The sequence below is a fragment of the Pan troglodytes genome, chromosome 6 (genome assembly GCF_028858775.2).
Source record: "Pan troglodytes isolate AG18354 chromosome 6, NHGRI_mPanTro3-v2.0_pri, whole genome shotgun sequence".
Classification (NCBI taxonomy): domain Eukaryota; kingdom Metazoa; phylum Chordata; class Mammalia; order Primates; family Hominidae; genus Pan; species Pan troglodytes.
In genome coordinates, this window is record NC_072404.2 from 109,998,468 (window position 1) to 110,263,653 (window position 265,186).

General features: G+C 53.3%; 15 protein-coding genes and 2 long non-coding RNA genes across 49 annotated transcripts; 9 read left to right on the forward strand and 8 right to left on the reverse strand.

Moving 5' to 3' along the window:
* The first annotated feature begins 3,174 nt into the window (after positions 1-3,174).
* Positions 3,175-29,938, forward strand: AGFG2 (ArfGAP with FG repeats 2). Of its 4 annotated transcripts, none has more exons than XM_016946167.4 (13): positions 3,175-3,567; positions 12,787-12,880; positions 14,352-14,467; positions 17,277-17,430; positions 18,023-18,188; positions 19,539-19,664; positions 20,520-20,552; positions 26,194-26,314; positions 26,529-26,614; positions 26,795-26,878; positions 27,766-27,894; positions 28,150-28,235; positions 28,873-29,938. In XM_016946167.4, exons 1-13 carry the CDS (start codon positions 3,347-3,349, stop codon positions 28,930-28,932), a joined length of 1,476 nt encoding a protein of 491 aa, XP_016801656.1. In that variant the 5' UTR covers positions 3,175-3,346; the 3' UTR covers positions 28,933-29,938. The 4 variants fall into 4 exon arrangements, with proteins under 4 accessions (XP_016801656.1, XP_016801657.1, XP_063670953.1 ...); XM_016946169.3 differs by lacking the exon at positions 3,175-3,567 and adding an exon at positions 8,096-8,207; XM_016946168.4 differs by lacking the exon at positions 20,520-20,552.
* Positions 29,939-31,481: 1,543 nt separating this feature from the next.
* On the forward strand, positions 31,482-34,763 carry IRS3 (insulin receptor substrate 3). The gene has a single exon (XM_009453798.4). It carries the CDS (start codon positions 33,183-33,185, stop codon positions 34,326-34,328), a length of 1,146 nt encoding a protein of 381 aa, XP_009452073.1. The 5' UTR covers positions 31,482-33,182; the 3' UTR covers positions 34,329-34,763.
* Positions 34,764-36,135: 1,372 nt separating this feature from the next.
* Positions 36,136-37,808, reverse strand: SAP25 (Sin3A associated protein 25). Of its 2 annotated transcripts, none has more exons than XM_003318654.5 (6): positions 37,505-37,808; positions 37,205-37,287; positions 37,014-37,120; positions 36,768-36,921; positions 36,562-36,659; positions 36,136-36,479 (listed from the first exon to the last, which is right to left on the reverse strand). In XM_003318654.5, exons 1-6 carry the CDS (start codon positions 37,648-37,650, stop codon positions 36,195-36,197), a joined length of 873 nt encoding a protein of 290 aa, XP_003318702.2. In that variant the 5' UTR covers positions 37,651-37,808; the 3' UTR covers positions 36,136-36,194. The 2 variants fall into 2 exon arrangements, with proteins under 2 accessions (XP_003318702.2, XP_009452077.1); XM_009453802.2 differs by having other exon boundaries at positions 37,205-37,308.
* A 110-nt stretch (positions 37,809-37,918) lies between these two features.
* LOC104007342 (collagen alpha-1(I) chain) lies at positions 37,919-38,539 on the reverse strand. Its single transcript, XM_009453801.3, has one exon. The coding sequence runs from the start codon at positions 38,537-38,539 to the stop codon at positions 37,958-37,960; it is 582 nt and encodes a 193-aa protein (XP_009452076.1). The 3' UTR covers positions 37,919-37,957.
* On the reverse strand, positions 37,919-49,975 carry LRCH4 (leucine rich repeats and calponin homology domain containing 4). Of its 4 annotated transcripts, XM_016946170.3 has the most exons (18): positions 49,756-49,975; positions 46,188-46,332; positions 45,914-46,040; positions 45,650-45,755; positions 42,540-42,676; positions 42,289-42,401; positions 42,049-42,148; positions 41,712-41,802; positions 41,554-41,630; positions 41,387-41,448; positions 41,163-41,279; positions 40,976-41,044; positions 40,794-40,897; positions 40,586-40,669; positions 40,139-40,224; positions 39,772-39,909; positions 39,606-39,683; positions 37,919-39,205 (listed from the first exon to the last, which is right to left on the reverse strand). In XM_016946170.3, the coding sequence occupies exons 1-18, from the start codon at positions 49,973-49,975 to the stop codon at positions 39,008-39,010; spliced, it is 2,052 nt and encodes a 683-aa protein (XP_016801659.1). In that variant the 3' UTR covers positions 37,919-39,007. The 4 variants fall into 4 exon arrangements, with proteins under 4 accessions (XP_016801659.1, XP_016801661.1, XP_016801660.1 ...); XM_016946172.3 differs by lacking the exon at positions 41,163-41,279; XM_016946171.3 differs by lacking the exon at positions 40,976-41,044.
* A 180-nt stretch (positions 49,976-50,155) lies between these two features.
* On the forward strand, positions 50,156-65,058 carry FBXO24 (F-box protein 24). 5 transcript variants are annotated; one of them, XM_009453261.5, is made up of 10 exons: positions 50,178-50,538; positions 53,889-53,987; positions 54,086-54,399; positions 55,579-55,814; positions 56,696-56,930; positions 58,295-58,453; positions 59,014-59,135; positions 59,487-59,618; positions 63,957-64,127; positions 64,460-65,058. In XM_009453261.5, exons 3-10 carry the CDS (start codon positions 54,345-54,347, stop codon positions 64,823-64,825), a joined length of 1,476 nt encoding a protein of 491 aa, XP_009451536.4. In that variant the 5' UTR covers positions 50,178-50,538; positions 53,889-53,987; positions 54,086-54,344; the 3' UTR covers positions 64,826-65,058.
* Positions 53,311-56,829, reverse strand: LOC107971957 (uncharacterized). The gene is made up of 3 exons (XR_010158635.1): positions 56,738-56,829; positions 54,142-54,243; positions 53,311-53,994 (listed from the first exon to the last, which is right to left on the reverse strand). It is a non-coding gene; the product is annotated as an uncharacterized LOC107971957 (long non-coding RNA).
* Positions 59,062-60,391, reverse strand: LOC134810472 (uncharacterized). Its single transcript, XR_010158636.1, has 3 exons — positions 60,306-60,391; positions 59,780-59,819; positions 59,062-59,143 (listed from the first exon to the last, which is right to left on the reverse strand). It is a non-coding gene; the product is annotated as an uncharacterized LOC134810472 (long non-coding RNA).
* Positions 65,059-65,691: 633 nt separating the features above from the next.
* Positions 65,692-72,129, forward strand: PCOLCE (procollagen C-endopeptidase enhancer). The gene is made up of 9 exons (XM_016946178.4): positions 65,692-66,493; positions 67,373-67,481; positions 67,902-68,160; positions 69,034-69,158; positions 69,619-69,755; positions 70,359-70,573; positions 71,406-71,477; positions 71,591-71,761; positions 71,891-72,129. The coding sequence occupies exons 1-9, from the start codon at positions 66,399-66,401 to the stop codon at positions 72,055-72,057; spliced, it is 1,350 nt and encodes a 449-aa protein (XP_016801667.1). The 5' UTR covers positions 65,692-66,398; the 3' UTR covers positions 72,058-72,129.
* A 3,826-nt stretch (positions 72,130-75,955) lies between these two features.
* MOSPD3 (motile sperm domain containing 3) lies at positions 75,956-79,199 on the forward strand. 5 transcript variants are annotated; one of them, XM_016946179.4, is made up of 6 exons: positions 75,956-76,061; positions 76,550-76,816; positions 77,014-77,089; positions 77,297-77,526; positions 78,689-78,853; positions 78,974-79,199. In XM_016946179.4, exons 2-6 carry the CDS (start codon positions 76,612-76,614, stop codon positions 79,003-79,005), a joined length of 708 nt encoding a protein of 235 aa, XP_016801668.1. In that variant the 5' UTR covers positions 75,956-76,061; positions 76,550-76,611; the 3' UTR covers positions 79,006-79,199. The 5 variants fall into 5 exon arrangements, with proteins under 5 accessions (XP_016801668.1, XP_063670955.1, XP_016801672.1 ...); XM_063814885.1 differs by lacking the exon at positions 75,956-76,061 and adding an exon at positions 76,184-76,294; XM_016946183.3 differs by lacking the exon at positions 75,956-76,061 and adding an exon at positions 76,191-76,294 and having other exon boundaries at positions 77,327-77,526.
* Positions 79,200-84,229: 5,030 nt separating this feature from the next.
* TFR2 (transferrin receptor 2) lies at positions 84,230-105,572 on the reverse strand. Of its 3 annotated transcripts, none has more exons than XM_009453805.5 (19): positions 105,283-105,572; positions 104,782-105,034; positions 104,492-104,678; positions 97,193-97,333; positions 97,006-97,117; positions 96,778-96,900; positions 96,557-96,613; positions 95,861-95,977; positions 95,585-95,724; positions 94,680-94,843; positions 93,048-93,167; positions 92,019-92,101; positions 91,868-91,931; positions 91,702-91,769; positions 91,539-91,615; positions 91,372-91,456; positions 91,059-91,286; positions 90,555-90,695; positions 84,230-84,937 (listed from the first exon to the last, which is right to left on the reverse strand). In XM_009453805.5, exons 1-19 carry the CDS (start codon positions 105,313-105,315, stop codon positions 84,668-84,670), a joined length of 2,463 nt encoding a protein of 820 aa, XP_009452080.1. In that variant the 5' UTR covers positions 105,316-105,572; the 3' UTR covers positions 84,230-84,667. The 3 variants fall into 3 exon arrangements, with proteins under 3 accessions (XP_009452080.1, XP_016813394.1, XP_054512099.1); XM_054656124.2 differs by lacking the exon at positions 84,230-84,937 and adding an exon at positions 88,358-88,666; XM_016957905.4 differs by lacking the exon at positions 96,557-96,613.
* A 1,353-nt stretch (positions 105,573-106,925) lies between these two features.
* ACTL6B (actin like 6B) lies at positions 106,926-120,385 on the reverse strand. Of its 2 annotated transcripts, none has more exons than XR_681545.3 (14): positions 120,178-120,385; positions 119,651-119,727; positions 119,269-119,434; positions 118,867-118,967; positions 113,877-113,974; positions 112,566-112,660; positions 112,393-112,499; positions 111,282-111,371; positions 111,061-111,122; positions 110,809-110,923; positions 110,589-110,669; positions 110,389-110,484; positions 110,086-110,189; positions 106,926-107,154 (listed from the first exon to the last, which is right to left on the reverse strand). XR_681545.3 is itself a non-coding variant. In XM_001140943.5 (14 exons), the coding sequence occupies exons 1-14, from the start codon at positions 120,200-120,202 to the stop codon at positions 107,074-107,076; spliced, it is 1,281 nt and encodes a 426-aa protein (XP_001140943.2). In that variant the 5' UTR covers positions 120,203-120,385; the 3' UTR covers positions 106,926-107,073. The 2 variants fall into 2 exon arrangements, 1 of the variants encoding a protein (XP_001140943.2); XM_001140943.5 differs by having other exon boundaries at positions 110,086-110,172.
* Positions 120,386-137,883: 17,498 nt separating this feature from the next.
* GNB2 (G protein subunit beta 2) lies at positions 137,884-143,520 on the forward strand. The gene is made up of 10 exons (XM_016946195.4): positions 137,884-138,286; positions 140,539-140,681; positions 140,894-140,932; positions 141,052-141,158; positions 141,709-141,772; positions 141,855-142,017; positions 142,109-142,175; positions 142,455-142,656; positions 142,749-142,965; positions 143,046-143,520. The coding sequence occupies exons 2-10, from the start codon at positions 140,625-140,627 to the stop codon at positions 143,150-143,152; spliced, it is 1,023 nt and encodes a 340-aa protein (XP_016801684.1). The 5' UTR covers positions 137,884-138,286; positions 140,539-140,624; the 3' UTR covers positions 143,153-143,520.
* A 348-nt stretch (positions 143,521-143,868) lies between these two features.
* On the reverse strand, positions 143,869-158,842 carry GIGYF1 (GRB10 interacting GYF protein 1). 14 transcript variants are annotated; one of them, XM_054656136.2, is made up of 28 exons: positions 158,548-158,681; positions 153,686-153,939; positions 152,972-153,098; positions 152,831-152,895; positions 152,582-152,687; positions 152,359-152,488; positions 152,166-152,261; positions 151,883-151,994; positions 151,676-151,784; positions 151,384-151,424; positions 151,028-151,198; positions 150,559-150,812; positions 150,353-150,458; positions 149,723-149,860; positions 149,428-149,525; positions 149,102-149,273; positions 148,829-148,995; positions 148,616-148,716; positions 148,402-148,536; positions 148,199-148,299; positions 147,930-148,012; positions 147,678-147,818; positions 147,386-147,604; positions 146,963-147,150; positions 146,694-146,854; positions 146,444-146,607; positions 146,236-146,365; positions 143,869-146,143 (listed from the first exon to the last, which is right to left on the reverse strand). In XM_054656136.2, exons 5-28 carry the CDS (start codon positions 152,614-152,616, stop codon positions 146,091-146,093), a joined length of 3,105 nt encoding a protein of 1,034 aa, XP_054512111.1. In that variant the 5' UTR covers positions 152,617-152,687; positions 152,831-152,895; positions 152,972-153,098; positions 153,686-153,939; positions 158,548-158,681; the 3' UTR covers positions 143,869-146,090. The 14 variants fall into 14 exon arrangements, with proteins under 14 accessions (XP_054512111.1, XP_063671544.1, XP_063671546.1 ...); XM_063815474.1 differs by lacking the exon at positions 153,686-153,939 and having other exon boundaries at positions 143,869-146,160; positions 146,963-147,147; positions 158,548-158,711; XM_063815476.1 differs by lacking the exon at positions 153,686-153,939.
* A 1,466-nt stretch (positions 158,843-160,308) lies between these two features.
* POP7 (POP7 homolog, ribonuclease P/MRP subunit) lies at positions 160,309-171,918 on the forward strand. 2 transcript variants are annotated; one of them, XM_016946197.4, is made up of 2 exons: positions 160,309-160,462; positions 171,244-171,918. In XM_016946197.4, exon 2 carries the CDS (start codon positions 171,254-171,256, stop codon positions 171,674-171,676), a length of 423 nt encoding a protein of 140 aa, XP_016801686.1. In that variant the 5' UTR covers positions 160,309-160,462; positions 171,244-171,253; the 3' UTR covers positions 171,677-171,918. The 2 variants fall into 2 exon arrangements, with proteins under 2 accessions (XP_016801686.1, XP_016801685.1); XM_016946196.3 differs by lacking the exon at positions 160,309-160,462 and adding an exon at positions 170,477-170,727.
* Positions 171,919-184,903: 12,985 nt separating this feature from the next.
* EPO (erythropoietin) lies at positions 184,904-188,122 on the forward strand. Its single transcript, XM_519268.6, has 5 exons — positions 184,904-185,429; positions 185,994-186,139; positions 186,398-186,484; positions 187,086-187,265; positions 187,400-188,122. The coding sequence occupies exons 1-5, from the start codon at positions 185,417-185,419 to the stop codon at positions 187,553-187,555; spliced, it is 582 nt and encodes a 193-aa protein (XP_519268.2). The 5' UTR covers positions 184,904-185,416; the 3' UTR covers positions 187,556-188,122.
* A 12,822-nt stretch (positions 188,123-200,944) lies between these two features.
* ZAN (zonadhesin) lies at positions 200,945-260,808 on the forward strand. Its single transcript, XM_054656139.2, is given in 46 exon segments — positions 200,945-201,086; positions 201,266-201,537; positions 201,720-201,807; positions 202,915-203,067; positions 208,270-208,434; positions 209,281-209,372; positions 209,861-209,939; positions 210,047-210,193; positions 212,343-212,614; positions 212,900-212,984; positions 213,430-215,010; positions 217,009-217,193; positions 220,824-220,965; positions 221,153-221,272; positions 222,349-222,473; positions 223,019-223,164; positions 224,842-224,985; positions 226,442-226,552; positions 226,663-226,832; positions 228,002-228,204; positions 229,170-229,311; positions 229,655-229,902; positions 230,479-230,659; positions 231,258-231,369; positions 232,534-232,628; positions 234,657-234,833; positions 236,062-236,270; positions 236,498-236,642; positions 238,102-238,349; positions 238,443-238,607; positions 239,208-239,332; positions 241,885-242,189; positions 247,629-247,840; positions 249,000-249,144; positions 250,887-251,134; positions 252,216-252,345; positions 253,927-254,098; positions 255,004-255,186; positions 255,443-255,517; positions 256,859-257,012; positions 257,014-257,058; positions 257,160-257,298; positions 258,236-258,376; positions 260,412-260,514; positions 260,625-260,671; positions 260,755-260,808. Coding segments are annotated over 45 exon segments (8,235 nt in total). The 5' UTR covers positions 200,945-201,086; positions 201,266-201,282; the 3' UTR covers positions 260,781-260,808.
* Positions 260,809-265,186: the final 4,378 nt, after the last annotated feature.

A 265,186-nucleotide genomic window follows, 5' to 3' on the forward strand; every position in this document is an offset into this window, starting at 1 on the left:
CTAACAGGCCACAGACAGATACTGGTCCATGGCCCAGTAGGTTAGGCCCTGCCCTAACCTACTCCTCCTTTAGTCTCCCCTTTTCCTTTCCTTTTCTTTTTCTTTCCTTCTTTCTTTCTTTCTTTTTTTTTTTTTTTTGAGACAGTCTCGCTCTGTCACCCAGGCTGGAGTGCAATGGCGCGATCTCAGCTCACTGCAACCTCCACCTCCCACGTTCAAGCAATTCTCCTGACTCAGCCTTCCAAGTAGCTGGGATTACAGGTGCCTGCCACCATGCCTGGCTAATTTTTGTATTTTTAGTAGATAAAGGGTTTCACTATGTTGGCCAGGCTTTTCTCGAACTCCTGACCTCGTGATCCGCCTGCCTCGGCCTCCCAAAATGCTGGGATTACAGGCATAAGCCACCACGCCCAGCCCATTTTAATTTAATTTAAACTTAAATAGCCACATATGATTAGTGGCTGCCGTACTGAAGAGAGTAGCTCTAGATTTTTGCTTTGGGCAACTAGGTGGCTCATGGTGCCATTAATTGAAAAATGGGGCCGGGTGCGGTGGCTCACACCTATAATCCCAGCACTTTGAGAGGCCAAAGCGGGCAGATCACCTGAACTCAGGTGTTCGAGACCAGCCTGGCCAACATGCTAAAAATACAAAAAATTAGCTGGGCATGGTGGCATGCACCTGTAGTCCCAGCTACTCGGGAGGCTGAGGTGGGAGGAGCACTCAAGCCCCAGGAAGTGGAGGTTGCAGTGAGCCAAGATTGTGCCACTGCACTCCAGCCTGGGTGACAGAGTAAGACCCTGTCTCAAAAAGAAAAAAACAAGAGAGAGAGAGAGAAAGCAGGCTGCCAGCCACCAGCCTGGACAACATAGTGAGACCCCTTCTCTACAAAAAAATCAAAAATTAGCCAGGCATGGTGGTGTGCCCCTGTAGTCTCAGCTACCCTGGAGACTGAGGTGGGAGGATCACTTGAACTGGGGAGGTTGAGGCTGCAGTGAGCTATGATTGTGCCACTGCCCTCCAACCTGGGCAGCAGAGCAAGACCTTGTCTCAAAAAAAAAAAAAAAAACCAAAAAACAAAACAAAACAAAACAAAAAGAGGCCGGGTGCGGTGACTCATGTCTGTAATCCTAGCACTTTGGGAGGCCAAGGTGGGTGGATCATTTGAAGTCAGGACTTCAAGACCAGCCTGGCCAATATGGTGAAACCCCATCTCTACTAAAAATACAAAAATTAGCTGGACATGGTGGCACGCACCTGTAATCCCAACTACTTGGGAGGCTGAGGCAGGAGAATCGCTTGAACCTGGGAGATGAAGGCTGAGGTGGGCGGATCACTTGAGCCCAGGAGGTCCAGACCAGCCTGGGCAATATAGTGAGACCCAATCTCTACAAAAAATTTTTAAAAATTCGCCAGGCATGGTGGCGCACAGCTGTACTCCCAGCTACTTGGAAGGCTGAGGTGGAAGGATCACTTGAGTTCAGAAGGTTGAGGCTGCAGTGAGCCATGATTGTGTCACTGCACTCCAGCCTGGGTGATAAAGCAAGACCCTGTCTCAAAAAAAAAGTAATTGTTTTAAAAATGGTGACCAACCCAATCTGAAGTACCCAACAGGTGGCCAGGCATTGTGGCTCACGCTTGTAATCCCAGCACTTTGGGAGGCCAAGGCGGGAGGCTCACTTGAGGCCAGGAGTTTGAGACCAGCCTGGCCAACATGGTGAAATCCTGTCTCTACTAAAAATACAAAAATTGGCCGGGCGCGGTGGCTCACGCCTGTAATCCCAGCACTTTGGGAGGCCAAGACCGGCGGATCACGAGGTCAGAAGATCGAGACCATCCTTGCTAACACGTTGAAACCCTGACTCCACTAAAAATACAAAAAAATTAGCCAGGCGTGGTGGCGGGTGCCTGTAGTCCCAGCTACTCGGGAGGCTGAGGCAGGAGAATGGCGTGAACCCAGAAGGCGAAGCTTGCAGTGAGCCGAGATCGTGCCACTGCACTCCAGCCTGGGCGACAGAGCGAGACTCCATCTCAAATAATAATAATAATAATAAAAATACAAAAATTATCTGGGGGGGGGGTGGTGGCCGCCTGTAATCCCAGCTACTCAGGAGACTGAGGCATGAGAATTGCTTAAACCCAGGAGGCAGAGGTTGCAGTGAGCTGACATCGTGCCACTGCACTCCAGCCTGGGCAACAGAGTGAGACTCCATCTCAAAAAATTAAAATTAAATTAAAAAATTTAAAAAGTACCCAAAAAGTCTTTTCCAAGATGTGATTTTAATTCTCTGCGTAGGATTTATTACTAACTGGTGATTCTTTAATTTGTGTATTGTTTGCTTCCCCCTACTAGAAACTAAGCTCTATAAGAATATTTTGTTTGATTGCTTCGCTGCTGTATTCTATTCCCAGTGTCTAGAACGTGCCTGAAACCTAGCAGACACTCAGTGTTTGTTAAATGAATAATCGAATAATAGTCCACCTACTAGGAGGGTTAAAGGCAGGGTTTCTAAAGTTGGAAGACCCAGAGTGGAATCCTGGGCCACGCACTCGTGTGATCTGCCGCAAGTTGTTGAACCTAAGGGTGTAAAATGGGGATTCCACCTCTGGGATAGGCGGAGCGAATGAAATGACATTTATAAAGCACTCCCTTCGCTCTGTGGCTCAGGAATTAGAGCACTGGTCTAGTAAAGCACTCTTGCTCCCTCTCCCTCTCTCCCTTAAGCGCTCTCTTCTTTCCCCCTCCTGCTCAGCCCCTCACATGGCCACTTCTCTTCGGCTTTGCATGACACTCTACACAGTCTAGAATAAGCCTTTGAAATTTGCCGGGAATTAACGTCATCAGTCGGGAGGACGACAGCTACGCACGCGCGGGGCACCTCCTCTGTCTCGCGCGCTAACTTTGCAGCCCCGCCAGCCAATCAAAATTAGCGTCGGAGCCCGAGTGCCGAGGACTCACCAATCGGAACTAGGAGACGGGCCACGGTGGAGGCAGCCGCGAGAGGGGGCGGGGACAAGGAGAGGGCACGCACGGTTCTCGCTGCTGGGGTCTCTGCCGGCCAATAGGAGAGGCCTGAGGCCTGAAGGCGGTGGGGCGTGGCATTGGCGGCTCCAGCAACCGGAGGCCGTCCCAGGGAGGGCCAATCGGAGTAAGGAGGTGGGAGAAACCTAGCCAATCAGTGTGCAGGACGGGCAAGGAGGGTGGTGGACGGCGAAGTCTCCTGCGGATGCCGCCCGCTCCCGAGCTTCTGTCAGGGGAGCGGGCGTGCGGGGGCGGCTGAGGAGGCGGGAAGGCGGCAGTGGTTGAAGGGGTGATTGCTGACTAGCGGGGAGGGAGTGGGCAGCGATGGTGATGGCGGCGAAGAAGGGCCCGGGCCCGGGCGGCGGGGTCAGCGGGGGCAAGGCGGAGGCGGAGGCGGCCTCGGAGGTGTGGTGCCGTCGGGTGCGGGAGCTGGGTGGCTGCAGCCAGGCCGGGAACCGCCACTGCTTCGAGTGCGCCCAGCGCGGGGTCACCTACGTGGATATCACCGTGGGCAGCTTCGTGTGCACCACCTGCTCCGGCCTCCTGTGAGTGACCGGGAGGGAGTGGCCGAGGTCGGCGTGGGGGGACCCGGGGGCGGGGTGGGGAGGCCGGGGCTCCGGGGCGCGAGGGAAGGGGGCCGAGGTGAGGGGCGGAGGGGAGGTCAGGGAACGCGCCGGCTGTGGGGACGGGGTCGTCTGCTGCAGCGGTGTGGTGGGGAGGGGAAAGGGCAGGGGAGAGGAAGCAAGGCCGGAGTCGCTCTGCGGAGAGAAGGGTACGGGTGCAGAAGGACGCCCGGAGAGGGACCGAGAAACTCCCTGAGGGGGTCGAGGCAAACTGCAAGTGGGGAGGGAGAAAGTGCGGAGGATGGAAGGGAACTCGGAGTGGGATGGGGTGTCGGGACTTAAAGGGCCAGAGAATGACATGCACCTTTAGAGGGAACTTCATGCAGGTGGAAAGCAAAAAGGAAAAAGGTGGGGAAAGCCGGCCTGGAGATGGACGGGCACCTTTTTTCCTTCGGGCTTGTGTCCCTGCTGGAGTGTGAGATGCAGAAGCCAGCTGAAACTTGGTTGAAATTCCTATGATTAGAGTACAGGATTTAAAAAAAAAAAAAAAAGCGAATTAACCCCGATTGACAGCCTAGAGATAGTGGCTGGAAGGGAGCCATGGTCCAGAGTTCAGGTGTAGATACTAATCTTAGCAGGGCTTTGAAATGTTACCCAGAGGGTAAAACTCTTACGAAATCTAAGAGATGAGAGCCAATGGGTTACCCTGGTAGAGAGCTTAGCTTTTTCAAACGTTTGCACGTCTAGGTGAGCCATCCTGAAGGTTAATCATTTACACCTTTAAGATCCCTGTTGCCATGACTGGATCCTGGTGGTAGCATCCAGGAAACTCTAGATTTTGGGGGGGGCTTTGGTGCATCATCTGAGTGCTACTCTTGGCATTGGTACTGTTCGGTCATGCCAGAGTGAATTTACAGCCACAATTCTAGCCTAGATTTCTGGTTATATAGTAAAGCCCCCTCCACTCCCCTCTGCACTCCTCCTACTCCCAAATTAAGATATTATTTGGTTAGATGCATGATTAACATCTGATATCAGGCCTGGATCTCTGTTTTTTAATAAGTTTGTCAAGGGATTTATTTTGACAATTTTTTAGTCTTATTTTAAGACACTGTTGTTTTTGTTTTTTTTTTTTTTTAAAAATGCTTTCCAGCCAGGCGCTGTGGCTCACGCCTGGTGAAACCCCATCTCTACTAAAAATACAAAAATTACCTGGGTGTGGTGGCGCGTACCTGTACTCCCAGCTACTTGGGAGGCTGAGGCAGGAGAATCACTTGAACCCGGGAGGTGGAGGTTGCAGTGAGCCAAGATTATGCCACTGCACTTCAGCCTGGCGACAGAGCAAGACACTGTCTCAAAAAAAAAAAAAAAAAAAAGCTTTCCCTGTCTTGATACCTTTAGGAGCCAGGGAGCGAGCACTATTGTTCTTGCAAGACAGATGGGAGAACAGAAGCAAAGAGAGGTTTCGTAACTTATCCAGTGCCATATGGGCATTGCAGTTTCCAACATTTGTTGTTTGATATTAGTGATGATCATGCCAGACCAGCAATGAGGATTTAGTTTTCTCAAGATACCGTTTGGAATTATTTACTTCGTTTTAACCTCCTTTGCTAAACTTCTCTCTGGGTTCTGATCAACCTCACTTGTGGGTTGTAAGGATGAACTTGACTTTGGTCTAAGTAAAAGTCATCGTGGCTCTTGGGATAATGATTGAGAACCCAAACAGTAATGTGTCATAAACTGAGATGGACTGAAATGAAGCAAGAGGATAGAGACTCGAGAGTGGGTGAAGAACTCTGGGGAGAGATTGAGCAACATTTAGGAGTATGTATAGGGGTCGGGCTCGGTGGCTCAGTATGTATAGGAGGCCAAGGTGAGCAGATCACTTGAGGTCAGGAGTTTCGAGACCAGCCTGGCCAACATGGCTAAATCTCATCTCTTACTAAAAATACAAAAATTAGCCAGGCATGGTGGCAGGTGCCTGTAATCCCAGCTACTTAGGAGGCTGAGGCAAGAGAATTGCTTGAACCCAAGAGGTGGAGGTTGCAATGAGCCGAGATCGCACCACTGCACTCTCCAGTCTGGGTGACAGAGCGAGACTCTGTCTCACAAAAAAAAAAAAAAAAAAAAAAAAAAAGGAGTATGTATAGGGTAAAGTAGAAAGAGAAAGAGCTGATTCCTGAAGATCCTGCTATGAGAAGCAGAAGGATGAAACTGATGGATAAAATTGAGTAACTGGGAAGTGCTGACATTGTTATCATTATTTTGTAGATCTTTGTTAAAGTGTCCCACAGATAACATTTCCCTTATAATACCCCTCAATCAGGACACAAAGAAAGCTAAGGTATCTGGGACATGTTAAAAACCTGGTTTCTTTTTTCTTTTCTTTTTTTTTTTTTTTGAGATGGAGTCTCACTCTGTTGCTTAGGCTGGAGTGCAATGGCGCGATCTCGGCTCATTGCAACCCCTGCCTCCTGGGTTTAAGCAATTCTCTTGCCTCAGCCTCCTGAGTAGCTGAGACTACAGGTACGCGCCACCACATCTGGCTAATGTTTGTATTTTTAGTAGAGACGGGGTTTCGCCATGTTGGTCAGGCTGGTCTCGAACTCCTGATCTCAAGTGATCCGCCCGCCTCAGCCTCCCAAAGTGCTGGGATTACAGGCGTGAGCCACGACACCCAGCCTGCTTAGCTTTTTGGTAAAGCATTATGAGACTAAACCAGGGAGTGATTCTCACAGCGGAGGATTTAGAGAGCATATTTTGGTGTTTGGGAAATGAGAAGCTAGACCAACCCTTTGTTAGTAGGAAATGAGAGTGAAATGAAAGATCAAGAGGTTAGGCCAGTAAATGAAGCTGAATTGAAGGTATGTTGAGAGTGAGAAATTTCAGGAGAAACTCTGCAAGAAAGCTGGAGTTTCCCTATAATTAGCATGACAAGGGCAAGGCATATAATCCTTGTAAAGGGGTCTTAACACAGTATTACCTGTGTCCCTTTGATGTGCTGTGGGAAGGAGTGGGAGCTGGCAGGTGGGCTGTAAGGCAGAATGTGAGGCAGGGGATGCTTATTTCTGGAGGCATGGCTCCATGGTGGCACGGAGACCAATTAGCATCTTAAATCCCCATGATTGATTACCTGTAGATTAGGGTTTGGTGTTGGTGGGAAGTGAAAATTGTGGTCAGCTGACAGCCTGCATGTTTATTCATTCGGTCAGTCAACACGAACTTATTCAGTGCCTATCAAGCGCCAGACACTGTTTTAGGTACTGGAGATACAGTAGTGATAAGTTCCCATTTTCACGGAGCTGACATCCTAGTGGAAGCCATGGACTATAAAGAAATCGTTCTGTATTGCTAAAAGCTATGAAGTAAAATGAAGCTCTGTGGGTTAGAGTGATACCAAACTGAGGTATGATGCAAAGAGAAGAAATATTATTATTAATTTTTTTTTTTTGAGATGGAGTCTCGCTCTGTCGCCCAGGCTGGAGTGCAGTGGTCCGATCTTGGCTCACTGCAACCTCCACCTCCTGGTTTCAAGCGATTCTCCTGCCTCAGCCTCCCCAGGTAGCTGGGATTACAGGTGCACACCACCATGCCCAGCTAATTTTTGTATTTTTAGTAGAGACGGGGTTTCACCATGTTGGCCAGGCTGGTCTCAAACTCCTGACCTCAGGTGATCCACCTGCCTTGGCCTCCCAAAGTGCTGGGATTACAGGCGTGAGCCACTGTGCCTGGCCTCGAGAAGAAATATTCTTTGTTAAAATGAAGAGGATATTGAGGGAAGAAATTGAAATACCACATTAGCACCGTAGCCACAGAAAGGAGACAGCAGGATGACATTATTTTAAAGGCCAGTTTTCTGTTCAGTGGGTTACAAATATGTCTCCTTCATGAGGGGATAGAGTCGTCTGGGGGCAGTGAGCAAAATTACTAGAATTCCCAGCTGGTTGGATTGGCCGATGTAGCAAAGTTGATGGTTCCAGCCAAAGTTGAATTTCCTAAGATCTGAAGAAAAACACACATTTTAATATTGGTGGGTGGGTATGACTCTGCCTGTATCCCTGCATGTATGAACTCATTCTTGTTCTCTCTTTTTTAATGAGAAATATTTTCTCAGCTGTAGCAAAAACCTACAGCGTTGGTGTGAGGGCTTGAGAGAAAACCTGCTAGTTTCTGCTGTTCCTAAATTTACATACATACTGCCACAATTGTAGGTCCCACACCTGACCTAGTTTTATTCATTTGGTTTTCTTCCAGTACCTAATTTCCTTAACCTAGATGTGGATCTGTTTAATTTCCCCAACATACACATATGCTTGTTTGTTTAGTTACATTTCTAATTCTTGGAGGATGAATCTGTCATTTGAATCTTAAGACGTGGTAAAAATTGCTGCTAAAAAGCATCTATTTGCAAAGCAGTGCTTTAAATGTTCTTTCTTGTTCTGGTTTGCCTGAATGCGTCTGTGAATGAACCACTGTTCCTCAGAAAGAAAATGGATGTTGAGGCCTGAGATCTCATTGACATAAGGATGGACGCTAACTTTGACACCCAATTTCTTCAGCAAAGTATGACATGTTTCCTTGATGTGGCTGTTTGGGTCCATCTTCAATCCATCGTTCTTCAGGTGTTTGTAATAGACACTTATCTCTTCTATTTCTGCCCAACTTTACTGTGATCACAGGAGTCAGAATTAAGGTGGGCAGAGCTCTGGGCTGGGTGTCAAGAATGCACTTGACAGCTCTTTATTTGTGACAAGTTCCTGCCCTCCTTGTGCCTTACTTTCCCTGTCGGGCTTGCTGGTGGTTCTTAGTTGAAGCATTTTAATCTCCATGGGAGGAAAGGTACAGTATGTTCTTCAATAATTCAGTACTTTTCCATCTGTCTGGGTTGGAGAGGTACACATGTACCTTGCCCCTGTTTTAGTCCCATCCCTCCATCCCCTCCTCTGTCACCTTTCATGTTGACCTCTGCTGGGCAGAGGTGGACAGAGTCTCTCACTAAATTACAGATGTAGGTGCTGTTTCATAAGGGGTGCATGAACCACTTGAAAAGCCCCGAAGGAAGTAATAAATTACTAAAGGGATGAGAAAAAGCTCGACGTGGGGTGGTGGGTGGGGGGGTGGGGATGAGAGAGGTGAGGGCAGAGGGAGACATGTAAAAAAGATTGAGGTTGAGCCTAAAGGGAAGGGTGGCTGGATGCTATCAGGAGTCTACCTGGCTCTAATCAACAGGACAGCGGTTTATCATTGCTGCTGAGGAGGAACAAAGGAAATGGGTTGAAGCAGAATTTAGATCAGGAAGAGGGTTCCTAAAATTAGTGAAATTGACCCTGGAGCAGGGTAATAGGAGAGCCTTCCTCTTAGGGACTATTAAAAGTTCCTAACAGGGACTCTTCATGGTGATGTTTGCATCCAAGATAAGAGCTAAACTGGTTTAGTTGTACCCTGTTCAGAAGCAGAGGAGTGAAATCCCAGAGCAAAGAAACACGATCTGGGGTCTATGAATCTGAACACAATTGTTCAAAGGCAAGGATTTCCCAAGTCCAAATTTGGCACAAATGAAAAAGAACTTGGGTGCTGGGTGGAACTGGTTTTTTTCCATTGTTGACCTGGCAGAACTTTCTTATCTGAGCAGCTGAGCAGGTTTGATGCTTTTATGAAGCAAGATAGAAGCAAAAATATGGGCCAGCATGAGGGTGATGATCACAGAAAAACAAAAGGTGTGGTATTTGTGGAAATAGTACTATGCCTAATGGAATCAGAGAGGAGACGGGAGGGAGGGAAAGAGAGAGGACTGGGCAGATGTTAGCAGCTACACATACAAGTGGCTTCAGCTGCCAAATAATTCAGAATACTTCATATGCCCTTTAGGTGCCCTGTGAAAAAGAAACTGAAGTGGATAAAGACAACCTGACTGGCTGGAGGCTTGAGTCCTAGTAATAATGTACTTTCCATTGGAAAAACTTACTCTATTCTGAGAAAATAAATTGATCTCTGTTCCTCCCCAGCACTTCCTGGTTAGAAATACCAGAATGAATTTGCTGTGATTACCTCTTTTGGGAGGAACCTGAGAGTTATGTTGGGGAGCTGGGTGCAAGTGGGAGAGCTGGGCCTGTTTAATTCCAGGCCAGTGACTCACATCTGGTCCGCTGCATGACCCTGGTGTGTACCCAGTGAAATGCAGCACACCTAGGCCACACGGTTTTAGCTTCCAGGAGGAAGGGGGCTCTCGTTTCTAAATTGCTTCTTTTGGCCAGCAGTGGCCTCTCTGTGATTCAGAAAGAAAAACTCTGACTCATAGGCCATGTAACTAGGCCCCCTTCCTAGGCTGCAGTGTTGCCTTGTAGAGAATTCTCCCTGCCCCCAGACTGTGGCTCTGGTTGTACAAAATCCAGTCTACAGACATCAAGGTCAGAGCAATGCTTTTTGTACTGTGCTATGGAAACATCCTGTTCCATCAGATTCATTTGGCCCAAAGCACCTAAATCATTTCTTATTTTCTCTGCCTTCCCATCATCCTATCACGTCTGCCGCCCCCCCCCACCCGCCACCCCCACCAAAAATAAACTCTTTTAGTCCAGGCTCAACCATAAGTTCTGTTCTAAGCATCCCATTTTGATTGATGCCTGGGTTGAGTCCTGCCTCCTCCCCCTAACAAGGAAGCACACCTCCCTGTTTACAGTTCGCTAACAGTTCCTGGTTATCCATTCAGGAAATGTCAATGACCTTTTTGTGATAGGCTTAGAATCTGTTTTTCTAGTGTAAACATAATACATTTTACCTTCCCCATGACTGTTTCTCTTCCTTCCGCAACTGCTGCATCCTGGAGTCATGTTCTCCCTGATCCATCAGTGCCTGACTGAATAGCACCCTACTGCAGTAAGAAGTACCTTTGTCCAGGCTTCCTAGGCTCTTCTTGTGAGCTCCTGGTGATAAGATAACTCTGTCCTATAATTTTTGTGTCCCCCACAGTGCCTCCCATAATGCCTTGTGTTTTGGCAAAGTGAATATTGTTTGTAGGAGGTGAGGGAGAAGACCTTTGAGATCACAGGGACAGTGAGGTCTGGCTAGACTTCAGAAAGCCCTGACATTCTGAAGGGGAAGGGCCTAGTGGTTAAGGTGAGAAAGTCTAAAAGCAGGCTGGCTAGAATTAAAAGCAAAACCAAACCAAGCCATTAGCAAGAGAGGCCTTAGGAGAGAGAACGGACTGTCTCTGAAATGTGATCGGAAGACAGTCTTCGGGGCAGGCCAAGCTTAAGAGCTATTGTTTGATATGTAGTAACAAAGCCTTGCTTTCGTTTTTCCCTGAGCTTATCTTTCCTTGGGGGCATCAGTCCTCTTTGATATTGCTTGTCTTTTATAAGAGCATTTTTGAGACCCTTTATACCTAAAGGTCTAGCAGCAGAATTGCTGCAAACAGCGTCAACTGGAGCCTCCAGTGTCCTGTCCTTTGTTAAAATCCCATAATGAGTAATTTATCATCCGCAGGGTGGCCGCCCTTACTGTTCACTCTGTACTGATTCCGCCCACTCCCTGCCCCCCACCCCCACCCCCACCACCGCTGCTTTTGCTTACACCTCGCTGCTGTTCTCCCAGACTTGGCAGGAGCACTTGGATTCTGTGTGTGCACCTGTTAGTGTGAATGTATGTTTTCCCCACCTTCTTTGTGAATTTTCAGGATTTTCATCTGTTAAATATTTTTGTCTCTTTTTCCCCCTTTGCGCTTCCTGAGGTTGTCAGCCAGGACCCTATTCTGGATTTTTATTTGAGCAACTCGATTTGGCCATTTTTTTTTTTCCATGAGAGTAAAAGTCTGAAGAGGCCTCATCTGCTGAGACTGCTTCCCTCCTGTCCCAGGATCTAGCTTGTTTTGGTTTGGGCAGTTTTGTTTAATCCAGTGAGGGTAGTAGACCTAGACCAGAATAATACTTAAGGTGCAAGGACAGGGGAACCTATGAAGCCCTGCCTGGCTTAGCCCCAAGTTTCCTGTATTAGAACACTCCTGAGACCAGTTGAGTGGGGACAAGGAAGCCTTCTCTTCTCTTATAATCTCCACAGGGTTCCTGGAGGCAGAACTGGATTCCCAGGGAGTTAACAGAACATACAGAGGAGGCACAAAAGCATTGCCACAGGTTACATATTCCTCGCCCATGCCAGCCTTATAGCTCATGGTTGAACTTGACTTCTTCCTGCTTTATTGAGAGATACAGAAATAAGAAAATCAAATATTTCTTTTCCTAGAGATGGCTTCCTGAAAGAGAGGGACCCTCTCCATCCCACCACCACTCCACCCTTCTTTGTAGACACAAGGAGGGCCAGCTGGGCTAGAGACTGTTTTTTGTCACCATATCCTGTTTTTGTTAGTGTTATCAAGAATAGTACTGGGCCTTCATTTTTGCCTTCCCTCATGCTTGAAGGATTTGTGTTTTTGTGGGCCCTGGGACCTTGGGGATGGGCTGTAGGTCTAAAACAATGATAAAGTAGGAAGTGGGAAGTGGTCACGCGTCTGAGTTCCCAGAAGTACCTCCTCGGCCTACAGGCTGAACACTGAAACTACTAGGATCTGAGCAAGGCTAGAGGAGGCTTCTGGATGGGCAGGCTCTACCTTTCCTCTCCAGAACTACTGGGATCACAGGATGTTCCTGACTCTCTCTTCCCTGTCTCTTTGGAGACTTCTTTTTTTTGGGGGTTGGAGGGGGGTGGTGGGAGTGGGGACAGAGTCTTGCTGTTGCCCAGGATGGAGTGCAGTGGGGTGATTTTGGCTCACTGTAGCCTCTGCCTCCCAGGTTCAAGCGATTCTTGTGCCTTAGCCTCCTGAGTAGCTGGGATTACAGGCGTGCACTACCATGCCCGGCTAATTTTTGTATTTTTAGTAGAGACAGGTTTTCACCATATTGGCCAGGCTGGTCTTGAACTCCTGGACTCAAGTGAGCTGCCTGCCTCGGCCTTCTAAAGTGCTGGGATTACAGGTGTGAGTCACTGTGCCTGGCCTCTCTTTGGAGACTTCTAATGTCTCCAAAATATTCCAAATATTTCCCTTCTTTCCTGGAATTAGGAAGTAGCTTCAGATGGGGGGGGTTCTATCTGAGCTTAGTTTATATGCTATTCTTTCACCCTTTCTCCCTCCTCCTCCTCCTCCTCCCATGAACAGCCTGCCGTGCTAACTGCATTATACTTCTCTTTCTTCCTGTTTCTCTCCCGTAGGAGAGGGCTGAACCCCCCTCATCGTGTCAAGTCAATCTCCATGACAACTTTCACTGAGCCTGAAGTAGTATTCCTGCAATCCCGTGGAAATGAGGTGAGCTGCCACCGATGGAGTGGTGAGAAGGACACCCTATCTGCAGGTGGGGCTTTGCCTCAAGATTGTAGGGAAACCTTACAGTTTTATTTTTGGTTGAGTTTCTCTTAATTTTTTCATATGTATGATTTCTTTCCTTAGGTATATTTACAGAATCTTTATTCTGTTATACAAATCATGGTTTGTCTAGGCCTCCTTTTCAGGAGTCAGGGGAAGTAGCAATATCGTTGTAGGATGTGGCACCTGAGCAATGGAGGGGTAGAATGACCAGAGCTCCAGAGCGTGAGCATTCAGAGTTGACTGGGCCAGCCCCTCTGAGGAAGCTTTCCTGGAGCCAGCTCTGCTGCCTTCAGCCTCGACAACCTGGATTTAAGTGCATATCTTGTACTGGAAAGTGACTTAAACCCCTTCCCTAGCTAAATCTGCCAATCAGAAGTTGCTATCCTTGGTGTTAGCAGTACGCCAGCTTATGGGTGATTGGTTTACTTAGAGGGTATCCTCAAGGGCCTCTGGAGGTGTCCTGGAAGCCAGAGCTCTGAAAATTGTCCTGGACCCTACCCTTAGCGAAATTTAATTCTCCATAATTCTCATGGCCCTCTATTTTCCTTTTTCAATACATGTCACAAAATGTGATTATAACTTTAGTTTTATTTATCTAAGATATGACTGCCCCATTGGATTATAAACTCTGCGAGGACAGGAATCATATCTGGTTTGTAGGTAGACCCAGATCCTAGCACTGTGTCCATGCTCAATATTTATTTATTTATTTATTTATTTATTTATTTATCAGAGACAAGCTCTTGCTTGCTCTGTCACCCAGGCTGGAGCATAATGGCGCAATCTTGGCTCACTGCAACCTCAACCTCCTGGGCTCAAACGATCCTCCCACCTCAGCCTCCCAAGTAGCTCGAACTATAGGCACGTGCCACCATGCTCCACTAATTTTTGTATTTTTTTAGAGAGTGGGTTTTGCTGTGTTGCCCAGACTGCTCTTGAACTCCCGTACTCAAGTGATCCACCCACCTCGGCCTTTCAAAGTGCTGAGATTACAGGTGTGAGCCACCACATCCAGCCAATATGTATTTACTGATGAATAAATAGGAAGTGGTGGCTGGACGCGGTGGCTCATGCCTGTAATCCCAGCAGTTTGGGTAGCTGAGGTGGGCAGATAACGAGGTCAAGAAATCGAGACCATCCTGGCCAACATGGTGAAACCTCATCTCTATTAAAAGTACAAAAATTAGCTGGGCGTGGTGGCGCATGCCTATAGTCTCAGCTACTTGGGAGACTGAGGCAGAAGAATTGCTTGAACCCCGGAGGTGGAGGTTGCAGTGAGCTGAGATCGTGCCACTGCACTCCAGCCCGGCGACAGAGCGAGACTCCGTCTCAAAAAAAAAAAAAAAGGAAGTGGTATTTTTTGTATTTCCTGCTTTCTGCTCCCACTCCTCTGACACCTTCATTCTTTTAGGTTTGCCGGAAGATTTGGTTGGGTCTATTTGATGCTCGGACATCTTTAGTACCAGATTCCAGGGATCCTCAGAAAGTGAAGGAGTTTCTCCAGGAAAAATATGAGAAGAAGAGATGGTAAGGAGTAGGAAAGAGATTGCTATGGAAACGTGTTCAAGACATTCTTCATCTGACAGTCCAGTTTCTAGAGTTGAATTTGGCCTTCTCACAAAAGACTAGACTTGGGTCGATTCTGTTCCACTCACATTCAGTTACGGCTAAAATAAATCTACATGAAAGGACAACTTGTTCTCAGTCACTAACCCTGCAGATTTTATGTCCTCTCTTTTGGAGAGATAGTAGACTGATTGGAGTCGGGAGGTAGGCCTGTGGGTGTTCATTTTTATAGCTCAGCTGATCTTATGTATGGGGAGAGATGGCTGGAAGCACACATCCTATAGTTTTATTCCTTTAACCCATCATTTTATGATTTTTTTTTTTTTTTGAGACAAGGTCTCACTCTGTTGCCCCGGCTAGAGTGCAGTGCCACAGTCACAGCTTACTGCAGTCTCAGCTTCTTGGAGCTCAGGTGATCCTCCTACCTCATCCTCCCCAGTAACTGGGACTACAGGTGTGTGCCACCATGCCTGGCTAATTTATATATATATATATATATATATATTTTTTTTTTTTTTGAGACAGAGTCTCGCTCTGTCGCCCAGGCTGGAGTGCAGTGGCGTGATCTCGGCTCACTCCAAGTTCCACCTCCCAGGTTCACGCCATTCTCCTGTCTCAGCCTCCCGAGTAGGTGGGACTACAGGCGCCCGCCACCACACCTGGCTAATTTTTTGTATTTTTAGTAGAGACGGAGTTTCACCGTGTTAGCCAGGATGGTCTTGATCTCCTGACCTCGTGATCCACCCACCTTGGCTCCCAAAGTGCTGGGATTACAGGCATGAGCCACTGCGCCCGGCCTTAATTTTTATATTTTTTGTAGAAATGGGGTTTCACCACGTCGCCCAGGCTGGTCTGAAACTCCTGGGCTCAAATGATCTGCCTGCCTTGGCCTCGCAAAGTGCTGGGATTACAGGCGTGAGCCACCGTGCCCGGCCTTGTTTCATGATTTATATGTACAGTCAGCCCTCTGTATCTGTAGATTCTGCAACCATGGATCCAATCAACCTCACATCAAAAATATTTGGGAAAATAGGCCAGGCAAGGTGGCTCACGCCTATAATCCCAGCACTTTGGGAGGCTGAGGTGGGCAGACCACTTGAGGTCAGGAGTTCGAGACTAGCCTGGCCAACATGGTGAAACCCCATCCCTACTAAAAATACAAAAAAAATTAGCTGGGTGTGGGGGTGGACACTTGTAATCCCAGCTACTCTGGAGGCTGAGGCAGGAAAATTGCTTGAACCCAGGAGGCGGAGGTTGCAGTGGGCTGAGATCATGCCACTGTACTCCAGCCTGGGCAAAGAGAGAGAGACTGTCTCAAAAAAAAAAAAAAAAAAAAGTAGGGAACACAAAAAATAACAATACAACAATAAAAAATAATACAAATAAGGCCAGGCGTGGTGGCTCATGCCTGTAATCCCAGCACTTTGGGAGACCAAGGTGGGTGGATCACAGGGTCAGGACTAGTTCAAGACTAGCCTGGCCAACATGGTGAAACCCCGTCTCTACTAAAAATACAAAAAATTAGCCAGGCATGGTCATGGGCACCTGTAATCCCAGCTACTCAGGAGGCTGAGGCAGAGAACTGCTTGAACCCGGGAGGCAGTGGTTGCAGTCAGCCGAGATCGTGCCACTGTACTCTAGCCTGGGTGACAGAGTGAAACTCCGTCTCAAAAAATAATAATAATACAAATAAAAAGCAATACAATATAGCAACTATTGCATGGCATTTACATTGTATTAGGTATTATAAGTAACCTAGAGATGATTTAAAGTATATTAGAGGATATACATATTTGATGCAAATACTTCACCATATTATATAAGAGACTTGAGTGTCCCGTCCTCTGATTATGGAATTGTCAGGGGGATCCTGGAACCAGTTCCCTGAGGATACCATGGGACAACTATATTTTGTCTTCCTGATGAAGGAAACAGCATCTCCATTCTCCCTTACCTTTCCTCTCCCCTGGTATCACTTCTTGTGGGATCTCTGGGGTGTGTACATGTTGGGAGGTAACTGTGAGGTAGAGAAGAGAATGCAGAGAACAAAGAGATTGATGTGGATAAGACCACACTGTGGAGTCCCTCCTAGGGATGTCCTCAGGATTAAGCTGACACTTACAGAGTAGGGGCCACATACACTGTAGTGGAAGGGAATTGTCCCGGCAGGAGCTGGCAGGATGGAAGTGTGGATTGTGAGCACCTAGAGGATGAGGCGGCAGGCAGCTTTTCTATGGAGCTGAGAAGAAGGAGTCTGAAGAAACACCCAGGAAATAAAAGAGGGGGACCTTTGCCAGGTGTGGTGGCTCATGCCTGTAATCCCAGAACTTTGGAGGCTAAGGCAGGAGGATCACCTGAGGCCAACAGGTTGAGACCAGCCTGGGCAACATAGCGAGACCTCTTCTCTACAAATAATTAAAAAATTAGCCAGGCATGGTAGCATGTACTTGTTTGTGGTCCCAGCTACTTGGGAGGCTGAGGCAGGAGAATCACTTGAGCCTAGGTGGTTAAGGCTGTGTTGAGCCAACATTGCCCCACTGCACTCCAGCCTGGGCAACAGCGAGACCCTGTCTCAAAAAAACCAAAAGGTGTTCAAGGGGATGCTCAAGATAGGCAGAACTTTGCTAAGTTGCTCGGTTCCCTTCAAAAAAGGGAATCAGTAGAGAAAAATGAGCATAGATTTTGACTCCTGTGTCTTCCCAAACACCTCAGCTGAGCGTGGTCCAAAGTTTTATCCCTCTCTTTACAGCCTAACTATTCTTTCTCAAAGGTATGTCCCCCCAGACCAAGTCAAGGGGCCCACTTATACCAAAGGCAGTGCCTCCACCCCTGTGCAGGGCTCCATCCCAGAAGGGAAGCCCCTTCGGACACTTCTGGGTGATCCTGCACCGTCTCTCTCAGTTGCTGCCTCCACCTCAAGCCAGGTAACTCTCAGATCTGCTCATCATGTTTCTGTTGAGATTTGGGAGACAGGAGTGTCAGTTTCCTGAATCAGATTCCCCGGACTTAGCAGACAACAGTGCAGGAGCTGTGAGTTGGGTCTCGGCTCTGCTGTTAACCTGTATCTTGTATTTGTCACTTCTGGACCTCATATCTTTTGGAAGTCAGAACCTAACAGGAAGTGGTATTTAGGAAAGTCAGAATATCAGCTCCAAACCTGAGCATTCCATCAAAGAAACACAGAAGGGGCTGGAATATGGTGTCCAATACCTGGGAAGGTTGAGGAGTAACAGCCCTGGGGGCAGTGTTGGGCAATATTCCTGTATATCTCAGGGTTACCTTGGCTCATGTGCTGTAAAATGTGTGGTTCTTGGAGCAGGTGTACTGAGAAGATGAGGATGATATGAGCTGTGAGAGGGGCTAAGGCAGCTCCTGCCCAGGAATCTTCTAGGTTGAGGGCAGTTACTCACTGTCTTCTCTCTCTACCTGCCTATCTGAGGGCAACCTGGGGAGCCAGAGGAGGGCCTGGGGCATGTCTGGGATTCTAAGGGCTGTATGCATTCCTTCTCCTCCAAGCCCGTCAGTCAGTCTCACGCTCGGACATCCCAGGCCCGGAGCACTCAGCCACCTCCCCATTCCTCTGTCAAAAAAGCCAGTACTGACCTGCTGGCTGACATCGGTGGAGACCCCTTTGCTGCACCCCAGATGGCACCAGCTTTTGCTGCATTCCCTGCCTTTGGGGGTAAGTGGGTTTTGGGATGGGACCCTCCCTACAGCGTATATGCTTACAACATGAGAGATCCAGTCCCTGGAGGTAACCGTGGCTCTAGATCTTCTCATGCAAACAAATGTGAGGGTCACTCTGAAGCAGTGAGGCTGGGAGGACTGGGGTCAAATAAGTACAGCCAGGATTATGTTTGGGGGTTTGATCCTAAAACATTATAGTTGAGGGCTCCTAGCACTTCCTTTTAGAACACTGGAAATAGCCTTTTTTTATTATTTTCTGTCTCTGTTAAAATGGGAGGAGGGGGATTATCATGTGTTCCATTTCACCAAAGATTATTCTTCCCCCAAATCAGCAATAGCCAGTAGAGGGTTCAGCAGCATAGAACCTGTTTTCCCTTTTTAAAAATTTTCAAGCCAGACACAGTGGCTCACACCTGTAATCCTAGCATTTGAGAGGCTGAGGTGGGCAGATCACCTGAGGTCAGGAGTTCAAGACCAGTCTGGCCAACATGGTGAAACCTCATCTCTACTAAAAAGAAAAAAAAAATTAGCCAAGTGTGGTGGCACGTGCCTGTAGTCCCAGCTACTTGGGAGGCTAAGGCAGGAGAATTGCTTGAACCTAGGAGGTGGAGGTTGCAGTGAATCACAATTGCATCACTGGACTCCAGCCTAGGTGACAGAGTGAGACTCCGTCTCAAAAAAAAAAAAAAAAAAAAAAAAATTCAAGCTCCTTCCTCCATGAAAAAAAAATTTTCATGCTCCAAACTAGGCCCTGACAAAAATGTTAATGCCTCACGGAGTAAGGACAGAAGAGGGCAGGGAGTGAACCTGGAGGCCCTGGGTGCCCCTGTTCCCCTGTGTGGGTCTGGCTCTTGGCCCCAGGCCCCACCCATTTCCCTCTGAAGAGAACCCTGTGGAAAGGCAGATGTCCCATAAGAGTGGCCTTTGGCCTTTAGAATTAGTAGCTATATTACATGGATAGGCATATACATTTTCTTTTCTTTTTCTGTTGTGTGTGTGTGTGTGTTTTTTTTTTTTTTTTTTTTTTGAGTCAGAGTCTCATTCTGTCACCCAGGCTAGCGTAGAGTGGCACAATCTCGGCTCACTGCTAGCTCCACCTCCCAGGTTTAAGCAATTCTCATGCCTCAGCCTCCAAGGTAGCTGGGATTACAGGCATGTACCACCACGTCCAGCTAATTTTTATATTTTTAGTAGAGACAGATTTCACCATGTTGACCAGGCTGGTCTTGAACTTCTGACCTCAAGTGATCTGCCCACCTCGGCCTCCCAAAGTGCTGGAATTACAGGCGTGAGCTACCACACCCGACAATTTTCTATATAACCTTTATGTTTCTTCCACCTACAGGCCAGACACCTTCCCAAGGAGGCTTTGCCAACTTTGATGCCTTTAGCAGTGGCCCCAGCTCTTCTGTGTTTGGAAGCCTCCCTCCAGCTGGTCAAGCCTCGTTCCAGGCCCAGCCAACTCCTGCAGGTAAACTGTGCCCCACTGGCTTCCTTTCTCTTCCAACCGTGTCCATTTGTTCATGTCCATAAATCACCATTCATATCCTCACTATCCTAAAGAACTGCTCAAAGCAGCAAAGCACAAAGAGAAGCAGCTCCAGGAGAGGATGAGCGTGTCTGACACATTCTTGTCAGGGAGAAGGGGCTCTACTGTTCTGCTTTTTCATGAAAGGAAAATGACTAAGATTGCAGCAGGAGCTGTGTGGGTTATACACTAGGAAACTTTTCACTAGGAAGTATGGAAGACCTGAGTCCTAGAAAAATTGAAAATGGACGTGACTTTTTCTCTTAAGGTGCTCTTGTCTGCATAGTACGCTGTCCCAAAGGGTCAAGGGTCAAGGTAGTCTCCAGAAGTCCTCATCCATCCCTCTAAGACCAAAGGCCTGTAAACTCTGTGTTGCTGCCAGCCACAATGGCTCACGCCTGCAATCCTAACACTTTGGGAGGCCGAGGTGGGAGGATTGCTTGAGCCCAGGAGTTTGAGGCTGTAGTGAGTGATTATTGTCCCATTGCACTCCAGTCTGGGTGACAGAGTGAGACCCCGTCTCAAAACAAACGAACGAACAAACAAAACCAAATAAACTATGTTATTTAGCCATTGCAAGAGACTCTTCAGGCCTTCTTAAAGCATTCTGCTCCTTCCTAAGCTCTACACGTTGAGTCTTCATAGCCTTTGGGTGCCTTCTGCCTTTGGACACCCTGGACACATGGGAGGGCAGCTGCAGTGCTCGCTGTCAGGCTCAGATGTCTGGGGAAAAGCCAGTGACGTACACTCTTTCTCCCTTCCTCTACCCACCCTTCTCTTCTCCACCCTCACTGCCAGCCAGTCGGATGCTAACTGAAAGTTACAGCTTTGGTAAGTTATTATCCCCACCCCAGAGCCTACCCAAGTGCCTCTGATTATAGAGTTTTGAGGGCTGGAAGGAACCCTTAAAATTTGGCCATTTGACAGATAAGGCAGTTAAGCAATTTCCCTAGTCATGCAGGCCACAGAGTGACCAAGCTGAGACCAGAGCCCAGACTTCTTGACTCATGCTCTGCCCACAGCCTTCTCACTGTGCCACTGTGAGCTGATTAGCTGCTTTTGTTTTTATTTTATCGTTTTGGAGGGCTATAAGAAGAAACATTTCATATTGATAAAAGTTGGCTGGGCGTGGTGGCTCACACCTGTGATGCCAGCACTTTGGGAGGCCCAGGTGGGCAGATCACCTGAGGTCAGGAGTTTGACATAAGCCTGGCCAACATGGTGAAACACCGTCTCTACTCAAAATACAAAAATTAGCTGGGCATGGTGGCAGGCGCCTGTAATCCCAGCTACTCGGGGGACTGAGGCAGGAGAATCACTTGAACCTGGGAGACAGAGGCTGCAGCGAGCCGACATCCTGCCACTGCACTCCAGCCTGAGTGACAGAGTAAGACTCTTGTCTCAAAAAAAAAAAAAAAAGTTAAAATTCACAAAGAGGTTCTCAAAATTATGTACTTAAAATAATTGACTGCATACCCATGAGATTCACGAAGCAAAAACTATTAGACACAATCAGAATTTAATAAGCCAAAGGACTAGGAGACTATAATATGCTTTCCCACATGACTAACAGACAAGTAAGAAATAAACTATAGGAAACAAAATCTCCATAAATTCTAACAAAGACAAATCACATAGGTCACATTTTGGTTTTTGTTGTTGTTTTGTTGTTTGTGTGTTTTTTGAGATAGAGTCTTACTCTGCTGCCCAGGCTGGAGTGCAATGGGGTGATCTCATTCAAGCGATTCTCCTGCTTCAGCCTCCTGAGTAGCAGGATTACAGGCGCATGCCACCATGCCCGGCTAATTTTTGTATTTTTAGTAGAGATGGGGTTTCACCATGTTGGCTAGGCCGGTCTCAATCTCCTGACCTCAAGTGATCCGCCTGCCTTGGCCTCCCAAAGTTCTGGGATTATAGGCATGGGCCACTATGCCTGGCCATAGGTCACATTCTGTATGATAAAAGATGACACAAACAAAGCTTAAAGGTATGAAACAGATGGAGAGAAGATACAACATGGAAAACAGATGGAAATTAGTATCCATAAAGTATTTTTAAAATTCCTGTGAATATGAAAATATAATAATGGACAAGACATATAAGCAGGTAACACCCAGAAAAAAAAATATGAAAATAGGCCAGGCGCGGTGGCTCATGCCTATAATCCCAGCAGTTTGGGAAGCTGAGGCAGGTGGATCTCCTGAGGTCAGGAGTTCAAGACCAGCCTTGCCAATATGGTGAAACCCTGTCTCTGCTAAAAATACAAATATTAGCCGGGCGTGGTGGCAGGCGCCTGTAATAGCAGCTACTTGGGAGGCTGAGGCAGGAGAATCACTTGAACCCGGGAGGCGGAGGTTGCAGTGAGCAGAGATCGTGCTGTTGCGCTCCAGCCTGGGCGACAAGAGCGAGACTTTGTCTCGAAAAAGAAAAAAACAAAAGAAAATATCCTCAACCTAATTAATCGGAGAAATGCAAACTAGGATAAGATAGTTTTGCACATCATGTTGGCAAAATTTTTAGATTGATAATGGCCAGTATTATGTGGGGGAAAAGGACCTTCTTGTGCGCTGTTGGCAGGAATTGTACATTGGTGCAGGAATATTCGATTTAGTAAGAAAGGTATGCTCCTAGGAATGGGAGCACTCGAGGAAACAGCCTATATAAAGTTGTTATAGATGCGTCCCTTCTGAAATGCCTTCCCAGTACAATTGATTGCTCTAAAGACAGAGTTTTTTTTGTTTTTGTTTTTGTTTGTTTTTTTTAGACGGAGTCTCACTCTGTCACCCAGGCTGGGGTGTAGTGGCACAATCTCGGCTCACTGCAAACTCCACCTCCCGGGTTCACGCCATTCTCCTGCCTCAGCCTCCTGAGTAGCTGGGGCCACAGGCACCCGCCACCACACCTGGCTAATTTTTTGTGTTTTTAGTAGAGACAGGGTTTCACCGTAAAGACAGTTTTTGGGGCAGACTCAGAGAGAAGGAAGGGCTCAGCTCCACGGATGTCCCAAGCATTAAACCTTTTGTCCACTATCTGGCTGTCTCAAAAAGCAGTCAGTCACTGGGCGCAGTGGCTCATACCTGTAATCCCGGCACTTTGGGAGGCTGAGTGGGGTGCATCATTTGAGGTCAGAAGTTTGAAACCAGCCTGGCCTACATGGTGAAACCCCTCTCTACCAAAATACAAAAATTAGCCAGGCATGGTGGTACGTGACTGTAGTCCCAGCTACTGGGGAGGCTGAGGCAGGAAGATTGCTTGAACCCGGGAGGCTGAGGTAGCAGTGAGCTGAGATTGCGCCACTGCACTCTGGGTGACAGAGCAAGACTCTGTCTCAAACAAAACAAAAACAGTCAATCTACAGCCAAACCCAGAGCCAAGGAACATTTCCGAGGATCCTGCCATTGTTGGGTGCCTTCATGCATTATGTCCATGAGGAAGGAAAGAGCTTCCCTTTGCAGGAAACTGGCTCAACTTGGCCCAGATCTAATGCTGATAATTGGCAGAACCACTTCCCACTACACCATGATCATGCAGGTGTTCCCGTGAGTGTGACTTAGCTGTTGGGTGTGAACTGAGAGAGGAGATTTTGAGAGGTGGGTGTCTCTTCTGACAAACCTGCTTTTATTTTTATATTTCTGAGGGGGAGTATGGAGAGAGGGGTTTACAAAACTGCTTCTCTCCCTCAAACTGTGATAAGGCAGGGTAGAAATCTAGCTGCGTGGTATAAGAAGCGCATGAAGGCCCGGTGTGGTGGCTCATGCCTGTAATCCCATCACTTGGGGAGGCTGAGGTGGGCAGATCACCTGAGCTCAGGAGTTTGAGACCAGCCTGGGCAACATGGCAAAACTTCATTTCTACCAAAAATACAAATAATTAGCTGGCCATGGTGGTGCGTGCCTGTAGTCCCAGCTACTCAGGAGGCTAAGGTGGGAGAATCAGCTGAGCCCTGAAGGTCGAGGCTGCAGTGAGCTGAGATCATGCCACTGCACTCCAGCCTGGGCAATTGGAATGAGACCCTGTCTCAAAAAAAAAAAAAAAAGTGCATGAAATGAAAAGCAAACAGGAGTGCAGGTGTTTCTTGGGCCACCGCCTCCTTTGTGAGAATGCACCCTCTGTGCAAAGGGCCAACCCCGCCTGGGCTAGGGATGGTTCTGCCCCCTAGTGTCCACAGGGAGGCACAGCATGGCCTGCAGCCTCTCTCCCAGCCTGGTCCTCACTGGGTAAAGCTCCTGGAACATGCAGGACCACAGCAGCACAGAGTCAGCCATCCGAGGAGAGGGAGCCGTGCTTGCGTGGAAATTCCACATACTGTACTTGGAGGCAGGCAGGGAAAGGCCTCGGCTGGGAGAGTCAGTAGAGGATCCAACACCATGCTGCTGGCTTTTTTTTTTTTTTTTTGGAAACAGTCTTGCCCTGTCGCCCAGGCTGGAGTGCAGTGGCTCAATCTTGGCTCACTGCAGTCTTCCTCTTCCAGGTTCAAGTGATTCTGGTGCCTCAGCCTCCCATGTAGTTGGGATTACAGGTATGCACCACCACGCCCAGCTTATTTTTGTGCTTTTAGTAGAGACAGGGTTTTGTCATGTTGGCCAGGCTTGTCTTAAACTCCTGACCTCAAGCGATCTGCTTGCCTCAGCCTCCCAAAGTGCTGGGATTATAGGTGTGAGCCACTGGGCCTGGCCCCACCCAGGTGGCTTTCTAGCCTGTCTTGCATCCTGTGGATTAGAAAGGATTGATGACCAAGTAAGCACAGTGGCATTGTAGCCTTGCCCAGGAGGAAGCTGGCAGCCAGCACTCATTCATCTAGAAAGCCCAGGCATTTAGGAAGGAGGTGGCAAAGGAGAGCACTGTCTTACAAGTGCTGACACTCAGTGAGAGGGAGCGGGGCTTCAGGACCTGGCAGCAGGTAGGCACTGGGCACTTCGTCTTCCCTGCTAGATTCTCAGCTTCACCCATTTAGGGCCCGGGTCGCTGTTATTTATGCATAGTGCCTGGCATGTGGAAGATCTCCCTTTTTTTTTTTTTTTTTTTTGAGACGGAGTCTCACTCTGTCACCCAGGCTGGAGTGCAGTGATGCGATCTCGGCTCACTGCAAACTCCACCTCCCGGGTTCACGCCATTCTCCTGCCTCAGCCTCCTGAGTAGTTGGAACTACAGGCACCCGCCACCAAGCCTGGCTAATTTTTTTTTTTTTTTTTTGTATTTTTAGTAGAGACGGGGTTTCACCGTGTCAGCCAGGATGGTCTTGATCTCCTGACCTCATGATCCGCCCTCCTCGGCCTCCCAAAGTGCTAGGATTACAGGCATGAGCCACCACACCTGGCCAGATCTCCCTTTTTTTTTTTTTTTTTTTTTTTGAGACGGAGTTTCGCTCTTATTGCCCAGGCTGGAGTGCAATGGTGTGATCCTAGCTCACTGCAACCTCCACTTCCCGGGTTCAAGTGATTCTCCTGCTTCAGCCTCCGAAGTAGCTGGGATTACAAGTGCCTGCCACCATGCCTGGCTAATTTTTGTATTTTTAGTAGAGACAGGGTTTCGCCATGTTGGCAAGGGTGGTCTCGAACTCCTGACCTCAAGTAATCTGCTCGCCTCGGCCTCTGAAAGTATTGGGATTACAGGCATGAACTGCCGCGTCCTGTCAATAAAGCCTCTTTCCATCTGGACCCTCCTTTTACATTCACAGCAGCCCAGTGTGGTCGATAGGGTCCCAAGATAGAGACGAGACTTTGATGTGCAGACAGGAGGCTTTCTTAAAATGACAGGGACTCAGCCTCTTCCCCTGAGACAAGATTGCTTGGAATTTCCAGGACTCTTGGCCCTCAGCTGTTTTGTAAGATTTCCATGTGGGCCTTGCCCTCTGTGCTTTTTCTTTTTGGCTCTGAAGAAGAGGCAGGGCAGGAGAACCCGGCAGCGGGGCTGGCCCCATGAACAGTGCGTCCAGGCTCAGGGCACTGGGGTGGCCTCCCGAGAAGCAGCGGCTAAATGGGGAAGGGACAGTGCTGACAGCTGGAGGCTGCACAGGCCAGGAGCCTCCTGAGTGTGATGGGACTTGCTGTCCTCCATGGTGCCTCTGCCTGCCCCTCCCTGCCATGTTCTGATAAATGGAAATGCGGGCTTGAGGAAAAGACAGGCTTTTCCATCTCTTGAGGGAAAAGTGGGACATGAAAGCCAAACTGGAGCAGGAGGAGGACAGCCTGACCTGGGGACGAGCTGCTTTCCTCTCCGCAGCGCAGCTTTGAGCACAGGGGACACGGAGAACGGCTGGGCTGTCACCTTGCCCAGAACTCTTGGTGGGAGATAAGACCTCCTGAACTGGGTGGTCCCTGAGAAAATGGGCTGCCTCAGAGAACCCAGCAGGCACCTGTCATGCCATGACTCCAATCCATCACCACCACCACCACCACCTCCATCTGCTCTCCTGCCCCTCCCGCCCTGTCTTACCTCAGCTCTCCCTGTTGTATTTTCAACAACTGCCCAGGGAGCAGCCAGGGGACTCCATTTGGTGCCGCTCCCCTGGCACCCACCAGTCAGCCAAACAGCCTCGCAGACGTGGGCAGCTTCCTGGGACCCGGGGTGCCCGCTGCAGGTGTTCCTAGCAGGTAGGTACAGACAGTGGGCAGTCTGCTGTAGGGCAGGAGAGCCGCCCGAAGCCTGGCCATGCTCCTCCCAGCCCCATCGGCATCTCCTGGCGGTTCTCCCCTCCCCTCCTCTCCCTCACTCACCCTGGAGAGCAGGGTTGGCATCTCCTGGCCCCTTGCTCAGGTTTGATTGGCCCTGGCAGCTGTGTATGACTTCTCTTTCCCCGTGTTGTAGCCTCTTCGGGATGGCTGGCCAGGTCCCCCCGCTCCAGTCTGTCACGACAGGCGGCGGCGGCAGCAGCACAGGGCTGGCCTTTGGAGGTAAGTCCTGCCTGTGGAGACCCAGGGGAGCGGACCTGAGGCCAGGAGGAGTCTAAGGACTCTGGACAGGGTGGGAAGGGGAGAGATTGAGAGGAATGCTCAGGCATCACAGGATGAAGCACATGAGAAAAAAAGTAACCATCTCTCTCTTTCCTGCTGCTCCCCATTCCACCTGGGCAGCCTTCACTAACCCTTTCACAGCTCCCGCCGCCCAGTCCCCGCTGCCTTCCACCAACCCGTTCCAGCCCAATGGCTTGGCGCCAGGTAAGCCTCCAGCATGGTCCCTTGTCCTGACCATCTGAGACTTCCAAGGCACACATTACCCTGCAGCCTCTCCCTTAACCCTTTGTCTCACGCTGTCGGGAGAAGCAGACAGCCTGGTTCTTCCCCTGCCCACACGGTGCCAGGCCACCTAGCACCCAGGTCACAGAGCCAGATTTTAGAATTAGAAGCACACAGGCGGCTACTTACCGGAGACCGCACTGAAGACTGTTTTAGAGTTGACTGACAGTGGCAGCGATTCTCCTGTCTCCAGCCCTCAGCAGTGTCCCTTTGGGCACCCAGCCCCAGTCCCTTCTGTGTCCCGAAGCTTAAGCCACCTGAAACACTCACGCTGTTCCCTGCTTCCATCAACTCCAGGCCTGTTGTCTCCTCTCACCCTGGCCCTCCCCAGCCTCTGCTGCTCTCCCCTCAGACTCATGCTGGCTGAAGCCTTGAGGCTGGGGAGAGAGGAATAAGAGCAAACACAGAAGAGCTGTGTGGTGGGCCCAGTGCTGAGGGCTTTGTGGCCCTGATTTGATCTTCACAGTAGCCCTATGAGACGGACTGTCCCCATTTTAGAGATGAGAACTGAAGCACAGACAGCGTTAGAAGTTTGTGCCGTTTTTGCAGTTTAGTGGGAGGCTAGCCCAGTCCTGCACCGCGCCCGTGCCTGGAACTACCATGCCCTCCCTGCCACGTACCCCCGGGCAGGGAGAGGGCAGGGTTGTTTGGTGGTGTGAGAAGCAGAAGAGTTCCATGGCTGGGTCCCTCGTTCCTCATGTCAGGAAAAAACTATATCCCATTTTCCCATCTTGGAGGGACTTAGGAAAAACAGTTCTCCAGCCCACCTTCCAGAAGTTCACCTGAGCCTCCCGTCTTTCACTCCATAGGGCCCGGCTTTGGGATGAGCAGTGCTGGGCCTGGCTTCCCCCAGGCAGTGCCACCCACCGGAGCCTTTGCCAGCTCCTTCCCAGCACCGCTGTTCCCCCCGCAGACCCCGCTGGTTCAGCAGCAGAATGGTAAGAGCTGTAGATGGACAACCCCTTTCACCCCATCCCATCTCTGCATAGAGATCAGTTAGTTGTTCCTCCGACCTCATCAGAGCCCATGCAGTGCCCTTTCTGACCAGCAGGGGGGACCAGGGAAGCACCAGACCCGCCCGGGTACTTCCACTGCTCTGTTCCCTTACTCCCCCGGTTTAGGAGGGCCCCCCTTGCTGTCCGCCTGCAGGAAGGCAGGCTGGTGTCAGCTGAGTGACTGCTCTCGCCCCCTAGGCTCTTCCTTCGGGGACTTAGGATCAGCCAAGTTGGGGCAGAGGCCACTGAGCCAGCCAGCTGGGATCTCCACCAACCCCTTCATGGTGAGTGTCCCAGCAGGGGTGCTGTGGTAGGGCTCGTGGGCTTTCCCTCTGGGACAATCCTTCCAGAAGAGGCTGATGTGAGGTGGCCCCTGTGCCCCTTCCTCGTGAAGGTCTGCATTGTCCAAGCCAGGGCTGAGCTTGGGCCTCAGCTCTTCTGGGCACTGGCATCTCCCATGCTGTTCCAGCCCTGCCCTTGGCTCCCTTCTCCCTCACTTTCCTTTTTTTTTTTTTTTTTTTTTTTTTGAGACAGCCTCACTCTGTCTCCCAGGCCCAATCTCAGCTCACCGCAACCTCTACCTCCTGAGTTCAAGCAATTCTCCTGCCTCAGCCTCCCAAGCAGCAGGGACTACAGGTGTGCACCACCGCACATGGCTAATTTTTGTATTTTTAGTAGAGATAGGGTTTTCCCGTGTTGGCCAGGCTGGTCTTGAACTCCTGACCTCAGGTGATCAGCCCACCTTGGCCTGCCAAAGGGCTGGGATTACAGGCATGAGCTACCGTGCCTGGCCTTTTCTCCCTCACTTTCCCACTGCCCTCAGCATAGCGATTTTTCAGGAGAAAGGACTCCTGGCTGCCTTTCTTCTAAGCTTCCAGTTCCTCTCCCCTAACTGGAAAATGTATTGTTCTTTCTTTCCAGACTGGACCCTCATCAAGCCCATTCGCCTCCAAGCCTCCACCCACCAACCCCTTCTTGTAGCACTGTGTTTTTGGGGGGCCTCTTCCCTGCCTTCTGGGGCCCCTCTGCTCCCTAGAGCTCTGGTGACCACTTGCCTGTGGGCATTTCTATGGGCCTTGGGGATGGTGGAGGTGCTAATGCTTTGCTTGGGGCCTACAGGTGAAAGGTGGCTGCCCTCAGATTCCACAAAGCCTCTGCTCCCCTCCCTCGTCCCACCCTCACCCAGGCAGGAAGCCCAGGAGGAGTGCGGGCAGGTCCTGACCTGGAGGAGTGATGGTTGAGGGGGAGGGATTTTTTTCAAATGATCAGTCCCCTGTGGAACAGCTCTTCCCTGGGCCTAGCTCGCCAGCGCTGTGCTCCTCATGGACGGGAGCGCAGTGGGGAAGGTAGGGGAAAGATGAGGCACAGTGTTGATGGGGCAGTGACCAGACAGTCCTGAGACCCAGAAGGCCCAGGTGGCCCAAGTGCTCTTGGTGGCCCAGCTTGGCCAGCACACGCTTTCCTCCTGCAGCACCCCCTGCTGAAGGGGTCCCCCATTGTTTTGCTTCCCCAGCGCCCAGGATGAGCGGTTTACCATCGAGCTCACCCGGGCCCGGCTCCTGTCAAGCACTTTAGTTAGCTGTTGGTGTCATGTTTGGATACCAGTGTTTTATATTTATACATAGAGAGGATTTTCTAATATAGCCTATTATATATAAATAGATCTATCTATATGCACATACATACATATATACACACACCCAGCCGATCTCCCGCTCCCAGACTGCTCTCGTATGTGGGGAATGGGATGAATCCCCATCTGTGCCTCGACCATCAAAGCCGGAGCTCCAGGGCTGGAGGGGGGCAGCCATGTGTCCTGACCCCCACCATCCCCAGAGCCTGGGTTTTCCAGGGAAAGGCTTTGTGCAATTGCCTGGTCTTTTTTTTTTTTTTTTTTTCTCCATGTGCCTCCCTGTCCCCAAATCTCTGCACCAAAGCTCATTGCAGGCAATGTTGGAAAAGAACTGCATTTGAACGAAAGAGAAAATGGCGCCTGTGGTTTTGCTTCAGGCCACTTTGAGGGGTTGCAGGTCAGTCAACATGACTGATCCTTGACCTTGCTCTGCTGGGCTGGACTGCCTGGGCCAGTGATAATGCTGCCATTGGCCAGAGACAGGGCAGAGCCCATCCCTGTCTGAACAAGAGTCCCGCATTAGCAATGAGAAGAAGCGTGGCGGGAGAGGAGCCACCACTGCCGGGGACTGGAGTTTGTTGGATGTGAGGGGAATGCCCACTGGGGCCAGGGTGGGCAAAGGAGGTTGGTGCCAATGTGGTGCTGGAAGTAGACCCCTCCTGGGTCTGGAACATTCTCTGCCCCAGGCTCTTTCCACCTGGGGATGTTGTGGCAACATCCAGCCGTGGTGTCTGGGCTATTTGTGTGGTGACAAGACAGACCTGGTCAGGGGGCGGGTGGCAAACACCTCACCTGGCTGGGCAGAGGCCACCTTGCTGTTTGGCCCAAGGCCAGGTGAGGCCCCTCCCTTTCCACCATTGCCCTGGCCCCGTGGCCATTCATTCTTGGGGTGTGTCTGGGTCTTCCACAGAGAGCAGCAAAGAGATATGGGAGTTGGGTGATCAGTGTATTTACTTTGCAGATTTTTCTGGAAATAACCTCTAGCTGCTGCTATTTGCAAGGCTGGGATTGGCCTCCCTGTCTTTTCCAACAATCAGGACCCATCCTGTCTGTTCCTGTTCTTCTCCCAGCCTCTGCCCTCCTTCTGTCTCCTGGGTGGTCTCCCGCTTCGCTCCTGGCCTTTGCATGTTCCATCTCTTCTCTTTCTCCCCTCTTCGCCACCCTAGATTATCTCTGTGTCCCTCTACCTAATTCTCTTACCAGTTCTTTCCTTTCCGCTTAGAGCCGGAGGGAGGGAAGCTGGAATCTGTTATGGTGTATTAGGGGGAGGAGCCTTTCTGTTATTTCCCCCCAGCTTCCATCACCCTTCCCTTAATGCCAGGAGCGCCGAGGTTTGGAACTGAGGCTAAACCGAAGGGCTTTCCCCTGCTTCTGTCACCCTGTGCTGTCTCCTGGCATCTCCTCACTATCTGGGTCCAGGCCCGGGTCCTCCCTGCAGACTCCCTCCCCTCCAGCCCACAAGGACTCCAGCCTGCTGGCTGGTGATAGCTGGATGAGCAGTAAGAAGTTAACGCCAGGTCAGCCTCGGGCCCCAGGGTTCCCTGGGCACAGGCTGACACTAGGAGCTGCTCTCCTTGGCCGGGGACAGCTCCAGCAGCTCAGGCTCCAGCCCTCCAATGAGCCGCCTCTCCTGGAGAGTAGCAAAGAATGGAGAAAGGCCTGCTTGAGAGGAAATGGAGAAAACATTGCCTGGTAGCTGCAGATTCAAACCCACCACACACACCACGGGGCTAGAGTGACTCACCTGGGCTCACACCAACTTCTGGCCAATGCGGGGACCATGCTCTGCAGACAGCAGTCCTCTAGCATGGCCCCAGCATTCAGCCGGTCGGTCACCTGTGGGCCATCCCCATGTGTGAGGAAGCAGGAGTCAGCCACCAAGTGTCTCCACATCGGAGCTTGCGGGTCAGACCTGTGGGCCAGGGGATGGGAGCAGGGCTGAGGGTAGGGGCTGAATGTGTGGCTCTGTCCCTGTGTTGCCTTCCACAGAGGAGCAAGGCCTCAGGCTGAGGAAGGAGGGGCACGCTGGAACAGCCTAGTCTCCTCCCCGTGGATTCCCCCAAACCCATAACATTCTTCCATAGGGGCTGAGAACGCAGTGCCCCGTCCCTGACAGGGATGAAAAGTGAACCCCTCAGGTCAGGAGAGGCAGAGTTGAGGTTCTGCCACTTCCTGTCCCTGGGGAGCCACTCAAGTTACCAGGGCTACCGGCTGAAATAAATCTTTTCCGGGTAGGGCCAAGGGCAGTGTGTTGCCAAGGCAACTGATGTAGGCCAGTTGTGTGACTCCAGGCTTGTCCTGGTACTCAGTGGGTCCAATCACCTGGCATTGATCACCTGGCATTGATCAGCACCCACCCCACCCCTGAGGCTTGCCCAGGCCCTCAGATCCCTGCTCGTCCTGCCTTTCCTGCCCATGTGTCACCCAGCACCCAAGGTTCAGTGACACAGGGTGGTTTGGAGCTGGTCACTGTCATAGCAGCTGTGATTTCACAAGGAAGGGTGCTGCAGGGGGACCTGGTTGATGGGGAGTGGGAAGGGGAAGGTATAAAGAGATCTTCCTCAGGTATCTTCAAGCCTCAGGGAGTAAAAAAGACTCCTGGGCCCGGAGTGCAGCAGGGACAGGGGCCCTTTGGTGGCCTCTTTGAGGCAGCAGCAGGACTGGGAGGGGGAGGGGTGTGCACATGTCCTTTGTGTCCCTGCCCCTTTGCACATGGTGCCTGTATCAAGGCCCTTGGCCACGTGGGGCTATGGCCTTGAACACAGTCCGGTTTTGTTGGCCACTTACGGAGCCATTGCCTCTGTGGCCAACACCCAACACTGGGCAGTTGCCGAGCCCCGCCCCACAGCCCCCCTGCCCCACACCACCTGTGCTTCGAGCCTCTCCTGCACCCCAGTGGGGCTTTGGCTTACCAGAGGTCACCTGGAGCAGGCCCTGGGTCCCACCTGCCTGCTGGCTGGGTGCTGGTTGGTTCCCTGCATCTCCCTCTCAATGTGACCTTGAAATAGGTGTGTGAGGACCCCAGCTCCATGCACACAGCACTTGCCTCCCATATTCCCACTCACGTGGGGCCCCTTCCCCAGGAAGCAGGAAGTGTGGCGGGAAGCCCTGCCCACCCTGCTCAGGCTGCCCTGGCCCTTGGGCTAGGTTTGGGTCCTTGCATCTGTTCTCTTGTTCTGTCTTTGTCATATCTTGTTCCTTCCCTGAGGGAGCTCCTCCCTGAATGCCATCTTTATGGGGGCTGCATGTTGGCCTCTCCTCCCTGACCCTCGGCTTTCCCCTTTAGGCACCTTACTTGCCTTGGGTGATATCTCAGGGTCCTCTAAGGTCCCACCGGGTGTCACCTGCTGGTTTGTCTGGTGCACCTTCACCCCCATCCCCTTGGAGGGGGTCAGTGGTCCTTGGATCAGAACTGAGTGCAAAAATGTCCAATTCCCAGCCCAATCGCAATTTTTTCAAGAAGCAAAGGGTACCTCCACCAGGAAGTCCACACGTCCATGGTCAGAGCCTTCAGGTGGTCCCGGGGTAGTATTTTTGGGCAGTGGTGGCAAGGAGGGGCCCAGAGCAATGGGGCAGCTCGAGGGGGTCTTCCTGAGAGATGGCCTCTTCCTCCGAGGTCTCCTTCAGTGGCCACTTGACTGGGTTCCAGCGGGTATGGTCTGTGCACAGGGACTACCCCCTGAGCTTACTTAGCCCAAGTCACCTCCTATCACCCCAAACTCTCAAGAAAATCTCCAGCTCAGAAATAATCCAGAGCAGTGCTCAGTGGCAGTGGCTCCTTTGGTTACTTGGAAGGGCACAAAACCACTCCTGGATGGGAAGGGGGTACACACAGGAAGGACACCTACAGGCCGAGCGGGGCGTGGCAGGAGCCAGCAGGGTGCATGGAGGCCCCGTTCCAAAGCCCTCTAATCGCCAGCGCCACCACCGCTGCCACAAGACCGATCACTGGCCTCACACCGAGGCTTTCTCGGTTGCCCCGACGACGTGTCCGGACCGCAGTCAGCTGATCGGTAGAGACGCCCCCACGCTCTCTGCCCCTATAAAGGCTCAGTCTTGGGGTCGAGGCCGCCTCTCTTGGACTTCCCTACTCAAACTCCAGTTGTTCCCGGGCGACGTGAGGATTAGTCTCGTGGGGTGGGGGTTCCTGAGCGGTCGGCGGAGGGAGGGAGGTAGTGGGGAGCCCAGGCCAGGGGCAACAGTCACCGGGACACTCGCTGTGCGCAGAGTCCTTGCCCCAAACTTCCAGTCAGGAGCCCGGGAGAGACGCTGGGCATCAAGACGGGTGGCAGCCTGCCCGGCCGCTGCTCCCGGCCCGCCGAGTTCGCCACCTCACCCCCACCCCTGCTGGCCTCTCCCCGTGCTCAAGACACGAGACCCAGCCGTCTCTGCCTCTTCTGCAGCCACTTTATTGCCTTCGCCCCTGAATGAAGCCCGCAGGCGGCGGCCCCGGGGAGAGCCGGGAATGGCCGCCGTGCCCCTCAGCCAGCCGCTGCCCTGGGCCTGCCCTGCCGACGTGCGGCTCTGCGGCCACCTGCGCGCAGACCCGCCGCGTCCCGAGTGTTCCGAGAGCGAGCAGAAGTTTCGCGCGTGCCGAGCCCGGCCCCAGAGCAGCCTGAGCCTGGCGGGTGCGTGCACCACCAGCAAGTGCGCAGACGCGCGCCAGCACCACCTGATCGTCCTCTACACCCGCGACAGCAGCCTGCGCGTGGCGGCGGCAGGCGAGGCGGAGCAGCAGGCGTGATACAACACCCTGCTCGAGGAGCGCGGTGATGCCGGTGAGGCCCGAGCCCCGGGCTTCCGGGGGCCTCGGGGGCTTCTGGCTGTGGTTTCTCCGTGGCTCGCCCCTCCCCCAGGTCGCCGAAAGTTCAAACATTAAAGGGGCAGGTTTAGAGTTCTCCGGGCACAGGCCCGGCGCGGTGGCTCACGCCTATAATCCCATTAGTTTGGGAGGCCAACGCGGGCGTATCACCTGAGGTCAGGAGTTCGAGACCAGCCTGGCCAACATGGTGAAACCCCATCTCTACTAAAAATACAAAAATTAGCCGGGCGTGGTGGCACATGCCTGTAATCCCAGCTACTCAGGAGACTGAGGCAGGAGAATCGCTTGAACCGGGGAAGCGGAGGTTGCAGTGAGCCAAGATCAACCACTGCACTCCTAGGTAACAGAGCTAGACTCTGTCTCAAAAAAAAAAAAAAAAAAAAAAGAGTTCTCCAGGCACAATGACGAGGCCCAGGTGCTCAGGGACCCTCCTATGAGCACCTTCAGACTCCCTGTCCCCCATCCCTGAGACCCCAGCTTCTGCGGACCAGTCAAGTGGCCTGAGCCGTCCGGGGTGTCTGGGAGAGGGGATCGAGCAAGCAGCCCTTAAGACCTTGGCGAGGCTGGGGACAGCAGCCTTCTACCCTAAGGGGCGGGGTGGGGGCTACATAACCAAGGGAGCAGGCAGTGACTACGAGCCCATTCCTACAAGTCTGGGTTCAGGAGCCTGGACACAGGCCCAGGAGTGCCCATCGCGATGTGGGGGCTGGCTGGGGATGGGTAGGGACTCAGCGCTGCTCCTGCCCCCCTCAGAGCTGGCTAGGGAGTGAAGTGTGCACCAAGTTATCCGCCCCAGAGAGCCTCGGAACAGGCACCGCCAGGCCAGAGCCCCTGACGAGCTGCCTCAGCTACGTCGATCTGGACCTGGTCCTTTCTCTGGGGGCATTTGGTGACGTCCCCAGGGCCCGCACGCTCCGCCCGCATAGCTATGCAGTGAGGAGACCTGAGACCCAGGCAGCTCTCTCCTGCTGACTGATGGGGGGGTGGTTGAGGGAGGGACTGGAGGGAATGGCATTGTAACGCCCCCGCCCTGCCTCCTAACTCCCCACCGTGTGAGGGGCTTTAAGGCCCAGATGCCACCTCGGACAAGTGACCTGCAGGGCAACAAGCTGGGGTCCTGCCCCTGTGTCCCTTCCAGCTGTGGCACCTAAGTCTTGAGTAGAAGGTTCTCCAAGAAGTTGGGCTATTTTATGGGAGAAAATTCTAGAACCTATCCCCGCCCAAACCACCGAGACTACACACTTCTGGGCTTTCTCAGCTGAAACCCTGATCCTGTTTCTCTACAGAGTTCGTGCAAGAATCTCTAGAGTCTCAGGTAGGCTGTGGCAGGGCCACCTTTCTGCCAGTGGTGACATTTACATGGACCGGCACCCTCCCCCACACACCTGCAGTGCATTCTTTGTGTCTCCTCTGAGCCAGACAACTACCCCACCCAGCCCAGAACTGAACTCCTGGAGCCCCAGCACAAGAGGTGTGGGGCTAGTGTCCCCTAAAAGTGAGGTGTCCCTACTTACTCCCCCGCCTGCTTCCTATACATTCAGCCCTGCACTGCCATGCAGACCACCCACCCACTCATTAAAGGGGCTCTGCCCAGTCAGCCCAGAAATGCCTTAGGTCATGGATACCCTCGCCCTCCGCCTAACACAGCAGGGGGTGATCTGCAGTGAGACAGAAAGAGACCCCATTCCTGCCTCTATGACTTACTCTGCTCCCAGCCACACGGAGCCTGTTTTGCAAACCAACACTGTTTTATTGTCAACACAACCAGCCCACTCTGCCCTGAGAAGGCTATGGACAATGGGTGTCTGGGGTCTGTGGGAGAGAGAGGTCAGCACCCTGAGAACTGCTGGGGCTACCACAGGGGCTGGGTGGGTCAGAGGTATGGTCTGGGGGGCCAACCGCGGAGGAGCTGGGCCTAGGCTCCCCCTGGCTCATCTGCAGCAGGCCAGTGAGAGCGATCAGCTCCGGCCCGCTGAGCCAGGCAGTGGAGGGGCCCCGGGAGGGTGATGGGCGGGGGAGCACCCTGGCAGACATGATGGGGGGTGGCGGCAGCAGTTTCAGGGAGCCCATCATCTGAGAAGAGAGAATGGAATGTGTTTCCCGCCAGGCAAGCCTGGAGGCTGGGGTAAGGACAGGGAGGGGAAAGAGCTCTCACCTGCTGGGGGGCCTTGGACAGGTACAGGGGAACACGCTGCCCCCGGGGCAGCAGAGGGTCCGAGAGGAAGACATCTTCACAGCACACCACCGGGAACCCTAGGAGGAAACACCACTAGGGTGGCGGGCTGCGGGCTCCCACCCCTGGGCACTGGTTCCCAGAGGAGTTGGGGCAGCCTTGCGCCCCCGGGGGACCAAGGGAGGTACCTGCATCTGGGGGCGCCTGCTGTCCATTCCAGTGCCCTGTGGCAGGGGCCACGGGCCTGAGACCCCTGCCCGAAGCTGCTTCATACAGCGGCCAGAACGAGGGGTGACACAGCGTCCGGCCTGAGAACGAGGCTCCTGAGCTACAGTTGGCCCCCTAGGATGAGGAGGACAGAGCACTGGAGCCTCAGGCCACCGCACAGCTCCCTGAGCACCCCAGCCAGTCCCACAGGTTTGCCCCCAACTCACCCACACCGGCCGAGGTCCTGCTTTGGCTTCATACTTGGGGTCCCAGGGCGCTAGTGGAGTCATCCTCGAGGGGGCCACCTCCCAGGCCACCTGGAGGGAACGGGGATCTGGGGGGACGCTTGGGGATTATAACAGGCTCACAGTCAGTGAGAGGCTGTTAGGGGTAGTAGAGGCAGCAGGGCCCGTCCTACCTGGGGCTCCGGGGGGCTGCTCAGTGGCCGGGCCTGGCAGGTGGTGGGGCAGCAGCAGCTGCTCTCTCCAGATCCAGGAAGGGCTACGGGATGGGGGCTGTGGGCTGGAGGGGCAGGGACTGAGGCTGCAGCCACACCGCCCCCACGCACCCTCCCCTGGAGCCCAAGGGTGCCTGGTGCAAGGGAGACCGAGGGACCCAATCTCCAGCAGGGACAATGGAGAAGCCTCCGTAGAGCGCGTGGTGAAGGCATGGAGGCCCCCAGTCGCTGTCCCCCCACGGCTCCGTCCGAGCCCCTCACCTGTCCCATGGGGGTGTCCCCAGCTCCCTGGGGGCGTCTGCTCCGGCGCTCCAGGGCTCGCCCTGGTCCTTGCCCGCCGGAAGGCCTGGTCCCTCGGGCGCCTCCTCCGGGCCCGCGCCCCACCGCGGCGGCGACCAGGGCAACATTCCGCGTTCCCGAGCGCAGGACGGTACCGCCGTGTCCCCGCCGCCCGGCCCGGCCCTTTCAGCCTCCCTCCGCGGCGCGGCGCGAACGTGCCCTCCTGGCGAACCCACCACAGAGGCCTCGCGGCGACGCCGGCGCCCTGTGCGTCTCCCGGCCACGTGGCGCGTGCCCCCGCCGGGCTCGCGCGGGCGCCCCCTGGCGACTGGGCGGTGAATTCCGGAAACAGAGGCCCCCCCAACAACCCCGCGACGCACGTGCTCTCAGACACAGTTACACCTGAGGGCCACCCAGAGGGCTTCTGGCTTCTGTTTATTGCGGCTGACACGACACCTGCGACACCCGCGGTCCTTCCACCCAGACCCTCGACCCCAGAGGCAGCCAGGCCCGCAGGCCAAGGGTGCCCAGGCCCAGGCCACCCTCACCAAGTGCTTGTCTGAGAGCGCGGAGCCCAGGCGCGTCTTCTGCTCCCGGGGTCCCGGGCGGGGTGGGCCCTGTGCCCCCACCTTCACCCCTAAGGCCGGTCCAGCAGGGCGTGGACGACAGCAGCGATGTAGGGGAGGCCCCTTCCCGGGGCCCCCTCCTCTTCCAGGATGTGGTGGGGCTGGCACAGTGACTCCTGGGGGAAGGGGCCGGGTTAGCTTCCCCACGGTGCCCCCCGCGGCTTCCGGCCTGTGGCAGGGGGTCGGGGGCAGACCCGAGCATCACCCTGCGCTCGGGGCTCGGCGACAAATGAGACGCAAGAAAGCTGTCAGCGATAACAGAAGGGAGATGACACGGGGGGTTGGCGGAGGCTCCGGGAGCATGAGAGGCCGGCATCTCAGGAGGGAGATGCTGGTGGGCACAGAGCCATGGCCACAGCCACCAACACGCGGAGCAGACGCGCGCGCACATACACACACATAGGCAGGGCGGCCACGGTCTGTACAGTTTATACACAGAGATAGGGACCCGGCCTGGGCCCCGAACCCCTACAAATATAGATCCTCTCTACAAAATAGAGATAATTTAGCCCCCCCATAGCAGCTGTTGGGGGGGAAGGGGAGGGCACAGGAGGAAGGGGGAGACTCCAGCTCCTGCCACCCCTCACGGGGTACAGAGGGCAGGGGCAGGGCCGGCGGGGACATGAAGGCACCGTCAGCACTGAGAGGTGGGGACTCGTGGGGCTACTGGAGGGAGGCCAGAGGCTGGGGGCCCAGGGTCTGGGGGCACCAGAGTGGGGCCTCTGAGGTCAGTGTCTGTGAAGGGGGTGCACTAGTGTCTTTGGTTGGGGCTGAAGGCACCGCAGGTGGGGTCGGGTGGAGCAGGGACCTTATAAATAGAGAGGAAGGGAAAGGGGTGAGGGAGGGCCGATTTTGGGGCCTAGGAACCCAGGAGCCGAGTGTAGGTGACATAGAGCAGCAGCATGAGGACCACGTAGAAGACGACGAAGCCGCCCAGACCAGAGGGGGGCCAGAGGGGCGGTAAGGCCTTGCCCCCCACCCGCTTCACGGCCTCCAGCGCGGTCCGCAGCCCCCGGGCAGTGCCCTGGAGGAGATCCGAGGGCGAGCACAGGTCAGCCTGGGGGAGAGGAGAGCAGGTGGACAAGGACAAGGGACAGACGTCAGCAGCAGCAGCAGGACAGTCCCTCCCACCCCTGCCCTCACGTGCTGGGGCCAGAACCACGCCCACATGCCGACGTGCTGGGCAGGGGGAGCGCAGTGCAGGAGGAGTGCAGGGCAGGGCATGTGCAGGACAGGTGACATGCAGGACAAGATGGGGCCTGCAGGGCAGGGGATGTGTAGGACAGGTGACATGCAGGGCAGGGGGCATGCAGGGCAGGGGGCATGCTGGGCAGGGCAGGGGCAGCCTGTGCCTTCATCTGAGAGCAGACACCTGCTGCAAATGGAAGCCCACCATCCATGCCACATGCTCGGCTGAGCCCGGCATGCCACCACTCTTTAGAAAGCAGCCCCCATACCTCAGGCACCCCCATTTTTCGACAGGCTTCTAGAAAACTCTCCACATTCTTCCGAGCCTTGAGGGCACTGAGTTTTGGCTGGGGTGGGTGAAAGAAGAAAATGTGGTAAGGGAGAGGCCACAGGCGCCCCGGCCCATCCCCCACCTCTTCCCCGGCCCCAACTGACCACAGCAGGGGAGGGCACATGGATGAAGGGCACGGAGCGCGGCCGTAGCTGGTTGGCCAGCTGGCACAGGATGACCCCACTGGCCAGAGCCTCGGCCAGGTCCTCAGGCAGGGGCCGCTGCAGCCGGGACTCAAGGACCTGGCAGTGTAGACCACATAGAGCAGGGGTCAGGGAAGGAGAGGCATCTGGGAGGCAGGGAGAGTGGGGGGCTCAGGGCTAGCAGGGAACTTGTGCCTGTCCCTTCCTGTCCTCAGGGGAGGTGCCAGAGTGGGCACAGAGGATGTGGAGGGAGGCTGGTTCCAAGGACAGCAACGCAAGGAGGTGCCCGGCCCAGGCCCCTGCCCACGCAGCTCCCGCCTCTGCTCACCTGGCGCAGCTGAGTCATTAAGTCCTTCTCATCTGGAACCTGGGGGTACCGCCGAGGTCTCAGGACAGAGTCTGGTGAGGAAGGGCCTAGGAGAAAAAGGGGGGCATGGGGCTGCCTCCACTGCTCACCACTGACTCTGTAGCTGGGTCCCAGTGGCCTGGCACCTACACCTCCTGCCTCTCTGCTTGTGGGATTTTTTTTTATTTCATGGAGATGGGGTCTCGCTATGTTGCCCAGGCTGGTCTTGAATTCCTGGGCTCAAGCGATCCTCCCACCTGGGCCTCCTAAAGTGCTGCGATTACAGGTGTGAGCCACCACACCCGGCTTGCTTGTGGGATTTTCAACGCAAAGGTACAACAGACCCAGAGGGCTCCCAGGGCAGAAGGGTGATGTAGCAGTTGGTGCTGGCAAGCACTGGGTCAGCACTGGGGAGGGCAGGACACCCACCTGAGCCACTCTGAGAGGAGGAACGGAAGAGGAAGCTGTTTGGTCTCTGAATGGAGCCAAGTGGCCGTGGAGCAGGTGCTGTCGCTGGGGCCGGAACCAGGGACACAGCGACAGGGGCAGGTGAGACAGGCATCCCCTCTGTGTCCCTCTCTCCCAACCAGCCCTCACCAACACAGGCCCCATCCTCCTCCCAAAATCCCTGTCCCACCTGGTCCAGCTATGGGAAGGGGCTCTTGGGAGGCGGGGGCAGGGGCGGGGGCTCCCTGCCCCGCTGCAGCCCCTGCTTGGGAGGCACTGGACTTAGGCGGGCCGCTGAGGAGAGACAGAAGGGAATTAAGAGGGATGGTCATAGGAAGAGAAGTGGGGAGGGGATGCTGGCAGGAAACCTACTTGTGCATGGCTTGAGTGGACACGGCGGCGGCCCCTCCCACAACAGCCCTGAGCCCTGGCTTCAAGAGGCTGGAACAAGGAGAGGTGGGGTCAGCTAGCCCCAAGGCAGAATGGCTCAGCGGGGCTCGGTGGCCCCATTTCCAGGGCTCAGTGTCCAGCAACAGCCCCGGGCGGCCCTGGGTCCCACCTATCCTTCCTCGGGGCCCCCCACGCCCCGCTCTGCTGCTGCTGCCGCCGTTCCCGCTCCTGCCACAGCTGCAAGGTGTCCGGGCGCCGCCGCTCCTCCCCTGCCGGCTCCTCCCGCCTGAGGGACCAAGACAGGGCAAGAGGGGCAGACCCCGGGGTCAGGGAAGGAGGCGGCTGGGGGGTGGGAGGATCGGGCAGTGGCGTCAGTTTGGGGGCTTGGGGTACCTGCTGCTTGGTGCCCTCTCCCTGTCCCCTGCCCCAGGGCTTAATTCAGGTGGTCGCTGCTCCTAAGGAGAGAACAGCAGAGCAGCTGAGGGCAGGCCTGTGCCCACGCCTGCCCTGTCCCCTCCTCCAGCTCCCCTCCCTTGGGAGAGGCATAGCTGGGCTCTCACCTCCACAGTGCCTCGCTCTTCATCCTCCCCGGGGACGTGGCTGTCGATGAAGTCAATCTGCACAGGGTCTCCGTCCGCTGGGGAGGCCAGCATGTCAGCAAGTGAGCGGGGACCCAGGCCCTGGTCCAGCCCAGCTCCCGGCCAGCCCTGCTACTCACCTGAGCCATCCTCCTTGCGTTCTCTGGGCCCCCGGGGCTCCCGGGCCAGCTCTGAGATCCGGAATGACAGCTCTGAAAATTCATCTGTTGACTATAAAGGCAGAGGCAGAGATGGGAGATGGCCTCTCTGTACATGGGGGCTCAGGACCTGGGGGGTCCTGTGTGGGACTAAGCTCAGGGTCTCTGCTGAGCCAGCCCTTCCCTGGGATGCTGGGCAGAGGGAAGGAAGAGGACAGCTCCAGCCTCTGCCTGGCACCCTGCAATTTGGAGGTCCCCAGTTCAGAGGTGCTCTCCCAGGGCTGACACCCTCAATCTCCCATGGACAGGATGCCCTTACCTCATTTCCAGACCACCTCTTGCTGCCACTATCAACGCTGTGGAAGCCTGAGTCCAGCCCACCATCGTACCGATGTCCCGGAAATAGATCCTCTGCAGGGCTGGGGCCAGCCAGGCGGATCTGGTCAGCCTGATGCTGGACAACAGCCCCCCATCCTCCTGCCAGAAAGCAGGGGGTGCCTGGGGCCGGGAAGGGGCATTCAGTATCCCAGGGCTTCCTTCCTCCCCACCTAGGACTTACCAGGGACTGAAACTCGGGGGCCGAGAAGGGGCCAGGTCCCCCAGGGCCGACCCACGCTGCCCGGCCTCTGTGGACAAGTACTTGAAGATGTGAAGTTTCCCCTTCAGGCAGACCTGTGTGCGGGGCAGCACACGCCAGGGAGTTGGCAGGGAGGGCAGCTCCCCGGATCCTGCTCAGCTATCCAAGGGGACCAACCCCACTCCTGCCTAGCCACACCCCTGTCCTCGTGGCCCCCCAGGCACCTGCCTCACCTGGGCAGGTGGACTCTGCAGAGGGTTGCTGTCCAGCAGAATGACCTGCAGGTGCCTCAGGCGGCAGAAGGAGACTGGGATTCGGGAGACGCGGTTACAGGAGAAATCCAGGCGGACCAGAGGGAGGTCCCCCAGCTCTGGAACAGGTGGGCAAGGGAAAAGTCAGGAACATGCTCAGGGCTGTGGCCTCGCGCTCACTCCCTCACCCTTGGCTCCAGCTGGCCAGTCACCCTGGGCCCAGCACAGCCTCTCCCCTGGGTGGCTCAAGTCATTCCCCGGGAGAAACCTCCCTGCTCCTCTCTCCACATGATTCTGGTCCACGGTCTAAGCGAGCCTCCCTGAGAGGGCCCATCTGGACATCAGCTCAGCTTCCCCGGGAAGGCCCATCCGGACGTCAGGTCCCGCCCAGCCCTGTCTGTCCTCCTCATCTCCTCGCCTGCCCACTCCACACTTGAACCCACCCTCCATTTTCAAATGATCAGCACAAGGCACAAACCCTGTTCAAACACCTCCTGTGACATGCAACCAGGGCTGCCGATGTTGAGCGGATTGTGGCCGCCCGGGAGTCCCCTTTCCCCAGCACGGGCCCAGCACTGCACCCTGCATGAAATGCTGCCTGCCCACAGGGAAAGGTGCCTTTTGCTCATCTTAAAAAGGCACAGTCTGGCACCGGCGCGGTGGCTCACGCCTGTAATCCCAGCAATTTGGGAGGCCGAGGCGGGTGGATCACAAGGTCAAGAGATTGAGACCACCCTGGCTAACATGGTGAAACCCTGTCTTTACTAAAAATACAAAAAATTAGCCGGGTGTGGTGGCGGACGCCTGTGGTCCCAGCTACTTGGGAGGCTGAGGCAGGAGAATGGCGTGAACCTGGGAGGCGGAGCTTGCAGTGAGCCGAGATCGCGCCACTGCACTCCAGCCTGGGTGACAGAGCGAGACTCCGTCTCAAAAAAAAAAAAAAGGCACAGTCTGGATTCATGGCGGCCCTAAGCACAGAATAAAACCCACAGCTCCCTAACCCAGCATGAGGAAGGCTTCCACAACCTGGCTCCACCCGCGTTTCCCACCTCACTGCCCACCCCTCCGGGCCCTCAGCTTCTGAGCCTTCCCAGGTGCTGTTTGCTCAGCTGGGAGAACTCCATTTTCCCCATCCATGCATCTTTCAAGGTTCAGCTCAAGCATTACCACCTCCTCGGTGGATCGTTCCAGACATCCCAGATTGGATGGAACTCATTGCTCTTGCCTCTGTCCCCAGGACATCTTGCTTGGATTTCTTTTTATGGCCCAGAGAGAGCCCTTCCTACCCCTTTTGACTGGGAAGGAAGAGGGCAGGTGCAGAAAGGGTCAGGGAGTAGGGAGACAGGGAATGTAGATGACCACTTCACTCCCTCCTTGTTCTTCAAAACCAAGTTCACACTTGAGCATGGCACAGGCCTTCCTGCCATGCCTGGTTCACCTTCCTAACCCCATGCTTTGCACATGCTGGGTCCTCTGCCTGGATGCAGAAGGGTGGGGAATTCTCCTTCAATGTTCGGCTCCCACTGCGCCTGCGCCTCTGGTGAAGTCTTCCCCAGGCCCCCCACGCAGAGTCCAGTGCCACCTCCCTCTAGCCCCCGTCTGGGGAACCCCCTGTCAGAACTTCCCTATGACTGTCTCTCCTCAAGAAGCCATTAAATCCCTAAGAGATGGCCCCAGATCTTAGTCACATCACCCGCATCTACCTGATCCCAACACAGGAATCATACACACATCACACACACACACACACACACGCGCGCGAAAACCACACACACGCAAACAACACACATACACACAGACACAAACAACATGCACAACACACACATAAACATACACAACACATACACACAACCCACACAACACACACCTAAACACACACAACACATACAACACACACAACACAGACCTAAACACACACAACACATACAACAGACATACACACAACACACACACAAAGACACACACAGACACAAACACAGACACATGCACACACAGACACACACACGACAACACAGACATAAACAACACACACACAAACACAGACACACAAACACACATACACATGCACACACAAACATAAATAACACAGACATAAACACAACAGACACAGACACACATACACATGCACATAGACACACACATGCACATAGACACACAGACACATGCACAGACACAACACACACACACAAACACACACACACAGACACACACATGCACGCAGACACAAGACATAACACACACAGACACACACACATGCTGCTGCCTGCTGAACAAAAGGCATGCCTGCTTTGGGGCAGAGGCTATCAGTGCATCACAACAAGCACATTAAATGGGCCACCTGGGCTCTGGCACTGGCCCTGGCATCTCCGGGAGGAGTGGCGGAGCATCCCGACTCAGGTGTTTGAGAGCCCCTGCTGGGGTGAGCAGGGCTGCTGGGTGACCTTGAAGGCCCCTTCTGACCTTGCTAGTCTACCTGGAGCTCATGCACCCACCAGCTCCCCTTCTGTGCCTGTGTCCACGTTTCTAACAGAGCTGCTCATCTGCGCCCTGCCAGCATCAGAGGGTTGCTAGGTCAAGATCAAATCAGATCGTTTACAGTTTGTTTTATATACTGCAAAAGCCTGGGCAATGAAGGTGTAATTCTCCTCTGAAGATTCCTGGCCTGTAACTTCTTCAAAGCACATACACTGTTATGGACTGAAATGTGTCACCCAAAAAGTCCTCTGCTGAAATCCTAACCCCCAAAGTGATGGGATTAGGAAGCAAGGCCTTAGGGAAGGAATTGAGATCATGAGGGTGGAGCCCTCATCAGTGAGATTTGTGCTCCTTTATCAAAGAGGCCCCAGAGGGCTGTCTCTGCTCTCCGCCATCGGAGAGTACCACGAGGAGCCGGCAGTCTGCAGCCAGGAAAAGCACCCTGCCAGAAGCTGACCATGGAAGCACCCAGATCCTGAACTTCAGCTTCCAGAACTGTGAAAAATGAATGCCTGCCATGTATAAGCTACCCGGTCTGCAGTGTTTTCGTTACCGCAGCCTGAGCCAACTGGGACGCACATACAAACACCTCCTCTCCAGTTCTTCATTCTTCTCACCTTCGGGCAGCGTACTGAGCTGGTTCCTCCGGACATTGAGGTCCCGCAGGGAAGAGAGGCCACACAGTTCCGAGGGCAGGGATTGGAGCTCGTTGCTGCTCACGTCCTGGTATCAGGAAGGCAGTGGGAAGGGGCCATGAGACCAGGCCCAGCAGAACGCACCCTCCCATCTCTGTCTTTGCTCCAGGCCCTCCCCAACCTCCCCCTAGAAGGTCCCGCTGCCTGGCTCAGGGGTCCCTTTCCTGGTCCCGTCCCCATCCTCACAAGCTGTCGCAGGCTTCCCAGGGTGCCGATGTCAGGGGGCAGGGCTCCCAGCTTGTTGTTGCTGACGATGAGGACCCTCAGGGGCAGCTGGCAGATGTAGGGTGGCAGCAGCGACAGCTGGTTTCGGCTGTGGAAGGGAGAAAGGCAGCGGACTGGCTCCCCAGGCATGGCATCCCAGCACTGCCATCCTCTCGGGGTCACTGGGTGGGTCACTCAGTAGTACTTGAGACTGAGAAGCACACGCTCCCACGTGGCCCTGGCTCGGCCTCCCTACCTGAGGTTGAGGTAGGTGAGGGCTGTGAGATTCCCCAAGGCTGGGTTCAGGCATCTCAGGCAATTGTGGTAGAGGCTCAGGCCCTCCAGGGACACCAGCTGGCACGCCGCCTCGGGCACCTCGGGAAACCGGTTCCGGGACAGGTCTGGGGAAAAGGAGGTGTCGGGGAGAGTTGCGGAAAGGCCCAGCCCGGACAGGACCTTCAGTCCCCCCCGAGCCGGCTGCCCACTCCCTCACCTCCACACCTAAAGATTCAAGGCCATCAATGTGGCCTCCCAGGAGAGATAACAAAGCCTTCTGCCAACGGGAGCACATTCCAGGCGTGACCAGAATGGCACAGGGAAGGCAAAGGCCTTAGCGTCACTGGGCTAGAGAAGCCTCAGACTTGGGGGTTGGGGAATGTCAATGGAGGGCTATCCTGGAGAGCAGCTGGAATCTCTAACTCCTGTGGTTCCTGTTCAGAGATGCCAGGTGAGGCGGAGGACAGAAGGTGAGAGGAGGGGTCAGTGCTCATGGGAAAACAGTAAGGCGAGGGGCTGGGGGGCTCCCGGAGGGAAGATGGGAAACCCTTGGGGCAAACCACAGGGAGTGCCCATCCCTCCTCGGGGCCCTTCTTCCCTACTCCAGTGTGTTTTCAACATGGGAAAAACCACAGGTCACTCTATCTTGGTTCTAGAGATAAAGTCCCCAACACCGGACGAGTTTTTCGCCAGCCCCAAGGACCAGCAAGCCAGGTCCAAAGAACCATAAAGTTACCGATTCCCAAGGGCTGGGAGGGAAGGTCAAGAAGACCTGGTTGGAGATGGGAGCTGGAGTTCCCAGGTCCCTCCCATCTGGGCTTCTCTGGCCCAGGGCAGGCATCCTTCCTACCCTCTGCTAGCCCTAGCAGCCCGGCTCTGCTTCCTCTCTTACTGACACAGACTTCAAGAGATCAGCAACTGTGTGAGCATCTCAGGCATCGCGAGGGTGGAAAGTGTGGGAGGGGGCTGGGGTCTACAATCGCCCTCTTATCTGGAGCACTGCCTTGCTATGCGGAGGCTGGCAGCCTCGGGATTCCCTGTAGCATGGAGCCACTAACGGCTTAGACCTGGAGAAGCCTGCCTTTCTGTTTCCTCAGCCCAGCCTGTCCTGGGAGGGGCCCAGGGCCCTCGAGGGGGAGTCCCAGGCCACAGACCTGGTGAGCTTCTCCAAGGGCCCTTCTCAGGGAAGGGCAGGCCAGCAAAAGCAAGCAGAGGAGAGAAGCCGGGTATATCCCCCAAGGAAATGAGTCTTGTGACAGGAAATGAAGTAGAAACAATCTGTCAGGTTCTGGCTCTGGTAGGCCCCGTGTTTACCAGGGTGGATGACAGCCTGATGCCCCGGGACCCCTTTCTCTTCCTCTCTGCCCAGCCCTGGTGCACAGACAGAAGCCCTGGCCTTGGAGATGACCGTTCTGGAGAGGGTGGGGGGATGGCATCTGCCCCTCCCAGCCTCGCCTCCACCTGCCCGCTTTCTCTGCAAATGTGTTTGTGTGTGTGCATGTGGACGAAGGGGGTGGAGACCGAGTTCTCAGAGTTCTGATGGGGTAGGCGGTGGCGGGGACAAAAGCTAGGAGCGGAAGGGAGCTCAGGCAGGAGGCAGGGCACTGGGGGCACAGGATGTGGTCTGGGAGAGAATGAGCTGCACTTCTCCTTTGCAAGATGGCCCCTCCCCGCCACCTCAGGATTCTTCCTACTATCACCCCAGGGAGCCTAGTCCAAGGGAGATCAGGGACCCAAGACATAGGCGACACGCAGCGAAGACACTCAGAAAGAGATGGGAGACGGGAGGGGAAGGCTCAAGGCAGTCCGGGCAGCAAGGCACTGATGCTTTTCGTCTGCTTGGAGGGCGAGGAGAGATGGAGGGCAGGGTATGGGCAACTGTATGTTTTTGTCACTTCCCCTTTCTGTCCCTGCTTGGGGAGAGGGGACAGAGGAGAGAATTCTGGACAAGAGGGACCCCACTTGGCCTAGAACCTGGGCCCTGTGTAGAGAGTGGGGCAGAGGAGGGTTCTTGGGAAGCTGGGATTTCCGCCCCCCCCGCAAGCTCACAGGAGCAAGGCTGCACCCTGAGCCGGAATGCTGGGGGAGGAGGGTGCAGGGGGCGGGAGCTGGGAGGGGCCGGGGAGCTCCGGGTAGTTTTCCCCAAGAGTCCACACAGGGAGAGACAGCCTAAGGAAGTAAAGAATAACATTTGGTCTTTGTCAAAAAACAACCAAGGGGGAGGGGAAGGGAACAGACAGTGAGTGTCACACAGCTGCTGAGGTCAATCTGGAGTGTGGGGTTAGGTGGGGGTGGGAGGGAACAGGGCTGTAAGGGGCAGGAATGGCTCCTGGAGCTCACTCATTCCCCATCTCAAGTGTTGCAGAGCAGGCGAGATCAGTGGGGAGGTTTCGACTGGTTCTCCCCAGAAGAGGGAAGAGGGTGTGTGCCAGTGCCGGCCTGAGTGTTCCCAGGTGAGCAGGCACCTGCTTAGGGAGAAGTAAGCACTATCCTCCAGCTCTGGTCCCCCACCGTGCAGATGAGAGGAGGAAGAGGCCTAGGCTGGGGTGAGGCTTCGGGAATGCAGTCCTCCTCCCTGATCCTGATCCCCACCCCCAGCTGCCGGCCCAAGGTCATAGGCTGCCTCCTGAGTAGCTGAGGCTTGACTCACCTGTCACAGTTAAGTCCCCCACCCCCTACCATCCACAGACACCAGGGTGGAGGGTGCATGGTTGGACAGATCCTGCGGGTGGAGGCGTGGAAGGACAGTCTCTAGCTGGCCAGCACTCCCAGCTAGGAGATAAGATTTCCTTCCCTCCAGCAACGGTCTCAAGTCCCTCCCCCGGGGGAAAGCAGAAACTGAAATGGGAATTCTAAGATCCCTATGAGGTCACAGGCTCCACAGTGACCTCACAGGCTTAGGAAGGAGGAGGAGGAATCTCAGATAAGCGGGTTGGGGATAATAGGCGGAAGAGCTCAGGGAGAAAAGAGTGAGGGGAGGTAGAGATTTGCTTCTTTCCCATAGGCCGGAGAGCTGCGTGGACAGTGGAGAGGGCCAGGACCTTAGGGGGCGGGGTTGCGGCACAGAAAGCAGAAACCTCGGGCTTAGGGGCCAGTCACTGGGAAAGGGGTGCCCGGGGCTGCTCGGATCTCGGTGGGACGGGGGTTAAGAGGTGTAGATGAAGAGGGAGAGAAAGCAGTTATTAGAGGAGCTCGTGGGGACTGCTTCATAGACCGATTGGAGCTGAGGTTAAGAGATCATGTAAATAAGCCAACCAGGTGAGGGGCGGGACCATCCTACAGGTGCGCAGATATGCAAATAAAGAGAAAGGAGGAATCTCTCCCAACGCTCGGAGGCGCAGGGCGTTCTGTGCAAACGAGAAGCACGTTCGTTGTCTAGGGGGTTCTCAAAGATGGGAGAGGGTGGCTGCACGTTTAGGGCAATCAGGAGGGGCAGCAACCCTGGCCGCCAGGTGAAGGGGCGGGCCCGACTCCCGGGCCGGGCGGGGCCCCGGGTGGGGCTATGCAAATGAGGGACCCGGTTGGGCCCGGGGCCCGGCTGCACTCACCAGCCTGGGTGATGTCTGACAGGTCGTAGCTACGGGCCGCGCCCCGGGGGAAGTGCTTCAAGCGCCGGTTAGACAGGTTCAGGGTCCCGGTGGCCACGGCCTCCTCTAGGGCCCGCTCTGCACTGCGTCTCCCCGGCAGACCTGGAGACCCGGGCACGGAGGTCGTGGCTGCCGCCTCCTCACCCCCAGCGGCAAGTGGAGTCGCTACGGCCGCCGCCATCCGCTCCCGGCGGCTCCCGCTGCCTGACTGACGGGACCGGCCGTCCCTCCTTCCCCCACCCCCTCCTTGGAGCCGCCGTAGTTGCCTCAAGGGGGAGGGAGCGGTGTCCGGGACCGGACGGACCAATCGTGGCCCCGAGACGCGTCAGAAGCGGCCAATCAGAACCCGTCAGTGGGGTGGAGCTCCGGCGCCGGAGTCTGACGAGAGAAGGGAGGGGAACAAGGATAGAGCGCTCGCCAACGGCCGACGCTCCAGGCCGTCCCGCCCAGCGCAGCCTCACCCAATCACAATGCTCAGATCGGGAGGTGGAGCCAATCAGGTCCAACCAAGAGGAGGGGACACCGGCACTCCACTAGCAGGAAAACGGGCAGAGGGACCGCAAGCAGGGGGTGCCTAGTCCTCGTCCCCCAAAGACCAATCGTAAGCCAGATACAGGCGAGTGACTGTCAAGAAGGCCAATTAGAGCCTCCGAAGGGAATCTGGACCTGCCTCTTCTCTGAGGGACGGCTCTACCTACCAATAGCATGGGCGAGAAGGCGGTCCCTTTGCTAAGGAGGAGGCGGGTGAGCTAGAACTTTAAGACTGAGGTTAAGAATGAACGCGGAGCCCCTGGCCTGCCGGGAACGCAGTTCGCCGCTGCAGTGGCGAGTGCGAGCTGGACGTGTTAGGGGGCTAGCCGGCGTCCAGGGCTTGAGGGGATTCGGGCGACTGCTTGAGGCCAGTGCACTGGCGGTTGTCGCAGCTGAAGGGGCAGCGGGGGGACCCTCCGACTGTGAAGCCTCTGGCAGGGGTCTCGGGACCCCCGGGCTGGGGGCGGGCGGGGGGCTTCCCAGAGCCTGGAGATGCCCAGCTCGAGGAGGGAGGGTGTAGGTGCAGCGTTGCACGGTCTGCCGTCTCACCCGAGGAGCTCCCCTGGACAGGAATGGAGAGGGGGACCAGACCAGGGGGTTTTAGAGGCTTAGAAAGGATCTCACCGCCTAGAACACGCCCTTGGTGCTACGAATGCAGAAACTGAGGCAGAGGGAAGTTGATGCGTTAGCAAGAGCGAACAGCAAGTTCCTGACAGCTGGCTTGCTCTAGAAACCAGGTCTCTGGATCCTCCACGCACAGCCCTTTCCCGCTCCCTCAGTTTTCACAATGGATGTTTTCACTCCCTTCCTCTCTTCCTCCCTCCCTCCCTCTCTTCCTCCCTCCCTCCCTCTCCCTTCCGTTCCCTTCCTCTTTATTTTTTTATTTTTTTATTTTTTGAGATGGAGTCTCGCTCAGTCGCCCAGGCTGGAGTGCAGTGGCGCGATCTCGGCTCACAGCAACCTCCACTGTCTGGGTTCAAGCAATTCTCCTGCCTCAGCCTCCCGAGTAGCTGGGACTACAGGCGCCCGCCACCACACCCGGCTAATTTTTTGTATTTTAGTAGAGACGGGGTTTCACCGTGTTGCCCAGGCTGGTCGCAAACTCAGGAGCTCAGGCAATATGCCCTCCTCGGCCTCCCAAAGTGCTGGCATTACAGGCGTGAGCCACCGCGCCCGGCCTTTTTTTTTTTTTTTTTTTTTTAAGAAGGTCTGATTCTGTCGCCCAGGCTGGAGTGCAGTGGTGCAGTCATGGCTCACTGCAGCCTTGAATGCCTGGGCTCAAGTGATCCTCCTGCCTCAGCCTCCCAAGTAGCTGGGACCACGGGCGGCACCACTGCACCTGGCTAATTTATTTTCAATTTTTGTAGAGATGGGGTTTTGCTATGTTGCCCAGGCTGGTCTCAAACTTTTGACCTCAAGGGATCCTGCCTCTGCCTCCCAAAGTACTGAGATCACAGGCGTGAGCCACCACACCCGGCCCACAGTGGACTTTTTCTTTCTTTTGAGACAGAGTCGCTCTGTTGCCCAGGCTGGAGTGCAGTGGCTTGATCGCAGCTCACTGCAGCCTCAACCTCCCACCTCAGCCTCCCGAGTAACTGGGACTACAAGCACGCACCACCATGCCAGCTAATTGTATTTTTTGTAGAGACAGCGTCCTACTATGTTGCCCAGGCTGATCTCAAACTCCTGGGCTCAAGCAATGCTCCCACCTCGGCCTCCCGAAGTGCTGGGATTATAAGCGTGAGCCACCAAGCCTGGCCCACAGTGGACTTTTTCTATTCACAACCTCTCGTTTGCCTCCTGGGGTGAAATGGAGTGGATAAAGGGGACCCAAATGCAAGAGGAATGGAAAATACCTTTCTGTCTACTTGGAGATCTTCCTTTCTAAGTGGCATGAGTCCCTAATGCAGTCCCCTCCCTATGTGGTAGGTTGCCCAGAAATAAGTCACTGAAGTTGCTTTCTCCTTAGTTCACATCTCAGAGGTTGATATTCCTGAGTAGTTGCTGAAGAATTAAAATTCCATCTCAGGCATCCCAGCCTAGCCATGGCTAGGCACCATACATAAGGGAATTTGGGTGGTCAGTCTGGTGCAGTCAATGAACGGATCTGTGACACTGTGTGGTGAGGGCTGGTGGTCTGGCAGGATGGGACTCCTTTGAGCCCCTGCAAGAGCCAGCCACTCCTTGGATTTATTGGTGTAGATCTGGCCTGATCGGGACAGACACAACCCTGAACCCTGCTGTTTCTCCTGATAAATGTCACCCCACATAAGACAAAGCTAATATCAGAGACCCTGGGAGAAATCCTAAGCTTTCAGAGGAAATCCATCCCTTTCTCCCACCTTAATAGGTTGTCCTTTATACATGCAATGATGTTACTGTCCCTCAGGAAAGCAAAAGCAGTCTTCTTTTTTGTTTGTTTTTTTTGAAACTGGGTATCATTCTCGCCCGGGCTGGAGTGCAGTGGCACGATCATAGCTCACTGCTGCCTCAAACTGGGCTCAAGCAATCCTCCTGCCTCAGCCTCCTGTGTAGCTGGGACTACAGGGGTGCATCACCATGCCTGGGTAATTTTTAAGTTTTGGTTTTTTTTTAATAGACGCAGGGTCTATGTTGACCAGGCTGGTCTTGAACCCATGGCCTCAAGCCATCCTTGCACCATGGCCACCCACAAGTGCTGGGATTTCGGGCGTTAGCCACCGGCACCAGGCTGCAGTCTCCTTTTGGATGTGTTTTTTCACAAGTCTGAAGAGTTTGCTGAATCATTTGTGAGCTAAACGATTATTAGCACAGTCACCTCTCCATCTCACCTGTCAAACTGAGTTTATAGTTTTTTGAGTCTATACTCTTGAGCTACCAATCCCTAGAGGCCTTGGCCTGCTGAAATGTGAGGAATTCACTAGTGTTTCTCTACAGAGTTAGTGCTAAAAGGGCCTCAAATAGGAAAACCTCCTCCTGCTCCCTGAAATAAAGATGTCACCTACCAGTAATTCACACTTTATTTCTCCAGTAAAATGCATATCCCTTGAGCCATGTGATGGCTAGAACTGAGCTAGAACCCAGGAGCTGTCTAAGAGATGGGTCCTGGGCAAGATTAAAGGGAACAGGTCACAGTGGCCAAACAGTGAGGTCACAGAGAGGTTTGTTAGCCCCAGACTCCATGGGGGAGGGGCCTAGGAGGCAGAGGGGCCTCAGAGGTCCCCCAAGCCTAGGCTGGGGACATAGTGTGGGAAAGCCAGCAGGAACTGGGGGGGGGGGGCCAAGGGCCTAGGAGACAGGAGGGCAGGAGCAGGGAGGGGGCAATCAGGATGGTCAGGGGAAGCCAGAGACGGAAGCTGCAAAAATTCACCAGGCTGTGTGGACGGGAGGAGGGGCTCCGGGTGAGGGGGATTGGCCGCAGGAGATCGGGAGGAGTTATTTGGAGAAGTTAGGGATGGGTCTGGAGAGAGAGGGGAGGACATAACTGCGCCCAGCTAGAGTCAGATGAGCCCCAAGGTAGGCGGAGAGAAGGGAAAAAAGGATGTGGGACCCTCATGGGACCCTATGCACCCCTTCTTGGGTAGGTGAAGAGAAGCTGCCCTTCTTGTGGCTCGGAGCTTGGGGTTGAAGAGAAGAGGGGGAAAGGAAATCCGATTTCCATCCAGTTGTTCCCCCCAGAGCTGGTGAGTCCTTGGGGAGGGGGATTGAGAATAATAGGATTGGGGGCCAGATCACCGAGGGGCCACCAAAGACTCCCCGCTTCTTCCCTCCTCCCTCCCAGGTGGAGCATATCATCTCATTCCTCCCAGTCAGAGACCTTGTTGCCCTCGGCCAGACCTGCCGCTACTTCCACGAAGTGTGCGATGGGGAAGGCGTGTGGAGACGCATCTGTCGCAGACTCAGTCCGCGCCTCCAAGATCAGGGTTCTGGAGTCCGGCCCTGGAAGAGAGCTGCCATTCTGAACTGTACACCTTCCCCAGAACCTCCCGTTCTCCTTGCCTCTGTCCCGCCTTAGCCTTCCTGCTCTCTAAAGTCCCCTGATGACCCCCACACTCCCAACAGTGCTTCCAGGGCCCCTTTCTCCGGAAGAAACAGGTCCAGTTCAAACATTCTCCCTTGAGTACTTCCTCCAAGTCTTCGGAATCCACCCACAGCCCCCGTTAGCGGCCTCCCTGCCAAGTCTCCCTCTGTACACAGACACTTCCCGCTTTTTCCCTAGAGGCATCCCTCACTCCCCAAACCTGGAGTTTTCCCTCCCCTAACCCAAGGCTTCTGAACTCACTGTTGACATTTTGGGCAAAATAATTCCTTGATGTGGGGAGCTGTCCTCTGCATGGTGGGATGTTTAAGCAGCAACCCTGGCCTCCACCCACCAGATGGCCAGCAGCATCCCCCTTAATTGTGACAACCAATGTCCTTGAAGGACAAAATCACCCCTAGCCTGAGAACCATGCCATAAACCCTCTTCCCCTCCAGGGATCCCCCAGAGTGTACTTCTTACACTCATTGGGAGATTAAAAGAGAAGGGGAACCCAGAAAACAGATCCAAAGCTAGGGGTGAGGGAGGATGACCGGCCTTCATCGATCATTCCTTTTCACTCCTGTTTCTGTCTCTTCTCTGTTCTTTCTTTTTTTTTGATTTTTTTTTCTTTTTTTTTTTTTTGAGACAGGGTCTTGCTCTGTCACCCAGGCTGGAGCACAGTGGTGCAATCTTGGCTCAATGCAACCTCCACCTCCCGGGTTCAAGTATTCTCGTGCCTCAGCCTCCTGAGTAGCTGGGATTACAGGCTCCCGCCACCACACCCGGATAATTTTTGTATTTTTAGTAGAGACGGGGTTTTGCCACGTTGCCCAGGCTGGTCTCAAACTCCTGGGCTCCCAAAGCGCTGGGATTACAGGCGTGCAAAAATTCACTGAGCTGTGAGGATGGGAGGAGGGGCTCAGGGTGAGGGGGGTGGATGCCGCACGCAGCCTCTGTGTCTTTATTTTTAGAGTTTTCCTCAACATCACTGATGCAAGGTTGCACCAAAGAACTGCTCACTAAGAAGCAAATGTTTGACCCTGGGCTGAGGTGGGGTGGAGACTAAAGTTCACATGTCGAGTATAATCTAAACTTATTTTCCACATCTCCTTCATAAGGGGTCTGTTTGTTCCCCTGTCCTGGGGATGGGGAGGAACTACAAACCAGCGTGTCTGAGAAATCTACCCAAGCTCCAACTCATCTCCCTCGTGTCATCTCATCCCTTGAACCTTCCATCTCCTTCCTTCCTCCAGACACGAAGTGCCTGTATTTCCAGGCATTTGGAGGCCGCCGCCGATGTCTCAGCAAGAGCGTGGCCCCCTTGCTAGCCCACGGCTACCGCCGCTTCTTGCCCACCAAGGATCACGTCTTCATTCTTGACTACGTGGGGACCCTCTTCTTCCTCAAAAATGCCCTGGTCTCCACCCTCGGCCAGATGCAGTGGAAGCGGGCCTGTCGCTATGTTGTGTTGTGTCGTGGAGCCAAGGATGTGAGTAGCAGAACCCTGGCAGCTGAGAGCCCACCTGTATTAGTCCATTTTCACACTGCTATAAAGACGTACCAGAGGCCGGGTGCAGTGGCTTACACCTGTAATCCTAGCACTTTGGGAGGCTGAGGCAGGCGGATCAGCTGAGACCAGGAGTTCGAGACCAGCCTGGCCAACATGGCGAAACCCGTCTCTACTAAAAATACAAAAATTAGCTGGGTGTGGTGGTGGGTGCCTATAATTCCAGTTACTTGGGAGGCTGAGGCAGGAGAATCGCTTGAACTTGGGAGGCAGAGGCTGCAGTGAGCTGAGATCGCACCCTTGCACTCCAGCCTGGGCAACAAGAGCGAGACTCCGTCTCGAAAAAAAAAGACATACCTGAGACCGGGTAATTTATAAGGCAAAGAGGTTTAATTGACTCATAGTTCCACATGACTGGGGAGGCCTCAGGAAACTTACAATCATGGCAGAAGGGAAAGAGGCACGTCTTACATGGCAGCAGGTGAGAGCACACAAGCAAGAGCAGGGAAAACTGCCTTATAAATCCATCAGACCTCATGAGAACCCACTATCACGAAAACAACATGGGGGAAACTGCCCCCGTGAGCCAATCACCTCCCACTGGGTATTACAATTCGAGATGAGATTTGGGTGGGGGCACAGAGCCTAACCATATCGCCACCTCTCTTTTGAGGACCCAGGCCCCCATCAGTCTTGAGGTGTCTTTCCTATGACTTCTGCCCTCCCACATAGGAACTTGAAATCAAGGGCTCATTTCGCAACTCTGGACCCAAGCATTTCACTTCCCACCCCGGGATCCAGCTGCCCCAGCCCCATCCCATTTTGAAACTCTAGATCCCAGACGCCCTCATCTTTTCCCCCAGTTTGCCTCGGACCCAAGGTGTGACACAGTTTACCGTAAATACCTCTATGTCTTGGCCACTCGGGAGCAGCAGGAAGTGGTGGGTACCACCAGCAGCCGGGCCTGTGACTGTGTTGAGGTCTATCTGCAGTCTAGTGGGCAGCGGGTCTTCAAGATGACATTCCACCACTCAATGACCTTCAAGCAGATCGTGCTGGTTGGTCAGGAGACCCAGCGGGCTCTACTGCTCCTCACAGGTGTGGCCCAAAGCAATGGCTTTTGCAAACTGTTTCCTGCAGATTCCTCAGACCCTGCTGCAGAGGAGGGGGAGGGAGGCCCCTCAGACTGGGTTCCATATGCCACCTTATCCTAGTCTCCATCTAAACAGCTCTGCCCTTCTCTGTCTCCTAGTCTAGGATTCTGCTTAATATTTTATATGAATAAAAGGCCCTGTCCGGGTGTGGTGGCTCACACCTGTAACCCCAGCACTTTGGGAGGCCGAGGTGAGCAGATCACCTGAGATCTGGAGTTTGAGACCAGCCTGGCCAACATGGCGAAACCCCATCTCTACTAAAAAATACAAAAATTAGGTCGGGTGCAGCGGCTCACACCTGTAATCCCAGTTTTTGGGAGGCCAAGGCGGGTGGATCACGAGGTCGAGAGATCGAGACCAACATGGTGAAACCCTGCCTGACTCTACTAAAAAAAATACAAAAATTAGCCAAGCGTGGTGGCGCGTGCCTGTAGTCTAAGCTACTTGGGAGGCTGAGGCAGGAGAATCCCTTGAACCCAGGAGGCAGAGGTTGCAGTGAGCCAAGATCACGCCACTGCACTCCAGCCTGGTGACAGAGCGAGACTCCGTCTCAAAAAAAAAAAAAAAAAATTAGCCGGACGTGGTGGCATGGACCTGTAGTCCCAGCTACTTGGGAGTCTGAGGCAGGAGAATCGCTTGAACCCAGGAGGTGGAGGTTTCAGTGAGCCGAGATTATGCCACTGCACTCCAGCCTGGGTGACAGAGTGAGACTCCATCTCCAAAAAAAAAAAAAAAAAAAAAAAAAATCAGATGTCCCCAGCTTCCATGCCAACCACCTCACTATACTCCAAACTGCTACCTACTTTCCCAATGTCCTTTATACTCAACCACATCCCCAGGCCTGAGACCCTTTAGGCTTTTTCTTAAAATATTTTTTTCTTTTTTGGAGCAAGGTAGAGATGGGGTCTTGCTATGTTGCCCAGGCTGGTCTCGAACTCCCTGCCTCAAGTGATCCTCCTGCCTTGGCCTCCCAAAGTGCTGGGATTACAGGTGTGAGCCACCACACTTGACCACCTCTAAACTTCTGAATGCCAGGCAGGGCCCTCAATCCCCAGACCTCTCACTCAAATCGGATTCTAACAAATCTGCTAGATTTTTCTCTCTGCTCATCTCTCATGCTGAAGTACTTCCCTGATTTATGGTGGGAACTGGAGTCTGGGGGACTTGGGGTCACTCTTCCCTTATTTCTTTCTCAGCCCCACTCTAGGGCAGTAAATGTGTCACCCATATGGCCTAGGGAGTCTCTTGGGATGTTTATGTGGATATTGGAGAATCCCCTCCCCAACTAATTGCTTCCCCTACCCCCAGAGGAAGGAAAGATCTACTCTTTGGTAGTGAATGAGACCCAGCTTGACCAGCCACGCTCCTACACGGTTCAGCTGGCCCTGAGGAAGGTGTCCCACTACCTGCCTCACCTGCGCGTGGCCTGCATGACTTCCAACCAGAGCAGCACCCTCTACGTCACAGGTATGGACCACCTCCCCCCGGCTCAAGCCCGCAGCCTTGGTTAGACCCTCTAAACATCGACACCCTTCACCCTTACTCCAGCTGCATGGTGAACCCCTGAGGGCATCCTAGTGAAAAGATGTGTTTAGGGCCGGCATGGTGACTCATGCCTGTAATCCCATCACTTTCGGAAACCGAGGCAGGTGAATCACCTGAGGTCAGGAGTTCAAGACCAGCCTGGCCAACATGGCGAAACCCCATCTCTACTAAAATACAAAAATTAGCTGGGTGTGATGGCAGGCGCCTGTAATCCCAGCTACACCAGAGGCCGAGACAGGAGAATCACTTGAACCAGGAGGTAGAGGTTGTAGTGAACTGAGATCGTGCCACTTCGCTCCAGCCTGGGTGACCGAGGGAGACTCGGTCTCAAAAGATGTGTTTTCAGTTCCCAGGCATCATAGTTGATGCATTCCTAGTGGGTATGAGACTCCTTGGATCTTGTAGCTTTCATCCCAGGTGGGGCCTTATCCCTAGGAAATGGGTGCCCAAAGCTGCTAAGCTGAGGGCTCCTGACCCCCCAGACCAGGGGGGAGTGTATTTTGAGGTGCATACCCCAGGGGTGTATCACGATCTCTTTGGGACCCTTCAAGCCTTTGACCCCCTGGACCAGCAGATGCCGCTTGCTCTCTCACTGCCTGCCAAGGTAGGCTCCTGGAGGGACGGGGCAAACCAGAGGGGTGGGGCTGTAAGGATTGGAAGGTCTGAAGTATTATAGGAATCAGATTATTGATCCAGAGGGGCAGGGGATCCCCAGGGAGAGGTATGCCAAAAGAGATCAGCTGGGGGCTCGGTGCGGAGGGAGGCTGAGGAGGGAGTATCGCTTGAGCCCAGGAGCTCTAGACCAGCCTTGGCAACATAGTGAGATCTCATCTCTAAAATATATATATAGAAAGAGATCAGCTGGGGATGGCAGGTTAGTGGCTGGGAGACTCTGGAACTCGGAGTTCCTCTGGAGGGAATGGAATCCCTATCCCCTTTCTATCTTGCACGCTAGATCCTATTCTGTGCTCTTGGCTACAACCACCTTGGCCTGGTGGATGAATTTGGCCGAATCTTCATGCAAGGAAATAACAGATACGGGCAGCTAGGAACAGGGGACAAAATGGACCGAGGGGAACCCACACAGGTGAGACTATTTCCCAGCAACTCTCATCCCAACCCCTTTCCTCCAATTCCCTAACCCCCAGATCTGTCCACTTCTCCAGATTCCACAGAATCCAGTTTCTGTTCCTTTGGGAAGTTAAGCCACTCAGTATGTAATGCCAGTGGTACTACCCCATGTCTTACCCAGGGTTGTCACTACGAGGTCCATTCTGTGCAGTGCACACTGTAAATGCAATAGGAATTTAGTGAAGGGGTAGGGTGGGTGACCTGGGCAGGCTAGAGACTTCTAGAAGAGGTAAGATGTGAGCAGGGGCCAGGTGCAGAGCCTCACGCCTGTAATCCCGACACTTTGGGAGGCCGAGGTGGACAGATCACTTGAGGTCAGGAGTTCTAGACCAGCCTGGGCAACATGGTGAAACCCCGTCTCTACCAAAAATATAAAAAATTAGCTGGCTGTGGTGGCACATGCCTGCAATCCCAGCTACTCAGGAGGTTGAGGCAGGAGATTCTCTTGAACCTGGGAGGCTGAGGTTGCAGTGAGCTGAGATCGTGCCACCCTACTCCAGCCTGGGCAACAGAGCGAGACTCCGTCTCAAAGAAAAAGAAAAAAGATGTGAGCAGGGCATCGTGGGTTACATAAGACTTAGGTAGGGATAGAGAAGGCATTCTGTGTGATGAGGAGGGGGATAGGCACGAAACTTGCACATACCTGGGACAGTGACAAGACGGGTCTCACTAAAGCACAGAAGGCATCTTGGGAATCACTGAGGTATGAGGTGGTACAGGTGGGCACAAGCTTAGAGAGGTGTAGATTTGGGGAAGAGTCACTGCAGGTTCTGGAATAGGAGAAGGCAACCTCCAAGAGGTGACTGAGAATGTGTCAGGAGCCTTGTGCAGAGGAGGCCAAGGAGGGGAGCCCGCCAGGAGGCTGTTGAGTGATGACAGCACTTGAGACAAGCGCCTGGTGCTGCAGCGAGAATGGGAAGGAATGGATACAGGAGCTATTTGGGAAGAAAATGAATAGGGCCTCAAAACTGATTAGATGTAGAAGAGAGGGGTATAAGACAGAGGTGGCTCTGGAACAAAGATATCTCACACCTGTAATCCCAGCACTTTGGGAGACCAAGGTGGGTGGATCACGTGAGCCCAGGAGCATGAGATCAGCCTGGACAACATGGTGAAACCCTGTCTCTAGAAAAAATAAAAAATTAGCCAGGTGTGGTGGTGGGTGCTTTTAGTCCCAGCTACTCGGGAGTCTGAGGCACGAGAATTGCTTGAGCCTGGGAGGCAGAGGTTGCAGTGAGCTGAGATCGTGCCACAACATTCCAGCCTGGGCAACGGAGAGAGACTCTGTCTCAAAACAAAACAAAACAAAAACCACACTCAATTGGAAACGTCTAGCTGGCAATTAGATTCTACCTGGGAACATGGTTGAACAAACAGAAGTAGAGACTGAAAAGCAACTCTGAGAAGTAGGCCCCGTGGTAGACAGGGGATGAAGAAGAGGTGCCTCTAAGACAGGTCGTGCACCCCTCTAACACTGTCCCAGAAGCCACATGAGAAGGAAGTTCCAAATGGGGTGGGTGGCAGGGTTAATTGATGGTGTGACAATGTAAGATACATTTACTACTGACATGGAAAAGATAGTCATGCCATATTTTTAGGTGAAAAAGACTTTTATGAAATGGTTTACATAGTACCATTTATTTTTATTTTTATTTTTATTTTATTTTCAAGATAGAGTCTTGCTCTGTCTCCCAGGCTGGAGTGCAATGGCGCGATCTCGGCTCACTGCAACCTCTGCCTCTCAGGTTCAAGTGATTCTCCTGCCTCAGCCTGCCAAGATGGGATTACAGCGCCCACCACCATGCCCGGCTAATTTTTGTATTTTTAGTAGAGACGGAGTTTTACCATGTTGGCCAGGCTGGTCTCAAACTCCTGACCTCAGGTGATCTGCACACCTTGGCCTCCCAAAGTGCTGGGATTACAGGTGTGAGCCACCGCACCCAGCCTCTTTTTATTTTTATTATTACTTTTTTGAGACATGGTCTCCACTGCTTCCCAAGCTGGAGTGCAGTGACACAATCGTAGCTTGCTGCAGCTTTCAACTCCAGGGCTCAAGAGATCCTCCCGCCTCAACCTCCCAAGCAGCTAGGACTACAGGAATGCGCCACTACACCCAGATAAGTTTTTTTTGTTTTTTTTTTTGTTTTGTTTTGTTTTTAGAGACAGGGTCTTGCTATGTTGCCCAAGCTTATATTGAACTCATGGCTTTAAGCAATCCTCCCACCTCAGACTCCTAAAGTGCTGGGATTACAGGTGTGAGCCACCACACCTGGCCCCATCCCATTTTTTGTTTAAAAATACACAACTTGCCCATCATGGTGGCTGACATCTGTAATCCCAACTACTCAGGAGGCTGAGACAGGAGGATTGCTTGAGGCCAGGAGTTGAAGGCTGCAGTGAGCTGTGATCACCACTGCACTCCAGCCTGGGTGACACTGAGACCCTATCTCTAAAAAATAAAAAATATACAATTTATGTGTATTTGTTTGTTTAGCCAACAGTGAAGAATATCTAGCAAGATGTTAATAGTAGATGGTGGGATTTCCAATGATTTTAAAATTAATTTTTTGCTTGCCAATGTTTCATAATTTTTCTAGAATGACCATAAATTACTTATCAGTGTCTTCAGAATTAAAGCGCTAACAGGCTCAGGAGAATGAGGGGGCAGAAGACGCCCTGGGATTTAGCCACTGAGAGGCCAAGTGCCTCTAGAGAGAGCATGTCAGTAATGTAATAGAGAGAAAAGCGAGATCCCAGGGAGGTGCTGGAAAGACTGGCTGTGGGAAGGAACAGTAATGTGGTCAGCCTCAGATTGGTCATGTAACCAACTCTGCTGCTTAAGAGAGAGAGGCAGGAAGCGGCAGGAAGCAAGTAGAAGCTTTTTTTTCAAAAACAGGGTGGCCATTTTGGAAAAGAATTATGTGATAAGTTGAAAATGCTAGGCTAAGCATTTCAACTAGCTCACACCTGTAATCCTAGCACTTTGGGAGGCCAAGGCAGGTGGATTGCCTGAGCCCAGGAGTTCGGGACCAGCCTGGGCAACATGGTGAAACCCCGTCTCTACTAAAATACAAAAGAAATTAGCCAGGTGTGGCGGTGTGCACCCATAGTCCCAGCTACTCGGGAGGCTGAGGAAGGAGAATTGCTTGAACTGGAGAGGCGGAGGTTGCAGTGAACTGAAATCGTGCCACTGCACTTCAGCTTGGGCAACAGAGCGAGACTCCATCTCTACAAAAAAAAAAAAAAATGCTAGAGGCTGAGGTGGGAGGCCCGGAGTTCGAGATCACCATGAGCAACATAGTGAGACACTATCTCTATAGAAAATTTAAAAATTTAAAATTTAAAAATTATAGGCACATGCCGGGTGTGGTGGCACACGCCTGTAGTCCCAACTACTCAGGAGGCTGAGGCAGAAGAATGGCTTGAGCCCAGGAGGTCAAGGCTGCAGTGAGCTATGATTGCGCCACTGCATTTCAGCCTGGGCAACAGAATGAGACCCCATCTCTAAAAAAAGAAAAGAGAAAATAAAAATGCTAGAGTGGAGGCTGGGCTCAGTGGTTCATGCCTGTAATCCCAGCACTTTGGGAGGCCGAGGCAGGCAGATCACCTGAGGTCAGGAGTTCGAGACCAGCCTGGTCAATATGGCAAAACCCCTTCTCTACTAAAAATACAAAAATTAGATGGGTGTGGTGGCAAGGACCTGTAGTCCTAGCTACTTGGGAGGCTGAGGTGGGAGAATCACTTGAACCCGGGAAGGCAGAGGTTGCAATGAGCCGAGATTGCACTGCTGCACTCCAGCCTTCCGACTCTGTCTCAAACAAACAAAAAAAAAAAAAAAAAGAAAGAAAGAAAGAAAGAAAAGATAATACTAGAGCAGGAAGGGAGGGATAGTGGAAGGAAAGTCCTTCCTCAGGGTGGTGTTGGGGTCTAACCTGGAATTGCACAAGAAGCAAGTCTCCCCGAGGCTGGCAGGCAGGATGAGAGGCTGGACTGGCATAGACAGATGTGCTGAGAATGAGGGGTACACCACAGCAGGCCCTGGGCTCAGGCAAGGAGCTGATTTTCTGGGGGCATAGATGGGGTACCAACAGAAGTGCAAGACCGTATGTGACCAGTTAGAGTATGAGGGCTGCAGGGGTCAGCAGGGCAGACCTGGGGCGTGGGACAGTGCTGGCTCCCATTTCCTCCTCCCCAGTTCACATTCTGCCCCGAGCCTTCCAGTCAACCTTTTCCCACCCCAGCCCCCCAGTCCCTTGGTGCTCCCTGCTCAGGGACCCTGGCCGTGTGTCCCCAGGTTCGTTACCTGCAGCGGCCCGTCACCCTGTGGTGCGGCCTCAACCACTCCCTGGTGCTGAGCCAGAGCTCAGAGTTCAGCAAGGAGCTGCTGGGCTGCGGCTGTGGGGCTGGGGGCCGCCTCCCAGGCTGGCCCAAGGGGAGTGCCTCCTTCGTCAAGCTCCAAGTCAAGGTCAGAGTGGGGTCAGGAGAGTGGGCACCCAGGGAGGATGAGAGCCATGAACCAGGAAGCCCACAGGCTGTAGCTGGGGCTCCTGCAGGGACCCAGGGGGTCCCATTTCCCTAGCACCACCCCACCTCCCTCCTCTGCCGCACACCACGCTCTCTGCTTTCTCCCTTAGCAGACTGTGCTGGCCTTGCCCAATGTCACACACCCCTGGGACTTAGCCGGCTCAGGGCTGGTGTGAGAGGGAAGAATGCAATAGGCAGATTAGCCCGGGCACCCTGGGAAACCCTGCAAGGAAAGCACCACTCAGCCATGCCCCCTTTCTCTCCTCCTCCAAGGTCCCTCTGTGTGCCTGTGCCCTCTGTGCCACCAGGGAGTGCCTATACATCCTGTCCAGCCACGACATTGAGCAGCACGCCCCCTATCGCGACCTGCCAGCCAGCAGGGTGGTGGGGACTCCCGAGCCCAGCCTGGGGGCCAGAGCACCCCAGGACCCCGGGGGGATGGCCCAGGCCTGCGAGGAGTACCTCAGCCAGATCCACAGTTGCCAAACGTTGCAGGACCGCATGGAGAAGATGAAGGAGATCGTAGGGTGGATGCCCCTGATGGCCGCACAGAAGGACTTCTTCTGGGAGGCCCTGGACATGCTGCAGAGGGCTGAAGGAGGCGGGGGTGGTGTAGGGCCCCCAGCCCCTGAGACCTAATCCCCCTCATGCTAGCCTAGTCCCTGGAGGGAGTCCGGCCCCAGGCCAGGGACTAAGGAGCAATGACCATTGTGCGCATGCGTGTGGGAAGGGGTTGCTAGGGGGTGGGGACGGCTAACCAGGGTAAGACAGGGAATTGTTTTGTAAAATGTTCAGGGGGCTGCCCAGGAGGGGCCCCCAACCTGACTATCATGGACAAGAGATTTGATGGATAGAATAAAAGGCTGCAGCGAGGCCTGGTGTGGAAGCCTTGGGGGCTGGGAGGGACAGGGGCAGGGATGGGGTGGGTGGGTGCCCGGCTTGGTGGGTGCAGGAGGGCAGGAGCCCAGGCAGGGGCAGGCAGCACAAGCAGCTCCAGGTCTCAGGTGCAGCAGAGCTGATGCTGCCTGAACCCTTCACATTGTTGTCCACTCCCTGCTCCCAAGAGCACACCTGGTCGTTTGGACTGGGAAGTTCTGGCCCTACCTTCTGGAACAACTCTATGCACAGATGCTCTTGGCTACCCCACTGGGATCCCCTGCCCACTAGACTTGTCCCCATCCTGAGGCAGCCTGTTCCTCCTGACCCCCGAAAGCTTACCACCCATCTCCCTTCGGCCTGAAGCCAGCCCCCCTCCTCTCTCCCTTCTGTTTACCTCCCAGGTTTGGGCTCTATTTTCTACTCCTTCCACCTCTTCCTGAGTAACAAGGACACTCCCTTCATCCACGCCCCATGCCTCCTGCCTTGCTTCCTGTACCTTCAAGTAGTTGGAAGAGGTCATGGGTGAGAATTCCTTCTCCTTGGCCTAGTCTGGCCCAGGTCTGGAGAGAAGGCAATGGAGATGTGAAGTGGAGGCCAGGTGTGGTGGCTACGCCTATAATCCCAGCACTTTGGGAGTCCGAGGCGGGCGGATCACCTGAGGCTAGGAATTTGAGACCAGCCTGGACAGCATGCTGAAACCCTGCCTCTACTAAAAATACAAAAATTAGCCAGGTGTGGAGGCATGCACCTGCAGTCCCAGCTACTCGGGAGGCTAAGGCACAAGAATTGTTTGAACCCGGGAGGCGGAGGTTGCAGTGAGCAGAGATCGCGCCACTGCACTCCAGCCTGGGTCACAGAATGAGACTCTGTCTCAAAAAAAAAAAAAAAAAAAAAAAGAAATTGAAGTGGAAAATGAGCTGGCAGGGGTGGTCAGGCAGGGGGTGAGCAATGAGGGCTCCTGAGCTGAGGAAGCAGGGGCGGGGGGAGGATGGGGGCTAGGGAGTCCTCAGAAGTTCCCGGAGATACTCCCTCACTGGACAGAGTGGGGTTCCCGATGACGTTACTTGAGGCCTGGGAGACGGCCTCTGCCCCTCACTGCTCCTCCCCCTCCTAAGGTCAACATTTATGTGTCCTAGACCTAGAGAGGTCCCAGGACACGCCACTGTCCCGCCTTCCCCACTGCCCGCCCCACTGGCCAGTCCCCACGCCCACACACCCAAGGCTGCCCCATCTGGCGCTGATTATCCTGCTGCTGCCGCCACCGCTGCTGCTGCTCTGCAAAATTCAGCTGCTGCCTCTGTCTTGAGGACCCCAGCGCCTTTCCCCCGGGGCCATGCTGCCTGCAGCCACAGCCTCCCTCCTGGGGCCCCTCCTCACTGCCTGCGCCCTGCTGCCTTTTGCCCAGGGCCAGACCCCCAACTACACCAGGTAGGTCTCTTGGCATCTTCCAGACAGCTCCAGTGAACTTCAGACCCCCGATTCCTTGGGGGTTATGCCTGGAGATATTTTGGGTTCCCTTGCTGACACACCACTCCCCAGATTCCCCACCGCCTCACCCTTCTCTGGCCCCCAAATCCTCCCCATCTGCTGCAAGACCTTGGTCTCCTGCAGGCCACCACTGCTCCCATTCCCCCACCTTCGTCCTCTGGTCTCTTAAGTCTCCCCACCCACCCAGATCCTTGGCCCCCCATAGAACCCAAGAGAGAGCCAAGCTCCTGAACTTGCCTGGTAGCTGGATTCCAGGAAGGAATTCGAGAGGGATTGTAGGGGGAGGAGGGGGCAGTTGAGTGGAGACTTGGGAGTCAGAATCTGAAGTAGTTTGGAACAGGGGCAGGGCTAAGGTGTGGAGCTCGCGGAGCCTGGCCTCCAGGTTCAATCAGAGGGCCATCGCCACTGCAGCTCCCTCCATCTCTCCACCCCCTCCCCCCCACCGCCTCGTGGCTGTGTCCACATCTGGAAGTAGTTAGGCGGCTCCTGTCCCTGGACTGCCAGGCAGAGTGAGGCGGGAGTCTGGAAGGGGGGCCGAGGAGGATTCCGGGAATTCCTGTTGGGGTGGGGGTGGGGACTCTTGGGGTTGGAGGGATGGTCGAGTTGCCAGGCCCACTTTTCCCTTATCTTTGTGGGAGTCTGGGACACCCCAGCCCTGTCCTGGCTGGTGGAAGCTGCCCCAGGTCTCTCAAGGCCTTTCCATTTCATCCCCCAGCTTCCCTCCTTGGAGTTTCATCCTCATCACCTCATCCCCATCTTGCCAGTGCTCCCGCGTCCCACCCGTCCCTGCTCTTTCCTGACCCCTTTTCTGTTCTCCAGACCCGTGTTCCTGTGCGGAGGGGATGTGAAGGGGGAATCAGGTTACGTGGCAAGTGAGGGGTTCCCCAACCTCTACCCCCCTAATAAGGAGTGCATCTGGACCATAACGGTGAGAAACCCCTCTGGGCACTACCCCTTGTTAAAGTCTCAGAGGCAAAAGGGCCTGACTGCGAAGGGACCCCCCCCCCGTCCCCCCCGCACCACCTTCTCAACCTGGGGCAGCTCCAAGTGTCTTCCCTCTGTCACTGAAGGCATCATTCCCACCGTAACACGCATCCTCTTAACCCTTCCCTCAAATCTTCATTCTCCAGTCCCCGGCCCTCCCTCCTCTTCCAAAGCCTCAGCTCTTGTCCCCTGCACAGCCTACCAGCAGAGCTGCAGAGACCAGGCCCTCTGCTCTGCACTCACGTGGAGGCCCCTTCCCATTCGGTCCGTTTCTGCAAGAAACGCTTGGGGCAGGGGAGCTGCCCTCTGGCTGGGTTGTGTGGGGCCTGACTCTGTGGGTCCCCGCCTCTGTCCCCGCTATCAGGTCCCCGAGGGCCAGACTGTGTCCCTCTCATTCCGAGTCTTCGACCTGGAGCTGCACCCCGCCTGCCGCTACGATGCTCTGGAGGTCTTCGCTGGGTCTGGGACTTCCGGCCAGCGGCTCGGACGCTTTTGTGGGACCTTCCGGCCTGCGCCCCTAGTCGCCCCCGGCAACCAGGTGGCCCTGAGGATGACGACGGATGAGGGCACAGGAGGACGAGGCTTCCTGCTCTGGTACAGCGGGCGGGCCACCTCGGGCACTGGTGAGAACTCCCTCACCTCCGCCTTCCCCCCCTCCAGGCCCCGCCCCGGGCGCAGCCCCGCCCCCAGCCCTAACCTCCGCCCCGCCCACCCCGCGCCCCAGTGCCTAGGGTCCCCTACCTCCCTGACCCATTTTCCTCACTAACCGCCCCTTCAGTCCCTCCTCCCCGTCTTCTCTCCCCTCCTCCCGCACCCACCCATCCCTCTTCCAGGGCCCCCCCCAGGCGCGAGGCGGAAATGGGTCACCGACCCGCGGGTGGAATGGGCGGCCTGGGGTTACTGGGACGGTGAGTAACTGCCCGCCCCCGTCCGCAATCGGGCTCCCTCCGTCGGGCGCGAGGGGGCACCCCAGGGCTGGGGGGACTAGGTTCCTCCAACCCGGGGGGCCCCCTACACCCAGCCCTGGGCTCCCGATTGCGGTCCCATCACCCCCTCCTGGCGGCAGAAGTCTCCCTTGCAATGTTTCAGGCGGGGACCTCCCTAAAGGGGGCCTCGGGGGCTGTGCCCCAAGTCGAGGACACCCTCTCCAGCCTGAAAGGGGACTCTGCTGCAGGGCCGGGGAGATGGGATCTCCTAGGGGAAGAGGCGCGGTGCGGCCGCGGGTCGGGGAGGGGCCAGAAGGGGGCGTCCAGCCAGTTCCTCCTCCCGCTTCCACCGCCCGCCAGTGCGCCCTGCGGCCCCAGACTTCCCCGAGCCGCGCTCCTCCCGGCCGCTCTCTGTTAACCTGCCCCCATCTTACCTCCCCTTCTTCTCGTCCCCTCATCCTGAGCCCCAGACATCCGAGCTGCCTGCCGGGGCTCCCAGCCTAGAGTTCTCCTGAAGCTGACCGAGGGTCTCCACCGCCCCCCACCCCCGCTCCTCTCTCCCTTCCCCAGAGCACCAATTTTGCGGGGGGCGGCTGGAGAAGGCCCAGGGAACCCTGACCACGCCCAACTGGCCCGAGTCCGATTACCCCCCGGGCATCAGCTGTTCCTGGCACATCATCGCGCCCCCGGACCAGGTACCGACCCTCCTCCCCGGGCTGCCCTAGGGGACCCAGGCGGCGCCCTCCAGCTTACAGCCAGCAGAGATTTATTGAAGATCTGCTGTGTCCCGAGCACTGCGCTTGCGCTGGTGGGCACCCAAAACAGCCCCAACCCCTGCATGCACGCAAACAAAATTGTAAAAATTACAACTGAGACAAGTCTCAGGAGAGCGAGGTACAGGGTCCTGGTATAACACGCGGGCCTGTCACTTGTGAGTGCGCCAGGACTTGACCTTGCCAACCACGACGACCGACGCCCCTGCAGGGTCCCATGGGTGTGTGTGGTCCTCCGTGCTGTGTTGTGAACGCCTTCAGGAGGGGGGCCCAGAGGACGCGGGAGGTGGGAGTGGGAGCTGCTGCAGGCACCCAGTAGGAGATGAGGTGCAGGCGCGCAGGGGTGTCCCGCCGCGCAGCCCCCGCCTCCGCCCGCCGCCAGGTCATCGCGCTGACCTTCGAGAAGTTTGACCTGGAGCCGGACACCTACTGCCGCTATGACTCGGTCAGCGTGTTCAACGGAGCCGTGAGCGACGACTCCCGGAGGCTGGGGAAGTTCTGCGGCGACGCAGTCCCGGGGTGAGGGGCGGGACCTGGGCGAGTCCGGGAGAGAGTCGGCGGACCGCACGCACGCGGCTGTTTGGAGGGGCGGGGTTCAGCTAAAAGGACGGGATCTGAACCCCAGGGCTCCAAACCGGCGAGGGGAGCAGGTTCGAGGCCAGGCAAAGAGGAGATTTGGCCCCGGGTCTGGGGTCCACGGATAGAGAGGCGACTGGGGCTCTGCGAAGTTGGGACGAAGTTAAAAGGCCACCTGGCCAGGGGTAGTGGCTCATGCCTGTAATCATAGCACTTTGGGAGGCTGAAGCGGGAGGATCACCTGAGCTTAGGAATTCGAGACCAGCCTGGGCAACATGGCGCAACCTTGTCTGTACCAAAAATACAAAATAATTAGCTGGGCATGGTGGCGTGCCTGTAGTCCCAGCAACTTGCGGGGCTGAGGCAGGAGGATTACTTGAACCCAGAAGGTCAAGGCTGCAGTAAGCCTAGATGGAGCCACTGCACTCAAGCCTGGGAGACAAAGTGAGACCCTGTCTCAAACAAACAAAAAAGGTCATGGGGCTGAGAAGAGTGTGGTGCACGCCCGCCCTGACACTTCCCCCAATGCTCGGTGGCCACCTGCAGCTCCATCTCCTCCGAAGGGAATGAACTCCTCGTCCAGTTCGTCTCAGATCTCAGTGTCACCGCTGATGGCTTCTCAGCCTCCTACAAGACCCTGCCGCGGGGCACTGCCAAAGAAGGGCAAGGGCCTGGCCCCAAACCGGGAACTGAGCCCAAAGTCAAGCTGCCCCCCAAGTCCCAACCTCCGGAGAAAACAGAGGAATCTCCTTCAGCCCCTGGTGAGTCTGGGATAGGGGAGGAAGGGGAAACAGACTGAAGGGAGCCATTTCAAAAAGTTCTGACCTGGGCTGTGGCTCACACCTGTAATCCCAGCATTTTGGGAGGTCCAGACAGCAGGATCGCTTAAGCCTAGGAGTTTACCATAGCAAGACCCTGTCTTTTCAAAAATAAAAAATTAGGCTGGGCTGGTGGCTCACGCCTGTAATCCCAGCACTTTGGGAGGCCAAGGCAGGCAGATCACCTGAGGTCAGGAGTTCAAGACCACCCCGGCTAACATGGCAACACCACATCTCTACTAAAAATACAAAAATTAGCCAGGTGTGGTGGTACACACCTGTAATCCCAGCTACTCGGGAGGCTGAGGCAGGAGAGTCGCTTGAACCTGGGAGGTGGAGATTGTAGTGAGCCGAGATTGTGCCACTGTACTCCAACTTGGGTTACAGAGTGAGATTCTGTCTCAAAAAAAAAAAAAAAAAAAAAAAAAACCTTAGCCAGGCGTGTGGTCATAGCTACTCCGGAGGCTGAGGTGGGAGGATTGCTTGAGCTGGGAAGGTCGAGGCTTCAGTGAGCCATGACTGTGCCGCTACACTCCAGCCTGGGCAACAGAGCAAAACTCCATCTTAAACAAACAAAAAAGTTCTTCCTTGGCTACATTCACTCATTGATTCATCTGGTACTCACTGGTGCCTCCTTCCTGCCGATGACCCCTACTGGGTGCTAGGACCGGAAGCCTGACAGAGCTCTGAACAGTTCAAGTCAATGAAGCTGTTATGGGGACAGTGCTCCCTCCTACCTGCTGAGCAGGTCACCCTCCACCCTCCTCCCTCCTAGATGCACCCACCTGCCCAAAGCAGTGCCGCCGGACAGGCACCTTGCAGAGCAACTTCTGTGCCAGCAGCCTTGGTAAGAATACCCCCAACCCCATTCCAACTCCTCGAACCACCTCCTGCTTCTGTTTCCAGTCCTGCCATCTGGAACCTCCCATCTCCTCATCTCTCACTCCCATTCTCCCACAGTGGTGACTGCGACAGTGAAGTCCATGGTTCGGGAGCCAGGGGAGGGCCTTGCCGTGACTGTCAGTCTTATTGGTGCTTATAAAACTGGAGGACTGGACCTGCCTTCTCCACCCACTGGTGCCTCCCTGAAGTTTTATGTGCCTTGCAAGCAGTGCCCCCCCATGAAGAAAGGTAACAGAGATGTGGGGAATTGGGGATGGGGCGAGCTAAGCCACACAGAAATGATCAAGGTGTGGAATCTTGAGACCTGCTGACAGGTCTCAAGAATAAGAGATCTCAACCCCTCCCTCCTTCTTCCAGGAGTCAGTTATCTGCTGATGGGCCAGGTAGAAGAGAACAGAGGCCCCGTCCTTCCTCCAGAGAGCTTTGTGGTTCTCCACCGGCCCAACCAGGACCAGATCCTCACCAACCTAAGCAAGAGGAAGTGCCCCTCTCAACCTGTGCGGGCTGCTGCATCCCAGGACTGAGACGCAGGCCAGCCCTGGCCCCTAGCCCTCAGGCCTTCTTTCTTATCCAAATAAATGTTTCTTAATGAGGAATGGGTCAGATCTCCATGCTTATGGTATTGGGGTCCATCTTGAGGATTTCTTTTCATTAATTAATTAATTCAACACATATTTACTATACAGAATAATCGTTTAAGAATGTGGCCAGGTGTGGCCGCTCACAGCTGTAATCCCAGCACTATGGGAGGCTGAGTCAGGAGGATTGCTGAGGCCAAGAGTTTAAGACCAGCCTGGGCAACATGGCAAAACCCCCTCTCCACACACAAAAAATGCAAAAATTAGCCAGGCTTGGTGGTGCACACCTGTAGTCCCAGCTACTCAGGTTGAGGTGTGAGGATCGCTTGATCCCGGGGAGGTAAGACTGCGGTGAGCTGTGACTATGCCACTGTACTCCACCTGGGGGAACACAGTGAGACCCTGTCTCAAAAAAAAAAAAAGAATGTAAGTCACAGGCCAGGTGCAGTGGCTGATGCCTGTAATCCCAGCACTTTGAGAGGCTGAGGTGGGAGGATCACTTGAGGTCAGAAGTTTGAGATCAGTCTGGGCAACATGGCCAGATTCTGTCTTTACAAAAAATAATTAGCTGGGCATGGTGGTACTCATCTGTGGTCCCAGCTACTCAGGAGGCTGATGTGGGAGGCTTGCTTGAGCCCAGGACTCTGAGGCTGCAGTGAGCTATGATCACACCACTGTACTCCAGCCTGGGCAAAAGAGTAAGACTCTGTCTCTAAAAAAGTAAAAAGAAAAGATGTCACGTCTTGGCGGGGCGCGGTGGCTCATGCCTGTAATCCCAGCACTTTGAGAGGCCAAGGCAGGCAGATTACTTGAGGTCAGGAGTTTGAGACCAGCCTGGCCAACATGGTGAAACCCCGTCTCTACTAAAAATACAAAAAAATTAGCTGGGCGTGGTGGCGGGCACCTGTTACTCAGGAGGCTGAGGCAAAAGAATTGCTTGAACTCAAGAGGTGGAGATTGCAGTGAGCTGAGATCGTGCCACTGCACTCCAGCCTGGGCAACAGAGTGAGACTCCGTCTGAAAAAAATAACATAAAATAAAAAAGAAAAGAAAATATGTCACATCTTTTTTTTTTTTTTTTTTTGAGACGGAGTTTCACTCTTGTTGCCCAGGCTGGAGTGCAATGGCACAATCTCGGCTCACTGCAAACTCCGCCTCCTGGGTTCAAATGATTCTCCTGCCTCAGCCTCCCGATTAGCTGGAATTACAGGCACGCACCACCACACCCAGCTAATTTTGTATTTTTAGTAGAGATGGGGTTTCTCCATGTTGGTCATGCTGCTCTCGAACTCCCAATCTCAGGTGATGCACACCCCTTGGCCTCCCAAAGTGCTGGGATTGCAGGCGTGAGCCACCATGCCCGGCCGATTATGTCACATCTTGTCCCTCCTTTACTCAAAACTTTCCTGTAGTTTCCTAAGTCTTACCAAGGGTTCAAGGCCCTATATCATCTGCATTCTCTCTCCTGCCTCGTAGCTTCATGTCTATTATCTCCTATGTATCATCTGTTCCAGTCACATTGGCAACTTCAGTTTGTTGCCCATTTCTTTTTTTTTTTTTTTTTTTTGAGATGGAGTCTCGCTCTGTCACCCAGGCTGGAGCACAGTGGCATGATCTGGCTGGACTGCAGTGCAGTGGCGCTATCTCAGCTCCCTGCAACCTCTGCCTCCCAGATTCAAGCGATTCTCCTGCCTCAGCCTCCCGAGTAGGTGGGACTACAGGCATGTGCCACCACGCCTGGCTAATTTTGTATTTTTAGTAGAGACGGGGTTTCACCATGTTGGTCAGGCTGGTCTCGAATTCCTGACCTTGTGATCTGCCCGCCTCGGCCTCCCAAAGTGCTGGAATTACAGGGGTGATCCACCGCACCCGGCCTTGTTGCCCATTTCTAGTACACTTCTGTTTTAGGCCTTTGCTATTTCCTCTATCCAGAATTCTCTCCCATAGACATATCTCATGGTTCACTTCCTAAATCCAGTCTTGTGAAAAGGAAAAAACATTCTACTGGAGGAGAGAGAAACAATAAAATAGGAGGTCATGTATCACTATAAGTGCTATTAAAAAAACAAATACAGGGCAGGGAGCAGTGGCTCACGCCTGTAATCCCAGCACTTTGGGAGGCTGAGGCGGGCGGATCACAAGGTCAGGAGATCCAGACCATCCTGGCTAACATGGTGAAACACCATCTCTACTAAAAATACAAAAAATTAGCCGGGTGTGGTGGCGGGCGCCTGTAGTCCCAGCTACTCGGGAGGCTGAGGCAGGAGAATGGTGTGAACCCGGGAGGTGGAGCTTGCAGTGAGCTGAGATCGCGCCACTGCAGTCCGAGATTGCGCCACTGCAGTCCGGCCTGGGTGAAAGAGCGAGACTCCATCTCAAAAAATAAACCAAACCAAACAAAACAAACAAAAAAAATACAATTAGCCGGGTGTGAAGTCGCGCGCCTGTAGTCCCAGCTACTCAGAAGGCTGAGGTGGGAGGATTGGTTGAGCGCAACCAAGCAGGTGGAGACTGCAGTGAGCTATGATTGTACCACTGCCCTCCAGCCTGGGTGACAGCACAAGACTGTCTCAAAAAAAAAAAAAAAAAAAAAAAGAAAATGTAAAAGAGAACACGGGGATTCTACACAAGATGTTCAGAGGAGATTTTCAGATAAGATCAACTTTGTCTTTGCTCCATTGCTAACTGGGTGCCCTCAGAGACCCAGATTCTTCACCTTATCCAGGCTGTAAAAGGAGTTGAAGATTCGATGCAATTAAAGTGGCAGGGTTTAGCAAATCCTTTTTTAAAATATATAATTACTCAAACAACATGGGTTTGAAATCAGCAAATCTTAATTCCCTGTGCAAATGTGAGTGATTTCCCACGTCCCTCACAGGAAGGTGAGAAACAGGAGGCGAGACTTAGTCTGGAGTCCCAGATGGGAGGAACCTCCAATCCATAGAAAACAGACTTTGAGCCTGGGGAAGGGACAGTGGCTCTCATGCACTTTGGGAGGCTTAAGTGGGAGGATCGCTTGGGCCCAGGAGTTCGAGAACAGCCTGCAGAACATAGCAAGATCGTCTCTACAAAAAATTACAAAAAGCCAGGCATGGTGATGCACGCCTGTAATCCCAGCTACTCGGGAGGCTGAGGCAGGAGAATCGCTTGAACCCAGGAGTCGGAGGCTGCAGTGAGCAATGATAGCGCCACTGCACTCCAGCCTGGGCGACAGAGTGAGACTCTGTCTCTAAAAAAGCAAAAAAGAGGGCGGGCACGGTGGCTCACGCCTGTAATTACAGGACTTTGGGAGGCTGAGGCAAGTGGATCGCCTGAGGTCAGGAGTTCGAGACCAGCCTGACCAACATGGTGAAACCCCGTCTCTACTAAAAATACAAAGAATTACCCGGGCGTGATGGCGCACGCCTATAATCCCAGCTACTCGGGAGGCTGAGACAGGAGAATCGCTTGAACCCTGGAGGCGGTGGTTGCAGTGAGCCGAGATCGTGCCATTGCACTCCAGCCTGGGTGACAGAGCGAGACTTCGTCTCAAAAAAAAAAAAAAAAAAAAAGCAAAGAAAACAGGCTTGGTTCCTGCAGAGGCTTCTAGAGCCTGGAATTGAAGAGGAGGAAAAGGGCTTCCCGGTGGGAGATTGACTTGGACCATCTCAAGAATAGGGAGGAAAGAACAAAGCCCAGTTCGAAACCCCGCCCCCGGTTCTCTGAGTTACTTCAGGGCTCGAGTTCGAGCCAGTACAACTGTTACGTCACCGGAATCCAGCCAATCGCAGACGACAGAAGGAGGGCGTTGTTTAGTCTTTCAGCACACCAATCGGCGTATAGTTACGGCAGAAACAAAGACGTCCTAGCCAATGACAGAGGCCGTACGGCGGAAGTATAGAAAAGGACTCTCGGGAACATGGCAACATTAATCTGACCACAAGCTGACTGGCAGGTGCTTTAACCACAAGGTGGGCATCCTAACGCGAGCGACCGTTTTGAGGCAGAAGCCCGACGGGGCCCATGTCCGAGCTTAGGGAGGGGCCGGAGACGCAAACACAGGTCTCCCAGGAAGCAGGCGGCGTCACAGGTCGCTCTGCAGGCGGCCGGTGCAGCGGGCGGAGTCTGGCTGGAGAGAGGAGGCGGGCGTCCGGGAACGCCCGGAAGGGGCGAGGCCAGCGGCGGGGCGGGGCTTATGGAGATCGTGAGCTGGGCCTGAGGAGAAGGCCGGGTTGGGAGCTGCGAGTGGCCGGGTTTAGCGGGGTGGGCGTGGCCGTCGAGGTGGGGCTCGGCGGGTCCGAAGGAACCTGGGGCAGAGCTGGAAGAGGAAAGGTCTTGGGGGCCCTGGGCCTGGGTCTGCGGGAGCCCCATCTAGCGGGGTTCCAAGGCGGCGGCGGCATCAGTCGAGGCCCTGCCCCGGGAGCTCATCTTGTCCCCTTTCGCCCCTCACGCCCCCCAGCTCTGACTCCAGGCCCTGTCCCCTGAGCTCTGCCCTCGGATGTCCGACCGCCCAGAGCCTGCATGCGCCGTGGGGCGCCCCAGGACCAGGAGCTGGTGGGTCCGGGGCCCCCTGGGCGGGGGTCCCGGGGCGCCCCTCCTCCCTTGGGACCCGTTGTCCCGGTCCTGGTCTTTCCCCCGGATCTAGTATTCAGGGCGGACCAGCGGAGCGGACCCCGACAGCTGCTGACCCTCTATAACCCCACAGGAACTGCGCTTCGCTTCCGAGGTAAAGGGATCGGCGCCTCGTGGGGGCTGGTGGCCGGACACTGGGGGGTTGTGTTGGCTGGAGGAGTCAGATGGGTAGGGTTGCACGTCCAGCTTTGGTGGACTGGGAAAGTCATGTCCAGCCTCCGGGGCAGAAGGCAGAGGGGACTTAAATGACCCACATGGCAGGGCTTGTCTGTGTGTGTCTCTATCCCCCAGTCCTGTGCACAGCACCTGCCAAATACACGGTGTTTGACGCAGAGGGATATGTGAAGCCCCAGTCTTGCATTGACATGTGAGTGAGCTGGGAGGGTGGGGAGGCTTGTGGAAGCCAGGGGTCGCTGCCACCTGTTGTCTGAGGTCTGAGACCTTGCTCCCTTTAACCTATTTGCCCTATCCTCTGCCTGTGCCCCTAAGGGAGAGACTTCTGGGGGGAGGCCCAGATTTCCTTGGATTACTGCCACATTCACCCCAATGGGCTTCTCTCCTACCTTGGGACCAGTGTGATTCGCCATGTGGCACCCATTCCCAGCCACTATGATGTCCAGGACCGCTTCCGCATTGAGCTGTCTGAGGAAGGAGCTGAGGGCCGAGTGGTGGGACGCAAGGACATTACCTCCGTTCTGAGAGCCCCAGCGTACCCCCTTGAGCTTCAGGGACAGCCAGATCCAGCGCCTCACCCAGGGCCTCCTGCTGGGACACCACCACCCACGACCAGACACTTCCAGGAGCGTGAGTTGGGAGACTGGGATCTTGAGTTCTGTAGGGAGGGAGGAACTAGCATTTCCCTAGAGATGAGATAAATTGGATTTGAAGAAGTCTCCTGGTTCAGTCTTTTGTCTTTTGGCGGAAACATTCCTCTGAGTTGAGATTTTATATCAGGTGAGGGGGAAAAGACTTGCAGCTTCCCTGGTTTCTGACTTCTACTTAGAGGAAAAAGTTCTTCCTTGACTGTAACCGCAGTACTTCCTATCATGTGGTAGCTCAGTTCAGTTCAATAAGAAACCTGTATTGAGCAATTAACCCTGTACCAAGTTGTGTGCTGGGTATGAGATCAAGAGAGGTCCCTGCCTGTCGGATAGGTCCACAGAAGAGAGAAAATGAATGCTGAGGGACTGGAGGAGAGAGTTCTTGTGGTGGTGGGGACAGAGGCTGTAGGAAGGAGAGGATACTTGCAGTGTACCCCTGGAGGGCAGTAAAAAGTAGATACAGGGTGCGGTGGCTCACGCCTATAATCCCAGTGCTTTGGGAGGCTGAGGTGGGCTGATAACCTGAGGCCAGGAGTTCAAGACCAGCCTGACCAACATGATGGAACCCCATCTCTACTAAAAACACACAAAAATTAGCTGGGAGTTGTGGCTCGCACCTGTAATCCCAGCTAGTCGGGAGGCTAAGGCAGGAGAATCACTTGAACCTAGGAGGCAGAGGCTGCAGTGAGTCAGGATTGTGTGGCTGCACTCCAGCCTGGGTGCAACAGAGCGAGACTCCGTCTCAAAAAAAAAAAAAAAAGTAGATACAGGGTGTGGTGACTCACACCTATAATCCCAGTGCTTTGGGAGGCTGAAGTGGTGGGAGGATTGCAATTGCTTGAGGCCAGGAGTTCAAGATCAGCTTGGACAACATAGCAAGACCCTCTACAAACAACTTAAAAATTAGCCAGGCATGGTAGCATGAACCCATAGTCCCAGCTACTTAGGAGGCTAAGGCAGGAGGATCACCTGAGGCCAAGAGTTCCAGACCAGCCTGGACAACGTAGTGAGACTCCATCTCTACAAAAAATAAAAGATAATTAAAAAAAAAAAAGTAGATACATCTTCCTTGTTCAGGCTTCTCCCTGGAGGACCTGGGCTGGGCAGGAGTGGGGCTGCAGCATCTGATGAGTCTTGTTTCTCAGACCCCCGCCAGCAACTGGCCACCAGCTCCTTCCTCCTCTTCTTGCTGACGGGGATTGTGTCTGTGGCCTTCCTGCTGCTCCCACTCCAGGACGAACTCGGCAGCCAGCTGCCTCAAGTCCTGCACGTCTCCCTGGGACAAAAGTTGGTGGCCGCCTACGTCTTGGGTGAGGACAGTAGTGGCCAGGGACCCAGGCCCCAGGAAAAAGGGAGAAGGGACGGGAGGAGAGCTAACAGAGCCCCAGGGCTGCCCATGCGACCCTGTTCTTTCTTTGTCCCCCCTCCAGGCCTCCTCACCATGGTGTTCCTCCGGACCTGAGCTCCGTGCTCAACCCCCAGCCCACCCCACCCTCCCTGGGCAGGGTCTTGAGGCAGCCACTGTGATGCTCATTCCTTACCTTGCCTCCTACCCTCTTCTCTTTCCTGCCTACTCCCCACTCCTCCCTGACAAAAAACACCCAGGGATTTGTACTCATTTTCCAAGTTGAATAAAATACATTTTTAAAATGATAATCAGAAATGTAGGGTACTTGCCCCTGTCTTCCCACTTCTTTTTTGGTACTCAGACATCCTCTAGTTCTCCCACCCCTGTTCCCAGGGGACCCAGGCACTTGGGGCAGTGATGAGGCCCAGCGAGGATTTAGAAGAGTTAGGTCACTCCTGGTGCTTGCGCTGAAAAACTATGTGACCATGAGCAAATTATTTAATTTCTCTGAGCTGTAGATTCTACCTACAAAATGAGAGCATTGGGCAAGTTGATTCTCAAGATCCCCTTCAGCCCTGGAATAGGATCCTGTCCCTAAGCCAATGTATTTAACCTAAAAAGAAGTGAATGAAAATACCACCTAATCCTGCCTGCGGTGGAACTCCTGTCCCACCATCTGGAGGCAACAAAGCCTTTCACCAGGGTTACCTGGGTATTTACAACCCCTAGAATCCTTTTCTGCCTTTTGGACCCTATATCTGTTTTCCTGGGTCTTTCCTTTAAGACTTCAACTCCCTTGGCTGGGCACAGTGGCTCACGCCTGTAATCCCAGCACTTTGCAGGGCCGAGGCGAGTGGATCACTTGAGGCCAGGAGTTCGAGACCAGCCTGGCCAACATGGTGAACTCTTGTCTCTAAAAATACAAAAAATACACCCAACATGGTGAAATTTTGTCTCTAAAAATACAAAAATTAGCTGGACATGGTGGTAGGTGCCTGTAATCCCAGCTACTCAGGAGGCTGAGGTAAGAGAATCATTTGAACCTGAGAGGTGGAGGCTGCAGTGAGCTAAGATTGTGCCATTGCACTCCAGCCTGGGCAACAGAGCAAGACTCCATCTAAAAAAAAGAAACAAGGCTTCAACTCCCATGGATCAGAAACACCAAAGTCCCTACCAATATGGGGGAAATAGTATTGCTTGACATAACCTCACCTTAACCAGGAAAAAAAAAAAAAAAAAACTAGGGTACAGGAAAAGAATAAGATTTACAAAAGCAAGCTTCCAGCTCACCTGCCCTCCTTCAGGTGCAGGGTGAGGAGGAACAGAGGAAGAGGGAGAATGGCCAGGCTCAGTGGCTCACATCTGTAATCCCAGTGCTTTGAGAGACCAAGGTGGGAGGATTGCCTGAGCCCAGGGGTTCAAGACCAACCTGGACAACATAGCTTAGACCCCATTTCTACAAAAAAAATAAAAAGGAGGAGGGAGAGCCAGTGACTCTGGGCAGATGGTTGACTGGGAACAAAGATCAGCAAGATATTAAGACAGACCCAGGCTGTCACAGCACTGGAAGGTGATCAGTTGTTCCAGCTTTACTTTAGGGGCGTTGGGACCTGCTCCACTACCCTGGGAGTCTTCTCCCTCTCACACCCAGAACTGGCTCCAGTGGGGTGTGGCCCTGATACTGCATGGAGAATGGGTGTGCCGTTTGTGTCCAGGAGTCTGGGGACAGCTCTTGCCATAGCCCAGGAAACCCCTTTGCTAAATTACATGTGTATGGAAGATATCCGTTCACACCAGTCTGGATGCGCCCAGGTCCCCAAAACGCATTCGAGGTGCCACATAGGTTAATGGTCTTGTGAGTACTTGTGAAAAGACCTTGTTACTGGTGTGGTCAAGAAGGCTTTCTGAGGGGCTGGGGGCAGGGGCTCACGCCTGTAATCCCAGTGCTTTGAGAGGCCAGAGCAGGAGAAGAGCTTCAGGCCAGAAGTTCAACACTAGCCTGGACAATATAGCAAGAGCCTGTCTCTAAAAAAAAATTTTTTTTTTTTGAGATGGAGTCTCGCTCTGTCGCCCAGGCTGGAGTGCAGTGGTACAATCAAGGCTCACTGGAACCTCCACCTCCTGGGTTCAAGTGACTCTCCTGCCTCAGCCTCCTTTGTAGCTAGGACTACAGATGTGCGCCACCACCCCTGACTTATTTTTGTATAATTATAGAGAGGGCTTCACCATGTTGGCCAGGCTGATCTCAAACTCCTGACCTCAGGCCCACCTCAGCCTCCCAAAGCGCTGGGATTACAGGCATGAGCCACCACACCTGGCATTTTTTTTTTTTTTAAATTAGCCAGGCATGGTGGCTCACACTTGCAGTCCCAGCTACTCAGGAGGCTGAGGTGGGAGGATCTCTTGAACCCAGGAGTTTGAGGTTGCAATAAGCTATGATTGCAGCACCGCACTCCAGCCTGGGCCACATAGTGAGACTCTATCTCTACAAAACAAAAACTTAGCTGGGCGTGGTGGCTCATGTCTGCAGTCCCAGCTACTCTGGAGGCTGAATTAAAATTAAAAATTTCCGATAAGGAAACAAACAAACCAAAAGATCCTTAATTCACCCATCTCAAGATCACATGTGCAATGTCCGTTTTAGGGACTTCATTCACAGGTTTCAGGGATTACGATATGGACATTTTTGTCCAGATCATTATTCTGTCTACCACAGGGAGCAATGGACAAAGTGAAGAAGGGTTGAGAAGGTGCTTTGGGACACTTGTCTGGGCTGTATGTCAGGGAAGCAAATAGCTCAGGAGGTTTCTGATCCTAATTCAGGGTTCTGAGAACTCAACAAGTCAAGCTTAGGGGGCTAAGGAGGGGACAGTTGCATCCTGAAATCCAGAGCCCTGTGGCATCCCAAGCCTTAGACCAAGAAGCTTTTACTTCCCAGTGTCTTGAAGAGCTGTCAAGACCACAGCCTCCTGAAGCTGTGATTAAAGGCACACGGTGCCAGCAGCACTTAGAATTCCCTGCCTCCGGTAGCTTACACTTCAGTGTCTCCACCCTCACTGGACAAAGACTGGTCAAAGGGGATCCTGGCCAGGCATGGTGACTCACACCTGTAATCCTAGCACTTTGGGAGGCCAAGGAGGGCAGATCATGAGGTCAGGAGTTCGAGGCCAGCCTGGCCAACATGGTGAAACCCTGTCTCTGCTAAAAATACAACAACAACGACAAAAAATTAGCTGGGCGTGGTGGCGGGCACCTGTAATCCTAGCTACTAGGGAGGCTGAGGCAGGAGAATTGCTTGAACCTGGGAGGCAGAGGTTGCCATGAGCCGAGATCGCGCCACTGCACTCTACCTGGGGCAACAGTGCGAGACTCCGTCTAAAAAAAAAGGGGGCGGGGGGATCCTGGAGGATGTTCCAGGCAGGGCCAATCATCTAATGTGTGTAACCACTGTTGGAGTCTTACAGGGCCCCATGCTCAGAAAGGGGTTCTGTGCTTGGGGTTTAATGCTCTGAGATTGTTATGTTGACATTCTTTTTCTTTTTCTTTTTTTTTTTTTTTGAGACAGGGTTCCACTCTCCCACTCTGTTGCCCAGGCTGGAGTGCAGTGGCATGATCTCGGCTCACTGCCACCTCCGCCTCCCAAGCTCAAGCAATTCTCCCACCTCAGCACCCTGGAGTAGGTGGGACTACAGGTGCACGCCACCACACCTGGCTAATTTTTTTTTTTTTTTTTGAGACAGAGTCTCGCTCTGTTGCCCAGGCTGGAGTGCAGTGGTGCGGTCTTGGCTCACTGCAAGCTCCGCCCCCCGGGTTCACGCCATTCTCCTGCCTCAGCCTCCCGAGTAGCTGGGATTACAGGCGCCCGCCACCACGCCCACCTAATTTTTTGTATTTTTAGTAGAGACGGGGTTTCACCGTGTTAGCCAGGATGGTCTCGATCTCCCGACCTCCACCTGCCTCGGCCTCCCAAAGTGCTGGGATTACAGGCGTGAGCCAGTGCACCCAGCAATTTTTTTACTTTTTGTAGAGATAAGGTTTCACCATATTGCCCAGGCTGCTCCGGAACTCCTATGCTCAAGCAATCTGCCTGCCTTGGCTTCCCAAAGTACTGGGATTACAGGCGTGAGCCACTGTGCCAACTTTGAAATTCCTAATAATTTTTGTTACCCTGAGACAGAGTCTTGCTCTGTCACCCAGGCTGGAGTGCAGTGGCATGATCTCGGCTCACTGCAACCTCTGCCTCCTGGGTTCAAGCATGAATTTATGTTTTGAAAGTGTGTCCCCATATCCAAAGGAGTGCAACATTAAATATCAAATAAAAGAATACCATGACAGGTTGAGAAATTGTAGAAAACAAAAACAAAAAAAAGCTTTGTTCCTTTTTTTTTTTTTTTTTTTTTTGAGACAAGGTCTCATTCTGTCACCCAGACTGGAGTGTAGTGGCTCGATCATAACTCACTGCAGCCTGAAATTCCTGGGCTCAAATTATCCCTGCCTTGCCTCAGCCTCCTGAGTATCTGGGAGTACAGTACACACCACTATGCCCAACTAAAGTTTTTTAGTTTTTGTAGAGACAGGTTCTCCCCTGTGTTGTCCAGGCCGGTCTTGAACTCCTGGCTTTACATGACCTTCCCGCCTCATCGTCCCAAAGCACTGGGGTTACAGACATGAGCCACCGTGCCCAGCTTGTTTCTGCTTTTGAACAAGGGGTCCTGCATTTTCATTTTGCAGCAGGTCTTGCAAATTATGTAACCATTCCTCATCCCAGGACAAGATACTGGCCAGGTGTGGTGGCTCATGCCTGTAATCCCAGCACTTTGGGAGGTTGAGGTAGGCAGATTGCCCGAGCTCAGGAGTTCAAGACCACCCTGAGCAACATGGTGAAACCCCCGTCTCTACTAAAATACGAAAACATTTAGCCGGGCGTGGTGGTGCACACCTGTAGTCCCAGCTACTCAGGAGGCTGAGGCAGGAGAATCGCTTGAGCCCGGGAGGCGGAGGTTGCAGTGGGCTGAGATTGTGTCACTGCACTCCAGCTTGGGTTACAGAGTGAGACTCCGTCTCAAAAATAAAAAAAGATACCGAAGGCCCCTTCTCCAAAGACCACCTGCTTTATGGTGGTCTTTGGAGAAGGGGCCTTCAGTATTTCCTTAGGCAGTTTCCTTGAGTGATAGAAACAGCTCGGTTTTCCCCGTGGAGACAGCATTCCTGTGTGCACCCTCTCTGGTCCCTTCTGCCCAATTCCCTAGGTCTCTAGGAAGGGATGATGGGATGGGATGGGCATGAGGGTGAGGAAGAAGCATGAAGGCGCTTATCAATAACAGATGTCAACAGGTGGTTTATTGATATCAGGTGGTTTATTGATATTGAAACTCCATGCCCCTTTCACCACAGACCACCTGTTGGCCATAAGGCTATGGTGCCAGCGATCTCTCCCACTAACAGAGCTGGCCAGGTCCCAGGGCCTAGCAAACCTCCCAGAGTGGTCTCTAGGTATGGAGGACCCCAGAAAGGGGAAGGGGCTGTGATTGAAGGGATGCTACTCTCTGATTAACCGACAGTATGACCGTCACATTAGGGTCAGCTACACTGCAGGGCTGGGGTGTGTGGATATCTGTGCTGGGGTCTGGGCTCTGTGGAGAGATGTGTAGGGGTAATGAGAAATTGATCAGCAATGAGAGGTGGACTCTGAGCCACCTCCCTGACCCTGAATCATTCAAGCGAGGAGCAGAGGAGCTCTTGACTGGGGGACGGGGATGTGAGGATCCCCAGGGCCTCAGAAGTTGTTATCAATGTTCCAGACATCCCCGCTAAGCGCATTGGCTGCCCCTTGCAGCGTCCAGGTGAGCAGGGCTAGCTGACGCCGGAAGCGGCTCTCCTGGAAGCCAGTGGAGGAGGTGGCCCCGGGGGTCCCAGAGCTGTTGGAGCGCAGCAGCCGCAGGTGGTCCAGCAGGGCGCCCAGCGTGTGGTCTCCACGGCCCATGAAGATGTGGCGGAACGGGGAGTCGGCTGGCGACACGTACTGGGAAAGGAAGTAGAACTCCACCTGCGCAGAGAGGGGGATCAGGTCAGGGTTGGGGGCTCTGGCTCGGGAGCAAAGGCCCGAGTCACCCTTCCTGCCAGCCAGTCTTTTTGTTTGTTTGTTTGTTTTCTTTTTGTGTTTGTTTTTTGTTTGTTCGTTTGTTTTGAGATGGAGTCTCGCTCTGTCTCCCAGGCTGGAGTGCAGTGGCACGATCTCGGCTCACTGCAACCTCCGCCTTCAGTGTTCAAGCGATTCTCCTGCCTCAGCCTCCAGAGTAGCTGGGATTACAGGCACCCGCCACGACGCCCGGCTAATTTTTGTATTTTGAGTAGAGACGGGGTTTCTCCGTGTTGGCCAGGCTGGTCTCGAACTCCTAACCTGAAGTGATCCGCCCGCCTTGGCCTCCCAAAGTGCTGGGATTACAGGTGTGAGCCACCGCGCTAGGCCTCCCCTTCTATCTCTAGAACCCCTAAGCCTGCATGTAGTTCTCCCGAGTCTTCCTTCCTCACCCATTCAGTGAATGCTCAAAGCCTCAAAGAACAATCTATTGCCCTGCTATTCCTCTTCTTAACACCACACCTCCCCACACCGAGTCATTCTCCACCTCCACCAATGTCCACAGCCCAGAGACAAAGGTCAAGGGGACAGTCCAGTCCTCATGAAAAGCCTGGCTTTCCTCCCTCTGACGCAGCTGCTGTTCCATCTTTCCTGAGATGGCCTTGCTACTGACCTAATCTCCTCCCTCCTTTCTGCCAGCCTCTCCTAGTTTCCTAGCCTCTCCTAGCCCCGTCTCTGGTTTGTTCTGCTTCCACCCGTGGGCAGGTCTCAAAGTTCCACCTCCCTCTTCTCTGTACCTATTAAATTATCATTGCCTGGGCACCGCCCCAGTAAAATCAGAATCTCTAGGGGGTGATCTCAGATGCTCACATCTTTTATTTTTAGAGACAGGGTCTCACTGTCACCCAGGCTGGAGTGCAGTGGTGCAATCACAGCTCACTGCAACCCAAACCCCAGAGGTCAAGTGATCTTCCCGCCTTAGCCTCCTGAGTAGTTGGGAGTGCAGGCACGTGCCACCATACCCAGCTGATTTTCAGATGCTCACATCTTTTTAAGGCCTCCATCATTCACTCACAGAGCTCATCTGTGCCCCTGATGTCAACCAGGACCTCTGTGGGGACAGATGCCAAATCTCCCCACCCAATGACCCACTGGAATCCTGCCCTCCAGCCATCTGGACCTCCCCACTGGGTTTGGGAGCACCTGGACATATCAGTACCGATCTCTTCCCAAACCTGGGCGTTGGGCCCACACTCATGCGGCCCGTGGCTTTCTGCAGGTGTCAAGCTGTCACCCTCAAAGGGGAGTGAGCATGGGGTGAGCACAGGCTTTGAAGGTAGACTACCTGGCCTCCAATTTCGGCTCTTCCACTTACTAACTATATGATTTCAGGTAAGTTTCTTAGCCTCTCCTAGCCCCAGTTTCTGGATATAATACTAGCAACCTCAGCGCTGGGGGAAGCAAATGAAATAAATCCTCTAGCATGTGGTAACCTTCTACTATGGTAACTGCAGCCAGGCACAGTGGCTCATGCCTGTAATCCCAGCACTTTCAGAGGCTGAGGCGGGTGGATCATCTGAGGTCAGGAGTTTGAGACCAGCCTGGCCAACATGGCAAAACCCTGTCTCTACTACAAATACAAAAAATTTAGCCAGGTATGCTGATGTGTCCCTGTAATCCCAGCTAGTCAGGAGGCTGAGGCACAAGAATAGCCTGAACCCGAGAGGCGGAGGTTGCAGTGAGCCAAGATCGTGCCACTGCCCTCCAGCCTGGGTGACAGAGCAAGACTCTGTCTCAGAAAACAAAACCAAACAAACAGGCCGGGCACAGTGGCTGATGCCTGTAATCCTAGCACTTTGGGAGGCCAAGGTGGGTAGATCATGAGGTCAAGAGATCAAGACCATCCTGGCCAACATGGTGAAACCCCGTCTCTACTAAAAATACAAAAATTAGCTGGGTGTAGTGGCACATGCCTGTTGTCCCAGCTACTCAGAAGGCTGAGGCAGGAGAATAGCTTGAACCCGGGAGGCGGAGGTTGCAGCGAGCCGAGATCGTGCCGCTGCACTCCAGTCTGGTGACAGAGCGAGACTCCGTCTCAAAAAACAAACAAAAACAAATGGCAACTGCTATTTTATTATTCTTCTATTCTAAGACAACTATTATTATTATTATTCTCCTCCTCTTCCCTCAACATCAAATCTGTCAATTTCTCCTTCTAAACACCTGACATCGGTCCAGTCCCCACCTATGAGCATTTGCTCCCACCTGCCACTCTCAAGACATTTGCAATCTGACCAAAATCACTCCTAAAAACTCCACTTTGTTGTCCAGCATGGTGGCTCCTGCCTGTAATCCCAGCACTTTGGGAGGCCAAGGTAGGAGGATTACTTGAGCTCAGGAGTTTGAGACCAGCTTGGGCAATGTATGGAAACCCTCATCTCTACAAAAATAAAAATAAAAAATTAGTCGGGTGTGGTGGTGTGCACCTATAGTCCCAGCTACTCAGGAGGCCAAGGTGGGAGGATCACTTGAGCCCAGGGGTTCAATACCAGTCTGGGCAACACAGTGAGACCTCATTTCAAAAACAAAAACTCCCAGCCGGGCGCAGTAGCTCACGCCTGTAATCCTAGCACTTTGGGAGGCTGAGGTGAGCAGATCACTTGATGTCAGGAGTTCAAGACCAGCCTGGCCAACATGATGAAACCCCTTCTCTACCAAAAAAAAAAAAAAAAAAAAAAAAAATTAGGCATGGTTGTGCGCGCCTGTAGTCCCAGCTACTCGGGAGGCAGAAGTGGGAGAATCACTTGAACCTGACAGGCAGAGGTTGCAGTGAGCCGGGATCGCACCACTGCACTCCAGTCTGGGTGACATTAAGACACTGTCTCCAAAAAATAAATAAAGAAAAATAAATAAAAATTAAAACTCCCCTTTGCTCACATCACCTCTCTGCTCAAAAACCTCTCTAATTTCCTTGATGCTAAGACCCTTAACATCCAAACTTCTAATCCTGGTGTTCGAGGCTCCCCACAGTTGATCGATAACACCACATTTGGTGGTCCCCTCCCCTCTGCCTCTCCATGGGGCCCCTGTTCTGGCTCTGCTAGTCCACACCCCGCTTCCAAGTAAAACCAGACTGATTTCACTGCCACACCCGAATTCTGGTCTCTCCACCCTGAAATGTCCTCTTTACTTTGCATCAATCCACATCCTGCCTGTTCTTCAAGATCCAAGTCACAGTCTAAAGCCAAGGTCAGCAAACTTTTTCTGTGAAATGCCAGATAGTAAATATTTTAGATTTTGCAGGCCATGGTGCTTTTATTGCAGCTACTTAACGTTGCTGCTATTACACAAAAGTAGCCATAGACAGCGTGAAAACCAATAAGCATGGCTGTTTCAATAAAACTTTATTTACAAAAACAGGGAGCAGAGGCTCACGCCTGTAATCCCAGCACCTTGGGAAGCTGAGGTGGGAGAGTCGCTTGAGCCCAGGATTTTGAGACAAGCCCGGACAATATAGTGAGATCCCATCTCTACAAAAAATTTTAAAAATTAGCGGAGTGTGGTAGTGTGTCCTTGTAGTCCCAGCTACTCAGGAGGCTGAGGTGAGGTGAGAGGATTGCTTGAGCCCGGGAGGTGGAGGTTGCCGTGAGCCCAGATCATGCTACTGCACTCCAGCCTGGGCAACAGAGCGAGACCCTGTCTCAGAAAAAAAACAAACAAAAAAAACAAGCGGCAGTTTGAATTTGGCCATTGGGCAGTAGTTCACCAACCCCTGGTCTAGAGCCATAAAATTCACTGGGTCTGGCCCAATCCTGTATTGCAGGCTCTGAAGTCCTGAGTCCTTCCCTCTCCATCCCTGAGCCTGAGTCATGCATCTTTTTCTTTTTCTTTTTCTTGAGATGGAGTTTCGCTCTTGTTGCCCAGGCTGGAGTGCAATGGCGTGCTCTCGGCTCACTGCAACCTCCATCTCCCAGGCTCAAGTGATTCTCCTGCCTCAGCCTCCTGAGTAGCTGGGATTACAGGTGTGTGCCACCACGCCCAGCTAATTTTGTATTTTTAGTAGAGACGGGATTTCTCCATGTTGGTCAGGCTGGTCTCGAACTCCTGACCCCAGGTGATCCGCCCACCTCAGCCTCCCAAAGTGCTGAGATTACAGGCGTAAGCCACCGCGCCTGGCCTAAGTCATGCATCTTACACGCAGGTCCCTTTTATCCCTGGTGGGGACAGGGGTATGGCAACTTTGAAAGGTGGGTGTCTTTTTGTCTTCTGGATGCTGACACAGCTGAGGTTAAACCAAGATCTGTGAATGAGAATGAACCATACCCAACCTATTGCCTCACCCCAGGGTCACCCCTGTCCCAGTAGAGGAGGCAAAGGTTAAAGAAGAATGAATGGAGAAAGAGATATAAGAAGGAGAGGAGAAGGCCAGGTTCAGTAGCTCACGCCTGTAACCCCAGCAATTTGGGAGGCCGAGGCAGGAGGATCACTTGAGGCCAGGAGTTTGAGACCAGCCTGGGCAACATGGTAAAACCCTGTCTCTACAAAAAATAGAAAAATTTAGCCGGGCGTCATGGCACGTGCCTGTACTCCCAGCTACTAGGGAGGCTGAGGTGGGAGGATCACTTGAGCCCAGGAGTTGGAGGTTGCAGTGAGCAGAGATGGTGCCACTGCACTCTAGTCTGGGCAAGGGAGAATGAGCAAGAGCAATAGGTTTGTAAATGGCCAAGGGGGACAGGCAGAGGGCACAAGCAGGAAAATGCAAGGAGGAGAGATAACATGAGCCTCCAAGGGGTAGCCATGCTCGCTCTGAAAACCGTGAGTGCGTGTGCACAAGTGGCTCTGTGTACACTGCAGTTCCCAGCTCACCCCACACTCATTGAGGATGATCCTGTTTACTATTTTGCCCTGCAGACCTTTCCCCATGGCCACAGTCCCTACTCACCCATTTCTTGACATCAAAGGGTTGAGGGGTTGAGTTCTTGGAGTAAGAAAATGGAAGGAAGTGGAGGAGTTGGAACTGGAGGTGGGGTGTGGGCTGCAAAGGATTCAAAGCTAAGCAGAAGGGATTGGTGAGGGAATAAGCTCTTGTTTAACTTTCACGTGACACCTCCTCCAGGCAGCCTTTCTGGATTTCACCCATTTCATTATCAGAAGGAAAACAGCTCTCTTACTCTGAATATCTTTAGCCTTCTGCACTTCCCAGCCTGTAACCTCGTATTGTGGACCAGTGTGGACATGCTTTTTCTTTCCAGAAGGGTCGAGGAGGCAGTGGGAGCTATAGGAGGGGAGTCAGCGGGGAGGGGTGGGGGAGGGTGGATTGTCCCAGTTCTGCCAGGCGTAAACCATGCGACTGTGGCCAAGAGGCTGGCCCTCCCTGTCCATTTCATCACTTTGATCGCTCGGGTCCTCCAGCCTGACCGATCTATGAGCACTGCGTGTCCAGGACTGGGAAGAGAGCATCCAGAGGACCGGGACTGTGTAGGCGGGGAGAGAGAGGAGCGCGCAGACGGGGCCAGGTCCAGGAGGTGGAGCCCCAGGGGAGGGGCGGGACACTGGGGGCGGGGCGAGGAGGGCGGGGCCTCACCCGCATTATGCGCACGTTGTACATGCGTGTCAGTCGCTCGTCTCTCTCCTCCGAGCTGTAGATCTCCTGCCGCAGCTTTTCCGCCGCCCGGATGTAGTCCCCCCGCGCCGAGTACACCCACTGCAGGGTCAGCCCGCGGGCCTGGGGAGGGGGAGGCGCGGGCTGGGGCTGGCGGCAGGAGCCAGGACCCCCGCCTAGCATGGGGACAAGGACCCCCGCCTAGCATGGGGAAGGGGGCTGGGACCCCTGGCCTGGCAGGAGGGAGGAGGTAGACGAGGACAGAGTGCTGGAGGCAGGATGAAGGGAGTGGGGAGAAGATCCTGCACCTGCCAGGTTGGGCGAGGGCACATGCTGGGGGCTGGGAGACTGGAGGCAGGGGGTTAATGGGCTGAATTGCCAGAGAGGACCTAGACCCCAGGGAATGCAGAGAGAAGGGGCTGGACCCCCTGGCCTGGGCAGTGCCTCCCACTCCCAGAGACCAAGAGCGGGGTGGGCCTCTTGAACCTTGAGGTCCCCAGAGAACTCGTTGAGGTTCCCGATGTGCCTGAGGACGACGTCCCCGTAGCGGCCGAAGTCGAGGGGCAGCAGGCGATCGTGGCTGAGCCGGATGAGGAGCTGCCCTGCGAGCTGGGCCACGGCCTGGGCCACGGCGGGCAGGCGGCCTTGCAGCACCTTATGCAGGTTCTCATAAGTGTCCTCCTTTGTGTGCAGGAACGGGTAGGCCTGGTCGTCCTGCCAGGACAGGGTGGACGCTGGGGCAGAGGCAGACAGGCTGAAGGACTAGCGCTGTGTCTGGGGCAGGGGGAGGACGTCTCACCTCCATAAAGGAGAACTCGACGGCAGGGACTCCCACAAAGGCCGTGAAGGAATAGGCACTGCTGTCCATGGGTAGGGGCCGGATCCTGGGGGCAGGCGGGTTGGAGCGATCTGTGGGTTCAGGCTCCCCCACATCCCTCCCCAGCTCTCCCTACCCCCCCAACTTACACCTCAGCATCCCAGCTGGGATTGGTGAACACCACCTGTTCATAGAGAGTCTGCCCACTGTGGTTGGGAGAATCCACCTGGGGGTGGGGGAAGGGCACTGATCAGGCTCTGCTCCTCCCCGCAACCTACTCCCCTTCACCCCCTATTCCTGGGGTGCTCTTGCCTGCTTCAGGACACTCTCAATGAGACTTGTCAGAAGGGGGCTGGTCTTGGCATGAAACTTGTCATCCCCTGGAAAAAGGGGAGGGGAGGGATGCCAGGCTCAGGGCTCAGCCCCAGAGGCAAGGGTGGACCCCAGGGGGCCAGGTGGTGGCACTGCCCCAGCTCACCCAGCACTGCGTTGTCCAGGCTCACGTACACTACAGCTTTGAGGTGCAGCACGCTGAGGTAGCCCTGTGGGTGGGTGACCAGTGTGGAGTGGGAACCCCCCACCCCCACCTCTCCCCAATGCCTAACGACCTGCCCGGGACCCCGTATCACCTCTAGCCACTCCGTGGAGCCCACGCTTCCAAAGTCACCACCGTCCCAGCTGATGAAGAGGAGACTTCTGCGGGGCCGGAAGCCTGGGGGCAGAGGGGAAGGAGGACAGGCTTAGCAGGGGCCAAGCAAAGACCCTCCCCTTGTCTTCTTCTGTCCTGGTCCCCCAGGGTCTCTGTTTCTCTGTCTCTCTCTCTGAGACAGGATCTCACTCTCTCGCCCAGGCTGGAGTGCAGTGGTGCAATCATGGCTCAATGTAGCCTTGACCTCTCAGGTTCAAGTCATCCTCTTGCCTCAGCCTCCCAAGTAGCTGGGATTACAGGCATGCACCACTAAGTCCAGCCAATTTTTAAAAAACTTTTGTAGAGATGCAGTCTCCCTATGTTGCCCAGGCTGGTTTTGAATTCCTGGTCTCCAGCGATTCTCCTGTGTTGGCCTCCCAAAGTGCTGGGATTACAGGCATGAGCCATCACGTCCAGCCCAACATGCTTAATCTTGACACAGACCCATGGACTATGATTATCATTCATGTCACTTTTTTTCTTTTCTTTTCTTTCTTTTTTTTAGATGGAGGCTCATTCTGTTGCCCAGGCTGGAGTGCAGTGGTGCGATCTTGGCTTACTGCAAACTCCGCCTCCCAGGTTCAAGCGATTCTCCTGCCTCAGCCTCCCTAGTAGCTGGGATTACAGGCGCCCTCCACCACGCCTGGCTAATTTTTGTATTTTTAGTAGAGGGTTTCACCATGTTGGCTAGGCTGGTCTCGAACTCCTGACCTCAGGTGATCCATCTGCCTCGGCCTCCCAAAGTGCTGGGACTACAGGCGTGAGCTACCGCACCCGGCCTCACTTTCATTTTTAGGTGACGAAATAGAGGTGAAGTGACTGGCCCAGGGCCACTCAGGTACAATGTGGATGCCGAGGTCCAAGTGACCACTGGCCAGTCTGTGTCCCTCACTGCCTCTCTGCCCTATCCTCCTCGGGCCACAGGCCCACCGCTGCCTAGCCCAGGCCCAGGCCCTGGCCCTGACCTTACCGTTGCTCACCATGGAGGAAAAGGTCCGCACCAGCTCCAGGAGTATAGCCGTCCCCACAGCGGATTTAGCTGCTCCTGGGCCCCATGCATCCCTCTGGGCCCCGATGACAACGTAGTGATCTGGGGAGGGGATGTTTGGGACCCACTTCTGACACTGCACCCTGCACCCTGGGGGCATCCTCCATCTGCCTGCGTCTCTCAGCCCATCACAATTCCGGCAATCCTAGCCCTGCAGTCCCTCCAGTCCCTAAAGAGGGCGCCCCTCCCTACTTGGCCCTTCCTGGATGGTGTGCTCCTTCAGCTGGGTGCCTGCGGTCATTCTGGACTTACAAGGTTTCTGTCACCCAGGCTGGAGTCTGCAGTGGTGTGATCATAGCTCACTGCAGCTTCAAACTCCCTGGCTCAAGCCATCCTCCTGCCTGAGCCTCCCAAGTAGCTGGGACCACAGATGTGTGCCACCATGCTCGGCTAATTTCTTTTACTTATTTATTTATTTATTTATTTAATTTATTTTTTGGCGTCTCGCTCTGTTGCCCAGGCTGGAGTGCAGTGGCACGATCTTGGCTCACGGCAAGCTCCACCTCCCGGGTTCACGCCATTCTCCTGCCTCAGCCTCCTGAGTAGCTGGGAGTACAGGCGCCTGCCACCATGCCCAGCTAATTTTTTTGTATTTTTAGTAGACAGGGTTTCACCATGTTAGCCAGGATGGTCTCGATCTCCTGACCTCATGATCCGCCCACCTCGGCCTTCCAAAGTGCTGGGATTACAGGCGTGAGCCACCGCACCCGGCCAATTTCTCTTATTTTTAAATTTTTTGTGAAGTCTTGGCTTTGTTGCCCCATCTGTCAATTACCTATTTTAATTCTCCACCGCCATCCACATCTAGCTATGCTTGAAAGGGCCATCTATGCTTCTATCTAATCTGATCTGATCTTTCATGCTTGAGCCTGCCTGCCTTCCTTCCTTCCTTCCTTCCTTCCTTCCTTTCTCTCTCTTTCTTTTTTTCTTTCTCTTTCTCTCTTTCTTTCTTTCTCTTTTTTTTCTTTTTCTTGAGACAAAGTCTTGCTCTGTTGCCCAGGCTGGAGTGCAATGGCACAATCTCGGCTCACAGCAGCCTCCACCTCCTGGGTTCAAGTGATTCTCCTGTCCGAGCCTCGGGAATAGCTGGAATTACAGATGCATGCCACCGGGCCCAGCTAATGTTCGTATTTTTAGTAGAGACGGGGTTTCACCATGTTAGCCAAGCTGGTCTCAAACTCCTGACCTCAAGTGATCCACCTGCCTGGGCCTCCCAAAGTGCTGGGATTACAGGCGTGAGCCACCACACCCGGCCCATGCTTGAGTTTCTATTGCAACATCATCCAACTTAGGCTTACTCACTTCCAGTGCTGGGGAGCTCACTACTGGGCAACAACCCCCATTCCATCACTAGACAGGCTGGAAGGTGAGGTCTGTTCACTGCTGCCACCATCAGACCCAGTTCAGCCTCAACTTGCCAGCTTCCCTCCTCTGGGCACCACTCCTGTCCCCTCTTGGGGCCTCCTGCACCAGCCCCCTATCTTGCCAGGGTATATGGGCAGAAATTCCCCCAGCCCACCACCAGCTGTGAGTGATACTGGACACACAGCATACCTGGCTCTGTGCGGCCTTCGATGCAGCCGAAGATGTTGTTGATGGGGGTGGAGGTCCTGTGATTGTTGACCACTAGCCGCAGTCGTGGCCCAGGGCCCAGGTGATAAGGGGAGCCTAGGAGGCTCCCCTGCCATTCTTGGGGGGCCACAGGGCCTTTGAGCTTCCTGGAGAGGCAGAAAGGGGGAAGTTGTAGAGAGACCCAGAAGAGTCCAAATCACTCTTTTCCTTATTTCTTTCCCTCCCACCCTTTCTGGCTCCAGATCGCTGCCTCTGGACACTGCCTGGGTAGGGCAGTGCAGTCAGGGCTGCCTTGGATGGTTCTCAGCTGAGGTAGGTGTGCAATCCAGTGGGAACTTTAGTTGCCAGACAGTAGACCCTGGAGAAAGGCGGTGTCCATCCAGAAGAGTCACTTTTTTTTTTTTTAAGAGTCAGGGTCCCGGCCAGGCATGGTGGCTCACACCTGTAATCCCAGCATTTTGGGAGGCCGAGATGGGCGGATCACTAGGTCAGGAGTTCGAGACCAGTCTGGCCAACATGGTGAAACCCTCTACTAAAAATACAAAAATTAGCCGGGCGTGGTGGGGGGGCACCTGTAATCCTAGATACTCTGGAGTCTGAGGCAGAAGAATCACTTGAACCCGGGAGGTGGAGGTTGCAGTGAGCCAAGATTGCACCACTGCACTCCAGCCTGGAAGACAGAGCAAGACTCCATCTCAAAAAAAAAAAAAGGTCAGGGTCTCTCTGTCTCCCAGGCTGGAGGGCTGGAGTGCAGTGGTGTAGTCATGGCTCACTGCAGGCTTAAACAAGAGTCACCTTTTTCTAGTTCACCCACAATCACCCTGTGGCCTCGCTGCAGCCTCCCTCTCTCTGCTTCCTCCTCTCCTGGTCCCCAACACTCCCCTCACCTCAGCAGGCGGGAGGCAATGTCTGCACTGATGGGCTGGACTGGGATGCTGGGAAGGCCTGATGATGCAACTGGAGGGAACTGGGTTTGATTGAAGGAAGGGAAGCCAGGTGTGTAGGGGTCTCCAGTTCCCAGGTGCACCTGCAGGGAAAGGGGTGCCCATGCAAAGCTGCGAGCTGGGCTTCCAGGAAAAACGAAAAACGTGCCAGCCCCATTCTGAGCAAGAAGGTGTGGCCTCGGGACCTGGGAACAGCATGGCCAGCCTCCCCAGACTCACATGTCCATACACTGCCTGCTGGCTGGACAGGCTTGGCTTGGGTGGGTCCTGGGAGAAGTCCGCTGGCTCTGGGTATATGAGCACTCCTTGAGCCCCGAAGTCCTGAGCATTGGTCACCTGGGGAGGAAGGTGACTAGAGGACTCCTCCCAGAAAAAAACCCGATTCATAAGGGCAGGAGAAACCAGGAAATGGCAAGGCCTTTGCTTGCAACTGTCCATCCCACGGAGAGGATGTGGGGGCACTACCTGGCCTGTGTCTTCCCAACCTCAGCAGCTCCTAGGCAGCCCTCAAACCCCACCGGGCTCCAGGGTACCCCATGTTTCTGTTCCCTTCCCCATCTGATTTCCCCCAACCCCCAATTTGTTCCCAGCCAACATTTTCTTTTTTCCTTCTGATTCAATTCCCAGACCAGCCAACATTTTCCTTCCTTCCTTCCTTCCTCCCTCCCTCCCTCCCTTCTCTGTTTCTCTCTCTCTTTTTTTTTTTTTTCTTTTTGAGACAGAGTCTCTCTTGCCCAGGCTGGAGTGCAGTGGCGCGATCATAGCTCACTGCAGCCTGGCACTCCTGGGCTCAAGCGATCCTCCCACCCGAGCCTCCGGAGTAGCTGGGACCACATGCATGTGCCACCAGCCCAGCTAACTAAAAAAAAAAAAAAGAACCTTTTTTTTTTTTTTTAGTAGAGAGGGGGTTCTCACCGTGTTGCCTTGAATTCCTGGCCTCAAGCGATCCTCCTGTCTTGGCCTCCTAAAGTGCTGGGATTGCAGGTGAGAACCATCGTGCCCAGCTTATATTTTCTTACCATCCATCCACATGGTTCTTTCCTGTCTCCCTCTCACAGCACCCTGAACGATTCTCACCGGCAGTCCGACCCTCCGGTTCCCGGGCTCAAGCCCTCCCTCTGTCCAGGGACACTTACCTTCTGGGCGAAGCTGATCACCCCCACGCGCACCAGCAGCAGGCGGCCCACTGGGTCCACGCCCCTGGCCCGCAGGTCCTGCAGGTCTTTGGGCCGCCCGTAGTGGGCGTACACCAGCTCTCCCTGGGGACACGAGGACGGTGAGGCGCGCTCCCCGCGTCCCTCCTTCGAGACCCAGGAAAGGGCTCGTGCCGCGCCCCATCCTAGGAGCGGGCAGGGGGTGCTCACCGTGACGTTGCCGATGGCGCTGTAGGGGCAGTAGACGTCAGGGTCCTCCAGCGGCAGCTGCTCTCCGACCTTCCCGGCCTCATCGACCCAGTGCAGGGTGTTGGGGTGAGCCCTGGGGAGCGGGGCTGGTGAGCGCCCCGAGCCGCGTCCCCCTCCCCGCGCGCTCCCCGCCCGCGCGCGCACTCACGGGTCCGGGAATTGCAGCCCCACGTAGTGCGTGTCGGTCCACACGTGGTCCAGCTTCTGGCGGGAGAGCGCCGCGCGAATGTCCTGAGTCAGAGCGGCCATCCCGGCCGAGCCTGCCACCCGTTCCCGAAGGCTGGTTTGCCTAAGCGGGGAGAGGTGGGGACTTTTCTGGGCGCCCGGAGGAGAGGGAGGGAAGAGGGAAGGATGCCAGAGACGTGGGGTCGCCAGGGGCAGGGGCGGCGAGGGGTTCCTGAGTTTAGGAAAAGAGCGCTCCCCGCGGACGCTTTTTTTTTTTTTTTTTTTTTTTTTTTTTTTTGAGACGGAGTGTCGCTCTGTCGCCTAGGCTGGAGTGCAGTGGACCAGTCTCGGCTCTCTGCAACCTCCGCCTTCCTGGTTCAAGCCATTTTCCTGCCTCGGCCTCCCTCGTATCAGGGATTACAGGCACGTGCCATCACGCCCGGCTAATTTTTGTATTTTTAGTAGAGACGGGTTTCACCATGTTGACCAGGTTGGTCTCAAACTCCTGATCTCAGGTGATCTGCCCGCCTCGGCCTCCCAAAGTGCTGGCATTACAGGCGCGAGCCGCAGTGCAGGGCCCTCCGCGGACCCATTTTCTCCCATCACCACCAGGGCGGCGCCGGAGACTCTCAGGACCTCCCTCTGCTTAAAACCTGACTTCCCATAGCTGGGGGTCTCCCCATCATCCTGTAGGTTCTTCCTGGCTCAAGCCAAACTCTCTCCCCCAACCTCGTTCCTCCCGACGTCAACACACACACACACACACACACACACACACACACACACACGGCACCCAAACACTTTCCTTCGAAAGAGCTAACTGGGCAGGCAGCAGACCCTCCTCATCTCCCCCATCCTCCACGTGGGCCTCATGGAGACACTTTACACCAAGGTACTCAGGGTAATCACCGGTTCCTGGGCTCAAGCCATCCTCCCGCCTCAGCCTCCTGAGCAGCTGGGACTACAGGTGTACGCCACCAACCGCTGATTTTTAAAAATTTTTTGTAGACGAGAAGTCTCGCTGTGTTTTCCAAGCTGGTCTTGAACTCCTGGCCTCAAGCGATCCTCCCAAAGTGCTGGGACTACAGGCATGAACCATGACGACCCGCCCCATATGTGTATTTAAAGGTACACATCAAAAGCGTGAGATAAGGTGCTTATGGGGAGGGGAGTGGGGAGGATCACTCAGGGATGAGGCAGGAAAATTCAATTCAAAACAGTTAAAGTAGCCAGTAAGGCCCTTTAGGGCCTGAGCTACATCCACCTCACCGGCCACATGGACCGTCTTTCCCTTCCTCCAAGAGGCCACCATCTTCACATTTCAGACCCTTCGCAAGTGGTGAATCTCAGCCTGAATGTTTTTCCACAGTCTCTTTGCCTGGCAAATTACTCATCTTGGCAGTTTAGACTCGTCAGTTCCTCAAGGAAGCCTTCCCTGAACTGCAATCTAAATCAGGATCCTGGTTATAGTCTTTCTTTACACACTTTTCTTTTTTCTTTCTTTCTTTCTTTCTTTTTTTTTTTTTTTGAGACGGAGTCTCGCTCTGTCGCCCATGCTGGTGTGTAGTCGTGCAATCTCAGCTCACTGCAACCTCTGCCTCCTGGGTACAAGTGATTCTCCTGCCTCAGCCTCCTGAGTAGCTAGGACCACAGGCGCCTACCACCACACTCAGCTAGTTTTGTATTTTTTTAGTAGAGACAGGGTTTCGGCATGTCGGCTAGGCTGGTCTCAAACTCCTGGCCTCAGGCAATCAGCCCACCTTCACCTCCCAAAATGCTGGGATTACAGGTATGAGCCATGGCGCCCGGCCCCTTTTCTTTTCTTTTTTTGGAGATAGGGTCTCACTCTGTCACCCAGCCTGGAGTGCAGCGGCATGACCATAGCTCACTGCAACCTTCAGCTCCTAAGCTCAAGCCATCCTCCTGCCTCAGCCTCCTGAATAGCCGGGACTCTAGGCATGCACCACCATACTGGGCTAATTTTTTATTTTTCTTTTTTTAAAAAAAAAAATTATTATTATTATTATTATTATTATTATTATTATTGACATGGAGTTTCACTCTTGTTGCCCAAGCTGGAATGCAATGGTGCAATCTTGGCTCACTGCAACCTCCACCTCCCAGGTTCAAACAATTCTCCTGCCTCAGCCTCCCAAGTAGCTGGGATTATAGGTGCCCGCCAACATGCCCAGCTAATTTTTTTTGTATTTTTAGTAGAGCCTAAAAAGGGTTAAACAGTGTTTCACCGTGTTGGCCAGGCTGGTCTCGAACTCCTGTCCTCAGGAGATCCACCTGCCTTGGTCTCCCAAAGTGCTGGGATTACAGGTGTGAGCCACCGTGCCTGGTCAAATTATTATTATTTTTTTAAGAGACAGGATCTCTCTATGTTGCCCAGGCTGGTCTCAAACTGGGCTCAAGAGATCCTCCCACCTCAGCCTCCCAAAGTGCTGGGCTCACAGGTGTGAGCCACCACACTGAGCCTCACATCCTTTGCTTTTCTTTCAAAGCAATGATTCCAGTCATAATTATGTAGTCGTGAATGATTGTTAGTTTAGTATTGGTTTTCTCCAGTGGATTGTAAGCACCATGAGAACAAAGTTAGACTGTTTTAGTCTCTATCTCACCACCACCTGCTTAGCTTAGTACCTGCCACATAGTAGATGCCCCAAAATACTTGTTGGATAAATGAATTAATTACTTCATCATTGTCACCTCCAGTCCAGGCACTCCACTTCCCTGGTCACACCCTGCATCTTTTTTTTTTTTTTTTTTTGAGATGGAGTCTTGCTCTGTTGCACAGGCTGGAGTGCATTGGTGCGATCTCAGCTCACTGCAACCTCCGCCTCCCGGGTTCAAGTGATTCTCCTGCCTCAGCCACCCGAGTAGCTGGGATTACAGGCATGCACCATCACACCCAGTTAATTTTTGTATTTTTAGTAGAGACAGGATTTCACCATGTTGGCCAGACTGGTCTCAAACTCCTGACCTCAGATGATCCACCTGCCTTGACCTCCCAAAGTGCTGGGATTACAGGCGTGAGCCACTGTGCCTGGCCCGTATCCTGCATCTTGTCATTACCCGCACTCCATCTCTGGAATACTTATCCATTGAGGATCTACTGAACATCTAGTAAGTGCCAGGCATTGTGGTAGGTGCTGGAGACTCTGAGATAGACAGGACATATTGTATCAGGAAGTTTTCAAGGATCCAGAATCCTACTCTCTGAGTAGACCCTGTCAGGTTCCAACTCCCCCAGTTATCCTCGCTGTACCTGCTCTTCAACCCCATTGAACATGACAAATGTCCTATAGCTTCACATCTATCATCTCCCCCCACTTTCTCTTCCCTCTCCATCCCACCCAGAGCCATGTTTCACTCTTGTTGCCCAGGCTGGAGTGCAATGGCCCGATCTCGGCTCACTGCAACATCCTTGCTCTCTCCCCAAAACTGCTACTTTTGCCTCAGTGCCACACCCCGCTTCTAGACCTGTCAAACTATCTACCTGCTCAGCCTGTACCCAGACGACCAAATACTGCTCAAAAAAATAAAAGTAGCCCTGAACAGGCTGGGCACCATGGCTTACGCCTGTAATCCAAGAAATTTGGGAGGCCAAGGTAGGAGGATTGCTTGAGCCCAGGAGTTCGAAACCAGCCTGGCCAACATGATGAAACCCTGTCCCTAAAAAAAAATACATAAATTGCCGGGCGCAGTGGCTCACACCTGTAATCCCAGCACTTTGGGAGGCCGAGGTGGGTGGATCTCCTGAGGTCAGGAGTTCGAGACCAGACTGACCAACATGGAGAAACTCCATCTCCACTAAAAATACAAAATTAGCTGGGTGTCGTGGCGCATGACTGTAATCCCAGCTACTCGGGGGGCTGAGGCAGGAGAATCGCTTGAACCCGGGAGGCGGAGTTTGCAGTGAGCCAAGATCGTGCCATTGCTCTCCAGCCTGGGCAACAAGAGTGAAACTCTGTCTCACAAAAAAAAAGAAAAAAACAACAAACAAACAAACAAACAAAAAAACCATAAATTAGCTGGGCGTGGTGGCTCACGCCTGTAGTCCCAGCTACTTGGGAAGCTGAGGCACAAAAATCACCTGAAGCCGGGAGGCGGAGGTTACAGTGAGCTAAGATCATGCCACTGTACTCCAGCTTGGGCAACAGAGTGAGAATTGGTTGCAAATATATAAAAATAAATAAATCCTGTCCCTGAATAATAATAATAATTTTGAAAAAAGAAAAATGAAAAATTAGCTGGGCGTGGTGGCCCCTCCCTGTAGACCCAGCTACTCAGGAGGCTGAGATGGGAGAATCACCTGAGCTTGGGAAATCGAGGCTGCAGTGAGCCCAGATTGCACCACTGCATTCTAGCCTAGGTGACAGAGCAAGGCCCTGTCTCAAAAAAAAATTAATGTAATTTAATTTTTTTTTTTTTGAGATGGAGTTTCACTCTTGTTGCCCAGGCTGGAGTGCAATGGCGCGACGTTGACTCACCGCAACCTCCACCTCCTGGGTTTAAGCGATTCTCCTGCTTCAGCCTCCCGAGTAGCTGGGATTACAGGCATGCGCCACTACGCCCGGCTAATTTTGTATTTGTTTTGTTTTTTTGAGACACAGTCTTGCTCTGTCGCCCAGGCTGGAGTGCAGTGGTGTGATCTCGGCTCACTGCAAGCTCCGCCTCCCGGGTTCATGCCATTCTCCTGCCTCAGCCTCCCAAGTAGCTGGGACTATAGGTGCCCGCCACCACGCCCAGCTAATTTTTTGTGTTTTTAGTAGAGACGGGGTTTCACCATGTTAGCCAGGATAGTCTCGATCTCCTGACCTCATGATCTGCCCACCTCGGCCTCCCAAAGTGCTGGGATTACAGGTGTGAGCCACCATGCCTGGCCTGTAATTTAATTTAAAAGCCCTGAGCAGGCTGGGTGCGGTACCTCATTCCTATAATCCCAGCATTTTGGGAGGCTGAGGTGGGAGGATTGTTTGAGGCCAGTAGTTTGAGACCATCCTGGGCAACATAGGGAGACCTCGTTTCTACTAAAAAAAATTAAAAATTAGGCTGGGCATGGTGGCTCATGCCTGTAATCCCTGCACTTTGGGAGGCCGAGGTGGGTGGATCATCTGAGGTCAGGAGTTTGAGACCAGTCTGCCCAACATGGTGAAACCCCATCTCTACTAAAAATACAAAAAATTGGTTGGGTGTGGTGGCGGGCACCTGTGATCCCAGCTACTCGGGAGGCTAAGGCAGGAGAATTGCTTGAACCTGGGAGGTGGAGGTTGCCATGAGCTGAGATTCGCACCACTGCACTCCAGCCTGGGCAACAGTGAAACTCTGTCTCAAAAAAAGTAAAAAAAAAAAAAAATAGCCAGGCATAGTGGCACACATCTGTAGTCCTAGCTACTTGAAAGGCTAAGGTGGGAGGATCACTTGGGTCCAGGAGTTGGAGGCTGCAGTGAGCTATCATCTCGGCACTGTCTGGGTGACAGTGAGGCCCTATCTCAAAAAAATAAAGCCCTGAACATTGTTGATTCCACAGACTCAAGGTCTTTCAGCAGGTGAACCCAGCAACATATCAAAAGAGTAATCATACACCTTGATCAAGGTTAGCGTTGAGCTCAGGAAGATAAGGAAATCTATTAACACAAATTACTATATAAACATTAAAGAAGAGGCTGGGTGCTGTGGCTCATGCCTGTAATCCCAGTGCTTTGGGAAGCCGAAGCGCTTTGGCAGATCGCTTGAGCTTACGAGTTGGAGACCAACCTGGGCAACATGGCAAAACCCTGTCTCTACTAAAAAATACGAAAATTAATCAAGCGTGATGGCACGCACCTGTAATCCCAGCTACTCAGGAGGCTGAGGCATGAGAATCGCGTGAACCTGGGAGGCGGAGGCTGCAGTGAGCCAAGATTGCACCACTGCACTCCAGCCTGGGTGATAAGAGGGAGACTCCATCTCAAAAAATCAATCAATCAATAAAAGTCTCAGTGAGCTAGGAGTGAAAGGAAACTTCCTTAATTCAATTTTAAAAAGCTGTCTGGAGCACAGCAAAGTTCATTGTTAATGGCAAAGTATTATAAAAGCATTGCTATTAAAGTCAGGAAATAGGCAAGGATACCTACTGCCACTGTTACCTTAAATTAATGTCCTCTCAAATGCAATGAGAAATGAAAAAAAAAAAAAAGTAGAAGGTATAAGCATTGGAAAAGAGAATCTCCATCTCCTACTATCTGTAGCTTAGCTGATTACCTACTTAGAAAACCCAGGCGAATCCACTGAAAAATTACTCCCGTCCCAAAAGAGGGCTATAGGTGGACCTAGCTTCTGGATTTGCACCCACAAATGCATTTGCTTACTTGTTTTTCTTTTTTTCTTTTCTTTTTTTTTTTTTTTTTTTTTGAGATGGAGTCTCGCTCTGTTGACCAGGCTGAAGTGCAGTGGCGTGATCTCGGCTCAATGCATGCTCCACCTCCTGGGTTCACGCCATTCTCCTGCCTCAGCCTCCCGAATAGCTGGGACTAGAGGCGCCCGCCACCATGCCTGGCTAATATTTTGTGTTTTTAGTACAGACGGGGTTTCACCGTCTTAGCCAAGATGGTCTCGATATCCTGACCTAGTGATCTGCCCACCTCCGCCTCCCAAAGTGCTGGGATTACAGGCCTGAGCCACCGCACCCTGCCGTTATTTTGTTTTTGAAACAGGGTCCCGCTCTGTCTCCCAGGCTGGAGTGCAGTGGCATAATCTCGGCTCACTGCAACCTCCGCCTCCCCGGCTCAGGCAATCCTCCCCCGTCAAGCTCCCAAGTAACTGGGACTACAGGCACTCGCCATCATCCCCAGCTAATTTTTGTATTTTCTTTGGTAGAGACGGGGTTTCGTCGTATTGCCCAGGCTTGCTTGCTTGGTTTTCTGATTCCCTAGAATGCGGCTTCTCAGAACCCCTCAGCGCTCCCTGCTCCAAATCTAGGCTCCTGGGTGAGGCATTCAAGGCTTTTCTGGGTCTGTCCAGTCTGATACTGGATGCTGCACCCCTCTGATCTCAGACAGTCAGCTCCCTCACCTCGCAAATATGCCACCCTCAGAGCCTCAGTCCCCTGGAACCTCAGCTCCGAATGCCTGCCATCCTTCCCAGGACCGCTGAACAGGGGGGCCAGGAAGGCAGATGGGAGGACTCAGGAGGGGGACCCAGACACCAGAGGCCTGGGCCAGGAGGCAGGGAGGCCCAGTCTGAGCGGATGAGGGGAGGGACACTCGAGAACAGGATGGGGCAGGGCCATCCCTACCTGATGGTGTCCTCCAGGCACCCCTCCCCCAGGAACTGCAGGAACATGGCCTGGAGGTCGCTCCAGTAGAGTCTGCCCTGGTGGAAATCCAGGTCAGGCTCATAGTTGACATCCTCACTGACCACCAACACAGAGTCTCCGCACGCCTGGCAGGACCCTCGGAAGGCGACGTAGCCCAGTAGGAAGGCTGGCGGGTGGCAAGATGGGGATTCTCTTTGTGCCCACCTCTGGACCCCAGAAATCTCCCCCAGCCCAAGCCCTTCACTTCTGGGGAGGGGGACGGCTCTCACCCCCAGTGAAGATCAGCAGGGCCGTCAGGACCAGGTAGGGGGCAGCCCTCCGTCCTGCTGCCGCCCAGGGAATGAGATTTGGCTGCCTGGGTCTAGAGCCCAGGGGCTCAGGGCCCCTCAGCTCCATGGGGCAGAAGTGGGCCAATGTCTCCGCCCCCTCCTCCCCGTCTTCCTCTTCCTCCTCCAGGTGCCCTTTCCGGGGGCCTTCCACACGCTGGTAGACGGTCTGAGAGGATCTTGGGGACAGTTGTTGCTGTGCAGGCGAGGTGGGCATGAGATTGGGGCAAGAGGCCTGGGGGGTGGGGAGGCATCTGGCAATAATGAGGTCAGTGACTTGGGGGTGTCAAATGAGCATGGTGGTTGGGGCGTGGGGGAGGGGCAGGGGTGGGAAGAAGCGAGGTCAGGACACGGTCCAGGAGGGGCCAGCCTCAGGGGCTTGGGAGGGGGCTGAGGGACTTAGAGAGAAGGCCTAAGGGGTCTTCCCAATCCCACTAGTCTTACCGCTCTCTGGAATAGACCCCAAAGCCGCTCCATGCTTGTGTCCCCTCCTGAAGCCTGCAGGCTGTCCCCCAGCGATAAACCGATAAACCGTTTGTGGGAGCCCTAGGAGGGCCCCTTATCAGTCCTGGCAGGCAGCCTGAACCAAGGCTGCTCCTCACCACCCCCAAGGGTGGGGGCACAGTCCTGGCCTCAGTCCAGCCTTCCAGACGTGGCCCCCGGGTCCAGGCCAGAGCACAAGGGGTTGTGCTCTCCCCTGCCAGTCTCTCCACAGCCCCACGCCTGCCTCCTCCCTGCAAAACAATCAATTTTTTGACCTTGGGGCGGACTTTGGCCTCCTAGTTCCCATCAGGGGTGGGGGAAGGGGGCCGATAGTGGGGGAAGGGGGCCGATAGTGGGGGAGGGCAGAGACATGGATGCCCCCTCCCCTCTCCTGCTTTTACCCCTCCCTGGATCCTAGGGACCCCTTCCTAAGCCCTGCCATGCCCAGGTGGAAGATTCACCCCTAAGACATCTGCCCCTTCCTCATCTGGCCTTCAGAGTCCCCCAGTGCCCGGGTCCTGTGACATATCAGCTGTCCTCCCTGTCCTGACACTTGCCCCAGTGGCATTCTAAGCTGGAGGCACCACAGTGGTGTGACTTGGGGGTCTGGTCTGGTAGTGTGCATGTGTGTCTCTTTTGAAAGGTTGTTCTCAGACTCCCGCTGGCTGCTGGAGAAGGAGGGGCACAGGTGGGAGCACATGGTCAGATGAGACCAGCGAGAGCTCCCAGATGGGGGTCCTGGGGTCAGGGATATGTGGGTCAGTGGGGAGGAGTGATCAGAGTCCCCGCCAAGGTGTGGGCAGAGCTGGGTGACCCTGGACAAGTCATGGTCCTCCCTGGGCACCGGCCCCTGTTTAGTCACCAAAGGACTTGGATCACATGGGTTTCTACCTCTTTGGGTTCTGAGGCTGATGAAAGGCCAGTTAGCCTCACCCCAGAAACATGTCACAGGCATAAACTGCTAAACAGGCAGGGGGCGCAGGTCCCCAAACCCTTCTGAGGGCCCCAAGACAAGTAGCTCTGAAGAGGAGGGCTCAGGGTCCCACCAAGTTTCCCTTTCGGGTCTCCCCTGGGCAACATCAGCTCCTACTCAGGTCCAGAGAAGTTCCGAGCTGCTGGGATGCACCAGCGCCCTAGTCCCCGCCCCATGTCTGTCACCACCAAGAGCCCCAGGAAGGAAGGCATAGCGCATCTCACCTGAGCGCAGGTCCTGGGGTGCTCAGGCGTGCTGCTCCCCTGAGACCTGAGGCCTACGCTGAGGCCCCGCCCACCAGACCTCACCTCCTGTTCCGCCCATCCAGTCTTCACCTCCTGCTCCACCCACCTCCTGCCACACTCACCCCAGGCCGCGCCCCTCCACTGCACCCTGCAGCCCCTCCCACCTCCCACCACAACTGTTAGCCCCCAGCAACTACCCCCACCCCCGGTCCTCGTCATGTGGCCCTCCCTGGGTCACAACCCCTAGGAAACCTGAGGAATCCATGGCCCCTGGGGCTGTGTCCCAGCGCCCACTGTGGGATCGGCATGGGTGTAGAAGTGAGACTCCCTCCCCTCACCTCCCTCCAGACCTCTGTGCCCACTCCCCACCCCACGGAGGCCAAACCTTTTTTTCTTAAAACATTTTTACTTCTTTCAACCCAGAAACATCACCATTTATGAGGACAAGAGGGAAAGGAGGAGGGGGGCAATGTGGCATGGGGGTTAAGGGACTTCCATCTGAGCTTGGGAGCAGGTGTGTGGGGAGGAGTGCCATCAGGGGCACTTTCGCTCCACGCACTGCTTCCCGCCCTCCTCATATTCCTGCTTGGAGATCCACATCTGCTGGAAAGTGCCCTGGGTGGAGGGGGTAATATCAGGGTCAGGGTGGCCTTGGAGGGAGGTGTGGACAGGCAGGTGCAGCCCCTGGGAATCCTCCAACAGGCCCCAACCACCCCTTGGGTTCACATCCCTCTGAAGCCCCTCCCCACCTCATCCTCCCCTCCTCTGTCGGTCCCCTTTCATACTCAGAGGGAGAGTATCCTCTTCATATCATTCAATCAATAATTCATTCATTCAACAAGTATTATTGAACAGCAGTCTCTGCCCTGAGCTAGGCCCTGTTCCTGAGCTGGGGGGATGGCACGCACAGCCCCAGGCCAGGCAACCTGCACCTGGCACTCAACACCCCCTACACACACACAGTCCTTCCCCACCAGGTGTCCTCTTCTCACTCCATCAGGGCTTTGGAACACCGCCAGTCTCCCTCTTTCCCAAGGAAGATATTCCCTCCACCTCACCATTCCAACACTGTGGCACCCCATCTGCAGCCTTCGGCATTACAACTTGCCCCTTGAGGGTTCCTGCAATGAGCATCTCAGAGTGTCCCTTCTCTCTATTTTTTTAAAATTTTAATTTTAATTATTTTTATTTTTATTTTATTTTTTTGAGATGGAGTCTTGCTCTGTCGCCCAGGCTGGAGTGCAGTGGTGCGATCTTGGCTCACTGCAGCCTCCGCCTCCCAGGTTCCAGCGATTCTCCTGCTTCAGCCTGCTGGGTAGCTGGGATTACAGGCGCGTGCCAACACGCCTGGCTAATTTTTGTATTTTTAGTAGAGACAGGGTTTTGCCATGTTGGCCAAGCTGGTCTCAAACTCCTGACCTCAGATGATCCACCCGCCTCGGCCTCCCAAAGTGCTGGGATTACAAGCGTGAGCCACCGCGCCCAGCCTAATTTTTATTTTTTGTAGAGATGGTGTCTCACTATGTTGCCCAGCCTGGTCTCAAACTCCTGGGCTCAAGTAATCGTTCCACCTCAGCCTCCCATAATGTTGGGATTACAGGCGTGAGCTACCACGGCTGGGCTTCTTTGATCTTTCTCAGCCTACACACATGTGCTGTCCAATGCAGTGGCCACTAGCTTCCTGTAGCTCACCAGCCCTGGTCCAAATTGAGACGTGCGCTAAGTGGAAAATACACACTCAATTTTTTTGGTTTTTTTTTGAGACAGGATCTCGCTCTGTCACCCAGGTTGGAATGCAGTGGCACAGCTCACTGCAGCCTCAACCTTCCAGGTTCAAGTGATCCTCCAACTTTGGCCTCCCAAGTAGGTGGGACTACAGGTATGCGCCACATTGCCAGTTGCTTTTTAAATTTTTTGTAGAGATGAGGTCTCGCTTTGTTGCCCAGGCTGGTCTAGAAATTTTGGGCTCAAATGATCCTCCCGCCTTGGCCTCTCAAAGTGCTGGGATTACAGGTGTGAGCCACTCCACTTGTCCAGGATATATTATTAATACTTAATTATAGGCCGGGCATGGTGGCTCACACCTGTAATCCCAGCACTTTGGGAGGCCAAGATGGGCAGATCACTTGAGGTCAGGAGTTTGAGACAAGCTTAGCCAACACGGTGAAACCCCATCTCTATTAACAATCCAAAAATTAGCCAGGCGTGGTGGCTCACGCATGTAATCCCAGCTACTCAGGAGGCTGAGGCAGAAGAATCGCTTGAACCCAGGAGACGGAGGTTGCAGTGAGCCAAGATTGCTCCACTGCACTCCAGCCTGGGCGACAGTGAGACTGTCTCGAAAACAAAAACAAAAACAAAAACAAGAAAAGGAAAAAAACAAGAACTGTGTGGCTGACATGCTTCAGCCCTGAGCTAAGTTCAGACTGCCAGCCTCTGTCTTTCTGACCCTGGTTTCTGTCTCCCTGGGGGACTTCCTTTCTCGTGGATGTCCTCCTTGTCTGTCATGGCCCCACTGTCCCCTCTGTGTGACTGATACCCTCCAGATGTGGGTTGCAACTCCAGCTCCCTGCTCAGTACCTTCCTTCGAACCCAGCAGCAGGTCCAGACTGAACTTACCACCTCCTGCCCCAGAACCAGCCTGCCTGCCTCCTTTGCTAGTTGCCCCTTGCTGTCCACCCCATCCCCACTGCTACCCATGCTATGACTCCGGGACAATCAAAACAGCCTCCTTGTAAGGTCCCCTTGACCCCAGCTCATACCCCGACCCCAAAGACTCATGCCTGGCAGTCTTTCCAATCATGCCTGCATTGCCACATCACTCCCTCCCTTGCCCCAAAACATCAGGGTCTCCCCTCTGCTGACTGAGCACAGTGGGTGTATCACCAAAATCTCATCCTGACCAATCTCTCCAACTACCTGTCCCTCTACTCCTAATTTTTTTTTTTTTTGAGAGTCTTACTGCGTCACCCAGGCTGGAGTGCAGTGGCACGATCTCAGCTCACTGCAGTCTCCGTCTCCTGGGTTCAAGAGATTCTCCTGCCTCAGCCTCCTGAATAGCTGGGATTACAGGCATGCACCACCACGCCTGGCTAATTTTTGGATTTTTAGTAGAGACAAGGTTTCGTCATGTTGGCCAGGCTGGTCTCGAACTCCTGAGCTCAAGTGATCCACCCGTCTCGGCCTCCCAAACTGCAGGGATTACCGGCATGAGCCACTGTGCACAGCCTCTTCTCCCCAGTTTGTAAAAGTAGAGATGGGTCTTGCTATGTTCCCCTGCTGGGTTTTCAACTCCTAGCCTCAAGCCATCCCCCCACTTCAGCCACCCAAAGTGCTGGGATGACGGGTGTGGGCCACCGTACCGGGCCCCTGCCCCCCGATTTGTGTCCTGTTCACCCTTCTGGGAACATTCATTGACTGACATTTCTCAAAACTAAATGTTTGTTGAATGAATGAATGAACGAAGAGGCAGTCAAAGTGGCGGGCACTGTCTGGGCCTCCCCTCTCCCCCACAGTCAGTGCTAGGCCAGGTCCCCTTCCTCTCACCAGTGAGGCCAGGATGGAACCCCCGATCCAGGGGCTGAACTTGCGCTCCATGGTGCTGTTGCTGGCAATGAGTTTCAGTCGCATGCTCTGGGGGTAAAAAGGGGCTGGGGGAAGCAGACACCTAGGTTCTGGGAAGGGGCAGGGCTTGGGGGGCAGGGGGAAGACTTGGGAAGCCACAGGGGCAGGGGTTCTGCTCTGGTGGCCAGAACAGAAGGAAGGACGTGGGAAGGATGAAGGGACTCAGTCCTGGACAGCTGAGCCAGGATGGGTGTCCAGGGCTCTGGGTCAGGGGTGGGCTCCTACCGGTGGGGTCTTCTGGGAAAGCTCTCGATTGAGCCTGTCAGTGAAGCCTTGCAGCAGTGTGTTCCCGCCGGTGACAATGACACTCCCATACAGGCCCTGAGAGCAGGGAGAAGGAGTGAGCTGCGGGGGCAGCCCCCCAACCCCGTCTCCCCACTTCCCCTGGGCCCCTTTGCCGAGCCTCAGCTCCGGCCTGGCCTCACCGGGCGAATATCAATGTCACACATGCCGATGCTGGTGGTCACCACGTGGCCCACACCCAACATGGTGTTCCCCGACAGGCCCTGCAGAGAGAGGTGACTGGGGCTGTGGGCTCTCTCCCCCTTCCCCCTAGACCCCTGCAATCCTTCCCAGCCTCCCCCACGCCCCAGGATCCAGGGACTGCAGCCAGCACCCACCCCAGTCCTCGCCACACAGCCAAACCTTGACGTTCGAGGGATCAAACAGGCCCTCGGGGATGCGGAGTCGCTCGGCGCCGTAGTCTGTATTGTAGCCATTGGGCATCTCGTAGTGCACTGTGGGCATTTGTGCAGCCACCCTACCCAGAAGGGAGCAGGACTCTGCCTGGGGTGCTCAAGAAGGATCAGTGCGTGGGCAGCACCAGAGCCCCCCAGCCCACCCCAAGAGTGCCGGTTCTGCCCTCTCTCCCACCCCAAAGCCCTGAGCCACACTCACTGTTCATCGTAGGGGGAGTCTGAGACCTGCAGCACGGAGGCCTGGAAGTCCTGGATCACCTCCTGAAATCCCAGCGGAGGTGGTGAGGGCCTGCCTTCCCCGTGAGCAGCACCCCCTGCCCCGCTCCCCCTCCCTGCTCCACCTCCCATGCGGGGCCTCTGTCCCGCCCCCGATTCATGGCAGGGGAGGGGGGTTTCAGGTGGCCCTCTCCAGAGGCTCACATTACACATGTAGTTATGCCAGGACTTGGAGACCTGGGGTAGCTTCTCCTTCTTCTTCCAGTTTGGGGGGGCACCCTCCCGGACAGGCTCCTGTGGGGGCACAGTGTAGGAACACCCTTTCCTAGCCCACCTGACCCCCACCCCCACCTTCCTGGCACTGTTCCCAGCTCTGCAGCTACCTGGCGCTGCAGGCTCTGCTGTGCTGCCTGCAAGAGGGGTTTCTCACCCTTCCCTGATGGAGAGGAGAGAGAATGGGGCATGCCTCTCTCTCCATGTGTGCCCTTCATGCGGTGGGTGCAGCTGATCTGGAGAACACCAGGAATACAGCAGTGACAGAACCTCAAGGGAATGGCCTCCTAGGGGGCCATGATCCATGTGAGGGCACAGAATGGAGCTAAGCACACAGTGTCACTTCATACTCACAGCACCCTGGCTACTGCCTACTGCCGTTCCACTTTACATAAGACGAACCTGAGGCCCAGGGAGCTTTGATATCATGCTGTTGGTCACACAGCTCTTTTTTTTTTTTTTTTCAGATGGAGTCTCACTCGGTCGCCCAGGCTGGAGTGCAGTGGCGCGATCTCGGCTAACTGCAACCTCTGCCTCCGGGGTTCAGGTGATTCTCCAGTCTCAGCCTCCCAAGTAGCTGGGACTACAGGCATGCGCCACCATGCTTGGCTAGTTCTTGCAGTTTTAGTAGAGAGGTGGCTTCACCATGTTGCCCAGGCTGGTCTCAAAGTGAGCTCAAAGCGATCTGCCTGCCTCAGCCTCCCGAAGTGCTGGGATTACAGGTGTGAGCCACCATGCCCGACCGGTCCTGCAGCTCTTGCATGGCAGAGGCAGAACTTGAACCTGGGTCTATATTGGACCCTAGAACCCACCACACTGGCCCTCACACATCCTGCTGTCTGCCAGCTGGTTCCATGACCTCAGCATATCCCTCAGCCTGTCTGGATTTCGGATGCCTCGATTATAAAAGGAGGAACTGGAGCCAGGACCCACTGGGGAGCCTGCTGCTCTCTGCTCTGATATCTCATGTGTCAGAGGGTTGACGGCCATGGGGCGAGTGGCCAGGACTCTAGTGGCAGCTCCATGTCCCCAGAGGCCCCACCTTGGCTGCAATCATGTAAGGTGGGATGATGTCAATGGCCATCTCCTGGAACAGCTCCCGGCACTGCATGGAGATGAAGTCCCCTGCCAGAGGGGACTTGACGATGCCTAGAAGGAAGGCACTGTCAGGACCTGGTCCTCCTGGGGCACCCCCACCCCCTGCCGAAGCCCCACCTTGCTGCAGGACGTAGCCGTCATGTACTGGAATGGCCGTGGTGTGGGTGGCTCCACTGTCCAGCACGAGGCCAGTGGACCGCCCGTTTGCAAAGCTGGCATCGGATGGGTAAGTCAAAGAGACAGCAGCAGCAAGTGAGGGGCCTGGGCCCAGATCTTGTCTGGTCACTCTCTGCTCTACCGGGGTCCAGCCCATCCCCAGTCTGCAAATCTCTCCCCCTGGTGATGACTCATCTCCTGGAGAAAGGCTCTGAGACCCCAGTTACTTCTTTTTTTTTTTTTTTTTGAGATGGAGTCTTGCTGTCTCCCAGGCTGGAGTGCAGTGGCGCAATCTCGGCTCACTGCAAGCTCCGCCTCCCGGGTTCATGCCATTCTCCTGCCTCAGCCTCCCGAGTAGCTGGGACTACAGGTGCCTGCCACCACGCCCGGCCAATTTTTTGTATTTTTAGTAGAGATGGGATTTCACCGTGTTAGCCAGGATGGTCTCGATCTCCTGACCTTGTGATCTGCCCGCCTCGGCCTCCCAAAGTGCCGGGATTACAGGCATGAGCCACCGCACCCGGCGACCCCAGTTACTTCTTTAGTTATTTTTTTTTTTGAAACTGAGTTTCGCTTTGTCACCCAGGCTGGAATGCAATAGCTCACTGCAACCTCTGCCTCCTGGGTTCAAGAGATTCTCCTGCCTCAGCCTCCCAAGTAGCTGGGACTACAGGTGCCCACCACTATGCCTGGCTAATTTTTCCATTTTTAGTAGACACGGGCTTTTGCCATGTTGGCCGGACTGGTCTCTTAACTCCTGACCTCAAGTGATCTGCCCGCCTTGGCCTCCCAAAATGCTGGGATTACAGGCGTGAGCCACCGCGCCTGGCCAGCCCCTTTATTTTTGGTTGTGTCCTACAGATTCCCTGAAATTAGGGTCGCTATCACCCCAGTGCATAGCACAGGGTTCAATGCAAGGCAGATCCTAAAAACAGTCAGTGTTGAAGGAGTTCTTGGGGAAGGGACTGCCGCAGTGTTCTACACGTCTCCTTCCTCTGTCCAGTTCCAGCCCCTACTCTCTCCTGGGCCCAGCTCACTGTCTGCTCAGCCTGATCCGGGGAACCGAAAGGGGCCGCTGATCTGGCCACCCCAGAGTCGGAGGTGCTCAGTCCACTGGGCCTTCTGCACTAGTGGGGCAGAGGGAGGTGTCTGCCCATTGGGACACTGATCTTCAGAGAACCAGGCCTGACCCTCCAGCTCATCACAGCTGAGCTCAGCACAGGCCCCACCCCAGCCCTCCACCCAGTCAGAGCAGCTCAGTCCAGAGGATACGCGGTGAGCACAGCCGTCTTGCATAAGAAGAAGGCAGGAATGTTGTACTGCTCGAACATCAGCTCTGTCAGCTTCTCCCGCTTGGCCCGTGTGTTCCACTGTGGAGAAAGTGCAGGGGGGGAGGATTCAGGAAGGGAGAGGCACAGACCCACATCCACGCACACGCAACCCACTCACTCACACATACACTCACGGTCACACACACACATCCATTCAAACACTTGCACACACATACACAACCTAAACACTCACACATACACTCACGGTCATACACACATGCATTCACTTGCACACACACACACATACACTCAAACACACACACATACACTCACATTCACAGACACACATAAACACACACATGCATTCACACTATACATACACTCACGGTCACACATGCAAACACACAAACACACGGTCAAACACACATATATACTCACATTCACACACAAACTCACACACACACATACACATATATTCACACTCACAGTCACACACACATGCATTTAAAACATTTGCACAGGCCAGACAGGGTGGCTTACGCCTATAATCCCAGCACTTTGGGAGGCCGAGGCAGGAGGATTGCTTGAACCCAGGAGTTCGAAACTAGCCTGGACAACATAGTGAGATGCTGTCTCATTAAAAAAAAAATTTAAAGTAAGGAGCTTGTGGGAATTAAAACTACATGAACAGAAATGAAAAACTCAATAGAAGGATTGGAACATAAAGTGGAGGGAATATCTTGGAAACCAAAGGAAAAAGGTAAAGAGATGGAAAATATAAGAGAAAAGGGAATTAAATTAGGGGACCAATTCAGGGGGCAACAAAATCCAATAACAGAAAATCCCAAGAGAGAAAATGGAGAGAAATAAATAATTAAATAAATAATTCTTTTTCACTGAATTGAAAGACATAGGTTTTCAGAATGAAGAGACATACTAAGTGCCTAGAGCCATGAATGAAAATACACCACACTGAGGATAAAGTAAAAATTCTATAAACTTTCAGAAAGAAAAACATTACATCAGAGGATCAGAAATCAGATGGTTTCATCCTTCTAAATGGCAACGATATATGCTGGAAGAAGGACAATGGAAAAGTGCCTTCAAGATTCTGAAGAATAATGATTTCTAACCTGGCATGGGATACCTAGCTAAGCTATCAACTCAAGGTGAGACACACAAAGTCTCAAAAAATATACTTCCCATGACCTTATTTAAAATTTTTTTTTAGATGCTGGGCGTGGTGGCTCATGCCTGTAATCCCAGCGCTTTGGGAGGCCAAGGCGGGCAGATCACCTGAGGTCAGGAGTTTGAGACCAGCCTGGCCAACATGGTGAAACCCCGTCTCTACTAAAAATACAAAAATTAGCCAGGTGTGATGGGAGGTGCCTGTAATCCCAGCTACTTGGGATGCTGAGGCAGGAGAATCCTTGAACCCGGGAAGCGGAGGTTGCAGTGAGCCAAGATCACGCCATTGCACTCCAGCCTGGGGGACAAGAGTGACACTTCATCTCAAAAAAAAAAAAAGTTTTTTTTTTAGATTATTATTTAATTAATTATTTTTTTAAATGGAGTCTCACTCTGTTGCCCAGGCTGGAGTGCAGTGGCATGATCTAGGCTGACTGCAATCTCTGCCTCCTGGGTACAAGCAATTCTCTTGCCTCAGCCTTCCAAGTAGCTGGGACTACAAGCATGCACCACCATGGCCAGCTAATTTTTATATTTTTGGTAGAGATAAGGTATCAGTATATTGCCCAGGCTGGTCTCAAATCCTGGACTCAAGGCCTCCCAAAGTGCTGGGATTACAGGAGTGAGCCACTGTCTCTGGCCTCTCATGACCTTTCTAAGGCAGTTACTGAAGGACCTGCTCCATGAAAACAAAGGAATAAGTCAAGAAAAGGAGTCAAGTACAGGAAACAGGACTTCTAACCAGGACAGAGGCAAAAGGATTCTACAAGATGATGGTGAAGGAAGATGCCAGCATGACAGGTCTGTCCCCTGGCAGAGGGCTACTAGTGCAAACTGGACCAGGTCAGTGGGCTCCTGAAGAAATTTCTTCAAGAAATGAAATTGATGAGAGGCCAGGTGTGGTGGCTCACGCCTGTAATCCCAGCACTTTGGGAGGCCGAGGCGGGCGGATCGCGAGGTCAGGAGATGGAGGCCATCCTGGCTAACACGGTGAAACCCCACCTCTACTAAAAATACAAAAAATTAGCCGGGCGTGGTGGTGGGTGCCTATAGTCCCAGCTACTTGGGAGGCCGAGGCAGGAGAATGGTGTGAGTCCCAGCTACTTGGGAGGCCGAGGCAGGAGAATGGTGTGAGTCCCAGCTACTTGGGAGGCTGAGGCAGGAGAAATGGAGCTTTCAGTGAGCCGAGATCGCACCACTGCACTCCAGCCTGGGCAACAGAGTGAGACTCCGTCTCAAAAAAAAAAATACAAAAAATTAGTCGGATGTGGTGGTGGTGGGCACCTGTAGTCCCAGCTACTCGGGAGGCTGAGGCAGGAGAACCCAGGAGGTGGAGCTTGCAGTGAGCCGAGATCGCGCCATGGCACTCCAGCCTGGGCAACAGAGCGAGACTATGTCTCAAAAAAAAAAAAAAAGAAAAGAAATTGATAAAATATCTAATGGAATTGACGTCTTGACAAAAGATACAATTGATGAATGATTTAGGGTTCACACTGTTAAGTAGATAGAAAACCAGACCAAATATAATCAAACACAGGGCTGGGATGGTGGATTACGCCTGTAATCCCAGCACTTTGGGAGGCCAAGGCGGGTGGATCACGAGGTCAAGAGATCGAGACCATCCCGGCCAACATGGTGAAACCCCGTCTCTACTAAAAATACAAAAATTAGCTGGGCGTGGTGGCACGCACCTGTAGTCCCAGCTACTCAGGAGGCTGAGGCAGGAGAATCACTTGAACCCGGGAGGCGGAGCTTGCAGTGAGCTGAGATCGCACCACTGCACTCCAGCCTGGTGACAGAGCAAAACTCCGTCTCAAAAAAAAAAAAAAAAAAAAAAAAAATTGAGCACATTTTTTTTTCCAGTTCTAGGAAAACAAAAAGTTGCACAAGAAAGGAAAGGTGATCATAGTGTATTGCCTGTCTCAGGCCTGATTAGCATACATAGTAATAGGAGTGTAAATATTGGGCTGAGCACAGTGACTCATGCCTGTAATCCCAGCACTTTGTTAGCTGAAGTAGAAGGATCGCTTAAGCACAGGAGTTTGAAGCCAGCCTGGGCAATATGATGAGACCCCATCTCTACAAAAGATTCTCTTAAAATTATTTCTAATTTAAAAAGAATGTAAATACTGAATACTGATTTCTTTTAAACTCTAAAATACAACGGGGCTGGGTGTGGTGGATCTCGCCTGTAATCCCAGCCTTTTGGGAGGCCGAGGCGGGCGGATTGCTTGAGCCCAGGAATTCAAGACCAGCCTGGACAACATGATGAAACCCTGTCTCTAAAAAAAATTTAAAAATCAGCTGGGCATGGTGGCTTATGCCTGTAGTTCCAGCTACTCTGGAGACTGAAATGAGAGGATCACTTGAGCCCAGGAGACCAAGGCTGAAGAATTGTGCCACTGCAATCCAACCTGGGTGACAAACTGAGCAGACCCCCTGTTTTTGAGGCAAAGTCTCAAAAACAAACAACAAACAACAAACAAAACCCCAAACAACAACAACAACAACAAAACCCACTGTACTTAAAGGAGGGTGATAAGAAATACGTGTGGCATAGGCTGGGGAGGAAAAGAGAGCTAAGCGATCATTTTCTAAAGTGGAAAATTCAGCGATAATACCTAAAACTAAACACTCCACAGGCAGCAATTTAAGTGTAGTATTAGAGATATGGAAGAAAATACCCCCAACATTAGCTAAAAAGGAGAAAAACAGTTGCTTTTATAAAGAGGAATTTATAAGGAGGTGGGTAAGAACATTTTTTTAAATGAGGTTTTAAATTTTTTTTTTTTTTTGAGACAGAGTCTCGCTCTGTTGCCCAGGCTGGAGTGCAGTGGTGCGATCTCAGCTCACTGCAAGCTCCACCTCCTGGGTTCACGCCATTCTCCTGCCTCAGCCTCCCGAGTAGCTGGGACTACAGGTGCCCACCACCACGCCTGGCTAATTTTTTGTATTTTTAGTAGAGATGGGGTTTCACCGTGTTAGCCAGGATGGTCTCGATCTCTTGACCTCGTGATCCACCCGCCTTGGCCTCCCAAAGTGCTGGGATTACAGGCGTGAGCCACCACGCCCGGCAAAAAATTTTTAATTTTTATTGTTTTAATAAAAGAGACGGGTCTTCCCATATTGCCTAGGGTGGTCTCAAACTCCTGGGCTCAAGTGATCCTCCTGCCTTGGCTTCCCAAAGTGTTGGGATTACAGGTGTGAGCCCACATCCCCAGCTCACCAAAGTTGACCATAATAATAATAATAATAAGTGAAAAGGTCAAAAAAGGACTTGGAGGCTGGGCGTGGTGGCTCATGCCTGTAATCCCAACACTTTGGGAGGCCAAGGCGGGTGGATCACCTGAGGTCAGGAGTTCGAGACCAGCCTGGCCAACAAGGCAAAACCCCCTGTCTACTAAAAATACAAAAAATTAGCCAGGCGTGGTGGCGGGTGCCTGTAATCCCAGATACTCAGGAGGCTGAGGCAGGAGATTCCCTTGATGTCGGGAGGCAGAGGCTGAGATCTCACCATTGCACTCCAGCCTGGGTGACAGAGTGAGACTGTGTCAAAAAAAAAAAAATTAAAAAAGGACTTGGAGACAGAGAAGGGCAGCAGAGTGCATAGAGCAAGAAGAGAGCAGGAGGGATGGAGACTTAGCCAAGAAGGAAGGAAATTGTTTGGGATGGGTGAGGGGAGTCTGAAAAGGGAAGGGAAGTGGCTCAGAGCAGTGGCTTGAGGGGAGAGGAGGAGAGGTGGATGGTGGGAAGGAGGTGCGGTGGAGATCAGGGTTGGACATGAGGATGGAGGAGGCACTCACCGGAGCCTCGGACATGAGCACTGGGTGCAGGTTTGGCTCAGACTTGACGTGTTTGCTGTAGGTGTGATCCAGGATGGCTCGGAAGCACTCCCAGTCCTCGACTGAGGCCAGAAGAGCAGCGTGCAGAGACGCAAGAAGGCAGGCAGGGGACAGGGACAGGAAGAAAAGGAGGGAGAAAGGCCAAGCCCAAAGGAGGGTCAGTGAGTCCAGCTCCAGGGGAACGCCCCCCTTCCCAGAAACCTGGTGGGCCCCTGGGAAGGGAACCCAGCGAGAAGAACCCTGGCAGCCAGAAGAACCCTGGGGCTGCAAGGAAGACTCCGCAGGGAGTGGGGGCTGCTATGACCCAGATTGTGGGGAGCGGGCTCCTTTTCTGTCAGGAGGTGATGGGTGGGGGCCCCTTACTCATGCCATTCTTGAGGGGCGACATGACCTCCGCTCCATCCCGAGGCACGTGCAGGGCATTGGTGTCGATGTGGAAGATCTTCCCTTTCTTCTCTTTGTCCCCCTCCAGCTCCAGCCCGCCCCCCTCCTCCGCGGCCAGCAGCCCCACCGTGGTGGGGAAGTCAGCCTGGTGGGGAAGGGTTGGGGGAGTATCGGCAGGGAGAGAGGTCACCCTCTTGCCCCTGTCCAGCCCCACAGCAGGGTCCTCAGACCGCCCCTGGGTTTATTCCCATATTCCCGCTCAGCAGAGCTTCTGGGCGATCTGGGAGAGCCCTGGGTCACTGGAAAGCCTGAAGAAGGGTCCGAAGCCCCTAGGATTTGGAGAGGAGACTGGAAGGCTCACCTTGGGACAGTCCTCCCCAGCGTACCCAGCGCGGACTGAGAAGGAGCCAATGTCAAAGACCAGCGCCCCCACCTCATCTGTGTGGGGAGACAGGCCTGTAAGGGGACCTCCCCCGAACTCTCTCCCGCTAGGTAGCTCCGAGAGAAAGTCAGGGCAGAGCCACAGTCTCGCCACTTTCAACACCAGTCTGGGGCCGGTGGGAGCTGGGCCTGGAGTCCGAGGTCCTGGGACTGGGGGTGGGGGCATCACACCGCCAGGGTCCCTTCTTGCCCAATGGCCTTGCTCAGGGCACCCTCCCGACGGGAAAGGAAGGGGCCCGGGGCCAGGTGGAGGTGGGTTGCAAAGTAGGGCCCTGTGCGCGCGGGGCGTCTGGGGAGGACCGAGCGCAGGGGTGGCGGGAGACCCGAGCCTGAGACTGGACCCGCTCGTGCGCGGAGGTGACAGGCCCCGGGGTGCCCAGAGCTCGGATGGATGGCGCGGGTTTGGAACGCAGGGCTGCGGGAGCCGGGGGCCCGAGGCTCGCTCACCTCCGCCGTAGACGCCCCCGCTCATAGTGCCCGCTGCGCTGCTAGCGGCCCGTGGGCGGCGGCGGGATCAGCACCGAGGCGGCCGGACAGCTCCCGGGATCCCTGGCGGGGCGGGACTCTCAGCGGCCAATTGGGAGGCCGGATCCCCCGCTCCAACGGCGCCGCCGATTGGCTGCCAGGCGAGACAATGACCGACCGGGGGCCGCTGCTTTAAAGGGGAAGATACACTCTATTAAGCGGCCAGGAGGAGATGGGGCAGGGGGCACCTAGCAGGGGCTTAGAGACCGTCGCTAAGGAACTGGCGGCAGAGAGGAGAGCAGGGAAGAGGCGGAGAGCAGGGAAGAGGCGGAGACCAGGACTCTGCAGGACGACTGATGAGGTCCCTATCCCCTTGCTTTTTATTTTTATTTTTATGGTAGAGACGGAGGTCTTGTGATGTTGCCCAGGCTGGTCTCGAACTCCTGAGCTCAAGCGATCCTCCTCAGCCTCCCAAGTAGCTGGGATTACAGGCAGGTGCCAGCACGCCTGGATTAAAAAAATTTTTTTTATAGAGACGGGGTCTTGCTCTTTTGCCCAGGTTGATCTCGAAGTCCTGGCCTCAAGCGATCCTCCCACCTCAGCCTCTCGAAATGCCAGAATTACAGGCGTGAGCCGCTGCGCCCGATCTCTACCCCCTTACTTTTTAAAGCAGGATTGGGGAGAGAGCTCCAGTTCCCAGAAGGGTTATCTATCTTCAGGCTGCTCTGAGCCCGGTTCTGCCACACCCAGGCCTAAATGGAATCACCCAGGTCTAAATGGAATCACCGGGAGAGGGAGGGAAGGGAAGATTGAGAGAGGGACCAGAGGGGGTGTGTCTCCATCTCTCTCTGTTTTTACCTTTTTTTTTTTTTTTTTTTTAAAGAGACTGGGTCTTGCTACCTTGCCCAGGCTGGTCTTGAACTCCTGGCCTCAAAGTCCCAAAGTGCTGGGATTAAAAGCATGAGCCACCGTGTCCAACTTCCCTCCTTTGTCTTTCGTTGGCCCCTTTTTTCCTTGCCTTGCTTTCCCCCCCACCCCCCGCAGTACCTAGGCCTTATACATGTGTACACATGCTTACACGTGTACATACGTTCACACACAGGCATTCAGCCCACCTGGCTTTAGCTTCCTTTCTCCATCTGTCTCTCTTCAGCGCCTGTTCTCCTGAGGAGGCATTTATCAACAAGAGGGTTTTTGTTTCTTTTCTTTTTGAGTTAGGGTCTTCCGTCACCCAGGCTGGAGTGCAGTGGCACACTTATAGCTCACTGTAACCTTGAACTCCTGGGTTCAAGTGATCCTCTCGCCTCAGCCTCCTGAGTAGCTGGGACTTACAGGTGCACACCACCACACCTGGCTTTTTTTTTTTTTTTTTTTTAAGAAAAAAACTATGTTGCCCAGTCTGGTCTCGAACTCCTGGCTTCAAGTGATCCTCCCACTTTGGCTTCCTGAGTCACTGGGATTACAGGTGTCAGCCACAGCACCTGGCTAACAACAGGGTTTTCTACTGCTTGGATCCCAGGTTCTTCTGGGCTCCCAGTACCACAGTTTTGGTAGCAAAGGCAAAGGAGCAGCTCTGACAACTTGGGGTAGGTGAGGGACTCTTATGTGAGGGTGTGTGTGTGTCTGTATGTATGTGTCTATGTGTGTTGGCATATGGGTGCATGTGTGTACATATGCACATCTGAATGCTTGTGTGTGTTGACTATGCCCATCTACTTGTTTGGGGGCGAGGGAGCTTTGAGACCAGAGATAGCACAGGAAGTGGATACTATGTGAGGTCCGCGTGCCCCTGAAGGTTCTCTGCTCACCACATGCCCACCCTGGAAGAGACTCCACCCCTCCCCGGCCAAAGGACAGATGGCTTTAGCTGGCTCATGGATTACCTACTGACGACGGTGGCATTTCAATGCCTAGGGTCGGTTCCAAGTTCAGACTTGGCTTCTAAGACTGAAAGGGTCCAGGTTTCAGCAGGAGTGGTGAGCTGTAGGGGAGAGGGCCGACTCAGGAGCTGGGAGAGTGAGATTTTTCCAAAGTGACCCTAGGTCAGTCCATTGAGGTCTGGAGGAATTGAGTGGATCTCTTAAAGTGCTTACATTTCTCTTTTTCTTTTTGAGCTGGAGTCTCACTCTGTTGCCCAGGCTGGAGTGCAATGGCGCAATCTCAACTCACTGCAACATCCGCCTCCTGGGTTTAAACAATTCTTCTGCCTCAGCCTCCCAAGTAGCTGGGGTTATAGGTGTGTGCCACCACTCCTGGCTAGTTTTATTATTATTAGTAGTAGTAGTAGTAGAGACGGGGTTTCACCATGTTGGCCAGGCTGGTCTCAAACTCCTGATCTCAAATGAACGGCCCACCTCTGCCTCCCAAAGTGCTAGGATTACAGGCGTGCCAGCATGCCCAGCCGAGTGCTTGCATTTCTTATCGTTTAAAATGCTGAGGTGAGGATGAAAGGAATGTTGGGGTGGAAAGTGATTATATTCATCTTATCCCTCTCCTTTTGTTGGCATTTAATGATGTTGCCTCACTTACTCTGAAGTTCACCTTGCCAATTCCTACTATCCCTTCTTTCCTCCCCACCACCCCAACCATCTCAGATTTAGAAACTTGCCCAGGCAGGGCATGTGGTGGCTCACGCCTATAATCCCGGCATTTTGGGAGGCTGAGGTGGGAGGATCGCTTGAGGCCAGGAGTTTGAGACCAGCCTGGGCAACACACAGACCCCATCTCCCAAAAAAAAAAAAAAAAAAAAGAAGAAGAAGAAGAAGAAGAAGAAAAGAAACTTCCCCAGTCTTGGCTGGGAATGGTGGCTCACACCTTTAATCCCAGCACTTTATGAGGCCAAGGCAGGTGGAACACTTGAGGTGAGGAATTCAAGAGCAGCCTGGCCAACATTGTGAAATCCTGTCTCTACTAAAAATAAAAAAATTAACTGGGTGTGGTGGTGCACACCTGTAGTCCCAGCTACTCGGGAGGCTGAGGCAGGAGAATCGCTTGAACCCAGGAGGGGGAGGTTGCAGTGAGCCAGTGAGCCAAGATCACACCACTGCACTCCAGCCTGGGTGACAGAGCAAGACTCCATCTAAAAAGAATAAAAAAACAAAAGGAAACTTGTCCAGTCTGGCCAGGCATGCTGGTGTGTGCCTGTAGGAGTTCTACAGGTTTTTTTTTTTTTTTTTTTTCCAGCTAGAACCTGAGCTCTGTCCTGGATCACACAGTCCGCTGGGATCAGAGCCAGGATTAGAACCCACAGCTCTTATCACCCAGTTGAGATATGCCTTTGTTTCCTAACACCTCTGTGTTTCTCACCAAGTTGTGCTGTCTCTATCTACAAGACAGCTGGCGATGAGGCCCCCATCTGATTCTGGAGTCAGTGTCTGGCTGAAAGCTGGGCATACAGGACTATTCAGTAAGTGTCCCTGTGGATGTTTTAAGGCCTTAATATTATTATGCATAAGTTGGAAACCTGCAGTCTATTTGGTAATAAGCAGTGAATTTTCTTCTCATGGCTGGGGGGAAAGCTACAGTTGGCTAACTACAGGGCAGAACTTGATTTAACCCCAGTCAACTGTGACCAATTTTCTTTTGTCATGGGATCTGACATAAGATTCTGTGTATTATGGAAGTGGTTAGGGTAAAGCAATTAATACATTTCACTTATCCATTCATTGATTCAACAAATATCCCTTTTTTTCTTTTTAAGAGACAAGTGCTGGACATGGTGACTCATGCCTATAAACCCAGCACTTTGGGAGACCAAGGCAGGAAGATAGCTTGAACCTTGGAGTTAGAAACCAGCTTGAGCAACATATCAAGAACCCATCTCTACAAAAAGTTTTCTAAAAAATTAGCCAGGCACGGTGGTGTGATCCTGTAGTCCCAGTTACTCGGGAGGATGAAGTGAGAGGATCACTTGAGCCCGAGAGGTTGAGGCTGTAGTGAGCCATGATCATACTACTGCACTCCAGCCTGGGCAACAGAGCAAGACCATGTCTCAAAAAATAAAATAAAGAGACAGGGTCTTGCTTTATTGCTCAGGCTGGAGCGCAGTGATATGGTCACGGATCAGTGCAGCCTCGAACTCCCGGGCTCGAGATCCTCCTGTCTTGGCCTCCCAAAATGCTGGGATTACAAGCATGAGCCCTGTGCCTGGCCAAGAAACATCTTTGATGCCTACTGTGTGGCAGGCACCATGCTAGACATAGGAGGGATACTGAGATGGGTGACATACAGGATATCCTTGCTCTCAAGGAGCTTTGGTGCAGTGGGGAGCTCAGATACGCACAGAAGAGAGGTGAAAAGGAGGCCAGGGCTGGGCGCAGTGGCTCACGTCTGTAATCCCAGCACTGTGGGAGGCCGAGGCGAGTGGATCATTTGAGGTGAGGAGTTCAAGGCCAGCCTGACCAATATGGTGAAACCCCGTCTCTATTAAAAATACAAAAAATTAGCTGGGCATGGTGGCATGCGCCTGTTATCCCAGCTACTCAGGAGACTGAGGCAGGAAAATAGATTATAACCGGGAGGCGGAGGTTGCAGTGGGCCTAGATTGCACCACTGCACTCCAGCCTGGGTGACAGAGTGAGACTCCACCTCAATTAAAAAAAAAAAAAAAAAAAAAGATGCCCGGAGGAGGGAGGGGCTACCTGTCGCTGAGAATCCAGGAAATCTTCTAGAAGTGAAGTTGGAACTAAACTGTGAAGGATGAGTTCATGCACAGTGGCTCAGGCCTGTAATCGCAGCACTGTGGGAGGCTGAGGCGGGTGGATCACCTGAGGTCAGGCGTTTGGGACCAGCCTGGCCAATATGGCGAAACCCCATCTCTACTAAAAATACAAAAAGTTAGCTGGGCGCGGTGGTGGGCGCCTGTAGTCCCAGCTACCTGGGAGGCTGAGGCAGGAGAATCACTTCAACCTGGGAGGCAGAGGTTGCAGTGAGCTGAGATTGTGCCATTGCATTCCAGCCTGGGCAACAAGAGTGAAACTTCGTCTCAAAAACAAACAAACAAACAAAAACCGTGAAGGATGAATAGAAGCTCATAGGTGAAGAAAGCGGGAAAGATATCCCACTAAGAGAACAACATGGACAGAGGTCTAAGGACATGAAAACTTCTGGAATATGTGGAAATAGGAGTTCAGTCTAGAAGGAGGGTTGGATGTGAGCCGCTGACAGAGGTCAGTGTCAGGAGGAGATGAGACGAAGTAATTAATGACCAGCTGGATGAGGTCGAGGCTGCAGTGAGCTATGATCACACCATTGCAGCCTGGGTGACAGAGTGAGACACTGTCTCTTAAAAATAAAATAAAATAAAATAAAATAAAACCAATGGGTTCATGCCTACAACTGTTTTTATTTGTTTATTTTTGTTTCTTTCTTTCCTTTTTTTTTTTGAGATGGAGTCTTGCTCTGTCACCCAGGCTGGAGTGCAGTAGCGCCATCTTGGCTCACTGTAGCCTTTACTTCCCGGGTTTAAGCAATTGACTGCCTCAGCCTCCCGAGTAGCTGGGATTACAGGCGCCCGCCACCATGCCTGGTTAGTTTTTGTATTTTTAGTGGAGATGGGGTTTTACCATCTTGGCCAGGCTGGTCTTCAACTCATGACCTCATGATCCAACTGCCTCAGCCTCTCACAGTGCTGGGATTACAGGCATGAGCCACTGCACCGGGCCTTCTCTTTTTCGTTTTAGAGAGAGAGTCTTGCTTTGTCACCCAGACTAGTGTGCAGTCATGCACCACTGCAGGCTCAAACTCCTGAGCTCAAACGATCCTCCCACTTTGGCCTCCCGAGTAACTGGGACCACAGGCAAGCGCCACCATGCCTGGCTTTTTTTTTTTTTTTTTTTTTTTTGAGATGGAGTCTCGCTCTGTCACCCAGGCTGGAGTGCAGTGGCGCGATCTCGGCTCACTACAAGCTCCGCCTCCCGGGTTCACGCCATTCTCCTGCCTCAGCCTCCCGAGTAGCTGAGACTACAGGCGCCCGCCACCACGCCTGGCTAATTTTTTGTATTTTTAGTAGAGACAGGGTTTCACCATGTTAGTCAGGATGGTCTCGATCTCCTGACCTTGTGATCCGCCCACCTCGGCCTCCCAAAGTGCTGGGATTACAGGCGTGAGCCACCGCGCCCGGCCTTTTTTTTGTTTTTGGTAGAAACAGGGTCTTGCTATGTTTCCCAAGCTGGCTGTTTTTTTTTTTTTTCCTTTGAGAAGGAGTCTCGCTCTGTCGCCCAGGCTGGAGTGAAGTGGCGCAATATCAGCTTACTGCAACCTCCGCCTTTTGGATTCAAGCGATTCTCCTGCCTCAGCCTCCTGAGTAGCTGGGATTACAGGCATGCACCACCACGCCCAGCTAATTTTTTTTTTATTTTTAGTAGAGACAGGGTTTCACCATGTTGGCCAGGCTGGTCTTGAACTCCTGACCTCAAGTGATTCACCCACCTTGGCTTCCCAAAGTGCTTGGATTACAGGCGTGAGCCACCACACCCAGCCCTTGTTTTCTTTTTTGAGACAGGATTTCGTTCTGTCACTCAGGCTGGAGTGCAGTGGCGTGATCACAGCTCACTGCAGCCTCAGTCTCCCGGAGTCAAGCAATCCTTTTGCTTCAGTCTCCCGAGCAGCTGGGACCACAGGCACACACCACTACACCCAACTGATTTTTTTTTTTCTTGAGACAGAGTCTTGCTCTGAAGCCCAGACTGGAGTGCAATGGCATGATCTTGGCTCACTGCCACCACTGCCTCCCAGGTTCACGTGACTCTTCTGTCTCACTCCCAAGTGGCTGGGACTACAGGCACGCACCACCACGCCTGGCAAATTTTTGTATTTTTAGTAGACACAGGGTTTTGCCATGTTGCCCAGGCGGGTCTCGAACTCCTGACCTCAGGTGATCCGCCTGCCTTGGCCTCCCAAAGTGCTGGGATTATAGGTGTGAGCCACCGTGCCTGGCCTGATTTTTGTATTTTTTGCAGAGATGAGGTTTTGCCATGCTGCCCAGGCTGGTCTCAAACTCCTGACCTCAAGCAATCCACCTGCCTCAGCCTCGAAAGGTGCTGGGATTACAGGCCTGAGCCACTGTACCCAGCCTTCACCCAGCCTTCTGCCAGATAAACCAAGTGCCTTGGCTTCACAGGGAGCCCCGGTCCCAGGATGGATGGCAAGTGCCCAGAAATACACAGTCCAGTAAAGGCTTCAACAGGAATGGAGCCAGCATTGCAGTGGGGCACAAACAACATTTAAAGCAATATTTAAACTAAGTCCCAGGAAATGGCCTGGGTTTTTCTGGCAGACAAGGAAGTGGAGCTGGAGGAGGGGTGAAAGGCATTTCTGAGTTGAGGGGACAAGACCTGGCCTTTGTGTCATGCAAAGAAGTTGACTCTTCTCCTGGAAACCCCTGGGAACTACTGCAAGATTTTGAACAGGAGGGTTATTGATCCAATTGGCATTTTAGAAAGATACCTCTGGCAGCCATTTGGTAGATTGATTAGAAAGGGACTAAGTTAGAGGCCAGGAAATGGGCAGGAATCAAGGTAATAGCAATTGGCACACCGTAGAAGGGATGGATTTAAGCAGTATTCAAGAGATAGCATTGAGCTGGGCACAGTGGTTCATGCCTGTAATCCCAACACTTTGGGAGGCTGAGGCAGGAGGATCACTTGAGGCCAGTGTTGGAGACCACTCTAGGCAACATATCAAGACCCCCATCTCTATAGAAAAAAAAAATTTTTTTTAATTAGCCTGTCGTGGTGGTGCGTGCTTGTAGTTCTAGCTACTCAGGAGGCTGAGGCAAGAGAATCACTTGAGCCCAGGAGGTTGAGGCTGTCAAAAAAAAAAAAAAAAAGAGAGAGCGATAACATTGACATGATGGATCCACTAGGCATAGACTGCTACTCTTATACCATTTCCCATTGCCCTTCTTTGTTTATTATTGTTATCATCAATTATTTTTATTTTTTGAGACAGGGTCTCACTCTGTCACCCAGGCTGGAATGCAGGGGTGAGATCATAGCTCACTGCAGCCTCAATCCCCTGGGCTCAAGGGACCCTCCCACCTCAGCCTCCTGAGTTGCTGGGACTACAGGCATGAGCCACCACATCTGGTTAATTAATTTATTTATTTTTATCTTTAGCAAACATGAAGTCTCACTATGTTGCCCAGGCTGGTTTCGAATTCCTGAGCTCAAGCAATCTTTCTCCTTCGGCCCCCAAAGTGCTGAGATTACAGGTGTGAGTCACCATGCTCAGCCTATTTTATTATTTTTTATTTTTTATAGAGACAGGGTCTCACTACGTTGCCCAGGCTGGTCTCGAACCCCTGGGCTCAAGTAATCCCCCTGCCTCGGCCTCCTAAATTGCCTTCTTTGTTTATTAATAATGTTTTAGCTGTGTACATGGATAGAGACTACATGTCCCAGCTTTCCTTGCATCTGACCAACTTCTTTTTATTTTAATTAATTAATTAATTGATTGATTAATTACTTAATTTATTTATTTTGAGACAGAGTCTCACTCTGTTGACCAGGCTGGAGTGCAGTGGTGCAATCTCAGCTCACTGCAAGCTCCACCTCCCGGGTTCACACCATTCTCCTGCCTCAGCCTCCCGAGTAGCTGGGATTACAGGTGCGTGCCACCACACCCGGTTAATTTTTTTTTTGTATTTTTAGTAGAGACAGGGTTTCACCATGTTGGTCAGGCTGGTGTCGAACTCCTGACCTCGTGATCCGCCCGCCTCGGCCTCCCAAAGTGCTGGGATTACAGGTGTGAGCCACCGTGCCCGGCCTTTAATTCATTTTTTATTAGAAATTTAAATAATAGAGATGGGGGTCTTGCTATGTTAACCAGGCTGGTCTTGAACTCCTGACCTCAAGCGAACCTTCTTCTGGCCTCCCAAAGTACTGGGATTACAGGCATGAGCCACTGTGTCCAGCTGCATCTGGACAACTTCTGAGCAGGTTAGTGGTGTCCTTAATCAGGAAAGGACCTGTGCTTCCTGCTTTACCCCCCTTCCCACATTCAGATATGATGGTGATTTCTGCCTAGGCCCCATGGAACAGAGAGATAGAAGCCACATGTTTAAGATGGCAGAGACCAGCCAGGTGCCGTGGCTCATGCCTGTAATCCCAGCACTTTGGGAGCCCGAGGTGGGCAGACTTGAGGTCAGGAGTTCGAGACCAGTCTGGCCAACATGGTGAAACACCGTCTCTGCTAAAAATACAAAACTTAGCCGGGTGTGGTGGCACACACCTGTAATCCCAGCTACTCAGGGGCTGAGACAGGAGAATCACTTGAACCCAGGAGGCAGAGGTTGCAGTGAGGTGAGATTGCACCACTGCACTCCAGCCTGGATGACAGAGCGAGACTCCCTCTCAAAAAAAAACAAAAACAAAAAGAAAACAAAAGGAAAAAAAAGATGGCAGAGATGTCCCCACAGTCCTGGAATATCTATTTTGAGGTTAAGTCACTGAATTTTGGGGAATTCTTTGTTATAGCCGCTTCACCTATACCCTAACTGACCATCCTTTGGATATGGGGAGGGAAGGCATGGGAAATATCTGAGTGGGTGCTGGTGCTGTCAACTGGGCCAGGATATTCAGGGAAGGGGTAAGGTTGGGCAGGGTTGGGCTCAGGGGAAGATGATTAACTTAGTTTTGAATATGTTGAATGTGAAATGTCTGTGAACAGTGGTGTGTAGTAAATGGTTTTGTTTGTTTGTTTTGAGACAGGGTGTTGCTCTGTTACTCAGGCTGGAGTGCAGTGGTGCGATCATAGCTTACTGCAGCCTCCAACTTCCGGGCTCAAGCAGTCCTCTCACCTCAGCCTCCTGAGTTGCTGGGACTACAGGCATGCCACCAAACCTGGATAATTTTTCATCTTTTTTTTGAAGATGGGGTCTCGCTGTGTTGCCCAGGCTAGTCTCAAACTCCTGGTGGTGAGCCACCATTCCTAACAACCAGCTCTTCAAAAAGGGGGAGCCCTGATCGGAAGCATTTGCCAATGTCCATGATGTAAACAGTCACACCTTGGCTGAGTTCAAGTTCCTACTATCTTATTTTATTTTATTTTTATTTTTTTTTTTTGAGATGGAGTTTCGCTCTTGTCACTCAGGCTAGAGTGCAATGGCGCTATCTCAGCTCACTGCAACCTCCACCTCTTGGGGTCAAGCGGTTCTCCTGCCTTAGCCTCTCGAGTAGCTGGGATTACAGACACCCGCCACCACGCCCAGCTAATTTTTTTGTATTTTTTAGTAGAGACGGAGTTTCACCATGTTGACCTCAGGTGATCCACCTACCTGGGCCTCCTAAACTGCTGGGATTACAGGCGTGAGCCACCGCGCCCAGCTCTTCAAGTTTCTGCTACCAAGATGACTTCACTGAATAAGGAGCTGGGTGTACAATGGGCACTCGTGACCTGGCATGAGCGGATGCCAGCACGCCACTGTCCACGGGCATCTAAGTGGGGCTATTCAGTCAGCCATTGGATGTACACCAAGTCGGCACACGGGGAAGAGACATCTGGGCTGGAGACAGAGGTTTGAGTGTTATGAGCAATTAGCAGGTAAAGTCACAGTAATGGATGAAGTCACCAATGAATAACATGGAGAGTGAGCAGAGGAGGCCAAAGTCAGTATTCTGGGAAAAACAATGTTTGCAGAGTGCCCTGAGGAGGAGGAGATGCTAAGAAGCCAGAAGAGGTAGAGGAACGAGGCCCTGTGACCCATCAGAGCCACATCCGCCACTTGCTCTCGAGGGTCCTGCCTGCTCAGATAAGTTGGCTACTCATTGGTCATCACCTGGCAACTCTGTCCTTCCTTGCATCTGGCCAACTTCTTTTTCCTCTCTCTTTCCTCCTGCCCTCCTCATTACCATCTAAATTAGCTCCAGTAGCTCTCATCAAAACTCAAATAACGGCCAGCCGCGGCGGCTCATGCCTGTAATCCAAGCACTTTGGGAGGCTGAGGCGAGTGGATCACCTGAGGTCCGGAGTTTGAGACCAGCCTGGCCAACATGGTGAAACCCTGTCTCTACTAAAAATATCAAAATGAGTTGGGCGTGGTGGCACATGCCTGTAATCCCAGCTACTTGGGAGGCTGAGGCAGGAGAATCGCTTGAACCTGGGAAGTGGAAGTTGCAGTGAACCGAGATCGCAGCACCACTGCACTCCAGCCTGAGTGACAGAGCAAGACTCTGTTTCAAAAGAAAAAAAAAAAAAAATATATATATATATATATATGTAATTTTTCTGTAGAGACAGGGTTTCTACAATTTTTTTTGTAGAGATGAGATCTTGCTGTGTTGTGCAAGCTGGCCTCAAGCGATCCTCTTGCCTCAGCCTCCCAAAATGCTAGGATGACAGGCATGAGCCACCACGCCCAGCCTAAAAAATATACATATCTTTTTTTTTTTTTTTAGATGGAGTTTCGCTCTTGTCGCCCAGGCTGGAGTGCAGTGGTGCAATCTCGGCTCCCTGTAATCTGAGTTCCAGCAATTCTCCCGCCTCCGTCCTGAGTAGCTGGGATTACAGGCACACGCCACCATGCCTGGCTAATTTTTTGTATTTTTAGTAGAGATGAGGTTTCACCATGTTGCCCAGGCTGGTCTCGAACTCCTGACCTCAAGCGATCCTCCTGCCTCAGCCTCCCAAAAACGTTGGGATGACAGGCATGAGCCACCGTGCCCGGCCTAAAAAACCCCGACTATCTTGATTCCACTTCCTCTTCTCACTGCTGCACCAGCTTTGTACATGGTCCCCAGCCAAGCTGAGATACCCAAAGTCTGGTCCACGTTGTTTTTCTCCAATGCATCATTTCTCACTCACCCGTTGCAAATGCCGTAGGCAGAGCTACAGTGGCTTCTACCCAATCCACTGCACACTTCTCAGGGCAGGCTTGCTTCATGTCTCTGCAGCCTTCAGCACAGTTTCCCATTCCTTTTTTGGAACACTCTTTTCTTTTGGGTTCCAGAAGTCCGCATCCTCCTGATTTTCTTCTTAGTTCGCCGGCTTCTCCTTTGGCAACTTGTTCTCCACCTGACCTCTAAGTGTCGGAGTTCCTCAGAGCTTGGTCTTAGGCCATCTTGTCTTTTCCCTGCACCTCTTTATGACGTCATCTGCTAGAATGTGCCACTCACTCTTGGGGCTCTATTCCAACCCAGATTTCTCTGCTGAATTCCAGGACTGTGTCTACAGCCACCTATTAAACATTTCTCCTGGATTTCTCAAAGAACTAAAAATAGAACTACAGTTTGACCCAGCAATCTCATTACTGGGTATTTACCCAAAAGAAAAAAAATCCTTCTACCAGAAAGAAATATGCACTCGTATGTTCCTTGCAGCACTATTCACAAGAGCAAAGACATGAACTCAGCTTAGGTGCCCATCAATTGTGGACTGGATAAAGAAAATGGTACATATATGTTATGGAATACTATGCAGCCATAAAAAGAAACAAAATGAAGAAACAAAGAAACATGTTTTTTCCAGCAACATGGATGCAGCTGGAGTCCATTCTCTTAAGTGAATTTAGAGCAGGAACAGAAAACCAAATACCATATGTTCTCACTTGTAAACGGGAGCTAAACATTGGGTACTCATGGACATAAAGATGGCATCAATAGACACTGGGGACTACTAGGGGGAAGAAGGAAGAAGAGGGGGCAAGGGTTGAAAACTATTAATACCTAATGGGGCCAGGCATGGTGGCTCACGCCTGTAATCCCAGCACTTTGGGAGGCCAAGGCAGGTAGATCACTTGAGGCCAGGAGTTCAAGACCAGCCTGGCTATCATGGTGAAACCCCATCTCTACTTAAAATACAAAAATTAGCCAGGTGTGGTGGTGCACACCTGTAATCCTAGCTACTTGGGAGGCTGAGGCAGACGAACCACTTGAACCCAGGAGGCGGAGGTTGCAGTGAGCTGAGATCGTGCCATTGCACTCCAGCCTGGGCAACAGAGCAAGACCCTGTCTCAAAGAAAAAAAGAAAAAGAAAAACTACCTATTGGGTACCGTGCTCATTACATGGGTGATGGGATCAATCGTATTCCAAACCTCAGTGTCACACAATTTACCCATATAACAAACCTGCACACGTACCCCGTGAATCTAAAATAAAAGTTAAAAAAAAAAAAAAAAAAAGAGGCCGGGCACAGTGGCTCACGCCTGTAATCCCAGCACTTTGGGAGGCTGAGGCAGGTGGATCACGAGGTCAGGAGATCGAGACCATCCTTGCTAACACGGTGAAACCCCGTCTCTACTAAAAATACAAAAAATTAGCCAGGCCTGGTGGCGCGTGCCTGTAGTCGCAGCTACTCAGGAGGCTGAGGCAGGAGAATCACTTGAACCCAGGAGGCAGAGGTTGCAGTGGGCCGAGATTGCGCCACTGCACTACAGCCTGGGCGACAGAGCGAGATCCGGCTGAGTGTGGTGGCTCACACCAGTAATCCCAGCACTTTGGGAGGCTGAGGCTGGCGGATCGCCTGAGGCCAGGAGTTCGAGACCAGCCTGGGCAACATGAGAAAACCCTATCTCTACAAAAAAAAAATACAAAAAATTAGCCAGGCATGGTGGTGTGCACCAGTAGTTCCATCTACTGGGGAGGCTGAGGTGAGAGGATCATCTCAGCCCAGGAGGTCGAGGCTGCAGCAAGCTGTGATCGCGCCACTGCACTCCAGTCTTGGTGACAGAGTGAGACCCTGTCTCAAAAAAACAAAACCAAAAACACCAAAAAAAAATTTCTCCATAGGCACTTCAAACCTAAAACTTCCCAATCTTAAACTCTTGATCTTCCTCCCAGAATATGTTCCGTCTCAAATGTTCTGCTCGAAGTAAACAATACCTCCAGGCCAAGCACTGTTATTTTTTCGTTTTTGTTTGTTTTGTTTTGTTTTGAGACAGGGCCTGGCTCTGTCACCCAGGCTGGAGTGCGGTGGCAGAAATTCAGCTCACCACAACCTTTGCCTCAGGAGTTCAAGTCATCTTCCCACCTCAGCCTTCCGAGTAGCTGGGACTACAGGCGCACGCCACCATGTATTTCTTTCTTTCTCTCTCTTTTTTTTTTAACGACGAAGTCTTGCTATGTTGCCCAGGCTGGTCTTGAACTCCTGGACTCAAGTGATCCGCCCACCTCTGCCTCCCAAAATGCTGGGATTACAGGTGTGAGCCACCACGCCTGACCCTAATCCATATTTCAATGCCCATCTGCCTCCTCTATAGATTGCAAGCTCCATGAGGAGGGTGCACCTGTCATTCAAGGTTGCATCCTCATTGCCTAGGGCAGTGCCTGATACATCATCCGGTTCGGTAAATATCAATGGAATGAGTTAAAACAGGAAAGCTTATTAGCACAGAAACCAAAGCAGAAGAAGCAGCACACATGCCCTCTTGAGACTGACAAAATTGTGCTGTAGTCCTGCGCTGCTTGTTGTTAAATGACTTTAGGGAAGTCATCGTGGCCATCTACAGATTGAGGAAATCAACGTAATTATCTCTGAGGTCCCTCCCAAATTCTCATGTGTAGTTGACATCTGTTATCTATTGCTTATATGTCACTGAATTGGCAGGTATGCATAAATAGAATTTGCATCTAACTACGAATACGATTGTTTATATTTTCTTTAAAAAAAAATTGGGCTTTTGTTTCTCATATTGAGAGCTCTGTTATGCCATTGTCGAATTTCTCCCAGATGTCCTCCCCGGCCCACCTTCAAACTCTGCTTCCTTAGACAGATTTGGCAATAGCTTTGTAAGTGATATGGACATAATTGCCTAAAATAATGAAAACCTACAGGATTCTTTTTTCATTTTCCCTTTGGCATGTTTACTATTCCCTGCCCCACCAGGCAGATCATTCTGTGTGTGTGAGTGTGTGTACCCATTACAAAGACAACTACTATGTTCATAACATATTCGATTTGGAAAAAAACAATTGTAGGCTGGGCACGGTGGCTGACATCTGTAATCCCAGCACTTTGGGAGGCCGAGGCAGGCAGATCACGAGGTCAGGAGTTCAAGACCAACCTGGCCAACATGAAACCCCATCTCTACTAAAAATGCAAAAATTAGCCAGGCCTGGTGGCATGCTCCTATAATCCCAGCTACTCGGGAGGCTGAGACAGGAGAATCGCTTGAACCCAAGAGGCAGAGGTTGCAGTAAGCCGAGATTGTGCCATTGCACTCCAGCTCTGGGTGACAGAGCAAGACTCCATTTCAGAAAAAAAAAAAAAAAAGAAAAAAGAAAAAACAATTGTTTTTGAAAAGTGATTTGTAATGTCTTTCACAGAGACTAAATGAAGAGTATGTTTTGATACTTTTTAAAATATAATTTCATCTTTTTAGATTCTGACTCATGTGCACATGAATGTACCCATGTACATGGGTATATCTTGTGATGCTGAAGTTTGGGGTACAATTGATCCCATCACCTGGGGTACAGTACCCAATAGGTAGTTTTTCAACCCTTCCCCCCCTCTAGTAAGCCCCCGTGTCTATTGTTCCCGTCTTTATGTTCATGAGTACCCAGTGTTTAGCTCCTACTTATAAGTGAGAACATGCAGTGTTTGGTTTTCTGTTCCTGCAGAAATGTATCCACTTAGGATAAAAGCCTCTAGCTGCATCCATGTTACTGCAAAGGACACGATTTCTTCTTCTTTTCTTTTGTTTCTTCTTTCTTTCTTTCCCTTCCTTCCTTCTCTCTTTTCTTTCTCTTTCTCTCTCTCTCTTTTCTGCATCCATGTTGCTGCAAAGGACATGATTTCTTCTTTTTTCTCTCTTCCTTTCTCTTTCCTTTCTTTTTTTCTTTCCTTCCCTTCCTTCCCTCCTTTTCTTTCTTTTACTTTTTCTTCTTTCGTCTTTCTTTCTTCTTCTTGAGTCGAAGTCTTGCTCTGTTGCCCAGGCTGGAGTGCAGTGAGTGGTGTGATTTTGGCTCACTGCAACCTCCGCTTCCTGGGTTCAAGCAATTCTCCTGCCTCAGCCTCCTGAGTAGCTGGGATTACAGGTGTGTGCCACCACGCCCAGCTAATGTTTGTATTTTTAGCAGAGACGGGGTTTCACCATATTGGCCAGGCTTGTCTCAAACTCCTGACCTCAAGTGATCCACCCGCCTCGGCCTCTCACAGTGCTAGGATTACAGGCGTGAGCCCCATCTCGTTCTTTCTTATGGCTGCGTGTTTTGATACTTTCAAATTACAAGGACTCAGTGAAGGCTATTTGTTGCCTTGAACTTCCCAAAGCATTTCCACAATCGATGGGGTTCTCAGTAAGAATCTGGGACTTGCAGGGCAGATGCTGTCAACGTCCCCATTTAACTGAGGCCTAGACCTACGTTCTTGTCCCTTTACAGGCAAGGTCCCTGGAGGAAGAGGTTCATCTAGAGGCTCATACAGATATACTGGAATGTACAGTAAAGTTTTGGCTGCCTGGGTTCATATCTAAACTCTGCAGCCTCAGGTCTCTTTCCACTATTAGAAAATGGGGAGAAGGCTGGGCGCGGTGGCTCACGCCTGTAATCCCAGCACTTTGGGAGGCCGAGACGGGCACATCACCTGAGGTCAGGAGTTTGAGACCAGCCTGGCCGACATGGTGAAACCTCGTCTCTACTAAAAAAACAAAAAAAAAATTGGTGGGCATGGTGGCGGGCGCCTGTAATCCCACCTACTCCAGAGGCTGAGGCAGGAGAATCGCCTGAACCCAGGAGGCGGAGGTTGCAGTGAGCCGAGATCATGCCACTGCACTTCAGCCTGGGTGACAGAGTGAGACCCTGTCTCCAAAAAAAAAAAAAAAAAAAGAAAAGAAAAGAAAATGAGGAGAATGTTAGCACTTAATTTCCCAGTATTGTGAGACTTAACATATGTCAGCCTGGGCAGCATAGCAAGACCCCACCTCTACCAAAAATTTAAAAATTAGCTGGGCATGGTGGCTGGGGCACGCCTGTGGTCCCAGGTACTAGGGAGGCTGAGGCAGGAAGATCACTTGAGCCGAGGAGATTGAGGTGGCAGTGACCTACAATCGCGTCACTGTACTCCAATTAAAAAATAAGTGTCGGGCCAGGCGCGGTGGCTCACGCCTGTAATCCCAGCACTTTGGGAGGCCGAGACAGGCAGATCACGAGGTCAGGAGATGGAGACCATCCTGGCTAACACCGTGAAACCCCGTCTCTACTAAAAATACAAAAAATTAGCCGGGTGTGGTGGCACACGCCTGTAGTCCCAGCTACTCAGGAGGCTGAGGCAGGAGAATCGCTTGCACCCGGGCAGCGGAGGTTGCAGTGAGTTGAGATAGCACTCCAGCCTGGGCGACAGAGAGAGACTCCGTCTCAAAAAAAAAAAGTGTGGCACTCAATAAATGAGTTGTTATTTCAGTGGCAAGCCCTGAAAGGGGGTCTACAAAGGCCCAGTGGGCGAGGCTGAGGAAATGCCTGGACACGACCCTTCTCATGGCATTCCCGGGGCGCCCGCATCAGCCCCTACCCACTCCCGCTCGGGGACTTTCTCGGAAGCGCGCTTCTTCTTCCAGCAGCCTCGAGGCCGGCCCCGTCCAGGTCTCTTTAGCTCCGCCCCCTGGTGAGGGGCGTGGCCTCCTCAGGGCCGGGGCGTGGCCCAACCGGGAACTGGGGCGTCGAACTCCCCTTCCCAGTCTGGAGCCACCCAATCCAGGCGGGGCGGGAGGCTGATCACGTGACCAGCGATAGGTCTCACCCTCCTCATATGCCAGTACCACCTCCTCCAGTCCCAGAGGGGGGATGTCTTACTCCTTTCCGTGAAGCAAACCCTTTATTTGAGTACGGTTTGCGTCCACAAAGCGCAGGGTGAGAACCTTGGGAGCGACTGGGCCCGTCTTTGCTCCCTCGGTGGGGTTTTGTCTCCTGGCTTCCCCCAAGTGCGAGGCAGTTGGTCTCGCCCAGCCGGGTCCTGGGCGCGGCGGCGGCAGCCGCGTCACTGGCGGGCGGGATCCCTCCGCTCTGGGGAGGCAGCGCTGGCGGCGGGGCTGGGGCCACTGAGGAAATCCATCCGCGCCGCCGCCGCCGCCGCCGCCGCCGCCTCCTCCGCCGCGGAGGAAGACAGCGCCGCCCGCGCACCGCCAGCGACCCCCGCCGCAGAGTCCCACCGCCACAGGTACCTTCGCTGGCAAAAGGAGTCCTCTCGCCCCCCAGCCCCAATTTCCCCCAGGGGAACCTCTCTTCCTTCGGTCTCCCCGGGCTGGCCTCCTGGGAGAGGACGTAACTCCCCAGACCTCCCCTCCCTTCCCCTCTTGCCCGGTCGCTCCCAAACCCGGAAGGGGAACTGGGGGAACCCTCACCCCCCACCGTGCGTGCGCTTCCCCGCACCATCAGCGAAGTTTTTGCCCGACCCCAGACCCCAGCCCAGCCCCGACTGCCTCTTGCTCCCTCGGAAGTTGGGGGGCTAAATTCCGGGCTTCCTCTAGGCCCCGCCCCGCCCCCTTTCCCCACCGCCACTCTCCCGCCTGCCCCCGGGGAGCACCCCTCGTGTCCTCCACTGTCGCACCCCTGCCGGCCCTCGCCTTGCACAACTCCAAAATCGGGGAGAAGCAGGCAAGGCCGCGCGCCACCCTTCCTTTCGTCTCCACCCTACCCACGATTTGGGTGCTGCCCGTGGTTTCTGGCCCCACTTGCCGAAACTGGAGCCCTCGGCGCCCTATTCCCTTTACAGATCCTCACCCCAAGCCCAGCTCCCAGGCGCCCGCCCCCCGCCCAGCTTTCTTTTAGGCAAAATGGAGGTCGTGGGGGCTGGAGGGCCAGGCCCACTGCGCTTCGCAGCGCCGCACCAGCCCGCGCCTTCCAGCTGCCAGATCCAGGGACCCTCCCGTCACCTCTCCTGAGCCCCGCCAGACCTGCGGAGGCGGTTGCACCCTCATTTCTCTATGGAGCCCCGGCTGCTATATCCCTAGAGTCTGGGGGCTGCTGAGGGCCCTGGGGGGTGATGGGGACCGAGGGCTGAGAACGTCGCCCCCGCCCCCAGTTTCTTCCTCCAGCCGTGCTTCCTTCTGCCCTGGGCCTCCGGCGGTGCCGCCAGGCCTGGGCTGCTAGTAGGTGGAAGAGGCTTTGTGCGGGCCTGGGGGTTGGGTAGAGTAAGGAGTTCTGCCCGCACCCCCCACCCCCCGATTTTGAGGGTCACCCCTTGGCACTGGCGTAGAAAGCTGAACTTATAAGGAGGGGAAATGTCAGTGGGGAAGAGGAACGCCCTGCGCCTGGGGGAAGTGGGAGCTGGGTGGGGGACGCCTGGGCCGGCCAAGTGCAGTGTGTACGGCCGGATCGCACAGGTGTCCCGCGGGCGGAGGAGGACTCAGGCTCCCGGAGCCGAGTCAGCCAGGCCCCTGGGGCCCGGGCGCCGAGCCTGCGGGCTGGGCCCCCCGGGTGTCCGGGGCGCCGCGGCCAGGCCGCCTGGGGCGGCCCGCCCGCGCCTGGGAGAGAGCACCTCCGCGCCTCGGGGCCGGGGACCTCGTTGCGGAGCCGTAATTACTCGAGACTGGCTCCCACGGGCTTTCTGCGGGCGCGGCGGGGCGGGCGGTCCCTGCGCTGGAGGGAGTAGCGGCTCGGGGCTGCCTTCCCCGCCGCTGTCACCCCCACCCGCGGCGGACGGCTAATGGGGCGCAGCCGGACCGGGGATTATCCGGGGTGAGCCGTCCAGAACCTATTAGCGCCCAATCGGCTTTTCCCAAATCCTGTAAACAGCCACCCGGGCCGGTTCTGGGGAGGGCGGGAGGCTGGGTCGGGCGGGGGCGATGGGGCCGGGGGTGGGGTCACCCACCCTACAGGTCTCTGCCGTGGATGCGGTTGCCTTGGCAACGGGGCTAGGGTGGGGGCATTTCACCAATGAGGTGCTCTCGGTCCGGGTGACGGTTGCCTAGGCAACCCCACGAACAGCCCAGCTTTCCCCTCTGGTCTCTCCCCCCACCCGCCACCATCGAAGCTGGGGGTGTGTGTGGAGGGTGTGCGCCTTGTGGGGTGAATTTCAAGAGGCACCGCCCCTTTTAAAATTAGGTGCTTGGAGGGCGGTGCCTGTGCGGGCTGGGGCAGAAGCCAGGTCTGTTTTCGAAGGGACACCCCCACCCCCGCCCCAGTTCCTGCCGCGGGTGTCCTGCCCGGGCTGTGTCCGAGGGAGGGGTTTCCCCTGCGCTTCCTCTTGCACTTCCCGCTCCGTTTCCGGGGGGCGGGAGGAAGATTGGGGAAGTCGGCTCTTACTCGGCGACGTCTCTGGTGCCGGAGACCCTGGTTGTGTCCGGGGACGGCGGCCGCGCCGCCCCTTCCCCCTCCCCTTGCTTACCCCTTCCGGGCCGCGCTGCAACCCCGCCTTTCTCCCCACTTCCCCGGCGGCCTCGGGCCTGACGTCAGCCCTGCATCCCCCAGGCCTCGGGCCAGCGGCCAGGAGCTGCCTCCCCCAGCCCCCGTCCCGCGGCCCCCAGCCGCCCCCAACCCCCCACGGGCCCGGCGCCATGAGTGAGCTGGAGCAACTGAGACAGGAGGCCGAGCAGCTCCGGAACCAGATCCGGGTGAGGGCCTGGTGCGGGGCGGGCGATTCATGTGTACACCGCCCGGTGCCCTGGACCGGGTTGGGTGAGGGTGTTGGTGGGGGAAGGGGGAGGGAGGGCCCCTTAATGGCTCAGAATCTGACCCTGTCCACTCCTGTCTTCTGTTCTCTTCTCTCCCTTTCCTCCCCAACCTGTCTTCTCTCGCGTCTCTCTGGCTCTGCCATCCCTTACAGGATGCCCGAAAAGCATGTGGGGACTCAACATTGACCCAGGTGAGGGCACTTGGTGGCCAGGGGATAACTAGGGGTTGAAGGGGCAAGGATCAGAGGCCGCTGCTCTCTGCAGTCCTGCTGCCTGGGCCTCCCCGAGCGCATTCTGTCTCTACCTCCAGATCACAGCTGGGCTGGACCCAGTGGGGAGAATCCAGATGAGGACCCGGAGGACCCTCCGTGGGCACCTGGCAAAGATCTATGCCATGCACTGGGGGACCGACTCAAGGTGTGTGTGTGCGCGGGCTGGCGCTGTGGGCCGACTTTCTAGCAGGCCGTGGGAGCAGCCTCAGATCTGGCGGAGTAAGCAGGCCACCAAAATACCCAGCGTACGTCTGGAAAAACGGTGACTCCCAGACATGTCCGCCAGACCTGGACAGGCAGGACCATGCTGGTGAGAACTTGTGGGCTGCAGCTGGAGACTGTCTCTCAGGTGGCTCACGCCTGTAATCCCAGCACGTGGGGAGGCCAGGGCAGGATCACTTGAGCTCAGGAGTTTGAGACCAGCCTGGGCAACATAGTGAGACCCTGGCTCTACTAAAAATTGAAAAATGAGCTGGGTGTGGTGGTGCTCACCTTGTAGTCCCAGCTATGCGGGGGAGACTGAGGTGGGAGGATCACTTGAGCCTAGGAGTTCCAGGCTGCAGTGAGCTGTGATGGTGCCACTGCACTCCAGCCTGCACAACAGAGAGAGACCCTACCTTCTCCCACCCAAAGGGAAGGGGGTGTGTCTTGTTTTCACGCCACCCTTCTGCTCTCCCTACATCGTTCCCCACCAGGCTGCTGGTCAGCGCCTCCCAGGATGGGAAGCTCATCATCTGGGACAGCTACACCACCAACAAGGTAGGGTGGCGCGGGCTGCGGGGTGGGGCAGGGCCACAGGGCCCTGGCTGGCTCTGACCCCGGCGCTGCCCCTGCTCCGCAGGTCCACGCCATCCCGCTGCGCTCCTCCTGGGTAATGACCTGTGCCTACGCGCCCTCAGGGAACTTTGTGGCCTGTGGGGGGTTGGACAACATCTGCTCCATCTACAGCCTCAAGACCCGCGAGGGCAACGTCAGGGTCAGCCGGGAGCTGCCTGGCCACACTGGTGAGGGGCCTGGCCCAGTTCGGGCCCTTTTTGGGGTTGGGGGGTGCACTGCCCTCCGTGTGGAGACCTGGCTGACCAGCTCCTTCCCCAGGGTACCTGTCGTGTTGCCGCTTCCTGGATGACAACCAAATCATCACCAGCTCTGGGGATACCACCTGGTGAGGCTCTGCCAGGGCTGGGCAGTCTGGGCAAACCCACACTTCCTGCCTCAGGGGCCACCGTCCCAGTGCTCAACATGCAGCATGCACCATAGCCTCCCTCTCCTGGTGGGCGCTAAGGGGGTCAGGGAGGGATGCATCCCCTCCCCACCTAAGGCTCTGAGAAGAGCCTCCCTGGACCCTTCCACAGGGTTGGGCTCACGTGGTGGGGCGGGGAGAACAGGGACCCTGTTCTTCGCCCTGTCTCTTATCTTTTCTTTCTTCCTGTCACCTCTCCAGTGCCCTGTGGGACATTGAGACAGGCCAGCAGACAGTGGGTTTTGCTGGACACAGTGGGGATGTGATGTCCCTGTCCCTGGCCCCCGATGGCCGCACGTTTGTGTCAGGCGCCTGTGATGCCTCTATCAAGCTGTGGGACGTGCGGGATTCCATGTGCCGACAGACCTTCATCGGCCATGAATCCGACATCAATGCAGTGGCTGTGAGTTTTGGGGCGAGCTGGGCCAGGCCCTCCCCACCAGGCTCCTGGCCCTGCCCCTCACCCTCACCCCATCTGGGTCCCGTGTCCTGCAGTTCTTCCCCAACGGCTACGCCTTCACCACCGGCTCTGACGACGCCACATGCCGCCTCTTCGACCTGCGGGCCGATCAGGAGCTCCTCATGTACTCCCATGACAACATCATCTGTGGCATCACCTCTGTTGCCTTCTCACGCAGCGGCCGGCTGCTGCTCGCTGGCTACGACGACTTCAACTGCAACATCTGGGATGCCATGAAGGGCGACCGTGCAGGTGACAGCTGGGGCCCAGGCTGGGTGGGCGGGGACCTGGAGCCCAGGCCCAATGGGTTCTGACTTCTCCCTTCTTCACAGGAGTCCTCGCTGGCCACGACAACCGCGTGAGCTGCCTCGGGGTCACCGACGATGGCATGGCTGTGGCCACGGGCTCCTGGGACTCCTTCCTCAAGATCTGGAACTAATGGCCCCACCCCCACTGGGCCCAGGCCGGGAGGGGCCCTGCCCATGCCCACACTACAGGCCAGGGCTGCGGGGCTGGCGCAATCCCAGCCCCCTTCCCCGGGCCACGGGGCCTTGGGTCCCTGCCCTCCCACCCAGGTTTGGTTCCTCCCGGGGCCCCCACTGTGGAGATAAGAAGGGGATGGAATGGGGGAAGAGGAGGAGCAGGAGGCCCTCATCCTTCTGCTGCCCTGGGGTTGGGGCCTCACCCCTCTGGACGGCCAGAGGCAGGAGGTGGAAACCCCAGGGGCTGGCTTTTTTAAAACTGGTTTTATTTTAATTTTTATTATATTTTCAGTTTTTCCATAAAGGAGCCAATTCCAACTCTGTACCTGGTCTCTGCCCTTGCTGTGTTCTCCTTGTTTCTGGACTTTGTTGCCTGAGGGCTGCTGAGGGGGGTGGATGGCGGGGAAGGTATGGGGCCTGCCAGGCAGCTGGGGCTGGGGGTGGGGGTGGGGTCCCCACTCTCCCTCAGAGCAAAGCTGAAGCCCCAGCCCAGAGCCTTCCGTCCAGAGGTTCTCGGATAAGCAGCCCTCACCGTGGTTTCCCCCGTCAGGCTGCTGACCAGAGCCAGCCTGACCAGGCGGGCACTGCTCAGAGCTCCTAGTTCCCAGCTCTGTGCAGAGCCACTCATCCCCATGGCTCTCCCCAGATAACGAGCAGTGGAGGTGGAACGGGAGAACACACACCAAGTTTTATTGGGAGAAGGGAGTATTTACAGGAGCAGGTAAAAGAGAGGGAAGTCACACAGGGTGGAGAGGGGGCGGGGAGACTGTGGGTACAAGGCAGACAGGGAACACGGTGACCCCTGCACCCACCCCAACCCCAGGAAGGGCAGGGGAGCAGCGAGGGCCCAGGAAGACCAGGGCCGGGGAAGGACAGCAACAGGGTCTGAGTCCCTGGGCAGGGGGGCTCAGGGGCTTGTAAACATTGACCACTCTCAGAAGGGGATGGGGGTGGGAGAGGGCTCCCCCTATACTTCCTCACAGGGTTAAGGCCTCTCCAGGCTCATGGGCCCCCTAAGTCCAAAGTCTCTTTAGCTGGGGAGAAGGGGCAGGAAGAGACAGGAAGAGTGTCCCCCTTCCCCTGCATTGGCTGCGGCAGGGGTGGGGGGGTTACATTCAGTCACAACAGGAGTCTCCCCCACACCTGGCAAGAGGGAAGGGGAGCTGGGGGCCAGCAGCAGCAAACACTCCCCCCGGCCCGTCACCCCTTATTGCTTTAGAGAGAATATTGTCTTTTCAGGGACGCTAACACTGTGGGAACCAGGGAGAGGCAGGTGGGGGCCCCCCACCCCGAGGCCAGCTTGATCCCCCAACACTGACCTAGTTGCCACTTTGGTGCAAAAAAAAAAAAAAGAAAAGAAAAAAAAAATCCAACAACAGAAAACCAAACACCATCTTTCTGGGACTAGATGGGGAAAGAAACGGGCCACTCCCCATGTCCCCAGGGCAGGAGGGAGAAATACATTCATGGAGGGAGGCAGTGGCGAAGCCTTGCCCTAATACTGCACTCTGAGCAATGAGGTCAATGGGAGGAGCTGGATGAGAAACCCAAAAGACAAAACTGTTACAAAACCCAAAATGGGCAGAGACGAACCCAAGTAGGGGACCGGGAATAAGAAGTGGGTAAGCAATAGAAGAGGCAGCCTCCTCTGACCCAGGAGCCGCACACTTCTCTTCACCCCAACCTTACCCAACGGTAAAAAGCGCATCATATCAGACCCGGGAGGCCACCCGCTCCTCTCCCATTTGGTCAGCGGAGGGGTCAGGTGCAGAGCTGGGTGGTCCACATCTTACGAGCTGGCTACAGGTTGGGGCCCCGGGCGGCAGCCCCTCTACTGCAACCCTAAGCCCAAAGCCACCCACTCCTTGCCTTTGAGGCCCCTCCTCCTGCCCCCTTCACTGGAGAAACAGCTCAGCCTTCTCTCTGCAGCCTCCGGAGCAATCATCCACCCCCGCCGCTCACAGGGGTGAGGCAGCTCAGGCAGGGGTGAGGCGGGGGCTTGTGGCCCAAAGAATACATTCACGTGGCAAGGCAGAGAGCTGGGGCTTTCAGGTTCAAACCCAGGGTGTCCCCCAAAATGGCAGCGGTGGGAGACGCCCCTCACCAGGGCCAGAGTCCTGCTGCCCCACCCTGCCAGCCAGAGAGGTTGGCACGGCCTGGCCCCTCCCGTCTACTCCTTGGCCAGCACAAGATGGCAGCCAGAGAGCTGGGGCCGCTCGTCCAATTTGTGCAACTGTCCCCCAAAGCAGCGAAGCCAAGGGGCTACTTTGGCCCCACCCCGGACACCTCAGCCAGCCCCAGTGACAGGAGCTGCTCACAACGGGTCTGGCGGGTGGGGCTCAGACAGGCCTCCTGTGCAAACTGCTGGCCCCCAGCTTCCAGTTACCCCATGGCCCGCCTTCTTGGGGGTAACTATGGCCTTGGGGGCCAGGCAGGACAGGTCCACGGGGCCTGTGTCCCCACTGCCCCAAAATAACAGTGTGTTTTTTCTTTCAGCCTCCTAACCATTTTTTTTTTCATTTTTCATCTTTTTTTCTTAAAAAAAAAAAAGCCAAAAAACAAAAACCTCTGTGGACCTTCCATTGTCACACCCACTATCCTCACAGCAGGAAGGGGTGTTTAGAGTCTAGTTTTTAACAATATTTTTGCCTCTCCTAATGTTTTCTTCAAAGTCGTTTAAAATTAAAAAAAATAAAAAGAAAAACCCCCTCCCCCAGTCTGTAAAGTGCCTCGTGGTGGGTGAATTAAGGTGCATCGTGTGTTTGTAACAAGTGCTGGGGACCCCGCCCCTGCCTCTTCCTCTGCTCTCTGCGGGGAGCCTGCAGGCTGGGACCCTCGGTCCACGCCGCTGTGGCTGCCCTGGCCTATAGCCCAGGGGCTGGGGGTCCGGGCTGGTCAGTAGTCATCCACGCTCTCGATCTCACCAGAAGATCCGTGCAGGGAGTACCCTGAAGCCGGGGAGAAGCTGCGTCTGAGCTCTCTCCTGGGCTCCTCCTGCCCTGTGCCAAGGAAGTCCCGCTCCTGCCCCAGCCCAGCTCACCCAGGATGCTGGGGTCTGAGTGCAGCATCAGTGCCCGCCTCTTGGCCTTGCTGCCCTCCCCGGGGCCGAGTTTGGTGCTGTGGTTGGCCTGGAAGGCCGTCTGCAGCGAGGCGCTGCTCAGCCATGCCTCCTAAGGCAGCGGAGAGGAGGGTGAAGGTCAGGAGGCGCCAGGCAAGCCCACCCCAGCTGCTGGTGCCGGCTGCCTCACCTGCTGCTGCTGCCGCTGCTGGCTGGCTTTCTGCTTGGCCCTCCGCTCCAGGAATTGTTTGGCAAATTCTTTGGCTTCCAGCGTGTCCCCCAGGCAGGAACGGATATAATCGTGGACATCATAGGGGGATTCCACCTCCTTGAGGATCGCTACAGCCATGGGCACTGCAGGATGAGCGAAGGCTGTCAGGGCCCCCTGGCCGGGTCTGGAGACCCAGGTCCCGCCCACCTCCTGGGAGCCGCTCGCCCACCGTCCAGGCTGCCCGTGGCGCTCAGCGTGTGCAGCATCTGCTCGCACCACTGGGTGAAGCCGTCCTGGGGCCTGGGAATGCCCTGCAGCAGCTTCAGCAGCTTCTCTTCTTCCTCCGTCTTTTTGCGAATGGGCCGACCCGATAGGTGGCTGTATGAGTCACTGAAGGGGGAGGGTGAGTCAGGGTTGGAAATCAGCTGGCAGGGGTGGGGGGGGGTCTGCCACCTTCCCCCTCAGGGCCATCCCGGAGCCTCCAGGTGCCACGCCCACCTGAGAGATGGGCTGCTCCGGCTGTTCTTCAGGCCGAGGCCACGGACCAGGCTCCCGCCGCTCTTGGGGGTGTCCTCCCAGAGCCCCAGGCTGCTGCTGCCGCCCCCACTCTTGTCTGGCCCGCCCCACAGTGGCCCAGCCTCAGACACCCACTGGTTCAGGGGGGCAGTGCCCAGGCCCCCAAGCTGCTACAGATGGCAGAAGATCAGAGTGGCTCAAACAAAGGCACCCCAGAAAAGCGGATGGGGAGGCTTGTTTAGGTGGCAAAGGGAGACAGGTGAGGTGAGGGCCACAAGAGCTGTTGCCATCATAGGAGAGGCTGGGACTGGGGCTGGGGCTGCACAAGTCTGGGTTCAGTGATCCCCCTCCCTGTGCCACCCTGGAAACTGTAGGGGGAGCCCGGGAGGTTCCCGGCCTGCTCACCACTCGGTGGTTGGGGGCCTGGGCCCGAGCTGGCTCCCGAGGTGGGGGCTGTTTGTGCAGCTGCCGCTCGCCCTCCAGCTGCAACTCCAGGAGCGTCTTCATGGACAGCCCCTGCTTGGCCAGGCCAGCCCAGAGTGGGGGCGGGGAGCTGGGTGCGGGGGGCACGGGGACCGCCTGCTGCTGCTGTAGCAACTTCAGCAACAGCTCCTGCTGCCGCACCTAAGAGGGGAACATGGTGAGGGGACCTGGCGAGGGTTCTCCCCCCAGCCAGCTGAGGCTTGGGAGCACCCACGTGCTTGCGCCGAAACAGCTCTTCCTCCTCCTGCCGCCGCTTCTGCTCCTCCTGCTGCTGCTGGCGGCGCTTCTCCTCTCGACGCTTGCGTTCCTCTTCCTCCCGCTTCGCCCTGAGCTCCACTTCTCTGCGCTCCTGGAACTGAGACCAGTGGCCCATCAGAGGGGAGAGCTGCAGGGGACAGCCTGGGGCCTGCCTCGGTCCACCCTTCATTCCCAGGGCCTCAGCCCCAGCCCCAGGATGCCCACTCACTTTATGTTGCAGCTGGAGTTGTTCTAGAATTGGACCCTGAGTCGAAGAGTTAATTGGTATGTCCCAAAGACTGGCCTCACCACCTGCAAGGGGCAGGGGGGCAGAGGTGGCTGCAGGTGGGCACTCGGGCCCACTGATCTAGTCCAGCCGCAGCAGTGGGCTCCCCAGCCAGAATGGCAGCTAGGGGCGTGTGGGGGTGGGGAGCAGACCCCAGACCCCATTTCACCCGGAGACTGCCTTGGGGGTGGGGAACCAGTCAGGCCACACACCTGACTGTGATGAGGCTGAGGTATGTACGTCCCAGAGGCGGCCCGAATCCGGCACTGACAAGGACCGGCTCATCGTCGGGAGCAGGTTCTGGTCCCCGCCTCTGAGGAGCAAATTGTGGATTCTCAGGACCCCAAATCCATCTCTGGTCTGCCCCCATGCCCCCCCCCACCCTGTATCCTGAGGGCTCACACGCACCACGCACCTGGGGGGTTTGAGCGCCTGGAGCTGCTGCAGGAATGCCGTGAGCTGCTGCTGCTGCTGCTGTGGCGGCGGCGGCGGCGGTGTCAGGTCCCCCAGAGCTGCCTTTTCTCGGAGCGCGCATTGCGGGAGCTGGCGGCTGCAAATGGGACAGTGGAGATGGTGGGCCACAGAGCCAGCGCCGGGCCTTCTCCCAGCCCACCCCAGGCCCCCCATACCTGCTGACCAGCTGGAGAAACTGCTGGTGCTGCAGCTGCTGGTACAAGGCCGCCGCGGCCAGCTCCTGTTGCTTCTTCAGCCGCTCCTGGTCCATGTTTCCCTGCTCAGGTGAGAGCTCGGCCAGTGCCCCCAGCAGGGAGAAGGGGACTCTGCTGGACTCCTGCCGGCACCCCTCACACCCTGTCCCTCCATGCAGGGGAGAAGCGGCTCACCAGTAGTGGGGGAGGTGAGGGCCCTGGGGCAAAGGGCACGCGGCCCCACATCTTGATCACCTCGCCCAGCGGCTGGAAGCCCTCATCGCAGCCCCGCTTCACCAGCAGTGACATGGAAAAGTAGCCGGCCTGGAACCACTCTGCCATCTCCTGTGTCGTGAAGGGGCCTGGACAGGGAGCGAGGGAGCGCGAGAACCACTGGGGTCACAGGGTATGCCAGAGACACCCTGAACCAGAACAGCCTTGAGCAGCCCTCCCATCCCACACAGGTACCTTGGATCTCGCCCTGTGGGTCCTTGTAGAACCACTTCCGGGCAGCCCCATGGCTGAGCGGGAGGGCAGTGGCGGCTGCAGAGTGGCGCAGGCCCTGGGTCTGCATGGCAGCCGTGAACTGCTCCTCCTCCAAGGAGCTGTCCTGCAGAGAGGCCACCAGCTTCTCCGCCTCCTGGATGCCCAGAAAAAGAAGAAAGGCTCAGCTGCCAATCTCAGCAACATCAGGATGGGGATGGGGATGGAGCTTGAGCTGGGGCCGGGGCTTGGGCCAAGCAGGTCAGGTCAGAAGTGGGAAGGGTCCCTCCCGCTTTCTCAGGCCCCCACACCTGCTGCAGGTGCTTCAAGCCTTCATCATCCTCCAGATCTCCGGGTGGGCCAGCAGAGGAGCCCACCCCGGGACTCAGCTGGATCCCCCGAATATCATCTGGAAGGCATGAAATAGGAGGTGGAAGGAAGGGCGGGGAGGAGACAAGATAGCTTTCGCCTACTCTCACTCCAGAACACCACGCTCTTGCCATGGCTCCTCAATGTGAATGCCCTGTGTGCCCACCCCCACGAGTGGGGAGCACTTTCTCCCACAGCCCCAGCGCACCCGGGAGGTAGGCCATCCTCCCTTCCTACCTTCGGCCGCTGGGGGGTCTTTCTCTGCAGTTTCGTCCCCATCCCCTTTTGTCCCCCAGAGTGGGCCCAGGGTGGGCAGTGGGGATGGGGAGCTGGACTTCTCCTCCTGAGGAGGCAGTGGGGTCAGCTCCTTCCCACCTAGAAGAGGGAGATGGCCAGAGTTCAGAACCAAGGGCTGGGCCTGCCACGCGAGTTAGCACAAGCCCTTGAGTGTGGCTGGAACCGCGGGTCACACTCCCTTAGGCCGAGTCCACCACTTCACTTGGGTCAACTCAACTAATGGCAGAGGGAATGCGGTGCCCTGACCCTCGCCTCCACGCTGCCAGACGCGGCAGGAACGTATCACAACATCGCACAACACCACACAACACCGCAGACGTCACTCCAGGTTCTACAGCTTCTTCAAGGGACTTTCAAAGGTCATTTTGATTACACCTGATTTCTATCTGGTACACTGCCTTAAAGACATGGCTCTGCTACCCCCTGGTTCCTCCCCACCTCTCAGCACCCTTCTTCCAGATCTAAGTAGCCTGATCCTACAGGTAGGTGGGCAGCCAATGCCCAGCCCGGCAAAGAACACCAGTGCCCGCCCGGCCCGGCCCCAGGCCCGCTGGGCACCCCGCGGCTCACCTGCCTCAGGCCCTTCCTCCTCTAGCCCTTCGGAAGGTTCCTCCTCCTCCTCCAACCCTTGGAAGTCCAGCTCCTGCTCCTCAGGAATGGGCTCCTTGGGGCCCTTCTGCATGGGGCCGGGGTGGGGAGCAGAGAACAGCTGGGGTGGGTGGGGAGGAAGAGGACCCCGGAAGGGCAGGTTCCCACCCTCGCCTCCTCACAGATACCTTGAGAGGCAAGAAGGCCCCAGAGGCATCAAAGGTGCCCATTTCTTCATCCTCATCGTCCAGGCACCACTCTGGGAGCCCATCCTTGTCCTCCTCAAAGCCGTCAGGCGCTCGGCACCGCCGCAGGTGAGAGCTGCCTCCCCCTCCCCGCCCCTCCTCTTCACCACACCCTCCTCGATCCCCTCGCAAATCAAATTCAAACTTGCGCCGCCGTTCCCCATGTTCCCGCCAGCCAGCAGAGCGGGGACCACCATCTGCACAGGAAAAGTCAGGGAGAAGAAGAGTGGGTACCCAAGCGAAGCCGGCGGCCCCCTCTGCTGCAGCTCACGGAGCACCTCCAGGGCTGCTATCCCGGCCACTCCCACACCAGCCAGCCTCTGCTCCCTCCCCGTGGCTACAGGAGCCCACCCTCTCATTACAGTTCCTGCTCCCCACTGCCCCCGCCAATGCTACCAGGCCCCAATCTCACCAGGGCTGGTGGAGCGCCAGCGGTCGCCGTCTCGCCGGGGCCCTGCCCCGAGCCTCCAGCTGCCCTCCTCCTCCTCCTCCTGTTCCTCCCGTAGGGAGCGCCAGTTCTCGCTGTCTGAGCGGGCGTGCTCCTTCCTTGGGCCAGCCCCTCCCTCCTCAAAGCCACATCGTGCTGGGAGATGGGAAGACAGGGGCAGTTATTAGAAAGGCAGCGTGGTGCCTGGACCCTCAAGAAACGTGGGGGGGCCAGCTCCAGGCCCTCCTGCCCCCAACACCTCCGAAATAAGCACCCCCAGACTGGGCCACCCATCTTGGTCCTCCCCGCCGCCCCGGCCGCCGCCCTCAGCAGCCTCGTACCTCCATCCCGCCTTGCTGACTTCTCAAACCGCCTCTCGCCTCTGCAGCAGGGGAAACGTGTGGGTCAGAAACAGTACAGCCTCCCCTGCCACCCTGTGCAACCGCCCCATGCCTTGTCCACTGTGCCCTGAGGCAGTGGAGGGAGGAAGGGGACAAACGAAACCAGGGGTCAGGAGCACCGGGATCTCAGACAGGGCTTATCTGGTGGGCCTCTGTTACCCTCTAGCGACAGGACCCAGGCCTCCCCTCCCTGGCCTGCCCGGCTCTGCGCCATGCCCCCTCCCGGCCCCACCTGTCATCCCAGCTCTGGCTGCGCTGGATTTCCCGGGGGCTTCGTCCAAAAGCCCCATCGCCTTCTTCGATGCTTCTTTGGTAAAAGCAGCTGTCACCACGGCCGCGGCCTAGAGAAGAGGCCAGATGCACACTGAAACCTGCTGCACGTTCTCGAAGTCAGGGGCCCAGATCTTCCCGTCCCCAGGACACGCCATCACCCCTCTACCTCGGCTCCGCGTGCTGCCCCTGCCTCGGGAGGTGCCAGCCAGGGGGGGGCCAGCCCCTTTCCCCATCAGCCTCAGCACAGCCACGCTGTTCACTGACAGGGAGAAGTTTCTCTGAGGAGGGAGCCAGGGGTGGGAGTGAGGACCCAGGCACCCGACCACCCCCACCCCCACCCCACAGCACCCTCCCCGCCTGTCTCCTCAGCACTGGCCCCTCTCCTCCTAACCCAACCCATGGCCTCCCCTCCCAGGCTCCCGCAGCCTCAGCTCCTGGCCCGGTCCCACCTGTTCCTCCTCAGTCAGCGGCTCCAGAGCCAGGGGCTGCAGTGGCTCGTCCTGCAGCACCGCGGCGAACTCCTTGTCCTGCAGCTCTTCCGGGACCTGGCGGTGGGTTGGGACAGCCAAGACACCACATGCTGCCAGATCCCCTCCACAGGCAGAGGCCACCACCGCCAACCCCCCTCGCCCACGCACCCACCTTGTTCTCCTTGACGTAGAGAGCCAGCATTTCCTCTCGCCCATAACGGTAGTCAGCCAGCTTGTATTTGGGCATGGCAGGGGACGGGGGTGGGGAGGCCACGCTGCCACCCCCGGACAGGGCCCTGAGCCTGGACACGACACAGAGAGAAGAAGACAGAGGTCAGGGCAGCCTGACTGTGCTTTCTCGAATCTCCACGGCAGCCGAGGCACAAGTGACTCACCACTCAGGCCCAAAGTTGAGTGTCTCTGCTGCCATCGTGGGGCTGGGCGTGTTTCTGAGAGGCCGGGGGTGGGGAGGAGGGGACCTGGCGTTCACTGTCCAAACACCTGTGGGGGAACAGGGGCCATGAAGAACAGCACACGAAGGAGACCTTTAAAGCGCAGGGAGGACACCATGGGGGACATCCTAGTGGGCACAACAATGGGCCCCGGACTAGCTGGTGGGTCACCTGGGGTCTAAAAGGACTCACCTGAGCCAGCCACGTGGCCACTCACACCATGAGTTACCCAGAGATGAGTCCAGACGGTGAAAGACCTGGGGGAGGCGAGGAGATGGGAAGCTCGAGTCCTTTCGGCCTCCGCAGGGCAACCACCCTTGGCCCGGGGCTCACCTGGCAGCCTGGCCCGGGAAGCAGGAGGGCAGGGGCTGGTGCTGGAGTGAACGAGGGTACCCAAGCCACTGGGAATTGGTCTGGCCTCAGTAGAGCCTGGGAGGGACCTTCACATCTGGGAAAGACCCTTAAGGAGAGCAGGGGGGAGGAGGGAGGGTTCAGGACATGGCTCTGCCAGCAGCCCTGCCCTGCCCCGCATGACAGGAGAGGTCCATTCGCCGGATGGTGTCTCTGGGCATCAGCACCCTCGCCACCCTCTCTGGGAGGCTGAGACAGGAGGTGTAGTGAAGAACTCGGGGAGGGAGGCAGCCGAGGCCAGGATGGACGTTCAGGGCAAAGATAAAAGAAAAACAAGCAAGCAAGCAAGCAAAAACCCACTAGAGCCACAAATAGCTTACAGAGAAAAGGTCAGTTACGGAGAGAAGGATTAGAAATAAATCTAGGAGCAAAATTCTTTCCCTCATGAAAAAAATCAGTTGGCTGCTCAGAAGCTCAAATCCAGGGGCTTGGTCTGGGGAGAAACCCAGTGAAAAGGAGCAGGAGGTGACTCTAGGGCCACAGACGGGTACACGACAAGGACTCCAGGCAGGCAAGCCTGAGCCAAGGCACCTCGGGCTGGTTTCCCCCACAGGAATCACACCCAGACCACCGCCCCCAATCAATAATGGAGGCTTAAACAACCAAGCCACCAAGGGAACGAGGATCTCAGGATACCAGCTGGGAAGCAGCCTCTGGCACCATCAGGTGGAAATAAGGTCAGGGCAATGGAGGCTGATGGGGGCGCGGTGGCAGCCTGTTCCTCTAAGGGAGGATGGAGGGGACTTTCAGGAGGAGGCGCATCCCTGGGGCCCCGGGCAGAGGACTCAAGCGGGTGGGCGGGGTCCAGGTGCTGCGGTGTTGTCACTGGCTGGGAGGGAGGCTGGCCCGGCTTGGTGCTGCAGCTCCCATCAACTCCAGGACGCCACAGTCTGGGAAAGAAGAGGAAGCGGGTTCAACCAGGGTGCTGAGGAGGAAAGGCCATCAGCCCCAGCTGAGCCAGCAGCCCATGACAAGCCGAGGCCTGCTCAGAGTCCAGGCACTCCAGGGGGAAACACCGGGCTCAGAGGCAACCCAAGGCCAGGCTGGCCTCCCCTGGGACCTCTCCTTCCTCAGCCTCGGCTGGATGCTCCAGTGGTGGTGTGTTCCATGACATGAAAAGCCACCAGCCTGTCACTGACTGCAGGTGGCCACCTAGAGCAATCTGGGGACTGGATGAGCCTTGAGGACATCACGCTAAGAGAAACAGACCAGCCAAAAAAGGAGAGCTACCCCTTACTTCTCTTTCATGAGGTCTCTAGAGCAGTCACCCATTGAGGGAGGAAGGTAGAAGGGCAGCTACCAGGGGCTGAGGGGACAGGGAGCTGTTGCTGAAGGGTCCAGAGCCTCAACTGAGGAGGGGATCCTGGGGCCGCTGGTGGTCATGGCCGCACACCAATGTGAGTGTACTTAGTAACACAGAATGGCACAGTTAGAGACAGTTAAAGTCTCCAAATTTTGTTGTATATTTTACCACAATAATCATTTTTTTAAAAAAGCTTTAGGGAACAAAAGGTATCTGGAGATAACCACCGCATACCTAAGTTTTCCCCACTCCAAGAAAAACACCCCACATTCCTTCAAATCAGCCTCAGGAGAGGCCATTTTGGGCCTCCTCCAGTTCATTCCTTCTAGAAGGCCAGAAGCTCATCCTGGAGGCATGAGGGTGGGAGAGAGTAGAACAGAAAAGGGACCACCTGGCCAGCACAATGGCTTATGCCTATAATCCCAGCACTGTGGGAGGCTTGAAGAGAGGAGTCCGAGACCAGCCTGAGTAACAGAACAAGACCACGACTCTACAGAAACAATTCTAAACATTTTTTAAAAAAGAAAAAGTAGCCAGGCGTGGTGGCTCATGCCTGTAATCCCAGCACTTTGGGAGGCCGAGGCAGCCAGATCACCTGAGGTCAGGAGTTTGAGACCAGCCTGGCCAATGTGGCAAAACCCTGTCTCTACTAAAAATACAAAAATTAGCCAGTCCTGGTGGTAGGTGCCTGTAATCCCAGCTACTCGGGAGGCTGAGGCAGGAGAATCGCTTGAACCCAGGAGGCGGAGGTTGCAGTGAGCTGAGATCGCGCCCCTGCACTCCAGCCTGGGCAACAGAGCAAGACTCTGTCTCAAAAAAAAAAAAAAAAAAATTTAAAGCGATGGCCTCACACTGCCCCCTGCCAGGCGCAGCAAGGGCAGCTCTCCTAGGTGCCTCCGGCTCAAGTCACCCATCCTGGCTGTGTCTTGGCTGCAAGGGGCACACAAAGGGGGAATGGCTCATGCAGCCTGAGGACAGCGACACCAAGACAGGGGAGAGAGCAGGCCCAGAGCAGGAAAAAGCCCATGCCACCCGCCTTCTTGGGAAGAAACCAGGAGAGTGAGGTTAACTCTCTAGGCACCCCCACAGCAGGGTCTGGTGCCGGAAGCTGATGGTGCCTGGCCCCTTACTTGGACTAAAGGAACTAGTGGCACACCTGCAGGCCACCATGGGGCTCCCACCCTCCAACAGGTTCTGGACTGGGGGCCCCTCTGCTCCTCAGGCGGCTCTTGGCCAAGTCTAGAGACATTCTGGGTTGTCACCACTGGGCAGGGGGTGTACAGGGCAGCCCCACAGCCAAGAGCTATGTGACTCCAGATACCAAGTGCGCCAGTGCTGAGACGCCCTCCTCTGCGCCACGAGCATGGGCACAGCCCTTGGGGGTCTACTGGGCCAAGGGGAACGCAAGGGAAGGCAGGTGTGTGCACGCTGGGTCATTCTCCTCTCTGAACAGCAGAGACATCATTCCCTAATTACACTGTCCCACGAGGGAAATCTGAAATCCTGCCAGGAGAAAATCTTTGAGAAAAGAATAGTTTTTTTTTTTTTTTTTTTTTTTTAAGAAAAACTGCCTAAGTTTGTCTATTGCAAGCTCTCAGGGCCAGGTATCTGATCCCTGTCCAATGAAGACAAGAGCAGGAGGTGGCGGGGGCTGGGGTACTGCCACCTGCCCGTCTCAGCTTACCCGGCTGAGCTTTCTCAGCTCACCCGGCTGAGGTTTCTCAGCTCAGGGTCTCCTTCTCACAGGCCCCTTCCAGCCTGTCCCCCGCCCTGGCCCTGCCCTCAAGCCTCGGCCTACTTCGGCTCCTCGCCCCTTCCCCACCCCTTCTCTTTCTCGGGCCTGTCTACCCTCACTCCCCCAGCATCTGAATCAATGCTTTTGAAAGACTGCCCCCTGCCGGAGACAAGGGGCGAGGACACGCTGGGCCCGGGTGCTCCAGTAGGCGCCAGGGCGCGCGGGAAAGGGAGCCTGCTCTCTGGGGCTCAGAACTCAAGAGAGAAAGAAAAGACAGAGAACAGGCGGTCCCAGTGCACATTCAGCTAAGAACATTATCTCCTCACTCCATCACCCCTAAAATTAGCTCCAACACAGAGCACTGTGCCTTGGCACAGAACAGAGCCACTTAAACAGAAGCACAGTCCCCAATTCCTCAACACTGGAACAACCGCCCAGCCCCAGGCCTGCTGGAGGGGACCTGGCCCTTTCTCAGGATGGAGATTCTCCAAGCGTGGTAGGGTGAGGACGCTGAGGCTTAAAAAAGAGATGCAAACCCGCATTCTTCGCTGCTGGTCGGTTATCCCAGCTCTCTCCTCTCTGAGCCATCCCAGCAAATCACACCACCGCTTGGCAATTGTCTACAAGTTAACAGTTTTCAAAGGATTTTCACTCTTTACCTCCTGTGATCCCTTTTGCCCACTTGCCCAGCCTTGGGCTCCAGCCAGGGAAAACAAGGAGGAAGCTGCTCCGACAGCGTGCCCCGACATCCTTGACACTATGCAAGACTGGAGGTGCGCACGGTAGCAGTAACCATCCCAAACTCTCAAGCATTATTCTGTGAGTTTGAAGCCATTTTACATTTGTTAGACTTTCAACATCCTTCATCTAGCCGCCTCCTCTCATCTTCTCTCCTCTAAAGTGGGCTATTTTTCTTTAATTCCCAAATTCCAATAGCAGATGTAAAAGTTAGGGCTAACGCATCAGATCACGAACACAAGACTGATGTGTCCAACAGCAGAAAAAGCTAGTCCAGAAGTTTAAGCACATGGTCCACTTGACTAACCACCACATGGGACCCTCAGGGCCCCTGGTCCCCAGGCAATGGCAGGGACACCAAGGCCAGGTCTACCCTCAAATCCTTCCCAATGGCACGACAGACCGCTGGGGGACCAAGACCTACAATCTAAGAAAATCAGATTGGAGCTGGCTAGCCTGGTGGAGGGTGGCTAGCCTAGGTCTGCAAAGGGCACAGGAAAGATGGGAAGGAGAAAGAACCCCAAATCCCCCATGTCGGCAGCAAAGGAGAGACCCTTACTGGTACCACCGATGGTGTTTCCATGCCAAAGGCGAGGGGTTGGCGGGGTTCTAAATTGAAACTGCTATATAGACTCGAAGGGGCAGTGCACAAGAGGGTGGGAAAGCTGACGATCTTCCAGAACGACACTTTGAGAGGCAGGAGGGAAGTAAGGCTTGGGTGGCTGGAAAAAAAAAATCCAATCCAGCTAACAAGTCTTTATGTAGCATCTCCTAGTTCCTAGCACTAGGATGCAACAGACCTGGAGTCTGACCGGGAATGCGAGTAATGACTGTATAACAGAGAAGAGAGACGAGGGGCTTTTAAAAAGTTACTCGGAATTTTTTTTTTTTTTTTTTTTTTTTTTTTTTTAAGGCAAAGTGTGAGAGCTGTGGCCAGGGAGCTGCTGCACGGAGGGGCATGAGCTGAGAAGGGCCTGGCCTGGGACGGGGAGGACAAGCAGTCTCTGCTAAGGAAGGTGTTTCCCGCGGCCGAGCAACTGGGAAGAAGGAGACCCCAATGACCCAGCACTAAGATCGCCGGAGCGAAAGGAAACAGAGGTGAGGAGGACCCAGGCGAGGAGGACCCAGGCGAGGTGCCTGGGTGGAGGGCAAGGCTTCCATGTTGGCCAAAGTCGTGGAACGCTTGGACTTGGGGAACCGCAAGGCCCAGCTCGTTCCGAGGGGAACCCAAAGGCGCGCTGGGGAGAACTCCGGGAAGCGCGGGGCCCGGCCACCCTAGGACGCTAGGGTCGGGGGCCCCCAGGCGGCCCAGGGCAGGGCTTGGCAGGGGCCCGGGGGCGACCGTTAGGAGCGCGGGGGTGGAAGGCAGCGCGCCGGCCCGGGAGGACGGCGTGCCCTTCAGGGAGGGGCGCCAGGTGCGAGGGGGGCGAGCGGTCGCCCCCTAAGCCGGGCGCCGGCCTCCCGGGGCCTCCCCGAGGCTGGCCGGCTCTGGGGGAGGGTCCCGGCGGCGGGGATGGGCCGGAGCGGGCGGGAGAGCGGGCGGACGCACCGGGCTGCGGCGGCCTCGGGGAGGAGACGGGGGAGGGTCCTCGCTGGCGGCCCGCGCGCTAGCTCCGGCGCTTCTCTAGCTCGCGGGCTCGGCGCGGCCGCCGCGGCGTCGGGGGCGGGCCTGCCCCGGGGCTGGGCTGCGGGCCGGGGGCCGCGGGGCCACTGGGCGCTTACCGCGGGCGGCGCGAGGGTCCGGTCCCGGGGCGTGGGCGGCGCGCGGCGGGCGGGGGCCGGGGACGGCGGCTGCAGCGGGGGAGGGGGCGCTGGCGCTCCCGCGGCGGCCGCTCCTCTGTGTTTGTGTTTGTAGCAAGATGGCTGCCCGCCTCGCACCACGTGACGCGGACGCGGGGCCGCGGGGCCGCCCCTTCCACCGCCGCCGCCGCCGCCGCCGCCGCCGCCTCCCTCCGCGGCTCCGGCCCGCGCCACCTCTCCTCGTGCGCTGCTCGCGTGCCCCGCGCGCCACTGCCCGGACGCCCGTCGCCCCCGACAGCCCCCCCTCCCCGCCCCGACACGTGACCTGGGCGCCCGGCTGGTCACGTGACGGGGGCCCCCAGCTGCGGGCGGGGTCGGCCCCAGAGCGGCCTCCTCTCCCCTAACCTCCCCCGGCCCCGCGACGCGCGACCTTTGGGACCGAGGCCGCGGCCTCCTTGGCGGTCGGGTTTCCTCCAGGAAGCCCGCCTGGATGACAGGAGACAATAAAATCCAGAACCCTTCATCAGGCGTCCTGGGATGTGTGAAATAAGTGGCTCAGGCAGATAAGTTGACTCTCAGGAGCCTCTTTATTTTATTTTTTAAATTATTTATTTAATTATTGAGACAGAGTGTTGCTCTGTCCCCCAGGTTGCAGTGCAGTGGCGCGATCTCGGCTCACTGCAGCCTCCGCCTCCCGGATTCAAGTGATTCTCATGCCTTGGCCTCCCGAGTAGCTGAGATTACAAGCACACACCACCACGTTTGGCTTATTTTTGTTGGCCAGGCTGGTCTAGAACTCCTGACCACTCAAGTGATCCGCCTGCCTCGCCCTCCCAAAGTGCTGGGATTACAGGCGTGAGCCACCGCGCCCGGCCCCTATTTATTTATTTTTTTGAAGCAGGGTCTCACTCTGTTGCCCCAGCTGCAGTGTACTAGCCCGATCTCGGCTTACGGTAGCCTCCAACTCCCGTGTCTCAAGCGATCCTCCCATCTCAGCCTCCTGAATTGATGGGACTATAGGTGTGCACCATCACGCCCAGATAACTTTTTTATTCTCTGTAAAGACTGGGGCGGGTGGCGTGTCTCATAACATTGCCCAGGCTGGTCTTGAACTCCTGGCCTCAAGGGATCCTCCTGCCACAGCCTCTTGAGTAGCTGGGACTACAGCCGTGTGCCACCACACCCAACTAATTTTTTAAATTTATTGTATTTGTTGTTTGTTTGTTTTCCAAGACAGAGTCTTGCTCTGTCGCCCAGGCTGGAATGCAGTGGCGCGATCACAGTTAACTGCATCCTGCGCCTCCTGGGCTCAAGCAATCCTCCTGCCTCAAGCGCCCTGAGTAGCTAGGACTACCAGGGCACACCACCACGCCCAGCTTTTTTTTTTTTTTTTTTTTTTGTAGAGACAGGGTTTCCCCCATGTTGCCCAGGCTGGTCTTGAACTCCTGGACCCAAATGATCCTCCTTCCAAAGTGCCGGGAACTCCTGGACCCAAATGGATCCTCCTTCCAAGGTGCCGGGATGACAGGCATGAGCCGCCACGCCTGGCCTCTCAAAAGCCTCCGTTTCTCTTACAGAAGGATGTTAACACTGCTCTGCACCCAACCCCCGACCCCCAACTCCACACTCTTCCTTGAGTGCTGTAAGAATTAAAATAAGTGAATGTGAAAGGCTTTGACAAGAGAGAAACTGCTATGCAAATGTGAGGTGACTGAAACCCCCTTTGTTTAAAAAAAGGACTTTTCAAGAATGACTCGCTGAACTTTTTCAAGGCTCGAAAGTTCCGCGTATGCTTTCACCTTTTTCTTTGGAAGTTACTCCAGAATGTATACCTTACTTCCCAGAAGCCTAAAAGAGCTGTCGCCCAACACAATGTAATCCTCAAAACAAGGAAAAGGTAAGTTCATGACTTGGAATTTGAGTGCCTGGTGTCTTGCCATGATAGAGTGTTGACTTCAGGAACTATTATACCTGGAACAACTTTTGTTTCCCCCACCAAGTACCACTAGGCTTCTCTGCACTTGGAGTTTTCCTGTCTGTTTTCCTTTTTTAACTATTTTATTTATTTAAGAGACAGGGTCTTGCTCTGCTGCCCAGCCTGGAGTGCAGTGGCACAATCAGCTCACTGCAGCATCGACCTCCTAGGCTTAAGTGATCCTCCCTCCTCAGCCTCCCGAGTAGCTGGGATTGCAGGGAGTGGCACACCACCATACCCGGGTATTATTTATTATTATTATTTTTTTTTTGAGAAAGAGTCTCACCCTGTTGCCCAGGCTGGAGTGCAGTGGCGTGATCTCAGCTCACTGCAACCTCCGACCCCAGGTTCAAGCAGTTCTCGTGCCTCAGCCTCCCAAGTAGCTGGGATTACAGGTGTGTGCTACCATGCCTGGCTAATTTTTGTATTTTTAGTAGAGACAGGGTTTCACCATGTTGGCCAGGCTGGTCTCGAACTCCTGAACTCAGGTGATCTACCTGCCTCAGCCTCCAAAAGTGCTGGGATTACAGGCATGAGCTACTGTGCCTGGCCCAGCTATTATTTTTTACTTTTAAATTTTTATACAGACTGAAGTATCACTATGTTGCCTGGGCTGTTCTCGAACTCCTGGGCTCAAGCAGTCCTTCCATATTGGCCTCCCAAAGTGTTGGGATTACAGGCGTGAGCCACTGTGCCTGTCCTGCTGTCTGTTTTTATATTTTATTTAATATTTTAATTTTTTTCGAGACGGAGTTTCGCTCTGTCGCCCAGGCTGGAGTACAGTGGCGTGATCTCAGCTCACTGCAACCTCCACCTCCTGGGTTCAAGTGATCCTCCCACCTTAGTCTCCTGAGTAGCTGAGACTACAGACGGGAGCCACCACGCCCAGCTAATTTTTGTATTTTTAGTAGAGATGGAGTTTCACCGTTTTGGCCAGGCTGGTCTCAAATTCCTGGCCTCAAGTGATCCTCCCGCCTTGGCCTCCCAAAGTGTTGGGATTACAGGCGTGAGCCACCGTGCCCTGCCACCTAGCTTCCTTTCTCAAAGAGGGAGTTTATAGGCTTTAATTTCTGCTGACTTCAGCATCAGTGTTCACACTTTACAGTTGGTGGGGATTACTTGTCCAAAGTCACACATTGGTGTCCAGGAGATCCAGGGAGACCCCTCTGGTCTTCCACCGTGATTGTATTAGTCAGTTCTCATGCTGCTAATAAACCTTGTCCTTCCTTGAGCCCAGAAGGACAAGGTTGTGTACTCCAGCCTGGGCAACAAAGTGAGTTCTTGACTCAAAAAGAGAGAAAAGTGAAAAAATATAATAAAAAACAAAAAAGAACTGTGAGTCTCCCATGAAGAATTAAAAAATTACAAAGAAATCACTTGGACCTAATTGGCCGGGCATGGTGGCTCACACCTGTAATCCCAGCACTTTGGGAGGCTGAGGCAGGTGGATCACCTGAGGTTGGGAGTTCAAGACCAGCCCGACCAACATGGAGAAACCCCGTCTCTACTAAAAATACAATATTAGCCAGGCGTGGTGGCACGTACCTGTAATCTCAGCTACTAGGGAGGCTGAGGCAGGAGAATCGCTTGAACCTAGGAGGCGGAGGTTGCGGTGAGCAGAGATCACGCCATTGGACTCCAGCCTGGGCAACAAGAGCGAAACTCCGTCTCAAAATAAAGAAATCATTTGGAGCTAATGTGTTTTTGTTTGTTCAGGTGCTGCTCTGTAAAATGTCTTGGTCTGTGTTCTAAATTTGCAAACTTTTTAACTAAACAAAGAGATTTGTTTGGAAGGTTAATGGAGATGAAAGAGTGGTCTCACGCAGACCAAACAGCCAGCCTCTGCCTTTCTTTTCTTTTCTTTTCTTTTTTGAGACAGAGTCTTGCTGTGTTGCTCAGGCTGGAGTGCAGTGGTGCAACCTCCGCTCCTCCGGGTTCAAGCGTCTTGTATTTTTAGTAGAGATGGGTTTTGCCATGTTGGTCAGGCTGATCTCAAACTCCTGACCTCAGGTGATCTGCCTGCCTCAGCCTTCCAAAGTGCTGAGATTACAGGCGTGAACCACCGTTCCTGGCCCTTTTTCTTTCTTTCTTTTCTTTGAAACGGAGTCTCCCTCTGATGCCCAGGCTGTAGTGCAGTGGCGCGATCTTGGCTCACTGCAAGCTCCGCCTCCCGGGTTCACGCCATTCTTCTGCCTCAGCCTCCCGAGTAGCTGGGACTACAGGCACCCACCACCACGCCTGGCCAATTTTTTGTATTTCTAGTAGAGACGGGGTTTCACCGTGTTAGCCAGGATGGTCTCGATCCCCTGACCTCGTGATCCACCTGCCTTGGCCTCTTAAAGTGCTGGAATTACAGGCGTGAGCCACCACGCCCGCCCCGCCCCCACTTTTTTTTTTCTTAACGGCAGATTTCTCTTCAGTGTTTTCCTTTGATGAAATGTAAGGAGAGGGCTGGATGCGGTGGCTCACGCCTGTAATCCCAGCACTTTGGGAGACCGAGGCAGGTGGATCATGAGCTCAGGAGTTCAAGACCAGCCTGGCCAACATGGTGAAACCCCCGTCTCTACTAAAAATACAAAAATTAGCCTGCGTGGTGGCGGGCGCCTGTAATCCTACTCGGGAGGATACTACTACTCGGAGGCTGAGGCAGGAGAATCACTTGAACCTTGGAGGCGGAGGTTGCAGTGAGCTGAGATTGGGCCACTGCACTCCAGCCTGAGAGACAGGGCGAGACCCCGTCTCAAAAAAAAAAAAAAAAAAAAAAAAGAAATGCATGCAAGGAGATAAGGACTGTCTTGTTGTCAGATCAGTTTATTGTCAAATCGGTTTATTACAGAGCTTGTCTTCATCCACCTAAATTGCGAGCCTTGATATTTATGTGGATATCAGAGTTTGCAAAACATATTTTAGGTACCATGGAAAGACACATGACCTGAGTAATGGAGTGATAGCTCATAAACTGTGCTTATTGTTAATTATCAGACATAATGGGCCTTAAAATTAATTTACTGCATTCAGAATTACTTTTGGCCCTGAGCTAAGTTCTTTGCTCAACCAAACGTAACTGCGTTGTAAGTCACCAATGACTTCCACATTGTGAAATCTACTGGGCCATTATCTTATATGACCTGTTACCAGCCAGTGACATAGACGGTCACTCCCTCCAGAAATACCATCTTCACCTGGCTTTCTGGATGCTATATTCTGTTGGTTTTCCTCCCACCTCACTAGCTGCTATTTCTCAGATTTTACTGGTTCCTCCTCTTCTCCCCATCCTCCCAGGGCTCAGACCTCCCTATTGGAACAGGATATGGGTCGGGCACAGTGGCTCACATCTGTAATCCCAGCATTTTGGGAAAGGCTGAGGCGGGAGGATCGCTTGAGCCCAGGAGTTCAAGAGCAGCCTGCACAACATGACAAAACCCCATCTCTACAAAAAATACAAAAATTATCCGGGTGTGGCAGTGCACACATGTAGTCCCAGCTACTCAGGAGGCTGAGGTGGGAGGATTGCTTAAGCCAGGGAGGCGGAGGTTGCAGTAAGTGGAGATCAAGCCACTGCACTCCAGCCTGGGTGGCAGAGCCAGACCCTGTCTCAAAAAAAAGGGAACAGGATATAGGACCTACTGCTAAACATTCCTGTCTCTGCCTAATCATTCCTTCCTCTTGGAAAACCTTGGATCCCTCAAGATGATATTGGCTGTCTCTCCTTGGGGATCCACCCAATCCTATTCATGTCCCCTCAGCACAGGTCATGCGATCATGCTCACCTTGTCTTGCACACTACAATATGAGCAGTTCAGCACAGTATTATGTAATATAACTGGTATGTTCGCAGCCTAACAGGTCACCTTGATCCATCCCTTATAGCTGTGTAATATTCCATGGGATGGATGTGCCATAGATTGTTTACCATGCACTGATCAAAAGTTATCCGGAGGTCGGTGGCTCATACCTGCAATCCCAGCGCTTTGGGAGGGTGAGGCGGGAGGATTGCTTAAGTACAGGAGGTCAAGACCAGCCTGGGCAACATAGGGAGACCCCCATCTCTACATAATAAATTAATATGAAAAGAAAGCCATCTGGGTTGCTTCCCGTTGGGCTATTACAAATAAAAATGCTATGGACGGGCTGGGCACAGTGGCTCACGCCTGTAATCCTAGCACTTTGGGAGGCTGAGGCAGGCGGATCACGAGGTCAGAAGTTCAAGACCAGCCTGGCCAAGATAGTGAAACCCCGTCTCTACTAAAAATACAAAAAAATGTAGCTGAGCGTGGTGGCATGCGTGTGTAATCCCAGCTACTCGGGAGGCTGAGGCAGGAGAATTGCTTAAATCTGGGAGGCAGCAGTTGCAGTGAGCTGAGATTGCACCAGTGCACTCCAGCCTGAGTGACAGAGTAAGACTCCATCTCAAAAAAAAAAAAAGAAAAAGAAAAAAAATGCTATGGATGTTCATGTACAGATTTTTAAATGCCAAGAAATGTTCTTGCTGGGTCATTTGTTAAGTGTACGTTTAATTTTAGAAGGAACTGCCAAACTGTTTTCTAGGATGGCTGTACGATTTTCCACTTCCACAAGCAGTGTATGTATGAGAGATCCAGTTTCCCTGCATTCTCATCCACACTTGGTATTGTTCGTATTTCAGCCATTTCAATACGTGTTATTGGTAGCTCGTCATGGTTTTCATGTGTATTTCCTTAATGGCTAGTGATATTGAACATCTTATGATGTGCTTATTTACCATTCTTATACTCTCTTTCACTGAAATGTCCGTTTAAGATTTGCCCATTTTCTTTTTCTTTCTTTTTTTTTTTTTGAGACAGTCTTGCTCTGTCGCCCAGGCTGGAGTACAATAGTGTGATCCTGGCTCACTGCAACCTCTGCCTTCCAAGTTTAAGCGATTTTCAAGTCTCAGCTTCCCGAGTAGATGGGATTAACAGGCGCCCGCCACCACGCCCAGCTAATTTTTGTATTTTTAGTGGAGATGGGGTTTCACCATGTTGGCCAGGCTGGTCTCAAACTCCCAACTTCAGGTGATCCACCCACCTCAGCTTCCCAAAGTGCTGGGATTACAGGCAAGAGCCACCGCTTGCTTGCTTGCTTGCTTCCTTCCTTCCCTCCCTCCTTCCTTCCTTTTTTCTGTTTTTTCTTTCTCTCTCTCTCTCCTCTCTTCCTTCCTTCCTTCCCTTTTTCTTCCTTTCCTTCCTCTCTCTCTTTCTTTCTCAGACCCTCACTTTGTCGCCCAGGCTGGAGTGCAGTGGTATGATCACAGTTCATTGCAGTGTTGTCCTCCTGGGCTCAAGCAATCCTCCTACCCCAGCCTCCTGAGTAGCTAGGACTGTAGGCACAGACCACCAGGCCTGGCTAATTTTTAAATTTTTTGTAGAGACAGGATCTCACTATGTTGCCCAGGCTGGATTTGCCCATTTTCTAATTGGGTTGTTCGGTTTCTACCTCTCGAGCTTAGAGAGTGCTTTATATATGCTGGAAACAAGTCCTTTGTTAGATATATGATTTGCAAATATTTTCTTCCAGTCTGTGGCTACTCTTTTCATCTTATTAATGTGATCTTTCACACAGCAAATGTTTAAACATTTTGATGAAGTCCAATTTATCATTTTTTTTTTTTGAGACGGAGTTTTACTCTTGTTGCCCAAGCTGGAGTGCAATGGCGCAATCTCAGCTCACTGCAACCTCCGCCTCCCGGGTTCAAGCGATTCTCCTGCCTCAGCCTCCTGAGTAGCTGGGGTAACAGGCGCATGCCACCACGCCCGGCTAATTTTTTGTATTTTTAGTAGAGACGGGGTTTCACCATGTTGGCCAGGCTGGTCTTGAACTCCTAACCTCAGGTGATCCACCCACCTCAGCTTCCCAAAGTGCTGGGATTACAGGCATAAGCCACCGTGCCCAGCCCAATTGTTTTTCTTTTATGGATTGTGCTTTTGGAGTCATGTCTAAGAACTCTTTGCCTTTAGCTGGGCGTGGTGGCATGTGCCTGTAATCCCAGCTACTCAGGAGGCTAAGGCAGGAGAATCTCTTAAACCCAGGAGGCAGAGGTTGAAGTGAGCCGAGATCGCGCCACTGCACTCCAGCTTGGGCGACAGAGTGAGACTCCATCTCAAAAAAACAAACAAACAAAAAAACAAAACTCTTCACCTGACCCTACACCATGAAGTTTTTTCCTAGATCTACTATCCATTTTGTATTAACTTTTTGCATAGGGCTGAGGCTCATTTCTTTGCCTATTTGTCCAATTGTTTCACCACCACTTGAAAGGATCATCCTTTCCCCATTGAAACGCTTTTATACCTTTGTCAAAAACAAGTTGGTTGGCAGTGGCTCACGCCTGTAATCTCAGCACTTTGAGGGAGCTGAGGCAGGAGGATTGCTTGAGTCTGGGAGTTCGAGATCAGCCTGGTCAACGTAGTAAGACCTCGTCTCTACAGAAAATAAAACAAAATTAGCCGGGTATGGTGGCGCGTGCTGATAGTCCCAACTACTTGGGAGGCTGAGGCGGGAAGATGACTTGAGCCCATGAGGTTGAGGCTGCAGTGAGCCAAGATTGTGCCACTGCACTCCAAGCCTGGGTGACAAAGTGAGACACTGTCTTATAAACAAACAAAAAATTATTTTTTAAAGAGAGATAGTTGGCTGCACTTGTGTGAATCTATTTCTGAGCTCTCAATTCCATCTTATTGATTTTTGTGTCTATCCCACTGGGGAAACCATACTTTCTTGATAACTTTATTTATATAGTAAGTCTTAAAATCAAGTAGATAGTGTGATTCCAACAACTTTTTCAAAGTGGTTTTAACTATTCTACTTCTTTTGCCTTTCCATATAAAGTTTAGAATAAACATCTATATTTAATACAAAAAAACTGCTGGGATTTTTGTAGGAATTGCATTACGCCTATAGATCAATTTGGGTTTTTGTTGTTGTTTGAGACGGAGTTCGCTCTGTTGCCTAGGCTGGAGTGCAGTGGCGTGATCTTAGCTCACTGCAACCTCTGCCTCCTGGGTTCCACCTATTCTCCTGCCTCAGTCTCCTGAGTAGCTGGGATTAGTACCAGGCGCGTGCCACCACACCCGGCTAATTTTGTATTTTTAGCAGAGACGGGGTTTCACCATGTTGGCCAGGCTGGTCTTGAAATCCTGACCTCAAGTGATCTGCCCACCTTGGCCTCCAAAGTGCTGGGATTAAAGGCGTGAGCCACCATGCTTGGCCCCTATAGATTAATTTGAAGAGAATTGGTATCTTTACTATAATATGTTGGATCTTCCAATTCAATCCCAATCTTGTGGTTAATGAAAGAATCTGAAGTAAAGGAAAGAACTATGGGATTGAAATGGGGTGCTGGGAGCAAATTTCTCTAGAATCTGAACTCTCTTCAACCTTTGATCAAATGGGGTCAGACTCCATCCTAGGGAACTGAGAAGGGCCTGGGAGACATAAATATGCCAACTCACCTGTGTAGGTTTACAGTTTACAACATTACCTTGGGTTTCACAACTCAACTGCAAGAAAGGAATTAGCATCCCCATTTTTTTTAAACCAGTGTTTTCATATCCTTTATTCCCAAGTCAGTGTATTTGTCAGTTTGAATGTTACATGTATGATAAAACAGATTATGAAAAGCATACTAACGAGAACATTATTTTATATAACTGATCATTGAATATGCAACCTCTTGCAACAATAACTTAATGGACCCAACTCTACCTTCTAAATGGACCAATTTTATGATTCTCCTAAAATGTTTTGAGTTGGGTATAGTTTCTTGTTGCTTCTTCCTGTGATCCAAAGCTTAAAAATGAGGCTGGGCACAATAGCTCACGCCTGTCATCCCAGCACTTTAGGAGGCCAAGGTAGGAGGATCACTTGAGATCAGGAGTTTGAGACCAGCCTGGCCAACATGGTGAAACCCCATCTCTACTGAAAATACAAAAATTAGCTGGGCGTGGTGGTGCACACCTGTAATCCCAGCTACTCAGGAGGCTGAGGCAGGAGAATCGCTTTAACCTGAGAGGCAGAGGTTGCGGTGAGCTGAGATCGTGCCTCTGCACTCCAGCCTGGGCAACGGAGCGAGACTCCGTCTCAAAAAAAAAAAAGGAATGAATCTCTGGAAACTAGCAATTAGAGCCAGACCTCCCTAGGACCAAGGAGACAGGAGTTGGAGAAAAAGACGCTACAGGTGATGCCCACAGCCTCAAGCACTGTGGCATATGCTTGACCTCAGAGCATTCCAGTACTCAAGGTCAAGTGTGGCACCATCCGTATATCCTGTCATCGCAAATGCCCGCAACTGCTACAATTAACAGGATATGGGAGAGAGGAGGCACATCATGTGTGGAGGAATGAATCGCTCCCAACAATTATGTGAACATTTCGAAAATTTCTTTTCTTTTTTTTTTTTTTGAGATGGAGTCTGGCTCTGTCCCCCAGGCTGGAGTGCAGTGGCGCGATCTCGGCTCTCTGCAAGCTCTGCCTCGTGGGTTCACGCCATTCTCCTGCCTCAGCCTCCCGAGTAAATGGGACTACAGGCGCCTGCCACCATGCCCGGCTAATTTTTTGTATTTTTAGTAGAGGGGGGGTTTCACCGTGTTAGCCAGGATGGTCTCGATCTCCTGACCTCGTGATCCGCTCGTCTCAGCCTCCCAAAGTGCTGGGATTACAGGCGTGAGCCACCGCGCCCGGCCAACATATCGAAAATTTCAATACCAAGGATTAACTTCTAAAATACAACTTTATATGCTAGTGCATGCCCGTAGTCCTAGCTGTTCAGGTGGCTGGGGCGGGAGAATTGCTTGAGCCCAGGAGTTCAGGGCTGCAGTGAGCCGTGTTAACGCCACTGCACTCCAGCCTGGGTGACAGAGTAAGGCCCTGTCTCAAAAAAATGAAATAAACTGGCCGGGTGCGGTGGCGTGCGCCTGTAATTCCAGCTACTCAAGAGGCTGAGGCACAAGAATCGTTTGAACCCGGTAGGCAGAGGTTGTAGTGAGCTGAGATCACACCACTGCAGTCCAGCCTGGGCCACAGAGACCCTGTCTCAAAAATAAATGCATGCAAGTTTGTAGACAGAAGCTATACAGCTAGCCATTCAATAAAATGCATGTGCAATATGGTGGAGCTGTTGTGAACATCCCCATTTGAATGCTGGGCAAACAGAGTAGTTCAAGGTCCCCAGTGCAGCAGTTCCTACTCATTTCAGAAGGGAACTCTGCAGAAACTATGCCCATCTGGGCAGAGCCCCCACTCCACTGGCCTGAGAGCCATGAATCCGGCGCGCGTCCTCCCCACCTTGCCCGCCAGGGGGCGGCAAGTCCCTGATCCGGGGTCGCGTGCTGCAGAGCTGGTGGGAGATGGTTGAGGGGCGTGGGTGGGTCAGCGTTCCGTGGGGACCCGTGAAGCCTGGGCTTAGGGCTCACAGCGTGGGTCCCCAGCACAGACAGGAGGCGGACAGCTTCCCGTGAACTGCAGGGGAGTCCCGGGACGCTGTCCTCCAGCGAGGTGGGGACCGGCTATGTCCCTCAGTTCCCCCTCGGTCCTCGGGCCACAGGGACATTAGACTAGGGGGTCAGTTCTGCCAGCCCTGCCCAGGCCTCTTCTGACCAGAGGAGCTGCGACGGACGCGGAGTTCAGGCCCCTTGGCGACCGCGGTCTCCTGAACTCGGCCCCTTCCCTGCTCCCATGGAGAAGAACCCTGCCCCTAGAACAGCCTCCCCTCCAGGTGTCTTCCCTACGCTACCCCTCCGCCGGCCGGGAACTCCGCCAGGACTAGAGACGCCGACCAGGCCCTTTCTAGCTCCTCCCCGGCTCGGACCTGGTCCCCGCCCTCGGCCGCCCGCCAGTTCCCGAGGCGTACACGTGTAGCTCCCGTCACGCCCGGAAGTCTCGCGTTTCTCAAACGCCTCGCGCAGTCGCCCTTGCGCTCAGGGAAGGGGCGGGGCGAACGGAAGCCGGGAAGGCGATTCATAGCTCACGGGGTACGGGCGCGCGTGCGCACTCCGCAGCCCGTTCAGGACCCCGGCGCGGGCAGGGCGCCCACGAGCGGCTGGCTGCTTGCACCCACATCCTTCTTTCTCTGGGACCTGGGGTCGCGGTTACTTGGGCTGGCCGGCGAACCCTTGAGTGGCCTGGCGGGGAGCGGGCCTCGCGCGCCTGGAGGGCCCTGTGGAACGAAGAGAGTAAGCATGGGAGGGGCGGCGGAGGGGCGCGAGTTTGAGGGCGACGCGATGAATGAATCGGAACGGGGGGTGGGGAGACGCGGGATCTGGAGGTGAGTGGGAGAGGACGAGGGGCCGGAAGGAAACAGGGACATCGAGTATGTCCCCTCTCGGGTGCACCCTTTATTTTTGTTTTTGTTTTTGTTTGAGACAGAGGCTTGCTCTGTTTCCCAAGCTAGAGCGCAGTGGCGGGCGCGATCACGGCTCACTGTAGCCTCGAACTCCCGATCTCAAGCGATCCTCCCCCCTCGGCCCGGGTAATTAAAAATTTTTTTCTTAAGACAGGGTCTTGCTATGTTGCCCAGGCTGATCTCAAACACCCGGGCTCCAGTGATCCTCCCGCCTCGACCTTCCAAAGTGCTGAGGTTACAGGCGTGAGCCACTGCCCGGCCAGGTGCACCCTTTGTACAGGAAAAGGGGTAGGAAAGGCTTCGAGGTCCCTCTGAGCCCTCTGATCGCGTCCCTTTCCCACGCCAGGGCACACAGCATGGCAGAAAACCGAGAGCCCCGCGGTGCTGTGGAGGCTGAACTGGATCCAGTGGAATACACCCTTAGGAAGAGGCTTCCCAGCCGCCTGCCCCGGAGGCCCAATGACATTTATGTCAACATGAAGACGGACTTTAAGGCCCAGCTGGCCCGCTGCCAGAAGCTGCTGGACGGAGGGGCCCGGGGTCAGAACGCGTGCTCTGAGATCTACATTCACGGCTTGGGCCTGGCCATCAACCGCGCCATCAACATCGCGCTGCAGCTGCAGGCGGGCAGCTTCGGGTCCTTGCAGGTGGCTGCCAATACCTCCACCGTGGAGCTTGTTGATGAGCTGGAGCCAGAGACCGATACACGGGAGCCACTGACTCGGATCCGCAATAACTCAGCCATCCACATCCGAGTCTTCAGGGTCACACCCAAGTAATTGAAAAGACACTCCTCCACTTATCCCCTCCGTGATGTGGCTCTTCGCATGCTGAGTACTGGACCTCGGACCAGAGCCATGTAAGAAAAGGCCTGTTCCCTGGAAGCCCAAAGGACTCTGCATTGAGGGTGGGGGTAATTGTCTCTTGGTGGGCCCAGTTAGTGGGCCTTCCTGAGTGTGTATATGCGGTCTGTAACTATTGCCATATAAATAAAAAATCCTGTTGCACTAGTGTCCTGCCATCCCATTGCCACTGATTCTTTCCTGTGTAAATTCTGTGTGTGCCTGAATAGGGATGGTAGGAAACGCTACAGGTATCTAGGTGAAAGGGGAACCCAAGTGTTTCTTGCCTCTATAGAGAGGATAGATTATGCTATGAGCAGTGTAACAAAACAGTACAGTGCAGAAGCCCAGTCATCCCAATGTTTGTTTGTTTGTTTGTTTGTTTTTTGAGACAGAGTCTCACTCTGTCACCCAGGCTGGAGTGCAGTGGTGCAATCTTGGCTCACTGCAAGCTCCACCTCCTGAGTTCACGCCATTCTCCTGCCTCAGCCTCCTGAGTAGCTGGGACTACAGGTGCCCGCCACCACACCCTGGCTAATTTTTTTGTATTTTTAGTAGAGACAGGGTTTCAGCGTATTAGCAGGGATGTTCTCGATCTCCTGACCTTGTGATCCACCCATCTCAGCCTCCCAAAGTGCTAGGATTACAGGCGTGAGCCACCGCGCCCGGCCCCAATGTTTGTTTTAAAGATTTTCATCTTCTAGTCGGGTGCAGTGGCTCCAGCCTGTAGTCTGAGCTACTGGCGGAGGCTGAGGCGGAAAGAGTGCTTGAGCCTGGGAGTTTGAAGGTGCAGTGAGTTATGATCATGCCACCTGCACTCCAATCTAGATGACATACTGAGACCTAGTCTATGCAAAAAAACCACTTTTTTTTTTTTTTCTGAGATGAAGTCTTGCTCTGTCACCCAGGCTGGAGTACAGTGGTGCCATCTTGGCTCACTGCAACGTTCGGCTCCTGGGTTCAAGTGATTCTCCTGCTTCATCCTCCCCAGTAGCTGGAATTACAGGTGAGTGCCACCACGCCCAGCTAATTATTTTTGTATTTTTTTAGTGGAAACACCATGTTGGCCAGGCTGTTCTCGAACTCCTGACCTCAAGTGATCTGCCCGCCTTGGCCTCCCAAATGCAAAAAATTTTTGAAAACTAGATGGGTGTAGTGGTTTGCACCTATAATCCCAGCTACCTCATTAGCTGAGGCAGGAGGATCGCTTGAGCCCAGGAGTTCAAGGCTGCAGTGAGCTGTGATCACTGCACTACACTCCTCCAGCCTTGCTGACACAGCAAGACCGTATCTCAAAAAAAAAAAAAAAAAAAAAAAAGGAAGCAAACTAAGACTTCAGGACCTTCTTAGTGTCAGGCTCCATGGTAGGGACTGACAAGTGGCTTCATTTAATTCCTGGACCTGCAGGGCCTACCTAGATGATACGCGGGCTTTCAGGTGCAGAGCCCTTCAGACCCTTTTTTTTTTTTTTTTTTTTTGAGACAGCTTCACTCTGTCATCCAGGCTGGAGTGCAGTGGTGCGATCTCAGCTCACTGCAACCTCTGCCTCCTGGGTTCAAGGGATTCTTCTGCCTCAGCCTCCTGAGTAGTTGGGACTATAGGCGTCCATCACCATGCCCTGCAATTTTTTGTATTTTTAGTAGAGAAGGGCTTTCACCATGTCAGCCAGGCTGGTCTCAAACTTCTGACCTGAAGCGTTCTGCCTGCCTTGGCCACCCAAAGTGCTGGGATTACAGGCATGAGCCACCGCGCCCGGCCTTCAGACCCTTCTCACTGGGCTGCTCCAGTGGCGAAGGAACCCCTCACTCCAAATAATTACTGGGCACACAGGTAATACTTTCTGTTTGGATATTTGTGGGATGACCTGATTTTTCATATTTATCAAACTAAAGTCAACTAAAGCAATGTTTATCAAAGCGGGTTGTGACCCATTTGTGGGTCACAGCTTCTTAAAAAAAAAAAAAAGCCAGGCGCGGTGGCTCACGCCTGTAATCCCAGCACTTTGGGAGGCTGAGGCGGGCAGATCACGAGGTCCAGAGATCAAGACCATCCTGGCTAACATGGTGAAACCCTGTCTCTACTAAAAATACAAAAAATAAGCCAGGCGTGGTGGCACATGCCTGTAGTTCCAGCTACTCTGGAGGCTGAGGCAGGAGAATCGCTTGAACCAGAGAGGCGGAGGTTGCAGAGAGCCGAGATTGCGCCACTGCACTCCAGCCTGGGCGACAGAGCGACTCTGTCTCAAAAAACAAAAACAACAAAAAAAAATAAGGCTGGGTGTGGTGGCTCACGCCTATAATCCCAGCACTTTGGGAGGCCGAGGCAGGTCAATCTCTTGAGCACAGGAGTTCGAGACCAGCCTAGGCAACGTGGCGAAATCCCATCTCTACAAAAAATATAAAAAGTTATCTGGGCATGGTGGCACAAAACTGTGGTCCCAGCTACTTGGGAGGCTGAGGTGGGAGGATGACCTGAGCCCAGGAGGGGGAGGTTGCAGTGAGCTGAGATCACGCCAGTGCACTCCAGCCTGGGCGACAGAGCAAGACCTTGTCTAAAAAAAGAAAAAGAAAAAAGAACCCAAGTTTAAAAAAAAGTGCAACTTAAATGGTGGTGTTTTTATTGCAGATGTTTTTGTTTTTTTTTTGAGGCAGAGTCTCTATCTCCTAGGCTGGAGTTCAGTAGCACAATCTTGGCTCACTGCAACCTCTGCCTCCCAGGTTCAAGCGATTCTCCTGTCTCAGCCTCCTGAGTAGCTGGAATTATAGGCGTGTGCCACCACGCCTGGCTAATTTTTGTATTTTTAGTAGAGATGGGGTTTCGCCATGTTGTCCAGGCTGATCTCAAACTCCTGACCTCAGGTGATCCACCCACCTCAGCCTCCCAAAATGCCGGGATTACAGGTGTGAGCCACTAGGCCTGGCCAGCAAATTTTTCAGTTAGGCATGTGTGTATATATATATATGTAGTATAATAGGATGTACATTGTGTTTTTTACCGTTTGAGGTCATAAGAGTTTAAGAGCCTCTGATTTACAGGTTAGGAACAGAATTTCACTCTAATTCAAGGAAGGTAGTTTGGTTTGGAGGTCTGAAGATCAGTCTTCTAATTCATCAAAATCCCTTCCTCTGGCATCTGCGTATGAAATGGTCCCTATGTTCAAGGAGCTCGCCATCTAATTGGGAAGGTGGACACATAATTTTTTGTGAATGAGTAAGATGTGTGAGACATAAGAGTAGCAATGATAAGGAAATGTGGAGATGGAAAGGGCTAATAACTTCCTGGTGGGACCCAAAATGGTTTCACTCACCTTTGATCTGGGTGTTGAAGGATGTATAGGAGTTTGCCAGGCAGAAAAGAAGGGAGATGGCATATTTGGCAGAGAGATCACAGTGGGGCGGGGAGATGGGTGGATTTGGCTGGGAATGGTGGCCATGCCTGTAATCCCAGCACTTTGGAAGGCCGAAGAGAGAAAATTGCTAGAGCTCAGGAGTTTGAGACCAGCCTGGGCAATAGAGTAAGACTTTGTCTCTATCAAAAATTTAAAAATTAACTGGGCTTGGCGGTGTGCACCTGTGGTCCAGCTACTCAGGAGGCTGAGGTGGGAGGATTGCTTGAGCCCAAGAGGTTGAGGCTGCAGTAAGCCGTGACTGAGGGCTTGTGAAACACCAAGAACCTGTCTCAAAAAACAGTGGGCAGGGAGGGGATTAATGAATAGGCAGCTACGTTCTGGGACTGGAGGGACTCGAGGTGGCTAGAAAGCAAGAGGTACTGGGAGACAAGGCTGCAGACATTTCTTTCTTTTTTTTTTTTTTTTTGAGACAGAGTCTCTATCGCCAGGCTGGAGTGCAGTGGCGTGATCTTGGCTCACTGCAACCTCCGACTCCCTGGTTCAAGCGATTCTCCTGCCTCAGCCTCCCAAGTAGCTGAGTAGCTGGGATTACAGGTGCGCACCACCACACCCAGCTAATTTTTGTATTTTTAGTAAAGACGGGGTTCACCATGTTGGCCAGGATGGTCTCGATCTCCTGACCTCGTAATCTGCCCGCCTACGGCCTCCCAAAGTGCTGGGATTACAGGCGTGAGCCACCGTACCCAGCTGGCTGCGGACATTTCTATCAGGCCACATCCTTTCCATCAGCCTGACTGCAAGGCTTCCTTGCCCGGGAGCCCCCCAGTAGCCGAGCGGGGAGCCGGCAGGAAGCTGGATGGAGCTGTGTCTCCCTGCACGTATGTGCTCCGGGCCTGAGCCCAGCAGAGGTGGTGGCAGGCAGCCTTTCCCATCTGGTTTGTTTTGGCAGTTCCCTCCTGCAGCCTATTTGTTTGTTGTTTCTACTCCATGTTTTCTCACTGCTTGCCAGTGGGGCTTCCCTCAGTGGCAGTTCTGCAGAAACAGACCTCCACATTGCCACTGAAGGAAGAGTGGGGCCTGGGGCTCACTCTTTTGTGTGTGGGCGGGCGTGAACCAGGCTCCTGCATCTACTAGAGTCCATGCAGGGCAGGTGGGGCAGGGAACCCTGCCTGCAGGCCCAACTGTAGGGAGGCTAGCTCCAGCCTCTGTTCTCCTCCCTCTACTGGCTCTCCAAAGTGACTTCCATCAAAGCTTGGGAGGCCAGAAACAGTGAGCCACGTCTCTTTGTAATCCCAGCACTTTGGGAGGCCCAGGCAGGCAGATCACCTGAGGTTAGGAGTTCAAGACCAGCCTGGCCAACATGGTGAAACCCCGTCTCTACTGAAAATACAAAATTAGCTGGGCGTGGTGGCAGGCGCCTGTAATCCCAGCTACTCAGGAGGCTGAGGCAGGAGAACTGCTTGAACCCGGGAGGTGGAGGTTGCAGTGCACCAAGATTGTGCCATTGCACTCCAGCCTGGGTGACAGAGGGAGACTCAGTCTCAAAAAAAAAAAAAAGCTTGAAAAACGGGAGAGGGGTGAGGAGATGGAGGCAGAAGGTGTGTGCAAATGCAATGCCCTGCCCTCCTTTTTACATTTTATTTATTTATTTATTTATTTATTTATTTATTTTAGAGACAGGGTCTCACTCTGTAGCCTAGGCTGGAGTGCAATGGTACAATCATAGCTCACTGCAACCTCAAACTTCTAGGCTCAAGCAATCCTGCCTCAGCCTCCCAGGTAGTTAGGACTACAGGCAAAAAAAAAAAAAAAAAAAAAAAAAAAAGAGCTACTATTGTTTTCTTTGTTTGTTTATCTGTTTGTTTTGAGACGGAGTTGTGCTCTTGTTGCCCAGGCTGGAATGCAATGGCGTGATCTCAGCTCACTGCAACCTCCGCCTCCTGGATTCAAGTGATTCTCCTGCCTCAGCCTCCTAAGTAGCTGGGATTACAGGCACGTGCCACCAAGCCCGGCTACTTTTTGTATTTTTAGTAAAGGCAGGGTTTCTCCGTGTTTGCCAGGCTGGTCTCGAACTCGTGACCTCAGGTGATCCGCCTGCCTCAGCCTCCCAAAGTTCTGAGATTACAGGCGTGAGCCACTGCGCCCGGCCAAGAGCTAGTATTGTTTACTATGAAGCCATTTTGCTAAGAAATGGTTTTAGGCTTCTTAATAGGAATGGGGAGAAGTGAAGGAAGGCAGTTTTGTGTGCGTTTAATTCTCAAGTCTGAGTTATTAGTAGAAACTAATAACTGAGCCAGACTCAGTTGTGGCTCGCATAGCAGGGAAGGGGACGGGACCTTGAAATATTAAGTGGTTTGATCAGGCTGATGATCCTGCTAGAGAAGCCCAGCACTTTGTCCCAGGTGAGTTTCTGGTGCTTGGTCAGGAGTTGAGGGAAAAATGGTGTTTCACAAACCCTCAAACCACTAGAGAGGTTGGACGAGAACGTGTCAATTGTAGTTCCTTAGGAAACAGATGTCCAATTGCACAGAGATTTGGGATGAGGCAAAGGTCATCCTACCAGAAGGAAGCCTGTGAAAATGGCCACTTAAGGTCCCAAGACCCTAATGACATTATGGGTGTTTTTCAGTTTATGTGTTTGAGTTTAGCGCTGTTTTCTAATTTTGGTCACGTATTGTTTTTGTAATGAGCAAAAGTTCATCATAAAAGTGGTTTTTTTTTTTTTGAGACAGAGTCTGGCTCTGTCGCCCAGGCTGGAGTCCAGTGGCACAATCTTGGCTCACCGCAACCTCCGCCTCTCAAGTTCAAGCGATTCTTCTGCCTCAGCCTCCTGAGTAGCTGGGACTATAGGTGTGCGCCACCATGCCCAGCTAATTTTTGTATTTTTAGCAGAGATGGGGTTTCACCATGTTGGCCAGGCTGGTCTTGAACTCCTGACCTCGTGATCCGCCCGTCTCAGCCCCCAAAGTGCTGGGATTACAGGCGTGAGCCACCGTGCCCGGCCTAAGTGAGCTCTTCTGCTCGTGTCTTAGTTCATCAACCAGCAAAAATTTTTCCCTTTTCAGGGAAGTATATTTGTCTAATAGCAAACAAGACTAATAGACTGAGTTGGAAGGAATCTAGCAGGTCCTGTGAAGGCGAAAGTCCACCCTCTGTTTGCATTCTTCAAGTGACAAGACGGTTGCCTTTTCTTAAGGGAGCAGAGGCTTGTTATAGAGGAGACAGCAAGCCATTCTCCTCTGCACCATCCATGTATCCACTGACCCATTCATTCATCAGATATTTATTAGTTACTGGAACGGGCAATAAAATAACTTCTTGAGGTATCTCATCAGTTTTATTTTTACTTATTTAGAGATGGGTCTTGCTCAGTTCCCCAGGCTCGAGTGCAGTGGCATGATCATAGCTCACTGCAACCTCGACCTCCTAGGTTCAAATGATCATCCTTCCTCAGCCTCCCAAGTAGCTGTGACACCAGGCATGCGCCGCCATGCCTGGCTAACTTCTTTATTTTTTATATAAAAAATATAACTCTATAAAAAATAACTATTTTTTATAGAGACAGGGTCTCACTGTGTTGCCCCAGCTGGTCTTGAACTCCTGGCCTCAAATGATCACCTTAGCTTTCCAAAGTGCTGAAATTATAGGCGTGAGCCACCTCACCCGGCCCCTTATCAGTTTGATAACTAACTCCCTGATCACCTTACTTAGAGAACAAAGGATCAGTCAGGAATAGGCTTCATAAAACTTTGGTAGGCCAGGTGCGGTAAAGGATTTTCCTTTGAGGACTTTGGCAAAGGATTTTCCTTTGGTTCTCCAGCAGGAATCCCTTCCTCAGCATTCTTTTTTTTTTTTTTTTTAAGAAAGGGTGTTGTTCTTTCGCCCAGGCTGGAGTGCAGTGGTGCGATCATAGCTAACTGCAGCTTCCAACTCCTGGGCTCAAGCAATCCTCCAACCTCAGCCTCCCGAGTAGCTGGGACTACAGGCATGTGCCAGCATGCCTAACACATTTTCTGTAGAGACAGGGTCTCCCTATGTTGCCCAGACTGGTCTCAAACTCCTGGGCTCAAGGGATCCTCCCTCCTTAGCCTCCTAAAGTGCTGGGATTCCAGGCGTGAGCTACCGTGCCTGGCCCTCCAGCATTCTTGCTTCCTTCACAGTTCCCCAAAGGCCACCCAACAAGGTCCCCAGCCACCTCCCCTCCCAGCACAGAAGGTCTTCTGGGCCTCTGGCTGAACTTGAGCTGAGCTGAGAAGCCACTGCTTGGAAATGAGGAGGGAAAGAGAAGCCAGGAGGCCCCCCTTCCCAAGTCCGACTCCAGGCAGCTGGGGCTCCGTGCTGCCTGGGGGTCTGGGACAGCTCGGGGGGCTGTAAATTTGCTTCTGCTTGGATTTCCAATCTGAATCCGCTGCCAGGAGGAATCCATGGAGCAGAGCCTGCCTCCACGCCCGCCATCCTCCTGTCACAACTGGCCCTTTTCAAACCCTGCCTCAGTGGCTGCCTGCTCAGGAAGTGCATGGAAGCTTCACATGCCCCAGGATCCCAGGGAGCTGGGTTGACCGGGGGATGGCTCAGTGCCCCCTCTAGGTTGGGTTCTTCTCTGAGCATGTAGTGGAGGGACCACATAATGCAATCCACACTTGGGTGGTTACCACAGAAAAGGGACATGCTGGACGCTTGGTAGACAGAAAAATGCATCAGAACTTCCATACGCAGCCCTTCGCTCTCTTCGATGACTAGGGCACCTGCACTACGTGACTCCAGACGGTACCATTCCCTTCAGAGTCTCTATGGATGCCCCTGGGAGTTGGGCAGTGCTCAGCTTTGACGGCTGTCCATGGCGGTCCTGCCAGTGAGATGCCTAAGACATGTACATAAATGACGACAGTGCCAGGGAAGGAGACGATTTCCTGCTGGGAGATCAAGAAAGGCTTCATGGAGGAGGCAATGCACAGATTTGGGCTTTAAAGAAAATGAGGAGATGGTGTGGGAGGGTAATCCAGGATAAGCCAAGGGCAGGAAGGCACAAACCATCTCCTGTGGTGGAGGGAGTGGGAGTGAGCAAAGCGGGAGAACAGCCTGGAACACGAAGTGAATGGTAGACCTTGGAGGGTCTCAGTTCTGAGGCAATAGGAAGCCGTGGCAGGTTCCTGCTCAGGGAATTAGCACAAATGAGGCTGTTCAGTGGGAAAGTTAATTGAGCAGCAGGGTTAGGGATTAACTGGAGGGGTCAATGAGGAGATGCTCTGCAGTGGTCCTGGGCCTGTGGGTCAGCATCTGCTAGAAGATGAAGAGCAGGCAGATGACGGGGGTGGGGGGCACTGGGCAGGGGGATGGTGGGCATTGGTCGGGGAGCCCCATGGAGCTTCTTGTTTTCTTCCTGTTCCTCAAGGACAGATGAATGGACCCTGCATTGCTCAGTATCCAAGAGGCTCTGGGCTGCAAACCAGCCTCTCCCCTCTTAGCAGAATTACTATGGCTTCAAGCCGGGTGTGGTGGCTCACGCCTGTAATCCCAGCACTTTGGGAGGCCGAGGCGGGCGGATCACTTGAGGTTGGGAGTTCGAGACCAGCCTGGCCAACATGGCGAAACCCCATCTGTACTGAAAATACAAAAATTACCGGGCGTGGTGGCACATGCCTGTAATTCCAGCTACTCGGGAGGCTGAGGCAGGAGAATTGCTTGAACCCGGGAGGTGGAGGTTGCAGTGAGCTGAGATAATGGCACCACTGCACTCCAGCCTGGGCAATAGAGTGAGACTCCATCTCAAAAAGAGAATTACTATGGCTTCGGATTGGGTATGGGGTGGACCAAGATCCTCTCCTCCCTCCCAAGCTGCAATCACAGCTCTCTCTCCAGAAGCCCCAGGGGACAAGGCAGTCACTACTCCTATCCAGCAGGCTACAGCATTTAGAGGCTGGTGCCCCTGGCCCATCTCTCACTCCTCTTCAACTGCAGACAAGGATGCAGGGACCCCCGAGAAGCTGTGTGAGGGGAGGGGCAGGTCCCACAGCCCAAAAGGCTCCTCCTCCTCCAGCTGTGTCCACCCCACCCATCTGTCTCCGGCCCCCTCTCCATGGTTAGGTCAGGGCATTGACACAGGAGTCAGGGTCCTGGGAGAGCAGAGGCTGGGGAAGGGGAGCAGCCAAGACAGAACGCACGTGCGGCCATGTGTGGATGTGAGTGTGATGGTGCACGTCCCAGGACTCTGGAAGGGATCAGAACCAGGAGCCGAGTGGGGCTGGGGGAGCCTGGACAGCAGGTTTGGGAAGGCTCAAGGTGAGCAGAGGATGCAGGGGAGCAGGGTCTGAGGGAATTAGGCCAGCCAGAAGCATACCAGCCTCTGTCTCCTGACCCCCACCCAACCATCTTGCCAAACCACTCATTTTTTCTTTTTTTTTTTGAGACAGGGTCTCCCTTTGTTGCCCAGTCTAGAGTGCAGTGGCGTGATCATAACTCACTGCAGCCTCGACCTCCCGGGCTCAAGAGATCCTCTGACCTCAGCCTCCTGAGTAGCTGGCACTACAGATGTGCACCACCATGCCCAGCTAGCTAAACAAAAATAAAAATTATAGACATGGGATCTCACTATGTTGCCCAGGCTGGTCTCAAACTCCTGGCCTCAAGCAATCCTCCTGCCTCAGCCTCCCAAAATGTTGGGATTACAGGTGTGAGCCACTACACTTGGCCCAAATCCCCCTCCCATCAAGCTCTTCACCTCACCACACCCTCATGGTCCCTCACCCCCAACAGGTCTTTATTCAAGTCAGTTTCTCAGCCTAGTGTCTCTGACTACCTTATTTTAGATAACCCTGCCTGTGCCTTTTCTCCTTAGTTCTTCTGGCTATTTGAAATCCTCTATCTTTTCTTTTCTTTTCTTTCTTTTTTTTTTTTTTTTTGAGACAGGGTCTCACTCTGTTGCCCAGGGTGGAGTGCAGTAGCAAAACCACAGCTCACTGCAGCCTCAACTTCCTGGGCTCAAGTGATCCTCCCACCTCAGCCTCCCAAGTAGCTGGGACTATAGGCACATGCCATCATGCCCAGCTAATTTTTGTATTTTTTTGTAAAGATGGGGTTTCACCATGTTGCCCAGGCTGGTCAAGCCAACTCCTGGGCTCAAGTGATCCTCTTGCCTTGGCCTCCCAAAGTGCTGGGATTACAGGCATGAGCCACCTCACCCAGCCGAAATCCTCTGTCTTGTACCCATTTTTGTGTTCATCATTGGCAACCCCACTAGAACGTCAGCTCCACCAGGGCAGGCATTCCTGGCTGTATCATTCACTGCTCTATCCCCAGGTCCTTGGCCAGGGGTAGGTAGGAAATCCATAAATATCTTTTGAATGAATGAGTGAATGTTTCCCACTCTTTCCAAACAAAATCCAAATTCTTCAGAGAGGCATTCAAGGCCATAGACAGCCTGACTCCTCCCTAAGCAGCACCCTGGCCTCATCTTCCACCTCTCTCTTCTCCACCTTCCCTTCTGCTCACCTGTAGGGAGACCCCCTGAAACTACTGCTACGGAATAAAAGATGAAATGCTCCTGATTATTGTAAATACAAAATTGCATGCAGGATTGTGTACAAACAATGCCAGGTTGGACTGCCAGAATGAGCCAACAGCATGTGATGTGCTTCCGCCTGCGGAGAGCCTATGAATGGACCTGCAGTCAGGGAGGTTTCACATCACCAAGATTTCTATCCCAGAAAAGCAGATGTTCATAGCTCTGGGAATGGAATGTGACCCTTGTGGAGAGCCTATAAACGGACGCAATGGGGGGGGGGGGCACCTGTCCATATGGATAAGATAGGGCTATAAACGCCCTCATCTTGCCGTGGCTCTTCTAGGCCTCTTTAGGGTTAAGGCATACTCCCTTCTGAGAATTTCTGGTCTAACTGGTTGTCTAGCTTCACGTCCTGTTTCCATGGATTGTTTGTAACGAGCTTTTGTTGCAATTGTTACTGCTGATTAGTATCTTGCTAATCATAGGTTATGGAAAGATTGTGTTTCTGTTTTAAGGCTCTGTTAGAAATTACTGATGCACACACTATATTGTAAATTCTTATGTCTGTATACTGTACTTCTGCATACAAATGTACTGTACTTCTACATATAAATGTTATGTTAAAGAATTAATTCATCCCCATGTGACCATCTCACCTCATAATCAAATGACCCTAAATCCCTCACTAACCTACCCCCGCCCTCACTAAACTTAATAATAAATGATGGTATATCTGGTGCATTGTTGACACCACGGGACCAGAAGGCGGTGACCCCCCGGACCAGCTTTCACTATCTTGTGTGTGTCTATTATTTCTCAACCTGCTGATCCGCCTGGGAACAAAGAGAGAGCCCTGTTGCATTGCGGGCTGCTGGCCAGATCCCGCAATACTCACCTGACTCTCCATTCACTTTGCTGAATCGACAATCCCCCACCCACCTCATACCTCTTCCCATTGATGTCCTACCCCCCTTCAAGGCTGAGGTCATTGTCACCTCCTCCCTCAAATCTTTCTTGATTTCTCCCAGCTCTTACAGCTCAGATCTACACATTCCAGTCTTTTTTTGTTTTTGAGACAGGCTCTCACTCTGTCGCCCAGGCTGCAGTGCAGTGGCGCGATCATGGCTCACTACGGTCTCGAACTCCTGGGCTCAGGTGATCCTCCTGCCTTAGCCTCCTGCATATTTGGGACTACAGGCGTGAGCCACCACACCTGGCTAATTATTTTTTATTTATTTATTTATTTATTTTAGAGACAAGGTCTTGCCATGTTGTCCAGGCTGGTCTCGAACTCCTGGGCTCAAAGGATCTTCCTGCCTTGGTCTCCCAAAGTGCTGGGATTATAGGTGTCAGCTGCGGCGCCTGGACCTTTCCTGTCTTTTATGAAACCTGAATGGGATAGGCTGGTAGTTTCACCACACCCATTTGACAGATGAGGACATTGAGGGCTCAAGGACGAGGCCACTTTCTAAGGTGTGAGAGACCAGCTAGTCTTGGTCTCCTGCTCTGGGAATCTCACTCATCTGGCTCAGGGTTTCCAGAAGCCATAAAACCTTAGCTGTAAATCCCAGCCCCCATCACTCTTGGTGTTAGCTGTATTTCAGTGTTCTTAAGAACTCAGCAATGCAGCCTAGCTAACCTACACCACAGGTCAAATAAACAGATGTCAAGGTGCATGTGTGTCCTGCACAATGGACTGTGTGCTCTGTGCACTAAAAGTTAAGTGTCTGGGGTGGGGGCTGGGTGCGGTGGCTCACGCCTGCAATCCCAGCACTTTGAGAGGCCGAGGAGGGTGGATCACCTGAGGTCAGGAGTTCAAGACCGGCATGGGCAATATGGCAAAACCCCATCTCTACTAAAAATACAAAACATAGCCGGGTGTAAAGGTGTGCCTGTAGTCCCAGCTGCTCCAGAGGCTGAAGCAGGAGAATTGCTTGAACCCAGGAGGCAGAGGTTGTAGTGAACGGGAGATGGCACCACTGCACTGCCTGGGCAACATAGGGAGGCTACATCTCCAGAAAAAAAAAAAAAAGTTAAGTGTCTGGGTTTGCAGAGTACTAGACAGTGAGGAGTGAGGTGGGGAGGAAGAACCCCAAATTTCTTGCCCTATTTGCCCCCATCAAATTCCTCAACATGGTCAACATTGTTTCTAGAACATGTCCTGGGATTGTGGGAAGGGAGACCACTCATTTGCCCCTCCCTAAAGCTTCTGGGCTTCCAGACCCAGCTACTTTGCGGAACTCAGCAACCCAGGCATCTCTGAGTCTCCGCCCAAGACCGGGATGCCCCCCAGGGGAGGTGTCCGGGAGCCCAGCCTTTCCCAGATAGCACGCTCCGCCCGTCCCAAGGGTGCGCAACCGGCTGCACTCCCCTCCCGCGACCCAGGGCCCGGGAGCAGCCCCCATGACCCACACGCACGTCTGCAGCAGCCCCGCTCACGCCCCGGCGAGCCTCAACCCAGGCGTCCTGCCCCTGCTCTGACCCCGGGTGGCCCCTACCCCTGGCGACCCCTCACGCACACAGCCTCTCCCCCACCCCCACCCGCGCACGCACACATGCAGATAACAGCCCCGACCCCCGGCCAGAGCCGCAGAGTCCCTGGGCCACCCCGGCCGCTCCCTGCGCTGCGCCGCACCGCGCTGTCCTCCCGGAGCCGGAACGGGGCCACCGCGCCCGCTCTGCTCCGACACCGCGCCCCCTGGACAGCCGCCCTCTCCTCCAGGCCCGTGGGGCTGGCCCTGCACCGCCGAGCTTCCCGGGATGAGGGCCCCCGGTGTGGTCACCCGGCGCGCCCCAGGTCGCTGAGGGACCCCGGCCAGGCGCGGAGATGGGGGTGCACGGTGAGTACTCGCGGGCTGGGCGCTCCCGCCCGCCCGGGTCCCTGTTTGAGCGGGGATTTAGCGCCCGGGCTATTGGCCGGGAGGTGGCTGGGTTCAAGGACCGGCGACTTGTCAAGGACCCCGGAAGGGGGAGGGGGGTGGGGCAGCCTCCACGTGCCAGCGGGGACTTGGGGGAGTCCTTGGGGATGGCAAAAACCTGACCTGTGAAGGGGACACAGTTTGGGGGTTGAGGGGAAGAAGGTTTGGGGGTTCTGCTGTGCCAGTGGAGAGGAAGCTGATAAGCTGATAACCTGGGCGCTGGAGCCACCACTTATCTGCCAGAGGGGAAGCCTCTGTCACACCAGGATTGAAGTTTGGCCGGGGAAGTGGATGCTGGTAGCTGGGGGTGGGGTGTGCACACGGCAGCAGGATTGAATGAAGGCCAGGGAGGCAGCACCTGAGTGCTTGCATGGTTGGGGACAGGAAGGACGAGCTGGGGCAGAGACGTGGGGATGAAGGAAGCTGTCCTTCCACAGCCACCCTTCTCCCTCCCCGCCTGACTCTCAGCCTGGCTATCTCTTCTAGAATGTCCTGCCTGGCTGTGGCTTCTCCTGTCCCTGCTGTCGCTCCCTCTGGGCCTCCCAGTCCTGGGCGCCCCACCACGCCTCATCTGTGACAGCCGAGTCCTGGAGAGGTACCTCTTGGAGGCCAAGGAGGCCGAGAATATCACGGTGAGACCCCTTCCCCAGCACATTCCACAGAACTCACGCTCAGGGCTTCAGGGAACTCCTCCCAGATCCAGGAACCTGGCACTTGGTTTGGGGTGGAGTTGGGAAGCTAGACACTGCCCCCCTACATAAGAATAAGTCTGGTGGCCCCAAACCATACCTGGAAACTAGGCAAGGAGCAAAGCCAGCAGATCCTACGGCCTGTGGGCCAGGGCCAGAGCCTTCAGGGACCCTTGACTCCCCGGGCTGTGTGCATTTCAGACGGGCTGTGCCGAACACTGCAGCTTGAATGAGAATATCACTGTCCCAGACACCAAAGTTAATTTCTATGCCTGGAAGAGGATGGAGGTGAGTTCCTTTTTTTTTTTTTTCCTTTCTTTTGGAGAATCTCATTTGCGAGCCTGATTTTGGATGAAAGGGAGAATGATCGAGGGAAAGGTAAAATGGAGCAGCAGAGATGAGGCTGCCTGGGCGCAGAGGCTCACGTCTATAATCCCAGGCTGAGATGGCCGAGATGGGAGAATTGCTTGAGCCCTGGAGTTTCAGACCAACCTGGGCAGCATAGTGAGATCCCCCATCTCTACAAACATTTAAAAAAATTAGTCAGGTGAGGTGGTGCATGGTGGTAGTCCCAGATATTTGGAAGGCTGAGGCGGGAGGATCGCTTGAGCCCAGGAATTTGAGGCTGCAGTGAGCTGTGATCACACCACTGCACTCCAGCCTCAGTGACAGAGTGAGGCCCTGTCTCAAAAAAGAAAAGAAAAAAGAAAAATAATGAGGGCTGTATGGAATACATTCATTATTCATTCACTCACTCATTCATTCATTCATTCATTCAACAAGTCTTATTGCATACCTCTGTTTGCTCAGCTTGGTGCTTGGGGCTGCTGAGGGGCAGGAGGGAGAGGGTGGCATGGGTCAGCTGACTCCCAGAGTCCACTCCCTGTAGGTCAGGCAGCAGGCCGTAGAAGTCTGGCAGGGCCTGGCCCTGCTCTCGGAAGCTGTCCTGCGGGGCCAGGCCCTGTTGGTCAACTCTTCCCAGCCGTGGGAGCCCCTGCAGCTGCATGTGGATAAAGCCGTCAGTGGCCTTCGCAGCCTCACCACTCTGCTTCGGGCTCTGGGAGCCCAGGTGAGTAGGAGCGGACACTTCTGCTTGCCCTTTCTGTAAGAAAGGGAGAAGGGTCTTGCTAAGGAGTACAGGAACTGTCCGTATTCCTTCCCCTTCTGTGGCACTGCAGCGACCTCCTGTTTTCTCCTTGGCAGAAGGAAGCCATCTCCCCTCCAGATGCGGCCTCAGCTGCTCCACTCCGAACAATCACTGCTGACACTTTCCGCAAACTCTTCCGAGTCTACTCCAATTTCCTCCGGGGAAAGCTGAAGCTGTACACAGGGGAGGCCTGCAGGACAGGGGACAGATGACCAGGTGTGTCCACCTGGGCATATCCACCACCTCCCTCACCAACATTGCTTGTGCCACACCCTCCCCCGCCACTCCTGAACCCCGTCGAGGAGCTCTCAGCTCAGCGCCAGCCTGTCCCTTGGACACTCCAGTGCCAGCAATGACATCTCAGGGGCCAGAGAAACTGTCCAGAGAGCAACTCTGAGATCTAAGGATGTCACAGGGCCAACTTGAGGGCCCAGAGCAGGAAGCATTCAGAGAGCAGCTTTAAACTCAGGGACAGAGCCATGCTGGGAAGACGCCTGAGCTCACTCGGCACCCTGCAAAATTTGATGCCAGGACACGCTTTGGAGGCGATTTACCTGTTTTCGCACCTACCATCAGGGACAGGATGACCTGGAGAACTTAGGTGGCAAGCTGTGACTTCTCCAGGTCTCACGGGCATGGGCACTCCCTTGGTGGCAAGAGCCCCCTTGACACCGGGGTGGTGGGAACCATGAAGACAGGATGGGGGCTGGCCTCTGGCTCTCATGGGGTCCAAGTTTTATGTATTCTTCAATCTCATTGACAAGAACTGAAACCACCAATATGACTCTTGGCTTTTCTGTTTTCTGGGAACCTCCAAATCCCCTGGCTCTGTCCCACTCCTGGCAGCAGTGCAGCAGGTCCAGGTCCGGGAAACGAGGGGTGGAGGGGGCTGGGCCCTACGTGCTGTCTCACACAGCCTGTCTGACCTCTCGACCCTACCGGGCCTGAGGCCACAAGCTCTGCCTACGCTGGTCAATAAGGTGGCTCCATTCAAGGCCTCACCGCAGTAAGGCAGCTGCCAACCCTGCCCAGGGCAAGGCTGCAGTGCGCTGAGATTGTCATCAAGGAGAGGGAGGCCAGAGGACGGGTCCCTTTGGGAGTTTTGGGGGCTGGTAACAGCTGCCAACCCTGGTCACTGGCCCTTGTTAATTTCTGCCTCTTCTTTGGTCTCTTCGGCTGATGCCACACTCCCAGCATCAGCCTTCGGCCTCAATGCACATCCTCGCTAAGTCCAGCTGCCTCCTTTACTCACCTGGGGACTGTCACCATGAATACTCGCCTCTGAAATTCACAAAAGGGGTGGTACACACAGGTGCGGTTGGAGCCACCTCTATAAACAGCATCTGCTCAGGGACAAGGGCCACTCTAGGTGGTCCATTTATATATTTGTGATTTTGTTTGTTTGTTTGTTTTTAGTGACAGTGTCTTGCTCTGTTGCCCAGGCTGGAGTGCAGTGGTGCAATCATGGGTCACTGCAGCCTCAAACTCCTGGGCTCAAGCGATCCTCTAGTCCCAGCCTCATGAGTAGATGTGACTAAAGGCATGCATCGCCATGCCCTGCTAATTTTTAAATTATTTTTATCTTATTTTTTTTAGAGATGGGGTCTTGCTATGTTGCCCAGGCTGGTCTCAAACTCTGGGTTCAAGTGATCCTCCCTCCTCAGCCTCCCAAAGTGCTGGGATAGGTGTGAGCCATTGCGCCTGGTTTATTCCTTCTACCTAATCCCTACCTGCTCCTTTACTCCCCTGGGGTGGGGGACATGGAACAAATGAACTCTACTTCCACTCTTGATTTCTACTTCTCATTTTCCCCTTTACTCTGACCACAACTTCAGATTCCTTCTCAAAAATAATGCTTCAGCAGGAAAGGACCACTGAGGAGGGACCTGTGCAGATAGCAAAAGCTGTCATAAAACTGTATGGGAGGCCAGGCACGGTGGCTCATGCCTGTAATCCCAGCACTTTGGGAGGCTGAGGTGGGTGGATCATCTGAGGTCAGGTGTTTGAGACCAGCCTGGCCAACGTGGTGAAACCCCATGTCTACTAAAAATACAAAAAATTAGCCGGGTGTGGTGGTGGGCTCCTGTAATCCCAGCTATTCTGGAGGCTGAGGCAGGAGAATCACTGAACCTGGGAGGCGGAGGTTGCAGTGAGCCGAGGTCGTGCCACTGGACTCCAGCCTGGGCGACAAGAGCGAAACTCTGTCTCAAAAACAAAACAAAAACAAACAAACAAACAAAAACAACTGTATGGGACCCCGATCCTGGTTGTTATCCCATATGCGAGGGCCAGTCTTTCTGCTTGTATCATCAACTGTAGAGAAGTCAGCCTGTGTTCCCCTGCACATATGCAAACGGGAGAGAATGTTTTGCAATCCACAGCAGGAAAAATTACGGGAAGGTTTTGGAGGTTGGAGGGTACTTGACAGGTGTGTAGGGAGCGGGCGGTAAGTGTGGAGCTGGGATGCGAGGAGTCGCCAAAGGGGAGGACCCAAGAGAATTTTCCCTCTGTTCTAACCGGCTCGTGGGCTACAGTGCCCTCTTCAGGTCCTACTAGGAACTGCTAGAGAAACCTACAAGCGATAGATCCTTAGGGCTCTGACCTTGTACATTTCTTTTCTTTTCTTTTTTTTCAATGGAGTCTCACTCTGTCACCCAGGCTGGAGTGCAGTGGCGCGATCTCGGCTCACTGCAACCTCCGCCTCCCGGGTTCAAGCGATTCTCCTGCCTCAGCCTCCCGAGTAGCTGGGACTACAGACGCCTGCTAACACACCTGGCTAATTTTTTGTATTTTTAGTAGAGATGGAGTTTCACCATGTCGACCAGGCTGGTCTCAAACTCCTGAGCTCAGAGGATCCGCCCACCTCGGCCTCCCAAAGTGTTGGGTTTACAGGCGTGAGCCACCGCGCCCGGCTGTGACCTTGTACATTTCAATACACATTTGTATTGTGGTTTCCACAGATGGCATTTGATTCTTGCACCAGGAATGCTGTGAGTCAGTAAAGGAGAAATCTCCCTCTTAGGCTGCTGACATCGGAGCTAAGAGGCTTGTTCTTAAGCCGAAGGAATCTGGCTAATAAGAGACTGAGCTAGAACCTGAGCACAGGATTTAGGACTCCTAATCCCAAAGGCTGTCCACCTCTTAGCCTGATTTGTAGTCTAAGGCTCAAACATCTCATCAATGAGTAACCCGCTTTTGCCTCCCTCCTCTCCATCTGCAGGATTCAGGGTCACTGATCTTATTCCACAACTGTCTTCAGACTTCTCACTGCTTTCAGTTTCTAAAATATAATAAAAAAATAGTAATTTTCAACCAGATGTTGTGGCTCACGCCTGTAATCCCAGCACTTTGGGAGGCTGAGGTGGGAGGATCCCTTGAGCTCAGGAGTTTGAGACCACCCTGGGCAACATAGTGAGACCCCCATCTCTACAAAAAAATTTAAACATTAGCTGGATGTGGTGGCATGCAGCTGTAGTGCCAGCTACTCAGGAGGCTGAGGTGGGAGAATCACTCAAGCCTGGGAGGTTGAGGCTTCAGTGAGCTGTGATCACACCACTGCATTCCAGCCTGGGTGACAGAGCAAGATCCCATCCCCTCCCCCACAAAAAGAGTAGTTATCAAACCTGAACTGTCTGACCACTCCTGGGATGGATGTGAGAGGCGAGTACGTTAGAAACATTTAAAACATTTATTCCAAGTTTATAGAATGGCTACTGTGAACCAAGCCTTTGCACTAAGTGCTAGGAGACATGAAATGACACTCATAGCCCAGTGGCCAGTGGGCAGCCTCCTGGGGGCAAAAAAAGGCACACATTAATTCATTTTATTTTATTTATTTATTTTTTGAGACAGGGTCTTGTTGTGTCACCCAGGCTGGAGGGCAGTGGCACAATCTCAGCTCACTGCAACCTCCACCTCCTGGGTTCAAGCAATTCTTGTGCCTCAGCCTCCCGAGTAGCTGGGATTACAGGCACATGCCACCACACCCGGCTAGTTTGTGTGTGTGTGTTTGTGTTTTTTTGTTTGTTTGTTTTTGTTTTGTTTTTTGGTAGAGATGGGGTTTCTCCATGTTGGCCAGCCTGGTCTCGAACTCCTGATCTCAGGTGATCCACTCATCAGTCTCCCAAAATGCTGGGATTACATGCATGAGCCACTGCACCTGGCCTTGATGCACATTAATTCAGACGTAGTCATTTTGGTATGGGACTGAGTGCTAAGCTGTGCAATGCCAAGAGGCTGGGGAAGGGAAGAACCACAGGATTTAGAAGAACTAAGCAAGGCCCAGAGTCCGTGCTGAGAGGCAGATTCCCAAGGAGGGTGTTGCCAGATTTCAGAGGTTCTTCGAGTTCAGGCCAGGAAAGGAACTTTCCTCTGAACTATGATCATGGTTATAATTAACAACACATTCAATCTGTGGCATCTGCATGCTGCGATTCTCACCCGAACTCCACGAAGCAGGAATACAATGAGTATCGTCCCCATTTGTCAGATGGGGAACTAAGTTCTGCTGGAAAGTGACAGAGCCAACACTTTTGACTTTCTGGAGGGGACAGGAGCCAGCAAAGCCTAGTTCTGAGTCAAGGGGTTACATAATTGTTTAAAGATGATGCCTTCTGTTTGTAGAGAGCCTGGCTATTTACATGAAAAGCATGTGATTTCCTGGCATGCTTTTCATTTGCTCTCCTAACGCCAAGAGGAAGGCAGGGATGATGGAGGGTCCCCATTTTGCAGAGGAGGAAACTGAGGCCCAAAGAGATTATGGGCCTTGCCCAGGTCATAAAACGCGGAGATGGGGCTGGACGAAGTGGCTCATACCGGTAATCCCAGCACTTTGGGAGACTGAGGCAGGAGGAGGGCTTGAGCACAAGAGTTCCAGACTGGCCCCAGAAACATAGGGAGACCCTGTCTCTAAAAAAAATTTCAAAGCAGTGGGGCATGATGGTGTGCACCTGTAGGCCCAGCAGAAGCAGGAGGGATCACTTGAACCCAGGGATTTGAGACTGCATTGAGCTATGATTGCAGCGCTGCACTCCAGCCAGGGTGACAGAGCAAGACCCTGGCTCAAAAGAGAGAGAAAAAAAAAAGTCCAGGTGTGGTAGCTCAAGTCTGTAATCCCTGCACTTTGGGAGGCCAAGGTGGGTGGATCCCTTGAGGTCAGGAGTTTGAGACCAGCCTGGCCAACATGGTGAAACCCCATCTCTACTAAAATTACAAACATTAGCCAGGTGTGGTGGTGCATGCCTGTAATCCCAGCTACTTGGGAGGCAGAGGCACAAGGATTGCTTGAACCTGGGAGGCAGAGGTTGCAGTGAGCTGAGAGATCGAGTCACTGCACTCCATCTTGAGCAACAAGAGCGAGACTCCGTCTCAAAAAGAAAAAAAAAAAGAGAGAGAGAGAGAGTCCCTTTTCCCTCTGACCCAGGATCACCAGGGAGAGGAAAGAGAAGAGATGGAGTGAATGAGACAGCTGTGGTCAGTAAGGCGTGTCCATCTTCCACGACCGACTCCTTCCCATTCAATCCCCTGCCTTGGGATCCTGCTTCTTCCCTGCATAGGCAGAAAGTACCTACCAACTTCCCTTCTTCCCAACTCCCTGCTCTGAGTACTGCGCTAGGAGCCAACTCAGCCACCTCCTGCGGCCCCAGCTCTCCATCTTAACTGCAGCCTCTAGCTCTTGGGTACTCACTGACTCAAATCCTCCCTCTGGGCCCAAGAATCAGGCTGAACAAAGACCTGTCCCTAGTTCACAGGTCACCTAGGATTCTTTTTTTTTTTTTCTTTGAGACGGGGTTTCGCTCTTGTTGCCCAGGCTGGAGTGCAATGGCGCGATCTCAGCTCACTGCAAACTTTGCCTCCCGGGTTCAAATGATTCTCCTGCCTCAGCCTCCTGAGTAGCTGGGATTACAGGCATGTGCCACCACACCTGGCTAATTTTGTATTTTTAGTACAGACAGGGTTTCTCCGTGTTGGTCAGGCTGGTCTCGAACCCCGACCTCAGGTGATCCACCTGCCTCAACCTCCCAAAGTGCTGGGATTACAGGCGTGAGCCACTGTGCCTGGCCAGTCACCTAGGGTTCTGCTGGAACTACTGAACCGTAGTTCAGTAGGTGATCTTACCACAGTAGGGTTTGTTGCTGGAGTTGCATTAGCTAAACAGGGTCTTTTAGACACTGGAATCTAAGCTGAAGGCTAATAATATTATTTGAAGATGGTGAAAGTTAATTCTACTAAAATTCCATCATAAAACTGTGGCATTGTGAAGGATTGTTGGCAACAAATAAATAGACGATAGTATAGTTTCTCAATTTATGGGAGTCATGGCCAAATGTCTCTAAACTCCCTTCTTTATTTAAGAAAATTGATTATTAAAAATGGCCAGTGGTTCACGCCTGTAATCCCAACACTTTGGGGGTCCAAGGTGGGCGGATCACCTGAGGTCAGGAGTTCAAGACCAGCCTGACCAACATGGTGAAATCCCATCTCTACTAAAAATAAAAAATTAGCTGGGTGTGGTGGTGCATGCCTGTAATCCCAGCTACTTGGAAGGTTGAGGCAGGAGAATTGCTTGAACCCGGGAGGCGGAGGTTGCAGTGAGCCAAGATCGTACCATTGCACTCCAGCCTGGGCAACAAGGGCAAAACAAGATAAAAAAAATAAATTACGTGACTGGGCGCGGTGGTGTACACTTGTAATACCAGCACTGTGGGAGGCCAAGGTGAGAGGATCACTTGAGGCTGGTAGTTTGAGACCAGCCTGGTCAACATAGTGAGATCCCTGTTTCTATAAAAAATTTGCTGGGCTACTAAAAAATAGACTGTAGTTCCAACTACTTGGGAGGCTGAGGTTGTAGTGAGCTATGATTGAGCCACTGAACTCTAACCTGGGTGATAGAGCAAGACACTGTCTCAAAAAAAAAAAGTGACTGCCACACATAAATTTCTTTCTTTTATTATTATTATTATTATTATTTTTTGAGACAGAGTCTCACTCTGTCACCCAGGCTGGAGTGCAGTGGTGCGATCTCGGCTCACTGCAACCTACCCCTCCTGGGTTCAAGAGATTCTCCTGCCTCAGCCTCCTGAGTAGCTGGGACTACAGGTGCGCACCACCATGCCCAGCTAATTTTGTATTTTTAGTACATACGGGGTTTCACCATGTTGGCCAGGCTGATCTTGAACTCCTGGCCTCAGGTGATCTGCCCACCTTGGCCTCCCAAAGTGTTGGGATTATAGGTGTGAGCCACTGCACCCAGCCAACATCATAGATTTCTGGCTTTAAAAAAATCTTGGCTGTACTGATTGAGCCTCCTCCCCAATCTTACAGAGGAAGGAACTAAGACACAGAGAGGGTGAGAAAAGTTCCCAAAGACACACAGCAAATTTAGGACTGGGCTCCAGTTCTCTCAAGGGCTTTTCCACAGCCCAAGGTCTCTCACACCTGTTCCTGCAGCTGCCAGTCTTGTCAAGGTTGCCAGTCTCTGGGGCCTTGCTTGTTCCTGGCTCCCTAAAATACAGGGCCCAAGGGTCCTCCCCCACTTTCCTGTCCTGCCGTGAGCTCCCCACCCCCACTTCCAGACAGATTGGGAGCTGTGACCCCCAGCTCTGTGGTCCCAAAGGGAGGTCAGCTAAAGCAGCTACCAGGGGACTTATTGCCCAACAGGGAGTGGCTATGATCAATGTCTTCTGCTCCTCTTCCCTGGGTTAACCATTTCCTGGCCCTGGCCCCTCTGTTAATTCCTCTGCTAACCTGGTATGGAGGAAGGGTGGACAAGGGCTTGGGATGGACACCATTGATATCCCCAGGTCTGACATAAACAGGCAGGGGGGTGCTCTCAGTCCTCAGATGTGATCCCTGCCTGGGCTCTGTTGGCATTCCATGGCGAGGCTCTTCAGCCTCATTTGGGCAGAAGTGGTCCTGGGGATTGCAAAGGGGCTTTCTTTTTCTTTTATTTCTTTCTTTTTAGAAACAGAGTCTCCTTGTGTTGCCCAGGCTGGAGTGCAATGGTACAATCATAGCTCACTGCAGCCTTGAACTCCTGGGCTCAGGCGACCCTCCCGCCTCAGCCTTCTTTGTAACTGGAACTACAGGTGTGCACCACCATGCTTAGATAATTTTTGTATTTTTTGTGTAGAGGGTGGGTTCTCGCTATGTTGCCCAAGCTGGTCTCGAACTGCTGGGCTCAAGCAATCCTCCTACCTTGGCCTCCCAAAGTTCTGGGATTACAGGCACAAGCCACTGCGCCCGGCCATTTCTTTTCTTTTCTTTTCTTTTTGAGACAGATTTTTGCTCTTGTTGCCCAGGCTGGAGTGCAATGGCGCGATCTTGGCTCACTGCAACCTCTGCCTCCCAGGTTCAAGCAATTCTCCTGCCTCAGCCTCCCGAGTAGCTGGGAGTACAGGCATGCACCATCATGCCCAACTAATTTTTTGTATTTAGTAGAGATGGAGTTTCACCATGTTAGTTAGGCTGGTCTTGAACTCCTGACCTCAAGTGATCTGTCCACCTCGGCTTCCCAAAGTGCTGGGATTACAGGCATGAGCCACCGTGCCCAGCCTCCGGCCATTTCTTAATATGATCCAATTACATACCTACTGATAAATATTTATCATAATTTTTCCTATTGTAAACAATGTTGCAATTAACATCTTTGGGTATCCGCAAATTTGTGCAAAGTGCATGTATTTCTGTAGCAAGTTTCCTAGAAATGATACGTCAAAGATATGCACATTTGAAAGTTCAACAGTCATTGTCAAATGCCTTCTAAGAAGTTTTCTGGCCAGGCACTGTGGCTCACACCTGTAATCCCAACACTATGGGAGGCCAAGGTGGGTGGATCACCTGAGGTCAGAAGTTCGAGACCAGCCTGACCAACATGATGGAACCCCATCTCTACTAAAAATACAAAATTAGCCGGGTGTGATGGCACATGCCTGTTAATCCCAGCTACTTGGGAGGCTGAGGCAAGAGAATTGCTTGAACTCGGGAGGCGGAGGTTTGCAGTGAGCTGAGATTGTGCCATTGTTCTCTAGGCTGGGTTGACAGAGCGAGACTCCTCCCCCAAAACAAACAAACAAACAAACAAACCAAAAAACAAATGCCTTCTAAGAAGTTTTCACCGGCTGGGCACAGTGGCTCATGTTTGTAATCTCAGCACTTTGGGAGGCTGAGGCAAGCGGATCACTGGAGCCCAGGAGTTTGAGACCAGCCTGGGCAACATAGTGAGACCCTATCTCTACAATACAAGCAAGCAAACAAACAAACAAACAGAAATTAGCTAGGCATGGTGGCTTGTGCCTGTAATCCCAGACACCCTGGGAGGCTGAGGTGGGAGAACTGCTTGAGCCTGGGAGGTTGAGACTGCAGTAAGCTGTGATGGCACCACTGCACTCCAGCCTGGGCAACAGAGTGAGATGCTGTCTCAAAAAAAAAAAAAAAGTTTTCACCAACATTCTTTTTTTGTTTTGTTTTGAGACAGGGTCTCGCTCTGTTGCTCTGGCTGGAGTACAGTGGCTTGATCATAGCTCACTGCAGCCTCGAACGCCTAAGTCCTCCCGCCTCAACCTCACAACCAGCTGGGACCTACAGGCACATACTGCCATGCTTGGTTAATTTTTAAATTTTTTGTAGAGACAGGGTCTCACTGTTTTGCCCAGGCTGGTCTCTAGCCTCAAGCGGTCCTACCATCTCGGCCTCCAAAAAGCACTTGGGATTACCAGCATGAGCCACTGCACCTGGCCACCAACCTACAGTCTTATCATCACTGAGTTCGTATCTACCTGCATCCTGTCCAACACTCCATACTACCAATCTTTCAAATTTTTGTCGGCTGGGCACAGTGGCTCATGCCTGTAATTCCAGCACTTTGGAAGGCCAAGGCAGGCAGACTGCTTGAGCCCAGGAGTTTAAGACCAGCCTGGGAGACATGGCAAAACCCCGTTTCTGCAAAATATACAAAAATTAGCTGGGCTTGGTGGCATGCACGGGTAGTCCCAGCTACTCCAGAGGCTAAGATGGGAAGATCACCTGACCCCGGGGGTTTGAGGCTGTAATGAGCCAAGTCATGCTGCTGCGCTCCAGCCTGGGTGACAGAACAAGGCCCTGTCTCAAAAAAAAGAAAAAAAAAATTTTTTTTGGTCAATATAAGAGTCATAGTTTTGATTAGCATTTCCCTTATTACTAGTGAAGCAGAACAGCTTTTCAAATGTTTGCTGCCTGTTTGTATCTCTTCCTCTGTGACTTATCTTTCTCCGTGATTTGCCAGTAGGCATTTGCAGTCCTTTTTTTCCTTTTTTTTTGACTTGGAGTCTCCTGATCTTGGCTCACTACAACCTCCGCCTACCAAGTTCAAGTGATTCTTGTGCCTCAGCCTCCTGAGTAGCTGGGATTATGAGCATGTGCCACCACCCCTAGCTAATTTTTTGTATTTTTAGTAGAGATGGGGTTTTGCCATGTTGGCCAGGCTGGTCTCGAACTCCTGACCTCAAGTGATCCACCCGCCTTGGCCTCCCAAATGCTGGGATTACAGGTGTGAGCCACCACGTCCAGCCGTTTGCAGTCCTTCCTTCACCTAACTCTCCAGTTGCCACTGTTGCCAGTTATAGAATTTTAGGTTTGAAATGGTTTTCTGTTGGAATTCTGCAGACAATGTTCCACTGGCTCTTAGACTCCATGGTTGCTGTTGAAAAGCTGGATGCCATGTTGATTTCTGATCCTTGGTATATGACTTGTTATTTTCTATCTGAAAGTGTTTCAGATCTTCTCTTCACCCCTGATAGTCTGAAGTCCAGTGCTTCCATGGGTCTCTATGCTTTCATCACCCTGGACACCTTTTTAATCTAGAGACTTGTATATTTCAGTTCTGGATATTTTCTTGTGCGTTTTTCTTTTTAAAATAATAATTTCTTTTCCTTTGTTCTCTCTTTTTGAACTCCTTTCGTTTGAGGTTAGACTTCCTGGATTGATCCTCCAAACCTGTTTCCTTTTTGTTTCTTTCTCTTTTTTTTTCTCTTCTCTCTAGTTTATTTCCCTCGATTTCAATCTACGACGCTTCTACTGGATGGTAACTTTCAACTCTCATAATTTTAATTTCCCAGAGCTTTTCTGTGTTTCTCTGTTCATTCTTCATGGCATCCTTGGAAGGATGCCAAGCTAAGGAGGCCAGGGGGGAATAAAAGGAGTCCAGGCTCCCAACTGTGCCCTTCCCCTCTCCCCTGGGAGCCACCACTGAGGGTCCTCACGGTTCCTCCAGTCTGGACTCTGCTGCTTCTGGTGGGGGCTGCCCTTTTCAGGTAAGCTGGGCCCAGGGGGTAATGATAAACCAGGGTCAGCTGAGGGTGGCTGTAAGGAATATGGAAGGACAGAGCTGGAGGGGGCGAGCAGGCTAACTACAAAAGATCTGGAGAGAGGCCAGGCACGGTGGCTCACGCCTGTAATCCCAGCACTTTGGGAGGCTGAGGTGGGCAGATCACGAGGTCAGGAGATCGAGACCATCCTGGCCAACATGGTGAAACCTCGTCTCTACTAAAAATACAAAAAATTAGCCAGGCGTGGTGGTGTGCACCTGTAGTCCCAGCTACCCAGGAGGCTGAGGCAGGAGAATCGCTTGAACCTGGGAGGCGGAGTTTGCAGTGAGCTGAGATCATGCCATTGCACTCCAGCCTGGATGACAGAGCGAGACTCCGTCTCAAAAAAAAAACAAACAAAAAAAAGACCTGGAGAGGAAGGGGGAAGCCCGGTGGGATGGAAATGGGTTGACCTTGACTGCTGAACAGGAACGTGGAGAGCTGCACAGCCCCAGAGCCTGGAATTAAGGGGCGGGTTCTGGGAGCAGGACAGGGCTACGATGTGAGAAGGGACGGAGGAGGTGCAGAGCTGGAAGACAGATCTAAGCCTAGGAGAGAAGGATCGAGGGGTCAGGCCCTCAGGAAACGGACAAGACCCAGGGTGGACCCAGCTGATAAGAGAGACTTAAGTACGAGGCAGCAAAGAAATGACGGATGACAGGCCAAGCGCGGCGGCTCACCCCTGTAATCCCAGCACTTTGGGAGGCCGAGGCGGGCGGATCACCTGAGGTCAGGTGTTGAGACCAGCCTGACCAACATGGTGAAACCCTGTCTCTACTAAAAATATAAAATTAGCCAGGCATGTTGGTGCATGCCTGTAATCCCAGCTACTTGGGAGGCTGAGGCAGGAGAGTCACTTGAACCCGGGAGGCGGAGATTGCAGTGAGCGGAAATTGCACCATTGCACTCCAGCCTGGGCAACAAGAGCAAAACTCCATCTCAAAAGAAAAAAAAAAAGAAATGATGGATGTCTTGGTGTCCTGCAGTGTGTCTGGGAGAATTTGAACAAGTAGAACTTCAACAACAACAAAAAACAGAGCGCTGAGCACAGTGGCTCCCACCGGTAATTCCAGCACTTTGGGAGGCCAAAGTGGGAGGATTGCATAAGGCCAGGAGGTCATGACCAGCCTGTGCAACATAGAAAGACCCCATCTCTATAAAAAATAAAAATAAATTAGCTGGGCGTGGTGGCATTCTCCTGTAGTCCCAGCTACTGGGGAGGTTGAGGTGGGAGGATTGCTGGAGCCCAGAGGTTTGAGGCTGCAGTGAGCTGTGATTGTACCACTGCACTCTAGCCTGGGTGCCGGAAAAAAAAAAAAGAAAAGAAAGAAAAGAAAAAAAGTCAAGTCAGACACATTCACTGCATAAACACTGATCATCCTTACGTGACCACTCAGAAAGCTCACAGTCACTGAATCTTATAATTCTTGATAATGACAAGAGTTGCATTTTTGCTTTCTTCAAACGACCCCCAAGGAAAGAGAAGCCTACGGACCAGAAGCTGGTTGTTCGCAGCTCTAGGGACAACTGTGAGTTGGAAACCAGGAGTGCTAAGATTTCTCCTCCCTCCTCCGAACCCACATTCTGCCACCAGAACACCAGTTCCTGAGTTCCTAGCAGGAGCAGCCACCTCCAGTCCCCTCCGGGCATCAGCCAGGACTACAAAATGTGTCCTGCCAGGCCAAGTCCAGCCTGGGTGACTTTGAGAGAGTCACCTCAGTTCATGACCCCGGACCTTGTCATTCTGTCCACTCTCCCAGCCCCGAATTTCTCCTAAAAGATTCTCTCTTTCAAATCTCTGCTCTGGGCCGGGTGCTGTGGCTCACACCTGTAATCCCAACACTTAGGGAGGCCAAGGTGGGAGGATGGCTTGAGGCCAGGAGTTTGAGAGCAGCCTGGGCAACATAGTAAGACTCCATCTCCACAAAAAACAGACGAGCAATTTCTGCTCTGGACCCCAAGGCTTTGCAACAGCTTTCTTTTTCTTTTCTTTGAGACGGAGTCTCCCTCTGTCCCTCAGGCTGGAGTGCAGTGGCGCGATCTTGGCTCACTGCAAAGTCCGCCTCCTGGGTTCAAGCGATTCTCTTGCCTCAGCCTCCCCAGTAGCTGGGACTACAGGTGTGCGCCACCACACCCGGCTGATTTCATGGCAGCTTTCTCTAAGTGTAGCAATCTTGCTACTTCCATCTCCCAGTGTGGCTCTGGGCCCTGCCCCTGCCCTCTCTGAAACCTCACCGTGACCCATTCTTCCTAGATGTCCTCACCCAGTGTGATTTTGAGGATGACGCCAAACCCCTCTGTGACTGGTCCCAAGTGTCCGCAGACGATGGAGACTGGGTTCGAGCCAGTGGGCCCTCTCCCACCGGCTCCACCGGGGCCCCCGGGGGGTACCCTAACGGAGGTGAGGGGCTATGGTTTCCAGGGGACCATGAGCAGGGAGGTGGCTGGGAGGCGGGAGTGGCTAGATGGAGAGAGAAGGGAGGCAGCCAGACCTGGATGCCTGGGCTCTGAGAAGGGGATGGGTGGGGGCAGCCCTCAGAGGTGGCTGGGCCTCAGTGTCTTGGGCTCTGCCTCCCCCAGAGGGCAGCTATCTGCATATGGAATCGAACAGCTTCCACCGTGGGGGAGTGGCCCGCCTGCTCAGCCCCGACCTATGGGAGCAAGGCCCCCTCTGTGTGCACTTTGCCTACCACATGTTCGGGCTGTCTTGGGGCGCCCAGCTCAGGCTGCTGCTGCTCTCAGGTGAAGAGGGCCGCCGCCCCGATGTGCTCTGGAAACACTGGAACACCCAGAGACCCTCCTGGATGCTCACCACCGTCACTGTGCCCACAGGGTTCACCCTGCCCACCCGGGTAAGGCCGGGGACAAATTGTGGGACCTCGGGGGGGGAGTCTGGGTGTTGGAGAGCCTGAGGGTGGGGGTGTGGCAAAAAGGGATTGTGGGGGCCAAGCCATCTGAATTCAGGAAGAAAACTAGGAGCCAGGAGGCCTGGCTGAGGGGCTCATGGGGTTGGGGTCCCCTTATCCTCTTGCAGCTGATGTTTGAGGGAACACGGGGTAGCACTGCCTACCTGGACATCGCCCTGGACGCCCTCTCTATCCGCCGGGGCTCCTGTAATCGTGGTGAGTCCCTGTCCCTCCTCCCGCCTGCCCTCAGACCCTTTTCTCTCCGCCCTTGTACAACAAGAAGAGGATCCAGGGCGGGCGCGGTGGCTCATGCCTGTAATCCCAGCACTTTGGGAGGCCGAGGCGGGCGGATCACGAGGTCAAGAGATCGAGACCTTTCTGGCTAACACGGTGAAGCCCCGTCTATACTAAAAGTACAAAAAATTAGCCGGGCGCGGTGGCGGGCGCCTGTAGTCCCAGCTACTTGGGAGGCTGAGGCAGGAGAATGGCGTGAACCTGGGAGGTGGAGCTTGCAGTGAGCCGAGATCGTGCCACTGCACTCCAGCCTTGGCGATGGAGTGAGACTCTGTCTCAAAAAAAAAAAAAGAAGAATGAGAAAGGAGATGAGGAGCTGGCTGTATTGGGTCTGCCAGGTAGAGCTATTAGGGCTTTGACTCTGGAAGCAGCCGTGCCTAAAGAGAGGTCTCGGCCCAGCACAGTGGCTCAGGCCTGTAATCCCAGCACCTTGGGAGGCCAAGGTGGGAGGATGGTGTGAGGCCAGGAGTTTGAGATCAGCCTGGGCAACATAAGGAGACCCCCATCTCTACAAAAGAATTTATTTATTTATTTATTTATTTGAGACGGAATTTCACTCTTGTCACCCAGGCTGGAATGCAGTGGCACGATCTCGGCTCACTGCAACTTCCGCCTCTTGGGTTCAAACGATTCTCCTACCTCAGTCTCCCAAGTAGCTGGGATTACAGGTGCCCACCACCATGCCTGGCTAATTTTTGTATGTTTAGTAGAGCCGGGGTTTCATTGTGTTGGCAAGGCTGTTCTAGAACTCCTGACCTCAGGTGATCCACTCACCTCAGCCTCCCAAAATGCTGGGATTACAGGAGTTAAGTCACCGCGCCAAAAACTTTTTAAAAATTAGCTCGGCATGGTGGCGCACACCTGTAGTCCTAGCTACTTGAGAGGTTGAGGTGGGAGGATCGCTTGAGTCCAGGAGTTCGAGGCCGCAGTGAGCTATGATCACACCACTGTACTCTAGCCTGGGTGACAGAGACCCTGTCTCTAAAAAAGAAGAAAACATTATATCTTCCCTTCTTTCTTTCCTCTCAGTCTGTATGATGCAAACATGCAGCTTTGACATTCCAAATGACCTCTGTGACTGGACCTGGATCCCAACTGCCTCCAGGGCCAAGTGGACTCAGAAGAAAGGGTCATCAGGAAAGCCAGGCGTGGGGCCTGATGGCGACTTCTCTAGCCCTGGTAGTGAGTAGCGGCCATGCTTCTGTCCCTTGACTTTCTGGGCACCAAGCACCCTAAGATAATTGCCCTGGGACGGTCTGTCATGAACACCTACAGCTTCAAGCCTCTTACCAGCTCAAGTTTCACGCAAGAAGCTGATTTCAAGCACCCAGCCAGCCTCCCCCACCACCGCCCTACAAGCTTTACCTGGCAGACCCAATACAGCCAGCTCCTCATCTCCTTTCTGTGGCTCTTCTTCTTCTTCTTCCTCTTCCTCTTCTTCTTCTTCTCCTTCTCCTTCTTCTTCTTTTTCTTTTTTTTTTTTTGAAGCAGAGTCTCGTTCTGTCACCCAGTCTGGAGTGCAGTGGCGTGATCTCTGCTCACTGCAACCTCTGCCTCCTGGGTTTAAGCAATTCTCCTGCCTCAACCTCCCAAGTAGCTGAGACTGCAGGCGTGCACCACCATGCCCGGCTAATTTTTGTATTTTTGGTACAGACAGGGTTTCACCATGTTGGCCAGGCTGGTCTCGAACTCCGGACCTCAAGTGGTCCACCTGCCTCAGCCTCCCAAATGCTGGGATTACAGCGTGAGCCATTGCTTCTGGCCCCTTTCATTCTTCATTCATTCAAGAAATACTGAGCACCTACAATATGCCAGGTGCTGTCCTAGGCACTTAAAATACACCAGTGCAGAAAACAGACAAGGAAGAGTAGGGTGTGGTAGTGGGGGGGCAGTTACCGACACAAAGTAAATACAGTTATAAAGTGAGCGATGCCACTGGGAAAATAAAAAGTCAAACAAGTTTGGAGCCAAGTGCACTGGCTCACGCCTGTAATCCCAGCGCTTTGGGAAGCTGAGACGGGAGGATCACCTCAAGTGATCCGCCCACTTTGGCCTCCCACAGTGCTGGGATTACAGGCGTGAGCCACTGTGCCCCGCCGTGAGTTATCAATTATTTATTTATTTATTTTGGAGACAGAGTCTCGCCCTGTCTCCCAGGCTGGAGTGCAGTGGCTCTATCTTGGCTCACTGCAAGCTCCGCTGCCCAGGTTCAATTGATTCTCCTACCTCAGCCTCCTAAGTAACTGGGACTACTGGTGTACACCACCACACCCAGCTAATTTTTGTGTTTTTAGTAGAGACGGGGTTTCGCCACATTGGCCAGGCTGGTCTTGAACTGCTGACCTCAGGTGATCCGGCCACCTCGGCCTCCCAAAGTGCTGGGATTATAGGCATTGAGCCCCTGTGCCTGGGCGAGTTTTCGATTTTAAATAGGCTGGTCAGAGTAGGTCACATTCAGGACACATTTGAGCACGAACTTGAAAAAGGTGAGGTAGTAGCAGAGGACATTCCAGGCTGAGGGGCCAGCTGTGCAAAGGTCCTGAGGTAGCAGTGGGGCTGTCGGGGAAGGAGGGGCTCAAGGCACAGCAAAGAGCCATGTGGCCAGCATGAAGAGGGTGACCTGAGATCCACAGGAGAGGCAGATCACATAGAGCCTTGAAGGCCATTGTCAGGACTGTGGCTTTCCTATTCTGTGTGAATGGGGAGCCTTTGCAGGATTTTGAGCAGTGACTTGATCTGACTTATTTTTTAAGGATTTTTTTTGTGTTGAGAATCCACTGAGAACAGGCAAGGGTCGATGCAGAGAGGCTGTTTAGGAGGCTTTTGCAAAAATCCAGGCGACACTCTTTCTTTTTCTTTCTTTTTTTTTTTTTGAGACAGAATCTTGCTGTTGCCAGGCTGGAGTGCAATGGCACAATCTCGGCTCACTGCAACCTCTGCCTTCTGGGTTCAAGCGATTCTCCTGCCTCAGCCTCCCGAGTAGCTGGGATTACAGGCGTGCGTCACCATGCCCAGTTAATTTTTTGTATTTTTAGTAGAGATGGGGTTTCACCATGTTGGTCAGGGTGGTCTCGATCTTCTGACCTTGTGATCCACCCACTTGGCCTCCCAAAATGCTGGGATTACAAGCATAAGCCACCATGCCTGGCTGATATTCTTTCTTTCTATGCACCCAAGTCTATCCCTAGCTTCTTTCCACCACCTCCCTGTGCACTCAGCTGAGCTTCTTTCTCTTTCTACTGTTGACTTCTTCCTTTTCTCTCTCACACAACATTCACTTTCTCTCTTAATCTTCTCACACAGCCCACATTTCAACCCCTCACTGAGCCAAGCACTGTAGGTCAAGCATAGAGGGTTCTGCTCCCTAATTTCCTGAGTTTATAATTCTTATTTTTGAATTTAAAAAAATGTTTTTAAAAACTAGGCCAGGTGCAGTAGCTCATGCCTGTAATCCCAGCACTTTGGGAGGCCGAGGTGGGCAGATCACTTGAGGCCACGAGTTCAAGACCAGCCTGGAACATATAGTGAGATCTTGTCTCTACAAAAAATACAAAAATTAGCCCAGTGTGGTGGCACACACCTGTAGTCCCAGATACTCGGGAGGCTGACGTGGGAGGATTGATTGAGCCTGGGAGGTGGAGGTGGCAGTGAGCTGTGGTCGCACTACTGCACTCCAGCCTGGGCGACAGAGTGAGATTGTGTCTCAAAATAAATAAATAAATAAAAATAGAGATGGGGTCTTGCTACATTGCCCAGGCTGGTCTCAAACTCTGGGCCTCAAGCCATCTTCCTGCTTCGGCCTCCCAAAGTGCTTGAAGTACAGGTGTGAGCTGCCACGCCCGGCCTATATCTCTTTGTTCTTCTTTTCCCTTAATACTTATCCTTTCTCAATCCATTTCCTCCCTTCCACTTTACCATTTCCACACTTTATTTTATTTTCTTTATTTGTAAAGATGGGGTCTTGCTATGTCGCCCAGGCTGGTCTCGGACTCCTGGCCTCAAGTGATCCTCCTGCCTCTGCCATATTTTCTTTTCTGTTTTTCCCCATCTTTTCCTCTCTCCACTCCATCAGTGTCCACTTGGACTCCTGCACTCCTGTCTCTGATCTTTCCTGCTGCCTAAACTTTGTCTTCTAGAAGGGCCCTGGCCAGGCGTGGTGGCTCATGCCTGTAATCCCAGCACTTTGGGAGGCGGAGGCAGGTGGATCACCAGAGGTCAGGAGTCCGAGAACAGCCTGGCCAACATAGCGAAACCCGACTCTACTAAAAATACAAAAAATTAGCTGGGCTTGGTGGTGTGCACCTGTAATCCCAACACTCGGGAGGCTGAGGCAGGAGAATTGTTTGAACCCGGGAGGCGGAGGTTGCAGTGAGCCGAGATAGCGCCACTGCACTCCAGCCTGGGCAACAGAGTGAGACTCCGTCTCAATAAAAATAAATAAATAAATAAATACATACATAAATAAATAAGGCCTTAAGAAGCCCTGGCCCCACCTTCACTGAAAGCCGACCAGCCCTCTCTGCAACCCCTCAGCATTTAGCACCGTGTACCGCGCCCAGCAGCTTCAGTAAATGCTGGTTGGCTTTTTATTTTTCCTTTCCTTCCCTTTCCTTTTCCATCTTGCTCGCTTCCTTATATTTTCTTCACCTTTCACTTCTTTTTCTCCCATTTCTCCTCTTCTGTTTCTCATAGGTCTCCTTGGTTTTGTTGTTGTTGTTGTTTGTTTGTTTGTTTGTTTGTTTGTTGAGACAGTCTCGTTCTGTCGCCCAGGCTGGAGTGCGGTGACGCGATCTCAGCTCACTGCAACCTCCGCCTCCCGGGTTTAAGCGATTCTCCTGCCTCAGCCTCCCGAGTAGCTGGGATTACAGATGCCCGCCACCACGCCCGGCTAATTTTTGTACTTTTAGTAGAGACGGGATTTCGCCATGCTGGCCAAGCTGGTCTAGAACCCCTGACCTCAGGTGATCCGCCCGCCTCGGTCTCCCAAAGTGCTGGGATTACAGGCGTGAGCCACCGCGCCAGCCCGTCTCCTTGATTTCTCTTTCACCATTTTCCCACTTCCTTTCCTTTCCCTTCCCTCTTCCATCCCGGTTGTTTCCTTTCTTCTCCTTCCTCCCGCCCATTCCCGCCATTCCAGCCTCTTCGCCGCCGCTCAGGATCCCACCTTCCTCAGGAGTGAGCGCGCGCCAGGCAAGACTCCCTTGGACTCGGGCGTGAGCACGCACGCGAGCGCGCTCCCCACGAGTTGGCAGCCGCTTACATTTTCTTTTTTCGCTACCAGTTGCGTCACCTAGCGAGGTCCACGCTGATTGGCTGTCTGAGCTGGGGGCCGAGGTGGTGTTGGGTGAGAGGGGGTTTGCCTCTTGCTCCTCTGTGTCAGGGCCGCTGTATCTCTCGCCAGTTTGTGTGAATAGGTTATGTCCAGCGGGTAAAGAAAAGGAAGAGGCAATCGGGTGTAGTGGCTCAAGCCTGTAATCCCAGCACTTTGGGAGGCCAAGGCGGGAGGATTGCTTGAGGCCAGGAGTTCAAGACCAGCCTGGGCAACATCGTGAGACCGCCCATCTCTTAAAAAAAAAAAAAATTAGCTGGGCGGACTCCAGGTCCGCACCTGGAGTCCCAGCTACTCAGGAGGCTGTGGCAAAAGGATTGCTTGAGCCTAGGAGTTTGAGACCTGTGCCACTGCACTTTAGCCTGGGCAACAGAGCCATACCCTGTCTCAAAAAAGAAAAAGGAAAAAAGAAAAGGAACAGGCTATGACTCTAGTGGACCTTAAGAGTTAGCACCCAGGCCAGATGTGGTGGCTCATGTCTGTAATCCCAGCACTTTGGGAAGCCAAGGTGTGTGGATCATTTGAACCTAGGAGTTCAAGACCAGCCTGGGCAATGTGGTGAAACCCTATCTTTTCAAAAAAAAAAATGCAAAAATTAGCAGGGCGTGGTGGCGCACACCTGTAGTCCCAGCTACTTAAGGAGGCTGAGGCGGGAGGATCACCTGAGCCCGGGGAGGTTGAGTCTGCAGTGAACCATGAGAGCCATGATTGCGCCACTGCACTCCAGACTGGGCGACAGAGTGAGACTGTCTCAAAAACAAAAACAAAACAACAACAACAAAGAGTTAGCACCCAAAGGTCAAAGTTCTAGTTGCTGCTTTGGAGAAGGTGTCCGGCGCTTCCCATGGCAGCGCCGGGTCCTTACCCAGCCCAAGCATTTCTAGGAAAAGTTGAAGACCTCAGTCAGTTGGGATAGGACCACCTTGGTGCTGCCTGATTCTAGGCTGCTGTTGGGGATCCCCAGAGACAAGTCCACAGCCTCCTCAGGGCCCTATCTCTGCTGCCATCTTCCCTCAATTCCATCCACCCCAGTTCCCTGGCCTTTTGCTTCACAGGTGGCCGCTACATGCTCCTGGACCCCAAGAATGCAAGACCTGGGCAGAAAGCTGTCCTCCTGAGCCCCGTGAGCCTGTCCTCTGGCTGTCTGAGCTTTTCCTTCCACTACATCCTCCGGGGCCAGTCTCCTGGTGCAGCCCTCCACATTTATGCTTCAGTCTTGGGTTAGAGCGGAGAATTAATGGGATTTACACTGACCTGGGCGCATCTCCCAGGGTTGGCTTGATGGGGAAACATGGGGCATCCCTCAGGGTCTAGGGAGGTCTGGAATATGTGCGAGACTATTCCATGAAGTGGAAATCATGGCTGGGAGGGCACTTTGGGAGGCCAAGGCGGGCGGATCACGAGGTCAGGAGATCGAGACCATCCTGGCTAACATGGTGAAACCCCGTCCATACTAAAAATACAAAAATTAGCTGCCTGTAGTCCCAGCTACACGGGAGGCTGAGGCAGGAGAATCGCTTGAACCTGGGAGGCGGAGGTTGCAGTGAGCCAAGATCGCGCCACTGCACTCCGGCCTGGTGACAGAGCAAGACTCCCTCTCAAATAAAAAAGAAAGTTGTGCTGGCCTGGCACGGTGGCTTATGCTTGTAATCCTAGCACTTTGGGAGGGTGAGGCTGGTGGATCACCTGAGGTCAGGAGTTCAAGACCAGCCTGGCCAACACAGAGAAACCTTGTCTCTACTAAAAATACAAAAATTAGCCAGGTGTGGTGGCACACGCCTGTAATCTCAGCTACTCAAGAGGCTGAGGCAGGAGAATCGCTTGAACCTGGGAGACAGAAGTTGCAGTGAGCCAAGATAGTGCCACTGCACTCCAGCCTGGGCAACAGAGCAATACTCCATCTCAAAAAAAATAATAAATAAATAAAATAAAAAAGAAGATTGTGCTTTCATTTGGTGGTAATCGTCCCCAACTATGCCCTCTGCTCCTCATCCTCCTAGGTATAGTTCAAAGTCGTTTCCCAGTCCCCTTAAGCTCACTTCTCCTTCCAATTCCTTTCACTGCAGGGAGTATCCGGAAACACACTCTCTTCTCAGGACAACCTGGGCCCAACTGGCAGGCTGTTTCTGTCAATTACACAGCCGTGGGACGGATACAGGTACAGAGAAGCAAGGGGTCAGGTCCTTGCACATGGTAGGCACACCCAATGTTGAAATAAATTGAGGGGCCTGGTGCTGTGGCTCATGCCTGTATTCCCAATACTTTGGGAGGCTGAGGAGGGAGGATCGCTTCAGGACAGGAGTTCAAGACCAGCCTGGGCAACATAGAAAGACCCCATCTCTACAAAAAAATACAAAAATTAGGCGGGCACAGTGATGTGTGCCTGTAGTCCCAGCTACTAGGGAGCCTGAGGTGGGAGGATCACTTGAGCCCTGGAGGTCAAGGCTGCAGTGAGCTAGGATCACACCACTGTACTCCAGCCTGGGCAATAGAGCAAGACTCTGAAAAAAAAAAAAGAAAGAACTGAATTGAGGGTCTGGGCACAGGGAGTAGGGATTCTGGGTCCTGGAATGGAGTTGAGTCAGATCAGGGGCTTGGGGGTGTGGGCTGTGTGCTCACTCCTGCCCCATCTCCCTTTCTCTCCAGTTTGCCGTGGTAGGCGTTTTTGGAAAGACCCCAGAGCCAGCTATGGCAGTTGATGCAACCAGCATTGCTCCTTGTGGGGGTGAGAGCAGGCCCTGAGAGGCCCGGATCTCTCAGAATCCGGGGTGGGCTGGGGGAGGGCTGGAGAGCGTCACTCAACTTGCTCAAATATCCTTTTTGATCCCCCAGAGGGTTTTCCTCAGTGTGACTTTGAAGACAACGCCCATCCCTTCTGTGACTGGGTCCAGACTTCCGGGGATGGTGGACACTGGGCCCTCGGACATAAAAATGGACCCATCCATGGCATGGGCCCTGCGGGAGGTTTCCCTAATGCAGGTGAGGAGATTGAGGAGCGCTCACGCCAAGAAATCTCTCAGTCTGCTCCCAGGTAGCAGGCTGGCTGCTGTGACTGATGGGAGACGTTGTTTCAGGCAGTGGGAAGATCAGTCCACAGGTGTTTTTTCGGAAGTTGCCATGGTACTGGAATTGTGGAGATAGCAAAGTAACTTAAAGATTCTCAGGGCGGGGCGGGGGGGTCACTGAAATCCTGAGAAAACCCAGGCATCTCACTTCATGGAGCCCAAGGCTTCAAAACCCACCACCTCATTTTCAGTCTAGACGTTTATGAGTGGCTCATGCCTGCAATTCCAGCACTTTGGGAGGCCGAGACGGGAAGATTGCTTGAGCCCAGGAGTCTGAGCTCAGCCTGGGCAACATAGTGAGAACCCCATCTCTAGAAAAAAAAAATTTTTTTTTTAATTAGCTAGATGTGGTGGTGTGTGCTTGTGGTCCCACCTACTTGCGAGGCTGATGTGGGAGGATTGCTTGAGCTCAGAAGTCAAGGCTGCAGTGAGCTATGATTGAACCAGTGCACTCCAGCCTGGGCAACAGAGCGAGATCTTGTCTCTAAAAAATAAAAATAAAAAAATAGGCCAGGCGTGGTGGCTCACGCCTTTAATTCCAGCACTTTGGGAGGCCGAGGCAGGTGGATCACTTGAGGTCAGGAGTTCGAAACCAGCTGGGCAACATAGTGAAACCCTGACTCCACTAAAAAAAATGTAAAAATTAGCGGGGAGTGGTGGCGTGCACCTGTAGTCCCAGCTACTCAGGAGGCTGAGGCAGGAGAACTGCCTGACCCCAGGAGGTGGAGACTGCAGTGAGCTGAGATCGCACCACTGCACTCCACCCGGGGCAACAGAGTAAGATTCTGTCTTAAAAATATATAAAAAGAGGCTGGGCGCGGTGGCTCACACCTGTAATCCCAGCACTTTGGGAGGCCAAGGAGGGTGAATCACAAGGTCAGGAGATTGAGACCATCCTGGCTAACATGGTGAAACCCCGTCTCTACTAAAAACACAAAAAATTAGCCAGGCATGGTGGTGGGCGCCTGTAGTCCCAGCTACTCGGGAGGCTGAGGCAGGAGAATGGCGTGAGCCTGGGAGGCAGAGCTTGCAGTGAGCCGAGATCACGCCACTGTACTCCAGCCTGGGTGACAGAGTGAGACTCCGTCTCAAAAAAAAAAAAAAAAAAAAAAAAATATATATATATACACACACACACACATATATATACACACATATATATACACACACATATATATATATATAAAGAAATAATTTTTTAAAAAGACAATAATGAGGGCGGGGTGCAGTGGCTCACACCTGTAATCCCAATGCTTTGGGAGGCTGAGACGGGTGGATCACTTGAGGCCGAAAGTTCGAGACTAGCCTGGCCAACATGGTGAAACCCCACCTCTACTAAAAACACAAAAATTAGCCAGACATGGTGGTACACACCTGTAATCCCAGCTACTTGGGAGGCTGAGGCAGGACAATCGCTTGAACCTGGGAGGTGGAGGTTGTAGTGAGCTGAGATCGTGTCACTGCACTCCAGCCTGGGCAACAGAGCGAGACTCCATCTCAAAAAAACAATACACACACACACACACACACACACACACGACATTAATGAATGTAATCTAGGTTGCTGGTTTGCTTTTCCCTTTTTTTCTTTTTTGAGATGGAGTCTTGCTCTGTTGCCAGGCTGGAGTGCAGTGACGTGATCTCGGCTCACTGCAAGCTCCACCTCCGGAGTTCAAGCAATTCTCCTGCCTCAGACTCCCGAGTAGCTGGGACTACAGGCACGGGCCACCACGCCCAGCTAATTTTTGTATTTTTAGTGGAGACGGGGTTTCACCATGTTGGCCAGGATGGCCTTGATCTCTTGACCTCGTGATCCGCCAGCCTCGGCCTCCCAAAGTGCTGGGATTACAGGCATGAGCCACCGTGCCTGGCCGCTTTTCCCTTTTTTTGTGACCCCACCTTCTTTAGTTAGATGTCTAAAATGAGCAGAAAAAATAATGCTACGACCTGGGGAATTTGAGTGTTTGCTCAGATTCCCGTTCAGAAAGCAAAGCTTTGCTAAAGCAGCAGTTGGCATGTCCTGTGCAGGCTTCTTACCTTGCCTGTTCCCTTCCTTTGCCTAGGGGGTCACTATATCTACCTTGAGGCTGACGAGTTCTCCCAGGCAGGCCAGTCAGTCAGACTGGTGAGCTGGCCCTTCTGTGCCCCAGGTGACATCTGCGTGGAGTTTGCATACCACATGTATGGCCTTGGGGAGGGTACTATGCTCGAACTCCTCCTGGGAAGTCCTGCGGGGAGTCCCCCGATTCCTCTCTGGAAACACGTGGGGTCTCAGCGCCCTTAATGGCAGAACACCTCCGTCACCGTCCCCTCAGGACACCAACAGCCCATGCAGGTGAGAGACGGAAGCGGGGGTCCTGTCTGTGTGAGGTGAGAGGGCCAATGCCTGGGATCTGGGGGCACCACCAGTGCTGAAGAGGTGGAAAGCTGGAAAGAGAGCCGAGAAAAGGGGAACTTCGTGTTACAGAAAGTGAGAAAGGGGCCGGGATGGGGCTGGACTGTTGAGGCTGGAACAAGGCGACATTTTGGCAGAGAACAGATTCTATGCCCAGCGGAATCACAGAGTTGCTGGAGATTCATTTTTGTTTCTCTCTCCGTCTCTCTCCCTTGTCGCCTTTAGCTTATTTTCAAGGCCATCCAGGGAAGCAACACGGCCTCTGTGGTTGCTATGGGTTTCATCTTGATCAATCCTGGGACTTGTCTAGGTAAGACCAAAGCCCAGGCTCCAGGAAGGGGGCGGTGCCCTGAGGTTCCCCGGAGTTCTCTCTATGAACTGCTTAAAATGTGAGTCCTCCCTGGAGCCCGAATTCTCACCCAGCTGGCTTTGTTTTCCATCTTCAACACACCTCTCCTTCCCCTGCACTTCAAGATGTTTGCCTGGGTGAATGTGGCTTCGATACCATGGATTTTGGGGGCTGGATCCAGAACTCCTTCCTCTGCAGTCTTGAAGGCTGGACCCATATCCTATTCATTTCTGGCATAATATCTGACATATATTAGTGTTCGTTGAGTGGATGAAGGTTGGGGTTTGGGAGTAGAAAGAGAGGTGTGAATAAGCCACCCATGGGAGCCCACTCCAATTAGATGGCAGTAAAGAGGGTGGTGGTATGGTTTTGACTAAGCTCCAGGGATTCTTTTTTTTCTTTGCAGTAAAAGTGCTACCAGAGCTTCCTCCCGTATCTCCAGTTTCTTCCACTGGCCCTTCTGAAACCACTGGCCTCACAGAAAACCCTACAATCTCCACCAAGAAACCTACAGTTTCCATAGAAAAACCCAGTGTCACCACAGAAAAGCCCACAGTCCCCAAAGAAAAGCCCACCATTCCCACAGAAAAACCCACCATCTCCACAGAAAAACCCACCATTCCTTCAGAAAAACCCAACATGCCCTCAGAAAAACCCACCATTCCCTCAGAAAAACCTACCATCCTCACAGAAAAACCCACCATTCCCTCAGAAAAACCCACCATTCCCTCAGAAAAACCCACCATTTCCACAGAAAAACCCACCGTCCCCACAGAAGAGCCCACCACCCCCACTGAGGAGACCACCACCTCCATGGAAGAGCCTGTCATCCCTACAGAAAAACCCAGCATCCCCACGGAAAAACCCACCATCTCCATGGAAGAGACTATCATCTCCACAGAAAAACCCACCATCTCCCCAGAAAAACCCACCATCTCCATAGAAAAACCCACCATCTCTCCAGAAAAACCCACCATCCCCACAGAAAAACCCACCATCCTCACAGAAAAACCCACCATCTCCCCAGAAAAACCCACCACCCCCACAGAAAAACCCACCATCCCCACAGAAAAACCCACCATCTCCCCAGAAAAACCCACCATCCCCACAGAAAAACCCACCATCCCCACAGAAAAACCCACCATCTCCACAGAAGAGCCCACCACCCCCACTGAGGAGACCACCATCTCCACAGAAGAGCCTGCCATCCCCACAGAAAAACCCAGCATCCCCATGGAAAAACCCACTCTCCCCACTGAAGAAACCACCACCTCTGTTGAAGAGACTACCATCTCCACAGAAAAACTCACCATCCCCATGGAAAAACCCACCATCTCCACAGAAAAACCCACCATCCCCACAGAAAAACCCACCATCTCCCCAGAAAAACTCACCATCCCCACGGAAAAACTCACCATCCCCATGGAAAAACCCACCATCCCCATTGAAGAGACTACCATCTCCACAGAAAAACTCACCATCCCCACAGAGAAATCCACCATCTCCCCAGAAAAACCCACCATCTCCATGGAAAAACCCACCACCCCCACAGAAAAACCCACCATCCCCATTGAAGAGACTACCATCTCCACAGAAAAACTCACCATCCCCACAGAAAAACCCACCATCTCCCCAGAAAAACCCACCATCTCCACGGAAAAACCCACCATCCCCACGGAAAAACCCACCATCCCCACTGAAGAGACTACCATTTCCACAGAAAAACTCACCATCCCCACAGAAAAACCCACCATCTCCCCAGAAAAACTCACCATCCCCACAGAAAAACCCACCATCTCCATGGAAAAACCCACCATCCCCACGGAAAAACCCACCATTCCCACAGAGAAGCTCACAGCCCTGAGGCCACCCCATCCCAGCCCCACAGCCACTGGGCTGGCAGCCTTGGTGATGTCTCCACATGCTCCAAGTGCCCCTATGACCAGTGTGATTCTGGGCACTACCACAACCTCCAGATCCAGTACAGGTATGAGGTGGATGGAGCGTGGGCCAAGGCTGAAAGTCAGAGACAATGACTAGGAGACAGTCAGGGAAAGGGATGCTTCTGGTAGAAGCCTTCTAGTTGCTTCTAGATGCTTCTAGTACTCTCAGAGGAGAGCTGAAGTAGTCCATGGCGACTTCAGAGGAAATGGGGAGGACTGCCCAGAGCGAGAGGGATGGCAGGGCTGGAGTGGGTGGGAATGTCAGGACTCAACCACGAGGCTTCCTTCTCCTTGTTTGTTATTGAGATATAATCCATATTTCATAAAATTCACCCTTTTAAAGTGTACAATTCTAGGCTGGGCACGGTAGCTCAAACCTGTAATCCCAGCACTTTGGGGGGCCAAGGCGAGAGGGTTGCTTGAGCTCAGGAGTTTGAGACCAGCCTAGGCAACATAGTGAGACCCTGTCTCCACTTTAAAATTAAAAAAAAAAAAAAAAATTAGCTGGGTGTGGTGGCGCACGCCTGTAGTCCCAGCTACTCGGGAGGCTGAGGTGGGAGGATCACTTGAGCCTAGGAGGCTGAGGCTGTAGTGAGCCATGATTGTGTCACTGCACTTCAGCCTGGGCAACAGAGCAAGACACCGTCTTAAAAAAAAAAAAAAAAAAAAAAAGCAAAAGCAATTCTGTGGTTTTTAGTATATTCCTAAGGTTGTGCAACCATCATCACTTTCTAATCCAAACACTTTCATCACTCCAAAAAGAAATCCTATACCTATTAGCAGCCACTCCCCACTCTGCCTTCCCCCAGCCCCTGGCAACCACACATTTCTTTCCTATATCCATGGATTTGCCAGTTCTGGACAGTTCATACAAATGGAATCATGCAATATGTGAGCCTTTGTGTTTGGCTTCTTTCACTGAGTGTAATGTTTTCTGGGCCATCCATACTGTAGCATGCATCAGGACTTCATTCCTTTAAAAAAAGTATTTCTGGCCAGGCACGGTGGCTCACGCCTGTAATCCCAGCACTTTGGGAGGCTGAGGTGGGCAGATCACAAGGTCAGGAGATCGAGACCATCCTGGCTAACACAGTGAAACCCCGTCTCTACTGAAAATACAAAAAAATTAGCTGAGCGTGGTGGTGGGTGCCTGTAGTCCCAGCTACTCCAGAGGCTGAGGCAGGACAATGGCGTGAACCCGGGAGGCAGAGCTTGCAGTGAGCCGAGATCATGCCACCGCACTCCAGCCTGGGCGACAAAGTGAGACTCCGTCTCAAAAAATTAAAAATAAAAATAAATAAATAAATAAATGGAGTATTTCTTATTTTTTATATTTTTGAGACAGGGTCTTGCTCTGTCACCCAGGCTGGAATGCAGAGGTGTGATCTCGGCTCACTGCAACCTCCGCCTCTGGGGCTCAAGCAACTATCCTGCCTCAGCCTCCTGAGTAGCTGGGGCCACAGGCCTGCACCACCACGACTGGCTAATTTTTGTATTTTTAGTAGAAACGGGGTTTCACCATGTTGGCCAGGATGATCTTGACCTCCCAAAGTCTTGGGATTACAGGGGTGTAATCCTGTAATTACGCCTCAGCCTCGGCCTCCCAAAGTCTTGGGATTACAGGGATGAGCCACTGTGCCCGGCTCTAGGGTTTCACCCTGTTGGCCAGGCTGTTCTTGAACTCCTGGCCTCAAGTGATCTGTCCGCCTCGGCTTACCAAAGTGCTGGGATTACAGGCGTGAGCCACTGTGCCTAGCCTAAAATTGTTTTATTTTTAAATTTGTTTTGTAGGGATGGGGTCTCACTACGTTGCACAGCCTGGTCTCAAACTCTTGGCCTCAAACAGTCCTCCTGCCTCAGCCTCCCAAAGTGCTGGGATTATAGGTGTGAGCCACCGCACCCAGCCTTCAGGCCTTTTTATGGCTAAATAATATGGTCCTGTTTCCTAGAGAAGAACTTGAGTTTGGGGGTAGAGGAGAGACAGGGAGACTCCCTGAGAAAGCCATGGAATGAAAGCATGACAGAGGCTGTTTTCCCCTTAGAGCGCTGCCCTCCAAATGCCCGCTACGAATCCTGTGCTTGTCCTGCTTCGTGCAAGAGCCCCAGGCCTAGCTGTGGGCCCCTCTGTCGGGGGGGCTGTGTCTGCAACCCTGGCTTTTTGTTTAGTGACAACCACTGCATCCAGGCCTCTTCCTGCAATTGCTTCTACAACAACGACTACTATGAGGTAAGCCCCCCGGGATGCTGGGGTCCCATGAGGGAGATTGATGGCAGAACACCTGGGTTCCAGCTCCATCTGCTCCCCATGTGAAGGGAACGGGGATCACCGGATAGTCCCAAGGGGTCAGCTCAGAAGCAATGGTTACATGATGGCGAAGTTATTCATTCAATCTTTTCTGTTTTTTTGAGACAGGGTCTCGCTTTGTCGCTCAGGCTGGAGAGCAGTGGCATCATAGTGGCTCACTGCAGCCTCCACTTCCCGGGCTCCAGTGATCCTCCCACCTCAGCCTCCCGAGTAGCTGGGACTGCAGGCACATGCCACCATGCCCAGCTAATTTTTGTATTTTTGGTAGAGACAGGGTTTCACCACGTTGCCCAGGCTGGTCTTGAAATCCTGAGTTCAAGCAATCCTCCTGCCTCAGCCTCCCAAAGTGCTGGGATTATAGGCATAAGTCACCGTGTCCGGCTGGGCACATTTCTTTTTTTATTTTATTTTATTTTTTTTTGAGGCAGAGTCTAGCTCTGTCACCCAGGCTGGAGTGCAGTGGCACGATCTTAGCTCACTACAACCTCCACCTCCCGGGTTCAAGCAATTCTCTGCCTCAGCCCCGCAAGTAGCTGGGATAACAGGCTCACGCCACCACGCCTGGCTAATTTTTGTATTTTTAGTAGAGATAGGGTTTCACCATATATTCTTTACGTCTTTAAATCTTTTATCCATATTTATAAAGTGTACACAGTAAGATTTTCTACCTCATATAAGATTATTGTAAAGATGAAATTAAGTCCTAACACATACAATTACTTAATAAGTGTTAATTATTATCATTAGCAATTTATGATAAATATATGCAACCTATTAATTAAAAGTGCATTAAAGGGCCCAGCGTGGTGACTCACAGCTGTAATCCCAACACTTTAGCAGACCGAAGTGGAGGGATTGGTTGAGCCCAGGAGTTTGACGCTGCAGTGAGCTATGATTGTGCCACTGCACTCCAGCCTGGGCGACAGAGTGACACCCTGTCTCAAAAAAAAAAAAAAGAAAAGTGCATTAAGCTATTCATTAATGTCCAGAGCCTCTTCCCAGCTGCAGGTGTTCTTCCCATTGACATCAGAGCTTCTGCTTGTCCCTTTTGGGACTATTATTTCTTTCCCCTGCCCCCTTTAACCAGTCTCCTGGGTCTCTCTGAGTTGCTGCTGAGATTAGCTTCAGCCACAGCCTGGGCAGAAAGATCTGTCAAAACCATTGGCACCAAGAAGCTCTTCCCTCTGCCCTAGGAGGCATGTATTCACTTTTGTTTTTTTGTTTTTTTTTTGACAAACTATTCACTCACAGTCCTCTATTGATGCAAAAACCATTCTAGCTGTGTTTGTTTGTCTGTTTGTTTTTGAGACAGAGTTTCGCTCTTGTTGCCCACGCTGGAGTGCAATGGTGCCATCTCCGCTCACTGCAACCTCCGCCTCCCAGGTTCAAGCGATTCTCCTGCCTCAGACTCCGGAGTAGCTGGGATTACGGGCATGCGCCACCACGCCCAGCTAATTTTGTATTTTTGGTAGAGATGGGGTTTCTTCATGTTAGTAAGGCTGGTCTTGAACTCCCGACCTCAGGCGATCCGCCTGCCTCAGCCTTCCAAAGTGTTGGGATTACAGGCGTGAGCCACCGCGCCTGGCTGTATTCACTTCTAATAGATTCATTTATGCATTCAACAAATGTTCATTTAGTACTTTCTTCAAAGGTGTGTTTTTTTTGTTTGTTTTTTGGGGTTTTTTTTTTTTTGGTAGAGATGGGGTCTGGCTGGTCTATGAACTCCTGGGCTCAACCCATCCTCCCACCTCAGCCTCCCAAAGTGCTGGGATTACAGTGGTGAACCACCGCACCCAGCCTATTTAGTACTTTCTACTCTGCTGGCACTGTGGTCGCCACGAATAGGTTGTGGTCCTTGCCCTCATAATGCCCTCAGATTCAGAGAGACACATGGGGTCTTGGTTTACTCCTTCATTCAGCAAGTATTTACTGAATGAGAGCACTCATGGGAGGGCTAAGATGTTGGGTAAAGACAGATATTGGCTGGGTGCAGTGGCTCATGCCTGTAATCCTAGCACTTTGGGAGGCCAAGGCGGGCGGATCACCTGAGGTCAGGAGTTCGAGACCAGCCTGGCCAACATGGAGAAACCAAGTCTCTACTAAAAATACAAAAATTAGCGAGGCGTGGTGGTGCACACCTATAATTCCAGCTACTCGGGAGGCTGAGGCATGAGAATCGCTTGAACCCGGGAGGTGGAGGTTGCAGTGAGCCAAGATCACGCCACTTCACTCCAGCCTGGGTGACAGAGTGAGACTCCGTCTCAAAAAAAAAAAAAAAAAAAAAAAAAAAAAAAAAAAAACATGGGTGCAGTGGCTCATGCCTGTAATACCAGCATTTTGGGAGGCCAAGGCAGGAGGGTCACTTGATCTCAGGAATTCAACACCAGCCTAGGCAACACAGCAAGACTCCATCTCTCCAAAACGTTAAAAAAAAAAAAAAAAGTCGGGCATGGTGGCATGTGCCTGTAGTCCCAGATACTTGGGAGGTTGAGGCAGGAGGATGGTTTGAGCCCAGGGGGTCAAGGCTGCAGTGAGCCATGATTGCGCCACTGCACTCCAGCCTGGGCAACAGAGTGAGAGACCCTGTCTCTTAAAAAACAAAAACAAAAACAAGTGGGAGGAAAGAAGAGCATTCTGGGGGGAGAGAAAAGCACGTGCAAATGTGCCGTCGTGGTGGGAATATCAAGTAGGTGGTGGGGAGAGGAATCACATGAGGAAGGTCAGGTCTGCATGGGAGAGCAGCCTCTCTCCCGGGCATGGCGGAGGGAAAGGAAGAACAGCCGGGCACGGAGGCTCACGCCTGTAATCCCAGCACTTTGGGAGGCTGAGGCGGGTGGATCACCTGAGGTCAGGAGTTCGAGGCCAGCCTGGTCAACATAGTGAAACCCCGTCTCCACTGAAAATACAAAAATTAGCTGGGCATGGTGGCGGGTGCCTGTAATCCCAGCTACTCAGGAGGCTGAGGCACGAGAATCACTTGAACCTGGGAGGCAGAGATTGCAGTGAGCTGAGATCATGCCATTGCTCTCCAGCTGGGGCGATAGAGTGAGACTCCATCAAAAAAAAAAAAAAAAAGAAAGAAAGAAAGAAAAGAAGGAAGGAAGGGAAGGAAGGAAGGGAAGGAAGGAAGGAAAAGAAAGGAAGGAAGGAAGGAAGGGAGGGAGGGAAGGGCTGGGCACAGTGGCTCATGCCTGTAATCCAGGCACTTTGGGAAGCCAAGGCAGGCAGATCTCCTGAGGTCAGGAGTTTGAGACCAGCCTGGCCAACATGGAAAAGCCCCATCTGTACTAAAAATACAAAAAATTCGCTGGGCGTGGTAGTGGGCACCTGTAATCCCAGCTACTCGGGAGGCTGAAGCAGGAGAATTGCTTGAGCCCTGGAGGTGGAGGTTGCAGTGAGCCGAGATTGCGCCACTGCACTCCAGCTTGGGCAACAGAGCGAGACTCCATCTCAAATAAATAAATAAATAAATAAATAAATGAAAAAGAAAGGCAAAGGGAGAAGTACTCTAGGAGCTATATGACTGTGTGACCTCACATCCCTTTCTCCCAGCCTGGGGCAGAGTGGTTCAGCCCCAACTGCACAGAACATTGCCGCTGCTGGCCGGGCAGTCGGGTCGAGTGCCAGATCTCTCAGTGTGGGACACACACCGTGTGCCAGCTTAAGAATGGCCAGTATGGATGCCACCCCTACGGTGAGAGCCCCTCCCCATGCTGTCCCCGCCTGCCAGCCAGTTGGAGTAGACGTGACGCCAGGATCCCAATCCCTCGCTTGAGCAGAGGATTGGGGGCCTGCCACCGGGCAGCGGGTGGGCCGGCATGTGCGGTCCAGCCTGGAGGAGCCACAGAAGCAGCTTCGCCTGTTCTCCTTCCCCCTCCCAGCAGGCACTGCCACCTGCTTGGTCTACGGAGACCCTCATTATGTCACCTTTGACGGGAGGCACTTTGGCTTCATGGGCAAGTGCACTTACATCTTGGGCCAGCCCTGTGGCAACTCAACAGGTAGGCCCTGGAGATGCCGCTGCGGCCTGGGGGGAGGGTCTGTGGGCAGCGCTGCTAGGCATGGGGCATGGTGGGTGGCAGGAAGGGGCAGGGCACAGATGGGGGAAGAGGCAAGATAGGAGCAAGTTCTTCTGTAAGGTGAGGGTTGAAGGCCAGGCACAGTGACTCACACTGGTAACCTCAGCACTTTGGGAGGCTGAGGCAGGAGGATCACTTGAATCCAGGAGTTTGAGACCAGCCTAGGCAACACAGCAGGACTCTCATCTCCATGAAAAAAAAAATTAAAAATCAGGCCGGGCTCAGTGGCTTACGCCTGTAATCCCAACACTTTGGGAAGCCGAGGTGGGTGGTTCACCTGAGGTCAGGAGTTTGAGACCAGCCTGGTCAACATGGTGAAACCCCGTCTCTACTAAAAATATAAAAAATTAGCTAGGCTTGGTGGCAGGCACCTGTAATCCCAGCTACTTGGGAGGCTGAGGCAGGAGAATTGCTTGAACCTGGGAGGCGGAGGTTGCAGTGAGCCAAGATCGAGCCACTGCACTCCTGCACTCTAGCCTAAGCAGCAAGAGCAAAACTCTGTCTCAAAAAAAAAAAAAAAAAATTAAAAAACCAGCTGGGTATGGTGGGACACACCTATAGTCCCAGCTAGTTGGGAGGCTGAGGCAGGAGGATCGCTTGAGCCCAAGAGTTGGAGGCTGCAGTGAGCTATGTATGATCACACCACTGCACTCCAGCCTGGGTAGCAAAGTGAGATCTTGTCTCGAAAAATAAATAAATACACACATAAATGAAGTTAAAGACAAAAAGCAAAGAAGGCAGTGGCAGTGGTTAGGGAGCACAGACGCCCTGGAGGATGTTCCAGCCACTGAGTGGAGACAGACACGCTGCGGCTGCAGGCTCTTCTGGAAGAGGCAGTCATGGTCTGCTCCTGTGTGGATCTGGCCTCCCCTACTGGACTTTGGGGCTGGTGTCTCGGTGGCGCTCATCTCTCCCTGCGGCGCCAGGCTCAGGGCACTGCTCGCGGCAGATGTTCAGAAATGAGCCACTGGGCTCTCTTCATTCCTCTCCCCACCCAGACCCATTCTTCAGGGTGACAGCCAAGAATGAGGAGCAGGGACAGGAAGGCATGTCCTGCCTGAGCAAAGTCTACATGACCCTGCCCGAGAGCACCGTCACCCTGCTTAAGGGCAGACGCACTCTGGTGAGCCCCATTCCACCCCCACCATCCTTGCAGGGTCTGACTATGTGTCCTGGCCGACCCTTCCAATCCCTGAACCTTTCCACGGATGGGGTTCAACAAGACAGTGACCTGCAATCCCAGCTCCTTGGGAGGCTAAAGTGGGAGGATTGCTTGAGGCCAGGAGTTTGAAGCCAGCCTGGGCAAGATAGCAAGACCCTGTCTCTTAAAAAATAGAAAAAATTAGCCTGGTGTGGTGGCACTTGCCTGTTGTCCCCTCTACTCCAGAGGCTGAGGTGGGAGGATTGCTGGAGCCTGGGAGGTCGAGGCTGCAGTGAGCTGTGATTGCACCATTGCACTCCAGCCTAGGCAACATAGTAAGACACTGTCTCCTAAAAACAAAAACAAAAACAAAACAGTGGTGAGGAAGCTCCAGTCCACTCCTGGTGGATGAGATTGTTAGGCTGCTGTGGATGGTGTCCTGCCTCCCAGCTATGGAAATGAAAGTCTGCTGGGGTCCTCCTTGACCCCCAGCTCTGTCTGTCTCTTGCCTCTGCCCTGCCTTCCAGGTTGGGGGTCAGCAAGTTACTCTCCCAGCCATACCCTCTAAAGGCGTCTTCCTGGGTGCAAGCGGGCGGTTTGTGGAGCTGCAGACGGAGTTCGGTTTGTGGGTGAGATGGGATGGTGACCAGCAGCTGTATGTTACTGTGTCCAGGTAAGGCAGTGTCCCAGCCAGGCAGCTGCCACTTCTTCCTGCTGCCTCTTCTTCCTGCTGCCTCTTCTTCCTGCTGCCCACCCTGCCCACTCCCCTTCCATCCCTGGCACCACTACTTGATCCTTTATGCATTCACGGATGGGAAGCAACCTGCTTAAGTGGCAGGGATCCCTTTGGACCAGGAGACAGGAGAAAATGGTTTCGGGGCATGTGATAGATAGCAGGATGGATGTACATGCTTTGGGAATGTGCTAGAAGGAGCACTAGTGAGTTCTGGAGGCTTTCCGAAGGGCAGTCACCTGGTCCCATTCTCGAAGGAAGAGTGGCTCCCCAGATGGACAAAACAAGGGAAAGCAAGATTCTTCTTCTTCTTTTTTTTGAGACAGGATCTCTCGCTCTGTTCCCTAGGCTGGAGTGCAGTGGTGCTATCTCGGCTCACTGCAACCTCTGCCTCCCAGGTTCAAGCAATTCTCCTGCCTCAGCCTCCCAAGTAGCTGGGATTACAGGCGCACACCACCATGCCCAGCTAATTTTTGTTTTTAGTAGAGACGGGATATCACCATGTTGCCCAGGCTTGTCTCGAACTCCTGACTTCAGGCGATCCTCCTGCCTCGGCCTCCCAAAGTCTTGGAATTACAGGGGAGCCACTGTGCCTGGCGAAAGAAAGACTTTATAAAAATACTTTATAGAGGCCAGGTGCAGGGGTTCCCGCCTGTAGCCCTGAACTTTGGGAGGCTGAGGTGGGAGAATCCCTTGGGGCCAGGAATTCCAGACCAGCCTGGGCAACATAGTGAGACCATATCTCCACAAAAAAATTTAAATATTAGCCAGGCATAGTGGCCTGCACCTATAATCTCAGCATGCTGGGAGGCCGAAGCAAGAGGATCACTTGAGGCCAGGAGTTCCAGACCAGCCTGGACAACATAGTGAGATCCTGTCTCTTAAAAAAAATTAGCTTCTCGTGGTGGTACTTGCCTGTAGTCTCAGCTACTCAGGAGGCTGAGGTGGGAGAATCGCTTGAACCCAGGAGTTGGAGGCTGCAGTGAGCCGAGATTGCACCACTGTGCTCCAGCCTGAGCCACAGAGGGTGACTCTATCTCTAAAATAAATAAAAAAATAAATAAATAATTTGGCCAGGCACGGTGGCTGACACCTGTAATCCCAGCACTCTGGGAGGCCGAGGCAGGCAGATTAGGAGTTTGAGACCAGCCTGGCCAACATGGTGAAACCCCATCTCTACTAAAAATACAAAAAAATTAGCTGGGCGTGGTGGTGTGTGCCTGTAATCCCAGCTACTCGGAAGGCTGAGGCAGGAGAATCACTAGAACCCGGGAGGTGGAGGTTGCAGTGAGCCAAGGTTGCGCCACTGCCCTCTAGCCTAGGTGACAGAGAGAGACTCCATCTGAAAAAAAGGATAAATAAATAAATAAATAAATAAATAAATAAATAAAGTGGGAGTGTTTTAGGGCCAGCAAGGGGTTTGCTGTGGCTGGACAATGAACAGAGGGGAAGGAGGCTTGGGGGAGGGCCATGGGGTCCTCTTGTCCAGTCCGCACCTCTTCATCCTCCTCACGCCCTCTGTTTTGGGATCCCAGCTCCTTGCCTTCTCTGCCACTGCCCCTCGAGGACCGAGGCTTCTTCTCTCCATTAACGCCAGCTCCTCTCCTGTTCCCCTAGCACCTACTCTGGCAAACTCTGTGGTTTGTGTGGGAACTATGATGGCAACAGTGACAATGACCACCTGAAGTCAGACGGCAGCCCAGCAGGAGACAAGGAGGAGCTGGGGAACAGCTGGCAGACGGACCAGGACGAGGACCAGGAGTGAGCAAGGAGGCCTCCCACCGGGGCCCTGGGAAGGTTCCGTCCCCTTCCTGGAACTCTCTTTTTTTTTTTTTTTTTTGAGATGGAGTCTCCTTCTGTCGCTCAGGCTGGAGTGCAGTGGTGCGATCTCAGCTCACTGCAACCTCCGCCTCCCAGGCTCAAGCAATTATCCTGCCTCAGTCTCCCGAGTAGCTGGGATTACAGGCACCTGCCACCACACACAGCTAATTTTAGTATTTTTGTAGAGATGGGGTTTCACCATGTTGGCCAGGCTGGTCTCAAACTCCTGGCCTCAAGTGATCCACCTGCCTTGGCCTCTCAAAGTGCTGGGATTACAGGTGTGAGCCACCACACCACCACGTCCAGCCCTCCCCCCGCCCTTTTTTTTTTTTTTTTTTGAGATGGGATCTCCCTCTGTCTTCCAAGCTGGAGTGCAATGGCACAATCGTGGCTTACTGCAGCCTCAAACTCCTGAGCTCAAGCAATCCTCCCTTCTCTGCCTCCCAAGTAGCTTGGACTACACCATGCCCAGCTAACTTTAACAAAATTTTTTGGTAGACATGGGGTTCTCACCAGATGGGGGGTTGACCAGGCTGCTGGCCCTCCCCAACTGTTTTTTTTTTTTTTTTTTTTTTGAGATGGAGTCTTGCTGTGTCACCCAGGCTAGAGTGTAGTTGTGCAATCTCAGCTCACTGAAACCTCTGCCTCCTGGGCTCAAGTGATTCTCACACCTCAGTCTCCCAAGTAGCTGAGATTATAGGCACATGCCACCCCACCTGTCTGATTTTTGTATTTTTAGTAGAGACGGGGTTTCATCATGTTGGCCAGGCTGGTTTCGAACTCCTGACCTCAGGTGATTTACCTGCCCTGGCCTCCCAAAATGCAAAAGGCCGGGATTACAGGCATCACCACCACACCCAGCCTGTGCCCTCCCTTTAAAAAATGACTGGCATTGCCCCTTTCTCCTCTCTACCCTGGAGACTTCAAGTTGTTCTTTCAGTTGCTCAATATTCTTTTTTGTTTGTTTGTTTGTTTGTTTGTTTTTAGAGACAGGGCCTTGCTCTGTCGCCCAGGCTGGAGTGCAGTGGTTCAATCACAGCTCACTGCAGGCTCCAACTCCTGGGCTCAACAGATTCTCTCACCTCAGCCTCCTGAGTAGCTGGGGCTATGGACGTGCGCCACCAAACCCAGCTAATTTCATATTTATTTTTAAAGAGATGGGATCTCAGTGTGTTACCCAGGCTGGCCTGGAACTCCTGGGCTCAAGCGATTCTCCTTGCCTCGGCCTCCCACAGTGCCTGGTCAGGGCTCGGTGTTCAAACATCCTCTGGGAGGGGTTTCCCAGCTGACAGGCTGGTTTGCCGGTCCCGGCCTGCCAGCCTTGCTGCCTGCTGGGTTAGGGATGAGCTGGAAGCGAGCCTTTGTCTTTAGGGAGTTTGGGGTGGGTCTCTTGCAGGTGTCAGAAGTACCAGGTGGTGAATTCCCCGTCTTGTGATTCATCTCTGCAGAGCAGCATGTCGGGGCCAGGGTTCTGTGGACGGCTGGTCGACACTCATAGCCCATTTGAGTATGAAGGAGGGCAGGCAGGGTCGCACAGGGGCGATGCTTGGCACCTGGGCTCCTCCAAGGCTCTACCCCCTTCCACTGCATTCCCCCTGACTTGGTCACTCCCCTCAGGACATGCCTGCTGCACGTGAAGGCCACTTCCTTCTTCGACAGCTGCATGCTTGATATGTGCGGATTCCAGGGGCTGCAGCACCTGCTATGCACACACATGTCCACCATGACCACCACCTGCCAGGACGCAGGCCACGCCGTGAAGCCCTGGAGGGAACCCCACTTCTGCCGTGAGTTGTGCCAAACTCAGAGGAGAGGCCGGGCACGGTGGCTCACACCTGTAATCCCAGCACTTTGGGAGTCCGAGGCAGGTGGATCATGAGATCAGGAGTTTGGGACCAGCCTGGCCACCACCCCGTCTCTACTAAACATACCAAAATTAGCCAGGCATGGTGGCATATGCCTGTAGTCCCAGCTACACTGGAGGCTGAGGCAGGAGAATCGCTTGAACCCGGGAGGCAGAGGTTGCAGTGAGCCGAGATTGCGCCACTGCACTCCAGCCTGGGCGACAGAGTGAGACTCCATCTCAAAAAATAAAATAAAATAAATAAATAAATAAATAAATAAATAAATAAAAATACAGAAATTAGCTGTGTGTGGCAATGGGTACCTGTAATCCCAGCTACTTGGAGGCTGAGGCAGGAGAATTGCTTGAACCTGGGAGGCGGAGGTTGCAGTGAGCCGAGATTGCACCACTGCACTCCAGCCTGGGTGACAGAATGAGACTCCATCTCAAAAAATAATAAAAATAATAAATAAATAAATATACAAAAATTAGCTGTGTGTGGCAACGGGCGCCTGTAATCCCAGCTACTTGGGAGGCTGAGGCAGGAGAATCACTTGAACCCGGGAGGTGGAGGTTGCAGTAAGCAGAGATTGCGCCACTGCACTACAGCCTGGGCAGTGAGAGCGAAACTCTGTCTTTAAAAAAAAAAAAAAGTGTTTCTGTGCAGCCCAAGTCATCACACGCAGGCACACGGTACAGGCCCTAGGCAGGGGAGGCAACGAGGCTGCCTCCCAGCTCCTGGTGTGGCCCAGCTCTTTGGGGAAGCTGCTTTAGGGCAGGTCTATCCCCTGACTCAGACCTCACAGGTGGCCCCAGTCCCCGACGGGCCAACAGCTCACCTGGGGCATGTCTACACAGCAGCGCTGCCAGTGGTGGGTCCATCTGCTCCCACCATAGGTCTATCTAAGGCTCTCAGGGCAGGCGCCATAGTGCTGGCCCTGCAGCCCCAGGGAGCCAGCCAGGCTCCTTGGGGAAGCTTCTCACAGTCACTCTCTCTTCTCGAGATTGGCCAGAAGCCCGGAGCTGGGACCCTTCCGAACGTGTCCTTCCTGTTTCCCACCCGGCCCCGTGGCTTGTTCGTCTCCTTCTCACCCAAGCTTCTCCCTCCACCAGCAATGGCCTGCCCGCCCAACAGCAAGTACTCCCTGTGTGCGAAGCCATGCCCTGACACCTGCCATTCAGGATTCTCCGGCATGTTCTGCTCAGACCGGTGCGTGGAGGCCTGTGAATGCAATCCGGGCTTCGTCCTCAGTGGCCTCGAGTGCATACCTCGCTCCCAGTGTGGATGCCTCCACCCTGCAGGCAGCTACTTCAAGGTGAGCGGCTGCGTGGACCTCTCAGCCCTGCAGCTAGAAAGGGCCTGCTCCCTGCTTTCACACCCCCTGCAAGCTCTTTCTTTTCTTTTCGTTTCTTGTTTTGTTTTGTTTTTGAGACAGAGTTTTGCTCTGTCGCCAGGCTGGAGTGCAGTGGCACGATCTCGGCTCACTGCAACTTCCGCCTCCTGGGTTCAAGTGATTCTCCTGCCTCAGCCTCCCGAGTAGCTGGGACTACAGGCGTGCACCACCATGCCCAGCTAATTCTTGTATTTTTAGTAGAGACGGGGTAGGGGGCGGTTTCACCATGTTGGCCAGGATGGTCTTGATCTCTTGACCTTGTGATCTGCCCACCTGGGCCTCCCAAAGTGCTGGATTACAGGCATGAGCCACCATGCCTGGCCCTTGTTTTTTGGTTTTTTGTTGTTGTTTTTGGTTTTTTTCTTTTTGAGACAGAGTCTCGATCTGTTGTCCGGGCTGGAGTGCAGTGGCACGGTCTCAGCTCACCGCAACCTCCGCCTCCCAGGTTCAAGCGATTCTCCTGCCTAAGCCTCCCAAGTAGTTGGGATTACAGATGTGCACTACCACGCCAGGCTAATTTTTGTATTTTTAGTACAGATGGGGTTTCTCCATGTTGGCCAGGCTGGTCTCAAACTCCTGACCTCAAGTGATCCACCCGCCTTGGCCTCCCGAAGTGCTGGGATCACAGGCGTGAGCCGCCACACCTGGCCTCGGATAGATCAATTTTGGTTGAAATGATGAACAGACCCAGAAATGATGTAGTGACTGAAAAAACGAATGGATGCCAAGCTTTTGCAGCGAATCTCGGAGCTTCAGGAAGAGAGGATGTCTCCCCACTATTAAGCCAGTGATCTGAACAGCTCTGGTGAGCTCTGGTGTCAGATCTGGGAAAAAACAAAACAAAGCAAAAAAAACACTTTCTCTTCCTTCCCTGCTGTCTTCCCCAGGTAGGGGAGTGGTGGTACAAGCCAGGCTGCAAAGAGTTGTGCGTCTGTGAAAGCAACAACAGAATTCGCTGCCAGCCCTGGAGGTGTAGGGCCCAGGAGTTCTGTGGCCAACAGGATGGTATCTATGGCTGCCATGCCCAAGGTGAGCCATCAGGGTGGAAGGTGAGCTGGGGGCTGCCCAGGCAACACCAGGCAAGGTGATGGGTCCTGCCCAAAGCAGCTTCCCCAGACAGCTGAGTCTCCACCAGGGCCTGGGAGGGGCAGCAGGGGCAGCATTTTCAAGGACCCAAAGGGTGAGGTTGGGGACGTCAGTGCTTCTCTTAGGCAGCTCCAAGCCAAGCCAACCACACTTCCTAGGGAAACACCACATCTGTGGGTGGGCCGTGGGGACCATGCCAATGTGGACTCTCCAGGATGGCAGCTCTGAGTCAAAGCTTCCGGGGCGTGGAGGAGTGAGACTGTGAACTCCATCTTCTTCTCCACAGGTGCCGCCACCTGCACAGCCTCGGGTGACCCCCACTACCTGACCTTCGATGGCGCCTTGCACCACTTCATGGGCACCTGCACCTATGTCCTGACCCGGCCTTGCTGGTCCAGGTCCCAAGACAGCTATTTTGTTGTGAGCGCCACCAACGAGAACCGCGGGGGGAACCTGGAGGTCTCCTATATCAAAGCCGTCCACGTGACAGTCTTTGACCTCAGCATCTCACTGCTCAGAGGCTGTAAGGTCATGGTGGGTGTCTTCCTCCTGCCTCCTGGACCCTGAACACCCAGCCTGCTTGCTTCTCTCCTGTGCCCCTCCTTGCCCGCATGCCCACCTCTCTGGCTCCTTAGAGCACCTGGGAGGCACCTGCAGCTGACCCAGTCCCTCTTGTTTGGACTCCCTCCTCCCTCTGTGAAATACCCACCAGCACCAGCCCCTCCTGCTCCCAGTTTTTTGCCGTTTTTTTTTTTTTTTTTTTTTTTTTTTTGAGACAGGGTCTTGCTCTATCACCCAGGCTGGAGTGCAGTGGTGCAATCATAGCTTATTGTGGCCTTGACCCCCTGGGCTCAAGTGATCCTCCCACCTCGGCCTCCTAAGTAGCTGCAACTATAGGCATGCACCACCTGCACGGCTAATTTTTTTTTTTCACTTTTTGTAGAGACGGGCTTTCTCCATGTTGCCCAGGCTGATCTCGAGATCCTGGGCTCAAGCGATCCTCCGCCTCGGCCTCCCGAAGTGCTGGGTTTGCAGGCATGAGCCCCCGTCCTTGCCTTTATCCCGAGTTATTTCCTGACTCTCCTTTCTACATCCTCCCTGCCTCTGCAGCTGAATGGCCATCGGGTGGCCCTACCTGTGTGGCTTGCACAAGGCCGGGTGACCATAAGGCTCAGCAGCAACTTCGTCCTCCTCTACACGAACTTTGGGCTCCAAGTTCGCTACGACGGGAGCCACTTGGTGGAAGTGACAGTCCCCTCCTCCTATGGCGGCCAGCTCTGTGGGCTGTGTGGTGAGTTTCCTGGGCACCTGCGGGGAAAGCTGGGACAATGAGTAGGCGTGTGACCTGGTCCCAGCTCCCCCAACATCTCTGTGAGGTGTTCTAAGTACTTGTCAACTGACTAATTGGTTGAGGACATTAGGCATGAAGGTAGGAATTAAGGGAAGACGGAGATGAAGAGACAGAAAGGGGCCAGGCGCGGTGGCTCATACCTGTAAATGCAACACTTTGAGAGCCCGAGGAGGGTGGATCACTTGAGGTCAAGGGTTCGAGACCAGCCTGGCCAACATGGCAAAAACCTGTCTCTACTAAAAATACAAAAATTAGCCAGGCATGGTGGTGCATGCCTGTAATCCCAGCTATTTGGGAGGCTGACGCGGGAGAATCGCTTGAACCTGGGAGGTGGACGTTGCAGTGAGCTGAGATCGCGCCACTGCACTCCAGCCTGGGTGTCAGAGCAAGACTCCATCTCAAAAAAGAAGAAAAAGAGACAGAAAGGGTTAACCTTGCTATGTAGAATGAAAAGTGAGGGTGCCAGGAGGATGGTGGCCCTGGGGCCTGGCCTGCTGGGGGGCCCCTTGTTGCCTGTTTTAACGACTCCCTCCTCTAGGGAACTACAACAACAACAGCTTGGATGACAACCTGCGCCCCGACAGAAAGCCTGCAGGCGATTCCGTGCAGCTTGGGGCCGCCTGGAAGTTACCTGAATCCTCTGAACCTGGGTGAGCTGGGGGTCGGGGGAGCCAGGCAGGAGGGGCTGGGCCTGGGAAGGGCCTCGGGGGGCAGCTTGGAAGTGTCCTCTGTGTGTCCCCACTCCCTCTGTGCTGTACCTCCCTACTGGCAGGAAACTGGCAATCTCTCCTGTTTAGACTCTCCAAGATTGGAGTTGGTAAGAAGCTGTTCTGACTTCCCACGCCCACGCCTGCTGATTTCTCCCATGCTTAGTGATCTCTTTGGAGGGCCCACTTGGGAAGTTCACCCTGAGGTCTAGCCTTTTCCCTTCCTGCTGCATCTCCTGGCCTTCCTACTTGAGGGCACCGTTTTGTCCTCTTCTCCTGTATCCCTCTCTCTTTCCCTGTCCACTTTTTGTTTTGTTTTGTTGTTTTTGAGACAGAGTCACGCTCTGTCACCCAGGCTGGAGTGCAGTGGCACGATCTCAGCTCACTGCAACTTCTGCCTCCCAGGTTCAAGTGATTCTCCTGCCTCAGCCTCCCAAGTAGCTGGGATTACAGGCACTTGCCACCACGCCCGGCTAATTTTTGTATTTTTATTTGAGACAGTGCTTCTCCATGTTGGCCAGGCTAGTCTCAAACTCCTGACCTCAGGTGATCTGCCTGCCTTGGCCTCCCAAAGTGCTGGGATTACAGGTGTGAGCCACTGCACACAGCCCCCTGTCCACTTTTGCTTCGGTTTGGGAGACGGTTCCTCAGGCCCTCAGGTCTTGTCTTGTTTTGTCTTGTCTTTTTTTTTTCTTTTCTTTCCTTTCCTTTCCTTTCCTTCTCTTTCCTTTCTTCCTTCCTTTCTTCCTTCTTCCTTTCCTTTCCTTTCCTTTTTTTCTTTTCTTTTCTTGAGACAGGGTCTTGCTCTGTTGCCCAGGCTGGAGTGCAGTGGTGCAATCATAGCTCACTGAAGCCTCCAACTGCTGGGCTCAAGCCATCCTCCCACCACAGCCTCCTGAGTAGCTGGGACTATAGACACATGCCACCACGCCCGGCTAATTTTTAAAAATTTTGTGTAGAGATAGGATCTCACTATGTTGCCCAGGCTGGTCTTGAACTTCTGGTCTCAAGCGATCCTCCTGCCTTGGCTTCCCAAAGTGCTGGGATTATAGGCATGAGCCACTGCACCCAACCTGTAGCCCTCAGTTTCTATTCTCTCTCATTTAGCTGTTTCCTTGTGGGTGGCAAGCCCTCCAGCTGCCAGGAGAACAGCATGGCAGACGCCTGGAACAAGAACTGTGCGATCTTAATAAACCCTCAGGGTAAGACATGTCCCTGCTGGCCCTTTTTCCTCCCTGAAGGACAGGAGGCTGGGGAGGGAGTCTAGTCAGGGAGGGAGAAACAACAAGACCAGAAACAGATGGAAAAGCATGAGGAAGGCAAATGGGAACACAGGGCCAGCCAGCAGTCACCTTCTTGGGACCTATGACTGATGGGTCTGTATTTGTGTCTCAGGCAGTAGATAAATCCGGGATTTCTTTTTTTTTTTTCCTATTAAAAATGTTTTAATAGGCTGGGCGCAGTGGCTCATGCCTGTAATCCCAGTACTTTGGGAGGCCGAGGAGGGCAGATCCCGAGGTCAGGAGTTCGAGACCAGCCTGGCTAGCATGGTGAAACCCCGTCTCTACTAAAAATACAAAAAATTAGCCAGGCAGCCGGGCGCAGTGGCTCACGCCTGTAATCTCAGCACTTTGGGAGGCCGAGGTGGGCGGATCACGAGGTCAGGAGATCAAGACCATCCTGGCTAACACAGTGAAACCCCGTCTCTACTAAAAATACAAAAAATTAGCTGGGCCTGGTGACGGGCACCTGTAGTCCCAGCTACTTGGGAGGCTGAGGCAGAAGAATCGCTTTAACCTGGGAGGCAGAGGTTGCAGTGAGCCGAGATTTCGCCATTGCACTCCAGCCTGGGCGACAGAGTGAGACTCTGTCCCAAAAAAAAAAAAAAAAAAAAAGTTTAATAGAGATGGGGGAGTCTCACTATGTAGCCCAGGCTGTTCTCGAACTATGGACCCCAAGGGATCCTCCCCCTTGGCCTCCCAAGTAGTTGGGATGACAGGCATAAGCCACCATGCCTGGCCGTTTTTTCTTTTTTCTTGTTTTTTAGAGACAAGGTCTCACTCTGTTGCCCAGGCTGGAGTGCAGTGGCACGATCACAGCTCACTGCAGGCTTTAACTCCTGGGCTCAAGTAATCCTCCCGCCTCAGCCTTCAGAGTAGCTGGGACCACAGGCATGCACCACCATGCCCAACTAATTTTTTTTTTCTCACTCTGTTGCCCAGGCTGGAGTGCAATGGTGTGATCTCGGCTCACTGCAACCTCTGCCTCCCAGGCGCAAGCTATTTTCCCACCTCAGCTTCCCAAGTAGCTGGGATTACAGGCCTGTGCCACCACACCCGGCTATTTTTTGTATTTTTAGTAGAGACAACATTTCACCATGTTGGCCAGGCTGATCTTGAACTCCTGACCTCAAATGATCCACCTGCCTCGGCCTCCCAAAGTGCTGGTATTAAAGGCATGAGCCACCGTGCCTGGCCTAATTTTTAAATATTTTCTGGAGATGAGGTTTTGCTATGCAGCCCAGGCTGGTCTTGAACTCCTGGGCTCAAGTGATTCTCCTGCTTTGCCCTCCTAAAGTGCTGAGGTTACAGGCGGGAGCCACCACACAAATCTGGGTTTTGTTTGTTTGTTTTGTTTATATTCTCTGTCACCCAGGTTGGAGTGCAATGGCACAATCATAGCTCATCCTCCTGCCTCAGCCTGCTGAGTAGCTGGGACTACAGGTGTGCACCACCATGGCCGGCTAATTTTTGTACAGACACAGTTTCACTGTATTGCTCAGGCTGGAAAATCCAGGAGGTTTTTTTTTTGTTTTTTTTTTTTGTTTTTTTTTTTTGAGACGGAGTCTTGATCTGTTGCCCAGGCTGGAGTGCAATGGCACAATCTCAGCTCACTGCCACCTTTGCCTCCTGGGTTCAAGAGATTCTCCTGCCCCAACCTCCCGAGTTGCCTGGACTACAGGTGCCCTCTACTATGCCCTGCTAATTTTTGTATTTTTAGTAGAGATTGGGTTTCACCATGATGGTCAGGCTGGTCTCAAACTCCTGACCTCAAGTGATCTGCCCACCTCGGCCTCCCAAAGTGCTGGGATTACAGGTGTGAGCCACTGTGCCTGGTGGGAAAATCCAGGTTTTGATTGAAGTGGATGTCGAATCAGCCCCAGGGAAGCCACATGGCCCTGTTCCTTCCCGGCCCCTCCCCTGGCTCATCTGCCTTCTCTCTTCCTGCAGGACCCTTCTCTCAATGTCACCAGGTGGTGCCTCCCCAGTCCAGCTTTGCCAGTTGCGTGCATGGTCAGTGTGGGACCAAGGGCGACACCACAGCCCTGTGCCGCTCCCTGCAGGCCTACGCGTCCCTGTGTGCCCAGGCTGGCCAGGCCCCTGCCTGGCGGAACAGAACCTTCTGCCGTGAGTGATTGGCCACCTGTTCCCACAGCCCATAGGCACCCTCCAGAATTCTGCCCTCCCTTTCTTCCCCTAAATTCTTTTTTTTTTTTTTTGAGACGGAGTCTCGCTCTGTTGCCCAGGCTGGAGTGCAGTGGCGCAATCTCGGCTCACTGCAACCTCTACCTCCTGTGTTCAAGCCAAGATGGGTGAATCACCTGAGGTCAGGAGTTGGAGACCAGCCTGGTCAACATGGTGAAACCCCGTCTCTATTAAAAATACAAAACTTGGCCAGGTGTGGTGGCAAGCACCTGTAATCAGCTACTCAAGAGGCTGAGGTGGGAGAATCGCTTGAACCTGGGAGGCAGAGGTTGCAGTGAGCCGAGATCACACCACTGCACTCCAGCCTGGGCAACAAGAGTGAAACAAAAAACAAGAGTGAAAAACAAAACAAAACAAAAAGTTCTGGCAATAGATGGTGGTAATGGCAGCATGACAATGTGACTGTACTTAGTGCTGTTGAAGTGTACACTTAAAAAATTGTTGCCGGGCGCAGTGGCTCACGCCTGTAATCCCAGCACTTTGGGAGGCCGAGGCAGGTGGATCACGAGGTCAGGAGATCGAGACCATCCTGGCTAACACGGTGAAACCCCGTCTCTACCAAAAATACAAAAAATTAGCCAGGCGTGGTGGTGGGCGCCTGTAGTCCCAGCTACTCGGGAGGCTGAAGCAGGAGAATGGCGTGAATCTGGGAGGTGGAGCTTGCAGTGACCCAAGATCATGCCACTGCACTCCAGCCTGGGCGACAGAGCGAGACTGTCTCCAAGAAAAAAAAATTGTTAAAATTGTAGATTTTATGTCTGTTTTTTTTTTTTTTTTTTTTTTTTTTGCTTTTGAGAGTCTCGCTGTCACCTAGGCTGGAGTGCAGTGGTCTGACCTCGCCTCATTGCAACCTCTGCCTCTCAGGTTCAAGAGATTCTCGTGTCTCAGCCACCCAAGTAGCTGGGACTACAGGCGTGTGCCACCACGCCCGGGTAATTTTTGTATTTTTAGTAGAGTCGGTTTTTCACCATGTTGGCCAGCCTGTTCTCGAACTCCTGACCTCAGGTGATCCACCTGCCTCGGCCTCCCAAAGTGCTGGGATTACATGTGCGAGCTACCGCTCCTGGCCACTACTAGGAGCTTTTGATGCCCCAAGGTTTGGGGGCTGGACATGCCACCCCACTCTTCCTAATGCTGTCATTTTCTTTAGCTATGAGGTGCCCACCTGGCAGCAGCTACAGCCCCTGCGGCAGTCCCTGCCCAGCCACCTGCAGCAGCATAAACAACCCGAGGGACTGCCCCAAAGCACTGCCCTGTGCTGAGAGCTGTGAATGTCAGAAAGGCCACATCTTGAGTGGAACCTCCTGCGTGCCCCTTGGCCAGTGTGGCTGCACTGACCCAGTGGGCTCCTACCACCCGGTGAGAGGCCAGCTAGGAGGGGCCCCGCCCTTTCCAGGCCCACATGTTTGGGGTCAGGGCAAGCTCAGGAGAGGCAGGAGGAAGGCTCAGAACCTGGGAGGGGCAGGGCTGGCCAAGGCTGGGGGGCGAGGAGGAAGGGCAGATGCTGCACCCAGCTTCAACTGGGGCATTGGCCCATCTCCCAATTCCAACTTTCTGTTGGCTCAGCTGATCCCTGTGGCCCACAGGTCGGGGAGCGCTGGTACACAGAGAACACCTGCACCAGGCTCTGCACCTGCTCCGTCCACAACAACATCACCTGCTTCCAGAGCACCTGCAAACCCAACCAGATATGCTGGGCCCTGGATGGGCTGCTCCGTTGTCGGGCCTCAGGTAGGAGGACCACGGTGATGGGGGGACTCCACAGCCCTGAGGCCCACTCTCCCAACTCCCCAACAGACTCCCTGCTGCCTGTAGCACTGGGTTTCAGGTTTCGACTGGTAACTCTGCTGCACCCAAGAGCTTCTGGTGGGTAAGATGACCTCCAACTGCTGAGAAGGGAACCTTGGGGCTCACCCATCCTTCTCCTGTAGCGGCCACCAACTTAGATGGGATATTATAAATCCTTCCCTGGGGCCAGACGCCATGGCTCACACTTGTAATCTCAGCACTTTGGAAGGCCAAGGCGGGCGGATCACTTGAGACCAGGAGTTCAAGACCAGCCTGACCAACATGGCTAAACCCCGTCTCTACTAAAAATACAAAAATTAGCCTATAATCCCAGCTACTCGAGAGGCTGAGGCAGGAGAATTGCTTGAACCCAGGAGGCAGAGGTTGCAGTGAGCAGAGATCGTGCCATTGCACTCCAGCCTGGGCGACAAAACTCCGTCTCTAAATAAATAAATCTTTTCCTGGAGGCCAGGCATGGTGGCTCATGCCTGTAATCCCAGTGGTTTGGGAAGCTGAAGTGGGAGAATCACTTGAGGCTAGTAGTTCAAGACCAGCCTGGGCAACATAGTGAGACCCCATCTCTACAAAAAAATAAAAGCTAAAAAGTTAAAAAGTAAAATTAAAGACATTGCACCTGTAGTCCCTGCTACTTGGGAGGCTGAGGTAGGAGGATCTCTTGAGCCCAGGAATTAGAGTCTGCATGCCAGCCTGGGTAACAGAACAAGACCCTGTCTCTAAAAAAAAATTTTTTTTAATTAGTTGAATAGGGTACTTCATGCCTGTAGTCCCAGATACTCTGGAGGCTGAGGTAGGAGGACCACTTGAGCCCAGGAGTTTGAGGCTGCAGTGAGCTATGACCATATGCCATTGCATTCCAGCCTGGGTGACAGAGAGAGACCATGTCTCAAATTAAAAAAAAAAAAATCCTTCCTCCAAAGAATCATGCCCCTCCTTCACCCGTAAACCTCACCACGCCTCCTAGCCCTGGCCCTGGGGTTTTTTGTTTGTTTGTTTGTTTGTTTTTGATGCAGTGTCTCTGTTGCCTGGGCTGGAGTGCAGTGGTGCAATCTCGGCTCACTGCAACCTCCATCTCCCTGGTTCAAGCGATTCTCCTGCCTCAGCCTTCCAAGTAGCTGAGATTACAGGCACACGTCACCACACCCTAATTTTTTTGTATTTTTTTTAGTAGAGACGGGTTTTTACCATGTTGGTCAGGCTGGTATCAAACCAGCCCACCTTGGCCTCCCAAAGTGCTGGGATTACAGGCATGAGCCACTGCGCACAGCCGGACCTGGGGTCTTGACTCTTTTCTGGAAGGCAGGGAAAACCCAGGACTAGTTTCCCAGGGACCCTGTACCTGCCAGAGGAGCGTCATAGCCCAGCTGTCTCTCTGTCCTCCCAGGTATGGGAGTGTGTCAGCTCCCAGGGGAGTCCCACTACGTGAGCTTTGATGGTAGTAACCATTCTATCCCGGACGCCTGCACTCTTGTCCTGGTGAAAGTGTGCCACCCCGCCATGGCCTTGCCCTTCTTCAAGATCAGTGCCAAGCATGAGAAGGAGGAAGGTGGAACTGAGGCTTTCCTCCTTCATGAGGTCTACATTGACATCTACAATGCCAAGGTCACCCTGCAGAAGGGCCACCGTGTGCTGGTGAGCTGGGTGTGGTGACCGGGGCTGGGAGGGAGTGCTGGGGAGGGGACTCTTGTCCCTGCTCCTACTCACCGTCACTGTCCTCCTGTTTAGATCAACAGCAAACAGGTCATCCTCCCCGCCATCTCCCAGATCCCTGGGGTCAGTGTCAAGTCCAGCAGCATCTACACCATTGTTAACATCAAGATCGGGGTGCAAGTCAAGTTTGACGGGAATCATCTCTTAGAGATTGAAATCCCCACAACCTACTATGGAAAGGTGAGGAAAACATCTGGCTCTCCTTGCTGGGGAGGCAGCCCCAGGGAGATTGGTGGCCGGCAGGGATGGGGGACAGTGTTCGCATCGTGCCTGCCCAAAGAGGCCACTCCTCAGGATGGAGCAGGGCAGTGGAGGAGTGCGCCTTTCTGTGTAGGATGGACAAGAGTGTTTCCAGGAAAAAACAGGAAAAACCATTCTGCCCGGGCATGGTGGCTCACGCCTGTAAGCTCAGCACTCTGGGAGGCCGAGGCATGTGGGTCACCTGAGGTCAGGAGGTCGAGACCAGCCTGGCCAACGTGGTGAAACCCCGTCTCTATTAAAAAAAAAAAAAAATTAGTTGGGGGTGGTGGTGCCCACCTGTAATCCCAGCTGCTCGGGAGGCTGAGGCAGGAGAGTTGCTTGAACCTGGGAGGCGGATAGTGAAGTGAGCTGAGATCATGCCACTGCACTCCAGGCTGGGTGACAAGAGTGAAACTCGAAGGAAGGGAGGGAGGGAGGGAGGGAGGGAGGAAAACTGCTCTCGTGAGGGAAGGAAAGAAGGAAGGGAGAAAAACTGTTCTCGTGCTTCCCCAGCACCGAAAAACCACTCTCCCCTGCCAGGTCTGCGGCATGTGTGGGAACTTCAATGATGAGGAAGAGGACGAACTAATGATGCCCAGCGATGAAGTAGCAAATAGTGACGGTGAATTTGTGAACAGTTGGAAAGATAAGGACATTGACCCAAGGTAGTGGTCCCCTAAGACCCTCTAGCTTTTCTTTCTTTTTCTTTGTCTTTCTTTCTTTCTGCCTTCCCTTCCCTTCCCTTCCCTCCCCTCCCCTCCCCTTCCTTTCTTCCTTTCTCTCTTTCTCTTTCTTTTCTTTCTCTCCTTTCTTTCGTTCTTTTTTTTCTGAGACAGAATCTTGCTCTGTCACCCAGGCTGGAGTGCAGTGGTATGATCTCAGCTCACTGCAACCTCCGCCTCCCGGGCTCAAGTGATACTCCTGCCTCAGCCTCCCAAGTAGCTGGGATTACAGGCACCCGCCACCATGCCTGGCTACTTTTTGTAGTTTTTAGTAGGGACGGGGTTTCACCATATTGGCCAGGCTGGTCTCAAGCTCCTGACCTCAGGCAATGTGGCCGCCTTGGCCTCCCGAAGTGCTGGGTAATCATGAGCTACTGTGCCTGGACCCTCTAGCTTTTCTTTTTTTCTTTTTCTTTTTGAGATGGAGTTTTGCTCTGTCACCCAGGCTGGAGTGCAGTGGCTCAATCTTGGCTCACTGCAACCTCTGTTTCCGGGGTTCAAGCAATTCTCGTGCCTCAACCTCCCGAGTAGCTGGGATTACAGGTGCACACCACCACGCCCCACGCCTGGCTAATTTGTATATTTTAGGTAGAGACGGAGTTTCATCATGTTGGTCAGGCTGGCCTTGAACTCCTGACCTCAAGTGATCCGCCCCACTCAGCCTCCCAAAGTGCTAGGATTACAGGCATGAGCCACTGTGCCTGGCCACCCCTCCAGCTTTTCATAGCGACATGAGCTAGGGAGCCAGACTGTAGGGCACACCTGGGGCAGGAAGACCAGAATGTTCCTTTTTTCTTCTACAATTTTTAAATTTTTTGTAGAGACAGGGTCTTGCCACGTTTGCCCAGGCTGGTCTCAAACTCCTGGGCTCAAATGATCCTCCCGCCTCGGCCCCCCAAAGTGCTGGGATTACAGGCCAGAATGTTGCTTTGTGTGTGTGATTTGAGGGCGATGACTTCTGGGCATTCTGGGGCGATGTGTGTAATTGATCCATCTCAAGGCTGCTAGAACCCACTTGAGGAAATGTGAAAGCTTCCTTTCCTCGCTTAGAAACCTTGGAGGAGGAGCAGGAGCAGAGGCTCATGCCTGTGATTCCAGCACTTTGGGAGGCCAAGACTGGAGGATCACTTGAGGCCAGGAGTTTGAGACCAGCCTAGGCAGCATAGAAAGACCCCGTCTTTACAAAAAATTAAAAACAAAAATTAGCCAGCCATGGTGGCACATGCCTGTAGTCCCAGCTATTTGGGAGGCTTCAGCAGGAAGATTGGTTGAGTCCGAGATTTGAAGGCTACAGTGAGCTATGATTGCATCACTGCACTCCAGCCTGGACGACAGAGCAAGACGCTGTCTTAAAAAGTTTAAAAACAGCCGGGTGCAGTGGCTCACGCCTCTAATCCCAACACTTCGTGAGGCCAATGTGGGAGGATTGCTTGAGCCTAGGAGTTTGAGACCAGCCTGGGCAACATAGCAAGACCTCATCTCTACAGAAAAAAAAAAAAAAAAAGGAAAGGAAGAAAAATAACCAGGTGTGGTTAGTCCCAGCTACTCACAAGGCTGAGGTGGGACGATCCCTTGGGCCTGGGAGATTGAAGTTGCAGTGAGCCTTGATCACACCACTGTACTCCAGACTGGGCGACAGATTGGGAAGCAAAAAAGGAAATCTGAGAGAAGACGAGGCCGATGGAAGATTGGCCAGAGCTCAGACCAGCTTCCCTGTGAACACCAGAAGGGTTAGGAGGGTGGGGAATCCCTGAGAGGTCTCTCTGGGTCATTTGGGAGCACCAGATCATTGTCATAGGGCCAGGCGTGGTGGCTCAGGCCTGATATCTCAGCACTTTGCGAGGCCGAGGCGGGTGGATCACTTGAGGCCAGGAGTTCAAGACCAGCCTTGCCAACATGGTGAAACCTCGTCTCTATTAAAAATACAAAAACTAGCCGGTCATGGTGGCGGGTGCCTGTAATCCCAGCTACTCAGAAGGCTAAGGCAGGAGAATCGCTTTAACCTGAGACGTAGAGGTTGCAGTGAGCCAAGATCACACCACTGAACTCCAGCCTGGGCGATACAGTGGGACCTTGTCTCCAGATAAACCAAAACCAAAAATTAGCTAGGCATGGTGGCGGGTGGCTGTAATCCCGGCTACTCGGGAGGCTGAGGCAGGAGAATCGCTTGAACCCGGGAGGCGGAGGTCTCAGTGAGCCAAGATTGCACTACTGCACTCCAGCCTGGGTGACAGAGTGAGACTCTGTCTCCAAAAAAAAAAAAAAAAAAAAACTTGGTCGGGCGTGGTGGTGGGTGCCTGTAGTCTCAGCAACTCGGGAGGCTGAGACAGGAGAATCGCTTGAACATGGGAGGGAAGGCAGAGGTTGCAGTGAGCTGAGACTGTTGCATTGCACTCCAGCCTGGGCAACAGAGCAAGACTCCCCCTAAAGAAAAAAAAATTTTGTGTCATAGTAGGGGGACGGCTGTCCCTAGGCTGATTCTTTTCCCTTCCCAGTTGTCAGAGTCTCCCGGTAGATGAGCAGCAGATTCCAGCGGAACAGCAGGAGAACCCGAGTGGAAACTGCAGGGCGGCCGACCTCCGCAGGGCGCGGGAAAAGTGCGAGGCAGCGCTCCAGGCTCCTGTGTGGGCCCAGTGCGCCTCCCGCATAGACCTCACGCCCTTCCTGGTGGACTGTGCAAACACCCTCTGTGAGTTGGGAGGTCTCTACCAGGCCCTCTGCCAGGCTCTGCAAGCCTTCGGGGCCACCTGCCAGAGCCAGGGGCTCAAGCCCCCACTCTGGAGAAACAGCAGCTTCTGCCGTGAGTGTGCCCTGCTGTCACCCCAAACCCCTCCCAAACCCCCTTTCCCTCTCTGCTTCCCTGAGAGCTCCCTCACTCTCCTTCCTGTTCGTTCCTGACTAACTCAGCCCTCATTGTTTCTTTGACAAGGACTATTTTTAAATTTTTATATAAAATTTTTTTTGCTGGGTGTGGTGGCTCACGCCTATAATCCCAGCACTTGGGGAGGCCAAGGTGGGTGGATCACCTGAGGTCAGGAGTTCAAGACCAGCCTGGCCAACATGGTGAAACCCCATCCTACTAAAAATACAAAATCAGCCGGGTGTGGTGGCACATGCCTATAATCCCAGCTACTTGGGAGGCTGAAGCAGGAGAATGGCTTGAACCTGCGAGGCAGAGGTCGCAGTGAGCCGAGATTGTGCCATTGCACTCCAGCCTGGGCAAAAAGGAGCAAAACTCCGTCTCAAAAAAAAAAAAAAATTTTGATACAGGGTCTCATTCTGTCGCCCAGGCTGGAGTGCAATGGCATGATCTCACCTCACTGCAACCTCTGCCTCCTGGGTTCAAGTCATTCTCCTGCCTCAGCCTCCTAAGTAGCTGGTACTACAGGCGTGTGCCACCACATCCGGCTAATTTTTGTGTTTTTAATAGAGATGGGGTTTCACCATGTTGGCCAGGCTGGCCAGAAACCTTTCTTCTTTCCTCCTAGCAGACAACTGGGCAAACTTCTGTAGCATTTTACTTAAAAAAAACAAAATTATTGAGGTTATTCCCATAGCATACTATTCACTCTTTTAAAAGTGTCTTTTAGCCGGGCGCGGTGGCTCATGCCTGTAATCTCAGCAGTTTGGGAGGCCAAGGCAGGTGGATCACCTGAGGTCAGGAGTTAGAGACCACCCTGGCCAACATGGTGAAACCCCGTCTCTACTAAAAATACAAAAAATTAGCCAGGAGTGGTGGTGGGCGCCTGTAATCCCAGCTACTCGGGAGGCTGAGGCAGGAGAATTGCTTGAACCTGGGAGGCGGAGGTTGTAGTGAGCCGAGATCGCGCCGTTGCACTCCAGCCTGGGCAAAAAGAGCAACACTCCATCTCAAAAAAAAAAAAAAAAGTGTCTTTTAGTATCTTGATAAAGTTGTGCAACCATCACTACTATATAACGCCAGAAACTTTTACAATTTAAAACAGGAATTCAATAGAGTTTTTTTTAATAGGTAACACATTTGCAGGATTCAAAAACGTATAAAGTATTAAAAAATTTAAAATACTTTTAAAGTATTAAAAGATACCCAGTAGGTTGGGTGTGATGGCTCATGCCTATAATCTCAGCAATTTGGGAGGCTGAGGTGGGTGGATTGCTTGAAACCAGGAGTTTGAGACCAGCCTGGGCAACATAGTGAGACCCAATCTCTACAAAAAATTACCAAAGTAGCTGGGTATGGTGGTGCATGCCTGTGGTCCCAGCTACTTGGGGGGCTGAGGTGGGAGGATCACTTGAGCCCAGCAGTGAACTGTGATTGCATCCCTGCACTCAAGTCTGGGTGACAGAGTGAGACTCTATCTCAGAAAAAAAAAATTCTCCCCCAAAAACAAAAAAAGATACCAGTGTACTGTCTCCCTCCCACCCTCACCCCATGGGCCTGGTTCATGTCTCAGTATTTTTCCCAAGACCACTTATTTATGCATATATAAACAAATTCAAATTTATATTCGTGGCTGGGTGCAGTGACTGACACCCGTAATCCAAGCACTTTGGGAGTCCAAGAAGGGAGGATTGCTTGAGGCCAGGAGTTTGAGACCAATCTGGGCAATATAATGAGACCCCCGCATCGCTACAAAAAAATTAAAAAAACAAAAGACAAGAAAACTATATGCTCTGTGCTTTTGGAGTTTTGCCAATCTGAGAATTGAAAAACAACGTCTTATTATTATTTTTTTGCCAGTGTTTCATAAGAAGGTTTATTTTATTTTATTTTTATTTTATATATATTTTTTGAGACAGAATCTCGCTCTATCACCAGGCTGGAGTGCAGTGGTGTGACCTTGGCTAGCTGCAACTTCCACCTTCTGGGTTCAAAAAATTCTCCTGCCTCAGCCTCCCAAGTAGCTGGGACTGCAGGCACGCACCACCACACCCAGCTAATTTTTGTATTTTTAGTAGAGATAGGGTTTCACCATGTTGGCCAGGTTGGTCTCGATCTCTTGACCTTGTGATCTGCCTGCCTTGGCCTCCCAAAGTGCTGGGATTACAGATGTGAGACACCTCAACCGGCCAAGAAAGTTTATTTTTCTTTAAAGCACTCTCGCGTTCCAGGAGCAAAGCAGAGGTGCAGGGGGCGCTGCAGAGCTTCTCAGGGCCAGTGGAGGCAACATGAGCACAGCAGCCTGAGCTGGCTGAAGGGTCAGGGTGAAAGCAGCACACAGGTCCCGTGCAGAAGGGGGCCGCTGCTCAGCTGCCCCACAGCTGCTGGGCATCACTGTGGGTCCAGTGTGACCAGATCCTCTGATTTTTTTTTTTGAAAGAAGCTATAAGCCTGAGTTTTTATTTGACATTGCTATACTTTTTTTTTTTTTTTTTTGAGTCTCACTTTGTAGCTCAGGCTGGAGTCTATGATCTCGGCTCACTGTGACCTCTGCCTCCCAGGTTCCAGTGAATCTCCTGCCTCAGTCTCCGAGTAGCTGGGATTACTGGCATGTGCCACCACACCCAGCTAATTTTTGTATTTTTAGTAGAGACGGGGTTTCACCATATTGGCCAGGCTGGTCTTGAACTCCTCACCTCAGGTGATCCACCTGCCTCAAGCCTCCCAAAGTGCTAGGATTACAGGCATGAGCCACTGCACCTGGTCATGAAAAATAACAAGACTTAATTTGAGTTTTTATTAGGAGTGAGATTGGACATTTTTTCATGTACTTAGGAACCCTTTGAATTTCCCTTTCTGTAAACTATCTGCTCTTATCCAGTCACCATTTTTCCACTGAGTCGTTGGTCTTTACTGAACTATTTCATGGAAGTCCTTTATCTGTTATGGAAAGTAGACCTTTGTTAGTGCTCTGAGTTACACAAAGTTTTCCAGTCCTTTTTGTTTTCATCTTTTGACTTTTTTTTTTTTTTTTGCCATGCAGGACAAAAATTTTTATGGGGTCAAATATATTAATCTTGTTTTATGTCTTCTGCATCTTGAGCAATAGCTATAAATGCTAGCCCCACAGAAGCTACAAAAGAGTTTGCTGATTCTTTGCTCTAGAAATTTTGTTTGTTTGAGACAGAGTCTCACTCTGTGGCCCAGGCTGCAGTGGCACGATCCCGGATCACTGCAACCTCTGCCTCCTGGGTTCAAGCGATTCTCCTGCCTCAGCCTTCCGAGTAGCTGGGATTACAGGCGCCCACCACCACGCCTGGATAATTTTTTTGTATTTTTAGTAGAGATGGGGTTTCACCATGTTGGCCAGGCTGGTCTCAAACTCCTGGCCTCAAGTGATCTGCCCGCCTCGTCCTCCCCAAGTGCTGGGGTTACAGGCGTGAGCCACCGTGTCCGGCCTGCTCTAGAACTTTTATGGTTTCATTTTTTTTATATTTAAGTGGGGTTTTGTGTGTGTGTGTGTGTGTGTATTTAAGTTTTTGACCCATGAAGATTTATCCTGATGTGTAAAATGAGGTATGAATCAACTTTGTTTTTGTTTTTCTCCAGAAGGCTAGCCAGCTGTTCCAATATTATTAAATGACTAGTCTGTCTTTGTGCAGGGACTGAGATACCACAATTTATCATATACTAAATTCCCATATATATTTGGATCCATATCTGAGCTTTCTCCTCTGTTCTGTCGGTCCATCTGTATTTGCATGTAGCAGTAACACAAAGTCGTAATCACTGAAAATTTAAAATGAGCTTTGGGCTGGGCGCAGTGGCTTACGCCTGTAATCCCAGCACTTTGGGAGGGCGAGGTGGGCGGATCACCTGAGGTCAGGAGTTTGAGACCAGCCTGGCCAACGTGACAAAACCCCATCTCTACTAAAAATACAAAGAATAACTGGGCGTGCTAGTATGTGCCTGTAATCCCAGCTACTCAGGAGGCTGAGAAAGGAGAATTGCTTGAACCTGGGAGGTGGAGGTTGCAGTGAGCTGAGATTGTGCCATTGCACTCCAGCCAGGGCGGAAAGAGCGAAACTCTATCTCAAAAAAAAAATAAATGAATAAATAAAATAAAACAAAATAAACGACTTATGGAGGGCCATTCACTACTGATGGCTCTTTTTTTTAGGGAGTTCCTGGCTTTTCTGGTTTGCTTATGTCTTCAGCTCAACTTTGAAATCATCTTGTCCTATTAAAAGCACACACATATATAAAATACTTTTGGTGGCTGGGTGTGGTGGCTCATGCCTGTAATCCTAGCATTTTGGGAGGCCAAGGTGGGAGGATCACCTGAAGTCAGGAGTTTGAGACCAGCCTGGCCAACATGGTGAAACCCCATCTCTACTAAAAATACAAAAATTAGCCAGGCATGGTGGCACACACCTGTAATCCCAGCTACCTGGGAGGCTGAAGTAGAAGAATCTCTGGAACCAGGGAGGCAGAGGCTGCAGTGAGCCAAGATCATTCCTGGGTGTCAGAGAGAGACTCCGTCCCTGCCCGTCCCCCACACACAAATATATATATATATATATATATGTATATTTTATTGAGATCACATTAAATGTGTACATTCACTGAGGCAGAACTAACATCACCATGTTGCTGAACCTTCTTATCCATGAACATGGTATGCATTTCCATTTGTTCACACTATTTTTGCTTAAGGGCCTTTCTTTAACTCCCCCAACAGAATTAATACCTCCCTGCTCTGTGCCTCCATCATGCCTTGCATGCTCTTGCTGTCAACACACCTACTGATCATACACATCAAGGTCCTGCTGCCGTTGCTGTTTGACCACCGTCCTTCATGCTGGCTTGGGAGAGCCATTCTTGTTCCTTTTTTTTTTTTTTTTTTGAGACAGTCTCACTCTGTTGCCCAGGCTGGAGTGCAGTGGTGTGATCTTGGCTCAATGCAACCTCTGCCTCCCAGGTTCAAGTGATTCTCCTGCCTCAGCCTCCTGAGTAGCTGGGACTACAGGCGCCCACCACCACGCCTGGCTAATTGTTGTATTTTTAGTAGAGATGGGGTTTCACCATGATGGCCAGGATGGTCTCGATCTCCTGACCTCGTGATCCACCCACCTCAGCCTCCCAAAGTGCTGGGATTACAGGCGTGAGCCACCATGCCCAGCCGCTTTTTCCTTGCTTTCCCCCAAAGCCTGGCACATAACCCATACTCAGTAAATGCTTGCTGAATGAATAACAAAAGAACAAAAAAAGCTCCCCAAGCCTTGTTGGTCATCCACCCATAGCTTGGTTTGTACAGCCCCTGCCCACCTTGGCCCCCTGTGACCCTCTCCACTGACCCACTGTCTCCTTCACCCACAGCTCTGGAATGCCCTGCCTGCAGCAGCTACACCAACTGCCTTCCCTCCTGCTCGCCCTCCTGCTGGGACCTGGATGGCCGGTGTGAGGGCGCCAAAGTCCCCTCTGCCTGCGCTGAGGGCTGCATTTGTCAGCCCGGCTATGTGCTGAGTGAAGACAAGTGTGTCCCCAGAAGTCAGTGCGGCTGCAAGGATGCCCATGGTGGCTCCATCCCTGTGAGTGGGCATGGGAAATGGGACTGGAGGCAACACAGCTTGAGGGCAGTGCTTTCTCCTTTTCTCTGCCTCTCTCAGCTTGGGATACCCATGACTTACAGCTGGCCCGGGGGTGTGAAGGCTGGTGTGAGTGGCACATTGATCTCCAGCCAGGTCTGGGCTGATGGCGCATGGTTTGGGTTTTGGATCTGAGGAATCCAAACAAGCAGCACATGGCATGGTATAGTGGAAAGACCATGGGCTCATTTCAGCCTAACCTAGGATTGAATCCTGATGGTGCCACTGATGAGTCAGATGATCTCTGTTATATCCGTTTCCTCATCTGTAAAATGGGTTCAGTAGTACCTCCTGCACAACATATGTAAGTCACCAAGCACAAACACAGTGCCTTTTTTTTTTTTTTTTTTTTGAGACGGAGTCTCCCTCTATTATCCAGCAGGCTGGAGTGCAGTGGCATAATCTCTGCTCACTGCAATCTCTGCCTCCTGGGTTCAAGCCATTCTCCTGCCTCAGTCTCCTGTGTAGCTGGGATTACAGGCAAGTGCCACCACAGCCTGCTAATTTTTGAATTTTTAGTAGAGATTGGGTTTCACCATGTTGGCCAGGCTGGTCTCGAACTCCTGACCTCAAGTGATCTGCCCGCCTTGGCCTCCCAAAGTACTAAGATTACAAGTGTGAGCCACCACACTTGGCCTGCACAGTTGTCTTTTGGATGACCAAATGACACTGTGGCTGCCTCTGGCCAGCATCAATTAAGCCATTTAGATGGTGGGCCAGGCTGCTGGGGCAAGAGGAAGGAGAACTGGCCCTCCCCTCTTCACTCTTTTTTTTTTTTTCTTGAGACAGAGTCTCGCTCTGTTGCCCAGGCTGGAATGCAGTGGTGCGATCTTGGCTCACTGCAACCTCTGCCTCCTGGGTTCAAGCAATTCTCCTGCCTCAGCCTCTTGAGTAGCTGGGATTACAAGTGTGTGCCACCACATCTGGCTAATTTTTGTATTTTTAGTAGAGACAGGGTTTCACCATGTTGGCCGGGCTCGTCACAAACTCCTGACCTCAGGTGATCCACCCGTCTCGGCCTCCCAAAGTGTTGGGATTACAGGCGTGAGCCGCCGTGCCCAGCCCCCTCCTCACTCTCTTTCTCTTCCTGTAACTTCTACAGCTGGGCAAGAGCTGGGTCTCCAGCGGTTGCACGGAGAAGTGTGTCTGCACGGGAGGAGCCATTCAGTGCGGGGACTTCCGATGCCCCTCTGGGTCCCACTGCCAGCTCACTTCCGACAACAGCAACAGCAATTGTGTCTCAGACAGTAAGGGGAGCGACCGGGGAGGTTGGAGAGGGGAGCACTTGGGGCCAGGGCTGAGGTGGAGGAAGAGGCAGGGTGGGAAGGGGCTTAGCCTGAACCCCAGCACAGTCAGGGGTTGGGGCGGGCGACTGGATCAGGAGGCCTGGCCTCCAGTTTAGCTCTTGCTAACTCTGTGGCCATGTGCCAGGTCCTGATCCCCTCTGGGACCCTCCACCTGCAGGGCAAAAAGAGGGGACTGGTCAAGGAGATCCTCCAAAGTTTTTCTTTTCTTGTTTGTTTGTTTTTTGAGACAGGGTCTTGCTCTGTTGCCCAGGCTGGAGTGCACTGGCACCATCATATAGCTAGCTGCAACCTCAAATGCCTGCAATCATGTGATCCTCACATCTCAGCCTCCCAAGTAGCTGGGACTACAGGCATGGACCACCACACCCAGCCAATTTTGCTATTTTTTTTCTAGAGATGGGGTCTTGCTATGTTGCCCAAGATGGGCTTGAACTCATGGGCTCATGTGTTCCTCCTGCCTCAGCCTCCTAAAGTGTTGGGATTACAGGCATGAGCCACTGTGCCCGCCCCCTCTAAGGTTTTTAATCAGGCCAGGAGAGAGAGAAAATTGAAGATCAAGGATCCAGGGAGGCTGAGCATGGTGGTTCATGCCTGTAATCCCAGTACTTGGGAGGCAGAGGTGGAAGAATCACTTCAGCCCAGGAATTTAACACCAGCCTGGCCAACATAGGAAGACCCTGTCCCTACAAAAAATTTTAAAATTTTAAAAAATTAGTTAGGTGTAGTGGCTTGTGCCTGTAGTCCCAGCTACTCAGGAGACTGACGCAGGAGAATTGCTTGAGCTCAGGAGTTTGAGGCTGCAGTGAGCTATGATTGTACCACTGCACTCCAGCCTGGGACACAGAGTGAGATCCTGTCTCAAAAAAATAAAAAAATAAAAAAAATAATAAAGGGCCTCTAATTGAATGTCAGTAGGTATTGAAAAAAAAAAAGTCTAGGTACCAGGCTTGGTGGCTTATGCCTGTAATCTCAGCACTTTGGACTTTGGGAGGCCAAGGTCGGAGGATTTCTTGAGGCCAGGAGTTCAAGACCAGCCTGGGCAATGTAGTGTGGCCCCCATTTCTACAAAAAAGAAAAAAATTAGCTAGGGGTGGGACCTAAAGTCCCAGCTACTCAGGAGGATCACTCGAGACCAGGAGTTGGAGGCTGCAGTGAGCTATGATTGTACCACTTGTACTCCAGTCTGTGTGACAGAATAAGACCCGGTCTCAAAAAAAGAAAAAGAAAATTAGAAAAAGAAAAGAAAGGATCCAGGGAGCCTGAGCCTAAGAGGGTGGCCACAGGGGATGCCACCGTGGGGGAGGGACTCTGGGGACTGTCACACCTGGGCAGGGTCCCTTCTCAGTCTTTTGTTTTGTTTTTTGTTTTTTTGAGATGGTGTCTTACTCTGTCTCCCAGGCTGGAGTGCAGTGGCGCGATCTCGGCGCTCACTACAACCTCCGCCTCCCGGGTTCAAGCAATTCTCTTGCCTCAGCCTACCAAGTAGCTGGGATTACAGGCACGCACCACCACACCTGGCTAATTTTTGTATTTTTAGTAGAGACAGGGTTTCACCATGTTGGCCAGGCTGGTCTCAAACTCCTGACCTCAGGTCATCCACCCGCCTTGGCCTCCCAAAGTCCTGGGATTACAGGCGTGAGCCACTGCGCCCGGCCCCTTCTCACTGTCTGACTTCTTGGCAGAGTCTGAACAATGCTCAGTCTATGGGGACCCCCGTTACCTCACATTTGACGGCTTCAGCTACCGCTTCCAAGGCCGCATGACCTATGTTCTGATCAAGACTGTGGACGTACTGCCTGAGGGGGTGGAGCCCCTCCTCGTGGAAGGACACAACAAGATGGATCCGCCCAGGAGCTCCATCTTCTTGCAGGAAGTGATTACCACCGTCTACGGCTATAAAGTGCAGCTCCAAGCTGGTCTGGAGCTTGTGGTAAGAGCTGGGCCAGGGCCTGGTGGGTGTGGGGAGGCAGCTGGACCAGGTAGGCCACCTGGAGTAGAAGTCAGGGATCCCTGTTCCCTGGGATGTTTGTGGCAGGGGTGGGCTGGTTGTAAAATCAGAGTCAGCAGGACGCAGTGGTTCACGCCTGTAATCTCAGCTACTCAGGAGGCCAAGACAGGAGGATCACTTGAGCCCAGGAGTTCAAGACCAGCCTGGGCAACATAGCAAGACGCCACATCTCTGCAAAAAATTTAAAATGAGCTGGATATGGGGGCACACACCTGTAGTTCCAGCTATTGGGCAGGCTTAGGCTGGAGGATCACTTGAGCCCAGGAGTTTGAGGCTGCAGTGAGCCAAGATCTTGCCACTGCACTTTAGCATGGGTGACAGAGAGAAACTGTCTCAAAATCAAAAACAAATTCAGCAACAAGCTCACTTCATGTGGGGAGGCAGCAGAGGCTGGCAAGAAACAAGAGGAAGAGAGGAGGAGGACAGAGCGTGAGGTGTGTGAAGGTCAATCCTGGGCTGAAGAACCAATGGCATCCACTACACCAATGTATTTTTATTTTTTGAGGCAGAGTTTCACTCTGTCGTCCAGGCTGGAGTGCAGTGGCACCATCTCGGCTCACTGCAACCTCCACCTCCCAGGTTCAAGTGATTCTCCTGCCTCAACCTCCCTAGTAGCTGGGACTACAGGTGTGCACCACCATGTCTGGCCAATTTTTGTATTTTTAGTAGAGACGTGGTTTCCCCATGTTGGCCAGGCTGGTCTGGAACTCCTGACCTCAAGTGATCTGCCCGACTCGGCCTCCCAAAGTGCTGGAATTACAGGTGTGAGCCACTGTGCCCGGCCTCACTGAGCCAATTTTTTGCAAGGAAGGACTTGGGCTGGGAAGGGGGCGGACCTCACAGAGGTTTCTGCCACGTGAATAGCAAAGCCCATTGGGGTATCTTATTCCACTCTCTGCACGGAGACATATGGAGATGACTGGGAAAAGTGAAGCCCAGCCAGGAAATGGCAGCAGGTCAGGAGGATTCAGCCCTCTCTGTGGCTCCTGTCTTCCCTCTTTAGGTCAACAACCAGAAGATGGCCGTCCCCTACAGGCCAAATGAACACCTGCGGGTCATGCTGCGGGGCCAACGGCTCTACCTGGTCACCGACTTTGAGCTGGTCGTCAGCTTTGGTGGAAGGAAAAATGCAGGTAATGGAGAGAGGGAAAAGAAGAGCAAAAGGGCCATTTCTGGGAAGTGGGAGGGAAAATCCTATTTAAGACAGGCAAATCCTGGTGAGCAGACTTGGCCCGGTAATGGGGCACCCAGCTTCAGAGGAGGACCAGGAGGAGGTGAGGTGAGACCAGGTGGAGAGCAGAGGGCAGAGTCTTGGCTGGGTGCTGTGGCACTGGCCAGTAATCCCAGCGCTCTGGGAAGCTGAGGTGGGAGGATCGCTTGAGGTCAGAAGCTCAAGACCAGCCTGGGGAACATAGTGAGACCCCCGTCTCTACAAAAAAAATTTTAAAGGCCGTGCACAGTGGCTCACGCCTGTAATCCCAACACTTTGGGAGGCTGAGGCAGGTGGATCACCTAAGGTCAGGAGTTCAAGACCAGCCTGGCAAACATGGTGAAACCCCATCTCTACTAAAAATACAAAAATTAGCTGGGTGTGGTGGTGGGCGCCTGTAATCCCAGCTACTTGGGATGCTGAGGCAGGAGAATCGCTTGAACGTGGGAGGCGGAGGTTGCAGTGAGCTGAGATCGTGCCACTGCACTCCAGCCTGGGTGACAAGAGCAAAACTCCATCTCAAAAAAAAATTTTTTTTTAAATGAGACAGGTGTGATGTTGCATGCCTGTAATCCCAGCTTCTGGAACTGGAGAGGCTGAGACGGGAGGATTGCTTGAGGCCAGGCATTCGAGACCAGCCTGGGCAACATAGCAAGATCCCATCTCTACAAAAAATAAAAATAAAAAACTAGCTGGATGTGGTGGTGCACACCTGTAATCCCAGCTACTGGAAAGGCCGAGGAGAGAGGATCGCTTGAGCCCAGAAGTTGGAGGCTGCAGTGAGCCATGATTGAGCCACTGTACTCCAGACTGGGCAACAGAGCAAGACCCTGCTTTAAAAAAAAGTTAATTAAGGCTGGGCACGGTGGCTCACACCTGTAATCCCAGCACTTTGGGAGGCCGAGGCAGGCAGATCACGAGGTCAGGAGATCGAGACCATCCTGGCTAACACGGTGAGACCCTGTCTCTACTGAAAATACAAAAAATTAGCCGGGTGTGTTGGCGGGCACCTATAGTCCCAGCTACTCGTGAGGCTGAGGCAGGAGAATGGAGTGAACCTGGGAGGCGGAGCTTGCAGTGAGCGGAGATCACACCGCTGCACTCCAGCCTGGGCGACGGAGCGAGACTCCATCTCAAAAAAAAAAAAAGTTAATTAAAAAAAAGAGTGAGGGCTAGGCGCGGTGGCTCATGCCTGTAATCCCAGCACTCTGAGAGGCCGAGGTAGGCAGATCACTTGAGGTCAGGAATTCTAGACCAGTTTGGCCAACATGGTGAAACACTGTCTCTACTAAAAATACAAAAATTAGCCAGGCATGGTGGTGTGTGCCTGTAGTTCCAGCTACTCGGGAGGCTGAGCCATGGGAATTGCTTGAAACCAGGAGGCGGAGGTTGCAGTGAGCCAAGATCACACAACTGCACTCCAGCCTGGGCAACAGAGCAAGACTCTGTCTTAAAAAAAAAAGAGTGAGGAGTCTCACTTCTGGGGACCCCCTTCCTCCCGCAGTGATCTCCCTACCCAGCATGTACGAGGGGCTTGTGCGTGGCCTGTGCGGAAACTACGACAAGAACCGCAAGAATGACATGATGCTGCCCAGTGGCGCCCTGACCCAGAACCTCAACACCTTTGGCAACAGCTGGGAGGTGAAGACCGAGGACGCACTCCTCCGCCTCCCCAGGTGCATGGCCTGGAAAGGATGAGGCGGGGGAGGTGAACAACAATGTCTGTGCACGGTGGCCGCTAGCCCTCCTGTCCTCAGGAGAGGATGAAACTCCAGGGAGAGGGTGCAGATAGGCCTGGATCCTCCCAATTCCGTCATTCCCTCTCATCTGACTCTGGGGGCTCCCGCTCAATGGAAATCTCTCTCTGTGCCCCTGCCCTGCCCTCAGCCTGCCTTCCCAGTTATTTTTCCTTCTTCCTTCTTTCCTCCTCCTCCTCTTCCTCCTCCTTCTCCTCCTCCTCCTTCTTCTCTTCCTCCTCCTCCTTCTTCTCTTCCTCCTCCTCCTTCTTCTCTTCCTCCTCCTCCTTCTTCTTCTCCTCCTCCTACTTCTTCTTCCTCTGTCACCCAGGCTGGAGTGCAGTGACATGATCTCAGCTCACTGCAACCTCTGCCTCCCAGTTTCAAGTGATTCTCGTGCCTCAGCCTCCCAAGTAGCTGGGACTACAGGCATGGGCCACCACGCTCAGCTAATGTTCGTATTTTTAGTAGAGACGGGGTTTCACCATGTTGGCCATACTGGTCTCGAACTCCTGACCTCAAGGGATCCGCCCACCTAGGCCTCCCAAAGTGCTGGGATTACAGGTGTGAGCCACCACACCCAGCCCCAGTAGTTCTTATTTCTTTTTTTAAAATATATTTTTTAAAGACCGGGTCGTGCTCTGTTACTCAGGCTGGAGTGCAGTGGCGTGATCTTGGCTCACTGCAGTTTCCACCTCCTGGGCTCAAGTCATCCTCCTGCCTCAGCCTCCCGGGTAGCTGGGACTCCAGGCAGCCACCACCATGCCCGGCTAATCAGTTCTTCTTCTTCCCCCACTTCACCTTCCTTGGGGCCTCACCTGACCCCGTGGCTGTCTCTACTGCAGGGCTATACCAGCGGAGGAGGAGGGACAAGGGGCAGAGCTGGGCCTCCGCACGGGCCTCCACGTGTCCGAATGTAACCCGGAGCAGCTGGCGAGCAACAGCACCCAGGCCTGTAGGGTGCTGGCAGACCCCCAGGGCCCCTTTGCTGCCTGTCACCAGACGGTGGCCCCAGAGCCCTTCCAAGAGTGAGTCATGGGCCCAGGACTTGTGGGAATGGCCCAGGTGCCTGCTCTGGTCTTTCCCTGGGGCCTCCTGCCCGCTTCCTGACCCAAGCTCTGTGTGGTTCACTCCTCCGTTCTCCCTGTGGCCTAATTTCCTTGTGACCCTCCCTGGACACCGACTGATGTCTTTCTATTTGGGGTTCCAGGCTCTCTTCTGCAGGGGTGGGTCTCCTCCCCTCCCCAAACTGACTGTGCCCTTCCTGCCCCCTCTCTGCACCAGGCACTGCGTGCTGGATCTGTGCTCTGCTCAGGACCCAAGAGAGCAAGAGGAGCTGCGTTGCCAGGTCCTCAGCGGGTACGCCATCCTCTGCCAGGAGGCGGGCGCTGCCCTGGCTGGCTGGCGGGACCGCACCCTCTGCGGTGAGGTGTTGCCCCTCCCCGTGCCGACCCTGACCCCTCTGCCGTCCACCTCTGCTGAACGCTCTTCCCACCATTGCCTCATCTCGGGCTTTCTGTCTTAGTCCCAGCATCCCTCGAATTTCTGCCTTAGTCCCAGGTCCAAGTCAGCACAACCGGCAGCCTGGCTCCTTCTCTGCCCCTGCCTGGGAGCCTCCCAACCCCATCCCGCATCCCGCTCCTTCCTGCCAAGGTCCACCTTCGCTCAACCAGTTCCTTCAAATGTTCTAATGTTGCAGACCCTGGATGGGCTGGGCGTGGTGGTTCACACCTGTAATCCCAGTGCTTTGGGAGGTTGAGGCTGGAGGATGGCTTGAGCCCAGGAGTTCCAGCCAGGCTGCAGTGAACCATGACCGCACCACCACACTCCAGCCTGGGCAACAGAGCAACATCCTATCTCAAAAAAAAAAAAAAAAAGAAAGAAAGAAAGAAAGAAAGAAAGAAAAAAAGAAAGAAATTAAAAAAAGAAAAGACTGGACAGGCTGGACATGGTAGCTCATACCTGTAGTTCCACCACTTTGGGAGGCCGAGGCAGGAGGATCAATTGAATCCAAGAGTTTGAGACCAGCCTGGGGAACCAGTGAGACCCCATCTCTATAAAAATCTTAACAAATTGGGCGGGTGTGGTGGTGCATGCCTGTAACTCCAGTCACCAGGGAGGCTGAGGTGGGAGGATCATTGGAACCCAGGAGTTGGAGGCTGCAGTGAGCCGTGATCACGCCAGCCTGGGCACTCCAGCCTGGGCAGCAGAGTGACTCCATCTCTAAAAAAAATTAAAAAAAATAAAAAATAAAAAAAAGACCCTAGATGAAGCTGCAACACGTTCTGGCTTCCTGCCTATATGCAACGCTGAGTGTTTTTGTTTTTGTTGTTGTTTGAGACAGAGTTCGCTTTTTGTTGCCCAGACTGGAGTGCAGTGGCATGATCTCGGCTCACTGCAACCTCCGCCTCCCGGGTTCAAGCGATTCTTGTCTCAGCCTCCCGAGTAGCTGGTATTACAGGTGCCCGCCACCACGCCCGGCTCATTTTTGTATTTTTAGCAGAGATGGGGTTTCACCATGTTGGCCAGGCTGGTCTTGAACTCCTGACTTCAGGTGATCCACCTGCCTCATCCTCCCAAAGTGCTGGGATTTCAGGTGTGAGCCACTGTGCCCAGCCTACTCTGAGTTTTATCGGGTGACCTTGCCCCTGTTTGGCCTGCCCAGCCCCAGCCAGTTTCTGACCATGACTGTCCCCGCAGCCATGGAGTGTCCAGCAGGTACCATGTATCAGAGCTGTATGACACCCTGCCCAGCGTCCTGTGCCAACCTGGCAGACCCTGGGGACTGCGAGGGCCCCTGCGTGGAAGGCTGCGCCAGCATCCCAGGCTATGCCTACAGCGGCACCCAGAGCCTCCCCCTGGCTGACTGTGGCTGCACCAGCAATGGCATCTACTACCAGGTCCGAGCTGGCAGCAGGAGGCCCTGGGGAGCAGAGGCGCCAAGGAGAGCCAGACCAGGGATGGAACCGGAACGTCTCCTCCTGGCCCTTCCCCTTTCTAGCTGGGCAGCAGCTTTCTGACTGAGGACTGCTCTCAGCGGTGCACCTGTGCCAGCTCACGGATCCTGCTGTGTGAGCCCTTCAGCTGCAGAGCGGGGGAGGTCTGCACCCTGGGGAACCACACCCAAGGCTGCTTTCCAGGTGAACCTGCACTCCTGCCCGGTTCCAAGCTGCCCCATGCCCTGGGGCGTCCATGGACCAAGGATCGTCCCCTCCTTATCCTCAGGACTCTTCCACATTGATTTCAGGATGTCTGTCCCTGCCTTTGTAGGGAGGGACAAAGGACAAAGATCTCCCGTTCCCTAAGCATCCATGACCTACCGAATCCTTCCCTAGCGTTCCTTCCCATGATCTCCTTCAGCCCTGATGGTTAGCACAGCACTCCTAATTTATACGTAACAAACATGGAGTTCAGAGAGGTTAAGCAGTTTCCTGCTGGGCGTGGGTGACTCATGCCTGTAATCCCAGCATTTTCGGAGGTGAGGTGGGCGAATTGCTTTGAGCTCAGGAGTTCAAGATCAGCCTGGGCAATATAGGGAGACATCGTCTCTACTAAAAATTAAAGATAAAAAGAGCTGGGTGTGGTGGTGCACTCCTGTAGTCTCAGCTACTTGGAAGCTGAGGTGGGAAGATCACTTAAGCCCAAGAAATTGAGGCTACAGTGAGCTATAATTGTGCCACTGCACTCCAGCCTGGGTGACAGAGTGAGATCTTGTCTCAAAAAAGAAGAGAAGAGAAGGGAGGAGGGGAGGGCAGGGGAGGGGAGGAAAGGAAGGGAGGGAGGAGAGGGGAGAGGAGAGGAGGGGAGAGGAGGGGAGAAGGAGGGAAGGAGAGAAGGAGGGAGGAAAGGAGGAAGAGAGGAAGAGAGGAAGGAAGAGATGAAAGAGTTTCAAAGGAAGGAAGTTTCCCCAAAGCCCAGGGCTAGTGAGGCAGGGTTGGGAGCCAGGCTGGCTGACCCCTGGCCAGTCTCTGGCAGCCGCTGCTTTCTCCCCGGGCGTCCCAGCCCCCAGCCAGGCCTTCCCTGAGCTGGGAATGTCCTCCTAGGGCCCCCCTCCCACAACCCTCTCTGTCCTTGCAGAAAGCCCGTGTCTGCAGAACCCCTGTCAGAATGACGGGCAGTGTCGGGAGCAGGGAGCCACCTTCACCTGCGAGTGTGAAGTTGGTTACGGGGGAGACCTCTGTATGGAGCCTCGAGATGTGCCACCTCCCAGAAAGCCAGGTGAGGGCATCGTCCAAGGCCCTGTACCCTCACAACCTCTTCCTGGCCAACAACCACGGAATGATTCTATATGTATTATATTCACATATAGAATGATATGTATTATAATATTATGTTACAGATATTATATATTATAAACATAACAATTTGTAGCTATAATGGATATTAATATATTAATATATGTTGTATATTAATTATATATTTATATATTACATATATTATTATAGTAGGAATTATAATATAATCCCTAGAAATTAGCAGGACAAGCATCCTCAAAAAACCAGTCCTGGCCGGGAATGGTGGCTCACGCCTGTAATCCCAGCACTTTGGGAGGCCGAGGTGGGCGGATCACGAGGTCAGGAGATGGAGACCATTCTGGCTAACGCAGTGAAACCCCGTCTCTACTAAAAATACAAAAAGTTAGCCGGGTGTGGTGGTGTGCGCCTGTAGTCCCAGCTACTCGGGAGGCTGAGGCAGGAGAATCACTTGAACCTGGGAGGTGGAGGTTGCAGTGAGCCAAGATCAAGCCACTGCACTCCAGCCTGGGTGACAGAGCAAGACTCCATCTAAAAAAAAAAAAATAGTAAAAAAAAATTAGCTGGGTATGGTGGTGCACAACTGTAATCCCAGCTACTCAGAGGCTGAGGCACGAGACCCGCTTGAACCCGGGAGGCAGAGGTTGCAGTGAGCTAAGATCACGCTACTGCGCTCCAGCCTGGGCGACCAAGACTCCATCTCAAAACAAACAAACAAACAAACAAACAAACAAAAAAAAAAAAACAAAAAACTAGTTCCTGTGCCCATCTCCTACCTATATACTGTGAAATCTTCTCTCTGAAGCCCAGCTCCCCACTCCTGTGACCTGTATCTCTCACCCCTGCTGCTTCCTCCTCCTGTGTCCTTCTGTGCCTCTCCAGCACCTTCCATTGTCCTTTCCTATCCCAAACTACAATTCCCATGGGCCTCTGGGCCAGTGGTTCTCCAGCTTTATCTTGCCTAAGATTGAAGACGGGATAACTTGTGTACATGTATATTCCAGGACACACTCTGAAAGATCAGATTCGGTAGGTCTGGAGTGGGCCCAGGAATCTGCTTTTTTTTTTTTTTTTTTTGAGTCTTGGTCTGTTGCCCAGGCTGGAGTGCAGTGGCGTGATCTCGGCTCACTGCAACCTCCACCTCCCGGGTTCAAGTGATTCTCCTGTCTCAGCCTCCTGAGTAGCTGGGATTACAGGCGCCGGCCACCACGCCCGGCTATTTTTGTATTTTTAGTAGGGATGGGGTTTCGCCATGTTGGCCAGGTTGGTCTGAAACTCCTGACCTCAGGTGATCCTGCCACCTTGGCCTCCCAAAGTGCTGGGATTACAGGCGTGAGCCTTTGTGCCCAACCAGAATCTGCATTTTCAACAAGGGCCCAGGAAACTATGGAAGTGACTCCAGGGCTACTCTTTGAGAAATGCTGGCTGAGATGACACCTGGACTCTAGGGGACCTAAGAGAAACAGCTGCCCACCTAAATAGGCTTAAGGGAGGGCAGGCGTGGTGGTTCATGCCTGTAATTTCAGGACTTTGGGAGGCCAAGGCGGGAGGATCACTTGAGCCAGGAGTTCAAGACCAGCCTGGTAACATAGCAAGACCCCATCTCTACAAAAAATCACGAAAATTAACCGGGTGTGGTGGCATGTGCCCATAGTCCCAGCTACTTGGAAAGCAGGCTGAGGTGGGAGGATTGCTTGAGCCCAGGAGTTCAAGGCTGCAGAAAGCTATGATCACACCACTGCACTCCAGCCTGAGCAATAGAGCCTGACCCTGTCTAAAAAGGCTTATGGCAAACAGAAAACATTGCGGGGGGTGGGGAGGGGGCACTAAGACCTTGGAGTCCCTGGAGGTGAGAACCTCCTGGAGGAAGAAGCAGACACACCTAGAGATTTAGAGAGATGAGGTCCCCTGGGGTAGCAAGCAATCCCCAAAAGGGAGTACCCCTCAGTCCCCACCCTTCCCGTCTCACGTTCGACCTAATGTCTCTTCCCCGCACCCAGAAGCATCTAACCTGGTGGCCGTCCTACTGGGACTGCTGGTGCCTGTGGTGGTCGTACTACTGGCCGTGACCAGAGAGTGCATTTACAGAACGAGGAGGAAGAGGTGAGTCTGGGAAGGAGAGAGGAAGGGCGGGTGGGGTGTGCAAACCGGGAAGCGGCTGGGCCCGTAAAGGGCCACTTGGGGACCCATGTCTATTCCCCCATGCCTTCTAGAGAGAAAACGCAGGAGGGAGACAGACTGGCCAGGCTGGTGGACACAGGTGAGAACCAACCCCACAGCCCGGAACCTCGGGGCCTAGAGTTGAGTCTCCTCTCATACATGGTTTTCTTGCTTTCTCCTCAGATACTGTTCTGGACTGTGCCTGTTAAGTTGCTCAGTTTTGAGCTGTCTTCAGACAAGAAGATTAAATAAATTTATATATTTATTTATTTGAGACAGGGTCTTGCTCTGTTGCCAGGCTGGAGTGCAGTGGCACGATCACAGCTCACTGCAGCCTCAACCTCCTGGGCCTCCTGCCTCAGCCTCCTGGGTAGCTGGGACTGCAGGCATGCATCACCACGAAGGCTAAATTTTAACATTTTTGTTTTTGTAGAGATGGGGGCGGGTCTCACTATGTAGCCCAGGCTGGTCTCAAACTCCTGGCCTCCAGCAATCCTCCCGCCTTGGCCTTCCAGAGCCCTGTGATTACAGGCATGAGCCATGGTGTCTGGCCAAAATTATTTATTTTTGTTTCAGTTTTTTGTTGAGATGGAGTCTCGCTCTGTCTCCCAGGCTGGAGTACAGTGGTGTGATCTCTGTTCACTGCAACCTCCACCTCCTGGGTTCAAGCGATTCTCCTGCCTCAGCCTCCTGAGTAGATGGGATTACAAGTACACACCACCTTGCCTGGCTAATTTTTGTACTTTTAGTAGAGACGAGGTTTCGCCATGTTGGCCAAGCTGGTCTCGAACTCCTGACCTCAAGTGATCTGCCCGACTTGGCCTCCCAAAGTGCTGGGATTATAGGCATGAGCCACCATGCCTGGCCCAAAATTATGTATTTTTGAGACGTGAATGTCCACATGATTATAGTGGAGGAAGTTGGGTCTTGGAGGGAGGAAAATGAGGGAGAGAGGCACGTGGAGGCCTAGGTAGGGCTGGGTTCCGTGCAAAATGTCTAGAGGGGAGAGGAACCTAGGTTTGAGGTGAGGGTGTTGTCCCTTAGAGAAAGCCACATGCGGGTGGCCCATTCAGTCCCGGCGAGGCTGACATCACTAGGGGAGACAGAAGGAGCAGGGAGGGCAGAAGGAACAGGGCGAGCAGGGGAATGGAGGGTGGGATGCAGCCCCAGACCCTCGGCTTCTGATTTAGGAGAAGACTTCACCTCAGGAATCCGAGTGCTTAGAGGACGTGGCCTCTGGCTCCCCACCAAGGTGATCCTGAGAAATTTTACATGTCAAGTACAGACTAAGGTTGGGGAATGTGGCTTTTTTTTCTTTTTCTTTTTTTTTAGAGACAAGGTCTCACTCTGTTGCCCAGGCTAGAGTGTAGTGGTGCAGTCATAGCTCACTGCAGCCTTGACCCCCGGGGCTCAAACGATCCTCCCATCTCAGCCTCCTGAGTAGCTGGGACTACAGGCATGCACCACTACGCCTGGCTAATTTTGATATTTTTTAGAAGAGATAGGGTCTCACTATGTTGCCTAAACTGGTCTTGAACTCCTGGGCTCAAAGAGCTCAGCCTGCCTCCACCTCCCAAAGTACAAGGAATACACGTGACCACCTTACCCAGCCAAACGTGGCCTGCCCGCCTTTCCTTCCTTCCTTCCTTCCCTCCTTCCTTCTTTCCTTCCTTCCTCCATCCTTTCCTCCCTCCTTCCCTTCCTTTTCTTCCTCTTACTCCCTCCTTCTTTCGTTTTCCTTCCTTCCTTCCTTCCTTTCTCCCTCCCTCCCTCCCTCTCTCTCTCTGTTTTCTTTCTTTCTCTCTCCCCTCTGTCCCTCCCTTCCTTCTTTAGAGACAGGTGCTTCCTCTGTTACCCAGGCTGGAGTGCAGTGGCGCAATCATAGTTCACCCCCCAAAGTCCCTCCCACACCTCCTCGAGGGAACAAAACATGGGTGATGTGTCACCAAGGGAAGAGGGGACAGAGGACTCAAGAGCCCGAGGGACCCCAGAAGAGGGCTGTAGAGGTGAGAAATTGAGGGCAAGACTCCCTGGGCTGGGAAGGGCCCAAGCTGTGATTTGGGGTCCAGCATTGACACAAACACGACAACAGGGGGCGACTGAGGTGCAGAAGTGGAAAAAGCAGGTCGGGCGTGGTGTAATCCCAGCGCCTTGGGAGGCTGAGGGGGAGGACTGCTTGAGGCCAGGAGTTTGAGATCAACCTGGGCAACATTATGAGGCCCCCCCATCTCTACAAAGAATAAAACATCAGCTGGGCATGGTGGCGTGCGCCTGGAGGATTCCCAACTACTCAGGAGGCTGAGATGGGAGCTTGAATTCTTGGGCTCAAGCCTCAGCCTCTCAAGTAGCCAGGACTATAGGCGCATGTCACCACGTCCTGGCTAAAAAAAAGTGGCTTTTTCCAAAAAAGCAAATCAGCTTGTGACCCTCTGGAGAGGCCCCCACCCTCGGTATTCCTCCATTTTCCAAAAGGGGCTAGGGGTTACTGAGGGTGGGGTCTGGGGTCTGGGTTGCTGAAGAATTCTGACCTCTATCCTACTAGGAGTGACCCACTCACCCCAGCCTGAGGCCAAGGTGCAAACATCCCGCCCCCTCCCTCGGGACCTCTGCCTCCCATCAGGCAGGTCCTTGCTTGGAAGTGGGGGCTGGAACGTCTTGCTTATGCTCTAAGAAGGAAGGCTTGCTGGGTGCGGTGGCTCACACCTGTAATCCCAGCACTTTGGGAGGCCGAGGCGGGCGGATCACGAGGTCAGGAGATCGAGACCATGCTGGCTAACACGGTGAAACCCCATCTCTACTAAAAATACAAAAAAAAATTAGCCAGGTGTGGCAGCTGGCGCCTGTAGTCCCAGCTACTCGGGAGGCTGAGGCAGGAGAATGGCGTGAACCCGGGAGACAGAGCTTGCAGTGAGCTGAGATCGTGCCACTGGAAGGAATGGAAGGCTGCCAATTGGGCTGGGGGAGGATCAGGATGTAGGACCCCAAAGGGGATTTGGGTTTGGGGATGTCAAAACAGGGAGGATAGGCTGGGTGTGGTGGCTCACGCCTGTAATCCCAGTGCTTTGGGAGGCTGAGGAGGGAGAATTGCTTGAGGTCAGGAGTTGGAGACCAGCTTGAGCAACATATCGAGTCCCTGTCTCTACAAAAATGTAAAGAATTATTGGGTGACTGAGGCGGGAGGATTGTTTGAACCCAGGAATTCCAAGCTGCAGTGAGCTATGACTGCACCACTGCACTCCAGCCTGGGCAACAGAACGAGACCCTGTCTCTAAAGAAACAACCAACCAACCAACCAACCAACCAGGGAGGATACTGAGTTCTAGAAATGTGTTATACTCTGCGCTTATCCTCTGGGATGACACGCCCTGAGGTCACCTTTATGGGAAGGAAGCAAGACCCAAACCCGGGAAGGGAGGGTCCTGCCCAGCGAGACTCTCCCTTGCCCTAGCTGGAAGTGCATTCATGGTGGGGAGCTGGATGTGGCAGGAAGGCTCAGGGCAGCCTGGAGCTGTTGGGGCTGGACCTCAGGGGGCTTCTGCAGCCCCCTGCCCTGACCCCAGCTCCCCACACCGGGTCTTCACTCTTGGCCTCTCTGCTGCGCCTCTGCAATGCCCATTAACCTTTCTTTCTCCAGCTACAGCTCTCTAGGACACCTTATCTAGCCCGGATGTCTGGTTGGCAGGGGAAGAGGGTGGGCCTGGGCAACATCCTCTGGATGGACCCCCCCGAGTCCCTCCCACACCTCCTCAGGGGTACAAAACATGGGTGATGTGTCACCAAGGGAAAGGAGACAGAGAAGAGCCTGAGGGACTCCAGAAGAAGGCTGTAGAGGTGGGAAATTGAGGACAAGCCTCCCTGGACCGGGAAGGGCCCAAGCTGTGATTTGGGGTCCAGCACTGACCCAAACACGTCAACAGGGGGCGACTCAAGTGCAGAAATGGAAAAGGCAGGTTGGGCGCGGTGGCTCACGCCTGTAATCCTAGTACCTTGGGAGGCTGAGAGGGGAGGATAGCTTGAGGTCAGGAGTTTGAGATCAGCTTGGGCAACATTGTGAGACCCCCTCCAACCCGTCTCTACAAAAAATAAAAAAAAATCAGCTGGGTGTGGTAGCGTGTGCCTGGAGAATTCCCAGCCACTCGGGAGGCTGAGATGGGAGGATCCCTTGCGCCCAGGAGTTCAAGGTTACAGTGAACTATGATCATTCCACTGCACTCCAGCCTGAGCGACAGAGTGAGACCCTGTCTCAAAAAAAAAAAAAAAAAAAAAAAAAGAAAAAGAAAAAGCAATGGACCAGGTTAAGCCAGGCTGGTCCTTGTCAAGACCTGCCCCTGCAGGTGTCCGGGGGGAGGCCAGAAAGATCCCTGGAGAAAAGGACACAGAAAATGGCAAGAAAGAAAGCGGGGCATTTGGAGGGGTAAGTTGGGGGAAGACAGGAGGTTCCCCCTCCCCTTTCCAAGAGGCTGGGAGAACCTGCCCGGGCAGCATCTTGAATGGGAGAATTGTCCTCGGCGCGCGCTTGTCGCTTGTGTACACACGTGGGGGGTCCCTTCTTCCCTTCCCCCACAGCCAATGCAGACACTCTCCCCGCATTGCCTCTAAATCTACCCCAGCTGTC

What these genes read in the sequence shown, in the direction of transcription:
- TFR2 (XM_009453805.5), bottom strand. Translation starts at nt 105,315, where the DNA reads ATGGAGCGGCTTTGGGGTCTATTCCAGAGAGCG. An exon ending in AGCAGGCAGTGTATGGACAT is followed by an intron (nt 95,725 to 95,860) that starts GTGAGTCTGGGG and finishes CTTTCCCTGCAG; the next exon opens with GTGCACCTGGGAACTGGAGA. An exon ending in TCGAGTTCTCCTTTATGGAG is followed by an intron (nt 91,287 to 91,371) that starts GTGAGACGTCCT and finishes CTGTCCTGGCAG; the next exon opens with GACGACCAGGCCTACCCGTT.
- POP7 (XM_016946197.4), top strand. Translation starts at nt 171,254, where the DNA reads ATGGCAGAAAACCGAGAGCCCCGCGGTGCTGTGGAGGCTGAACTGGAT.
- GIGYF1 (XM_063815478.1), bottom strand. Translation starts at nt 152,616, where the DNA reads ATGGCAGCAGAGACACTCAACTTTGGGCCTGAGTG. An exon ending in TCTACGTCAAGGAGAACAAG is followed by an intron (nt 152,262 to 152,358) that starts GTGGGTGCGTGG and finishes ACCCACCGCCAG; the next exon opens with GTCCCGGAAGAGCTGCAGGA. An exon ending in GGGCCTTCTTGCCTCTCAAG is followed by an intron (nt 150,459 to 150,558) that starts GTATCTGTGAGG and finishes GGCCCCATGCAG; the next exon opens with AAGGGCCCCAAGGAGCCCAT.
- SAP25 (XM_009453802.2), bottom strand. Translation starts at nt 37,650, where the DNA reads ATGTTGCCCTGGTCGCCGCCGCGGTGGGGCGCGGGCCCGGAGGAGGCG. An exon ending in CAGGACCTCGGCCGGTGTGG is followed by an intron (nt 36,922 to 37,013) that starts GTGAGTTGGGGG and finishes TCCTCATCCTAG; the next exon opens with GGGGCCAACTGTAGCTCAGG. An exon ending in GCAGGCGCCCCCAGATGCAG is followed by an intron (nt 36,660 to 36,767) that starts GTACCTCCCTTG and finishes GTTTCCTCCTAG; the next exon opens with GGTTCCCGGTGGTGTGCTGT.
- ACTL6B (XM_001140943.5), bottom strand. Translation starts at nt 120,202, where the DNA reads ATGAGCGGGGGCGTCTACGGCGGAG. An exon ending in GCCCCTCAAGAATGGCATGA is followed by an intron (nt 118,968 to 119,268) that starts GTAAGGGGCCCC and finishes TTCTGGCCTCAG; the next exon opens with TCGAGGACTGGGAGTGCTTC. An exon ending in AAGACGGCTGTGCTCACCGC is followed by an intron (nt 112,661 to 113,876) that starts GTATCCTCTGGA and finishes ATCCGATGCCAG; the next exon opens with CTTTGCAAACGGGCGGTCCA.
- AGFG2 (XM_016946167.4), top strand. Translation starts at nt 3,347, where the DNA reads ATGGTGATGGCGGCGAAGAAGGGCCCGGGCCCGGGCGGCGGGGTCAGC. An exon ending in ACCACCTGCTCCGGCCTCCT is followed by an intron (nt 3,568 to 12,786) that starts GTGAGTGACCGG and finishes TCTCTCCCGTAG; the next exon opens with GAGAGGGCTGAACCCCCCTC. An exon ending in CTGCCTCCACCTCAAGCCAG is followed by an intron (nt 17,431 to 18,022) that starts GTAACTCTCAGA and finishes TTCTCCTCCAAG; the next exon opens with CCCGTCAGTCAGTCTCACGC.
- PCOLCE (XM_016946178.4), top strand. Translation starts at nt 66,399, where the DNA reads ATGCTGCCTGCAGCCACAGCCTCCCTCCTGGGGCCCCTCCTCACTGCC. An exon ending in GGAATCTCCTTCAGCCCCTG is followed by an intron (nt 70,574 to 71,405) that starts GTGAGTCTGGGA and finishes CCTCCCTCCTAG; the next exon opens with ATGCACCCACCTGCCCAAAG. An exon ending in CTTCTGTGCCAGCAGCCTTG is followed by an intron (nt 71,478 to 71,590) that starts GTAAGAATACCC and finishes ATTCTCCCACAG; the next exon opens with TGGTGACTGCGACAGTGAAG.
- IRS3 (XM_009453798.4), top strand. Translation starts at nt 33,183, where the DNA reads ATGGCCTCTTCCTCCGAGGTCTCCTTCAGTGGCCACTTGACTGGGTTC.
- LOC104007342 (XM_009453801.3), bottom strand. Translation starts at nt 38,539, where the DNA reads ATGTGCGCGCGCGTCTGCTCCGCGTGTTGGTGGCTGTGGCCATGGCTC.
- FBXO24 (XM_009453258.4), top strand. Translation starts at nt 53,634, where the DNA reads ATGGTCAGGGGAAGCCAGAGACGGAAGCTGCAAAAATTCACCAGGCTG. An exon ending in CAGCACCCTCTACGTCACAG is followed by an intron (nt 58,454 to 59,013) that starts GTATGGACCACC and finishes CTGACCCCCCAG; the next exon opens with ACCAGGGGGGAGTGTATTTT. An exon ending in CTCTCTCACTGCCTGCCAAG is followed by an intron (nt 59,136 to 59,486) that starts GTAGGCTCCTGG and finishes CTTGCACGCTAG; the next exon opens with ATCCTATTCTGTGCTCTTGG.
- EPO (XM_519268.6), top strand. An exon ending in ATGCCTGGAAGAGGATGGAG is followed by an intron (nt 186,485 to 187,085) that starts GTGAGTTCCTTT and finishes CACTCCCTGTAG; the next exon opens with GTCAGGCAGCAGGCCGTAGA. An exon ending in TTCGGGCTCTGGGAGCCCAG is followed by an intron (nt 187,266 to 187,399) that starts GTGAGTAGGAGC and finishes TCTCCTTGGCAG; the next exon opens with AAGGAAGCCATCTCCCCTCC.
- GNB2 (XM_016946195.4), top strand. Translation starts at nt 140,625, where the DNA reads ATGAGTGAGCTGGAGCAACTGAGACAGGAGGCCGAGCAGCTCCGGAAC. An exon ending in GGGACTCAACATTGACCCAG is followed by an intron (nt 140,933 to 141,051) that starts GTGAGGGCACTT and finishes CTCTACCTCCAG; the next exon opens with ATCACAGCTGGGCTGGACCC. An exon ending in CATGAAGGGCGACCGTGCAG is followed by an intron (nt 142,966 to 143,045) that starts GTGACAGCTGGG and finishes CCTTCTTCACAG; the next exon opens with GAGTCCTCGCTGGCCACGAC.
- LRCH4 (XM_016946170.3), bottom strand. Translation starts at nt 49,975, where the DNA reads ATGGCGGCGGCCGTAGCGACTCCACTTGCCGCTGGGGGTGAGGAGGCG. An exon ending in CCCCCGAGTTTCAGTCCCTG is followed by an intron (nt 42,149 to 42,288) that starts GTAAGTCCTAGG and finishes GGCTGGCCCCAG; the next exon opens with CCCTGCAGAGGATCTATTTC. An exon ending in ACGCAAGGAGGATGGCTCAG is followed by an intron (nt 41,631 to 41,711) that starts GTGAGTAGCAGG and finishes TGGCCTCCCCAG; the next exon opens with CGGACGGAGACCCTGTGCAG.
- MOSPD3 (XM_016946179.4), top strand. Translation starts at nt 76,612, where the DNA reads ATGCGCCGTGGGGCGCCCCAGGACCAGGAGCTGGTGGGTCCGGGGCCC. An exon ending in CCCCAGTCTTGCATTGACAT is followed by an intron (nt 77,090 to 77,296) that starts GTGAGTGAGCTG and finishes CCTTGGGACCAG; the next exon opens with TGTGATTCGCCATGTGGCAC. An exon ending in GACCAGACACTTCCAGGAGC is followed by an intron (nt 77,527 to 78,688) that starts GTGAGTTGGGAG and finishes CTTGTTTCTCAG; the next exon opens with ACCCCCGCCAGCAACTGGCC.